The 231,180-nt window shown below is 41.2% G+C and overlaps 9 protein-coding genes, 1 long non-coding RNA gene and 2 other non-coding genes across 23 annotated transcripts; 3 read left to right on the plus strand and 9 right to left on the minus strand.

The window, feature by feature from the left end:
* Positions 1-1,528: 1,528 nt before the first annotated feature.
* Positions 1,529-22,518, minus strand: LOC117807055 (hepatocyte growth factor activator). 2 transcript variants are annotated; one of them, XM_034676104.1, is made up of 15 exons: positions 22,040-22,518; positions 21,893-21,956; positions 20,814-20,907; positions 17,499-17,572; positions 17,263-17,406; positions 13,984-14,115; positions 12,444-12,554; positions 11,829-12,003; positions 9,674-9,771; positions 8,783-8,824; positions 6,818-7,070; positions 5,717-5,856; positions 5,240-5,380; positions 3,650-3,792; positions 1,529-1,835 (listed from the first exon to the last, which is right to left on the minus strand). In XM_034676104.1, the coding sequence occupies exons 1-15, from the start codon at positions 22,109-22,111 to the stop codon at positions 1,662-1,664; spliced, it is 1,857 nt and encodes a 618-aa protein (XP_034531995.1). In that variant the 5' UTR covers positions 22,112-22,518; the 3' UTR covers positions 1,529-1,661. The 2 variants fall into 2 exon arrangements, with proteins under 2 accessions (XP_034531995.1, XP_034531996.1); XM_034676105.1 differs by lacking the exon at positions 8,783-8,824.
* Positions 22,519-25,265: 2,747 nt separating this feature from the next.
* On the minus strand, positions 25,266-80,407 carry LOC117807289 (regulator of G-protein signaling 12-like). 5 transcript variants are annotated; one of them, XR_004629942.1, is made up of 21 exons: positions 80,212-80,407; positions 76,233-78,106; positions 73,136-73,228; positions 51,978-51,999; positions 49,952-50,121; positions 47,611-47,703; positions 47,142-47,285; positions 46,466-46,648; positions 46,203-46,353; positions 44,043-44,140; positions 43,628-43,819; positions 42,101-42,174; positions 41,880-42,006; positions 41,352-41,448; positions 41,161-41,219; positions 40,584-40,695; positions 39,808-40,347; positions 36,158-36,321; positions 33,047-33,170; positions 32,658-32,939; positions 26,193-26,305 (listed from the first exon to the last, which is right to left on the minus strand). XR_004629942.1 is itself a non-coding variant. In XM_034676514.1 (18 exons), the coding sequence occupies exons 2-18, from the start codon at positions 78,024-78,026 to the stop codon at positions 26,019-26,021; spliced, it is 4,236 nt and encodes a 1,411-aa protein (XP_034532405.1). In that variant the 5' UTR covers positions 78,027-78,106; positions 80,212-80,407; the 3' UTR covers positions 25,266-26,018. The 5 variants fall into 5 exon arrangements, 3 of the variants coding, with proteins under 3 accessions (XP_034532405.1, XP_034532407.1, XP_034532406.1); XR_004629941.1 differs by lacking the exon at positions 36,158-36,321; XM_034676514.1 differs by lacking the exons at positions 32,658-32,939; positions 33,047-33,170; positions 36,158-36,321 and having other exon boundaries at positions 25,266-26,305.
* Positions 80,408-81,273: 866 nt separating this feature from the next.
* msantd1 (Myb/SANT-like DNA-binding domain containing 1) lies at positions 81,274-87,384 on the minus strand. Its single transcript, XM_034676147.1, has 4 exons — positions 87,314-87,384; positions 84,600-84,883; positions 84,215-84,508; positions 81,274-82,556 (listed from the first exon to the last, which is right to left on the minus strand). The coding sequence occupies exons 2-4, from the start codon at positions 84,851-84,853 to the stop codon at positions 82,268-82,270; spliced, it is 837 nt and encodes a 278-aa protein (XP_034532038.1). The 5' UTR covers positions 84,854-84,883; positions 87,314-87,384; the 3' UTR covers positions 81,274-82,267.
* Positions 87,385-88,737: 1,353 nt separating this feature from the next.
* On the minus strand, positions 88,738-108,068 carry dtx4a (deltex 4, E3 ubiquitin ligase a). 4 transcript variants are annotated; one of them, XM_034676052.1, is made up of 10 exons: positions 107,588-108,068; positions 107,217-107,258; positions 106,794-107,008; positions 103,088-104,366; positions 92,603-92,664; positions 92,180-92,341; positions 92,016-92,077; positions 90,660-90,980; positions 90,461-90,550; positions 88,738-90,361 (listed from the first exon to the last, which is right to left on the minus strand). In XM_034676052.1, the coding sequence occupies exons 3-10, from the start codon at positions 106,999-107,001 to the stop codon at positions 90,131-90,133; spliced, it is 2,415 nt and encodes an 804-aa protein (XP_034531943.1). In that variant the 5' UTR covers positions 107,002-107,008; positions 107,217-107,258; positions 107,588-108,068; the 3' UTR covers positions 88,738-90,130. The 4 variants fall into 4 exon arrangements, with proteins under 4 accessions (XP_034531943.1, XP_034531940.1, XP_034531942.1 ...); XM_034676049.1 differs by lacking the exon at positions 107,217-107,258 and having other exon boundaries at positions 107,777-108,068; XM_034676051.1 differs by lacking the exon at positions 107,217-107,258.
* Positions 108,069-108,096: 28 nt separating this feature from the next.
* Positions 108,097-108,168, minus strand: trnaa-cgc. The gene has a single exon. It is a non-coding gene; the product is annotated as a tRNA-Ala (tRNA).
* A 1,859-nt stretch (positions 108,169-110,027) lies between these two features.
* On the minus strand, positions 110,028-112,967 carry LOC117806988. Its single transcript, XR_004629847.1, has 3 exons — positions 112,853-112,967; positions 112,374-112,525; positions 110,028-111,147 (listed from the first exon to the last, which is right to left on the minus strand). It is a non-coding gene; the product is annotated as an uncharacterized LOC117806988 (long non-coding RNA).
* Positions 112,968-115,168: 2,201 nt separating this feature from the next.
* Positions 115,169-127,727, minus strand: coro1b (coronin, actin binding protein, 1B). The gene is made up of 12 exons (XM_034676001.1): positions 127,427-127,727; positions 127,174-127,317; positions 126,137-126,346; positions 125,757-125,879; positions 123,002-123,131; positions 121,576-121,757; positions 121,288-121,407; positions 120,636-120,740; positions 120,400-120,545; positions 118,471-118,528; positions 118,038-118,349; positions 115,169-116,500 (listed from the first exon to the last, which is right to left on the minus strand). Exons 3-12 carry the CDS (start codon positions 126,338-126,340, stop codon positions 116,378-116,380), a joined length of 1,503 nt encoding a protein of 500 aa, XP_034531892.1. The 5' UTR covers positions 126,341-126,346; positions 127,174-127,317; positions 127,427-127,727; the 3' UTR covers positions 115,169-116,377.
* A 1,889-nt stretch (positions 127,728-129,616) lies between these two features.
* On the plus strand, positions 129,617-156,595 carry LOC117806989 (oxysterol-binding protein 1-like). Of its 4 annotated transcripts, none has more exons than XM_034676003.1 (17): positions 129,617-129,717; positions 135,749-135,921; positions 140,571-140,779; positions 142,439-142,607; positions 144,002-144,113; positions 144,264-144,447; positions 144,638-144,755; positions 145,025-145,082; positions 145,235-145,399; positions 149,122-149,367; positions 150,405-150,525; positions 150,818-150,921; positions 151,651-151,746; positions 152,661-152,848; positions 154,431-154,666; positions 154,792-154,830; positions 154,943-156,595. In XM_034676003.1, exons 1-17 carry the CDS (start codon positions 129,694-129,696, stop codon positions 155,083-155,085), a joined length of 2,385 nt encoding a protein of 794 aa, XP_034531894.1. In that variant the 5' UTR covers positions 129,617-129,693; the 3' UTR covers positions 155,086-156,595. The 4 variants fall into 4 exon arrangements, with proteins under 4 accessions (XP_034531894.1, XP_034531895.1, XP_034531896.1 ...); XM_034676005.1 differs by lacking the exon at positions 129,617-129,717 and adding an exon at positions 133,868-134,232; XM_034676004.1 differs by lacking the exon at positions 154,792-154,830 and having other exon boundaries at positions 129,623-129,717.
* Positions 132,205-132,296, plus strand: trnar-ucu. The gene is given in 2 exon segments: positions 132,205-132,241; positions 132,261-132,296. It is a non-coding gene; the product is annotated as a tRNA-Arg (tRNA).
* A 1,712-nt stretch (positions 156,596-158,307) lies between the features above and the next one.
* Positions 158,308-165,633, plus strand: LOC117807662 (N-acyl-aromatic-L-amino acid amidohydrolase (carboxylate-forming) B-like). The gene is made up of 7 exons (XM_034677013.1): positions 158,308-158,582; positions 159,223-159,467; positions 159,552-159,747; positions 160,810-160,903; positions 161,002-161,109; positions 161,222-161,334; positions 163,876-165,633. Exons 2-7 carry the CDS (start codon positions 159,223-159,225, stop codon positions 164,125-164,127), a joined length of 1,008 nt encoding a protein of 335 aa, XP_034532904.1. The 5' UTR covers positions 158,308-158,582; the 3' UTR covers positions 164,128-165,633.
* On the minus strand, positions 164,199-170,021 carry LOC117807661 (claudin domain-containing protein 1-like). The gene is made up of 4 exons (XM_034677012.1): positions 169,228-170,021; positions 167,690-167,797; positions 167,290-167,427; positions 164,199-166,247 (listed from the first exon to the last, which is right to left on the minus strand). The coding sequence occupies exons 1-4, from the start codon at positions 169,517-169,519 to the stop codon at positions 166,027-166,029; spliced, it is 759 nt and encodes a 252-aa protein (XP_034532903.1). The 5' UTR covers positions 169,520-170,021; the 3' UTR covers positions 164,199-166,026.
* A 9,511-nt stretch (positions 170,022-179,532) lies between these two features.
* Positions 179,533-220,989, minus strand: LOC117807797 (flocculation protein FLO11-like). Its single transcript, XM_034677200.1, has 34 exons — positions 220,982-220,989; positions 220,624-220,802; positions 220,288-220,469; positions 220,024-220,088; positions 219,698-219,876; positions 219,352-219,542; positions 219,069-219,133; positions 218,743-218,921; positions 218,407-218,588; positions 218,143-218,207; positions 217,817-217,995; positions 217,471-217,661; positions 217,190-217,254; positions 216,864-217,042; positions 216,528-216,709; positions 216,264-216,328; positions 215,938-216,116; positions 215,592-215,782; positions 215,306-215,370; positions 214,980-215,158; positions 214,644-214,825; positions 183,255-183,319; positions 182,929-183,107; positions 182,583-182,773; positions 182,301-182,365; positions 181,975-182,153; positions 181,639-181,820; positions 181,372-181,436; positions 181,046-181,224; positions 180,700-180,890; positions 180,418-180,482; positions 180,092-180,270; positions 179,667-179,956; positions 179,533-179,559 (listed from the first exon to the last, which is right to left on the minus strand). Exons 1-34 carry the CDS (start codon positions 220,987-220,989, stop codon positions 179,533-179,535), a joined length of 4,809 nt encoding a protein of 1,602 aa, XP_034533091.1.
* Positions 220,990-231,180: the final 10,191 nt, after the last annotated feature.

Consider the following 231,180-nt stretch of genomic DNA (forward strand, 5'->3'; position numbering starts at 1 on the left):
GTTAGAAATCTACAAAAATGTAACCTTTTGTGAAATTATTTTATAAAAAGAAGTTATAGTAGATGTGATTATTGGAAGTAACCCTCCTAGGTTTGGGGTAAGCCCCTAATGTTTTCCACGCCAGGCCAACCCTTCAACAGTCAGTGCCTCAGTTTGGCCACCCAAGTGAAAACTGTGTGGCTCCTCCACTGGTTCCACCGTTTGTAAAAGTGTTTTTTGATTTTGTAAAATTTGTTTTCTTAAATGTAAATTTTTCTCCAACTTTGTAAAATTCCAATCCACATTACTGAAGTGGGATTGGTCTGATTTAGATACACTTTTTGTTATACTGGTTAAGACTATCTTTATGTCCTGATGGCAATCAATACATGTCTTTTGATGTGATTTTAAAAAAAGAGTGAAAAGCCGGAGTAAACGTAGCCAAACAACAACAAATCACCTCCATGAGATCCTCATGGAAGGAACCAATCAAATGCCGTTCTGCTGGGTTTCAAGCTTACTGGAGAATGGCCGAGAAACTACCACTACCCTGATTACTGGCAACCGCTCCTGGTAACCGCTCCTGCTAAAAAGGGCAAAAAATAAAAATGGAGGAAGAGAAGGCTTTTGTTTTTGTTTGGCCTTTCTCCTTATATCGTGTCACCGGTTCCCTTTGCATAATGCTAGCATGACAGTTGTGAGTACTAACAATAGCCATCTTTGTTTGTGTTTTTTGACTTTCACTGTGATAATGTTTTGGTGTCTCACACTGAGTGAGACATGAGGTGGCGTAGTGCAAATCACAAACAATATGCCATGGATAGAATATGCATCGTTTCGGAGGAGCTCCAAGAGAGAGGGGGGAAGGGATTAGATGGAGTTCTGAGGAAATGCTACATTCAAATTAATGCTAGTTTACCGTGACTACCAACTTTAAGTCTAAAACTAGAAAAGGTCAGATTTGATTTTTTTCTTTTTATGTTCTATATATTGATTTGCTTGAGTGCTTTAAGTTACATATTTGGGCATTTTTTCCCTTTAATGGATAGGACAACTGAAGAGAGACGGGAAATGTGGGGAGAAGAGAGTGGGGGAAGACATGCAGCAAATGGTTGAGGCCGGGATCGAACCCGCAGCCTCCGCGACAAGGGCTACAGCTTCCATACACGGGGCGCACGCCCTAAACTGCTAGGCCAATTGCTTGAATTTTAATCAAGAAAAAAAGTCAAAGGACCAGGTTAAGTGAAATGATCTTAAGTAAATGACTCAAACTAACTGGTAATCATGGAAAACAGAATATGTCCACTCATTAATGAAACACTGTATATAAGTTTCACTTAAGTTTAACTCTGTGATACCATCGTTTTATAAATTCACCCTTATATTGTTGTCAAAGAACAATCTTATGAGCTCTATAGACTGAGCTCATATATTCATATCAATGAAAACAGACCAAAGTGATGATGCAGTGAACAGGTTTGAGGTTGTTTTGTGAAAATACCTTGACTGTCAAAAGTTATTATCCATTATTTTAAAAGGCACTCAAAGATTTCTCAAGTCAGCAAAGGTTTATTCAGTCGAACCATGTTTCACAGTACAAAAGATACAAATAAAACAGAATACAGTACAATAATAAAATATTAAATCTAATATATTAAAACTAGTGTCCAGGTAATGTCCGCTCATGAAGCCTTTGGTTTGCGTTTGATCACTGAATTGATCCAGTCAATATAGTTCCCCACTCTAGTGTAAACTCCTGGTTTTCCCGAGCGTCCGCAGCCGTCCCCCCAGCTGATGATCCCATACAGGAAGCTGACATCATCCTTCGCACAAGCCAGTGGGCCCCCTGAGTCACCCTGGGGAAACACAAAGTCCGCTCACATAAACATACAACCACAGATCAAAGTGGAACCAAACTTGCGGCTGAGTCACACACTTGAAATCTAATATAACACATACAATTTTACGCTTCCCATGAGGTAAATAAACAACTGTGACATTTAATTTGAAAGGAAGGAACACACACATTTTGCACAGCAGGTTGAAGACATCCCTGCAGCTTTCAGACTATTGCTAACCCCTCAGCACTTTACTTTAGGGGATTCCCTCCTGCTGTCTTCAGTTCCCACTCTGGTACCTTTGGTTGATTTGATGATATTGACCCTTACAAAGCAGAGACATCAGCTGCTTTGACGGCTCCCAGAGTCTTCTTTTCCCATATTTCTATTAGTTGCAGAGCAAACAGACTAAATGAAAAACTACTCCAGTTTAACTCAAATCAGCGATGTTAAATACTAAATCTTTACTTAATGGAGAGTTATCCATCAGGCACAACTTCCTTTCCATGTAAGTCTAAATTTTAGGATATGTAAGTGCCAGATGTTACTGTTTTTGTAGCTAACGTTTTTTACCTTATGAAGCTAATGGTAGTGTGCCAACAACCTTTTGAAGGGAACACTACAAGTTTAACAGTTGTTGTCATCACATTGAATCCAATTGGATGAAAATACCCACACGGTTATATCATAGACTATAAATAATGGACGTAATATCCATGACGTCACCCATCTGTTTCTGAAGCGCTGTTTTCAAGCAAATCATCTGCAGGTGCCATATTGGAAATGTTGAACTTAACCTAACATCTGTGGAGCTAGTGTGAGGTAAAGATGCGGGCCTCAAGCCTTTTGCTAACAGCTACAGTCTTCCCGCCTGTCAATCAAGTCAGCTGTGCCTGTCATAATGGAAAACTCGTAATCATAATCTCTTTGAAATTGCAGCGTTATGAAAAAATTCAAAACCAGTACAGTGTGTGCTGATCAGGAAATTAGCTATCCAGACTACACTCGTCTTTTGTACCAGACTGTCAACATGTTTATTTCTGCTGTAAAGATCGACTTTTTTGAATTTCTGTGTATGGGGTTTCCGGTATTTCCGGATCCAGTCTCAAGCGGACACCCGAGAAACTGCTGTTTTTAACACTTTCACATTGGCTTCAATTCTTGCGGCCGAAGGTTAGCGCTTGAGTTATGCGTTGAATCAACGGCGTACCCTACGCCGGGGGTCCGCGTAGCTCCCGTACCTAAGCCGAGGCCTACGCACGTAGCTGACGTGCACCTCCTCTAAAATGTAACTCCCTGTAGAGCCGACGCGGACCGCAAGCTCTGTGATTGGTCCGCTCGGCGGCTTTGTCTTTCCCGCATTTACAACACTTCCGGGATCCCGGACATCGGCCGCACAACGGCCGTGTATTCATCTCCTCCTCTCTATTCTTCATGTAATCATGTCTGTATGATAAACAGCAACATGTATCAGCTGTAGATTAACATAACACGCTCTGAATCTCTGTGGAAAAGTAAACAGAGATCGTAGCGGGACCGGAAGCAGGCGGCCGGCTATCAGAGGGACCACATTGCCCTAAGGCGTTTAGGAGGAGAATTGATGCGCGACATAGACACACCGACGCACAAGTATGTGGGGCTCATGTCCGCGTCAGCCCCTGCTGCATAGGGGAGACGCAGAAGTATAAATCAGCCTTTAATGTGCTCATAAAGAATCAACACAATTTTAATCTGATCTCTCAGTCAGTATCATTTTTACATTTATTTATTTTTCTATTCAAGCTATCTTGGATCTATTAATCATCGTCGGCCTTATGAAAACGCTCTCCTACCTGGCAGGCGTCGGAACAGCCGTTGAGCCCAGCACATATCATGTCAGCAGTGACATGGTTGCCATAAACTTCTGGTTTCCGACAAGTGCTGTGAGAAACCAGTCTGACTCCAGCTTCCTGTAGACTGGAGTAACTCTCTGCCTCTGTCAAATAAAACACAAATAAGCAGTTTCAATACAAGATCACTTTTGACCTATAGCCTACAGAGAAAATGTGAATTTTCATGTAATTTCCCAACATTAACATTTCCAGCCATGCAACAGCTCCATCTAAGTTTTAGCTGAGTTATACAGTTAGTCTGAGATTAAGAGATTTGTGTACTGTGAATTAAATCAGCCTAAACTGAACAAACAAGTTTTAAAACTGAGATTAGGGCTTAACTAAATAAGCTTAACCAGTATCTGCTAGCTTCAACTGCTTTGTCACTCCCTTAGCTAGCTTAACAGACAGAAATAGCATTAGCCTGTTAAGATTCATCATGTTAAGAATATTAGGTAACTTTCTTATACAGTTGATATGTAAAGACACTTCAACTCTTTCTGATAATGTAAAAAAGAAAGGTGTAAGGAAAGACAGTTTTGTACATACTGTCCCAAAATGATAAAATGAAAATGTTAGCAACGAAGTTTATCGTAACTTACGTAATCAGACAAGTTGTGTTAGCTTAACCAAATATTTCCTTCTCACTCCATCTAGTGTTTCAGTCAAGACCACATTAACCAAGACCAAGACATGTCCGAGACCAGAGTGCACCGAGACCAAGACCAGGCCATTTAGGGATCGAGACCGAGTCAAGATCATGACCAAGAGCAAGGCAGGGCAAGACCGAGACAAGACCAAGACCATATATATCAATGAAAAATCATTATGAGAGTTAACAAAATAAAAGACTTCTGTTTGTTTTATTTAAGTTTGCTTTGAATATAATTGACAGCAACAAACAAGGTTTGGTTTTGTCTTTGTTGCCTTTCTTTTGACTCCTTAAGTTTCGTTTTTTTCTCTTATCACAGCAATGACAGGGACACAGAGTGCATCAGTGGTGGTCTCAACCGGTCTTGATATAAAATACGGAGTCAGCCCAGTCCGAGATTGAGACAAGACCGAGTAAAAATGCTTTCGATTCCGAGACAAGGCCGAGATCTGAAATAAGCTCTCACTACTCCAAACTATATACTACTTACTCTAAAACACACTTATGCACTTCAAAATATAATAACAGACATTTGAAAAGGATTGAAAGCTACACTTATAGATCACTAAGAGATATTCTTTTGAAATTTGAGCTAAAGCTTGAATCTCTTTCTGTCTCTGGGTTGTGCTTTTGCACAAGCATTACCTCCAAATGTTGTAAGTTTTATTGCTACAACCTGATTTAGCTAGTAGCTTTTAGGACCTATGGAGGGACTTGGTGTGCAGACACTTGATGTTGATTTACTGATGCTAGTTTTTTCACTCTTTTCTGGATGTTGGAGCATAAATAAAGATGTTGCACTCCCCATACAAAGTAGACCTTGTGTGATCTGCTCCAGTGTATGAAAGCAGACAGCCATTATCATAAAGTAACCGTGGCATAATTTCCTCATCACTCACTCTCATTCTTGTGTCCCCAGCCACTAATAGTGCAGCAGTATTCATCAGGGAACGTCATGTTTTTGTCTGGGAGACAGATGGGTCTGATGAACGGGGTCCTCCTCACACACCTTCCGTTCTGCTTCTTCAGTTTGACCAGAACTGGCAACAAAAATTCAGCATTATCAAGAGAGAGACAGAGAGAGAGAGAGAGAGAGAGAGAGAGAGAGAGAGAGAGAGAGAGAGAAATGGTTAAAAATGATGAAACAAGTGGTAGACTTGGAGGCTCCGTTCGCCAATGAAACTGCCACACCCAGCAGTCAGTTAGTGTGTAAGTCTGTGTGTGTTCATACAGGGGAGCACAGCTGCTCGGTGAACCACAGCTGTGCACACAGAGTGGCGTCTTCACTGAGTTTCTGAATGGAGACAGGTCTTCTAGTTTACGTGCATCACGTGGTATTCGGTGTGTATTTGAGCGTGTGTGTGTTCAGTGATTACCTATGTCATGTAGCGTTGGATTAAACACGGAGAACTTTCTCGGAAAGATGTACCGCTCCACTCCAAATGTCCTGGTGTTGAGGCCAGTGGCGTTGAAATGGTGCTGTCCGAGGACCACGCGAATTTGGGACATCAGTGGGCTGAGTGGGGAGACACATTTCTATCAGTCCATTGTAAGAGAATGCATTCTTAGTTCCCTTTCAAGTTACTGTAGATGATCCCTTTGGGTTTGATCCCCCTGGACACCAAAACTCATCCGGGCAAACGTTTCTATAAGTGTACAAAAAGATTCAACTCCAAAGAGCAGATTTCCCTGATAATTATCTAGAGCATGTAGCTTCCCAGAGGATTTAACCTTTCAATTTGAAACCAGATTTAATGATCTTCTGGCTCTCAGACTCACTGCTGCTAAGACTCTAATAATAGCAGAATCTCCAGTATGTTCTTCATTATGTTCATCACTTTTGTGCTGTGGGGTGTGATGAACATTGTGGACTTTTTAATTAGTTTAATCAAATCCCGGCTGGAACTAAAAACAGCTTGGCTTTAACAGTGTGTTCGCAGGAAAGCCTTGCAGGTATCATGTAATGAATCCTCTACAACCAGCAGTTTAATGGAGATGAAATGGCAGTTAAAGTGACATCCACTTAAATGATTGAATGCTGTGTCCAAGGCTATGTGAATTTGAACAATAGCAGCTTGCCTGTTTGTTGACCGCTTCACTGCATGGGATGTTTTTAGGTTTTCCTCGAACTGCACGCTCGTCTAAATTTGGCGTGTTCACAAAGCTGTGATGCCAAAGGGTCAAAGTCTTTAAATGACTTACGTTTGGATGTATGACCCCTTGTTCAGCGACAACAGACAGAAGACTGTGTATCTTATATTTTCTAGTAGTCTGTCCTTTTGTAAAATGTCTGAGCTGCCTTGTTTATATTCTTGTTTGTTTGTATGTATGTTTTTTGTTTGTTTGTTTTTTAATTTGAAAAAACCCCAATAAAAATACGATTGGGAAAAAGAAAGAATCCCCCTTTCATAACTGTGACTATTTAATCAACTTTTTTATTTTCACAATGCTGACTCGAACCTGTGTCCACGACATACTTGCGGAAGAAGCAGTGAGCGGCAGAGAGGACCCAGCAAGACGAGATCAGGGTGCCAGCACAGAAGTCTTCTTGTTCGGTGTAAATGGCTGCCATCCAAGGGTGAGTACCAGGAAGTGAAGAAGTTCCACCCAAAATCCTCCCCCTGGCTATGGATAACCTCTTCTTGTGCTTTTTCCCACACACAGGCTTTTTGCTTGATTTGGAGGGGTTCCGTTTTCGAGCAGCAGGCAGGGTCATTCTTCTAGAGGAAGCTTCAAGAGAAAACAAGGTTAGAGCATCTTTGTTTCAAATATGGTGCTACTTTAAAGCTCCTGTGAGGAGTTTTTAATCTGGTTATAGAACAGACCGATATTAACACTGAGGCCTCTAGAAGGTCTACAAAGGCAAACCAGAACATAAGAAAGAAGATGAACTGTTTCTATGTTGTTATTTTTGATGTCCAAAACTTCTGTAGCAGGGTAGGTGTCATAAAAAGTGATTATTTTACTTTTTTCACAGCACATTTGACTGAAAAAAAAAAAAAGAAACATGAGATTTTTTGTTTAACTCTCCTGTTATGTTGCGGGTCAATTTGACAACAAAGTTCAAAAATCTAAAGAAAAATGTAAACGTATTTTTTCAGTATGCAACTTCTTCTGCTTGGCTTAAAGCTGGGGTTGGTAATCAGATTTAGATACACTTTTTGTTATACTGGTTAAAAGGATCTTTATGTCCTGATGGTAATCAATACATAATGTGTTCTTACAAAAGAGCAAAGAAAAGCTGCTATCTACAGCCGGAGTAAACCTGGGAAAACACCAACCAATCACCGTTTTTTGGGTGCCAAAATTTTAAACCATTCAAATCCCGTCCTGCGGTTCTGCCCGCCTCCTGCGAGTACATTTCCCCCGCGTGTACTCCTCGTCCCCGTCCCCTGCCTCTGCTTCCCCTGACTCTACTAACCGCCCCTCTCGCTCGACCTCGGGCCTGTCCCCTCTGACCCGATGAGGTGCTTTGTTCAGGCCTGTAGTCCTGATCAGAGTCTAAAAAGCTCTAACCACGGGGCCTCTGACAAGCAGAAGAATTAATGACATTTAGTAAGTCCTACAGAAAATGTATTGTAGCGTCAGTCCGGACACTGTAGGGATGACGAGCCGGTTCGTGAACACGTTGAGCTTCACTAATCGGGTGGTCACTGTCAGCCGTGAGCACGCCGACCAACAAAGCAACAATCAATGTTTGAATGAATGATAAACTTCTCCTCTTGTCTCTCCTCTCTCCCGCTCGCACACTCTACACCTCTCCTGATGCCTTCACTAACCGTCAACACTGTAGGAATTAAGAACACCTACACTGAACACGTTTAACAAACAGTAGAGCTGTTACAGTATTATATGTGTTATAACTTTTCTCCTGATATCGTGCACATTAAGTAGTTTGTTCTGTCTGAAATCTGTCTTCTAACTCTGTATTGATCTAACATCTTACTGGCTGCAAAACAAGTTTACCTATGAGTACAAATAAAGTAAACTGAACCTGAATGTACATTAAATAAAGTTTTAAGATGAATTTTCATAAAAATCGAATGAGTTACCCTCATTGAACCATGATCTGTGAGAATTAAAGAACACCATTGCACTAAATATTGATTTAAATGGTTAGTAATGGAGTTAATAATGAGATTAAAATATGTTTATTGGGATTTTTTGGGGGTTCTGACACTTTTGAATCATTAAATATGCCCCGGGTCAAATTGACCCAGGAACATTTTTGCGGTCCCTAAGAAACAAACATAACAGGAGGGTTTAAAACATCACTTAAACACGCTAAGATGTAAGAGGGGCACCAAAAGGGGCGCCAAAATTAACCCAAACTGAAAGTTCCTCACAGGAGCTTTAATCTACAAATGAACAGCTAAAACAAACTAATCCACTACAAACTATTCTACCAGCTAGAATATTTCACTAACACATTTCCTAAGTACCTCTTCTGAATACTTTGGATTTTTCAGCTGGAAGATTCTCCCCTGCAAGAAGCAGAAAGGCTCATCTATAGTGTGATCATGTCATAATAACAGAGCATCCTAATGCAGATAATCATATGTCGATGAGTGCACAGCAGATGGGGAAAGCTAGTGAGAAGGATCTGGAGCGTTCCGCTGGCTTCGTGACAGACAGCCGCTTGTGCCAAATCCCACTCAACACATTAACATTTGGCTCCACCTGACATGACTTGTTGACTCAGGATGAGTCAGGACCTTATTCCCCCCCTTATCTCATCGAGCCCACGTTTAAAAAAAACAACATTTGACTTCAACTCTCCAGAGCGTACCAAGCGTGACTCAGCTGGGATTAGCTGTATTCTCCGCGCTTTCGGTTTCTATCACAAACACTGGATTTCTAATTAAAAGCGGAGGCATTTTAATGAGTTGTTTGGATGCTTTTCAATGTTCCTCGGACGACAAGTGTTACGGACTGTGTCTTATAATCCAGGCAGGGATGCTGGAGATATTGAATGATGCAGCGAGCGGCCTTGGGAAATAAAGACGTAGCATTTCACACGTTATTATGATGGAATCAATGCCATCCTTGATAAAGCTCGTTAGAGAAGGGCTTATATAAACATGAAAACCAATAATAACCAAGGGCAAAAACTAATAAAATTAACCTAATAAAGCAAGGATGACAAGAATATATGAATAGATGCAAATCAAGCTCAAAAAGCATTTCTTACAGATTCATCATGGAAGTGAATCAAATCATTCAACACAACAAATCAGTAATTAAACGAACAATAATACACATTTGAAAAAGTGCAATTAAGCACCTTAATATGTTGAAAAAAAGGCCCAAAATCTCCTGTGTCCTCTACTCACACAAAGGCATAACACAGGAGGGGACGTCACAGTACTCCCAGGAGATGGCGCCGTCATTTAGCGTGTAGCACCACGGCTTCTTGTCTCCATCTGGGTTTCTGCACACAACAGAAACACAGCAGACAGAGTGTGTGTAGGTGTGCCATCGCTTTTTTTTTCCCAAACACAACATATTACGGGAGCTAACCGGCTAACAAGGTCTACACACTTCTCTTAGATTAAGGAGGCAGAGAATGTCTTTTTTAATGATCAGGAATGAGGCTGCTTCTCTTTTGGCAGTGAAGTCACAAATTCAAAGTCAGTCTGAGCCTCTCTGGCGCTCTCTGTGTGTGTTTGTGCCTCGAGAAAAAAAGTAAAATCCCAGTGTTTGCTTGAAACGGGCTCTCCTTTGATATTTGGGACATTTTTCTGCCCTTACCATTTGCTATGGGCAAACGATATGGCTACTGGGTAGTCATAGCAACAACCAAACCGAACGAAAGAGAAGAGTGAATGTGGAGAAGATAAGACCTGTTTTTCATCACACGCAGGCTGGATTGTCCGTGTGTTTCTTTGATACACATGGCGGGTTTATGGGGAATGTTTGCTGCCAGAGAGACTAGCAGATAGAGTTTGCTAACTCAGGGTAGGAAGTCTGATGTTCCAGCTTTAGAGCAGGATTTAATAAAAGATGTAACACAATGTGCCCTTCTAGATAGAACTATCTGGTTTTATAATTACAAACGTAACAAACTATAACTCATTGTAAAACTTCAGTTACATTATTTTTTTATGCCCATAGATGGATGACACAACAGCTCTTAAAAAGTTACGCCAAAATAGTTGGAGCTCCTCCTACTGGCCATCTGCAATATAGGTCACAGCTTGTCTACTCCATGTGGACAGATGGGACATGGGTCATACTTTAAAATCAATTTGAGAATGGTCAAAAAAATATTTTCCTTTAAAAAGTCACCTAAACAAATGCTGATGAATTCCTCATAGACATTATTATGTAATCTCTGTTTTGAAAGTCTTTGTTTTATTAATTTTTGATGCCATGTTTTCGTGACAATTTTGTTTTTGTTTCCATTATTTTGTAGTTTAATGCTACTCATTGTTTATTTGCTCAGATACTTCGTTTGTTTTTCATTTTCATTCTTGATTTTTATAATTGGCTGCTATTGCATTTTTGTTCTATGGATAATGTGTGATTTTAAATCATTGTTTTTCTTGTTTTTGTTTTGCTGTGTGGACCCCAGGAAGACAAGCAACCACAATGTGGAAGCTAATAGGGATCCTAATAAATAATAAATAAAAAAATTAATTGAAGCTTTTAAATGTAAATTAAAGACCCTTCTATTTAGACTGGTTTTTGAGCAGAGTTTTAATAACTTAATATAATTTCAGCATTTTAATGTCACTTTATATTTGTTTTAATATTCTATTGTTTTATTTATCTTTAACTCTTCAATTTTCATTAATTAACTTCTCATTTCTGTTTCTATTTTCAGTGCTTATGTTTATCTTAGACTTTTATCTTTACCTTTTTATTTATTTATCATCTTTTATCTATTTCCCTATGTCTTTGTTGTTTAATTGCATACATTTCTTTGCAATTGGTGCACATTAGTCTCTACTTCTTAATCCATTTCTGTTTTATGTAAAGACATTATCTAAGCACTTTGAATGCATTTGATTTGTATGAAAGTTGCTCTATAAATAAAGCTTGTTGATAGATTGACTGATCGAATGATCATTGTTCTGAGAAGTTTAGCTGTGGTCAGATTTTGATGCTATAAAAAGCCGTATAACACCATGACTGCCAGCTCTGTTAAAAAGGAGAGAAAATGTACCTTACATTAACATAAGCCTTATTAACCTCTCCATAACTGTAGTTTCTGCTTGACATCAACACAAGGATCTGTTCTGCTGTGAATTGTACCACCCTGAGGGAGCTTTGCTGTTTTATCAGTCAGTTCTTTGTGTTGTGGTTAGCAGAAAGCCACAACTTCACCATCTTTATACACAATCAATAGACATGATGTTACAAGACTTTAAGCTGGCTTATTATCAAATTGACCCAACACACACACACACACACACACACACACACACACACACACACACACACACACACACACACACACACACACACACACACACACACACACACCTGCAGTAGGCGTGTTCCCCAAGGCCCTTGTTGGGAGAGGAGGCCATGGTGCCAACATGGAGCTCATCATACAGCAGGTCTGAGTCCCAGGGCAAGCAGTGGGCACCGGACACTGTGGTGTTCACCAACCCCCGGTAAGCTCTGCCCTTGCTGTTATAGCACTCTGTTTCTGGCTCTGCACACATAAACACACACACACACACACACACACACACACAGGCACACACACACACACACACACACACACGCACGCACGCACACACATGGCAGAAACACAGAAAACAAACAGATATCTAAATCCTGTCTGGATTCTGCAGAATGTAAACAACAAAACTGCAATCAGACGATATTTGGATGCAGATAGGTAGATATCTCTCCTTCACACTTGAATCAGTCAGAACAAGTCTTAGGAAAAACTCTTTGTCTGCTTCAGCAGAAACAGTTACAACAGCTTAGTGCAAGTTTAGAAGCACGTCTTCACCTGCAGCCATTAATTCAGCCATTATACTACACACACACGTGCATGAACATGCATGCACTGCATGAACATGTATGTGTGCACAGGACTTAAACACAGAGAATATCACTAGCTATCACAGTCCTGCTTTCACTCACCGAAGCTGCAGTACAGCCCGCTGTATGCACGTCTGCAGTTACACACTTCTTTGCCGGTGGCTGTGATCATCCGACATGTTCCTTCGTTCTGACATGGGTTGGAACGACAGGCTGGACACACACAGGCAAACCAAGTCACATATTTGTACCATACATACTATAATATACCACAATAATATACCACAATAACCTGTATTAAGCTCCAATGTTATTCGTCTTTTAGCTTTGTTTGTGGTCTCCACCAGCTTCAGAGGAGGAGCTCTGCTACAATCACAAGTCAGCTGATTAAAAAATATATAAAAGCTACTCATGTTTTGGAGCATTTCATTTCATAGTATTGTAGTTATCAGTATTTGAGATAGTTGCAGCCTCAGCATTTTTTGAGGATGCTTGCTGCTTTAGCGTCTTCCAGCTCATTGTTGTGGTTTGTTTTTGAACAAAACTTCACTGTTGCACATCACTGCTCTATTCAACACCTTGACGCTGTTCTCGGCTGAAAAATTAAAGCTCTGACAAACCTAGTGGGCACTAACTGCCAAGCACCATACAGCAAGCTGGCAAAGTATGCCACTAACTGATGAAAATGGCGAACATCTTAGCTGCTAGCGTGCCAGAAAAAGTCTCTCTGAAGTTGGTCTGCTGGTTACATAAATAAGAAGCTGAAATGTTAGCTGATTAAACTTCATAAGGTGACATTGCTGCAAGTCAGTGTTGTTTCTTCAGCATGCCGTGGGTCTTTTGTTTCTTTATGAGTAGCATAAAAAACGTATCCCCCAAAGATCCATTGCAACATCTGAGAAAAATGTTGGAAAACAATGACGCCATTTCTGCACCGAGGTCATCTTAAAAGCATTTATTTTGGAATGAGCCAAAAACATGAAAAATGATCTCAGTGAAAGATTAAAACACAGCTGAATTTCAAAGCATACTCAGGTGGATTTTTGCTGAAGGGGAGGATTTCTTTCCCATACCCACTGTAAGACAAGCCCCTACCATTGATGAAAAACAGTTTCGGTTCAGGGAGCACAAAACCAACCCACTGCCATTCTCTCCTTTATGCCAGGGTATCTGTAAAATTCACATGAACATCCCCCCTCAAAGATGAAAGCACCTTACGGACCCATGGGGTGTGTCCTAAAACACCGTGCCTGACTCACAGTGAGTCATATAATCTGTCTTTTCTTTCATGGAGAGGTTACTCCTGTAACTATGGAACTGTGATCAAAGAATAAAAGCATTTCTTCAGGCTGGGAGGAGACCTGGTCATTTGAGGATTGATGAAAAAAGTTTGTGAAACCAAAAACCCCTTAAAGGAGTCTTTATTAGAGAGCAGAAATAATAAAATGGCATGTTTTTTGGTCTTCCAAACTAAGTAAATATCAAGAAAGTTTGCTTACCTGTCACTCACTGTGCCAGAGTGAACAGAGTTTAACTTTAACAAATCCTTTTATCTGGCGTCACTCCCTTCAACTCAACGAAAACACGCCACAGAACAAAACACAATTCACGGTTTAAGCAAAAGAGCAAAAGCACTTCTTACTTGTGTAGCGCACTCTTTCACACTTGATTTCTCCTGCCACACATGTGCACTGTTCCACATTACGGAGGTGGATCCGGCCCCAAGACTCTCCGGTGTCATAATAGCGCAGGTGTACGGTTTCATAGCACTTTTCTGAAGGAAAAAAAAAAGCCAGTAAAAGCACAAAAAAAAGGGATGTGTGGAAATGTGAGAAGAGATTGAAGAGCTCAATGGAGCACAGAGAGCATAGTTCAATGAGCTGAGTTGTGACGGATGAAATCAAAGTGGATACATTTTTTGTGTTGTTTGTTTCGGGGGATGTTTTTTGGATAGTATCAGAGGTGAAACAGTGAAATGAGTTTGAATGCATGGTGAAACCTTCTTGCAAATGACTCATAACGCTTATTTTTCCATTACCAACACAACTCTGACACAAGACACAAAACTCACGAAACAGAGGACAGACAAGGAAGAGGTGGGCAATGAAGAGTAAGTAGTTAAGAGAAGAAAGGTATCATTTTATACAAATATTTTCTAAATTTTACAAAAAAAGTCATAAAATGACCAAGAGGCAATCTCACGAAGAATTACATCTAAATGTTACAAAAATCAAGTCTTTATATAATGGAATAAAGTCTTCATGTTACAAATATAAGGTCTTAAAGGTGACATATTATGCTATTTTTTATCAAAATATATTGGTCTAAGAGGTCCCCAAAACATGTCTTTAAAGTGTATTGCTCAAAAAAACACTTTGAAATCAGATTTTGGCATGCCTGTAAACCCCTCTTTTTCAGCCCTGCTCAGAACAGGCTGTTTTCTGTGTCTGTGCCTTTAAATGAGAATGAGCTCTCTGACCACGCCCCCTCAGGAAGTGGATGTGGCCTCGGCTGTCCAGCACGTTGATCTAATGTTTACATGTTGTCTGCTCACAGACCCGCGTTGCTTCAACCCTCTGAATTTGATCCAGAATCTGATCCTGACGGAGAGGCGCCTGCAGCAGGACCTTTCTGAACGATTGGTCACAGATTTTGTTTCTTGTTGTTTTATTTGTCAGTAGGTCGACATGTGTCTTGGTACACAGCTACGAACATGTAGCTATGTGGCTATGCTAACTAGCGCTAGCACTTATCCATGATAAATAAAAATCATCCACTGGATCTTCAAATCTGCAGACGTGGGGAGTAAAACCTGTATTAGTTCTGGCGCCCCCTTGTGGACAAAGTAATACCTCTCATCTCGTCCTTTACATGCAAAAGTTGTGTTTTCAAGAAAAACCTCATCCTGTTGTCTTTTAACAGTCAATTTTATCAGGCAATGTGTTTATTTTCCATGAAAACAGTCAAATAAAGGCTGTTACTGAAGCAAGATGTCCATCATCTGGTCTGACACCTACCCCCTCAGGGCGGTTTCAGGCATTAAAAATGACAACAGAGAAGGTCTCAGTGTTGTCGCTGATGGTCTTGTTTGCTATTGAAGGTCATAAAGAGGCATCAGTATCATTTTCAGTCGGTTTCTCAGCCAGTTCAAAACTCCTCACAGGGCCTTTAAAGTTCAAAAATTTTAAAAAAAGTTTTAAAGGTATTTTTTGGTATGAAACTTATTCTTCTTCGCTTAATTAGTGTTATCAACACATACAATGAAAATGCTTCCTTTCACGTATTTGCAACCCCCCCTGGATTTTTACATTACATATGTACAGTTTGGGTCAATTTGACCCAGCAGTCAAAGTGGAGGCTAAATGGGATCATTACGTTGCTAAGCGCCGCTCGAGTGGCTGCTTGTTGCAGCAGATCTCTCTTCGTTGTTCTTTATTCAACTCTTTTTTTTATCAGTTTAATTATCTTTGTATTTGGAGCCTGTCATGTCTTTTAATGACTCATTTGTTGGCCATAGGCACCAAACTGGCTACGTTTGCAGTGGTGTTTTTACTATTTTTGTTCCTGTGTGTGTCCGGAGATCCTGCGTGTAACCATTGTAACATTGTTTACATACGAGATCAGCTGTTAGCAGCCTGTAGCATGTTGATGCGAAACGATGCTAGGCCCGATGTTCCCTGCAAGCTGAGAAGGAGGCAAGGATGACATGCTGGTGTTGAGGTGCAAGCTAAAAAAGACGACATCGACCTGTCCTTCCACCCACCGTTATGAGGAATGTGAGATCTATCTAAGATAAGGTGGACGAGCTAACCCAGCACCAGAGGGAATACTGGCAGAGTAGCATCATGCTAACAGAGCTAACACCGGACACGAATGCCACATTGGAAGGATTTCACCTGCTGTAGGCGGACAGGATACAGGAGAGCGAGACTGAACTAACTGGTGAAGAAGGCCAGCTCAGTCCTGGACCCTGTGGAGGTGGTGGCTGACAGGAGAATTATGGCCAAGCTGTCGTCTCTGATGGACTTTTTTTTTTCTATATAAATTCTTGTTGAAATTCTTGTACTGTACACCTTTTTGTTTGCTGCTGTAACTCCATGAATTTCCCCGTTGTGGGACGAATAAAGGAGTATCTTATCTCTTATCTTATCTTAAGTGTCAAATAATAATTGTTTCTTTGGGATTGTGGGTAGAGCAACTTCTACCACTCTATAACCCAGGCCCTAATTTCAAAGTGGATGAAAGGCTCGCTGTATTCAGAGGTCACTGCCCATTTAGGCAATATATGCCTTCCAAACAAGCTAAATACGGCGTAACTATCTGGGCTTCACTTCATAAAAAGAAACAAATTCAAAATGTAAAATAAAATAAACAAAACCTATGTAATGTAAAACTATTGTATTTATATGTAGGTCTTTCCAATGTACTTTAAAAAAGTTTGAACATGATTTTTTATGAAAACGAGTGAGTTATCCTCAGTGAACCATGATCTGTGAGAGGTAAAGAACACCATTGCACTAAATATTGATTCAAATAGTAAGTAATGTAGTTAATAATGAGATAAAAACAATGTTGTTGTTTTTTTTAGGTCTTTTGGTTTTTGACACTTTGGATAATTAAACATGCCCGGGTCAAATTGACTCAGTCCTGAGAAACAAACATAACAGGAGGGTTAATGTGACCCTAATTCTCCGTTATAGACCCTGATACTGAATACAATACACGTAATAGAAGACAAATCCTATCACAGCACCTTTAGTTGTTCTTTTGTCTGACTACTGCTTTAAAGTTCAACACAGAGTTGAAATGCTCATTTTATTACTACATCTAGAAATTACGTGAAGCTGTCTTTAACGCTATGCATGATTAAAACTTATTCTATAACGGTTACTTATTGAGTGATAACAATGTGTCTACTTACTCTGCTCACAGAGTCTCCCGCTGAAGCTCTCTGGACAGGAGCACTCAAAGGAGTGTCTGTGTGGGATCAGCATGCAGCTGCCTCCGTTCTGACACGGATTCACCTGGCAGGGATTCGGGATTCTGCGTGACGCGTGGACAAAAACTGAAACACATGAACGAGGAACAACTCAGTGACTGGAGTAAGTGGATTGAATTCATTTTCACTCATCATTCTTTCAGATTAACCATACTGACCATTTGGCTGGGTTTTATCCGGCGCACAGAAGCCCCATTTTCGGTCACGGTCAAAGTTATGTGTGAGGGAGCACCTACAAAAGGAGAGACAGACATTTAATACAGTCATTAGATAAGCACTCAGATTACAAATGGAGGAAACATCTGTGATCAAATTATGGATGAGCAATGCAACAATTATCACCATGAGACTCTATCAAGTCATCCTCTGCACATTAGTATCTCTCCCTTAAGACCATCTTGCAGGATAATAAGACTTCAATCAGACTATTTAACACCAGCACTACAATGTCCACGTTAATCAGCTGTTCTCATCTTTCATCCCACTACATGGCAGTGACTTGGCACATTCACAAATAACTATTGTATCCATCTGAATCGCACTGTTCTTCATTCTGTGTATGTTTGTTTAAATAACCTGGTGCAATTTTATCCATGCATTAACATACCTTATCTATTTATCAGATAGAAGTGTACATAGTGTGTATACATCTGTAACAGTTGTCATATTTAATTTTATTTTATTCTATTTTATTCTATTTTATTCTATTTTATTCTATGTTGTTCTATTCTATTTTATTTTATTCTATTTTATTCTATCTTATTCTATTCTATTTTACCTTTATCATTGCTATCATTATTGTTATTATATTTTTTAACTATGTTAGTACATTATTCTATTCCCCTGTCCCGTGTTGTAAGCTGCTGTAACTAAAGAATTTCCCCCAATGGGGGACCAATAAAGTATATCTTATCTTATCTTATCTTATCTTATCTTGTCTTCTTTATGACTATACTGGATTTCTAATATAGAATTATAGTCGTTTATTGGCTAACATGACATGTAGTATATCAAAGTATGTCAATAAGGATTAATTTGATACTGAAACTATGAAGGTTAACAACAAAGTGAGCTTTACTTTTATTTATCACCTTGTCTTCTTATTAATTCTGACTATGTTACATACTTGATTCTGATTGGTCAAAACCTTATACCAACGGTAGTTAACTCTGAACAGCATGAGCGACATTAGGGACAACCTGATCACACACGTCATAACAAATCAATCTGCAGAAAGGAGTCCAGCAAATTTATAAAATTTGTTGGCACCTCTTCCTGTAAATATGAAGCCCATGGGGAAGTTCTTTAAACTGCAGTTCATTGAGCGTCCACTTGAGGCTGGCTGCAGAAACACCGGAAACCACATACACACCCATTCAAAAAAAGGAGATATTTGCAGCAATAATAAACATGTTTACAGCCTGGTTCAAAAAAACATAACCCTAATCATAAACCTAACCCTAACCCCAACCCTACCCTAACCCTAATCATAAACCTAGCCCTAACCCTAATCATAAACCTAGCCCTAACCCTAATCATAAACCTAACCCTAACCCCAACCCTAACCCCAACCCTACCCTAACCCTAATCATAAACATAACCCTAACCCTTACCCCAACCCTAACCCCAACCCTACCCTAACCCTAATCATAAACATAACCCTAATCATAACCCTAACCCTTACCCTAACAGTAACCCTGACCCTAACCCCAACCCTAATCATAACCCCAACCCTAATCATAACCCTAACCGTTAAACCCTAACCCTATCGTAACCTTAACAGTAACCCTACCCTAACCCTAACCCCAATCATAAACATAACCCTAATCATAACCCTAACCCTTACCCTAACAGTAACCCTGACCCTAACCCCAACCCTAATCATAACCCTAACCCTTAAACCCTAACCCTAACCCTAACCCCAACCCCAACCCTAACCATGACCATAACCCTAACAGTAACCCTAACTCTAATCATATCCCCAAACCTGTTCATAACCTTACTGAACCCTAAGTAACCCTCACCCTAATCATAACCCTAACCGGCCTCACCCTCTTCCCCCACGGTGGCTCCGCTTATAGACAACATGTTTTGCTGCATAATCATTTTTAAATGCATAAGATCAGCTATATCACTAATTGGTGTCAACTTGTTTGAACATTTTGGTGGTAGATGTGTAATAAGTAGCAATTGCGTCGGAGTCTCACCCTGTCTGGATTTTATTTCATATGACCACGCATTCACTACACACTATCCCTTAATCATGAAACAGGCATTTGCATCAGTTGACCTTCTTGTTCAGCAGTTTAAGATTAACTCTTTTAAAATAAACCTAAATACGTTTTGACAAAAAAATCCAAACCATGACAGATGATGTTACGAAATCCTTCAAACCTTCAATTGCTATGAAGCTGCTCTGAAAATCTGTGTTTGAACTTCTGCGCTCTTTGAGACCAGTTTGACTCTGAGTGCAAAAGGAAATCATGACCAAGCAACGCTCATTAACTCTGTCAATCATTCACAACATGAATCAAAGTAACACCAACATGCCTCGGCATCACTCACTGAACCGTTACCACATAATGCAAAACCATCCTGACACTGAATTTATGAGCACATTGCACAAACACGCCGGGTCCCATTGCAGAAGCTTTATGTAGGTGGACTAAAGACTCGAGACGTTGGGCCATATGTAATTGCATTGATGTTGCTCCAACTTGCTGGCACCCACCCTTCTTTTGTCTCAATTACAAGGAAGAAGAACTGGAAAGCCCTTTAGCAAAAGAGTTTTTTTCTTCTAATAAAAAGTAAGATTTAGTTGCTGTGTCACAATCTGAAGCAAGAAAAAACACAGCATGATGGTTTGAAGTGTGACAGCTGTTTATTCAGCCTGAGGACAAACTGTATGAAGAAATAATGTGCTTCAGAACTGGACTATAGCCACTGTTTTATCTTATGTCATCTTTAAAAACTGTTAGACAAAGCACCATTTTATAATAACTTAATCTAGGACACACAAGTCTTAACAAAGCACACCAACGGTTCTACCAATAGCAGTTTGTATAAGCCAATTAGCTCATTATCTCATTAAATTTCATTATGTTTCCTGTAGACAATGTTGCAAAAATCCCTCATCATTAGGGGCTGCAATTACATGAAACTACAACTCTCCCTCAAGCAGAAGAAGAGCCATCACTGCATTATATGAAAGAAAAATACAAATGCTTCTGTCATTTTATCCGTGACGTATCTCTTCAGCTTGTATGACAGTGTAATTTGTGGTCTATGAGTTATTGTCTGAGCAAATCCAAAAATGACGAGGCAGCACCTGTACTTGTCAAATGTTGAGCTGTCTCTTTGTCCGACGCGAGCATGTGGTAACTTTGCGTGTTTACGCTCACACTGTATTAGAGATTGTTTGAGTAACCAAAACATTAGATTGTGTAGACAGGGTTTGGCCAATGAGGACTCACCATGGTTTTGAGGACAGGACAGTGATGCAGTGATGATGAATCCTTCCACCCTGGCGAAATGGGAATTTACATTCTTTGCCCATTGTAGTAAGAACTGTAAAAAAAATTAAAATAAATAAAAAGAGCAAAAAATATGTTGTCAGTGACAGTGAATAAAGGTAAAAGTATGATGGCCCTGAAGGACAAAACAAATTTACAAAAGATGAAACACTTTTTGGGGCGGCTGTGGCTCAGTGGGTAGAGTCGGTTGTCTATCAGTCGGAAGGTTGGCGGTTTGATCCCAGCTCCGGCAGTGGTCAGAAAGACTAGAAAAGTGCTATATAAGTACAAATCCATTTAACATTACTTTTACAAAGTTGGAGACAAATTTACATTTTTGAAAACATTTTTACATTTTATAAAAAAAAAATTACATCAGAAAAACACTTTTATCAAGGCCAAAACAAATTTACATTTAAGAAAACAAATTGTGATTCCTTTGTCTTTTGTTTGTGCTTAAATTGAAAAAAAAAATGGAAATAAAATCTAAGTGATAAAAAAAAAGAAAAAGTAAAAGTGTAAAAATGTTTCATCTTTTATAAATTTGTTTTCTTAAATGTAGATTTGTTTTGGCCTTGGTAATAGTGTTTTGCTAATGAAATTTAGTTTTATAAAATGTGTAAATGTTTCCCAAAATATAAATTTGTCTCCAACTTTGTAAAAGTGTTTCATCTTTTGTAAATTTGAAAAGTCCTTCAGGGCCACCGTATAAAACACAAAGGAGTTAAATCAGGAGCTGTCTCAATATGAGTTGTGCAGTTTCCCCCTTGTACCTCACACACCAAGACACCTTTGACTTGGTCCAAGGCTTTTATCAGAGGACAGTAAATCTATGATCCTCTCCTCATAACGCTAAATCACACTGATATACAGCACACAACAGACCTATACAAGCACTGGCTTTCAAATGCTGCAGATTTATGTTGCACCAACAACTGTCTGCAGCTGTAAATATGTCACACTCACTGCCAGTTCAACGTGAACCCCCCTTCCTCTCTCTTTCCCCCCTACATTAAACACAGGTTAGGGGTAAAACTTACCTTTCCGGCTTCCTCCGTGGGGCTCTTTGGAGATGAAAGTGTCAAACATAGGGGATTGTATGCGCTGAAATTGAGGAAGAGGAGTTATAAATGCACGCAGAAAGGAGAAAAAGATAACACGCATGAGAGAGGATGGACACAACTTACCGCTCGTGCAGTGAAAACACAAGATAGGAAAAGTACCACAGCGTATGCCATCAAGAAAGTTTGTTGGTCCATGGTTTTCGAAGACGCCACTTTCCACAACTCGGGAAAGCGTTTGCTGTGCCTGTCACGTTATATCTGTCAGTTTCCGAGTCCTCAGCCTGCTTTTGGTCATAGGAAACGTGGGAAACCCTGCAAGTTTTATCCTGTCTCTCACAATTTCAAGCTGCACTGCGTAAACCCATTGCGTCATTAGGCTTGTCTATCTGTGAGGCATCCCATGTCCCGGCTGGTGTTCCCTAACACCTTCCACGCAGACGCCCACAGTTTATCTTCGTCAGCAAAACATGGGGAGAAGGGACAGACCAAAACTTTCCAGAAGTAGAGATAGGAGAGGGGGCGGGCCGGGGTATCCCTCTTCTTACAGCCTGAACCCGAACCTGGGGGGGACAGGGCTTTCTCTGTCGATGCCCCCACCCTCTGGAACTCCTCAGACCCTCTCCCTCACTCACCAACTTCAAATCCGGGCTCTAAACCCACCTATAATCAGTGGTGGACAAAGTACACAGCTTCATTACTTAAGTCAAAGTATAACTCCTCCTGGTCAAATATTACTCCAATACAAGTGAAAATTGTTCAGTCAAATAATTACTTGAGTTAAAGTACTGAAGTACTTGCTTTTAAAAATACTTAAGTATTCAAAGTACTTCTTAAAAAATCTCAAAACACATTTTCACAATACATAAATGCAGTTAAGACTACATAGGAGTACATTCTGTTACATCATGTTCATTTAGAAACCATTACTTGAAATCTCTAAAAACTATACCATGGAATAAAAGCTTCAACTAAGTTTCTCCAAGTACAGTCAACTTAGTTTGAAATGTTCATCTGGAGTTAAACAAATGTACGTAACTTTCTCAGGTTGGACAGTGAATTTTTGTTTGTTTGAGCAGAGTGGGAAACAAGGTGATCATTTCATACGATATGTATCATTCTTCATTTCAAGAACCTCTAACACGGGCTGAAGATATGGCCATGGGTGCTCAGGTGGAGAATTATAGCCATCATTCCCACCTCTAAATGACCTGCTCTGTGTTTGCTCAGCGTTCAACCGTGGAGACGCACAATATACAGGGATGACTTAACCCCTGAGACAAACAGAATTACACAAACACATTTCACTGTCTTAGGGATCAGATTTCAGAAAAGAGAAGGAAATTCATGAGCTGACTTCAAAGCAAAAGTAGTGAGTAACTAGAGCACTGATAGAAATGTAGTGGAGCAAAACGTACAATAATAGTCTTCTGAATGTAGTGGAGTAAAAGTAATAAGTTCCTCCAAGAAATAATACACAAGTAAAGTACAGATACTCAAAAAGTGTTCTGAAGTACTGTACCTAAGTAAATTTACTCTGCTACTGTCTACCACTGACCTTAACTGACTTGTGAGCTTGGAATGAAGTCGCTTTGCCAGGGGAGCAATTACAACAGGCTCAGTTTAACACAGTAACGGGCACCCATAAGTTGTAGTCCAGTTTATTAGCCATAGCCTGTTTAGCATACCCAGCAAATCAGTGAAAGATAAAGTTAAATTAGAGTTTGATAGAGTATATTCCCTGACCTAGATAGTTCTAGCTAGTTAAACCAACATAAACTTACATCAACGTTAAACTGAAATATGGCAACTCAGTATCACTGATATGAATATTGTAGAACCCAGTGCAGTTAGCACATATTTAGCTAGGCTAATTGAATTCCTAATTAGACATTCTGAGTGTTTGGGCAGAATAGGTGAAACAATAACCCTTAAAACATTTAAGTAACGTAGTCTGGCTGACCACTCAAACAGACCGCCTGTGTGGCAATTTAGGGCTTTGAAGGTTAACAGAAACAGGCATGTACCAGGCACATGGAAGCAGGGGCGTGTCCAGAACTTTTTGACCGGGGTGGCCCAACTGAGGCTCTCACATAGGCGGGGTGGCCAGTGCATTTACAAATAAATAACATTTACCCTTTCTGTCTTCACAACCCACTTTCATTAAAGTATTAAACAGTTGTTATATTCCTTTTGACTGAAAAAATAAAGCATGACAAAGTGGCATAAATATTCTAAGCTTAATTTTTTAAGGACTTACAAAATATGTTTTTTCAAAGTCACATTTGAGGGAACTAATAAAGAAATCTACTGTCAGCCTTTTAACTCATCCCAAATTAAAGATTTTAACAGAAACCCCACCATGGACAAGGCAAACAGCCAATCATAGTTTAGGATTTTGGGGTGGCCCCTGGGGTGGCCTATTGGATTTCAAGGGGTGCCGGTGCCACCCTTGGCCACCCCGCTGGACACACCACTGCATAGAAGTCAAACAGAGATGTTATACATAAAATAGGAAATATCATTTCCATCAAATATTAGGAAAACTTGTCTCATTTTCACAGTCTATGCTCTGAACTCTCTGTTTAGCATTTTTTGTTTGTTTCTTAATTTTTGTATATTTAACAGTTGTTTTTATCTTTCTTCTTTGCTTTTGGAGTCTTCTTGACAGCTTTGTCATCAAAAAAGACGGAAATAGCTAACCCTGGAACAGAATCAGTGGGTTCTCAACACAGTCTGAAGCAGTCTAGACACCAAAACACTCACAGCTGGATTCTTTTTTTACCTCTCAAATTTTAAAGATAAGGGAAAGTGAAATGTTGTTACTGTTGTATTGAAGAATTCAATGATCACAGGACCTTTGGGATACAGAAAGCATGAAAGGGAAGAGCCTTTGTAACCGTTTATGTGCTGTCAACATTCCAGCAGTGACATGCTCTGTCAAGACAAACTCCCCAGTCCCATAATCTAACCCCTAATTTTCACCGGCTGTAATAATCTCTCTCCAGATGCTGAGCTAAAAATACAAAGAAAGAGGCTGGGTGACTACTCGGCACGTCCACATTATGGCCAAATCTCCAGGTGAGGGAAGTGTGTTTCCTAACAAGAGGTTGTTCAGCTAAGACGGCTTAAATGTTAATTATTGACTTATGTTAGCAAACACAGGTAGCTAGCCAAATATGACAAGAAAGAGATCTTACTGTTGTGAATGTCTTACGTAACATTAGGGCCATAAACCAAAACAAAGGAGTATTTCAAGTTTTTTTTTTAAACAGCAGAGGGTAAAATTGATGAGGCTTTCCATGCTGTCAGGAATATCAGAACGACTGTGTACAAAAGGAAACAGTGTCAGTTTTGTTGGAAGCAGCCATCAAAGCTTTTTAATCATTTCACATGTGGACAACCTCAAAACCACAGAAGCAGGAAGTACAATGCAATAAAGGTACCATCATGAATGATAAGAAAAACACAAGAAGATGTTAACAGGAAAAAAATTAAACATCCAAGATAATTGTGATTTGATTCCCTTTTGATCCTTAAAACATTGTCCTGTCAAGTATGAAGTCTGACAAAAATGGGTACCGCTTTCTAATATGGGAAGTAGTGTGACAAAAAATCCCCAAACAAAGACAACTGAATTTTTTTTTAACTTCAAACTGAATCTAGCTGCCTCAAAATGCAAAATGAATGCATAACTTCAATGACTTCTCTTCTTGGTTACCTTTTTTAATTTATTTCATTTACCTAAAATAAACCAATAAGTCCCAGCTTAGAGTCCATATTAGAAAATGGTACCTAAAAAATAAAGTCAGGCTTCTTCCATTGTGTCCTCAGTCTAACATGGCTTCTGATAGAATTGCTATGCACCTCATTATTAAACTATACCATAACAAAAACATCACTGTTCCAAAAATTACATCCAATACTAAAAAGCAACAAGAAAACGTCATCATTCGTAACAAATATACAATATCTATCACCATAACATCCATCTTTTTGGAGTGTAAATTGACAGCTTTGTACATGCAGCCCATTGTTTGACTTGTTCTCTTTCTAAAGACAGTGCCTCAGGCTTTGAAAGTGCAGCAGTGAGAGGGGGTTCCCTTTAGACAACTGTGGCCTTGAAAAGATCTGTCTGACAGTCCGTGCCCTCAGGTGGGTTGCGGCTGTTTTGGGGCATCTGGGCGTTCCTCATTTTGCTCTGGCACTGACGCAGCTCAGCCACGTAGCCCTGGAAGCTGATGCTAAGCTCAGAGTCTTCTCCCTGGGATTTTTCGAGGGTTCCCTCCTCCAGATGTACACCCTCCACATCCATCACATCCTGAACTGTCTGTGCAGAGTCGGTTCCATCGGTCTGGGATTTGGTGTTGGAGCTCGGGTGTGTTTTTCCCTCTGTGCATTAAGAAAAAGAGATAACGTTAAGTTGATGTGTTATGGAAAATTGAATGTCTGTAAATCGGTTCTACAGGCCGATGCTAAGAACTGTATCTTTTTGTCCACAAGAGGGCAGCAGAAGCAATGGAACTTTAACACTGACATATTCTTTCTTATCACAAAACATTTAAAAAAATCAATATTAGGGGCGCTGGTGGCCTAACGGTTTAAGTGCCCCACATATACCCCTTTTTGACCAAGGCAGTTTCAGGGCCAGTTCGGAGACGGCACTCGATTGAGAACCGGTTTTTCGTGTTTCAACTGTGTGTGAACCGGCTACCGACCGGGAAAACCAGTTCCAGAGGGCTCCAACTCTTTGCTGGTCTAGAACAGCGAACTGCTTTCGTCAGGGGCGAGGGCAGGGCTGCTGTGACCAAAAACACAAACCAACGTGTTTCCGCCATTGTCCTGCAGTGAAAAAATAAAAGAGACTAATGGATTCCAAGGCAGAGCAGTGGTCGGCCGAGGAGACAAGCTGCCGTTGTCCACCATCGTTGTTGTTGTTGTGAGGGAAAGTTTGCGCTAGCGCTGCTGGGAAAAGCTGTCACGTAAATCATGACGTGCCTCTTCCACGTTCTCGAGCGGGCGGAAAAACAAACGGGTGCCGTGTTGGTTCACAAGTTCAACCAGCTCCGAACCAGCGCAAGCACCAGCCCGGAAATTCAACCTAGTTCGGGTTGGTCGAAAAGAGGTAATACAGAGGCTAGAGTCCTCATCCCAGAGGTCGCCAGTTCGACTCCCAGCCGCGACCATTTCCTGCATGTCTTCCCCCTCTCTCTACTCCCCATGGTTCCTGTCTCTCTTCAGCTGTCCTATCTAATAAAGGCAAAAAACAAAAAATAACTTTAAAAAACCCCCACTGTTATTTGGTTATAGGCTGGTAGTCCAAGAGGCACAGAGATTTTTTCATTAATAGCTGTCTTGTCCCTTTAAAATGGCAGATGGGAGGCCAAAACAAGTGCTTAAAGTAGCTAAAATAGACACTGCATTGCAAACAGCTTAAACTAGAAAGCCGGTTGTAACTTCCTGCTGGTTCGTCACTACTACACACCAATGAAATGTCATGTTATGTATCATAATCTCCAAGGTGTACATTATTGGGAATTAATGAAAGACTTGGTGTAGTGTGGAATGGTTTCCCCAGTGATGCCCATTAATTCCTGGTTGAAGACCAGAAAGGAAAGCAAACTAAGATCATTTATGCTTTCATTTCCATCAAAATCCAAAGTGTTTCACAAACTATAACGCAGTTACTACCTAGCCAGCATATTAGAACAGTATTCATTTCATCATTATTACTTAGTAGGTGTTCATTATCAGGAATTAATGAACCCATCAGAATCGAGTCTTCAGCCAGGCATGCTAAAATGTAAAAATGTGATAACTGAGCCCTTTAAAAAAGGCAGATTACAAACAGTAAACAACCATTTTAAACATTTCAGTCATCAAAATGTTCAGCTTTTTTATAAATGAATAGACACACTGGTTTCAAACATCTCAGTTGTCCTCTGCCTCCTCTCTGTGCTTCTTTTCCTCGTTTTGACTTGCAAGAAACTGAGCAATGACTTCACATTAAATTGCCTGACAGCCAGATGCTCGGCACAGCTATATTAGATGTCAGACAATCTAAGACGTGAGACATTTGTAGCCCATTATGTGGCTGATCATGCATTTTAACTCAAATGAACACATTAGCTTAATATGTTGGTATAATCCGACAATTGTATAGCTGTGTAATGTGGACAGCTGTTGCCATGATGCACATGATGATATAACTTGGTGAAATTGCTCGCCAATTCACGAGGAAGAGGAAAGAACACAATTTAGGAACATTTCAGAGCTGTGTTCCTGCATCAGAGGACAAGTCGACAAACATTATTATGAAACTTTAAAGGGGTTGGTGTTGGCCATATGAACTCTGGCATTTTCTCTGTTTAAAGGGGTGAAAGATGAAGTCTCTGGGTTGCTGGCATGAGTGATAAACTTTTGCCTGTGAACCCCACAGCCCACGGACTCTAAACACAGGGGCCAGAGTGACTCAAACACAGCACTCCAGCACACACACACACACACACACACACACACACACACACACACACACACACACACACATACACACTCCTAACTCTGCTGACTGTGATTCACTGCTGTTCAGCTCAGACGTAAACACAGCCTGTGAGCCCCCACAGCTGACCTCTCAGACACAGATTATCCACTACAGGACAACTTGAACCACACAGGTAATCACAAAATGAATTCAAGGACTTTTCAACAACTGTTAAGATCTTGTCACAAGTTGAAAAACGTGGTACCATACTGTGTTTCGCAACAAAGGCTTGACACTTAGATTGAATTTAATGTTAGTGCTTTAGCAACAAAATCTTTGTCATAGGGATTTGGCCAGGATGTGATGTAATGACAATGGCATGAAGAGCTGCTGCATGACGCAAATGAATGAATGAATGAATGAATGAATGAATGAATGAATGGCGTTCATCTTCTACACAGCTCTCAGCTGTTACAAGCTGTCAGACATACCTAATCTATTTCATTTCATTCTCCCTTATTGCAGCATTTCAATGCTTTTTTCATTATACACTATATAGCATTTATTAAGATAAGATAAGATAATATAAGATAAGATACTCCTTTATTCATCCCACAACAGGAAAATTCACAGAGTTACAGCAGCAAACAAGGTGTACAGTGCAAGAATTGTCCATCAGAGACGACAGCTTGGCCATAATTCTCCTGTCAGCCACCACCTCCACAGGGTCCAGGACTGAGCTGGCCTTCTTCACCAAGGTTACATCAATCAGTAATAGAAAAGAAAGGAACACACAGATCGTTATTTAGATCTGTGTCATGCGGCAACCTCCGGTCTAAAAGTATGAGTCCACTGCGGAAGTGCTAAAAACTACAGTTCATCGAGGATCCGCTTGAGGCTGGCTCCGGAAGTACCAGAAACCACATACACACTAATTCAAAAAAGACGATCTTTACAGTAGAAATAAACACGTTTACAGCCTGGTACAAAAACGAGTGTAGTCTGGATAGCTCATTTCTTGATCGGCACACACTGGTGAATTTTTTCACAACGTGGTAATTTCAAAGATACTAAGATTACCACGTTGTGAAATGAGAGGCACAGCTAACTTGATTGACAGGCGGGAACACTGTAGCTGTTGTCTAGGAGGCTCAAAGCCCGCCTCTTTACGTCACAATCACTCGACAGCAGCAATATGGCTGCCGCCAACGATTGGCCTCAAAACAGCGCTTCAGAAACAGATGGGTGACGTCACAGATACTACATCCATTATTTATACAGGCTTTGATCCGTGTACACGTTGTTTGATGTGTCAGTGATCGGTTGGTAACACCTTGGGGATCCAGTAGGTGGCTCACGCTCTGATGACGCAACAGCTACAGGTGTGTGCTGTCCCTCATTTGGTTATCACTGCTATTACCCCTATTTAAGGTAATATACCAAACACAACACATTGTAACTTTAAGGACACGTAAGTAATAGTTTTCTTTTTTTCATTACAATGCTGTCTGAAGGGAATATACGGTTGTGCTTGTGACGGACAGAAAGAGTTTTAGACGGTTTTAGCTAATTCAGATGCCATGCATGCTAGCTCTAGGAGACCCCGTAGCTGCGCTGCCGTCTTTAACTGTTCTAAACTCAGCCATGGTCACGGGGACACTTCTGTGCTTGTAATGTAAGATTATAATTATTTTGACCTTACATAAAGGCAATAATGTAGTGAAAAAGACATTATTGCTGTACTGAAACTGAGGCTGTTTTCAAAACCGCCTACTACATTCTGCCTACGAATGTAGTATGCAGTAGGTAATGCATAATGCATACTGTTTCTGAGGGTAGTATGTAGTATGAGTGTTCTGTTCGATTTGCTGTTTTTGGAAAGCGGAAGTAAACAACGGCCAAGCTGATAGAGAAACTTCTTCTTTAGCATCACTTATGATTTAAAAAGTTAAGAGTTGGTTTATATGGAATTGAATAATTTTCACAGCACCTAAGCACAGAGTGACCCCCATCATATAAGGGAAAAGGAAGAAGTGAAACGTTACTGCTGTGCATTGTGGGAAACAGTACGCGAGGGAGACTGATCCATAGTTAGACATTTTCCCAAAACAGTATGACACCTGGGGAGTTTTGGCAAACTGCACATTTTGCTCTTGTTCACATACTGCATACTAAATACTGACTTTTGGCCAAATCAGTACGTACTGCTAGTATAGCAGGCGGTTTCAATAACAGCCTGAATGTGCTACTTAAATGTGTCAGAGTAAGTATTTTTATACACTTGTAATATCACACAATACAGACAGGGAAGGCAAGAGTTGAATGTGTGTGGTTTCCCTTATTCTCATGTCACTACTATACCCCACCAGACATTTTGTTCAGTAACAAGCTGGAAGTCAGCGTGAAAATGTCTTTGAAAAAACATGTGAAGGTATGAATTTAACAGAAAAAGGTCAAAATTGAACTCTGCTCTGCTCAAAGGTAAACATAAGGATAGCAGCGTATTTCAGTGATTGATTCACCTGCTAATGACTTCCTTAATCAATCATGTAATGTAGAAATGTCAAAACATGTGGGAAAAAAAGTAGATTGTATGAGTTAGAGTAGGGAAGGCATTTTACTTTGAGATGCAATTTTTGTTATACTTGTTGAAATAATCAGCACATTCCAACCAATCAATAAATAAAATGCTAATATTGATGAACTAGTGTCTCTGGCTGTCACAGGACTGTAATATGTCCAATACTGATGTTTTATTACAACACAGAATAATTTGATGATCTGTTTAGCTGTACATTCTACTGTACACTTACTGTGCATCAATGCTAAAATTGAGTTAGTTGGGCATAATGGCAGAAACAGTATTTTGAGATTGTTAGTAGGGTTGCAAAATTCTTGGAATTTTCAAAGTTGGAAACTTTCCATGGGAATTAACAGGATTTTTTAAGAATAAACCAGGAATTTACTAAATTGAAGGTTGGCTCTTAATAGGGAACTTAAATATAGGTGGGGAAAATATATTTAGCATAATCCTGACTAAAACAACCAGATTTCATGTAAGTACAGTTGAATATCTATGCTATTCCTCAATCACATGCACATAGTACACTGCTTACTGCAGGGCTATTGAGACCACACCCCCTACATGCACTGTGCATTCCTCCATCACATGCATACATGATTTCTAGAATCCTGCAGAGGCTTGAGAAGCTTGCGGGAAGATGCTTTTTTATTTGCATGTTGAATGGGACTTTGTTGGAGTGAGAGGGTCTCTTTTCATTTAACATTTTGAATGGGACTTTGTTGGGATTGCATTTTTGTTAATTTTTAATGGGTTCAGTCGGGGGGGGGATGAGTAATATTTAACTCAACATTAATGTTTTTGTTCTTCAATGAAATAATTGATTGTTCAATTAAATATTTAACACTTGATAAAGTTCTACTTACAAATAAATCTGTTTTAATTGTATTATTTTGGATGGATATCTGCTTATAACAAAACAAATATTTATGCTTGGATATGATACCTTTCCATTAAATTACCCTCAATTCACAGTTAGTTCCCATTAATTCCCATAATTTCCAATTTGGAATATTTCCAAAATTCCCCAGCTCAAGTTCACATGGAAATTTACTGAAAATATTCCACCCCTTTGCAACCCTAATTGTTAGCAATGACAAAGCACTTTACTCACCATGGACTCATCCTGGTCCCTAAGTGAGGCAGAGTGTTATGGGGGAAGTGACATACTTACAAAATTTAGCTCACTCAAACTATCTTTGTTAAAGCTAAACATCAAAACTTTAAGTTCCCAGAACCCTGAGCAACATCTCTGCTTGACTCGTCTTTATAAACCGTAGAGTAATATATTGAGATTTCACATTTCATTTTCTGTCACTAGATTAACGGATTCAGCTCAAATGGAAAACCAAACAGCCTGGAAGCCACTGTGTTATAAACACTTAGTACTGCTTCGAGTTAGACAGGCATCCTAGGGGCTTTTTTTGTTCAAGCAAACAGGCAGAAAACAGCCTCCAAAATTTGGTTAGCTGTGAATTTGTAAGAGGGCAATCCAAGATGTTGAATATACTTAGAGGAGATAGTCATACTGTGACCAATGAGCCTCTGATGACACGGTTTTGTTACCAATTAACAACAAACCCCAAGCATTTACACAATTAATTACTCACAAACATGTTGAAATTGTTTAAATGTACACAGTTGAATTACTCATGTGTTTTTGCAAGGAGGGAAAAGCCCACCAGATGTATTTTGTTTTCCTTCAGGTCATCATTCCGACTGTTCAAGCTGCTGAGTCCACTCTGACGTGACAGAAGACGTCTTGCTGTTTAAGGTGATCATGCCCCCTGCAGCGACTCTTGCCACTCAGCATGGCAGCCATCAGGAGCTGGCACAGATCAGCCAGACTGGAAGAGACCCAGCTTACAGTCCTCTCAAAGGCCGACTGCCAACATTCAGCTGTCCTCAGACGGTCACATGGATGATAAGGCTGGCCCAGGGTCAGCGGCTGCCAGCTTTGAGAGCTGACACAAGAGACAGGAGGAGGAGGCAGAGTGAAAATGAGCCTGACGGCAAGCAGAGCCATATGTTCCCTCTGGTGTTCTGCTGAAAGGGAGTCATGACAGAGCACCTTTTAGAGATAACCTCGCCATCGGATAGATGTGCAATTTACTCCAAGGATTCCTTTCATCTTCTCCTTATGGACCAAAACTTTCCTCTGAATTAAAGCCTGAGTTACAGGCATCTGACTGTGACTGCAGAGAGGAAAGGAAACACAATCTCAACATGAACTTAAAGTACATCTGACATTTTTTGCCCCTTTTTTCAGCCGTATTCATAAAAGTGCATGTTTTTATTCCTGAGTTTAAGATCAATTCAGAGTTCATATCAGTCATATGAATGTAGTTACACTGTGTTATGTCGCCCCCTAGTGGATACCCTGATCCCTGTTCACTCAGCCCAAAGACTGCACCACCTGCCAGGCAGTGAGAAGTGATTACATCCTAATAAGGAGCAACAGTGGGAACAAAGAGAGCAGCAGCTTTTTGTTTTTCTTTTTATTTTACTAAACAATTTTACACTTTAGAAGAACATAACTGATCTCATTTTATATTGTTGTTCTTTTTTAAACTCTGCCTTATAATGTGACCTTGAGTGCTTTGAAAGGCACCTATAAATAAAATGTATTGTTGTTGTTGTTGTTATTATTATTATTGTTATTGTTGATATAACTACCAAGATAAACAGCAAACTACCTGTTTGGACAGAAATAATGTGAGTATTTAGGCCCTGCCTCTGAGCTAAGGTATAAGATAGATAGATCAGTACGAAAGAAAAAAATGAAGGACAAGATGAAAAAAGATTAAGGAAAAAAAAGATAGACAAGTGAAATGAAATAAATTAAATAGAAACAGAATCAAAGAAATACTGAGTGAAGGATAGAAGGACTGAAAGCATGAAAGATGGAAAGAAAGGGAGAGAGAAAGGAAGAAAGGGAGAGAGAAAGGGAGAAAGAAGTTAAGAGGAAAGGAAGGAGTTGAGGATAAAAAGGATGAAGGAGAGAGAAACATGAAAAAAGGAAAGGGGAGGATTAAAAGATACAAACAGAAAGAGAAAGAAATAAAGAAATTAAAGAGAAGAGATGGAGGGAGGGAAGAAAGAGAAAACTATGTGAAAAGAAAGAAAGAAATATATATTGAAAGAAAGAAGATGAATAGAAAAAAGAAAAATGACAGTAAATGGAATGGAGATGAGAAGGGAAGACAGAAAGAAAGACCGAATAAAGGAGAGAAGGGCAGGAAGAAAGTGAGAAAGACGGAATGAAGGAGAGAGGGACCGGAAGAGGAAAGGAAAGAATTAGGGAGAAAAAGAAAAAAGGATGAAGGAGAGAAAGACAAGAGGGAAAAAAAGGAGTATTAAAAAGATACAAACAGAAAGAGAAAGAAAGAAATAATGAAGAGAGAAGAGAGGGAGGGAAGACAGAGAGTGAATGGAAAGAGGAGACAAAAAAATAAAGGAAATGTGAAAATGAGAAAGACAGAGAGAAATGAAGAAGAAGGAGGGAAGGTACTTGATTGATTCCAAACTGGAAACATATGAACCATCAATAAATCATGTATTTTGTTCCACGCAGGAAGTTCAGTGTTACAAATGACATTAATATTTTATGTTATATTTTCTTACAAATCAATTAATCACTATGTTGTAGAATTTTCAAAGGCCCCCAAATCTTTAATCCTTGCTGAACGAGTTGTTTTTCCTCTCTGGCTGTGAGTCAGTAATGCATCTTGCACTTCAATCTGTTCCCCTGAAACAGCAGAGGGCGTCATTCCGACGGTGACACACCAACCACAGAGGAGAGGACTGCAAGCAGGCTGACTGACAGAAGAAGAGGAGAACTGCTGCTGAACTGTTGCAAACTTCTTTGAACTGATGTGCTCAGACTTCCTCTTTGGCTGTGTGTCTCCAGGACATATCATGCATGTGAGTGATATGTCTTTCCACACTGGAAAAAATGCCCCTCCAAAAACAAGAAAAAAAACGTGTGTCAAGGTACTTTTACCTTGAAATAAGCAAAAAAAATCTGCCAATAGAACAAGTGAAAATTTGCTTGGTAAGATTTCTTAAAATAAGACATAATTTTTTAGGAAACTGTGATTTAAAATTAGCAGGGAAAACTTATTTTAAGCAATATTTTACCAGTATTTTAAAGCTTAGTGTCCCAGAATAAGCCAGGAATGCTAACAATTAATATTTTTTCACTAAAAAAATAATTTTGCACAAATACATTTCATGTCAATTTTTTCATTTGAGATATATTCACCTTAATTTGAGTTGTATTATAGCAGCACTTCTTTAGGTTTAAGACCATCTTGTACTTGAAATAAGATGACAAAGTTTAATTTGAGTATTTTGAGATATAATGTCTTCTCATAGTGAGCTGGATATACTAATATTCAGTCATGTTCTTTTTTAGGATAAGCCAGCTATGCTCAAAAGTAGGTGTTTCATTGTGTGCATGTAGTTTGAGGATGTTTATTTTTATCTGATTTAGAAGTGTCTGAAAACTGTAACCCACACTCAAAAAAACAACTTTTCTTTCTTTCTTTTTTTTAATCAATGGAGCTGTTTTCTGATAGATTCTCCAATAAAATGCATTTACTTAAATCAAGATTATCTGTCTTCTACAAATAAGATCTCAGCTTGAAAACTGTCTGAAATATTTCAAGATAGTTTGACTTAACAAGATATTTAAGATGTCTTAAAACAAGTCCCTCTATCATGCTCAAATGTTACTTGTTAAGTAAATTTATCTTAAATCAAGTGGGATAAGACATTTTGACTAAAAATGAGACAATTTCACTTGGTAAGATTTTGAGTTTTTGCAGTGCAAACTTTGAGGTACAAACTTCCTGAAAAAGTGGACATTTTCCTGCATCGTTGTTTGTGTATTATCTTTAAATCCCTCGTAGATTCAGGGAGTGCTGAAAGTGTGTGTTTCCTATATGTGTCTATTTCAGGGAGTGGGAGAGAAACAGTGGAAGAGGCGGGCAGATAGATGAAAACCAGTAGTGACAGATTCTATCTGTAGCTCAGTCAACTCGTGGATAAGGTTACCATGGCGCCCGGTGGAAGGAAGATGCACTTAGCAACCAGGAAGAAAAAAAAAAGAGGAGCGAGTCTGCAAAGGAGCTGAAAAGCTTGGATTCCTCCTCATCATCTTGTGTACATATCACCTTACGTTTAAAGCTGTTGGTGCAAGGTGTGCTTCTTCCGGAGAGCGCTTTGAAGGGAGAGAATCTCATCGGCTGGGTCGTGATTCTCTTCTCTTTCTGTGGAGTTTCAAAGGCTTCCTGGGATTTCTTTTTCAGCCAAATGTGTCTCTAATTGGATATCAGGATGGATCTACTCAAAGAAAAACCGCCACCATTACAAATCAATTCACCACTTCATTTTCAATCTCAGAAACATACACGGCAAAAAGCAAAGGAAAAGGACGAGCGACGACAGGAAACAGGAAGTGAAAACAATCTGCATAACCGTGCTATACACACGATAAGCCACACGATCGCAAGCTCTGAAAAGTTTGACAACAAACAGACTCGACGCCACGCTAAAGCCACACACAACACAGCAGTGACCCCCCCCATCAAATAAAAAACCAAGCAGCAGGTACACCCGAGCATTGCTTAACGAGACTGCACAACAACAAACACAGCAGAACACACAGCAAGACCCTGAAATCAGCGCTCGCAGGAAAAGTACACCAAAAAACGAGTGGGAGCGGATGAGAAGAAGAAGCTACGAGACAAAACAAGACAGAGCGGATGGAGGGAGGGCGAGGGAGGCATGCGGAGGAGGCGAAGGGGTGAAGAATGGAGGAGCTCACAAACGTGTAAAAAGACAGACGAGAGTGATTTCAAATTCTAACATTTATTAGATCGACTAAATCACAGGTACAGAGTTTATTGGCAGTGGTTATCTACAACAGGCATCTCGAGAGGGAGTGAATGACCCTGATAAAGAATGACAGGCAATTCAACAATGTCACCAGCGCTCGAGGACCACTTGTCCTCCCATGACTAATTATTTTTCACGATTGCTCAAATTGCCACAGAAGCAGCTGACACCGTTCTGTGACTCAGAGAGTTGCGTAAGAAAAAAGAAGAAGAGCTTTTTGACACTGACATTGTTGAATTGCTCTTAACTAGAGGAGGTATGATGGGGAGATGAATACAGCATTTGTTTTGGTTTGAGTGTTCAGCATTTAAAGGTCTCAACACTGTAAAACAATTTCAGGGGGTCTGGTTTGCTGTGGTGTTTTCAAAGAGTACATAATGAACCCAGAATGCCTGGAAACAACTGCTAATCTCATCACCGTCAAATGTTCTGAATCTCCAGTACAACATTCACTCGCTACAGTCGTCAATCTGTATGCAAATGTTCCAAGTGTTCATGAACCGCTAGAACTTACATCTCTTGCACCCGAAACCTCAAAATAAACAGTTTATTTAACTGGAGTAATTAAGTCCCAGTCGTATGGAAAGCCCAGCAATTTGTGGCGTGGGAAGAGACATCGAAGTAAACATAACTCACTGAACAAAAATATACACATCACTATTTACACGTGTACTTAAGATTAATCACACACATGCTTTGCCAAGTTTGATTAAACATGTCTGTTTCAATGATCGGCAAACTGAGAAAGAGTCAATTATCAATTTACCACATTCACAAGGCCGCCATTTTTTTTTTCCTGATACCACACTCATGATCTGAATAAAGAAAGGAAGGGAGGTTCAAGTGCTGGTGGAAATATCACTTCACTGTGTTCCTGAAAGATTTATGTTCAGTGAAAATCAGGGGGAAGTGTGGCTCTATTTCAGCATGAAACAACAAATTATAGACCCTGCTGTTAGCATTCAGTCTCTTCTGGTACTAGCTAACATTTCTGTTCTGTTTTCATGTACAAAACAATGTTAACATGTCATTTTTGCATTCAACCATTTCTTAGCTTTATGTAACAGTTAGCTAAGACTTTACAGCTTTTTAAATAATCACATTTGAGCTTGTAGCCCTTTTGTAGCTAGCAGTACTGTTAGCTCTGAAGGTCTTCAATGTTAATAACTTTCTACTGTGTAATCAAATATTTTATTTAAACCCTGCAAACTTGTTTGATTGCATTGTCTGAGTGTTGTCCTATCAAGAAGCAGTGACTCCAGAGATATGTTACGTTTTTGCTGTGAATTGTTGACTGTAGGTGCATTTCGACCAAGAGTTCCAGGGTCTTTTAGCCCCCCAGAACTACTTTACCCTGAACTAAAAGGTTCCTGTGCCCCCATTGTTGTCTGCGTGTTGACCGTGGGCTGAACTCCCGGGTAGATTGTGCAAATCAGGCCAGTGATGTATGGAGAAAAAAAATGATATTAAATAATATTTTGAAATCTTAATAAAAAACTAAACTAGTATGCATTCCCATACTTCCTCTGTGTTTCAACAACTGTGTTAACTCAACAAACACCGTTAGGTTCAACCGAAAGTCCCAGGACCTTTGAAAGTACTACTCCCAAAGCAGGGGCTTTTCAGGGGGGAGATTATCTACCCCTGAACTAAATTTAGACCCTGGTTCCTCCGGTCGAAACGCAGGTAGTTCAGGGGTAAAGTCCCTAGTTCTGGGGTAAAGAAAAACGCCTACTTGTTCGACGCCGTATAGTAAAACAGTATCAAACTAGAACTTCAGCATGAACCATTCCTTAGCTCATGTTCTAGTAAGCTTACTGTTGTAATTTTTCTATTGCATTGATTTCTAGCTTTCAGTCCTTTCCCAACTAACGGTGGAATTACCTCTGAAGTGGTACAAAGCTAAAATTAGGCATTCTTTTAAAGCAACTAAAAGGCTACACAAATCTTACAACCCCACAGATGTTCAACTCTTGGTTGTTTCTTTAAGTCTAACTAGTCCAGAAGAAGGGAAATGGGAAGCTAATATCAGATTCTCTAGCTTTAGAGATGTATCTCATTTTAGCTTTTAGCCCTTCCCAAGCTTAATGTAATGTTAGTGCTAACTTAGTAGAATGCCACCATTAGCAGTCTTATAATATTAGCTAATGTGTTAATAAATATATTACGTCAAACCTCAAATTGTCATTGTTTTTTTATTCCGATATTTTAAAGTTAAATCAACATGTTGGTTTAGCTGTTAGCTACCTCTGACTGTATGTTAGCATCCAACCACTTCAGAAATAAAGCTTCTGTTAGCCTGTAATTGATGCCGTTCTTTTAGTATGTTATCAAAGTGAACCTTTTCTAACTTATTAACTAATTTGCCAGGTATTTAATATCTTCTGATAAACAGTATAAATGCCTTCCGCCATTTCCAAACTAACAGTACCGTAGCAGTTGATTGCTAATGATAGCAGATGTCTGATAGGAGCTTCTGTGTTATTTTATGTTATTTTCATCCTTCTAACCTTTTCAATCTTCATTGTCTTTGATTTCCTTTTAATGTTTATTGAGCCATCAGTCATTTCCTAGCTAACGATAATAATAGCGAGTATAAAATGTGTTGATTTGATCGTCTTTTGATCACATAAGAAGCAGGGACATTGTAAGGATGCATCAGAACTTCGATGTCTTCACATCTTAAAATCTGCAAAACAACAGTACAACATCATACAATTGAGCTCCCCACCCTGAGCATGGTATAAGAGGAAAATGGCTGCCCTGTAAATATGGTCAATTTGTCTTTAAAGTGCATCAGAGTCAGTGTAGAGGGAGTGTTTCTATGAAGTTGTGGTCTGGTTTGGACCACATTTAGGGAGAGAGAGCACACACACCCACAAACGACACACACGCAAACACAGTGCACTGGTTGTTACACTGAAGAAATACCTGAGCTGGACTTTCCCTCTGCTGCCCCGTCTTTAGACTCGGAGCAGGATGGCGGCGGGGTGAAGTTGGCTTCAGGCAGGCTACCCTCAAAGGATGGCCTCGGGGACGGGCATGGCGGCAGCAGCGTGCTGTTAGGGCTGTTTATGTCGCCCTCCCCCACCAGAGTCAGGTCGGTGTGTGAGTCTTCCTCTACAGTGCGGAGGCTTGGTCGGGTGTCCAATGGCCGGGAGATGGGGGACAGGTGGGTGCCGAAAGTTGGGTGGCGAGGAGGGGGTAAGAGGCAGCGCCTGGCTACGGAGTGTCCATTGGCGCTGGAGCTGAGGGAAGAGTCCAGGCTCTCAGAACGAAGACTGGAAGACAGAGCCCCCCTTGAGGAGATGCCGTTCTCCCGGGCCTGTTTCAGGGAGTCGGGAGTGGAGCAGGCCAGCTCGGGCGGAGTCAGGCGTAGAAAGTCAGGAAGAACCAGGTCGTCTTTGTTCAGGAGTCCACGTTGGTCGTTGGCTCGGGTGCTCTGTGCGCGGCTCAGCAGCTCAAAGAATTCTGTAAAACACGTGAAAACAGTTCCCTGAATTTAACTTTCCTAACAGGCCTTGCAGAAAAAAAAGGATTAGTGTGGTTTTAACATGCAGCAAAGCAGCCTCACACCTGACACACAAAACAAATCACCTCTCAGTGCTACCAAATATTTAAGCAGTTAGTCCTGCGGCAAAGCAAAGCTAAGAAAACCACCAAGTTGATACAAGAAGAAGAAAGAAAGAAAGAAAAGGGGGTTTTACCTTCAGCTTCATCTATATTAATCTTTTTCTGTTTTCTCTTTTCCCCTGGGAGTCCTGAGTCTGGTCCACTTGCTCTCACAGAAAAGTCCTTTGGTGTTGACCTCTCATCTCCCTGCAGATGCAACAATAACAATGCACTCTGTTAGGGGATGGAGGGATGGGGAGGTGGAGATGGAAGGGAGGGAGGGAGGGAGGGAGGGAGGGGGGGAAGCTAAGCATGCGCTGCCAAGCACCCTACTGCGCAGAGTGTCCAGATTTACTGAGACCCTCACGTAAAGATCAGCCGGCTCCATCTGTGTCTCGGCTGACCTTGCTAGCATCAAGACGGGGTGCGATCAGCCTACATGCGGAGCGATAACTCAAGCGTTGAGAAATATGAGCGAGTGAGTCAGCCACAGGCAGTGTTAGGGCAAAAAAAAATAAAAAATACACCAAAATAATTGTTAAGAAAGATTTGTGTGGGGCAGAGAAATATTCTGAATGTTGCAGAAGCAGCACAGGAGCAAGAAAGGATCAAAATCTGGACTTGGATTTGATGCAACATTTTGTAGAGGTTGAAGGTGGTGTAGATACTTACTGTAGCAGAGAAACTCCTGGTGGGAGGGTGGCCCTTTAAGGAGGAAGACTTTGATTTGTCTATTTTGAGAAATAAAGAAACAGATTGAGTATAGAGACGTAGTTAGTTGCATGTTTCTCTGGGTAAAACACCTCATGGGATTTAAAAATTCAGTTCACTGTCTTAATTTTTTTAGCATAAGAGAATCAAACCTTTGCTTGAAGCTGGGTCTGCTCGCTCCAACACAACTCGCAGTCCGTCCAAGCTAGATATGGGGGCGCCCAAGTCCAAAGGCTCAGTTTCTCCGCTCTACATTAAAACACAACGTAAGAGTTAACATGTTAGCAGCCTCACCTGTTGAGCAGAAATCTAAATCCATCAAAGTTTTTCTTTCCTCTGTTTAATTTATAAACTCCAGCTCTCGTCCACCGTGTAACACAGTTCAAATGTTTAGAAACCCACAGGACTAAAATAAATCCTCTTGGGAGGAGTAAAGAGTTGGCATGTTTGAGGAGTGTCGTCATCCTTAATTATAATTCTCCTGCTCTGTCTTCGAAAGGCTGGGCTGACTCACAGCGCTAACCACCGTGTACAGATGGAAAAGGATGCGGTTGCTTCCCTCCCCTGACCACGATGCTCCACCCTGTGGCCCTGTCTCACACTGCACATGCTGCCTCTCTCTGGACACACAGGAGCTTCAAAGGAAATGAAGGCACCAAAGCCACCAAGGGAGGACTTACTATTTTGGCGACAAGGTCGTTGAGGTGGAGGCCGTATTTGGCCACAACGGGACGCAGGACCTCTGTGACTGGTTTGGTGGGTTTGGCTTTTAGCCCCACAGAGCGGTTAATGGGCACCAGGTCCAATCTGGCAACAGGAAAAAAGAACAAGCTGTTAGAAAAGATGTGAAAGCATAAAAAGAAAAAGTGGTGATCAAACAAACTTAGTCGCTCATTAATACCTAAAGAGGGTCCGCTTTTCCAGTCTTAATTCTCGTGAGCTAAGGGTCATGCAATCCTGGTCCAACACCAAAGGCTGGGAGGGGAATGAAACATAAACGATTAAGTCAGAAACACAACACTATAAAAATAAATATACTAGCCACTGAAATCCTTTCAAAACTTTCAATTCTCTAATTCAGCTTCTTAAAAGTTGATTTCCTACCAATTGAAGCTCAGGGTAAATCACAATATGATACCTTACAAAACCATTTAATATGATAAAAAACTACATCCAACACACAATAGATATATCACAAAATTCTGCAAGAAAACATGACACTTAAAGGACACAAAATGCTTCTGAAGTTGTTAAAGTGTAGGACTGATGTCATTAGCATCACTGCGAGGAGTCGTTTAGAAGTGTCTCTTTAAGAAACACATTTTTATACATGTGCTTTTACAGGACATTTTATCTGAGTGTGTTTAAATCATAGACTGTATAGAAAATGGACGTCATCTCGGTCGGCTTGAAGTGAGGCTGCCACAGAAACTTCTCCCCCTAGTGACTGGCTGCAGTATAGGTCAAAAACTTTGTCTCCCCCATTCATTTCAATGGGGCTGCAGTCAAACTTTAAAAAATAAATACACGTCGTACAAATGTTTCTCACATCCGTATGCTGTGGTGATATGTAGTTATAATTTGATGTTTTGTGTTCAATTCCTCTTTTTTCTGAAAAGTTTCTTTTTCGTTAAATATCAGAGGTTAAAAAAATGGGTTTTACATCCGGGTTTGCTTTGATTGACAGCTGCCGTCGTAGAGAGAAACTCTGTAGGACCTTGGGACACTATGCTGTAGGGCAGAGCTTGTTACCATTGAAACACACAAATTCCCTACTGCGCAGACTCTGGCTGCAGAAAATTTAAAAGATGTCTGCGTTCTGGAACGGGATATTTTGGCTTCAAAACCGTGCAATGGGAAAAGGCAGAGCGACGTTGTCCATTATATATACAGTCTATGGTTTTAATCCTCCAGATGCTGCTTTTATTCTTTTCTAGACAGTATCAAAGGCAGGATTCATTCTATGTTTGTAACCCTGTTTTGATAAGTGCTGTATGAATAAAGTTTGTCATAGTGATGCTGTGAGACAAATTGCAAGGGAAATGTATTCAGACACATATTATTCAAAATACAACATCGTTATTTGGTACCAGTTCAACCATAATCGTATCGCAACAGTCATGTAGTGTATTTAATTCCTTGTCATGTGGATATTTTGTCCCACCCCATGTTGTTTACGGTCAACAAAAGAACCTTAATGTATTATAAATAGAGGATAATGGCATTAAATTGTTGCTTATATAAGTGCTGTTTTAAGGGTACTGCTTTATTGCAACACATTAGTTGACAGCATAATTACAGTTAAAATGCTTTTGATGCTTTTTCAACAAACGCTGTTTCAATTCCTCGACTAAGTACACCGAGCCTCACTCAGAGATGTTATTTTCCTTCTATCAGTAATTTGCACTTGAACACTGCCTCTCCTCACCTTCTCCCCTCCCACCAGGAAGAGGTCCACGGCGGCGATGTTGACGCTGATGTTGTGACACAGATCTTGGAGCACGTCCCTTATCGAAGCGCCGGGCCGAAGAGTGATGGAGGAGCAGGAACTGTCTGGAAGCAACACACTGCAGTGTTTGGGCGAGCGTTCCCACACTCCAACTGAGTGGCGATTATCAGCCTGAGGATACATAATTAAGATGATTCAGAGTACTGCTTAAGTGTATGCAGCTATTTTCAGTTGTAATTGTAGCTCCAGCCACTGATTTATTCCATCCATAAACAAAAAGTGAGTAGGCTGACGAGCAGAAAATAAAAAATAAACAACTCCTGCTTGTTATGATGACTTCACCAGACATTGAACTCTGTGAGTTGCCATGGTGATCTGTCCAGAGGAATCTTACCTCGATCTTGCCAGCAGAGCAGGAAGTGGCCATCTCCAGGCTGGTACCGGACGACAAGGAGCCCTGGGACTCCCTCCGCCCATTACTGCCCCAGTAGTCTGCACAGGAAGAAGAGTTCATTCAGATAAGAGAGCATTCGAGCACTGCACGCATTAAAACTGCACTTAAGATAATGTAACATCAGGATGTGGAGCTATAACACGAAGAATTAGAACAATCTGTTTATATTTGTGGTGGTAAATCATCACCACGCAGTCTTGGCAGGCACGGAGGTGACAGTCATTGAGCAAGGTGTGTGTGAATAAACATCAGCTGCTACAATACATCTGAGGGGCATTACATTCAGGAGGAGGTATTGATGTTGAAGCATAAGTGTGACATGCATATCAAGTTCAATCCAACATCCCATAATTAAAAAAAAAAGGTAAATGAGACGGAAACTACGCCAAAAACATGAAGTCTGGAAATGCTCATGTCTTAAGAAAAAGGTTTAACTGTAACGTTACATCAATATGAGTGCGATGCGGAAGTGCTAAAAACTGCAGTACATTGAAGATCCACTTGAGGCTGGCTCTGGAAGTACCAGAAACCACATTCACACCAATTCAAAAAAGACGATCTTTACAGCAGAAATAAACATGTTTACAGCCTGGTACAAAAGACAAGTGTAGTCTGGATAGCTCATTTCCTGATCGGCACACACTGTAGGGGGGGTTGATTTTTCATAACAGGGCAGTTTCAAAGATATTGAGATCACGAGTTTTCCAATGAGAGGCACAGCTGACTTGATTGACAGGCGGGAACACTGTAGCTGTTGCCTAGGAGTTTCAAAGCCCGCCTCTTTACCTCACAATCGCTCGACAGCAGCAATATGGCTGCCGCCGCCGACTGGCCTCAAAGCAGCCCTTCAGAAACAGATGGGTGACGTCACAGATACTACGACCATATTATATACAGTCTATGCTCAAGACGCTTTACAAACAGAGCAGGTCTAGATGTTTTATATTATTAACAAAGACCCAACATTAAGACAGGATAAGATCCAGTCCCATCTTACAGACAGGACTCAGTCTGATCTCATCTTTGCAGCATTTAGCTAGTTGCAGCGGCAAGGGAAAACTTCCTTTTAAGAGGCAGAAACTTCATGTTACATGTTAGACAGCCATTTGCCTCAACCGACATTGGCATTCAGAGAAATAGCACGAGCCAAGTGAACAGGAATGATCTTATGTCATGTACGCCACAATGCTTCAAGTTGAGGAAAAGGAAGAAGATATAGTCGTTTGAGTAATGCAGGCATTTTACAGCCATAAAAAATACATAAGCTATATAAAATCTGGCTGACATATGTTACTTGTAGGTCAAAGTCTTCTCTGTCTGAGGGGAGCGACGAGCAGGAGGAGAGGGGTGAGTCTCGAGAGGCAGGACATGCTGCAGAAGCCACAGTGTTCGTCTCGAAAATGCATCCCAATTTTTTAAGCTCCTATGTTTTTATCATCCTGTTACGTATCACTCTTCTAGGTTTGCACCAGTCGCATGATATCAACATTATGGGTATGGGTCCTGGGTAATTCCAGATGTGTTCTCGCATCATGCCACCCTGACTTCACGCAGAAATTTTACCAATTCACTGGCATGAAAAGATCCAGGTAGAGTTGGGGTGAAAATATCATGTTTGTATTCACACAGGAAGCCCACCCTGAACCTTTTTGGGAGTTTTATGCATGTGTGAATACAGCTTCATTAACAGTAAAATCTGGATCTGCTGCTCCTGATTGGATGCTATGTGAAACATACATGTCATTTAGTGCTCAAAAGTTGAACTTATCAAATGCTTAGAGCTCTGCGTTGACCTTATTTCATTATAAAACCGTCTTTGTTTTGACTCTGTCTTCAGTGTGTCAGAATGTTACACTTTTAACAAGTATGTTTTTGCCAGAGTACCAGTAGAGTCTGAGCAATACTTTGATCACTGCAGGGCAGCTGTGTTTCTACACGCCTCCCCCGCATGCAGCTTTGCTCAGGAGCTGGCAGTGATTTGGTGTCTCGTTCAAGAACACATCAGCAGTTAGGAAGTTTGTGTGTAGCAAAACGTTGTTATTAACAGTGGGGCTTTTTGTAGCCAGGATTATGCAAGGCTTTTTTTAATTGATTCCTTACCTAAGTTAATGTCCCCTATGTCCTTTTTCTTTGGTCCCTTCCCAAAGCTTCTGTTACGAGACCACGAGAAGAAGATGCCGCGTTTCTTGTCGGCACCCTCATCTCTGCCGTCTTCAGTCAGGGACCTCCCTGATCTCTGTTTCCTGGCCTCCTATTGGACAAAAAAACAACACCAGAGATTTTATTTAAAGGGTCATCTTTGTAAAAACTATCATGCTTTGACAAAAAGTCCCTCTAGTGCAGCCAAACAGCCAAAGTGGCACCTTTTTGGGAGTGGACAGAGTGGAGCGGTCAGAGCTGGCACTGTGTTTGGAGGGCGCAGGACTGCAGGGGATGTGGTAGGGATCAGGCAGGGGTCGGCCGTCCACCTCGGCACGCATACACTCCTGGTAAAGGGAGGACTTGAGGAATCTGGAGTAACTGTCGAACTTCATCAGGTTAAAGATCTGTCGACAAAGACAAAAGACAAAAGACGATGTGAGTGATCGCACACGGTCACAAGGTCAAGAATAAAAGAGTGAGGAGGAAGAAAAACAAAGCAGGACAAACTACTAGTGTTAACATATGGTTACAGCTTTTGTTATGACAGGTGTCCTAACAGCCATTTTATCATGGTTGTGTGCAGGCTGAAAATATACACATCTCTGACTGCACGTCTACTGTATGTGTCTGAGTGAACAGTATGCGCTACATTCTCTGTGGGAGTGTGCCAGTTTGTGTTTATCTCTCTGGTAAAGGCTCAGAGCCCTTTCGTAAACAAACCCAGATGGCCACGAACAGAAAAACCCAATATGTTTGTGCGGAGCGAGCAAAGGCTAAACGAGATCAAACCCCCTACTGCACACAGAAGTCCTCCTAGAAGAGAAAAATGCCTCGAAACGAGACACATTTAGAAGGATGAGCTCACTACTCCTGCTGCTGCTGTGGTCTTGTCTGTACCTGTAGCTGCTGCGTCTTGAACATGTCGGGCCATGGAGAGGTGAGGACGTCGTCAGCCAGCTGAGCCTGACTGTCGATGTTGACAGGCATGGTGGCCTTACTGGAGAGGAAGCTGTTGTAGATCTCTCCTGCTCGCTGAGACAACTGCAGGGTAGAGTTTCAATCACGATAAGAGAGCATGTTGTGAAATGTAATCTTGTTTACTGTTATATCAACATCAAGACGTTATTTATTTGGGACTGAAACCTTGTTGATAGTGGCTTTGTTACTGTTCTAAAAGTAGAGGTTCCAAACCCACACTGGGGTCTGCTAAAAATGTTCTAATCAAACAATTCAAGAGAGAAAAAAATCAATTTGGCTTATATTCAATCTTGAAGGCAGCAAAAACGTTCAGAGCCACAGTTGTAAGGGCAAATTTCATCAATAAGAAACATCACCAACTCACAAAAGCAGATTTGTGAGGACTTACCTGCTTTTTATCGGTTGCAGGGACATGACTGAAGTATTCACAGGCCTGCCAGAACAAGATATTCTCCTCACTGAATTCTTTCTTGAGAAATTCCTGCAGAGACACAGAGATAGTTTCTGTAAGGCTTCAAAGTGGCGATCGTCTTCTCATCTTTTCAGGGCTGTTGTTGGTGGTGGTGGTGGTTGTTTTTTTGTGTTTTTTGAGACCAGTGGTGGAAAAAAATTGTTGGGTGCAATGTTGTGAACAAGAGTGGTGGAAAAGTGTGGGTGCTGGGTAGTGTGGGCGAGTGTGGCTCTGATCAGTGGTGAGGGGGGAGGTGAAAAAAAGAGAGAGGTGGATCTGGGATGCCAGGACTTAATGTTGCGCCTTCTGAAGGTGTTGTGGAGCTATGTTCAAAGACACATATTCTGTGTGGGAAAAAACAGGAACATAAATAGAAGGATGAACATGATATATGGTAGATATCATGCAAATCACAGTTACTGATGCCTGAGTAATTAACCCAATGCTAACAACAATGCTGGGGCCGATGAAGAAATACTGTCATCAAAAAGCTTGTCAAGTGGAGCGCAGTATGATTAGATTACAGTCCTCTCAGCATTGTGTGCTGCACATGTAGCAAAGCATGCTTAGGATGATTCAGATTCATGATTGCCCCCAAATAGTCCAACTACAGGAGCAGAGTATGAGTTTACATTACTGTCTACACTGTCTGCTGCCCATGTAGACAATGCTTAGGATGATTCAAAATGCTCGGTGTGATTAAGAAATACTGTCATCTCACAGGATGTGGGACTCGTTCTTTAAGTATCTGCAGGAGCTTGACCTCTCTGAGAACCCTGGTTAGGGGATTACCTTTTAGGCAATTTTGACGTTGAGGGCGGCAGACTGACCAATAATATTTAATATGTTTTTATTTTTCTATTTTATTTTATTTTATTTTTGTATTTATCCATTTACTAAATTATTTATTTACTTTATTTAGCTATTTATTTATACACACTGATTTGTATATGTTTCTCTATATCATTTCAATTTTAAAATAATATGTATTATTATTGTTGTTGTTGTTGTTGTTGTTGTTGTTGTTGTTGTTGTGTGTCACTGTCTGTGTGCTGTCTTGGTTTGGTGTTGTTTGCATTTAACAAAATGTCAATAAAAATACCTGTGAAAAAAAAAGAAAAAAGAAAAAAAGAAACACTGTCATCAGTGTTTTTAAAAGTAAACTTAAGACTTACCTTTTTGATCTAGCTTTTAATTTGGAGTAATTCATTTTTAGCCCTGGACTGCATTATCATTTTTATTATTATTTGAATCATTATTATTTGAATCATTGCTTTAACATATATTTATCTCATTTAATTATGTATTTATCTATTTATTTCTTGTATTCATCTGATCTTGTTAACTTTTCATTCAACTATTACTTAATTATTAATTTTACTGTGTTGATTTTATTTTTAAGTATTTTATTTATAATCATGCCTTTTATAATTTTACCATTGCTGTTGTTTTCTGTCTCCCTGTTATTCTGTGAAGCACTTTGGCTCTGCATGTTTTTATGTATGAAAGGTGCTCTATAAATAAAGTTGAGTTGAGTTCATCCATTGAAGCCCAGTATGACTCCACAGCTTAAAATACTCTCTACACTGTCTGCTGCTCATGTAGCAAAAAATGAAAAACAAGTAGCCAATGCTTAGGGTGACTCAAAATGCTTGGTGTGATTACAAAATACTGCCATTATTTTTTCAGTTTGTCCAGTGTGCAATATGAAATATGATTAGATTACAGTCCTCTCTGCTGCACATTCACAAGGCATCCAGCCACACATAAAAACACTTGGCTGTGATTAAGAATGCTCGGTGATGAAGACATGCTGAAATAGTTCGTTTGGTGGAGCCCAGTATGACTTTTCAATACTCTCAGCACTGTCTGCAGCTTATCTTCTACAGTAAGTTGTTCATCACGGCAGCCTTTTGGGAACCTTTGCTTGGTCATATTGTTGCAAAATGTGCTTTTATCAGCTGCCATTTTGGAAATCTGTCCACTCAAATTCAGTTCAGTTGCAAAAAAGAACGAGGTGCACTGTGTACTGTTTGATAGTGCACCAGTTTTGATGCTGCTTATTGCAGTATATCCTGGTTACTGTTCCTACTCTAACAACCTGCCATGAATCAAAACAAGAGTTTAACTAAATGCAGCAAAAAGCTTATCTCTGCTCCTGTTTGATATTCTCTTATATTTTTAAACTCAAGTGTCCACTGATGCACTTTACACCTGCTGTTTCACAATGACTTTTTTGGTGAAGTGTGGTGAGATTCAACTTCTTTCTTGCTCTCACCGAGAAGTAGCGAACGCCGACCGCATCCTGCAGGAGACGTTCGAAGCAGGAGGCCCAGCTGGCCACGCGCTGCTCTGGAAGCCCTCTGTGGCTGCCTGCTCCTGGAAGGCTGCCATTACTGTTCAGGCTGCTCTGGCTGCAGCATCCCTGCAACTGGACTCCACTGTAGTCTGCAGGACGGAAACATGCAAAAGGTCAGAGCGGTGTAATGAAATAAGTCAAACCCTCAAGCAGGGAATGTTAGAGCTCTTCTCCCATGTGCCCTTTAAGTCTTGGAAATAATACTGTGGGTTTCTTTTTGTGTGATTTTTACTTCTTTTTGACCATTTTTAGCTTAATTCAAGCTGTTAATACATTTCAAGGGGAACTGAGTGCTGAAATTTGATGCTTACTTAGTAGACTTCTAAATTTGTAATGTCTAGAACAGCACATTTTAAAAAATCAGACCTTGTTTCTGCTACTAATTTAACTAATCCAGACTCAAATCTTCCTCTCTGTTCTTTTCAACATTTTCCATAAGAGTATGTCTCATGAAAATTGACGGAAAAGCAAATGTATTCGACTTTCAAAGACTTGGTCCTTCAAAGGGGGAGGACTTCGTCATAAAACAATCTAGACACACTAGGGAGCCAAAAGGTGCCGTATAGCTGCACCAAGCATCACAACAAGCAGAGAGAAGGACAAGACTGTAAAGCTAAAGGTCAAGAGGATTTAAAAGGAAAGCTAATGTCTCTTTACTGTATCCTTTGTTGCACTTTTCACTGCTGATACCAAAGTACAGAAACATGCTAAAAGAGAAAGCTAACATGTTTGACTGCATCTCAGAAAAAAGGAACAAAACCGTTTCTAGAGAGGAGCAGAGAGCGTGCAGTATGAAGAGGGAGCTGGATAAAAGAAAGAAAAGAAGAGGAGACACGGCTGATTACAGGGACACAAGGAGGGATCCAGGAACCCACGCTCGGCTAAAGTGGGGGGCTCTTTCAGCCTGCTCAGTACCTGCTATCACGGCAGCAGATGGCCACTTTAAAGCTGTGTGCAGAGCATGCAGGGAGCGTACAGTAAAAAAGAGAGAAAACAAAAAGGGTCACAGTGGGATTTGTTGCTGTTCTCATTCTGCGGGGACTTCACTGGTCGTCCCGGGAAACTGGTGTTGAGCTAACTAAACGAATCTCTGCAGAAATGTGAGCTCGTATCAGAGGAGGGAGTGCTGCTTATCTTTATCTTTATGCTGCTCACACCCCTGCAGAAGAAGTGGGGTGGATTTCTACATAGGTGCAGTTAAACTGTGGTGAAATAGAAACACTGTAAATAGTGCATGACATCAGTAACAGCCTGACAGTGAGCTCTTTCAGATTATGACTCAGGTGGCCTTTGCGTGAACTTTTAAAACCTACAGTAGGTCGTTGTTGCTCTGAGATTAGCCCAGATGTGCCATTAAACTGAAATGATGCACCTCCGTCTGAGAGACGTGAGAGTCTTTCCTTTTTTAATAACAAAACCAAATGTCAGTTTGAAGGGAATGAGCCACTTGTCTGGACTTAGTTTGATGTTGTAGCGGCTCAGGCTCATCCACATTATGCGCTGCTCAGTTAATTAGACTGCTTTAGAAAGCAAACAGCCATGCATGTCTGATTCCAAATCCACAGTGAAAGGAGCAAAATGAAGCGGAGCCTCCTCCTCCTCATCCAACGCAAGGCTCACGCCATCCGCCTGTTAGTAAATGTTATTAAAACTGCTGTGAAAGGGGAGACCAGACAGAAACGCACACTAGCCTCGGCTGTAACCCAGAACAAGCTTGACAAACATCCTTTGTTAATGAGGCATGCTGAATACAGTGAATAGCACAGTGAGGCTTTTTATTAGACTGTTTTACTGAGCAGCTACAAAGTGCTGTGTTCAGGGAATACAAATCCAGGCAGTGAAACAGCCATATATATATTTAAACACTTCATTTTGTCAGTAAAAGTTGGTTAATCTTTTAATTTCACTTCATTTTTTATCAAAGTAATAAAAGAAATGTACTCACCGCCGTCTGAGGAAGCAGCAGACTGAAAGAGAACAAAGAGAGACATGAGTGAGAGACTGCCCTCATGACCTCCTGCGCTGAGACGAGAGACTGAAGCTGATAGCAGAGTCTCTTCAGGCATCCTAACACTCACTCCTAGGTGTGTGTGTGTGTGTGTGTCTTTGTGGTTTGAGAGTGTGTGCATGAGCTACCGGGGAAGGGCTGGATCTTTGCTCCCTTACGCAGAGCCACTAATTTGTAAGTGGGCGGACCCCCTTGGCTTCCACCACACACAGCTGTTCACACCTCCACACCAGGACCCACCCCTTATATTTTGATTTAACACTCACAGGCCCAACTACATTCACAGATCACAGCCCAGAGCTACTTCAGAGGCCATCACTCCGAGTAATGGTCCTCCTTTCACTTGCTAATCCCAAGACCGGGGGGTGTAGATGTGCTTGAATAGAAGGCAAACAGCACAAGGACCCCTAGTGGGCATGGAAATTTCACTGGGATAACTTTTAGCCAAGAGAAAATGCTAAATAAAACACCAACTGTGACTGAGCTTAAGTTGGATCAACAATTATTACCTTGGCAACTCTTCAATTTAAAAATCACCGCCTCAGTTTGGGGAATCAGTGGAAGCATGATCGGCTAATGACGAGTGATTTATAAATCTAAAGTGGAGAGCTGTAGTCGCAAATAAATGCATGGGAGGATATGAGAGGCACATCTTCAGGTTTGGTCCAAGAACACTTGAAAAAAAAACGTGTGCGTTGGAGGATTCATCTGAAAAGGGGAGACTATTTCCAGAAGAGTGTTTTCTGAGCTGCTACTTCAAAGTGTGAATGTTAAAAGCTGATAATACTTACAAGCAAGGCTGGGACTTTGGTGTAGCAGTGCATACAATGTGTGCTTAGGTAGAATTGCAGAACGTAACTATGAAACTACAGTTTAAAAAAAGGAACAATGAACTGTTATTTCTGGAGGTCAGATATTTAATAAGGTTAAGTCAGTCATAACACAAGCCCAGACATATTTCTGAACAGCTCATTCTTTCAGTTGTTAACGTGACTATTTGTCTGAAGTGACCGTTGTCATGCATGCTGATGTGACGTTCTCGTTCCATTCTGGGAGTGACCACATGTATCAGACATAAACCGCCACAACCACTAATAGTCCGTCGCAGCCTCTTTACAACTCCGCTTCTGCTGCTGAGTCCAACCCTGCACAGTCAACACCCAAAAGCCACCTCTTCTGTGGTGGTTAGCATGTGAACAGTAATCATGGGCGGGTAGCATGAGGACCGACATGAAGACCAAAACAGAGGAGAGACAACAGGGAGAACACCCACTCCATCTGTCTGTCTTTAATGGGTCTAAAAGCAGCTAGAACCTCAGACGTTAAATATATACAGTGGCCTGTGGTTCACTTTAAAGAACAAGGCAGACATCACACAATGTGACGTAAACTTTGGTTTGGAACAAACAGAGAATGTCCAGGGTGAAACTTTTGAAAGTGTGAATCAGTGTTATTCACTTTTATGACTATTTTAAACCAAAACATGGAGAGACTGCGTTTCCAAGTAGCATCTGAATGATGTATTTCTAGTGTTTGATATTAAGGGCCTGTGTACACTGACAGCGTTTTTTTGTGTATGTGCAGGCAGTGCCCACAACTTCAGTTTCAGAGCGCTTCACACTGGCACTTAATATAGCTAGGCTACAAAAATGTCCCGCGGCACTCCCACTTCCCTTAGTAGTAACCTTTAAGGTTGTTTCAAAATAATAATAATAATAATTTATTTGTAGAGCACTTTTCAAAATACAAGTTACAAAGTGCTTTACATGGGCAGCAAAAAAACAGGCAGATCATAAAAATACACAAGTCAAGATAAAGAAATAAAACATATTTTAAAAGACATAAAATTCCCCTAAAAGAACTCTAAAGGAATACAATTCTTTTAAAATATATTTCTTAAGATGGTTAAAATAAAATTGAGTCAAATAAAATTCAGATAAAATCCGGGAAGGCTCTGCGATAAAAGTATGTTTTAAGAAGGGATTTAAAAGAGCTCACTGACTCAGCAGACCTGATCTCCTCGGGCAGATGGTTCCAGAGTGTCAGACCCCTCACTGCGAACGCCGTGTCACCTTTAGTTTTCATTTTTGTGTTAGGAATGCACAATAAACCTCTGCCCGGGGATCTCAGTGCACGCGTCGGCTCGTAGGGTATTAAAAGGTCTGCTATATAGCTCGGAGTAAGTCCATTTAGAGCTTTAAAAGTAATCAGTAAAATCTTAAAATCAATTCTAAAAAATACAGGGAGCCAGTGCAAGGAAGCTAAAACCGGAGAGATGTGGCTGAATTTTTTGGTTCTGCCTTGTATGTTTCATATTTACTTTCACTCAATGTAATTCAACATAGAAAACCTAAAACATCAGATAAAAATAGTGTTGTAGCTTTTGAATAGTTGAACTATTTTCAACTGTGGGCGCAGCAAGACAAAGCTGCTGATGCTGAGTTCCTTTTTTCTGCGTAGGACACTTAGCACTGTAAACAGGTAGTGCCAGCAAAAAAACAACAACAATGCAGTTAGTGGACATAGGCCCTAACTACTGATATGGTGCAATTACAAAGGACATAAAGTGCAGAAAACAATATTGGGGGTGAGTAAGAAACTGTTTGATCTCATGGCTGGTTAAGTTTTCTTCAATGAAGTTATTTCTTAAAGAAAGCTGCCTTCTGAGAAAAACAAATTACGTTCACTTTATTTGTGAATCCTTTCAATTTTTTCTTCTATACTTGGCATTCATTTAGTAAAACGAATCCCGTATACATCAGTTTTCATCTTGGTTGACAAACATGATAAAAATGATAAGAATGTAGATTTGGTAACATTTATTCATGCATATGCAATAAGTGTGGGAGTGTTTTGATTAATAACAGTCCTACATGCCCCCTTGACAGAGTCATAGGAATTTCTCATCTTTAAAACTTCGTCTCAGGAGAAAATTATGTGGATGACAAATAAGTCATGAGTTATGCAAGAAAGCTAGACAGGAACTGTTGCTAAATCCTACGAATCACCTCCACCTGACCACGTGTCACAAATTATTTAGCCTCCTTGGGAAGGATTAGTTCCATTTTTGACCTTTTCATGTAACATATTTTAGTTTTCAGAGCATAAAGTGGCCTGTTGAAATGTCTTTTGTCCATTCACTAGTCCAAAATTCAAGGATATCAAAGATTTGCGACAGAGAAAGTAGTGAATCCTCACATTTAAGGGGCTAAAACAGAGAAATACTGTCAAGCCAGGTTAATATGATAAATGTGTTATCAAATTATGCCTGGTAAGTAAATCAATGAATAAAGTAATCATTTCTCCTGCCTCACTCTTGTAAAAGGCGACCGTGTAAAGCTCAATGAGAGGTTGGTGTGTGTGTTTGTGTGTATGAATGAGGCTGCAGAGGTCAGACCACACACACCACTGTGTTTTCTAAATCATTATTGGTTCCTGGTCCTCAGCTTCGTTACAATCAGGCCAAAGTGGTGACCTAGCACAGTGACACCTCTTGCCTCTCCTCACACACACTCCCTTCCTCTGTTGACACCTCTGGTGACGAGCCGGTCCACCGTGGGTGGCTCTGCAAGACCCACAGACCCTCTTTGATCTCTTTCAGAAAGGAAGGGATTGCAGAGATCCCATTTCCCAGCTGGACTCCCTCTGAAAGCTGTCAACGTTTTGCTTGTTATCATCCAAATGGACAAAATCACAATTCAAGTCACAGCGAGTTCTCTGAGCGAGGATTTGGCTCTCCGGTTGGAAAAGGCTGCTCCAAGCTTTAGTGCGGTACGGCCCCCACGCCGTGCAGTCTGGCATCCTGAGACACCACATGCTGGAGGAACGATGATGATCACACAAAGACAGATTTATGTGTGTGATCTGAAGTGAGCCACCACGACAAAACACACTTTGAGGAGTGTGAATCGGTCAAAAGATAAACCGCAGTCACAGAAATGTAAATGTCAGTAATTAACACCTCGTACTGAACAGATTTCTCCTCTTTTTAAAGTGCTTCTTTTATCTTTAGGGCTTGTTTAGACATGTTTTTCCTCCTCCTGAAACTAGGCTGAGATGTACCCCTCTTAAACTTCACCAGATTCAGATTTTAAAAAGGAACTCTTCCAAAGTTCTACACAAGTCAAGACTGATTCTAGCACCCCGCAAACAAACAACTCCCCACCGCTTCAAACAGCTGTTCTTGGTGAGAGAAAGACGCGAGCGACAAAGAGGGAGATTAATGAGAAAAACAGCTGACTGAACAAAAGGAGTCCTCCCGCTTCACGCCGAGGAGGACGAGGAGGCTCACCCGGCAACCCACAGTTTACTTACAGTGTTGAAGTTCCAGGTCCTCTTGAAGGAAAGTCTCTTTTTGAGACTCATTGTTCCCTAAAGTCTGCTACACCCGCCGCCGCACACAGACGGATTATGTGTGTGTGTGTGTGTGTGCGGACGCATACCTGAACATTCCCCACCCAAAACTCTGCAAACCGTGTCTGTACAAGTCTGAGCGCGCGGGGAGGAGAGGGAGGGAGGGAGACAGAAATTTGACAAGGTACTGGACAAAAAGAAAGGAGGAGAAGAAGAAGAAGAAGAAGAGGGGGAGAGTTGGAGGAGGAGGAGGAAGGAAAAGATTTCCTTACTCCGCAGCTGTTGCCATGGAAACCAGGCCGACAATACATACAGCCTCTGCCACAGTGGCATGAAGGAATCAGATGCATTAACCCCCTCTTTCTTTTATACGCACAAAACGCACACACACACTCTCCATGTCAAAAACCACAGTGGCCGTCCCCCCCTCTTTTGTTTCCAGTTGGGGAACTCTTTCAGCGCTTGAAAGGAGGAGAAAAAATACCCAGTCGGATTAAAGTGAAACCAGATGATTTTTTCTTGTATCAAAATAAAACTTTGGGAGCCGGGGAGTTCAACTCAGCTGCCACAGAGCTCCACTTCTTCTGCTCAAACGTAATAATTCTATCAAGTCTGGTTTTTCTGCGAGTAATTAAGCTCACGGAGCAGAAAAAGAAAATCATGCTTTGCTTCCAAATCTCCACAATCATGCCAATTGTTGTCAAACCAACTCTGTCTGAGGCTTTCCTGCCCGCATTCTTTGGACTTGATTTTGCCATAAATAATGAAAGCGATACAGGCGTCATTAACAGCAGGGTTTTCATGCTAGATTACTCTCATTTAATTAGATTTTTTTAAATGCTCTTTCATTCTGCAAACTTGATGTTTGTCATGTGTGCATCACAGCAGTCGCAGATGACATCTCAACCACCTCCAGGTAGATGCATGCTCATGTTGAGAAACACTTCGATGTAAAAAAAAAATAAAAAGCATCAAATTATGTCGAGTTGTATAAATGTGGGTAAATGTCACATTCTGGACGGTTTATTTTTACGACAGGTTGTTCTATGCTGGCAAATTCTGAATCCTTTCCCGCCTCTGCACACCTGGTCTGTTCTATTATAAAGCTACAGAAATAGACTGACACAAGCATCCTAAATCTGCAGCCTGGAGGAGGATCCAATCACTCTTCAATGGCTGTTCAAGAGCAGCAGCCCTGCGTCTTAAAAAGACTGTTGGTGGGTTGCCTTAGATGACAATTCTCCAGGAAGAGTGGCGCCAAACATTTCATCTGTGCTGAAAAAAACTGTGTATTTATCTCATTTCTTGTCAAACTATGTCTTTACATTCACGTGACAAGTCCAAAAACCACCCAAGAAAGGGGGTCGGTATCACTTTGGTTGATGCCGTTTTACTTACCTTTGTCGGGGGATCATTTTACCAACCCAACAATGAATACATCATAATGTAACTTCAAGCCATCCCGATTCGTTAGCTAACTAGTCTTCTTTTAAATGAACGTGACTTGCTACAAAATGTGCGTGTGATTACCAAGCGGCAACCTCCGGTCTCAAATTATGAAGCCCATGCGGAAGTGTTATAAACTGCAATTCATCGAGAATCCACTTGAGGCTGGCTGCAGAAACACCAGAAACCACATGGACATGAATGGGAAAAAGGCAATCTTTGCAGCATTAATAAACATGTTTACAGCCTGGTTCAAAAAACGGCTTGGGTCTACGAAGCTAATTTCTCTATCAGCACACACTGTACAGGGGGGTGAATTTTTTTCTAATGCAACAGTTCAGAAGATATTAAGATTTCAAGTTTTTGCCCAAATAAGGATATGACTGACTTGACTCCCAGTCGGAAACACATAGCTGTTGGCTAGGAGGCTCAAACTCCGCCTCTTTAAATCACACTATGCCTGGTTGAGTTCAGCATTTTCAATATGGCTGCCGCCGTCCATTGGCTTCAAAACAGCTCTTCAGGAACAGATGGGTGATGATCTTGGCTGCTTTGAGTGGAGGAGGAAGGGCAGCAAGACTTGACAGTGTTTGTTCGACCCAAAGGCGGTCGAAGGTACTGCGTTTTATTGTCGCTTCACAGTCATTCTACGAACCCAACCTGGGACATATCACCACGTAACCTTATGTCACCTTTTTAAGTTAGCTAACCATCCTCTTCCTGCTGAATTCAACACAAGTTCCAACTACAGTATTTCTGGGTAACGCGACTTGCTTCAAGTTTTGGGTGCGATTAGAAAGAAGGCTTTGAGTAGAGGACAACGACTTTCCCACAGCAGCAGCCAGATGTGACTGAGTGTTTTCAACCCAAAGACAGTTGAAGTTGAAGCCATGGAGGTAGTGTTCCCCTTTTGGAACCTACAGTGCACTTCTTTTCCTCAGTATCTTTAAAATGATGTGAAACTTAAAACCTCTTTCTGGCCAAAAAAAAGATCATGACAACGTGTACAGATAACAACAGGGTAGAGTTTGTTCAGTGGTTGATTTGCTGCTCATTTGGATATTAATTTATGACTTTTGTGCTTCCACTGTTGGTGAGTGTGCTACATAATCACAAAGCTTCTTTTTTCTGAGGTTTAAGTATGTTTTTTATTTTAATCATGTTCTTCTTTCTTGTACTGTAACCCACAGACAAAGTCCTGTTGTGGTCAACACGGATCACTGTTATGAGGCTGTTCTGTAGTTGTTAACAAAAAGTGTTTGGTGTCTATACAATCTGATATAGGGTCAGGAATCTGTTCATAGTGTCTCATTTTAAACTGAACACATGGTCTGTGCTGTTCACATGTTTGACTTCCTGATAGGTGGATCTGATCTGGTTAGCTAGATGTGTGCTGTACACAATAGTATGATTTAAGGGGACGGTACATGAACACACAGAATGTGAAAAGTAAAGATAAAACTTAGGGAAGCACGATATCATCGGCACATTAGCGGTATCGGCCGATATTGGCTTTATAATGAACTATCTGATATCGGCCAACACGCCAATATCTGCCGATATCATCCGATAAAATAGTGGGCTGCTGCACACGTTGGGCCGATGTTTTAAGATAAATTTGAATTTAAGCAGCAGTCTGTAAGGTACAGGTAGCTGACTAATTTAGGCACAAAGAGTAAACTGTTTTATTTAATTTGTGTTTCATTGCTGTACAGTTGCACTTTTCACATGTTCCCTGTGAACAGAGGTTAGGTTTTCTTACTATGTCAAATGGGAAATTGGCCAAATTTGCCCTGGCTGTGGGTATTGATATGATTGTGTCAGGGAGAGCCTCATCCAAGTTTTAAGTAGGATTTATCTTTTTGTATGAATTTTGTTTGAAAGCAATTGTCATAAATAAATATGCAGTAGTATTTTTCTTGTTTTGCACAAGAAATGAAAATTACCTAACAAATATGATAAGAGTAACACCATAATACTGTACGCTAATTCCAGTACAGAAGAGAATTGATGATCTCTGGTGTGCGGAAAAAAATATCAGTATAGGTCATCGGCTAAATAAGTGGTAAAATATCGGCATATCGGATATCGGCAAAAAATCCAATATTGTGCAACTCTAATAAAAATAAATAACTAAATAAAAAATAATCAATATAAGATAGATTATTTTGGTTCTGAATGTTTTAATTTATTTTCAATTTATTGCCCAGCTCTATAAGTCAGACATTCAAAACATTGCAGATTAGACCTATTTTGTCAGGAGAGATCATTTGCACCACTTTGTCCACAGGGGGGCGCCAACATCGTCATGCTTATGAGTGAACATACTGTATAATTGTATTTAAAATATGCACTTTTCAGATAATTACACAGCACATATGTTAGACTCTGAACTAGGTTTACAACACACAAAGACAGAATGCTTTCATGTTCAGATAAATGTGTGCTGTTATTAAAAGCTATTCATGCTACAGAGATGACTCATCAGTGGCAACAGATCATTCAACAAAGAAAAAAATCAAGCCCTCAGTTCAACCTTTGTCCTTTGACCTCCCTGAGGCAGAGTGCTCACTGCAGCCAGGTGAGCACATCTTTAAGTACACAGCAAGAGCAAAGCATGTTGGAACTCTTCGACCCAAAAACGCCTCCAGGAGAAGTCTTTTTCTATCTCTTGCACTCGTTTTGCAAACTGGAAAAAAAAAAAAATCTGCAGCCACAAAGAGAAGAGTTTTCACATCAGCTCTGAGACGTCATTTGATTTAATCAATTAGTGAAACATTTCCAGACAGCCTTGGCACTGCTTGTCACAAGACCCAACTAATTGCGTGTCAGCTCTTACGCTGGGCAATCTTGACCGAGGATGGGAAATAATCTGGGGCTGCTATCTGCTGCGGACGACAATCTGCCGTCTGAAAATAACATCAAGAAAGAGAATTGCACGGTGGCGACTTCCTCTACAGGAGAGAAGGGCGAGGGTGCGGGGACTGATAAGATGGAAGGGACATTTTTTCCCCTGACCATGTAAGAAGGAAGACAGACAGACAGACAGACAGACAGACAGACAGACAGACAGACGAGAGTTAGAAGAAACTCCTCTGACGATATCTGTGCAAACAGACAAGCATGTGTTTGATTTAAGCAGGCCAAACATTGGAATCCAGTGTTTTTACTGTGGAAAATCTTGTTTGTCACAGCAAATCTGACAGACACTATCACGTTATCAAGGATCTGATGAAGTCAGCATGCTTATGTGATGCTAAGTGGGGCAGGAATGGTAAACAACTTGAACACAATTAGCTTCCCTTTCTCTTGAATGTGCATAGATGAAGTTCCTGTTGACGTTAACTCAGACAAACTTTAACGTCATAAAACACGATTTAAAGTTACGACCCATTATGAAATCCTATTTTTGTGAAAAGAACCTGTGTTGTTTCAGTTCTCTTATGATCTGATCAAGTTTCACATGTTCTAAGTCGTACTTTTACAGAGAAATAATGAAGGATGTGATTTGGATGTGGTTAAAATCTAAACAATCCAAATCTTTTCTGTGTTTCATTTCGTTCATGCTCTACAGCGACGTTTTCTAAGAAATTTAAAACATGACGAAAAGATTTGTGTTATGGTAAAAAAAAAAAAGGATTTGGATCACGAATACACATTTAACCAACAAATGCTTCATCCATGGGATTTATTTCCTCCTCACTTAAACCAAATCTTTGTGTGGTTTTTGCTTATTTCACAAAGAAAAATGGGGACTTTCTTTGAATATGTAAGTTGCTCTCATTTGTTCCACAGGGCAGAAACTCAGGAGTGTTATCCTGTCATGTGATCCTACTTAAACAGCTGACTCCACGGTACAGGACTTGCATAAAAAGCCAACATCATAGCTGTGATTCAATCATGTTTATCTCCAAAAACTAATCGAATTCAAGTGTTCCCCCCCATAAAGTTAATAATTACAAAGATGCTGGGCTGATAGATGATGCCCTGATCCACCAGAGTCCAGACGTCTTTAAAGTGTAATCCCCTCAGAGAACAAATGGGTTGTTCTCAGTGCCCTTGAAGACATCAGTGATTTGCATGCAAACACAGACCATCGCCACAATTCGTTTCATCTCTTAATCCCTCCTGATCGGCAGTAATCTACTCCCTGTTCCCAAACTCCAACCGGTTAGCCACAGCAGATGGGCACGGCTCTGCTCCTTTCTGGATTAAAGTGGCATTATGATGATTTGTTCAGCGCTGCCGGTGTGTGTGTGTGTGAGTGTGTGTGTGTGTGTGTGTGTGTGTGTGTGTGTGTGTGTGTGTGTGTGTGTGTGTGTGTGTGTGTGTGTGTGTGTGTGTGTGTGTGTGTGTGTGTGTGTGTGTGTGTTAGCCACTTGTTGCTGGGAGTACTAGCATTCCTCTGAATGGAGATGTTTACCTTTTTCCATTCCCTGCCCTACTTTTCGCGGGTTCAGGAACTCAGAGCTTTGACTTGATATCATAATTTAGCTTCTCACAATTTCAAACACTGTAAACTTGATTGAAACCATTTCTCAACTCTGCCTGAACCTGCACAGCTCCTAATGTGAGCTCTCTTTGAGGCATTGAGGTATAGTTGGTTGCATGTTCGAGACCGGAGGAGCAACAAATGAAACACATTTGATTCAAAGGCACAACTGAACTTGGCAAGAATAAAACAACATCAGACAGAAACTCATCAGCGTCCACGACCCCTCCCACCTCCAGTTACTCTCTCAGAGACAGGGCGGCGCTCACTCCAGCCTGGAGGGCTTGAGGTGGGTAAAACCACATAAGATGCCACCACACCCTGTTTCTGCTCCCTTTCTCTTCCATAAAAAACACCAGAAATGGACTTTCCAACCTGAAACCTGACACGTATAATTAACCCAGTCAGCCCCCCCCCCAGTTGTTTTTCCACCAAACTAACGATCACGAAAGCTTCACTCAATGTGTTCTGAACAGGCTGGGTGCTTGGGTACATTTGTTGTGTAATGATGAGGCATAATATGAATGACTATCTGCCTCCCGGGAGGTTAAATGTTGCCAAAGACAAGGTACTGCTGTCATTATTTACTTCCTGTCTAAGTCCTTCTAACCTTACACCCTGAAGTCTAATCCTCTTGGTCACGCAGGGAACCTGAGCAGGTTGAGTGAAACTGTGAAATATGGAAAGATGAGCTGGCTTAAGTCTATCCTTTTAAGTTTAAGGGTACAGGAAGGCATGTACTGCAAGCCTACTAACTTTATATTTGTAAGCACTAACCATACGAGCATTTAGCTCTTTTGTCTCAAAGGTTCCTTTGGTCAACGTTAATCTGAGAGCTGCTTCACTCTAGCTGTTATGACTAATGTTATCACACAACAGTCTGTTACTTCTCAACAGCACATTATTACTACGGATACAGCTCTGCAGGGCGTAAAATTAATACCCGCCAAGCGCCAATGGCGGGTAAAAAATTAGTTTGGCGTGTAAAACAAAAACACACACCCGCCAGCGGCTGATGGAAAGTTTTTGTATTGCATGTGAGGTTTTGTTTTCATACTTTTGCCCATTTCGACTGTCAGGCTATTTTGACCCTCACTGCGCCGTGATTTGGTACGTCGAAAACAGCGTGACGTCAGCTACTGGAGTTCTATTCATTCCCTTTGCTTGAAGAAGCACGGCGGGAAGAGCGTTTTGAGGAAGATGTGGCGACACATTCCCGGCGTGAAGCCACCACAAATGAAAAGGATAAACAAAGAGGCAGGAGACGATCAAGAAGAGGAACAGACAGCTAAACGGATTAATGTCACTATACGTTTTTATTTGGCCGGTGAAAAATATTTTTGGCCGGTACATTTTTGGAGGTCACTAGCCAATGGCAGATGAGGTAAAAAGTTTATTTTACGCACTGTGGCTCTGGTAGACGAACTGTAATCATATCAAGCTGCCATAAGAAGTTGTTTGTTTAAAGAAGGAAAACCAAGAAAAGATACAAAAACATAAAAAAAAATTCAAGATGGTGTAAAAAGTAAACAGTCAATGCAGCGGTGTTTAAGGACTGATAAGTTAGCTCATTTTAGTAGCACTGACAGGGTGAGTAGGACCCTGACAACCCGCTCACAATACATTATGACTTATCAGTCTACTAGTGTTGTAGTACTCGAGACCAGTCTTGGTCTCGATGCCGCTTATGTCAGGTCTTGGTCTCGTCTCAGAATCAAAAGCATTTTTACTTCGTTTTGTTTCGGTCTCGGACTGGGCGGACTCTGTATTTTATATCAAGATCGGTCGAGACCACCACTGATGATCTCTGTGTCCCTGTCATTACTGTGATAAGAGAAAAAACAAAACTTAAGGAGTCAAAAGAAAGGCAACAAAGACAAAACCAAACCTTGTTTGTTGCTGTCAATACTATTCAAAGCAAACTTAAATAAAATAAACAGACGTATTTTATTTTGTTAACTCTCATGATGATATTTCATTGATATATATGGTCTTGGTCTCGTCTCGGTCTTGCCCTGCCTTGGTCTTGGTCTCGATCCCTAAATGTCTTTGTGTTGTCTTGGTCTCGGGGCACTCTGGCCTCGGAAATGTCTTGGTCTCGGTTAATGTGTTCTTGACTACAACACTACAGCCTACTATTATAGATGTTATGGTAAAAAAAAGAAAGACGTTGACTTCAATTGTTAAAAGTATCATTACACCACCTAAACGCTAGTCCGCAATGTGATCTCCATGCTAGTCATATCGCCATCTTCCAGTCCCGCTATATTCTCTCTTTGTTTATGCACAGTAAACCACGGAGACTCTAAGCGATTGCCCGAGTGTATTATGTTGAAGATGGAGCTGATAAATGTTGGGCAGCAGTTTATCATACTGCAATTATTGCAAAGAAGAAATGAGAGAAGATGGGGATTCCGGAAAGACAATGCTACTCAGCGGACCAATCACAGGACTTGCAGTCTGAGTAGTTTGGATTACATTTTTGGGAGGCGCACGTCAGGCTTCTGCATAGGAGGGTGCAGAAGAAAAAAACAGGCTTGATGGCTGTCCACAAAAGAGTCTGGTCCTGCTCAGGGCTTCTGCCTGTTAAAGAGAGGCTTTTTCTTGCTGTAGTTGACAAATGTTACCAAGTGTTTTGGTCATAGCGAATGAAAGTTGGGTCTCTGTAAACAATATAACAAAAAGTACAGTCTGGACCTGCAACTAACAATGGACTGAGTTGATTTTGTCAATTTTGTCACAAACAAGACAACTTTTTTTCTCCATGTGAAGTGTTGACAAACAGTGCTGGTCTTGTTCTATGCGCCATATTAAGTCGGGCATCCAAGTCTACATAATTTGCATTTTAGCGCAACCTTTAACCACCACCTTTAGAAATATCATAACTTATTGTGAGGCATTGTACCAAAGCAATGAGGTCAGACAATAACCCAGTAACCCAGCTATACAAACACATGGATCGTATTTCTCCATTCTGACCACAGGATGAAGATGTTATAGAAATAGTTCATGAGGGGAAGTTAGTGTTTAGACTGCCAAAGTAAAGCGCCAAGCCAATCCTTCAATAATATTACTGGGAGAAGAACTTGGCCGCCCTGATAATCCATGTTTTTGATTTCCACAGAGCAAGAAAGACAAGACCTTGGCCTGCCTCTGCTACATCTTTACTAACACAGGGTCAGAAAGATATCAGCTTTATACACTTTCACAGTCTCCCTTCAGTCAGAAGAGATTCAATTATTGGCACAATGTCTCAAAGTCGTGAGCTTGAGATTTGAGGTACACGGCGAGATCCCAGACATGTCTAAACTGTTACCAGCGAGGTGATAAAACACTCTGGCAGCTCTGAAGACGTTCCTTGTTGGGTAACCTCCACACCCTTGGCAGTAGATTCCCTTTCAGTGAAGCTGAAAAATGTAATAATAGTACGGTTTAGGAAGATAAACAGTGTGTGGAGGGATGAATCACTCCTAGAAGTCATTCAGGCCCGGTTCAGACCAGGCTTTCCTTCAGCCAATCAGCAGAGAGATGATGGAGAGCTGTGTGGTTTTCTAAAGAATAAAAAAAAATATCATAATCCTGAACGTCGATGGATGATGTCATAGTGCTGGAGTGGATCTGCAGTGCATCTCGGTCCAGAGATGGCGAGGCGTCGGGTATTTTCCGTGGTTACATTTGGGTCAAAAAGCAAAGTCAGCAACCACATCCACATCTGGTCATCTGGTTACTGGCTGTTGCAGATTCATACTCAGAGCAGCTGGACAGCTAAAGAACCTCCACTTGAGTTTTCTCGTGTTAATGCGGCGCTTTTCCACTTGGTGGGTTTGGAGGAGAGGAGTCTGTGTGATTGCAATAAAAACCCTTCTTTGTGGGGAGAAGAGAAGAAGAAATGGTAGAGGAGACATTTAGAAAATGTCAGGCTATAATGCTAGCCTAAGGACACACTTTGTGAGCGATACTGTCCACCCACGCTCCGAGGCAGGCCATGTGATGTCAGCAAGATAAAAGTGCGTTGTGTTCTTCTGCTGATCCCCAGGAACAACATTTCTGCTCTTCTTCTCAAGTCAAAGCACCCACATCAAAAAGTAGAGGGAGGAATTGATATAATGAGGGATGGCATCTAATTTTAGCAGCTATTATAATATTTATAAAGGTCATTAGTCAACTTGTGAGTGCATATAGGTTGGTTGCTTGGATATGAGCGCGTCTCTTTTAGGTTTAGACTGTCTCAGCAAGAGATATCATGCAGCACCTTTAAAAAAATGTGTTCCTCAAAGATAAGTGAATAAAAGGCTGGTGATTCAGAGCGCGGACATGCCTGCACAAAGCCGACAGGGGCAAGGCAAAACCACAGCGACCGTGTCAAGTTCAAACTAAACTGCTGTTACGTGATCGCCTTACAATACAAATCTTCTGAACAGATTTCTTCTGAAAGCAACAACCCTTAAACTCAGTTTCTCTCACACTGAATCAAACCTCTCCCTGTGCAGAAAAGGGGGTCACTTCAGAGCACCCTCTATTCAAAAGGCCCCATAAGCAACCCTTGATGTTCCCTTGACAAGAATAATCCCGGGTCACTTCACAAAACCCTTTCAGTGCGGCGTCTAATTTGAAGTCAGCGCGCATCCTGATATAGATGCTGGACCGCATTTCACTCTTTACAGCGACGCAGTGTGTGTGTGTGTGTGTGTGTGTGTGTGTGTGTGTGTGTGTGTGTGTGTGTGTGTGTGTGTGTGTGTGTGTGTGTGTGTGTGTGTGTGTGTGTGTGTGTGTGTCATACAGCACATGAGAGTTCAGCTGGCACTGGTCAAAACATTCCTCTGACAGACCACACAAGCTAACCACTGTACGCCGCTCAAAAGGCTACAACAGGAGCCCACAAAGAGCCCAAAGAGGGGGAAAAAGTAACAGCGGCAAAAGGGGGAAAGATGAAGATGGCATTAGTGAACGGAAGAAGAGACAGACAGAACAAGAAAAAAGAAGATTTTTTTTTGAAGACTTACAGAGTTGAGAGTTAAAGTTTGCTCCATGTATGGCGCTGTGTGAGTGCGTGTGTTTTCTTCAGCGCTGCTGCTCCACACGCTCGGTGTGTGTAAACGAGTCCATCCGCTGAGGCTCCGCGGTGCGTGTGCGAGTCAGTGTTTGCAGTGCAGAGAGACAGAGAAGGAACGAGGAGGGGGAAGGAGGAGGAGGAGGGAGATGAGGGAGAGCCGAAATCCTGACAGCTACTGGGAGTTCAAAAGCTCCCTCCCTCTCTCTCTCTCTTCCCTCCATCCTCTCTCTCTCTCTCTATTTGCTGTAAATTCCTCCTCTTCCCTCCCCGTCTCTGTCTCTGTCTTCATGCCATTTCTTGCTACACCCACAGGATGGATCTATTTCCCGCAGATATGCAAACAAGCGCTACTCATGTCTCTGCGCCTAAAAGAAGGGGAGGAACTTCATTCTTCAAGGGCAGAAGAGGTGCCCCAAATTTTCCCAGAAGGCACCTAGAGTAAGCTTGAGGAGATTAAAAACCTTATCAGCAGATGTTTTTACATGCAGCAGCACCTCAGGGGACAGGGCACATCAGCTTGCTAATGGTGTCACTTCTGCAAAGTTAAACACACTCAATGTCATGGGGTGATAAAGCAGCAAAAACAAGGAATCTTTGATGAGGAGAGAAATAAGATGACAAGATTCAGAGCAGCACATTCTTTGACATAAGAGAGAATGGCAACAAAAGCTCAGCACGCATCAAAACATGAGCAGCACAAACAATTTCTACTGCTGTTTCTGCCTCTAATGAGCATGAGCATGATGGGGCACCAAAAAGCAGAAGATAATAATGTGTAGCTTCGAGCATAAGGTGACAAAGGCTACATATCCCAGCCTGTGAGAAGAAAGCCAACAAACGTTTGGTAATTTCTGCGTTGAGCCGCTGTGACTGAAAATGTCCAGCATGGCAAGAAATATTAAAGCCACAAGCAGCAATGAATGGGCCTTAACACACCTGCAACCACCACCTAATATGCAGCAGGTGGTGCTGTGTACCATAAAAGTATGCACCCTTACTTGGGGGGCCGTTTTTCACATTCAAAGCTAGGAGGCGCTTTTCCTGTGTATTTTAGGATATGGCTGCAATAGGCTTTTTTGTGTGTCCTGATGCCCTGAATATGCATGTCAGAAATCGTGCATGAAGGTTAAAAAAAACTCTAAAGGGAGGGTTATTTTACTCTTTTTCCAACCCTTTAGAGGGCGCTAGAGAGCAGATTTTTGAATTTTTAGGACGAGAGCCCAAAAATATATAAATGGGATAAGTGGCATATGTGTGGCCGATTTGTTGAGATTTTGTGCATTTTAAAGCCCCCCCAAAATCCATTTCCTGTTTATGGCAAGACATGTGCGTTTGTTGCATCGCCTGAATGTCTGCCAAGCCCCCAATTTTTAGTTTTTGTGATATTTTTCTAATAACTTTGAACTGTCAATGTGTCTAGGACAGAATGTGCGTTGTTCTGACTCGATTGGAGAAAAGGCCATGGGCAAGATCTCTGAAATACGTACCCTTGCGAATCAGGTGAAAAACTGAAAAAAAAGAAGATGGCTGACTTCCTGTTGGGATTTCACCATGACATTAAGCATCTGTTTTGTAGGTCTTGGCTTGATAGATATGTGAAAAAAAATGTCATGCATGCAAGTTGAACCATGATGAGGAGGTGCCCAGTTCGAAAGAAGGGGGCGCTATTGAGCCATTTTTGGGACATTTTGCACGGGATCAAAAGAATATAGAAATTTTCGCCAATCCTGATGAGTGTGAGAAGTTTGATGAGTTTTCGCGCATGTTGAAGGCTCCAAAAAGGCAATTTACATTACTAGATAGAAAGAAAGAAAAACCCTCAGGGTTACAATAGGGCCTTCGCCGACCTTGCTGCTCGGGCCCTAATAAGATAAAGAGCGTCCACATCAAGCAGCGAGGCTTCAAACAGGAGGGCTCCAAGAGTGTGTACAGTCCCACACAGTGTCCTTGTGAGTCCAGGTGCAAACACCGACGCTGAGCTTATCGCAGATGTTTGCCAGATTTGCCATGAGAGCGATCCCTCGGGACATCCCTCACAACAATAACAGACTCTGAAAGAGCCGCTGGAGACAAACACTTCAGATCATCGAGTTCATACCGGCATTATTTTTCTTGAATGAGCAGGGAGCCGTTTAAGGTCAACAGTTTTTCTCAGTAAATAGGCTTGATAGGTTGATGGGTTTCGTGTGTTGTCTCTGAAGTGTCAGCGCAGCCTTAGAAAGAGAATGAGATTTTGCTTTCTAGTGTTTCTCTCTTATTCCATCAGAGTGCTTCAAACAAGAACATGAGTCGTTCTTAAAACCTAGACATGTGTGAGTTTGCTGTGGCGGGAGGGGGGGGGGGGCTTTTTGTGCCATCTGATCTCTGACCATGAACTCAGGGTGAAGTTAGCTCTTGAAATAAGACACCGAAGCCACGTTTTAGATGTGGATCTGATTGCCTCTGACAACCATAGGATATTCCCTGGGGTGTTAATACCAGGAATGCACAGAACTATCATTATTCAGAACTACAGAGGATGTGTTACTGGCTTTGATTAGATGCGGTGGTAATGCCTTTAAGCTGCATTTGGCATTAAGACTTTAATTTTGCGTGAATTTGATCTTTGAAAGAACACAGCTTAAGGGTCCATTGACACAGTTTTTTTGCACTGGCAGGGCCTATGACCTCAATTTCAAAGCACCTCTCACTGATGCTTCCTGTTCCAAAAGTTGCCCCAGGTACTCCTGCTACCTTTAGTAGCGTTTCAGAAACAGATGAGTGACGTCATGGATACTATGTCCATTATTTATACAGTCTATGGGTAAGACTCAGTCTTTTCTCATCTTAATTGACAGTGAGTAGAGCACTTTGCAGCAAGTTACAGTGGCAAGGAAAAACTTCCTTTTATCAGGCAGAAACCTCCAGCAGAACCAGACTCATGTTAGACAGCCATCTGCCTCGAGTGGGTTGGGGTTGAAAAAGCACTATATTTGTAGGTAGTGCTTCCTGCAAAAATTCTGAACTTGCTTTCTTCTAACAGTCAAATGTGTCATTGAAATAGGCGTCAGGTCTGACACCGACCCCCTCGTAGTGGTTTCAGACATCAAAACTTACAATATAGAAGCTGTCAGTCTTGTTGCTGATGGTCCTGTTTGCTTTTGTAGGTCATACAGAGGCATCAGTGTTAATTTCAGTCCAGTGATAAACTTAGAGGAGCTTTAACACTAGATGTCACCTGCCATTGAAGAACAATATACTCCTCTTACATTACGTCTTACTCACTGATACAGAAAACCTTGTAAAGTTTGGAGAGTGAATTAAAATCTTCAACACATTTCATTTGAATAACTGCAGATGGTATGTTCCTGTGCAATACAAACAACTCCTCTGAGGACATGCCTGCAGCAACAAGCAGTCAACTCCTTTGCTTGAATGCAGATTTTTTTTTTTCAGAGGCAATAAGAAGTTTGAAGTAGACCTGCCAAAACTTAAAGTCATATTCATAACTCTATTTTTCAAACCACAGTCTTTTCCCATAATGCCAAACCAAACTTCAGCTATTTCGGAGCCAATTATTCCACTGAGCCAACATGTCAGTGCCTGATCCGGCTCAGAAGAAATATTACCCATGCTGCTCCAATAATGAAAGGCTGGTGTGTTTTTGACATGACTGAAACTTCAATCATATAACACCAGCCTGAGCGTGTCTATCCCTCCCTGACGGTGCTCCTGATAGAGTCAAGGTGTGAAGTCTAGGTATTGCTGATGTGCAAATATTGTGTAACAGAGCAAACTTGAGGTGTGAGAGAGAGATCTCATTGCCAAGTATGAGTGTGAAAGCATCCAGATCACACCACCAAATGTTGGTTCGTTCCGTAAAAGCAGCTCCAAATTATGGGTGGAAAATAGAAAGCTGATTTCAACAGTTTGAAGCTTCACGTCTCCGAAGTCTCAACTTAACAGAAATCAGAATAATGTCTCCTTACAATGCCTCCACAACAACTGCATCAGCTGTTTAGAACAATGGTCATTTTTCGCTGTCTTTTTGTGCAATTGTTCAAAAGCAATAACCATAGCAACTGAATTTAATGAAACACAACTTGTTTGAAAGTTTGCACCCTCACAGGAAAGTAGGTTGCCAAAATGTTTTAGATTTTTTTTTCAATACCACAGGATTCAAGATGATGCAATCTGCAATGTTTTTATATTTGGCACTATCCGAAATAGCCAAGGCTGATGAAAAGGAAAGATCGGCAGTCATATTTTCAGCCAACAGAGAGAGAGACAAAGTAAAGAGAGTGAGCACGAATAAGACGTAGTTTCTCTGTATGTCGATGATGGTGTCTGTTCAGTGACTTTTTCTGCACCTGCATTTTGAAGAGTCGCAAAACACTAAAGATACTCAAACGTTGAGTGCCCAGGAGTAGTGTACCTAACCTCTGTTGAAAGGGAACATGTGAAAAGTGCAACTGTGACAGTAAATGTGCCTAAATTAGTAAACTACATGTACCCTACAGACTGCTGCTTAAATTAAAATTTGCCTTAAAACATGAGCCCAACATGTGTGTAGCAGCCCATTATTTCATTGGTTAATTATATCGGCAGATTTCAGCGTGTTGGCCGATAGTTCATTTTAAAGCCAGAATCGGCCGATACCGATAATGTGCCAATAATATCGTGCATCCCTACCCAGGAGTTCAATTTTGTTGCCACTGTTCTCAAAACAAGTGTTGATATAATTTGATTATAACTTGTATCATATCAAAGTTTAAAATCCTTGTAGTAACTCCAACCAGTTTTCTCAGGTTTGAACACAGAGTAATAAAAAAAAGGGGGTGATGTTTTGGGGCTTCGGGCACTTTCATTGAAGAACAGAACCATACTTCAGTCTTGAGTCCACGGTGTATCTACAATGAAAGACAGCATAAAAGTTGTGTGCGAGCAGCAACTCTGCAGCTGTTGTAACCTTTTATAGCTATGTGTAATCCTCCATCTGTAGATGTGGGGCAGACCTCCTCTGAAACTGGAGCGTATCAACAATATGACTTGTCAGTATGGAGATCCTGCTTTTGGTACAATGTGTGATCTGCGGGTGTGTCTGTGTGCGGCTGTGACTAATGCCTGCATGGACCCACGATACAGTATGCCCCTCTCTGGGTTTGTTTTTGTCTGTTCATGTGCTTTCATTGCAATTATGAGCAGTAGCAACAGTGCGTGTGTTTATGTGAATATGAATCAGTGTGCATGAGTAATGCGAGAGAAGAAGAAGAAGAAGAAGAAGAAAAAAAAAAGAGAGCGTTCCTCTGCGACATTAATATGAGAAAATGTGAGTGCGATATTCAGTTGCGCAGCAGTGCTCATTAGCGAGGCCAAACAAACAGGAGCGCAGCTCCGGCCCACACAAAGAGCACTTTGTGAGCCACCCCGTGCCACAAGTGCAGCAGCAAAACGCAGAGTTCAAGGCAACGGAAATGAAAGGTTAAAAAGAGCTGAACATGGAGCAGAATGAGAAATGGGGGTGGTTAAATGAATGTCCACATTAGTGACGCATATTCTGCAGAAAAGGAGGAACTGAAATGATCAGACGTCATACATATTACAACTCTCATCCTCTACAAAAGGCTGCTGATTTCCCCTTTTCTTTTTGTTAATTGAGCAATTCAATCACAACGAACTGTATGAAAAAAGTGAAACGTATGAATGGCTCTGATGAGGAGAACAAACGTAAAAATCTAACTCTGTGGAAACAATGACGGACTTGGTGCCTACCTCGAGGTCGTCCAGTGATCGTGCCAGGCTGAGACGTTTGGCAGGGCGACGTTTGGAAGCCCGGCCAACACCCACACCCCAAAACCTGGAGCCCTGTGGGAACAAAAAGCAGTGCCCAATGAGACTAAGAGCAATGCTGATGATGGCTTTATCTGGATTTCATTAGGTAACCAGTTTGATGTTTGATAGAACCATGTGAATAAGTAGACAGTCGACTAACAACACCACGTCCGAGATGCTGTTACTCCATATTAGGCAGTTTCATTGCATTAATGTTGTCACTACTTGTCTTTAAACTGTAGAAGGTAAACACAGACAGGCCCAAAAAATAGATTATAAAATCAGAAATGTGGAATCAAGATGTTATGCATAAATCTTTGCAAACTAGTTAACTTCATCGCCCACAAGCTTTGGCAAAGGCTGTGCAAAAGTAGTGCTCCAACCAAAGTGAGATTGTCTTTAATGTTGTGCTCTTGCAATCATAACAAGTATAAAGAGACACAGAACTGCAGATACTTTGACACAGCTGCAAAGCTACAAAAGGTACAGACACAAAAAGCACTTCATTTCAAAGTCTCAGGGAGAGATCAGCTCTCCTCTCGCGCCTACGACGTCAGAATAAGAGGTCGCAGTTTAACCAGCCATCCCCTTGTGCTTATAACTGCGGAGGCTGTGTCCTATGTTTGAACAAGAGTTGCAGATAATGACCCCTGCATGGCATGAATGGCTCTACCCTGTAATTTGCCTGGCTTCCTGTAACAAGATTGTAGTCTGATGTTACACAAGCTGGGAGACGAGTGCAGATTGTGATACATGAATAGGATAAAATGTTTGTTTAAAAAAGAGCAATAAATGCAATAAAAAGAACAAAAACAGGAGGATTTGTAGCACTGGTTTATTCAGGAGCACAAAACAGGAGCTAAAATTACTTGATCTGTGTTTAAAAACATGGCATGAATAACTGATTATAGGCATCTATGTGACTAAGAAAAGGAAAGTAATCACACACACATCACTGATCTCCTTAGGGAGGCTCAGTTCCTTATTTCCCGCGCTCTGTGGATACACAGAGCCATCTTGTGGGCAGTGAGGACACCAGCATTTAAAAAAATCTCAGTCCGTCCCTCCTCAGGTTCACGACAATAACATCATTGACTCGTAACAGGTGCTTTTGGGGGCTCAATCCACACTCAGCACCAATTGACCGTTGAAATAGTGGTATTTTGTTTCCTTTTAGGTGCCACCAAAAACACCCCCTCAGTGTCTGGAAACTCGACTCCATGTGAGCATTTTAATGCTTCCTGTGTGGCTGAGTGAAGTGCAGAAACAGATGCTGTTGTCTCAGCAGCGCCACACTAACAATGGAGCTATTTGGTGTAAGGAATTCCAATCAAAGGGGGTATGTTTTTTGAAGATAAAATGGGTCAAAAGTTTTTCTCATGATGTACATACATTTCTCAAATTCCAACTATAGCTCTATATTGGAGGCTGTTCCCTGTAATTGTTGTGTGAAATCAGTTAAAAATGCCACAGAGCGACTGGATATTGTTTGAGATGTGGTTTGTTCGGACAGGATTTAGATACAGATTAACCTGAAGAGCCGCAAGATGATTGACGCGACAGGACTCAGATCAGACTGACTTTTGCTACCCTATTGATGTTTTTGGATGACAATCTTTGCCTTTGTTCCAGTGTTGGCCTTTTCTACTGCTTTTCAGATTTGAAAAGAGGAAGAGCCAAGAGGTTAGAAATGTACAAATCCAATTACTGACTTGTGAAGCTGGGAATCTAAATGTTTATGAATATACTTTTTTCAGTTTTGAAGAGAAGGTAGGCCAAAGAAGAGCTTAACAGCCCTACAAACTGTTCCCTAAGACAGCCTGGGTTCAAACTTTCATACAGAATATGCATTGCTGGGGCGCTGCTTATTGGTTTAATCCAGGGGTTCCCAAAGTGTGGGTCGGGACCCCCTGGGGGGGTTGCGAGACAAAAATGGGGGGTTGTGAGATGTCTTCGTGAATGTTTTTTTCTTTAAGTTTTTTTTTAAAGTTATCTAAAAATTTTAAATACTGTTTATTTTTCTTTATTTAGCTTCTTTTCTTATGTTTCTCTTCCTTTTTTGGGTTGTACTGTTAATTATGATTATTCCTTTATTATCATTCTTATGTTTGTAATTTTTGAATTTTTTGAATTTTCATCTCTTTGTTGGTTTTGTGTTACTTATATATACATTTTTTTAACTTGTGGTGAACAAAGAAATACTGAAAAAATGCAATAAAAAAAGTTGAATTGGCAAAATGTATCCAAAAATAGTGCATTTCACCCATTATAGTAAAAAAATATTGACTAAAATAGTAGCTAAACTTGAATTAAAACCTTGGAAATATAAAATGTAATGAGTTTTCTACATTTCTTTTTGCCAGATGACTCCTAAGTTTAGGGTTAGTAAACAGTCAATTATCAAAAGCATCAGTAGCAGCAGGTTAATTCATAATAGCACAGGAAACACAGCTAAATGAAGCCACATTAAATCATTTTTAAGGGACAGTGGGGGTCACGAGTCTTTGGCACATACATTTTGGGGGTCAGGGGCTGAAAAGTTTGGGTAACCCTGATTTAATCACACACCCCATGTACAGAGTTTATAGTCCCCACTTTCCCTTCCAAGTTTCTGACACTATACTGGCAAACCTTCCAATAAAGGCTTGAAAGGGCCCCAAAAGTCTTTCAAAAAATGCAAATCTGTGACTTAAACAGACATAGGCTAAATGGCCTGCTCATGAATGATTAAGCTCTACCAGTCAATCAATGTACTGCAAGTGAACTGGCTTTAGCTCTGAATGCTTGCATTAACAGTGTTCAGTGAAATGTAGCATCATGGGAGAAATATACAATTTCAACTTAATATCTAAATGTTTTTGTTTTTTTTTAAGTTATATTTTGGCCCTTTTTGGCTTTATTAGATAGGACAGCTGAAGAGAGACAGGAAATGTGGTAGAGAGTAGGGGAAGAAATCCAGGAAATAGACGCGGCTGGGAATCGAACCAGTGACCCCTGCGACGAGGACAATTGTTCTGTGACTTTAAACGGTACTTACATTTTTGGTATTCGCATCTTTCCGCTGTTTTTCTCTCTGTTCCAGAAGCTGTTTGGTCCATTCCTCTCTGGGAGGCAGCATCATGACCTCCGCTGACCGGTACCTGTTTGGAGGGATCTGGCTCATAGGGGGAGGAAGGTTGTTCATGCTAGCACTGTGGCTAACACCTGAAGACCAGCTGTTGCAATTGTTGGAAGTCACCTGAGGCACAGGATCGCTACTCTGTGCTTTTGGCCACTTTGGCTTTGAGAACCATCTTTGGCTACTTCTGAGAGGATCTGCAAAGAAGGTTGGTTTCTTACTGAGAGGCAGGGGGGGTGGTGGGGGCTTGAACTGGAACTCAAGCCTGGGTGGGGGACCTCCGTAAAAGCTGGTAAGAGAGTCAGGGCCTGGTAGAGACTCTGAAAGGGAATGTGTGCTGGAATTGGTCTCCGGATTAAGTTTTTGGCCGTTCTTGGAGAGGTTTATTGGGGTGAGGTCTTCAGACATGGGGTAATCCCATGGACAGCTGGGGAGGTGGGCTCCAGGGTGGTTTAGGATCACAGAAGAAAAATCCCTATCTGCTCTCTCCTCAGGGGGGGAACCATTTCCAATTCCGCTGTCACCATTGCTGCTGGCACTGCCTTCTTTGCCATTTTCTTTCCCTTGCTGCTGAGCCTCCACGTCCAGTTTGACTCGAAGCCTCTCCACAGCCTCCCCCATGTCGCTGTACAGGACTGAGACAAAGTGCAGAACATCCGGGGGTATCAGGGGAAATTCAAGGCAGCCTTCAGCATCCGGGTCTGGTGTGCAGTCAAAGCCAAAACGTCCAGCAATACCAATGTGGTCCTGATGGCTTCCTAGCTCTGGGTCGACAAAGAAAACATGGCAGGAGGCCCGCAGGGGACCTTCCCCAAGTACTCGACCATTTATTATGTGAGCTGTAGTGACCAAGCAAAAGAAACGTGGGTCTTCAGCACAAACAGCCCCTAAGACAAGGTTCTCAATGGGAAAAGCAGCCAGAACAGCTCCTGCGTCATCACAAAGTCGCACGCAATCAAACATAATCTTCATCATCACCAGAGTGTGGGTACTCTGCTCTGTTCCTAACTGTCGAATCCGCTCTCTGATGGCTCTCAAGCAGTCCTCCTCTGAGTCTGTAGTGTTCAGGATGAGTTCTGTTGAGCTCAAATAGCCCACCACCAAAGTCATGTTTAAAACACTCCACTCTGCATTTACCTCCTCTGTGTCTGCAAACACAGAGTCTGAGTCCCCCACTCTGGATGGGTCCTGCTTTGACCGATCAGCTAAAGAGTTCCAGTTTTGTGCCCACTGTGACATATCAGGCTCAGACACCGGCCTCTGTTTGGTGTTGACAGCAACACCTGAGTTAAAGGACGAGTTGCTCGAATCATCTGAGATAGTCCGGAGAACAGCCGCCTTTTGGTAGATTCCACTTTTCCGTCCACTACCGAATTTTGCGTCATTAAGGATCGGGTTCCCCATGATTCTGGCTTCTGCATGAACCACCAGCTGCAATGGTCCTTTGCAGCTGCCAATCAGCTGCACCACAGTCTCATGCGCCGCAGCGGACACGTCAGTTCCATTAATTGCCATGATGTGATCCCCTTGTTTAAGTCCCACCAAGTCAGCAGGACTTCCCTCCAGGATGCCACTCAACATGCACGGCTTCTGTCCTGAAATAGTAAATCCATATCCTGCCCGACTCCGGATGACCTCCACACCCCTTAGCTCTCCGATTGCATTCAAATCCAGGCGCCTCCTCGCGCCCTCAGGCTGTCCCTGGATCCTCATCTTTGTTGTAGGGTGCTGTGATCCAGTGTGTGGGAACTGAAACACTTGCAGGTTGCCAACACTATAATGTTGTTGTCATTCTAATAAAACAAAAAGAGGAAGAGATGAAACATTGAGAAAAGTTTTTTCCACAATACTGTTTTTTCGTACGAACATCCTAAGCGCACATGTATCCATATACTTTATTTACTCCATTTTTCCCATGATGACAAGACAATTCAATTTGCTTTCTCATTTTCTTGTTCATAAACTTGTTCTCTCATTTCTAGGTGACCGCTTTTCCACAAGAAAACAAACTTTACCTCAATACAACATGAAAAATAAGTTGAGATCCCTCCCAAGTAAGCGACTACAATCAATCCCAGCATTGTTATCTCATGGTATTATATTATACTATGAATGATGAGCAATTGAGAAAACAAAAAAAAATCAACGTAATGGGAAAAGAGAGTAAATGAAATGTATGGATGCATGTTCACTATAAAAAAGCTGGCTTTGTAATACTATTTGTCTTTTTTCTTCATTACAAGACTTTAAAAATGATTCAGTTAGAAATAAATAAAACTATACAGAGCATTTTTGACACCATAATACCTTTTGATTTTAAAACCATGTATTTAAATTATATCTCCCCTGAAGTAAAAGATGTCGACAAGTGCTTGATAGCTATTTTGCTGACAACAGGTAAAAAGGCTCTCGCCCAAAGATGGATGATGCAGTCTGGACCTACAGTAAATAACTGGATATTTACAGAATGGAAAAGGTAACTTTCTCTTTGAATTTAAGGCTAGAAGTGTTCAGATCACACTGGGCAAAATAGGTGAAATGTCAAACCTCTGAGACCTGACTTTGTTGATAAGGTGCATTGTAGGAACATTCATGTGTTTTATTTTTATTTCAATTTATTTTACTTTAATTCTTGTAACTCACTTCACTTATTTGTGTCGAAATACTTTATTGGTATTCTTCAAAAGTTTATTAGGTCCAGTGCTGATACTGCTTGATTTACTTTATTTTTGGTACTTTCTCTCTGCATGTTTATAGTTTTAGTTTTGCCACAAAAAGAGAAAATCAAGTCCAGAGAGGCTAAAATGTAGATATAAATTTGTATTAAAGGAGCTCAGAAGAATGTTGTATGCTTGTTATGTACTTATGTCTTCAATATTGTGTAATTGTAATGACAATGTTCTATGGCACAAAAAAATTATTCAGTTATCACAATCTATGTAAATAATTTTCAATCCTTCAGCTTTGTGTTGCATTCCTACATTGAACAGCATGTTAACTATATTAATACGACATTGTATGTCTATTTAAATCAAACAGACTATTTTGAAGACTTTTTTAACAAAAAAATCTTATTGGGGGTTTTCTTTTCCAAATACAAATTGCAAAAGTCTGAGACATTATTATCTATGCCTCAAACTAACACAACAAAACTAAATAAAAAACCCAAAAAATAAAATAAAAATAGATTTAAATAGTAATAATACTACAATAATACAACAATACAAGTTGGAGGATGTCAAGTGCCCTATATTTTTGCTAAGTTATTCTTTTTTTCATTGGGTTGTTTTTGATATAGTGGTCTATAAACGGCTGCCATATTGAGTAAAAAATATTTATCTTTCCTCTTAGAGGGAATTTTATTTTCTCTAACTGCAAATGCTTCATTACATCATTCATTAAAGCTAGATAAATTGTTTTTGTTTTTTTTTTCCAGTTCAGCATAATTATTCTTCTTGCTTCGAGGTCATTTTTTATACAGAATTATAAAATATTTTACACAATACATTCAAAGTTTAATTTCTCACCATCAATCTTATTTTAACAATTATCTGTCAGAGATAAGTCACATAAAGCATTTATGCTCAACACAGCTTGCAAATGACTAACCTTCGCCCCTCCACCCACTCCCCCAAAACAAAGTGCCAGCTGGCTCCCTGTTCACCAACAACTCTTTAATGACAACCACACTGTTTGGTTTCGGTCAACCTCAGTTTTAAAATTGCTCCAGTCCTCTCACAACCATTTCATTTGAACATAAAACATGTTTAAAACCAGAAACACCCGAAGAGAGGCGCACGTGCTCACACTTTATAACCGTTGTTCCAGAAAAACGAAGTTTAAACTGCACGAGCCTGAAACTCTCAACGCGGCTGTGAGTACAAACATTTGAAAATACCTTTAGGAAGAAGCGAAAAGTTCCAGAAAAACTCCCGTGGGGTCTGCCTTCAAGCCTTCAAGCTGCCATGACTCTAAATATTTACATGGTTTTTTTTCTTCTCTCAAATATTCCACAAGTATTCCCCCTGCCGTGATTCAGGAGTCCATATGGCAGTGCGCGAGAGCACCTCCCTCCATTGACACACAGAGCGTCTTTCATTGTAACCATGACAGCGTAACGTCTGCGGAACACGTGACGTCTCTTTCTGGCCAATCACCGCGCTTGTCACGTTCGATATTCAAACGATTGAAGGCACGCTATTGGCTGATTCTGATGTCAGTGTATGTCTGCACTGTGCGCTAAAGTAAATCACATTTAAAAGCCTCCTCGAGCTTTTTTATAGTAAACTGCGCCATTTATATGAAGAAATACAGCAACGGAAGCTCTGTAACCATCTCAAAGACTGTTCAAGACGCAGCATGTTCATTTTCTTTACACGACATTTAGTGTCTGAGAATAGTCATTATTATAAAAAAAATGTAGTTTAATACCTTACCCGTTTGCTATTTGTGCAGTATTCCTCATTCAGTTATCATAAATATCTCTCTCCTTCTGTCTCTCACTCTGGAGCTACAGCACTTAACCGCGGGTGGTGTGTAAACAATGCCTCTGTGGTCAAAGTGCTGCAACGGTTGCACACATTGTCACATGGCTTTATTGCACGTGTGCTGTACACACAAAAGGGGGCAGTAATATAATAATTCTGATGAATATCCCGATGCGATCAAACATGAAGCCATTTCTTTTTAAGACTGATGGATACCAATATGACAGGTGGCAACCGGTGGCAACATTTGGTCTACATTTTGCAAAACAATGCATTTTCATTTTCAGAAACAGTGAGTGACATGAAGCTAGTGTAGTGTGCAATAGAACCAACTTAATCCCCAGTTTCTCCAAATCCTCTTAAAATAGGCTGAAAGGCAAAGACTTTAAGAATTGGGCTCTATCAGACCTTGCCTTCTGTGTATTTGCATTTCAGTAATAATAACACTGCAGATACAATAAAAGACAAATAAATGACTGCAGCTTGTGCATTATTTTATTCAGCAGAAATGCAGCAAAGGGAAAGAACAGGAAGTCTTTACATATTGAGGAAAAATAAGTGTTTATTCTGTTTCTGTTTTGAAGTTTGCATTACCTAATCCTAAAACAACAAGGGCACACAAGATGTATCACTGTATAGTCACAGTAGAGTTGCTGAATCTGAAGAGGAATCAATTTGTGACTCAGTTGTTCAGATTTATCTTTCTGGAATCTACATGAGACTCACCTTGAACAGGAATATCAGTTGAAAGGAGGAAATAGAGCTTCACTCTTTCATTCTTAAATTCAGAGAAGCCATGGTCAGGGACTCTGTCTTTTACAGTTCACTTTCAGTTTTATCACATCTTTATGTAAACTACATAAATTCAAGGTCAGAAGCAACCCTGCCTTATCACTCCTTTTGTCAAATATAATGCTACTCAGCACAAAAAGGACCGTTTGAAGGCTGAATTTTATGTTTATCAGCTCCTTTAACAGTAAAAGGGATTATTGCCTCATCTCCTGGTTCATTATGCTACAAATTGCCCAGTTTTGGCATCAAACCTTCACAACATGTAATTATCCCAGCACAGTGAAGTGACAAGTGTATTTTTGCAAGGCTGTTGTTCCACAGTGATTTTAAAAAGGGCGCTTGACAAATAATCAAACAAACGAGAAGTATAACAAATATCCTGAAGATGAAATGTCACTTTGGAGAATGACAGATGCTTAACAACCAGCATATATCATGAAGGGATATTAGCAGGGGCATCCTCCTTTAATATATTCAGGCTTATGGCACCTTGAGAAATCCTAACAGGGTATTTTTGTACCTCTGTATAGCATTTCTGAACCGATAAGACCAACGTTTCATCTGCAACGCAAAACGCCTTCCAAACGTTGGATACTAAACTAAACTCTATAATAACTATAGGCTATAGGTGAGGCAAGACAATAATCTCTCCAAGACAAACCTAAAAATCATGCTTTATGGCTGCCCTGGATCTTTGACCCCACCCTGGCCCCACGATGCTGACGTAGTAGACGGAGGCTGGATCATCTTCTCCAGCAGGTTCATCATGCGCTCCTGCAGCTGCAGACACTGGACCTGGAGGAGGTTCTGTTGGTGCATGGCTCGACGGACCTCCCTGCATGTCTCCTCTATGGCCCGGCTCGACCTCTTCTGTTGCTGCAGCATGGCCTGCATTACCCGGAGTTTCTTTCTCTTCATGGACTGTTGTCTGTTGCCGCGTCTTTTCCTGCCTAAAGGGTGAGAGCTGAAAGGCAAAGATGTAGCCTCTTAGAGAAGGTCATTTTGGGGTGTAAGAGATGATCCCTTGATTCAAGCAATCAATGTTCGGCCTACAGTTCCGATCAGCTGCAAATTGCTAAATCAGCAACTTTAGTTAAGCCTTCAAGTTTTCCCATTTTACCAAAAATGTACAACAAAAAAGAAAGCTGTATACAAATGATATGCTCTTCAAAAACACAGCTTTTATTTCTACCCTTAACTGGCATCACATAGAATCACCTCTGTCGCATGGCAAATGGAAACTAGCTGGCGAACTCGCTAACATAAGCTATACCATGTAATTGAACCTCCATCACCATCATATTGAAGATAATTTCAGGTTTGAACGTAGCTGCCTTTTTCACAGCTTGCTATTGAGCTGAAACCAAACACCAGCATTAACATAATGAGACAGCCTTAAACATGCTGCTGTAACCCAATCAGTTGTCAAATGCAGCTGGGATGCTGCTAGCTTCCAGCTAACAGCTAGTTGGGGATAACCAAGCGGCAACCTCCGGTCTCAAAATATGAGTCCAATGCGGAAGTGCTAAAAACTGCACTGCATAGAGGATCCACTTGAAGCTGGCTCAGGAAGTACCGGAAACCACATACACACCAATTCAAAAAGACGATCTTTACAGCAGAAATAAACATGTTTACAGTCTGGTACAAAAGACGAGTGTAGTCTGGATAGCTCATCGGCACACACTGCAGGGGGTTGAATTTTTTTCTAACACAGCAATTTCAAAGATATTGAGATTACGAGTCTTCCAATGAGAGGCACAGCTGACTTGATTGACAGGCGGGAACACTGTAGCTGTTGGCTAGGAGGCTCAAAGCCCGCCTCTTTACCTCACAATCGCTTGACAGCAGCAATATGGCTGCCGCTGACGATTGGCCTCAAAACAAGCGCTTCAGAAACAGATGGGTGATGTCACGGTTACTATGTCCATTATTTATACAGTCTATGGGGATAACCAAAATTAGCCTTAGAGTAAACTAACTATCCTTCATTTTTCCTTGTTTCCTGGAGCTGAAATACATAGATATTGATCAATTATTTTAAGGTTACTGTGCTTATCATAACTTAAAAATAAGAAAGAAGTTTTTGTAGGTAGGACAACGAAGCTAAGCTACTCTGGCTAAAAATGGTAGCCTTTCTAGCCATAGCAGTGTCGCAGGAACTTAAATCTAAGTTTTTGACAAGTTAAGTTCAGCTAGGCTGATTGCATATTGGATAATTCTGTAAATTAATAAAAACATTTATATGAATTTAAAAGTTATTAAAAATAAATAAATACATTTTATGTAATAATGATCATTTTTAGCACATTTTCCTTGATTTTTTCTGTATGGTCTTTAAAAAAAAGAAGATGTACACCCAAAATAAAGATATTCTATAAGTTTAATTAAAAAAATTCTAGTAGTACTTGCAGGGTAATACTGCACTGTTCCAGACAACAGGAAACGTGAGATCCTGAAAAAGTAAAGCCTTGCAGGCCCGTTAGTTCAGTTTAGTTGAAAATGACCGACTAAGGTGATTTGCTTCCCTCAATCACAATATTCAAAGTGTCACTTCATAAACTTCTTGCCTCAATCAGTGACATAACAGCCATAAAACCTGTCTTGTGCACTTCCTGTTACCTGGAGCCTTGTGTGTGCTCACTGTCAGAGCTCAGTGAGTCCAGCTCTTGTTTAATCTCCATCTCATCTGAGGAGCCCGTGTACTCTGGCAGGAATCCTATCACTCCGTCATCTGTCAGGGTCACCACGTTGTCTGTAGACTGAGAGGAAGTGGAGGGACCCGCAGCTGAGGCCTGGTAGTCCAAACAGTTCACCCGCCCATTCTCCAGCGGCTTGGAGAGGATCTTCTCAATGGGTTTGAAATACGGCCAGTCTGGTGTCTCCCCGCTTTCAATGGATGTGGCTTTCAGTCGCCTGTTGGATCAGAAACAGAGGTTTAATGTCATGCAACAGCTGGGGTTTAAAGTCAGAACTGTGTTGGGACACTTGGATGTAGTGCACTTGCCTGTACTGAAAAGACATGTTGGTGATTTTCATCTTGATCTCCTCTTTGAAACGCTGCTCTCCAGTCAGCTGGAAAAACCTCTGGGACATCTTCTCGTAAACCTTTGCGTTCCTCTTGCTTGTTTTCAATTCGTTGTGGTATTCCTCCCACACGTACAGGAGGGCCTTCATTTCCCCGTCTGTCCAATTCGGGGCCCGTCTGTGTTTCTCACTGTGGCCTTGTATTAGGTAGCTGAAACCGTCCTCTGATGCCATGTTTGAAATGGTTCTCTTGGCCTGTGCTGGCTGTGTTTTGCAGAAATAGGATCTTTAGAGGTTCAATTTGAAAGTCTTTTACTTGCTAAGAGCTGAGCTCAATGTGCAGAGAGGGAGTGATACATGCACACACACCGTCCTGCATGTGCCCTTCCCCCCTAGCCCTGCTGAAAGAGGACTCAAAATGGGGCCTAAGGCAGGAGAGGAATCCGGTTAAAAGCTTTTAGTGGTGCGTGATGTCACGGTGACATCAAGTTGCCTTGGCAACGGAGAGGGAGGCCCTTCATTTTCCCTCCCTCTCTTTATAACCACTCCCATGCACTCGTCTTCTCCCTCCATTCTGCTCCACAGGAGCACAAAAAGCTTTTAGCTGAAAGGCAGCAGTGTGAGCGCATGAGGTTGCTGACAGTTTTGAAATATGAGCCTCTGGGGAGGAGGGAAAAAAGAGAGAGAAAGAGAGAGCCGAAACCACGGGTATGTGTTTCCCTAGCAACAAGGCGCTGGATTTGGTAGTCAGCCAACACGCTGCTCCATTTAAAAGCTTTTAATAATAGACAAATCATTTTGAGAAGGGGAGAGGGAGGATTTGCTCTATCTGGCACGATGTAGAGGAAAGGAAAACACTTCCAGCTTTACAGTTCAGATCTAAAAGGTAGAGGAAGGGCTTTCACAGAAACACTGTAAAATGCTTTAGGAGGAAACTACAGACATCAGACAAAATGGCAGCATGTATTAAACAACCAAGACACTCGTGCAAAGAACTGCAAGATGCTGACTCCTGTAATCTGCTTTCTAATCACAGCCACGGGTTGTAGACAATAGACCCCTGCAGCAAGGATTTCTCTGACCATGTTTAAAGACCCCTCCCCCCTTTGGGTCTCAGTGAGGGGCGGATCCTCGTCTCAAGCACCCTAATCTACCATAATATGTGCATTTCCCCCCCCTCTGTCTTTTGCTGCCTTTCTCTCTAACCTCTCTTTGTTCCCACCTTTTTGTCAGAGCTGCACTACAGCCACACTGTCGACTGCAAATACACTGAAACTCCCAAACTCTTCCTCTGCTGGACGTTGTCTCTGAAAAGACTGAAAAGCACAGAAATAGTAAGGATTTTATAAAAGGCGTGCATGCTCACTTCATCTTGATTACAGCCACTAGTTGCTGTCAGTCGGCTTAACTCCGGCCTGATTAGACCCTTAACCCATCTGCTCCTCTCTGACCTGACAGGCGGACGGTGCATTTTCATACCACAAATTGGCAGCTTTATCCCAATCTATCACATCTGTCACTTAAAACCAAGGTTAAGCTGTGCCGTTGTGGAAATGGAAGGGCAAATGAAAGTTGGTGTGAAAGGTTTTGAGTGTTTTTGTTTTTCAAGGTTTCCTTCAGTGTGCAGTTGAAAGGCTTTGGTTTTAAAAGGTAGTGTTTTGACTAAGGATTAATATTATTTCTTCTACCATTCTGAAGGTGAAGTGGGTTGAGATTGCTGCCTTGGCAGTTTATTCTCAGAGTTATATTGGGTAGCATTTTTCAATTCAGAAAAAAACCCACTGGCTGTGTTAGGTGCATCATGAAGTCAGAAATGCTCTTTTTTTTAAAATAAAGATGATTTCAGTTACTTAAAAACATGCGCCCTTCAGCCTTTGTTTATTTCAACAGAACTGAATCCTCTTGCTGGGGTCCACTGTAATTGCCTCCGTACAGTTTTTCATTCATTAAAGTGGAATTAATCCGGACTACTAATCCAAGAGCCAGACTAATCTACGGATAAACTGATCATCCACTCCTCATGTTTTAGGTAGATGTAAGTAAAGAAGGTAATCTATACAATATCAACTTAGTTTTAATTTAATGACAAACTTGGACCCACATAGCAGATTTCAAATGCCAAAATTGGTCTTTAAAATTCTCTTTTTTTCATGGTCTCACTTCTGAGAAGTTGTTAACATTATCAATATGTGACATAGCTTTCAGGGAATTTGTTTATTAATTGTTTAGGGCCCACAAAGGAAGCCAGTGTTACTTTGAGAGAAAAAATAGACTATTTTCCCCTTAAAGATTAAATAGATAAGTCAGTATCAATCATAAAAGGCAAAAACGATCTACTTCAAAGAGAGATCTTCGCAAAATCTACTTATGGTGGCAAGCTAACATTAGCAAACCTGCTGTGAGCTAGCAAAGATCTCCTGTGTGTTCAATGTAGCCTCACTGTCTTTCAAAGTGCCATAGTGGTAAAAAAAAAAAAAAGAATGAAAGTTGACACAGTAAAGGTAACTTTGGTCTTGGATGACTAGTTAGCTATAGTTGCCAGGAAATGTTAGCAAACAGTTCAAGTTTCTTCTGTCAAAATATGTTAGCAGTTACGATTATCTCGTATTAGTCACTTGTGGTAAGTGTGTGTTGTTAACCAAAGTTTCATAGTGTCACTTAAATATATTAAAGCTGTCATGTTGAAGGACTCACTTGAATTCAATGCTGCCCTTGTGCAATGGAGCTCATGGAGGTCAGCTAATGTTGGCTTGTGGGTTGAGATGTGGACAATCAAATATAAAATAGTATCATTTCAAAGTATAGAAATTGGTGTGTTTAAGGACTAGGCATTGGTCTTGCAAGACTATCTTATGATGCAAGCTAACATTAGCAAACCTGAGATCTCTTATGTGTTCAATGTAGCCTCACTGTCTATTGGCTATAAGTGCCATAGTGGTACAAAAAAGTATGAAAGTTGACATGGTAAAGGTAACATTGGTCTTGGATGACTAATAAATTATAGTGGTCAGGAAATGTTAGCAAACAAGTTAAGTTTCTTCTGATTGCACTTCTGTCAAAATATGTTAGCAGTTATAATTATCTTGTGGTAAGTGTGTTGTTAACCACAGTTTCATAGTGTCACTTTAATTCTGTATAAACTGTCATGTTGAAGGACTCACTTGAATTCAATGCTGCCCTTTCACACTGGAAGCTCACAGTGGTCAGCTAATGTTAACTAGTGGGTTGAAATTGTTGGCTATAGCCTAGTGCTTTTCTCTTCTTGGACTAAGTTGTCACACAATGTTTACTATTATATAATTTTTGGGCACAATGTCTGTTGCTAATCAAAATATAAATAGTATAATTTCAAAGATTAGAAATTGTGTTAAAGGACATTGGTCTTACAAGACTAGCTTATGATGGCTAGCGAACTAGCTAGTGAAGTGGCTGGCTGAGTAGCTAGCAAACTCTTTGGATTTTTTAACCTTCTGACTATTTTCTTCATGTGCTAATGTTATTCTTTAATTCAGCATGAACTTTTATCTTGTGTGTTTCACTTGTAATAATAATAATAATAATAATAATAATAATAATAACTGGTATTTATATAGAGCCTTTCAGGAAACCCAAGGTCGCTTCACAGGGTCAGGTAGGGTGTCTTGGGGGTAGATGGGGATAACACTATCTAATGGGGAAAGGCCTTGAAGAAGAGGTGCTTTTTGACTGCAGGGATTTGTAGGTGAGGAGGAGGAGTTTATAGGTGTACTTTACAGGGAGCCAGTGGAGGTGAATGAGAGTGGGGGTGATGTGCTGCCAGGGCTTGGTGTGCGTAAGAACCCTGGCAACTGAGTTCTGCACGTATTGGAGCCTGTCCAGGACATTGCTGGGTACCCCGAGCAGGACTCCATTGCAGTAATCCAGCCGGGGGGTAATGAAAGCATAGATGAGGGTCTGGGCAACTGAATCGGAGAGAGATGGACGCAGCCGGGAGATGTTCTTCAGGTGGTAGAAAGCAGACTTTCTTGTGGCAGCAGTGTCTGCTGTAAATAAAAAGCACATTAGTATAGTTAATAAGTATGAACGTTTGTGCTTGTTAGGTTTTAAATGAGTGACATCACAAAAAGGAAAAGGCACTGTTATCTTTTGAACCTTAGAAAAACGTTTAATGCAAATTTGTGCACATAAAACACATACATACAGTACAGTGCATACAGAAAGTATCATAAAGCATAAATGCTTTCAATGTTGGCCTACATTAGTAAGTCAACTCATCTAGTGTACCTCATAATAAACCGGTCCGTACAGGACCGAATGCAAACCGACTGGACCACTTTGGCCAAAGCTAGATCCACAACAAGAGATAGTCTTTTGCACCTGCTCATGGCAGAAACTAAAAATGACAGAAACCAACAGATGACCACATTTTTGAGTGTGATTGGAGCGTTTAGGCTGGTGTGTCCTACATAAGAAATACAGTAGATACAACTGTCCAGGGTTATTTTCATACTAGGCGGATAGCTCTGTGCAAATCTAAGCTCAGGCAGTAGGTTTAATCCTAGCAATTTTATTTTTTGGGGGGGGGGGATAATCCATAGTAGCTTTTCCTTCACCAGTCCTTCACATCAAGCTAAAACAAGAATACATAGAAAGCTTTCCCAAATGCTCTATGGGCTTCAAAGTCAAGGAATGTCAGTTTTAAAAACTATCAAATACAAAATACAGAAAGTGATGTTTTGAGTTAAGAAGGGGCTGGTAAATGGCATATAAAGTGTCAGGCATACTCCTGTAGCTTATCTTCACTTCACCCCACGAGAGTCTGTCGCACCACACACACAAAAACAATGCAAAAAAAACCACACCATATATGAAACAGAATGTAAAATCAAAATATAAAAACATGAGAGAATGGAAACAATGTTATGTGATATATCAAGTTTTCATAATATACATCAATACAGTTGAATAAAAATCAAACCTAGAAAGGAATGTAGTTCTGGAAAAATACCACTAGAGGTCAGCAAATATTCATGCTCAGATATCCAGTTATACACTTGAAAGATTCATCTGCAGTCGAAGGTTTCTTCTGCTTGTGGACCAACACTGTAACCTTACAGGCGTTTTTACCTCCTTTTAATTCCACTTAGCAGCAGTAGTAGTGGCAATACCTCATCAATTCAAATCCACTTACCAGTAGTTACATTCTTGATATGAAGTCTCACAGTATAAATGTTTTTTTTTAAATCTAACACTGACTTGTATGTGCACAGTGGTCTCAAATGTTTCACTGAACAACACCTGTGATCTTGACACTGTAACTGCATCAGGAGAAAAAAACGCATTTCTCACATATCATTACTGGCTCATGCAGTCATAAGAGAAATCTTACTCTCAGCATATGCTGCTGAAACAATTTTTGCATCTTTCCTGTTCAGAGTTTTTGTCCTTTCGAAGGCTTTTTTCCTTCTTGGGTGGTAAAACACTCTCGGTTGTTGAATATAATTTGTTTGCTCCAGCTTGTGTTTTTTTTGTTCAGTCCCTGGGTAGACACTCCTCCTCAGTGATACCCTGAGCTTTGAGCTCCTCCAGCACGTTGTCCAAGTGGCCCGGGTCTGGGTAGCCGTGGCCCGTCAGGTTGGAGCCAAACTCCGTCTTGTGGTGCACCTCGTTCCAGATGACTGTGTCTGACTCGCCGGTGGTGCTGGACGTACCCACAGAGAAGATTAGGCGTCGGTCCCATGCCACGAGGAGAAGTCTAAGAACCTTTGATGATAGAAGATTGAAAGAAAAGATTATACTTCTGGTCACGTGAGATAAAAATACCAAATTTCTCTTAGACAGGAGAGGGGTGTTCTGGTTTACCTTGCGTCCCTTTTCGCTGTCAGGGAGGTAGCAGTGTCTGGGGAACCCACGGGCAGTGAAAGGTTTACCCGGATTCGGGTGCTCTGGGCCCTAAACAGCAACAAAAAAAATACATTGAATCCTTCTAGAAAAGATAAAACACTTCCTGTTTTCCACTGTGGAAGCTGGTGTTATGCAAGATTTGGTGTCCAGACTTTACCTGGATGCCAGGAGGGATGTTATAAATAATCCGGATGGTTTTGCAGTCTGGGTGGCCGGGTAGCGAGTGGGGGATGACGTGGTACTCCATCTTGCCTGGGGGCTGGTTGCCGGTCTTGACTCCGTAGATAGTCTTGCAGGTCGGACACTGCAGGCTGCCATCCTTGTTGCCGTTGTTGTACATAGCGACCAGGCATTGGAGGTGGTACTGGTGACCGCACTGCGCCAGGCGGCCTACTGACTCAGCCCGTGAGATGCCACCCACGCCGGGGCCCTTGTAGCCTGATGGTCCGGACAGGGCCTCCATGCAGATGGTGCAGTCCTGAGATGGGAAAACAAATACAAGATATTGGAAATGACAGCTTTCAGCCATATCTTGTGGTCTTCATCAATGAAGAGACGTAAGAATTAAAGGCTACAATCATCCCCATCTGCCTGCTACATTATTCCAAACTCAGGCCACACAATAAGTTCAACCACTTCAACCAAAACTGCTTAAATTTGATGCGTTTTCACAAGAATTATTTTCGAGAATAAAGTTGTGAATTCATGACAATAAAGTCTAAAAATTCCTAATTCGAGTCTATAGTGATCCTCGGGCAAATAGCCGCTTTCGGTCCCAAATCTCGGCTGAAAACAAGGGGAGACGAGGCGTTTGTCCGGACTGTGGAATGAACTGCCTGAGGATATTAAGTTGGCGGACTCTGTGCTCTCTTTTAAGTCATTGCTCAAAACGTACTTTTATCAGAGAGCATTTCCTGATTTCATTTAATCAAAGTGCCTTGCACAGAGTCCTGCTTTTATTTTGTTTTTATTTTATTTTTTATGGTTTTATGTTCTTTTGAAAGCAATGATACTTGCACTAATTGTGTGGTCTTTTAAAATGTTCTTTGTTTTGCACATGTCCTTTGAGGCATTGTACTTGTAACATAGTTTTTGAAAAGTGCTTTATAAATAAAGATTATTATAGTTAACCTGTATTTTGAAGGGGAGCATCAGAAGAGCAGCCAACCACCTGCACTATAATGCAGAACGTGGAGCACCTTGTTAAGTAACACTTCAGTAAAGGTTTCATAAATAACCAGATACTGAATACAATCAATATAGTATCTTGTAGATGTAGGACTTTTCTTTTCTAAAGACTTCTTCCTTGTAAAGTTATGGCTTTATTCTTGAAATATTAAGAACCATATTATCACAAGGTTATTCTCTTAAGCTCAATTTGTTTCATCCTATATGTGGCCCTTATCCTCCCGTGTAGCGTAGTGATATTTGAATGTTGGTAGAGTAATTCTTCCGGCTTGGATTGTGTGATTTTTGTTTCATTTGACTTAAAAGTCCTGAAAAAAGAGCTCACCTCCTCAGGGGGATTGCGGACCTTCTGAAGGTACCTCTTTACGACCTCTTCAGGGGTCTTTCCTGTAACAACAAAACAGATAAAATGACTCAAATGAATATGATAAATATACTCACGTATATACTCATGTATATCAAGTACAATCAGACTTCATGAAAACTCACCTTTACGAGCCTGTTTCTTTGTGGTCTTGCGACAGCAGTGACCCAGACCGGGGACAGGTTTGATGTCGCTCTTGCTGACAGGTGGAGGATGAAGCACCAGCTTGGGGGGGCGTGTCAGGCAGACAGGAAGCCCTGCTGCGCTCATCAGGATGCCTGTAATGCCTGGATGCAGCCAGCAGAGGGGGGAGGAAGGTTAGACACACCGTTTTAAGCCATACAGCTGGAGGCTGGTCTGTGGATTTACTCTAATACCAGTTACATATGGCGCTAAATATTATGATCTATGATGTGTCATTATTTTACTAACTCATCAGTTGCAAGTTTAGGACTTCTTACAGTCCTAAATTATGAATTTTGGACACATTTTTTAAAGAAGTACCTCTGATTTTTGGGATTGTGGAGTAATCTTAAAAGCATAACTACCTGCCAGTGCAGGGTGCACAGGGCTGGATCCATTCAGGTTCTTCACTGGAACTGTGGGCACTCTGAAACACAAGAAAACAAACCCACATCAGCCAACAGATCATACTAAGAGCACATCTATAACAGTCACCTCGCTCTAGATTCTTAAGCATCACCACCTGTAAACAAATGTAATTACACATGCAGCTGGCTGCGGCATATGCTCGCGCCCAGCTCTGTAAATGTCACCAGGTTAAGGAGCTTTTGCTGCGTCATGTTGGGAAACAAGCAGATGCCGCTCATCACAAGTTGACTTACTGTCCTATAATTGCCAGGTAGGACGTCTCGCTTGGTGAGGCTTAAAGATTATGACGTTTGTGGCTGCACATGACACCTGGCACTGATGAATGAACGTTTTTTGTTTTCTATCATTGGTTAGAAGGTCATTTTTGAAGAAAGCAGAGGGAAAATATCAGAAAAGGTTGCCTGAAATTACCTTTCATGAGGCAAATTCTGGCTCCTTCACTTCATTTTATATATCTAAATTGTATTCTAGCTTTATTTATCTATTTTATTTTACTTATTTTTATTTTATTTTATTTTATTTATTTTTATGTTATTTTGTTTTTATTTTTTGTTTTATTTTTATTTTTATTTTTTACTTATCTTTTTATTTTTTTATCTTATTTTGTACTTATTGTACTTATTTTGTACTTATTGAAACTTCTTTCTTGATTGTACTTATGTCTGGGTTGCTGTAACAACTGAATTTCCCCCCCGGGGGATCAATAAAGTAATATCTTATCTTATCTTATCTTATCTTATCTTATCTTATCTTATCTTATCTTATCATTTGAAAGAAGCAAAACTCATTACAACATATTTTTCAAAATAAAAGATGAGGCAGCATCCATCTTCTTCAATTCAGTTATTTCGATCTTTAAATCAGCTAAACTAGGATTACAAACACCCTTATTTTTTAACAAACTTCAAACCTTCCTCTTCGTGTTTACAGGTGAACGACATGTACACATCACATGGTACAAATCACAGTCACAGCCCAGCCACAGGTGTGTACTTACGGTCTGCCAGTTTTGATAATAGTCATATTTGCTCCTTGAAATGCAGCACAGATATTCCAGCAGCTATTCCGTCTCTCAGTGTCTCTGTCCCTGTCTTCCTCTCCTGTGTTTGCTCGACTGTCAGGTCTCCTTCCTCCTTTTATAAGGCTAATCCACCTGCCTCCATCTGTTGACTGAACTCTGCTTGTAGGCCAGGGATTGGTCACAGCGGGGATTACCTGTCAGGTACCACGTCACATTAACCCGGCTGCCATAAGGCTGACAGACTCCAGCACATATGACTGGCTGCTAACACGCTGCTACTGCTGAGATAGCGCAGCTGCTGTCATGAATCCTGAGCTGAGATTTTGGCAGTATGGTTTTAACACTTTGTGGTGTTGCATCAATTGAAGCTAACTATTGTAATGATCGTTTTGGTATCTCCCTGATTACTGTGGCTTTAACTGCAGTGTTTACATTATGAGGTTTAACAATACACACCTTGAAAACAAGCTTTTCAGGCTTTTGACATATATATATATACACATTTCTAAGCCTCTTACTAGCAGACTGGTTTTAATGACAAATGACAAAACAACTACATTAAAATTTAAAACCTTACATAATTCCTTTTCTTGAAAACCTACGTTCACCAGAAGTCATTTACCTATTAAGTCTTTTATTTATTAACAATGTATGGAAGCCCTAAGTGGACAGACATCCATGTATTTTGTAACTCCCATTTCCAATAGTAAGTCATTTTTGGGCGTCTTCCTCAAGATCTTGACTCATTTGTCTTGTTCACCCAAAAATAACAACGCAGGTTTCCCCATCATCTCCATTTATTTTTCTCATCATCTCAAGAACAACGCTGGTTGTACACCAAAAAATAACAAACATAACCAAGCTTGTTTTCTCAGGATGACGAAATAATTTTGATCTAAAAACCCCAGAAATAGTTCGGTCTCCATGATAGGCCAGACCACGACATGCCGTGCTGCCTTTGCCCACACGAATGAGGTAAGTTGAGCCTATACCGGGTACGAGTTATGATCATCTGACGTTGAGCCGAGATCTCAAGAAAAGTCTTTCTTGTTATCGCAAGATGACAGAGTAAATAATAAGTAAGAATGCGTGTCTGCTTAAGGTTTCTGTGGTTTTGAAACTAACAATCAACTACTTGTTTTGTTTTGTATGTTCCACTCTCTCGAAGTTTATAGTATCTCCAGAACATGTTCGTGTACAAAAGGGAACAAAATTTAGGAGTGAGTCCTGGTTGAGAAAGAAAGAATACAAAAAAACTACAACAAAATAATAAAAACTACAGATTCTAGAAGAATACAATTAACTGTGTGAACAAAAAAGCGATAAATAAAAACTACCCGGATCTATCTTATTAAGTGTTATACATGTGTTATAAAGCGTGTTGAGCTTCTTTTATGCACTGTACTCTCTGCACTGTGCTCTGATGAACACTAAACCATAACAGTGTCATACCTGTCGCTGTGAAATAAACGAGGATCCATACTCTGTAAATAAACATGTAAATATACAATGTATATTTTTTATTATTAAACTATCATCTACTATACTCTTTAAATGTAAAACTACCTCCACACTACTCACCACTGCACTATTATCTTATTTTGTTTAGCATGTACATATTAGTCATGCCTTTTTGTTGTTCTTTTGTGTTTATAGTTGATGTTATTATTATTATATTTTTATTTTTATTTGTATGCCTTATTCTTATGCCTTTTTACAAAGAGAGCACAGTTTACCAAGTCAAATTCCTTGTGTGTTCAAGCATACCTGGCCAATAAAGTTGATTCAGATTCTGATTCTGAATCTGTATTCTTATGAGCTATAAAGTCATATTTGTACATAGATGTTAAATTTCAATGAGCTATTACGGCTAGGCTACATATGACACAGCTAATCTTGTAAGAGTAAAGGTGAATTGTTAAATTGTCTGCAAGTCTATGGGTTATTTTAGCAAGACATAATCTAAATGATAGGAAATGGTACAATTCAAACTGTGGCACTAATTTAAACTATGGATCCGTAACTATACCTGTCAATTGTGATGCTACTGACCCTGTTTGTGGGGTAAACATAAGGTAATTAAGGCTTGTAGGTTGCACTGTAGGCTTAATGTTCTGGTATAAAAGATAAGACGGTAACAATTAGTTCCCGTACCAGTAAATCTATTTATGCTCCACTGTGTTACTATATCTGCTTGTTTACCAACATAAGGTCAGAGCCGTAGTGGTAGCTGATGGTAAACGTGACAGCTGACCGATTCAAACCCCATTGAGGAAAAAGTTCATTGACATTTGTGAACGTAAGTGATATGATAAAACAGATTACACAAAGAAGGGGAAAAGCAGGGGAAGGTTGGGCAACTTAGAGGAGGAGGTGTGTCAGCAAGTCACGTTTCTGTGATCCCGGCTAATCTAGTAGCATTAGCGCTGCCTCCATCTGGACTGCTGAAGCTTTAGCATATGTCAACACACAGACATGCACGTTTAAACACTCAAAGCTTCATTCACTGTATGTCTAATAATAGATAAATCCTGAAGGGTGTGGTCAAAACTCTGCTCAGGCTGAATGAATAGAGAGTAGAATTTGTGGCAGTGACAAACATGGAGATAACAAATCCACTGCAGGTGACGGTGAAAGTTCCATGACAGGTGTGCGCTTTAAAAAGGCAACTCTCGTCACTGTGATAATCTCTGACCCTTGACAAGCAGACCATCTGCATCATTTCACTGAACACAAAGAAAACAACAACAAATACTGACAATGCACGAACTCCCCTGACTGGAATTCATTAATTGTTTTACACTCATTTACACAATGTTGGATAATTGCATCTTTTCAAAATCAATAAATACAACTATCGAAGTCAATATATGGTATATCTAAATCTCCTCACAATTTATCTCTTATTTGTGTCCCAAAACAGATACGGGCTTGTAGTTTTGTTGTGCCTGTGCATCATTTTCTTTAAGGGCTTTGCTAAGAACTAATGTAGTATACTACTTTATTACAGTTACATTACAAAATAAAAACAGAGTTAATTTGAGCGCAACTGCTCATCTAGAATTACTCAAGTGAAATTTAATTTAATATAAATTAGATTTTTGAAAGCTAGCTTAGTGCTAACTTTATTACAGCTTTTAAGTAGAGGTGTCAAGTAAAGAAGTACAAATAATTTGTTAACTTACTTAAGTAGAAATTTTGGGTATCTATACTTTACTGGAATAATTATTTTTCATTCAACTTTTTACTTCTACTCCTTACATTCTCACGCAATTATCTGTACTTTGTACTCCTTACATTTTAAAAATAGACATTCCAATAAAGGCTGTTGATAACATGCCTGTGAAGTTTGACTTTTTGCACCATTACAATATTTATAGGCAACTAGTCATCATATCTTTTGCTCTTTGAAACACGTTAATGCTCAGTAGTACACACATATGGTTCTTTAATGTATTTGCATTGTACGAAAATGAGTTCATTTTCAATGGGCATAAATGCGGCTGAAACAGGTGCAACCCAAATATTTCAATATTAACATATTAATACAACATTATCGTCGTTATGGCCTCTAGAAACATGTTTTTTTTGGGAGATGGGCTAGTGCACTATAGGCCCCTGTGGTGCAGCTTAAGCTTTTGTCCCTAATGGCATTTTCCCCCTTACATCACTTTTACTTTTATACTTTAAGTAGTTTTGAAACCAATACTTTTACACTTTTACTTGCGTAAAAAGCTTGAGTTGATACTTCAACTTCTACAGAAGTCTTTTTAAACCCTAGTATCTATACTTATACTTGAGTAATGAATGTGAATACTTTTGACACCTCTGCTTTAAAGCTAGGAGGTAAAGGTGGCAGATTTCAACTGAATTTAATATACACTATAGGTGTATAAAAATCACCTGTTGCCTTAAAACCACTCCAGTGAATTAAGTAGTATCACAACCTGATCAAATGGTTTGGTGCAAATGTGACGAAGATATAGCCTGAGAGTGTTTCAATGGCTTTCAGCTTGTTGTGTTGTTGTTTTTCTAGCTAGCAATGCCACTATTCCAGGTAAGTCTAAATGATTCCTTGTTTTTATCAAAAATAACCTCCTGACATAATCTGTTGTACACTAACATAGAGACATAGAGTGGTCTAGAACTCCTATGTTTGTAAAAGCGTGTTGAGATAACGTTTGTTGTGATTTGGCGCTAAACAAGTAAAGATTGATTGATTGATTGATTGATTGATTGATTGATAACGGCTAAGCAACCAACTGGCAGCCTGACTCCATTAGCAACTAGCTAGTGAACAAAGAGAACCATTTAGTAGCTAGCAGCTAAACTTAGCACGGTGAAGCTTCCTCAATCTACTTGTCTCTCCTCCTGCTCTATCCCCCTCTCTTCAAAGCTCACATACCAAGTTTCTATTACCAATAGCAATAAGATATCAATGTTTAGCACCAATTAATAGGGAAAAAAATAATCTTAACTCGTTATAATCTTATCAATCTTTCCACTTCCGCTTCTCATATTTGAAATGCTTTGGAAGATATTCACTAACCATCATACCTTCAACCCTCCCACACAATCTCCAGCACCAAAGAGAAGCGTTAACCTGTTAGCAATCCACTTGTAAACTTGGTGGACCATTTTGCAGCTAGCAGCTAAACTGAAGACAATGTAACTGAGTGAGCTACTGACTGATGATGATGAAGTACATGTATTTGGACTTAACTGTAGACTAAAGGAGACAATGCTTCAAGGCTTAAATCTCCACTGTATTTCACTTGTGTCCTTCTTTAAATGACTTCATATGTATAAAGGCGAGCTTAATTACCTACATGTGTCAATGGATTTAAATGTTTTAACTCTGGGTTAACAAGCTTAGCCAGATGTTGCATTAAACTGCAACAGTGCTCACGGTGTGCCAGCTATTAATTTAAGGATAAAACTGTAGGATGATGACAGCAGGCGCATGAGTGCACATTGAGCTAAGTAGAAGTGAAGGAGAGAAGGGCGAACAACAGAGGGAAACCCAGTCTCACGGGATCAGAGGGACTCTATGTGTGACGTTGCAGGTGTTACCGCAGCAGCAGGTGCTCTCACCTGATATTTTGAGAGAATGGGTCAGCACTCCTGACACAAAACGCAGAGATTACTAGAGCATTATTAAGTCTGTGCTATTTGCTATTAATCTGAGGCTTAGGTGGGCTGCTAATGCAAGGATTCAGGAAGTTAGTGCATCCTGCTGGGCGGGCTCACAAATTATACTCTGCACGTGGCTGTTAAGTCAAGGTTTGATCACACTACACCCAGCCAAGTTCATAGATACTGACTATCAAAGACAGATAAAGTGACTAAAAAGTGATTGAATAATTCAGAATGCACAGAAAGTGAATGATTTCTTCCATTTAGAAATCTGGCAGCAGCACAAACAGTAACACTAGCCCAGAAACACAGAAGCTTAGATTTGTAACCTGCTTGCTGAAAGGCACCTGACACAGAACCAGCCCTCAGCAAAGGCATCTTGCTAACCAGCGCCCTCTGGCTACAACTCATGGATACTGTGACCTCCTTCATTAGTAAACACTCAGTGATGCTGGCAACAGTAAATACAAGAAGATCTCATGATGACCACACATTATTTAGGTTTTAAATGATGGGTAGATAAATTGATAATTTGAAATAAGTTTCTAGCTTTAACACATCACACTTATGTATAGGGGTAAAAAAAATCTGTTGGACCATGATTGGCTATGAGTAAGTTGTGATATCACAGACATGCATATACAAATATATGCTCTGCTCAGGTTACTCAAACTGTCCTGATTAAAAAACTCTATTGAAAACATCCTTGTTAATCTAAAATTGCACTACAGACATCAAAGCAAAGAATAAAAAGCAGCAACATTTTTTTGCGGGGAAGGGGGACTAAATATAAGCATGCTACTTTCCTTCTAACACTGCTTCCAGAAATATTATTGTGGTATTATAGTAAAAAGAATAATTGACTGTACAGTATAATGAATGGACAATGTCACTTCAGCTTTGAAGCCAGAAGGCCGCCTCCACGAGCGCTGATATATTGCGTTCGTGCAGCCGGTCTCAAACTATGAAGCCCATGCGGAAGTGTTATAAACTGCAATTCATCGAGAGCCTGCTTGGGGCTGGCTGCAGAGACACCGGAAACCACATACACACCAATACAAAAAAGACGATCTTTGCAGCATTAATAAACATGTTTACAGCCTGGTTCAAAAAACGGCTTGGCTCTACGTAGCTAATCTTTCTATCGGCACACACTGTACAGGGGGTGAAATTTTTTCTAACACAATGGTTCAGAAGATATTACGATTACGAGTTTTTGCCCAAATAAGGACATGACAGACTTGACTCCTGGACGGGAACACATAGCTTTTGGCTAGGAGGCTCAAACTCCGCCCCTTTACGTCACACTATGCCTGGTTGAGCTCTGCATTTCAAATATGGCTGCCGCCGTCGATTGGCTTCAAAACAGCGCTCAGGAACAGATGGGTGACGTCACAGATACTACATCCATTATTTACAAAGTCTATAAGCGGGACGGACGTCCCACCCACTAAGCTAGCCAAAACATCGAATGTGGGCACAGTCAACAGAAAAACGGATTCTCGTATTGATTTGAAGCAGACACTTATGACTTTGTAAAGTTCAATCATTTTTGGTGTTTTTGTTTCTGACGTTTTCTCTCCCCGTTCCTCCTCTTCTAATCTGGAGTGGAATGCTACATGAGCCGCCATTTGTCAACAGAGCTGTCAATCATGATGTCACATCCCCTCTTTTCAGACTCAAATGACTAAAATTGAAACCTAACAAAAGAAACTAACAATTGAACACAAATCATAATAGTAAGAACTAACCATAATGGCAGAAACCATGTTTTAGAAAAAAAATATATTTGACTTGAATTTTAATTCTAGTTTGACTTTTCTGTTTGTTAACATTAAGGAGGCGGGGTTTATGAGCCAGTAGTCCACTTATAAAAATATATCCTGTTACAGCTGGTGATTGAAACTAGCTAGCTGTGCTTTTAGCACTTATGCTAGAATCAGAGCGTAGCTCCATCTTATAAGGATAAAGCCCCAAAATAATTTAAGTAATTCAGGCTTCTCCTATTTTGGAGGCCCCAATTATGTACGTGACAACTACATGTATGTGCGTACATGCTGTGTGTGTGAGTGTGTATGTGTGTGTGTGTATGTGTGTGTGTGTGTGTGTGTGTGTGTGTGTGTGTGTGTGTGTGTGTGTGTGTGTGTGTGTGAGTGAGTGTGTGTGTGCGTGCGTGTGTGTGTGTTCGTTTGCAAAGTAAATCCATCATTAAGTGGTTGCATGACAAACATGTGGAATGTGAAATGTGTGAGAACTGGGCCTTGTTCGGCGTGAATGCCCGTCATTGTTTTCACTGGAGATGAATGACCCTGATGGACTTTATGAAAAAGATTAAAGGCTTGTGAATGCTAATGAGCACTTTGGTCATGTACTTGTGTAACAAGGGCTGGACAATAATCTGAAAGTCCTGTTTAAATTACTCTTGATATATGTGTTGGTTTAGATTATTTCATCATGCAAGATAAACAGGGATTGAAATAATTTAGTTTGATAGTCACAAAGAGTGCTCTTCTTACTTTAAACACAATTATTGCAGATACATAAAACTTGTTTATTTTCCTTTTGATGTGTTGCATCCCAGTGTTTGTATCAATTTTATAATGTATTGTTTTACTCTTATTTTTTCCTACCCCTTCGTCTCTGGTTAGTGTCCGGTATTGTGCTTAGAATTGTGCTTTCAATCTAGAACTGAACATCTTACAAGATAGCCACTAACTCTTGGTATCTACTGCTTGCACTGTAAATCAGCTTCCTGCTGCTGTTAGGAAAAAGACAAATGAGAGTGAAGTTTGGCTATAGAAAAAACAAAACAATGGGCTTAAAGATGCTAAAGGGCAGAGTTTGTTGATGGATCTTGCAGCTTTTCTTTCGACATTGTATGTAAAGTAGTTCAAAGTTTTTGCTGTAAGAACAGTAAAGCCGGATTTACACTTCTGCGTCGACCCCACAGAGCAGAGATTGATGCGGACGTGAGCACTACATACTTGTGCTACGTTTTCTGTTTACTTTTCCACAGCGATTTTGCGAGCGAGCGTATTATGTTAATTCACAGCTGATACATGTTGCTGTTTATCATACAGACATGATTACAGGGAAGAATAGAGAGGACACATCGGAGGAGATTAAATACACGGCTGATGTGTGGGGATCCCAGAAGTGCTGTAAATGCAGGAAATACAATGCCGCTGAGCAGACCAATCACAGGGCTTGCAGTCTGCGTTGCTTCGACTTGTAGTTACATTTTGGAGGAGGTCTGCGTCGGCGACGTGTGTAGGTCTCTGTAGATACCGGAGCTACGCAGATTAACACGTATGCTACGCCGTCAATTGAAGGCTTAAGTCAGGAGACATTTTGTGTTTATTAACTGGCTTTTATGTGAACTTTATGCCAGAGTTCTGATGACCAATACCTGCTTGCTAGTAGGGATGGGAATTTACCGTAATCCTTGTACTCGATTAATCAAATTTTCTAATGAAGGATTACTTGAGTACTCGTAATTATTTATTTTTTTAAGCGTAAACAAAAATAAATAAATAAAAGTCCGTCGGACACGGGCCTACCGGACCAGAATTGTAGTAAGTCCTGCTGCCTTTTCTACATACATCTTTTCCACTCTCGTAGTTGTTGTTCTCCGTGATGGTAGCTTGTACTCCGGCTTGACTAACGCGGTCAGCTCTTTGAAGCCTTCTCCTTCCACAAAACTTAATGGGAGCATATCTCCAGTTACCATTTTGGTTATCAGCAGGCTAATCCTCTCCGCTCTGGTTTCTTCACAATGACGTGTGCTAACAGGGCGAGCAAAATACGTGATGGGAGACTGCCTGTTATCTGTCTCCGCTGTTTTCTCCTTGTGCTTGAAGCATATGTTTAAGTATCAAACTAGTATTTCTATGGTATGTAAGTTTAACGCCATATATCTTGCACGGCTCATTAACTTCATTGTTTTTTCGAAGTACTTCCAGACATCACTTTTTTTAGCTGACATGTCGCAGGTCTCACAGACAAATCTGTATTTGTTGTGCTTTTGCTTTCGGTGGGATAATATGTTCCTAAAGTGTTGCCGTAGCTGCCGTAACAAAATGCTATTTCTAATAATGGGGTCAATGGCGAGTACTCAAGTAATCGTACCCATCCCTACTTGCTAGCTTGTTGGTCCTGTGTCTGATCAGGAAGGAAAGTTAAAAAAAATTGCAGTCAGTTGATAACAAGAGTTATCAACTTTTCAAAGTTTTCAACTTAAACATCCATGTGTTTGTGAACTCACCCAGAGGCGATAAGGGCACGTGACTGTGCCATGGCGATCCGCTGCAGTGCAGGTCGGCTGAGTCCGGCCAAGCTGGACCTTGGTGGCAGAGGAGCTGCGCAAGCAGCAGCACTAGATGAAGACACTGGACCCAGCACCCGAGCAGAAGGCGAAGGTGTGCAGGTGGAGGCAGCCGTGGAGATGAGAGGAGGCGGGGGACCCGGAGCAGGGACTGGTACTGTAGGGGCGGAGCAGGATGCTGATAGGGAGGACTGGGTGGGGGGATGAGGGGAAGAGATGGCAGCAGAGGAGGAGGAGGAGGAAAGTGTGGTTGAAGGTGGAGGAGGAGGTGGTGGAGGTGGAGGGAGAGGCGGAGGTGGTGGGCGGGTGGAGGAGATGGAGAGGGCTGCTGTAGCTGAGTTAAGGAGGGAAAGGGAGTGGGGGAAGCCTCCTCCAAAGCCATAGCTGGAGACACTAATGCCACTACTGCCAACCACACCTATACCTCCAGGACCACCCATACCGCCCATACCACCCATACCGCCCATACCACCCATACCACCCATACCGCCCATACCCCCCATACCACCCATACCACCCATACTGTATCCACCTGTCGCCCCGATTATAGAGGTCCTGTGTGGGGAGAGGGAGCGTGACAGGGACGGAGGCCGGGGAAGTGTCAGTGAATAGGACCCTCCTGGGATTGGGTGACTGCTAATTTTTGGACTAGGTGGCTTTGTCTGTGGTGGCCTCCGCCCTAAAGTGTGAGCAGTCGCCATTGCGCCTGCTTTGACGCTTAGCACCAACATACACTGCTGACAGGCGCATGGTTGTCCTAAAGAGGTGATGGCTGAAGCAGGAAGTGCTCCACTTGGGTATGCACTCCCATTTCCAGTCCCGCTGTTGCCCATCCTGATCCCCATACCAACACCGGAAACATCCACCCCAAGCAGTCCTCCATGGCTGGGCATGGACATGGGACCCCAGGCATGGTGCGATCTCGGCAGGGGCCCCGACACGAGCGGGTACGCCAAATCGGAGCGACGCTGGATGCGTCGGCAGCGCTGCGTCTGCCCATTAATCTGGGTCATGCTTTCGAAGTCAATGAGATAGCAGAATCCCAGTGGCGCCAGGTCCAGCCAGGGCTGCTGACGATCACGTGCCGCCTGGATAGCGATGCTGACGTCTGTGTCGTAAGCCGTCCAACTGCCAGTGTCGTTCTCCCACTCCCACAACCAGCCCTGGCCCGGCGCTGAGGTGGGATCGTAGAAGCTGCGTCGTACCGGTCGAAGGGTACCTGGGACATGAATAAGCAGATAAATCATCCATAGTTTGAAGGTTTTCTATAAGTGCAAGAGTTAGAAAGGTGTCACTGCCTCCTTCAACTTCAAGAGCAAGACTTCTATAATGAAAATAAAATTTGAGCACTTCTACTCAAACTACTGTCATGATTCTTTGTGGTGAATGAAAGTTGCAATAAGACCGCAGTGTTCTTCTGGTGGCAAGTACATTAAAACCCTCACAAATTCAACATGTCTCTGTTTGCTTGCTAAGAATTTGGGCAAACAGGTTGCCCCTGGTAACAGCACATGGTGTTCTGGATTCTGATTGGCTGGCAGCCTTGATCCGTCCAAAAAGTTGGCTGTGTTTGCTTTCTCAGGGTGTCCAGAGAAACTCTACAGAGTCTTCAGACTGCAAAGCCTTAACAAATCAAATCTGCATCCGAAACACAAAAGAGGACCTCCAACTACTTGACAAGTGGAGTCTTTTATCTGGGAGTATGAGGTAGTTTTTTAAGCACTGTATTAAGCACTTTATTTTTACCTATTATATTAAAGCCGTTGAAGTCTTTGAATTAAACTTTGAAGCTTACAGTCCTAGAGAAAACATGTAGAATAGACTGTGTAAAATCAAATGTACAGCTTTGAATCCCTTTTTAAAAAAAGGACAACAGGGAAGTTCATTCATATACTTTGCTCCCATTGACCCCTTTTCATCAGAGTCCTCAGACTCCTGACATTCCTATCCACCCTTCATCCCTTCTCTCCTCCTCCTCCTCCTCCTCCTCCTCCTCCTCCTCCTCCTCCTCCTCCTCCTCCCTGTCTCCTGTGTAGACTGGGGTACCCTTCCTGCCAACCCCCAGCCCAACAATTTGGACTTCTGCTGGTTGGAAAACAAACAGCACAAAGGCTTTTGTCAGCCAAAGTTGACAGAGGGGGGAATCAGGGGTCTCTGCCAATGTTAGAGAATGAAAACTGATAATTCCCAGCTTTGTCTCACACGACTAACACATACAAATTTAATTCATGAAAGGTGACTTTTCATAATTTATAGATATTATCTTGTTTTTTTCCAGCCCAATATCCATTCCAATATGTAGACTTAAATAATTGCCACAACTGAATGCCCTTTTAGCATGTAAACATGTAGCTAGTTTTGGCTAACATCACTTTCTATGCTAGCACTGCGTTGCTGTTGTGTATTTTCTCCTTATTACTTATTCCAATATTTATATCTAATTTAACAAAATGCCCAAATCGAGTACCCACAAGAAGAACAGAAAATGTTGTGAAAGATAACATTCTGCTAGCTCAAAGCTGCTGTTGGTAGGAAAGGTGGAAAAAACGTGACTTTTTTTCTGCTGGGTTTGAAGAAAAGGTCATAATACCCATCGGTACTCATCGGTAAGTGGAGTAATTGAGACTATCACAAAATCTCTGTGCTTTCCAATGCCTTTGTATAAAGCAATGTTATTATTCCCCTCGTTCCCGTTATCACCGACCAATCAGAGCTACTCTCCTACCCTGATTGGCTTGGAAGCCGGCACTACTTCCTCATAGAATGCACACGAGAAGTAGGGGAAATCTGATGGGGAGGGGTAGTGTTGACATTTGAAATCTCTCTCCGAACTGATGTTTATATCACGACTACCAACAACAGCTTTAAGCTCATATAACTATCTTTGCTGGCACTGTTGTCGTATTTTCTCCATGAGACTTATTCTAATACGAAGTCTAGGGGGAAAACACACTGCCAAAGTCAAGTATCATCAAAAAATAAGAGTTACTGCTATTGTTTTGCCAGCTTTGGCTAATATATCTGCTAGTATTTCATGGTCGATGTGTTATTGTTACTTATTTTTTCAAGGCTAATAAATGAGGTATTGGAACAGTGTTCATCTGGCAATACCGGTCGATACTTGACAGGTAACGAAGGTCATCTGATACTGTCTTTGTTATGAGGATGGCAGGAGTTTTCATGGATACATTTTTCTAGAAAAAGACAGCAGTTTTGATAACACTGTGTGCTGTAACATGTTTTCTGTCTGTTGGTATGACTTGACACTTCAGCTGCTCCTGTGGCCTTGGTGCAACATGCAAACGCACACACAGGTCCCACCAGAATGACTCACTCTGGCACTGAATCCTCTCAAAACCAAAGCTCCCCTTGCTGTGCTTTAAAACCTCTACATCAAATGTAACCTAATACAGAATACCTAATGGGAAACAAGATTTGGGCATCCATATTAAAAAATCTGAAGCATGAAAAGGCATTGCTGCACAATCACACTCCCATAAGGCATTAACTTCTGATTCAGATTCCAGATAAAGGCTTGCAAAATAAAATAAACACCTATGAGCAGCAAAAAGGCCTCCACCACCTCAAGCCCGGCTACAACGTTACATCCACCACTCGGTGTCTCATCCTCTTCCCTGCTCCTCACCTGTGTCTTGTCGGAACTGGTGCATGGAATGCAAATCGATGATGTAGGGTGAGAGGCGCGAGTCCACCTGGCCGAGGACGACACTACCACAGCGCGGGTCGCTCCGGATGACTGCCTCGATGTGATGACAGACAGCCGGGCTGTAGGGCCGCCAGCGTCCGTGCTCGTTCAGCCATTCCCATACCACTACAGCGGATGCTAGTAACATCCTATTCCTGCAAGGATAGAAAAATAAAACCGACAACAAGGAGGCATTAATGATAGCGAAATGTTAAGGATTTAGAGACACCCTGGTGCCGCTCTGCCGTGCATCCTTGCGCACAGCGGCGCTGCATCCATCTTGGACAGTTTGCAACCCAGATGTGTCTCCTATCTGTGGATATAAATATATATTTTTAGCATGACACTACATGCAAACCGTACCTTCCATGTTTGTAGTTTCGGTTATGCAGCAGTCAGTGTGTCCTTATATCACACAGCGAGGATACAGAGCGTTTCAGGGTGCATACAGCCTTGCAGGATGGTTGCATTTTACTCCCTTCTATGCAGATGAGTGACGTCTACTGAAATCATTTCTCGGTACAATCAAGTTAGGGTGAGAGGAGAAAATGCAACTTGGATGCTCATAGTGGTGCGGCAGTCGTGAAGTGGGTTACTGTGACAGGCTGCCATTGGACGTGCGTTTTTTCCCCTTCTATTTTCAATTTATTCTTTCTGGGTTTTTTTGTACTAAATCTATTAAGTCAGGTTAAAGAAAAAAGACCTGATTCAGAAAAAAAAAATGAAATATTTACCAGGCAAGATCGGATCCAATGACTCCAGTCAAATCACTGCTTTGTAGAACTGGGCTTCTTTATTATATTCCATCTGTCACTGTGACTGTCTTCAGTCTTGAGGTAAAATCCAGGGTTTTGGTTACATAATTGATTCGATAATGTGTCACCACTTTTGTGTTTAACCTACTTTGACTCGTCCTCACTTACTGGTTCATCCATGATGTCTCCATCGAGTGGCTCTCACCCACCACAGATCATACATTGCCCGGCGAAATATAAATGTTTGACACGGGTGTGCAGGAACACTCCCACGCCTCGGAGGCCTTCAACAGCCAATCAGATTTTGGCAATAGCCGAGTCTGGCCAATCATGAACGTCCCTCATTTTATATGCTCTTTGCAACTGTAAATGTATCGAATTCTTTGTTTTCGATATAAAAATGCTGAAGAGGATGCTTATACAAGCTTGTATCTTCTTTTGGTCAAAACGCTTGTAGGAATGGAAGAGAAACTGTGGCGCAAAAATCCTGGAGATGCCGGGGATTGAACCCGGGACCTCATACATGCGAAGCATGCGCTCTACCACTGAGCTACATCCCCATTGGCTGCTTTAAAGATTACAATACCGTCTTTAACATAGCTCTGATTGCTTTGCTATCAAACAATTTAATGTATATAAAAGTCTGTCAGCTGTGTCTTGTGGAGCCCATAAAATAGATTATTTTCAGTTGACCTCTGAAGTTGACTTTAATTGTATTATCATTATATTCTTTGACTCCAAATATGCAGAATATCTCTGATATAAAAATCACAAGTTGGAACGTCAGGGGACTCAGGAAGCTGATCAAACTGAAACAGGTTATGAACAGGATCAAACATCTTAAACCTAAAATAATTTTCCTTCAAGAAACACACCTGATAGTTTCTGATATGAAACTGGTAAAGAATAGATGGCCTATGTTACATTTTGTAAAGCTGGAGAAGATAAGGTATACTGTCAGGGGATCGGCTAACAAGTTTTTACTGATATGGCAGCCCTTTCTGAGTCATGTTGATGTTTTAAGCTCTGATAAGTTTGTGGATGAGTAACCTTTCATGTCAATGTAAGTAACAAGAGGCATATGAATCAAACTGCAAGGACCCTTGAGATGCCTCTTTGGCTCATGCTGCTGCTCCCCTCTTTTGTGTGTTTCAGTGCTTGTGTATGCCCTAGAGAATGGTGTACTGTTTTAACCCATAACATTTCACTTTATTCATTTTTGTATTTATTTCAATGTATTTATTGTATTTCATATTATTTATTTTATTATTATTATTTATTCATTTGTTTTTATTTCATTCCATTGTTGTATTCCCTCTTAATGCTACCATGGGTGGGGGTGGTGGGGGATTCTATTAATCAGTATATGTCATCACTGTGAATTATTATTATTGTATTGAAAAATTCATAAATAAACTTTGTTTAAACAAAGAATAGATGGCCTGGCCAAGTGATACATGCGTCATACAATAATTATGCCAGAGGGGTGCTTCTTCTGATCCATAGAACTATACCATTTCAAATGATTAAAACAATCCAGGACCCCACTGGTAGGTATGTTATTGCTCAGGGTAACATTCTCTCGCTTACATTAAACCTAGTGAGCATATATGGCCCCAGTGAAAATATTCTTTGACTGCAAAGAACACAGAGGCTAACGCTCTAGTTTTATGGCACACAAATGTCCAAATTAGGGTTGCCAACTTTCTCACTACTAAATAAGGGACAGGTGCACGGTGCCATGGTGGTGTAAAAGTGTAAGCACGAAGTGTGAATTCAGTGAACATATTCTGATTCAACTGAAAATGCAGAAAGTGTGTATATTCCCTTTAATCCTTACTGTATCATTATGTAACCTCATATGAATAAAACCTCAAAGAAACCACAATTTGGCTCTTTGCATCAAAAAACAGGCAAAAGAAAACTTAAATGCAAAAGAGGAATATGACTCACCAAATTTACTCTGCTCCTCTTGACTGACTCAAGAAGTCTTTTGTCCTTTTGCACAGCCAGAGAGAAGTCCTTACATGACAAGTCACAGTTTACAGATATTTGAAGTTCATTTTTTGATCAGCTCTGTGCTGCATCTGAGTAGAGTAGAGTGAAGTCTGCTGTATTTACAAGAGTTAATAGTCAATATACAGGACAATTGAGGTCTTTCATACACAATTGTGTATGAAACAAACCAATTTAGCCCAATATACGGGATGTCCCGACTAATACGGGACAGTTGGCAACCCTAGTCCAAATATAGCTTGGTATAAGCTTGTACCCATAATAAGAGGCCAAGTGAACAATCATTCTTTTTTAATATCCTGTCCTCTTATTTGTTTATACGGCAAACAACTGATGTCCAGATTAATCACCTAATGTCTTATCAAGTAAAATAGTAAAAAATGTTGCAGAGATTTTATTTTCTTTGATTCATTTTCACGTTTATTAGCCAAAACATTAAAAACAATAAAAAATAAATGCAGTCCGCAATTTACAGCAAGTGATATGCTAAAGCAACAAGTCAAAAACAAAGCAAATGCTTATACAGTCAATATCCAATACAGTGTAATCCAGCATAATTACAACATCAGTCATCAATTGTCTTTTAATCCTGATTCCTCTAAAGACAGTCACTTCAAGGTGAGTTTTTAAAGTTACCACTTGAGGACATGATACCTTGTCTTCTGTTTTTTTTACTGTGAATTTGTGGTGCATTTGCAGCCCTTGTAATGAAAAAAACAAAAACAAATAATGGGTGTATTTTGGCTACTTGAGAGTTCTCAGGCAGTCTGAATGCCCTTAAGCTATGTAAAACATTGCATTCAGTACAAAGGCAGTATTGGGCAGCATTTGGTTTTGGTACTTGAAATCCTGACCTCAGTATTTCTAAATTACGGCCCCCTCAATAACAAAAGCTTCGCTCCTTTTTCCTGTTGTGTTCAGCTTCTCTCACAGTGCAGTCACATCACTGTCTTTGCAGACACCGTCTTCAGACCAGGTTGCACCCCCAGAGAACTGCGTTAGATCTATCAGCAACCCAGCCCCTCCACTTGCTTCACCTTTCACCTCCTTATCCTCCCTTTCCTCCCTCGTTGCCACTGGTTGATCTGTTAGCCTGGTAGTTTCTCCTGCCTCAGAATTCTCAGAATTTGAGTTATCATCTGAAGTGTCATCGCCTCCCTCTTCCTCCCCGTTCTCTTCCTGGTATTCTTCATAGCTATCACTCCCCTTGCAACTACCCTCCTCTACCCCTCTTTCCTCATCATGGACGTCCTGCATTTCTTCTCCATCTTCATCAGTATCATTGCGAGGCCACAACTGGACCCCGAGACGTGTCTCCAGAGCTAATGCTACACCTCTCACCCGGTCCCTGACTCCACCTTCTTTATACACCATGTTATTGATGGTATATTCTCCATTGGCATCTCTGTTCAACTTCTTGTACACTAAGAGGAGCAATAAGAGTAAGCCAAGTAGGCAGAACAAAAGGATCAGCACTGTTTGAGTGTTTGTTTCATACTCGACGTTCTCAGAGGTACCCATGTCTGTAGTGGAAAAAGAGAAAGACATTGCCAAGTTAGCATTGTCACACATAAGTATTTTTAATTTGTACTATTTTTCATTTCTACTATTGTTTTAATATTTTAATTATCCCTTAATTAAGTTTCTTTCACCTTTATGCCGTTAACATGTAGCCAAAACAAGTCACTAGCTTACACTAAAGACTGAAAACCCAGAGAACAACCCAGAGAACAACCCAGAGCTGGGGAACAGCTTCCCCAACATGCTCATTACAGTATCACTTTTTGAGGTCTTTCATACACAATTGAGTATGAAACAAACCAATTTAGCCCAATATACGGGATGTCCCGACTAATACGGGACAGTTGGCAACCCTAGTCCAAATATAGCTTGGTATAAGCTTGTACCCATAATAAGAGGCCAAGTGAACAATCATTCTTTTTTAATATCCTGTCTTCTTATTTGTTTATACGGCAAACAACTGATGTCCAGATTAATCACCTAATGTCTTATCAAGTAAAGTAGTAAAAAATGTTGCAGAGATTTTATTTTCTTTGATTCATTTTCACGTTTATTAGCCAAAACATTAAAAACAATAAAAAATAAATGCAGTCCGCAATGTACAGAGCTGGGGAACAGCTTCCCCAGCTCTGTCAAAAAGCTCCAGACTCACATAAATATTCCAGCACTTTAGTAAAACTTTTGAACATTTAATTTTTGTTTGTACATTATAACAAAATGAGATTAAATGTGTTACTTAGTTCACATTAGAGGTTCAGGGAGTTGGTTTACCTTATTAAAAAAGCGAGCCGTTTCAAGCCTTTTTGTTTAATAAGTTAAGCTAGCTGCTTACTGTTACCTTGTGTCATGTGTGCAGACTCTTACCAAGACATTAGAAAAAAAGTGATACTGTAATGAGCATGTTTAGCAGTTTTAGGATAAGGTTTTTCTTTTAATAGAGTAGTTTATTAATTTGGAAATAGCTTTGTGATGTTTAAGCTTATAGCCTACATGGGGTGCAACAGAGGTATGGTTTGTTTCAATCATTGCTTGAATGCAGAAAGTTTGTTTTTTAGTTTGCATGATTTCTTGAGCGCAACCAAATTCAAACTTCAGGCAACGCAAACTAGGTTGACACAGATGCTAAACATGACATAAGCTAACAAGAACCCCCTGCTATTCATGTCCAAGAGCAGCAATGTCAAGCAGTAAATTCTGCATACTAAAGCAGACGAGAAATATTCTTTACCTTCAAAGAAAACTCTGAGAAATCCCCCACAGGCTTGGTGTTGCAGTTACTGGCAGTACTTTGTAGTCAAACTTCTCATACGCTTAATGCAGTTGTGAAATTTTCATCAGGGTGATATCCATTGGTGTTCTTTCAGGAATTGGTGTGAGTAACTTAAAAGGAAATAAGAAACAATTAAATGACAGTAACTATTTGTGCACAGGTATCTGCTTAATCTTGATAGAAAATAAAGTTTTCTGTTCTGACATAAGAGAATAAGAATAAGATAAGAAAGTCCTTTACTCGTCCCACAACGGGGAAATTCAAGTGTCACAGTAGCAAAGTAGACAGTGCAAAAAATATATATAAAGCAAACAAGCGCCTATAAAGCAACAATTATTAAAATTAAAGAGGTAAAAAATAAGCATATCTACAACATATATATATATTATTGGTTATATAGTGTACATCTAATCAATAGTAATAATAAAGTTACCAACCCTGTCGGCTGAAGTATGAAAATGAGCCCATAATTGTTAAGAACTGTATGTGCATACACTGGAAATGTAACAGGAAATCTGTTTTGCTTTTATCTCATTTGGCTATAAACTGCCTGTCTGTAAAGTGACAGGAAGCTAGCAGACTGCTCGCAGCCGTACTCGTTTCCTGTCAAAATGATCAGCCAACAGCATCGGCGTGCTGTGCAAAAAGTTTTTTGTCATAGTAAATGAGTCATAGGTCAGATGTAGAACAATGCAACATTATTTTTTTTAAATACATATAGATGTACAGTAAGTGAGCACTCATGGTGCAATCCAGCTAAAATGCTTAAGGATAGAAACTGAAATAAAATAACATTTGAATAACCCCTTCATATGAAGTCCATTTAGCAGAAAATGTGAATATTTAGGCCTAGAAATCTAAACAAAAAATGTATTAAACAAAAGCTATAAAATTAGGAGCTTAACATTAAGATGATTGAAAAAAAAGTAATGTGTTAAAAAGCTTTTCAGTATATTAAAAAGAACAGAAATAAAAGTCTGACACTTACTCAATTCTCACGTTGAAGAAGAATAGGCCGTCTGTGAGGAGACTGTGCATTCAGGATACTTATGTGCCATGTGACAGAAAACAAGAGAGGAGTTGATGTGTGACATGTGGTGAAGAAAGCTGAGGTAGGTGGAGGCTAAAGGAGGAAAGATTATAGCAAGCCGGGTGTGGTGGAAAGTACCAAATAAGTGAATATACTAATGTATTGTAAAGTAAACACATGTATCACTTTGTGTTTAAGGCATTGTGAAGGTTACAACATTTGAGAAGATTAGAGCATGTATGATTTGTACATCTTACAAAGTTAAAAAAGAAAAAAGTCCATGGTGTATGTTATTTTTTTTTAACATTAAGCCCCATTTCAAAACAACGCTTAATCAGTGATCTAGATGATTCTTTGATTTGAAATAACATATTCAGTTTATATATGCTACATTACAATTGCAAGATTTGCACCTATTAAAAGAGTACACAAGTTCAAAAGCTGCACACGGCAGCTCAGTGTGAGTTGGTGGCCACATCCTGTTTTTCATAGCCACAGCCCTTTAGTTGAACAGACACAGGCGTACCAAATCTCTACAGTGGAGGTCTGACACTAAAATTAAAGACACTAACATGAGTTTTTAGTGTAAAGCCATAAAAAATACAACTTAAAAGTTGAGATTACCCACAGTCTGATATTGCTATCAAATAAGATGCAAGACATCTTTACAGTATTGAGTTACAAGTTTAAGAAAGAATATGTTCCTCACTTTTCTTATTTTCACCTGTTATGTGTCAATGCAATATGGTTTAGTTGTATCATTACTATAGTAGAGGACGAAAAACAAGAATAATGCTTATTCATGCTGCTAATGCTACTTCAAAAACAACAGTGCTAATAAGTAGGCAAGTTTAGACTGCTAGTTAGCTTAGTTTAACAAAATGACTGAAAGCAGAGATGCTCTAGCTTTTTCCAAAGGTTTGAAGAATTGAGGAAGGTAAAAATAGCTCTGTAAAACCGCCGTATTGTAGTTGTCTCACCAAATTTTTTTATACATTGAACAAATTAGTTGAAATGTGTCAGTATTGGAAGCAGTTCTTATTGTATTCTGCATTAAAGCTTAACAAAGTTAAGCTAGCTTGCAGGTATATGCTAAATAATTTGAGTTTAAAGTATTTATTAATGCTTATACAGGCAATTTAGGCCCATACACATACTTCCCACTCAACATGGAAATGTCACTGCCATCAGTCCAAACCGTGATGAGCAACTTTCATGCATAATGGTTTCTAACATGCCTACACAAAGCAGTTTACTTTGCACAGTAGGCTGGGTTTAGTGTTTGTTGCAGCAGACCACAGGTTGAACGCATCATGCTTGCAATTTGTTGCTAGACCCTTTTGACCTGAGCTGCATGCTGTGTTTTTTCCTCTTCTGAAGTGGTGCCCTGCTGGAAGTCCTACAGTCTGCCTTTTCTTGTCTGATCTCTCACTAAACATGCAGTTTCATTTATCTTAGTTGTACATTAAGGATTGACTCTCATCACATCATTCTGCTTCTTCGCTATCAACTTAAGTGATCCACTTGAACAGTCAGTATAGGACTTTATAAGACTTACTAAAAATGTTGAAATACTCAGGTTGCAAATGACTTTTATGAAGACATCCTGTGTAGTCTCTGGGTATATGAGTAAGCAGCAGGTGTTGGCGCCGAATGCAAACATTTACCTTACAAGGATTACAAATACTACAATAAGATTTGAACAAAACAACTAGAAAAGTCATTTCATTAATACAAAGGAGGAATGAATGTTTATTGAGTTAAACAGTAGAGTAGTCTCATTGCTACCGATTTTACAGATAGTGTTAGGAGGTCAGTGCATAAAGAAATATAAATTAGCTAAGTTATAAAGGGATAACTTGGTGTGGAATGTAACATTGTCACATGATCAGAGACATTACAGATGAATGCATCTAATTGTAACGCCAAGAAACACTGAAATAAAAATAAAAAATCCTAGATATCTTTCAATCTTTTAACACCAATACAAATGCTATTTTCTAACAGTAGAAAATGTTTCACATTTCACTTCAACTTCCTCTTTCTTGTGGCTGCAAACACTGAGCTGCTGTTGGGAACAAATTTAGTATGTTACAAGGGTTGTGTTATCAGTGCATGAAATGAAACACAACATTTTTTTTTTTTAGCTCACAGCTCCGAGGTACAAAATCACAAGGGGGCTTTCATTGACTTCAAAGACTACACAGATAATTATAATACATGTAAATATTCAACTACACCCTCTTCTGCTACTCTTCACATAATTCTCACTGTTAAGCTCATGTTATCTGTACCAGAAGTTTTTTTTTCCTACCGTTAACCTTACACACTGCATCCTATAATGTAGTAAAATGAAGTACAAGTCACACAATGAGTTAACAATTGGAGTTTCTGATATGACATCACAGTTAAGCAGCTTTAACTACCTGATTAATTAGCCCTAATGGTTATATTTTTAGTGCTTAATAGAAAAAAATTGTGTTAGAGGTACTGAATTGCTTTGCTGTAGCATGTTGACCTTTTTATGATGCTTTTCATCACTTTTTTGTGCATTACTTTGAGGCTATGGTGCCATTAAAGCCTTCAAAGCCCTTCAAATATAATGCAAGGATTTTGCAAAGCTCAAAAATGCACTGTTCGCACCACCGGAAAGCTGCTACAACACTCCTCCATATGAAAAACACAACATTATCTCACTATCACTTTATGCAGATGACACCCAATTCTCTGCAACAGTCTGGGAAACTATCACATCAACAAACTGTTGTCTTGTTTTTATCACAACAGCTGACCCGGTTGTGAGATGCTGTTATTCATAATTTGCCGCTACCCTACACTACAGTCTCCCACTCACACAGCTTAAGGTACTGTTGATTCTAGTAAGGCTATGGTCTATGGACTAAGAAAGAATGTAGTGGTCCTCTGATGTTGCTCATACATCCCCATCCTCTATCCGAGCCAGCTGCCTCTCCAGCAGCTCGATCCTCTGGCTCTGGGCAAGTACGACAGCGCGCAAGGCTTTCATTTCTGCTAACAGCTCAGTCAACAGCTCGTCCTGCAAGAAGGGACAGAAAACATCAATGAGCATTAGCAAGGTGGATGGAGCTGTGGCAAACTTATCCCAGGCACTGTGGGACTTTAGGATGTGTGTCGTGGTTTCTACAGCGGTGAACAGGGTCTGATTTCTGAACCCCTGAGACTGAATTTCACCCTCTAAATCCCTTTACGAGGGGGGCCTTACTTTCTAATGGTTCACAGACTTGCAGGGATGAACAGTTCTTATTGTCTCCACACATTTACAGACTAATTTGCCTAATTGTCCATGTTCTTTAGACCTTTGTGGAATCCAGTAATGGTATATAAATATAGATGACATGTCTCCACCCCCTCCTGTTGCACAGAAGTAAAGCTAATTACACAGGACTTCCACCAGATCCGTGTCTGGTCCATCTCCGATCCGCTGCGGTCCGGCTCCGTTCTCTCTCGTCCGTCAACACCAACCGGTTGCATTTTCGGAACGCAGCACGGAGCAGGACCGCTGGACAGCTGGAGTCATGTGACCGAGGTTTTCCCGTGGCAATCAATGAATCAAGGATTCTCCTCCTCCTCTCCTCGCCCATGTTGTCTTTATCAGCCTCTGAAAACCTCTGACTTGTTGACTCCAGGCCTGCCTTCTGCTCTAAATGACATTTATTTTGTCATAGTTAAGTCAAAAACGATCTAATAATAACAGTGTTATATTCTCAAAATCAACCGGGTTTTTATTTTGTTTTGGTGCCTGACTTCCTGTGCCGCTCCATCTGTGCTGAATTGATGCGTCGTGCTCCGGCGTCCGGCAAAAAGTCTTGCGTATCTGATCCATTGCGTTCCGACCTGCCGGCTCAGAGACAAAGCTGGAACGCAATGGAGCGGATCCAGTGGGGGTTAACAGATTTATTAGAATAGAAACCTATCAGATCCGGTGCCGTGACGGATCGGATCGGACTGGACAGGGATCTGGTGGAATTTGACCTTTACTCCCCAGATTCTATTGTTGGTTCCAAGTAGACACTCCAGCTATAGAAAGTTCAATGACTCTTGTATTAGAGTTTGTTAAGTCTCTTTTTTTTTACCTCTACACTGCTACACAATACTCACAGAGCAGCTTGAGTCACATTTGTCAAGAGAGCTGTCAATCATAATTGTACACCCTTTTTTCTTTTTTTCTTTTTTTTTATCAAATACCTCATTAAAACTAAACATATTAGAAAAATGAACACTCAGACATAAATCTGCATGAAAAGAACTAACTATGATGACAGAAACCATCGTTGAAGAAAACTATTTGATGTGTATTTTAATTTTATAGTCTGACTCATGTCCCATCTGTCACTATAGAGGGGGCATTATGTCATAAACTGCAGCCAATCAGTAGCAGAGCTTCAAATATTTTGGTTTTACTTTGTCATGTTGTCCATTTAATCCTTTGATACAGTCTATGTTGACACTAAATATGATACATTTGAGGAACCTTTTAGTCCCAGGTGCCAGCTGGGACTAAAAGTTCTCAGTACTTTTGGAAACCTAGTTTTTGTAAATTTCTTTTGATTCACCTCTCTCTTCGGTCTTTCACTGTTTCCATCTGCTGTGGCTACTCGTGGCACCTCTTCTTCTTGGTCCTTCGCCGCAGAGGTAAATGTAGACGTGGGCGATGCCGCTGAGGGCTGGGCAGCCCCAGAGTCCTGTGAGACGAGCTTGGGTTTGCTTCTGAGGGTGTCTCTTTGCTTGGATGGAGGAGCCGAGTACCCACCGCTCAGAGAGACCAACAGGGGTGGAGCATCCTGGCCAGCAATCCATTCATCTGCCAGGAGAGCCGGCTCCGAGCCAGCTGTGTCCGGGTAAAGGTCTCCCTGAAACAGATCTGACTGGGGGGGCAAGACAAGGACTGGAAATTGTTATTATCACACAGGTATGTAAGAAATAAACATGGGTACACTTTAAAACAGTTTTACAAACAACATATTTTAAAGGCTGTGAATTAGTTACCTTTCGAGGTACAGTCATAGAAATGGGTTCCACTTTTCTTTCATGGAGTTTGTAGAACCTACAGAGGACAGGAAATTATAAATATGGTTAGTGGAGGGTGAATTCTACAGTCTTCATATAGTGTTGTAATCAACACCACATTAACCGAGACCAGAGTGCACCGAGACGAAGACAAGACCAAGACATTTAGGGATCGAGACAGAGTCAAGACCAAGACCAAGGCAGGGCAAGACTGAGACAAGACCAAGACCATGACCATATATATCAATGAAAACTCATCATGAGAGTTAACAAAACAAAAGACTTTTGTTTATTTTATTTAAATTAGCTTTAAATACAATTAACAGCAACAAACAAGGTTTGCTTTTTGTCATCGTTAGTTTTATCTTCCCTTTTGATTCGAGTTTTCTATTTTTGAGAAATGTGGGGGGTCTCTCTTGTCTTAGTAATGACAGGGACACAGAGTGCATCAGTGGTGGTCTCGACCGGTCTTGATTTTATATATGGAGTCCGCCCAGTCCGAGACAAGACCGAGTAAAAATGCTTTCAATTCTGAGACGAGACTGAGACTTTAAATAAGTAGTCTCAAGACCGGTCTCGAGACCAAGACCGATCTCGAGTACTACAACACTATCTTCAAATGAGTCAAAGGTATGCTAATTATTTATTATCACTTATAACACGGCTTTCTTACTGATCTTCCGGTTGTGTAAGATTCTTAATTCGGATTTGTCAACATACCTTAACTACGGTTGTTAACTTTCAGTAACATGAGCAACACCAGAAGCAAACTGATCACACGTCATGTCAAATCAATCGAAGGAGAAAAGTTCCGGCACATTTTGCCTCTGCTTGTTGACACCGTAGACTGTAAGGTGAGGTAAAACTGTTATTTTCCGTTAGCATCAAGACAATGTGGCTAAAACGATAGTTTCTGTTAGCATGGTAATGCGACTGGCTAAACAACATGGACATTTACATCTTGGATCCTCTCCAGCATTCCTAGCAACGAGCGGAGCAGGTGAGAACAACTTTGGGTTACTGATCTCTACAAAGAAACTTAAACCATGAGCGGTGGTGATGATAGCAGCAGGGTTCAAAGTTGTGACATTTGACTTATTATTTTCAAAGGTGTGTGAACCGCAGCGCGCAGAGAAGAAGGAGAGCTGGATGAGGACAGTTTCATGTTAAATCGACCGCAACAGCCAGATAAGAATCCATCGCCATGGAACGCTGACTGCTGCGGAATCCGCTTCGCATCAGGGTCTTGTCCACCCTGTCGGGATTCTATTTCCCATAACTACCTGCTAACCATACATTATCTCTTACTTACTGATGCCAACTCAGACCGTCAGCCCGAAAGCCTGATCCTTCAAATGCACCATTTCATAAACAAATCAAATACACAGCTCCTTATTAAACAATGTGTATGTGACTGCCTTAAGAGAACGAATTTGATCATACTGCATTTTTTGGGGACTACTTTCTGCTGCGGATTAATACACATATAGTGCTGTAAGAAGTATTTACAGGGGCACTGGTGGCCTAGTGGTCTAAGCGCCCCACATACAGAGGCTACAGTCTTCGTCGCAGTGGTCGCCGGTTCGATTCCCGGCCAGTGGACCATCTCCTGCATGTCTTCCCCTACTCTCTACTGCCCACATTTCCTGTCTCTCTTCAGCTGTCCTAACAAATAAAGGCAAAAAGGCCCAAAAAAGTTAAATAAAAAATAAATAAATAAAAATAAGTATTTACAGAAGAGGAAATGTGTAGGTAGAAATGACCTAAAATAACCTGACAGTGCCTTTGTTTGAGGTAATAACTGAAAATGTCACACAGTGTCATAAAGTGACTCATGTTATTGATGGTTTTTGGTACAATAATGGAGCTCAATGACAGAAGAATATAATGTGTAAGTAGCAATATTACCTGGCAATTTCACACTTGTTGACATCTACACCTCTTTTACTGAGAAAGCCGGCACCCCTCTGAGGCTCCTTGCTACTGTATAAGCTGAGGAAGTGGACATACGGGGATTCGTCTGTGACTTCAAAATACCGGATGGTGCAGTCCCCCTGAAAACCAGAAGATAAGGTGTTTAAATGACTCATGCAAAAAACGATCAAAATATGATGCCGAGTTAATATGTGCTCCTGAGGTTCTACCTTTCCACACAGGTAGACCATGTTTGTGTCAGGGTCATAGAAGGGTAAAAGAACGCCGTTACTTGTGTCCATCTCCTGCACCGCCATCGGCTCTGATAGATCTTTCTGTAAGAAGAGGTAAACAAATTGATACATTACCACCTTTAATGGCTTGCATTTATATTCTATAGTATTTATACTCAGTCTGACACATGTAGCATTGATAATGGTCAATTCTGTGCAGCTAAAATTATGCTAGGTGACATGGTTTTAAGCTTAGTGACAACAATTTAACATTTTATTCTGTCAGTGGGGAATTAAACTATCATTCTGGTGGGTTTAAGGATATGTTAATGTTTTGTTATGTACATTCAAATAAGTACACTACATCCTACATATCACCGCTGTCAGGCAGAAACCTTGTATCTCCATATTTTATCATCATCGATGCTACTGCTTATGCCTGCCAGGAGGCTTCCTACAATTTGATGAATGCAAAGTATTAAAACAAGCTTGTGGGTAAATCTCATGCAGTGTGTAGTTATATAAAACAAACACTGTTTACTTTTACTTCCTGGAAAATAGTGGTTGTGGAGATACACGGTTTCTGCCTGACGATGACGATATGACTATAATCCTGGTATGTTAGGTTAACGAGAGAAGACAGACTTACTGTATCCCACAATGCCAGCTGTCTCTCACTCATACGGCTGAAGCCTGTGGTCAGGATTTTCCCATCTGACAGGAACACAGCTCTCATTGGCCGAGTGCCGTCATGCACCTTCTCTTTCACCTGAGAAGACAATCAGACGCATGAGGAACCCGGTTACGAAGGGGAAAAAAACAGCATACTACAGAGTAAATATGAACATGATGAGGACGACACTTTCATGGTGTGCCTGTGTGTGATGTAACCACATTTGTACACATCTGCACACAAAGCAAAAATCTGCAAAATAACCTTCAGGACTGTCCCTCTTCGTGGGTCGATGACACGCAGAGCCTTGTCCTTGCAGACGGTGCAGACAGCGCTGCCGTCCTTGTTCCAGCAGACACTGTAGATCAGGTCTGGGTGGGCGTCGCTCAGCTGGTACACAAGCTCTCCGGTGCCCACGTTCCACACACAAATCACATTGTCACAGCCTGGAGGGAGGAAGACACGAAGCCAATACGGCCGAGTTAGTCCACATAGAAGAAGAAAACGTGTTTAGGCGTAGACATAGTGAGGAAGTGTTTACAAGATATTAAAGTTCAACAAAATGACTGATCATAATGTTAGCAGGAGCATACAGTTAATGTATTTCCACACATTAGAGGAGCATGCTACAGCAAGATCAGGAGACTAATGGGAGCTGAGAGGTTTGCAGATTAAGAACCTGAGAGCACCATAAAGAGCTTTGCATCTGAGACGAGGATCAAATATTTCAATGCAAATGTACATTAGAACATTAGTAGAGTTCTGAAAACAACAGAAAGTAAGAGGAGGTATCCAAGAAGGGGAGTGGAGTAGAGTGAATTTGTGTAGTTTAAACTCCAATGTCATGGAAAAATAACTGAGATTATATAAGGGATTTCAATACTGTCTTCTCCTGTCTATCTGACCATGTTTTACAATGTTACAATGTCATTTAGCAGACGCTTTTATCCAAAGCGACATATATACGAGAACAAGAACAACACAAGCAAAGATCTAGACAAGAGGAAACAAGAGATTTAGCACCTTAAATGTCTCCTCTGTTCGTGTCACAGTGCCCACCCTTCAAACTCAATCATTTGTCAATTAAGCAAAAACTCCAGTTCAAAGTCTGCTCTCTCTCGTTAGTGTGCTTCTGTGTAATCCTGAGACTTTTCTCACTCTGGTTTTTATTCAAATGAAACTAAATCTAGCAGCTTTGCAGGCAAGTGTAATTATTTTTTAGGTTAATCACTTTCTCCCCTAAACTTTCACAGCATGCTATGAATTACTGAGCGAGGGAAATCCAATTCCTTGCCTGTATAATGCAGTAGTATTTGAACTGGCTGTCACTGAACACCAACACAGTAAGATAAGAGCTGTTCTGCAACTCTCCCTATTTACAGACGGATTTCATGAAATGTTTGGCACATGCACACAAAGAACTGCATGTAAAGGATTGTTTGCAGCCTGTTTTTTGCCATAGCATTTGCTCAAAAGGGAACATGGCTCTGTGAAATGTGTCGCCTGATGTTCTGCCACAACCCTCCAGCACCAACTCTTATTTATGTAAATTCATGGAAAACAAAATAACTAGGTACAGTTCGATGTATGAGCCATGCTCTCTGCAGGGCAACAGATAAAAGTGATCTTTATGACCAGGCACTTCTTCTCTCCCTATCATAAGACACCACAATGAGATGAGTCTGTTTACCTGCAGTCAGGAGGATGTTGAAGGCAGTGGGGTGCCAAGCCAGGATACCCACTCTCTTACTGTGTCCTTCGAGGGTCACAATGGCCTCAGTCATCGGACTCGTAAGGCCCCCATCTGGGATCTGCCACACCTTCAAACAACAAGACACAGCAGATGTTTGTTTGTCATTGCCTTATGAGCATAATAATGAGCATTAAAGGTGCACAAGAGTTACTTACTCACTTTAAGAAAAACGTTAAGAAATGTTCGGAATCGCACATTTTTGCTGTCTTCTGACTATTTAATATTAAAGAGGGTGTATTATGCATATTTTCAGGCTTTATATCGTCCCTTTGATAGCTTTGAAGGAGCATTTCAAGATTTACAGCTCCAATAACTCTTCAGCTATCTCAGACTGGTGTCCTTGAATAACCCTTACGTAAGCCTCTGTCTGAAATGCTTCATTTCAGCTACTGCCTCTATAAAGCCCGCCCCAGCCCTCTACAAATCAAGACTTTGGAAGCCTCCTCCACTGCTGCTCTTTGTGAAATGACGAATCATGAAGTATGACTGTATGTTTTGGACCCTAAATTTGATCAATAAAGTTTAGAAAAGGACCCATACTCCCCAGCAACAAAGAATAGTGCGGAATGTTTCTGTTCGGAATGTTTTATGTTTATGGTACTCTTTTTAAGGAGATTCAGAGTTCAGAAGAACATGCACCCAGCACGCTCCTCTGACCATCAACGGCGCTGCTGTGGAGAGGGTGGGGCAGCACCAAGTGCCTTGGTGTGCACATCACTGAAGACCTCACCTAGACCACCAACACTGCATCACTGACCAAGAAGGCACGTCAGCGCCTCTACTTTCTCCGCAAGCTAGAGGAAAGCTAGAGCCCCTGCCCCCATCATGTGCACCTTCTACAGAGACACCATCGAGAGCATTCTCACCAGCAGCATCCCTGTGTGGTACGGGGCCTGCACTGCGTCCTGCCGACCGAACCTCCAGCGCATCGTGAGAACAGCTGAGAAGATTGTTGGTGCCTCTCTCCCCTCCCTCCATGACATTTACTCTTCCCGCCTCGCCCGAAAACGCCTGCGCATAGCAGGCGACCCCACCCACCTGTCTCATAGCCTCTTCTGCCTGTTGCCATCAGGAAGGAGACCACGCAGTCTCTGGGCCAGAACCAGCAGACTGAGGGACAGCTTTATCCACCAGGCAGTCAGGATGCTGAACTCTCTCCCTGTTTCGCCCCCTCTTCCCATAGTGCCCCCTTAACAGACTTAACCCGGTCCCTGAAAAAATACCCCTCTCTTTAAATTATAAATCAAAAGACAGTTTGCTTGTCTTTCAACACGACAGGAAGCAGGAGGAGACCAAGCTTGCTTTACAATCTAGTATCTTGTGAAGCCACAAAACAATGTAATCTTAACACTTCCGTTTATAAACACAATAACCAACACAATTTAACATCTTAATCACTACGAGAGAAGCCGACAGGTGGAATTTGTTACCTTTGAAAAGAGCTTAGCTATCTTAGTTAGCTAGCTGATTCTCTCCTTCCACTTTTGTTCTAGGCTAAACTAAGCTAATGATGGAGATATGAGAGTGACTTGGGAAGGCATGTGAATGATACATCTTTGCATCTCTTAGCAATTAAGAGATTAAGTGTAGAGCTTGAATTTAATTTCTTCTTCTAGTTGTGGAGGATTGAGTTGAATGTCAAAACAGAGAAGCAATCAGTCTCTGTAGCTGTTTCCCTCAGAAGCTTAGCTAACAGTGTTGTAGCTGTAATGTCATGTTTTTCTCAGGGACATCAAGGTGGTATCATCCTTCACATGACCTATCTCTAGAAAAAAGTAAACACATTTTATCAAGTTTAAAACTTTGGCTTTAAGTTTTTGAGGATTTGTCTTTATGTTATTAGAAAGTAAATTAGCCCTGTGGTCATTTTAAGTTAGGTTAGCTGTTTCCCTGCTTCCATTTCTGTTCCAAACTAAGCTTAGCTAACTGTACGGCAGAGGTTCCCAAAGTGAGGGTCGGGACCCCCGGGAGGGCCACGAGACACAAATGGGGGGGTCATGAGATGTCTTCCAGAATGTTTCGTTTTTTTAAAGCTATTTAAAAATAGTACATTTTACCCTTTAAAGTGAAAAATATCAACAGAAATAGTAGCTAAACTTTAAATAAAACCTTGAAAATAGAAAATGTAATGAGTTTTCTGCCTTTCTTTTAGCCAGATGACTCCTAAGTTAAGGGTTAGTGAAGAGTTAATTATCAAAAGCATCAGTAGTAACAGGTCAATTCATAACGTCACAGGAAACAGCAACATGCTCATATAGGTAAGCTAATTTTCTCCAGACCCGCTAAATGAAGCCACATTAAATCACTGAGAGGGACAGTGGGGAGTCCCTGGCATTTATATTTCGGGGGTCGCGGACTGAAAAGTTTGGGAACCCCTGCTGTACAGTGCTAACTTTTTAACTTAGAGTGGTATCAGTCTTTGAATAAATCTCTTAGAAATAAAGACTTAGAATAAAGATGTATTTTTTTAGGCTTTGGTATTTAAAATGACTTGGCTGTACGTAAACGCAGAAACAATTAGCCTCTGTGTTTTTATCTTGAATGTTATTATTGTCTGAAAAGTTGGAAGTTACTGTAAAAAGTTTACACAAGTGTCACGGTGTCTTCTGAGGTAGTGGATGGCAACTGTAGGAGATAAAGAGCAACGAAAAACAGAACACAGACATGACAAGCTTTGTGACTGTTACCCTACCTTTACTGTGCAGTCCTCTGAGGCACTTGCGATGATATTGTCGTCATGAGGAGACCACTGGATGTCCAGCACTGGAGCTGCATGGCCGCACACCGTGGGACAGGACTGATCGATTCTACCGCTCTGTGATGGAAAACAGAAAAACCATGACACTGTGAGAAAAACGCTAGAGACACTTTAACACATTACTAGAGTTTAACCTTTGTCCTCTATTTGTTGGAAAACTGTTAAAGTGTTGCATATGCATCAGCCTGGCACGAGGTGTCTCAGAGTTGCTGATGAAGCAGCAGTTTATAAGACAGGAAAGAAGATAAAAGCTTTCAAGAGTATTGATTCTCCATTTATGCAATGCTTCTTGTAAATGCAGAGTGGTTTAGAACCTTGCTGATCGGAACAACCAGGAATGCCCCTCCTCCGCCAGCTTCGATGATAACGGCGATGAATTTGGGGTTGACAGCGCAGAGGGGATTGTCCCAAGTCACGCGGGACACCCTGACATCATCGATGCAGTGTTCAGCTTTCCACGCCTGGGCGAAGACGTGGCGGAACTTGCTCTGCCGGACCACACCACGCCGGAAAGACATATTTATCTGTGGAGAATACAAAAAACATGACAGGTGAATTGAATGGCAAAGGCAGGTGGAAACAAGAGACAAAGTTGCTTCTTCTTTCACTGTTTGTGTGACTGAATGAAAGCAAATTATACTGAGCTGAAATAAATCACCAAGTCAAAGTTAGTTTGATGTATTTAAAGTTGTCTGGCTTATTCAAAAAACATTCATTTAATTTGCACAATCAGTGAATTCCCAACATTTTAGCCAGTCAGCAAGAGAGAAAAGGGGCTGGCAAATTCTTTCATACTGGGAGTCCGGCCTGAAAAGTACAGTCAGGCTTCAGTGGACAAAAGGGCATGATCTGCCTGAGACCAAAACATGCTGTGGCAGTGAGGGGAAGGGGGTTGGGCAGTGTCCGAGCTGCTGAGGCAGGGGAACTAGTAACTCTATATGCCATCTACCTAATGCTTTACAGTTGTCAAAGCAAATTGTGTTTCAGCAGGTAGGGCGGCCATAGCCTGCATTGTTTCCAGTGGCTTGTGAGGATTAACATACTCCACATGTATGCAGTTCTGAATAGTACAAGAAGCTTGAAACAAGCCCATGGGTATTTAGAGCTGTGTTACAAATATAAAAATGCCTTGACTTGTTAAAAAATAAACGTAGACACATTTTAAATATATTTTCTATTGTTGTCTAGACACAATGAGAGGAATATGGCTCTTTTACATAGAGTTACGTTACAGGCATGAGCAACAAAGGACGTGTGTTAATGCGTTATTCATCGCAGCACCAGACATGTTCAGGGGGAACATGGAATGTTACAATGAGGTTATTATTCACAAGCACGGTAGGTAGCTTACCTGGCTTTTGCTCTACGATTTTGATAAAGAATCACCAAAGAGTCGGGCGTGACAGGAGGAGGCCAATAAAATAATCCGCCGCCAAGCAACAGTAACTTAATCCTCTCCTGTGTCCAGGCAGGCGTTCACGTCGACTGCGCAGACCTATAACAAAATACGTCCATTAGAAATAAACACCCAGTGGAATTAGTGCCAAATTACCCTACATCCCCGTGGAACTAACTACGCATGTCCGTGGTTGTAAAAGCCTGACCTGATGAAGCATGTCCTCCTGCATATAAAATCGTGCATTAAAGGCTGAAACGCAGAAATACAGCTTGGATGAGAAGGCTGGGGGGAGAGAGAGATGCACACGGTTCTCGCCACGACTCCCTTTTACAATCGACTGCTGCTTTGGAGTGATGTGGATTGAGCAGAATCCCAGACACTTCCGCCCATGGCAGGATGTATCAAAGGCACACAATAATCAAGAGGCGTATCTTCCGCTTTTAGCCACATTCCTACCTAGAATCGTTACAATGTGTCTGCACCTGCGAAAACAGTCTAAAATTAACTGGAATGATGAATTAAGGGGAAACTCTAGAGTGAAAAGTGAGATATTAAACAACCAACCATTTGTGTCCGGTCTCATCGAACTGCGCATGCGTGAGACCTAGTAGGTCGTAAAATTCAATATGCACACCACACCGTCGAGTTTTTGGAGTGTGTTCTTTTGTGAAAACCAGAGATTAAATTTCTACTTAAGTAAGGTAACGAAGTTACGGAAGAGGATAGGGCCACTGAAAAAAAAAAAAGTCAATTTAAAAAAACAATATATTATTCTGAGAAAAAAGTCAGAATTCTGACTTTTTTTCTCAGAATTCTGACTTTAATCTCAGGATGCCGACTTTAATCTCAGAATTCAGACTTTTTTTCTCAGAGTTCTGACTTTTTTTTCTCAGAATTCTGACTTTTTTTCTCAGAATTATAATTCTAAAAATGTTTACCTTAATTATTTTTTTCAGTGGCCCTAATCCTCTTCTGTAACTTTGTTACATCTTACTTAAGTAGAAATTTTGGATATCTATACTAATTATTTCTCAGCCAACTTTTTACTTCTACTCCTTAAATTTTCACGCAATTATCTGTACCTTCTACTCCTTACATTTTAAAATAGCCTTGTTACTCTTATTTCATTTTGGCTTGTTTTCATTCCGGCTTGTCATCGTTAAAAAAACCCACATTTATGTACATTGACATTCCAATAAGGCTATTGATAACATGTCTGTGAAGTTTGACTTTTTCCACCATTATAATACTTATAGGCAACTAGTCATCATATCTTCCGTTCCATGAAACACGTTAATGCTCAGTAGTGTACAAATATGGTTATTTAATGTATTTGCATTGTACGGAAATGAGTTCATTTTCAATGGGCATAAATGCGGCTGAAACAGGTGCAACCCAAATATTTCAATATTAACATATTAACATAGCATTATTGTCATTATGGCCTCTAGAAACATGTTGGGGTTTTTGGGGGAGTAGGGGTAGTGCACTATAGGCCTCTGTGGCGCAGCCTAAGCTTTTTTCCTTCATGGCTTTTTCCCCCTTACATTACTTTTGCTTTTATTCTTTAAGTAGTTTTGAAACCAGAACTTTTACACTTTACTTGAGTAAAAAGCTTGAGTTGATAATTCAACTTCTACAGAAGTCTTTTTAAACGCCAGTATTAATACTTCTACCTGAGTACTGAACAGTGGCGGACAGTAAAAGATTACATTTACTTGAGTACAGTACTTAAGTAAATTTTTTGAGTATCTGTACTTTACTTAAGTATTGTTTTTTGAGGAAACGTATTACTTTTTCTCCACTACATTCAGAAGATAATTATTGTACTTTTCACTCCACTACATTTATCTCAGTGCTCTAGTTACTCACTACTTTTGCTTTGAAGTCAGCTCATGAATTTCCTTCTTTTTTGTGCAATCTGATCCCCAAGACAGTAAAATGTGTTTGTGTAGTTCGGTTTGTAATGGTTTCTAGATACACATAATGCAACAGAATGTACTCCTATGTATTCTTAACTGCATTTATGTATTGTGAAAACGTTTAGAGATTGTTTAAGAAGTACTTTGAACACTAAAGTATTTTTAAAAGCAGGTACTCCGGTACTTTAGCACAAGTAATAATTTGACAGGGTAACTTTCACTTTGGAGTAGCTTTACTTTGACTTGAGTAATGAAGCTGTGTACTTTGTCCACCACTGGTAATGAATGTTAATACTTTTAACACCTCTGGTAAAAACACTCTTTTTTTCACACAATTTTTCAACATTAGTTGAGGCCACACTGCCAATAGGTGAGACAGGTGTGAATTCTGTATATTTGCGTACAGCTTTAAGTGTTGTAGAAGAGCCAGTCATTAATTTGTAAGGTCAGGTTTCACTACACTGCGCATGTGCAGAGAAGGTACACCTATTAAATTGCACGCGTCTGTCGTTGAAAAGTGGCGAGACGACATTTGCAAAACGTGACGAAGATGAGGCAAATAACAATGTTCAAGGTAACGACCTTTGCAAGGATAGAAGTTCTTAATGTATATAATGACATTAAGTCCTAGTGTTAGACTTTTTTACGGTCTAGCGTGAGAATATTTCATCCCAGTTCTTTGCCAATAGCACACCTTAACACTAGCATACTTCGAGTGTCATTAGGCCCTTAATTGTTTGAGGTTAAGAGAGGCACCCTACTGCAGGCAAGATGGCGCCGCCACAACATCCACACCGGAAGTCCATACCGGAAGTCCATACCGGAAGTGATTCTTTAACCCCCTCTCTACCCAATGCCGGATGCTTCGAACTGGAAGTTTCTTCTTCGTGTAGCGTATTGATTGCATTAGTCTGTCGCTGCTAAATCAATTAGCAGAAAGCTAATTGTGATAGAGAGAGTGAGTGAGAGAGATCCCGCTGTGTATGAAGAACAGAATAATGTAGAGTGTTAGTGTGTGTGGGGGGAGGGGATGAGAAGGAAAAGACTGTAAGTAAGGGAAAATACACTCAAGCTGTACACAGAGATCTATATTCACCACAAAAACAACAGAGGCTCCCCAGAAATGTGTACTGTACATCTATCATCAGTGGCTGACAGTGGTGCCTCAAGTTGAAATATTTTAGTCCTAATATTTTATGTTGATTTGGAGTTTGTAATAGCAAAAGTGCATTGTTCTTTTTCAAGTACAACATTATCAATACAAAAGGGTTAAGACATCATACATATAACATTAAAAGAACATAAAATAAAGTATAATTCTACATTTCAAGTAGGGGTTGGATGGAAAGAAACAGTAGCTATGTATACATTTGCAGTTTTTCTAGTCATTCTAATTGAAGGTTCCAACTTCAATGTTTTCATGGACGCCAAATAAAGTGATCTTGTTAAGACATTGGTGTACATGCGTCAAGCATTCAATCTGAATAAAACTGTTTGACAAGCTCAGAGTGTTTATGCCCATCTAATGTCTCAAAATAGAAGGAGAAACCATTCCCTCCGTTTGTTCTTGTGGTTAATGAACACCCCTGTCACTGTGTCATTGTAACGTGTTACAAATTATGTTAAAAAAGAAACAGTCACCACACACCTGTACATTTTCCTCCTCCACTCGCCCCTGCACCATAGATAACATTCTGCTCTTCTCTCGTGACTGTGGATCTACTCTGGATCTGTATTTCATTCATTCATTAATCTATACATGTGATCACATAGGCAGACAGCATGCAAGGTAATTTGGAACAAACACTACAGCAAACTTAGATAATGTGACAAGTCCCCATGGAAAGAGACTCCTGCACGCTGCACAGTTATCATAATGAACCTGTGGGGAACAGCTGTGCAGGAAGGAAGAGGGGTCACTGGGAGAATCAGTCAAAGGGAAGCAGGTGTGCAGGGGCAGGACACACACCACAGGGAACTGGTGGGCAGGTGAGGTACAGTCAGGCTAACACAACATAAAATAACATATGACCCAGACAAAACAAGAGAGGCATATGCAGATGTCATCACGGCAGCATCATAATCAGCTTTAAGTATTTCAACACACACTCGGAACAAAAGGCTGTGCATGGCTGAGACGTTAACACTATAACTTAGTGATTCGTGCAGGCTTCTAAGTAACTTGAATTCTCAACAGCCTATACACTTTTGGAGTCAATCAACTAGTCAATAAGACTGATACGATTAAAATGTAAGTGCAAAAAAGTTCATAGAATTACGCGTAAACCTACGTGTTTTTGAAGGCTTTTATTTTGCGTTCACGTTCCTGTTTTTCAAGGCTTTTATTTTTTTGAAGGCTTTTATTTTTGTAACTTCCGGTATGAACTTCCGGTGTGGGTGTTATTGCAACGTTTTTAGCTTTGTAACTTCCGGTATGGACTTCCGGTATGGACTTCCGGTGTGGATGTTGTGGCGGCGCCATCTTGCCTGCAGTAGGGTACTCTTGGAGGTTAAGGCAAATGTAAGGCGTGTATAACGTTACACCCAGACTGCATGGTTGCACCCAAACTGGAGGTGCTCCAGGGTTGATAGGATTCTTCAGAAAAGCTAACATCTTGAAATGCACACAGGTAAAACTTTCCTTAAATAGAAAAAAAAAAATAGCAGTCAAAGACATCACTTATGTTAAAACCATTGACTGGTTAATCTGTGCATCAATTAATAATATGATGACATTTTCTGGTGTTTTTTGTTTGCTTTATAATTACTGAAGTTAAGTAATGTCTATTTTAAAGCAATTTTTGCAACTAATTTTGTAGCGATGGGGAATCGAACTCGTGCTCTGCGGGCATGTAGATGTGTAGATCATGGCTCTTGAGCGCCACCTAGTGTTTAAAGTGTATACAGCAGGCAAATTAATGTGAATTAAGGTGCAATGTTTTCCGGTGAAAGACAGGCGGCGTAACAATGTTTACAAAAGCAGAAACCTGCAAACACAGTCGTTGAAAGTTGGTGACATTATTATGTATTTATATTAAAAGCAACTTTTAGTGCAACAGGTGGCTCCGTGGCGCAATGGATAGCGCATTGGACTTCTAGGCATTGAATAGCGAAGTGATTCAAAGGTTGTGGGTTCGAGTCCCACCGGAGTCGCATTTTTGTTTTGTGTTGACATCATTATTAGTTTCTACCATTTTTATTTAGCGCAATCTGTTTATATTGCAATCAAACTCGCTGAAAAACGCTGTCAAACTACCTAAACATCAGCCTGAGCGCTTAGTCATTGTACGTTTTACTCCTATCAGTGTAATGTAATGGGTAAGATGGACCGGGAACGAACGTAAGTTCTTATCTTCAGAAATCAGTGAATGTTGTACTGTAATGTCAATGCCGTTTGATTAAACTGTGGAGCATAATAAAGCTAGCGCCTAGCTTAGCTGAGAAAAATAGTGAAGCTTTCAATGAATGTGTCAAGTTAGCTGGAAAAAATAAAAGAGGTTTTCTAGCTGGTCCTTCAAAATAAAACACATTGTAAGGTCAACATTTACAGCTGAACAAAGTAAAAACAATAATTTGTTATATTGAATTCCAGTGAAAACTTAACTCATATTTAGAGAAAGTTTGATATTTTCATGAAGCAGAAGTCAGAAATATAGATTCAAAGTCCTAGTTATACCTTTCCTGTGATCGATACTTAAAACATTAAGTAGAGTTAAAGTTTCAAAGTTACTTGGAGTTCTCATTGATGAAAAGCTCACCTGGAAAATTCACATAGATCACATTACCAGTAAAATTGCAAGTAATATTGGAGTCATCAGAAGAATCAGACAGTTACTCAGAAAAATCCTTCTTAATTTGTGTTATACTATGATTTACCCTTACATATCTTACTGCAACATTGTTTGGGCTAGCACCTTTAAAAGTAACCAGAATGGTATTTGGTCTCTACAGAAACGGATTCAGTAGTTCTACTCCCATTTTTCAATCATTACGAATCCTCCCCATCTTTGATCTTCACCGTCTGCAAATTCATATTTTTGTCTTTCAATAGATTGACAACTTACTCCCAGCAAGCTTTCAGGATTTATTGCAGTTTAACTCTCAGATCCATCTTTACCAAACAAGGTCTGCAAACAAACTCGATCCAGCTTTCTTTCGGACAACCTTTTCTCAGTTTTCCATCAGATACAGAGGCCCTCACTTTTGGAACAGTTTATCTGGTCATATAACAAGTAACACAAATTTCAACTCATTTAAGAAACAAACCATACACTTTCTATTAGGTGGGTTAAGTAATACAACATGATATGAATTTTAAATGCATATTTACAAACACATACTCTCCCTACTTTCCTAACTTATAAATAAATATTCATCATTGTTTTAAATATTACTCCCTCTTATTAGTCTTTTTTTGTTTTGTATGAAGATATTCTGTTCTACATAGATACTTTGTCTTTTTATTGATTGTTTTCTTTGGAGGGCCACTAGACAGGCCTGTTAGGGTTCTTTTTGGCTCCTCCTGAGCATAACATGTTAGTGTTTAGTTTTATTATTGAATTTACCTGTTATAACCGTGTTATTGATTTTTTATATGTGCAAGAAATAAATAAATAAATAATTAAATAAATAAATAAATACAACTTTTACTTTGAAAGCGGAAATGCTGGTTTTGTTTGGCCGAGTGACTTGATGCTAGCAATATGAAAATGCTAGCTAGCTGTTTGTTTCTACACGGGACCAAATCGTGTTGCACCGGGTGTAACCATTGAGCTAGCGTTAGGCTAGTTAGATGTAGCTGGCTAGCTATAGGTTCTTATCGATGTGCGCAGCTATTTGATCGACACATTACATGTGAATATCATGGAATGCTGATGAAACTCTTTCGTGTTAATTTTTTTATACCATCGCTCTGCTGTTGTCGGCGACGTCTCCGGTTAAATTGTGTTCTTTATTAGCTTGTCCCGTGTTGGTCAATTAGCTAGCCAGCCTCTTAAGCTAGCTCGGCACAGCAGCGTATGGGTGTCACAGTTAGCCGTGACTTCACCGGGTTTCTGGTTGCCTGATCTCACATTTCGGACACGTCAAGGTAAACATTCAGCCTTCGGCGAGCAGGAAGGCTAGCCTGCTAAGCTAACTCTTGATCGGCGGTGTTTGTTGTTTACACCTTGCTGTTAATGTGCACGTGTCAGCTGTTAAACTTCAACATATCAATGGTTGTCCCCTTTTTACTTTATATCTCTTGTTCCAGCTTTGAACTGTCACTGACGAGGCTCAAACTGGAGCTAACGTTGGCTTAGCTTCAGATGTCAAGCTTGTCACTGTGCTGCTTTATTAATTTAAGGTTATGATCTGATTTTACTTTTTTTAGAGGATCCTCCAAGCGTTACATTTCTGTTGAAACACCACCAGTTTGGTTGTTTTGTTCTAGTTAATCACATATATTTCTAGTTAAGTTGTAAAGTCACATTCATATGTTTTATCCACTTTAAGTCTGTGTTTTTTTGTGCATCTTACTCCAGCTTTAGCACTCATTTTGTTTTAAAAATGTCAAAAGTGACTACATTGATTCCAGAGTTAAACTTTGACCCGTGACACCACACTGAACGATCAATATCTGGCACAGTAATGAGTCACATATTACAAATGTTGAGATACTTCAGATCAATGTGGCAAATGCAACTCTTTTGAAATAGTTGCTAATATAATTGTTGAATTGAAAAGCCCTGTGTCAGAAGCCTAGGCGTTTCTAGCCCATTTTTGGGGCTGCTGAAGCACCTCTAAGTTGAACCCCAGCACCCCTACAATTTGAGGGATTTAGTATTATTTTTTTTTAGTGTATGTCCTTTTTAACAAGCTAGAAAAGTTTCAAAACCATACAGTACTTGATTGACAGGTAATATTTTAACAACAAAAATACAGCAGCTCCACCACATTTTACATGTAGTGCATTGCATTTCATATGAAAGTCCAAAAATAACTCCAATGTCAATTTTTGTTGTTTTTGGTACTCATTATAGGGGGCTGGTTTACTCCAGAAACGTACATACTGTTTATGTATATGTTGAGGTGCTTCTGTATCAAAATTAGTCTTCTTTCCCCAGAAATTAGGGTTACCATATGTTTCTTTCATGATTTCAATCCATTCCTCTTTTGCTGTGGCTCAGCATTTAAATAACCTTTATTAGATTTGAGGGTTTAGTCACAGACTTTCCCAAAAAGTGTTGTACTTTTCTTTCACAAATGTGGGAATGAAATTAGGTTAATGTACAAAGCAATTTAATTTATCTTGCCAGGCTCAGCACCCCTAAACATCCCATCCTAGAATCGCCCCTGGTCAGAAGGTCAAAGTTAACAGGTTAAAATGAACCATCTCTTCAGGCCGACAGCCTAACACCCAAAGATATCCTTCTAAAATCTAAATGAGATTCTGAATACAATCAAAAGTACACAGAAGAAATCTGAGGTTGTGAATTTAAGGTCCCCCCTCCCCCCCAAAAAAGACAAATATGCATTGACACAGAAATAAGTTGCTGACTGAAGTGTGTTTATCTGTGTGAAAACAAAACTAACTTCCATCCTCTTTTTTTTTTTTTTTTTTTAAGGTTCCTCATACCCGTCTCCTGATTTTGGGGGCTGTGATGTCGGAGCCCAAAACCCCCACACCCACTCCTGCTGGTGACACATACAAAGGATGGGTGTTCAAGTGGACAAATTACATCAAGGGTTATCAGCGGAGGTGGTTTGTCCTGAGCAATGGGCTGTTGTCTTACTACAGGTATGCTTTCCTTTCAAACTGATAAAAACAACCCCAATCCAATCCAATCCACTTTATTTCTACAGCACATTTAAAAAACACATTCAAGTTTACCAAAGCGCTGCACAGTGAGGTAAAATAAGTTAAAACACAGAACATAAAACACTGTCATAAAAAAAACCAACATAAAATTAAAGAATCATGATAAAAAAACAAATACAATAAAAGAGCAGACAGAGACAGAGACAGAGGCCACACAACTCTAATGCTGGCTTAAAAGCCAAGGAGTACAAATATGTTTTAATACGGGAAAAAAAGTCAGTAATGTTGGGGACAATCTAACATGGGGGTTCAGCTCGTTCCAAAGTTTGGGGGCCACTGCCGAGAAGGCACGGCCACCCCTGGTTTTCAGCCTGGTCTTACGGACCACAAGAAGCTGCTGACCAGCAGACCACAAAGACCTTGCGGAAGTGTAGCTTTGCAGGAGGTCGGAGATACACTGTGGAGCTACTCCATTTAAAGAAGCAGATACATCCCTTTGAACATTATCCCACAGGCATCCCTCTGCATTAAGAGGCTTTAATACTGCTGAATTACACCCAACAAGCCGTTAATTAACTCAACTTATCAATACACACTCCACATTTTAGTACATTTTGTCACATTAAAGCCTTGGAGAAAATATGGTGTTACTCTGAGAAACTTTTTGAAGCTTAAACTGTAACAGAAAATAAGGTACGCTGCCAATTCTTAGAAGTTTATCGTAAAACTACAATAAATTCTCTCAAACTATAATTAATTTTTGGGACGCTTAGTGCCCTGTTACTTTATTTTACCACAAGTGTACACAGTTGAGCTTAGCTTGTATGAAATGTTATATCCAATTAGCATTTTTTTTTACCTTTTAATAAGACGTTCAAAACTGGTTTAAGCGTATTTCACTGACTGTGATTCTTGAAACAGAAGCAAGTTTCTCTGGGGGATTCAACAATCAGTGGCACATTCAATATCAGCACAATCTGTCTAGAAACAGACCGACTGCTCTCTCAAGGTTATCTAAATAGAAATACACAGCTAATGTCTGCAGACACAGCAGGCAGTCGTGTCAGTGTGGCTGCTGTTGAGCAATGTAGGCGCTTCCTCTTGTGTCCATTTTGCTATTCTGCATTTTACATTCTGCTATCAATTTCCTCAATCACCATCGTCTTTCTAAATGCTGACATTTTTCCGGTCCTAAATGATAGCATCTCAAATCTAAAACAGACATAGGCTGGTGTTTAGTATACGTTCTCAACTCAACTCATTTTTATTTATATAGCACCTTTCATACATTCAAGCATGCAGCCCAAAGTACCTCACAAAAGAACAGAGCGACAGAAAACAACAGTAAAAGGTAAAAGTGGAAAGGAAAGGGATACAAAATATTTAAAAATAAAAACATGACGATCAAATCAATAAAATAAAATCAGAGAAGTAACAGAAAAATAAAATCAATAAAATAAAATATGATTAATACTAGGGGTGTCCCGATACAACTTTTTCACTTCCGTTACGATACCAATATTGCAGCCTTGAGTTTTGTCCGATACCGATATTGTTCTGATACGATATCAGCACGAATCATAGATACTTTTATTACTTATTTTGTAGTATGGAATGTTAGAAAAGGCTTGATCAAGTGATATTACCCAAACAGAGAACAATAAATAAAACACTTTTGTGTAATATCTTAAGTTAAATGATTCAGCCTCTCACTGCTAAAAAGTAAAAAGAAAGAATTCTTGATGTGACCACTATGAAGGTATTTTGATTCTCTTGATTCAAATAGAAATGCCATGGACACAATAAGCCAAGGACTGCATTGCACTTTTACGACGGTCCCTGAATGCACCTCGCAGCGACAGGGCCACTGGACAGTGCATCTGCATTTTTGATAACAAGGAGTTGATCCAAACTTACTAAATGTGTCTGATGTTTCACCAAACTGGATTAAATCAAACTGTAGACGTGGAGCTTTTTACAGTGAGAGCGGCAAAACCGTCAAACGTCAAATATTAAACAGACACACAACCGGGAGGGTTGTGTCTTTGTCACTAACGCACACCGGTAGGTAAAAATCATCAATGACGATGAGACAGATGCATGGAGGTGAGGAGAGCTGATTTATAAAGCACACTTGCTGCAGGTAGAGACCAAGCTAAGACTGAGCCCCTCAGATAATAACTCAGCCTGCTCTCCAGTAATGTAAATGATTGTTCTTACGATCAATAGTGGACTCACAGAGGTAGCTTGCGAAAATTCTCATGCTGTTTTTTGTGATGCTGCTTCAAATGCGCATTGAGGTTGCTCGTATTAAACTTCCCCGGTTCTGTGCCACCACAGCTGCAACGTCTTTTTCGGACTTAAACTTAAAAATAATACTGTCACACGGCCGACATCACTCCTACTCATAGCACACGCTGTTGTTGTGATCACGTGGGCTCTGCATGCTGGATCCGGGCGCTGCCGGATAGAAGTGCTGGAGTGGAGTCTGGAATGGACTGCTTATATTGGAGTGCTTATATCGGAGATTTTAGATGCAGGCCGATAAAATCCAATACTAGATTTTTTGCTGATATCAGACCAATATCCGATATCAATATCGGATCGGGACACCCCTAATAAATACCAGAAAAAAACAAAAAAGAAATAAAAAAACATCACGTGCCTAAATTATTGAAGTTGATCTTGTGTACATTCATGTGTTAAAACTCAAATAAACAGATCTTCGAAAAAACATCTTGCCAGCTAAGATAACTGTATGCATTGGCTTGTAATATGCATAGAATAATGAATGTTATTAAATGTATGTTTTTTATCAAATGCAAAAAGCGAAAGCCACCAGTGTTCATTTCGTTAACGAAGATTCTGACAATAAATGTTAGTGAGTGGCCCATTTTTTCATGACTGAAACGAGTCTATAACGATCTAAAACACATCACGGATAATACAAACTCAGACGAACGTGTGTTTTTTAATGAGACGATGACGAGAGGAAAACATTAGTGGTGGACCGCCGGACATTCAAAATCCATATTGTCCTCGCTGTGTGTCCTGTGGCAGGCAGAGTTATTATTTGAGGGTTAGCAGTGTTGGTTTGGTCACTACCTGCAGCAGGTGTGCTGTGTGAACCAGCTCTCCCCTCCTCCATGCACCTGTCTCAGTTTGTCACAACAAAGACACCACTAGGGGATTGTGTTATTATTTGACGTTTTTGCTGCTATCACTGTAAACATCTCCGTGTCTACAGCTTGATTTATTCCAGTTTGGTGATACATCAGAACATTTAGTAAGATTTGATCAACTCCTTGTGTACTTATGAATGTTATGAGAGACAACACTGGTCCACTTTTCATAGACTTTATTGCCAACTTCACAGACTGCTGTACGCCGTAGCCAACGCCAACGCCAAAATAACTCTGAACCTGGCTCTGATTCATTCATTCAACAGCCTCTCTTTCTCCTTCTCTCTACTCTCCGTCACACACACACACACACACACACGCACGCACGCACGCACGCACGCACGCACACACACACACACACACACACACACACACACACACACACACACACACACACACACACACACACACACACACACACACACCGCCATTCACTGACATGGAAAACTGAACATCAACTAATTAACTAACATCATAACTAGTTAATAACTAACCCTAGCAAACACCAAACAACCAATCTGTTACAACACAGAGCTGAACAGTTCCCAAATGACTTCTATGCTTTTTTGCAAATTCTGCCAACATACTGTTGACTGGAAACGTAAAAATACATGTGATGACCAAGCGTGCCGGATACGGCCCTGGTGGTGAGGCTTTCAGCAGTGTGACTGCCCCCTGGTGGCTGGCTGCAGTATAGGTCAAAAAATCCGTCTCCGCCATTCATTTGAATGGGGGAGCAGTCAAACTTTAAAAAATAAATACACGTCGTACGAATGTTTCTCACATCCGTATGCTGTGGTGATATGTAGTTAGTATTTGACTGTTTTGTGTCCAAGGCCTCTTTTTCTGAAAAGTTTCTTTTTCGTAAGTTATTAGAGTTTAAAAAACGGGGTTTTACTTCCGGGTTTCCTTTGATTCACAGCCGCCGTAGAATGAAACTTCCAAGGACACACAGCGTCTTGTGACGTTACGCTGTAGGGCGGAGCTTATTACAAAGGCTTCACAGGCTCTGGCTGCACAATGGCGGCGCCCAGGAGAGGGATTTTTTGGCTTCAGAACTGTACAACGGGAAGAGGCGGAGCAACGCTGTCCATTTTTATTTACAGTCTATGGTGATGACCACTTGTCGTCCAAAAGCCATGTGAAAAATGGTAGGAAACAAGGCGACGTTGAATAGTCACACAAACATGTTGATCTCCAACAGTTCAGTGTTACATACTTCTCCTAAATGTAGGTGATAAATCCCCGCATACGAAATAGAAGGAATGTTAGGATGTAATTCATCTAGCTGTTTACGTACGTCGTTTCTGTAAACTGTATACAGCTCATTAAGTCTCATTAGTACTGTTTGTATTGCACTGATTCATTCAAGCAAAGCTTCCTAAAGCAAATAACCACACAAGGTTTCATAACTTCCACTAAATCAAAACCTCTCTTTGTTGTTAGGACCCAGGCAGAAATGGGCCACACGTGTCGAGGCACGATCAACCTGGCCACGGCGACCATCACCGTGGACGACGCCTGCAACTTTGTCATCTCAAACGGCGGCGCACAGACGTACCACCTGAAGGCCAGCTGCGAGGTGGAGCGTCAGCGCTGGATCACTGCCCTGGAACTGGCCAAAGCTAAAGCGGCCCGAATGCAGGCCGAGTCAGGTACAGCAAACAAAACACACGCAGCAGAGAAAGTTACCTGGGGCTTCCACCAGATCCGTGTCTGGTCCGTCTTCGATCCGCTACGGTCCGGCTCCATGCTCTCTAATCCGTCAACACCCACTGGTTTCGTTTTCAGAACGCAGCACGGAGCAGAAGCGCCGGACAGCTGAGGGGTATACTACGAAGCGAGTTCAACATATCCTAGATATCTTCTCCTGATCCGGCTTCACTAAACCTGACAAAGGAGATCACGCTTGTCTGTCACACAAAGCTGGTTATCAACATGTTCAGTCAATCCAGAATTACCCTGAGCGCGTTCACATGAAAGAGGCGTAGATGGCAACATGTGACCAATCACAGACACAGACAGTCTCGCTGATTCATCTTGTGTTGTGTGTGACAGTTTTAGACCTAATATTTCAGCTGCAGCCCTGACGGTATTAAACTGAGCGCTGTGGAGAAATAAAAATGAGAACATGATTCAAAGTGATAAGCACACACAGTTTTATAATTAATGCAGTGAAACAACTTCATCTGAATAAGCTGACTTTAGACTCCGTTTAAGTATGATGTCAGGACAGATAATCAATAACTGTGACCAGTGTTTTATATGTTAAATCATACAGGTAGACAAAGTGTCCTGCCCGTCTCTCTCCCCTCACAATCAGCTCACAGAGCTCTGTGATCGAGCAAGCTGATTGGTCAGTCAGTGGGCGGAGTTTTCTCCAAACTGATCTCTGATCCTGAGCATAACCTGCCCCAGAGCAGGTTAGGAGTTCAGCATGAGTTTTGCACACAGTCACAAGCGCAGAAGAAAAATGTTTTCTTTCTTTTCTTTTGCTGCAAGAATAAATTGCATTAATATTTGACAGTTTGTGACAAACATGACACAAACCAGAAATATATATGCAGACGAGAGAAAAAAAAAAAAAGAGTTGACCATGAGTAACCATGAGTAACCATGGTGATCTACCCTGGTAAGACAGGAACCACCTTCGTAGTACAGAAAATCCAGAGGTTACTTTGATGTTACCTCGATAATCACAAATCCGGCTTCGCAGTATACCCCTCAGGAGTCACGTGACTGAGGTTTTCTTGCAGTAATTACTGTATTAATGATTCTCCTCCTCCTCTCCTCCTGTCTCTATGGTCCTCTGAAAACCTCTGACCTGTTGACTCAAGGCCTGGCTCCGCTCACCATGACGGTTTGTTGCCGTAGTTAAGTGAAAAATGATCTCGCGATAACATGTAGTATTTTATTCTGTTAATTAATCGGATGTTTACATTTTGTTTTGGTGTCTGACTTCCTGTCTCGCTCCATCAGCTCTGTTGATATTTATGCGTCGTGCTCCGGCATCCGGCAAAAATAGAAGTCTTGTGTTATCTGATCCGAAGGGCTCCAGTGTGCCAGATCAGAGACACAGCCACACAACACAACAAAGCGGATCCAGTGAAAGTTAACACATTGACTAGAATAGAAACCAATCAGACCCGGTGGCGTGATGGATCGGAGATGGACCAGACACGGATCCCGGGGAATTTTGCCGTTACTCTGGAGCTTTTACCTCTGTGTTTAGTAAGCCTTTTAAATCAGTGTTTCCATCATGAATCATTATATTGACACCTCTCTACTCTCTCTTTCCTTTTTTTAATGAACAGATGACTCCGGAGACGACTTTTCTCCATCGTCCACGCCGGCGGCGCCCGGACAAGGCGGTGCATCCCAGAACTCAGAGGTCCAGTCTGCTCTGAGAACACTTGGCAGCAAGGTGGAGGATCTCAGCACGTGTAACGACCTGATCTCAAAGCACGGCTCTGCCCTCCAGAGGTCAGTATTTACCAGTCTATTGCTCTCAGAGTGCTGCTGCATTCTTCAGCTCTCAGGGCCAAAGCTTCAAATAGTGCCTTGTGTGGTATCCAGACTTTAAGAACATGAAGAACCCATGACTCAGATCTATTATTCTAAAATAATTTTGAAGAAAAACATCAGAACTTTGTTTTAAAACCTTTTTATTACTTTGATGTTCTTATTCTCAGAGGTGTGGCGCCTCTTGTGCCTGAAGAATGTAGATAAACAAACTCACCTTGATTATTAAACCAACATTATGATGTTTGTATTATATAATGTCATTTTTTAAGTATCGAGATCGTGGTTTTACTCCTGTTGTCTTAAATTCTATTATCATACAGTCATTTTTTGTAAGCTAACTACAAGTGCGATCCATCTTTCCACTCTTACTGCACAACTATGAATTAAAACGTCCTAAAAAACTATAGATGGACATAAAAACCAAGAAATGTAAGCACAATGAAATAAACAAACATACTACAGGCGTTTTTTTAGTTATAGCAACATATTTAAACCAAGGAAGGATGTTTTGTGGGGAATCAATGACCTCCACGTGTCCCATGATTCCTTAAACTTTGTTCTCTGAAGTCTTTAACAAGATTTCATGAATTACCGTAAGTTCTGGAATATAAGCCGCACCCGTGTAGAAGACACAGTCTGTTTTTTTGTGTCTCTCTGACAGGAAACTGTCTAAACTGGTATTTTGGTGCACCAGTAAATAGGACACTAACTTTTTAAAGATATATTTTGGGGCTTTTTTGCCTTTTATTGGATAGGACAGCTGAAGAGAGACAGGAAACGCAGGGAGTAGAGAGTGGGGGAAGACATGCAGTAAATGGTCGATCGGCCGGGAGTCGAAACCGGCGACCTCTGTGACGAGGACTCTATATGTGGGGCGCTTAGATCACTAGGTCAACAGCGCCCCGACACTAACTTTTTAGATGGAACAAAAGTTGTTCAAAGTGTCTCTCATACAGCAAGTTTTACGGTATATGGTACTAGTCTTCTCTAGAAGTTTCACACATGAGTAGTTGTCTATTTTTAATTTCTAGAAGAATGAAAGTTATTCCCACATAAAAGTAACATTCGTCATAAATACAATCCTTCATTCTGTGAAGATCAGACACCAGAAAGTGTGTACTTTGGGACGCGTCCAAAACAAGTATCAAGAATTTTCTTGCTCCTCCTGCAGTTTTGGGGACTACTGTAATAAAACTTCTAATAAGACTCCTCCAGCTGGATTCTTCTTCTTCTTTGTTTATCTTCATAAAAACAACAACACAAACTGCCTGCAGATCTGAGACCAAGGCTTCTCTGTTCTGATGTTGGCCCAGCTGTTCATTCATGTTGTGCTTTTAATGTTTTGATTTCAGGTCTTTATCAGAGCTGGACAGTTTGCGTCTGACAGGAGAAGCTGGGGATAAGATTCGCCAAGTGACAGAGAGAGCAACGCTGTTCCGCATCACCTCTAACGCCATGATCAATGTAATCCCACCTCCTTTTCTTGTGGAGCTTATTCTCACCTTTTTTTTTATTTAAAGTGTAGTTTCATAACTTTTGCTCCTGATGCTGAAATAACTGGTCAGAATAGTTCTTATTACTGTGATCTAATGTTTCCATGTGTTTCCCCTTCAGGCATGCAGAGACTTTCTCACGCTGGCTCAGGCTCACAGCAAACGATGGCAGAAGGCCTTCCAAGCAGAACGAGATCAGCGAGTGAGGCTGGAGGAGACTTTGGAGCAACTGGCCAAGCAGCACAACCACCTGGAGCGGGCATTCAGAGGGGCTGCGCAATCTAACGCTACTGCAGACAATAAAAGTAAGCCTGAAACCACAACTTCATCATACCCAGGCTTAATTATTTCCTGCTAAATTAAATCCCTAAAGGACCTGCTGTTATTTAAATCTCTTAGAGGATTTCAAGTCATAGAAAGTTTAATGACAGAGTGATTCATTTCCTGTGAACCAGGTTTGGTTTCCTTTTTAAAAACTAATTATTGATTGTTAAGGTGCTGCCGGTCCAGGAAAAGGTGAGGCCAGCGACGAAGACGACGACAATGAGTTCTTTGATGCCATGGAGGAAGCTCCTGAGTTCATCACTGTGCCTGCGGACCCACAGTTCCACAAGTCAGTACTTTTTTTTTTCAGCCCGTATTCACACACAATGACATGCTGTCTAAGTAGGACAAACATTTCCAAAGCCGAGTTCACAAGTATTTGATTTGTGAAGGACAGTTTGTTTATTTATTCAACCAACTTCCTTGTAGTGCAAGCAGACATGCCCTGATTTGTTGATTGATTTCGCTGGTACCCTGTTTATCCTCTGTTTCCTCATGTTTGTATAACCTGACAACTTCCCTAATCAGATAGAGTCCCTTTGTTCTAATGTCTTACAGAAGATCAAGCAGTAATATCAGTGGCTTCAACAGTGAAATGTGTGCTGATGATCAATCGGTATGTCCCTGGGATGATTTTCCAGACATTATATCACACAAATGCACAGCTTTACTGCTAGTTTGCACATAACACATAAAGTGCTACAATCTTTTTTTTTTTTTTGCACCACAAGCTTTTACCCTTATTTAACAGACTCTCCTGCTTTTCAGCTCAATGAGGAGCCTCTAGCGATGAATCCAGAATCCCCCTCTCAGGAGTTAGTGCCCTTGAAGCAGAGGCGGACACGAATCCCAGACAAACCCAACTACTCTCTGAACCTGTGGAGTATCATGAAGAACTGCATCGGCAAAGAGCTGTCTAAGATCCCCATGCCTGTGAGTATCTGAGCCGAGGTTACAGGTTCCAGCTACAAAAGGCCATAAATGATCTTAAATATACCATAAATTTACAGTTACGTTGTGCCATATATTTACTGTAAATTTGCTGTATATTTATCCCCAAAGTTACCGTAACTTTGCCATATATTTACTGTAAATCTACAGTCACTTTGCTGTATATTTACCGTAAATGTACCGTAGGTACTGTAGGTAATAACGTTGAACACACTGCTTCCTAGGCTGATGGGAAAATTGTCCTGCAGGGCACAGAATTTCCTCAACTAAGTATAGAGGCAGTTTGTTTCACCATATAATTTGTAAGTGACTCATTGACGAATAGGGATCTGTCCCTAGATGCCTCCTGATTGAAGTTCCTGGTGTAGTCTAATTCGTGCAGCTTTTCTTGTCTTTACGATAGTGAGTTAAGCAGCCCAAGAACCTTTTGGACTAGTGCCTTCGTTTTCAGTTGTTCCCACGAGATACCTCTCAGCAAATCGAAAGCTTTGACACAGATCAGTGTTACGAAAGGACCCAGAGGGTGTGTGAGAAAGATACAGGTACATTTAGAAGCCAAGAATTGACAGATTCTCAAGGTCCAGTTCCTGAGACTGTCTCTGCTGCAGGTAATCAGTAACAAAGAGAGAGGTCCAACTCCTGTTAATGCATTGATGGAGGGATGAAGTCTCTAGCTAAATATGAACCTTCTCATAAGTGAAGAGCAGCTGGTCATAGTTTCAGGCCGTTGCGAAACGTTGCGTAATCAACAAGCCTTGTTCTCACGCATCATCTCATGTAAGAGCAGACATAAGTAGAAATATTTGAAAAACTGACCTGTCACTAGAGTGTCTGCACAAAACGTGCTGCTGATGGATGTTGTCAAAGGTCAGACACAGAGAGAAAGAAAAAGGGAAACAGTAAGAGGCGGGGTGGGACAGGCTGCTGTATGTACAGAGAGGAATGCTGTTGCGTTATGTGGGGTGGGGGGCTGAGATAAAGTAAGACAACAAGAGAGAAAGTGTTGAATTGACATGAAACTGGTGCAGGAACCTTGAGTTACTCAACACCCAGCGTGACGCAAAGGAAGCTTGTCAGCTCTGACAGTTTCACAGCCTCTTCTGCGAATGTCTCTCATGTCATAGAGTGGACAAGCCAAAAAAAAATGGCTTCTCTATTTAACAAGCTCACCGCAGTCATTTAAGGTCATTGACACCAGTGTGCTCCTATGACGTGGGTTCAATCAAAACACCAATCATTTTGTCTACTGTACTGGCTCGGCAACATTCTTGTCAGGCCATCTGAGGTAAAAATATCTCTCTTTGACACCTATTGTGAGAGATTTGTTTGTTCAAAGAAACCTCAGAGACAAGCTGGAGATCCACACCTATGATCTTTATGCAAGTGTCTTTATTTAGAAGTGATATTTCAATCAACACATTGAATCAGCTCAAGCACGCACATGTGCCCGTCACACAGCACCGCGGATTAGGCATGACACTTCTGCTCGACCTGTCCGCTGTATGCATTGACGCAGCAGAAATAATAAGATGGGCGATAACAGGGATTCATATTTTGCCTCACAATCCTGCTACATAAATAGGACATAATCAAAACAAGTTGTACCACCCTAAGTAAATAACTGAGTGTTTCTGTCTTGTTTCTAGTTAAAATAATTGGTTGTAGTTTAAGCTAGAGCTGTAGTCCTTGTCGCAGCGGTCGCTGGTTCAACTTCCAGCCACGACCCTTTGCTGCATGTCTCCCACTCTCTGCTTCACACATTTAGTGTCTTCCTTCAGCTTTCCCATCTAATAAAAGCAAAAACACAAGAGGTATAACTTAAAAAAAACTCAGTCCACTTAATAAAAGACACGTTCGTGTGACAAGCTCATATCAATGTCTTATTTCATGTTTTTACGAGGAGAAATGGGATCTAAATTGGTTGTAATGAGTAAAAAAGTCCAAGTTAAATTTACTTGTTAGTTTCTTAAAATCAGAATAATGTCTTAATTTCAAGACACTAAGCAAGTACATACACAGATTCTAGGAAAGAGAAACAAAGTGACCAGGTCGAAGCCAGGTGCTCATGAAGAAAGAAGTGAAACTTGCAGTGGAATGGTTTAAAAAGTCTTTAATTGTTCAGGGAATAAAGTTAAAGCAAGTCATTTTTCCCTGATTACTATCTGTAACTTTAGGTCCTGAACAATTAAAGCCTTTTTTTTTTTTTTTTTAACTTTATTTATTGATTTTCACATAGAAAAACAATCATTTCTGAGGTCAGCAGTTGTTACATTTGATTATTCTTTAGGAACAAATACACAGACAATATAGGCAACATACAAAAGAACAGATAGCCCCATGGATTCTCCTCCTCCTCGTCTCCTCATCCATGTTGTCTTTATCAGCCTCTGAAAACCTCTGACTTGATGACTCCAAGCCTGCTACCGCTCAAAACGACATTTTGTTGTCATAGTTAAGTTAAAAAAGATCTAACGATAACAGAGTGTTTTATTCTAAAAGTTAAAGTTGTAAATGCTATCATGTCCTTCATGTCCTTCTTGGCTGAGGAAAGGTTGGACAGAGAGGGAGAGACACACCAAACAAACAGTAGAAGCATTAGGGACCAGTCTTTTCCCAGTTACCTTAGAGAATGTGCTTAACACCTCAGACCAGAACACATCTAAAGAAGGACAGCTTCAGACCATGTGTGTGTAATTTGCTGTAGTTTGTGGACATCGATCACATGGAGACACATGAAAGGCTTTTTAAACCGTTACTTGACTCAAGCTGGTGTGCCTAATTCTATTTTTGGATTATTTGAAATAAATCATTGATCCAGATTTGTCAGGTGAATGTGCCTCTTATTAAGTTTGGTGAGATATTTCTTTATCCAAGAAACGTGCAGTGTTTCCTTTTAATCCAAAATATAAGCCAATCCAGATAACTATGACTTATTCCCTCCACTAGAGGGCGCCAAGAGGTTGATTGCTACACTGTCGTCCTGCTTTCAGCGTGTCTGCTTCTGAGTAAGAGAAACAAACAGATCTTAGTGTTTGAAATAGTTTGTGTTTTAAAGGTACCGTCCATAAATATGAGTATTAGCCTCAAGTATACAGTTTTGATTGAGCTGTAATTTAATATTACATTTAAACAGCTTTTCATTCATTAAAAAAATAAGCTTTCATTTTCTGTTTACCTGTGTGACACCTATCATAGTACGTAGTGTCCTCAAAAGCCTGTCGCTTGGCATTTTGGGACTTAAAAAAACATGTATCCCCTTTCAAATCGGAGCTTTTATTTGAATAAAAATGAGATAAGATCTTGTTTTGTGTGAAGACTCAGGTAGGAGTTGTTAGGCAGTGTTTTAATACTTCTATGTGCTTGAAAGGGAAGAGGAAGTGTTAAATGAAAGTCTGATGAGTTAGTAGCCTGACTCCTCTGAGGTGAAGGTCACACAAGGTGGAAGTAGGAAACTGGCGAACAACATTCCTTGTATAAAAATTCCCCTACCTAAGGTTCATTGGTGGTTACATGTCAAACATAGCAACAACAAGCAAAAGGAAGTGTGTTTTAAATTGATACCTGAACATGAACAGGAAAAGATAAACAAAGAGATAAAGAGAAATATTAAGAGCAGGATGTATTTCTTTCTTTTTACGTTCCATTTTTGGGCATAGGGAATTTTGAGTCCCATCTGAATGTCCCCCTTCTCCCCCCCCATGCAGGTGAACTTCAACGAGCCCATATCCATGCTCCAGCGGCTGTCTGAGGACCTCGAGTACCACGAGCTGCTGGACAAGGCCTCCAAGTGCCAGAGTTCCCTCGAGCAGATGTGCTACGTGGCTGCCTTCTCCGTGTCCTCCTACTCCACCACCGTCCACCGCACCGGCAAGCCCTTCAACCCTCTGCTGGGGGAGACGTACGAGCTGGACAGACGAAGAGAGAGTGGCTACCGCTCCCTCTGTGAGCAGGTGAGGAGGAAAAGACGCAGTAAGGGATACTGTCAAGGGAGTGAAAGCGAATATTGAATTTCAGGCAGGAGAATCTTTTGTCTAAAATTAGGGTTGTTTACAGGACGCTACCACCCATAAGTTAGCCTGTTAATACTTAGATTAGGGATTTTGTATCCTTGAACAAAACAAATATAAATTACCACACGTTAAAACAGACTAAATGGCCACTACAAAAGGAGTGCTAGAGACTAGGTTTGGTAACCTGGAAATTTTAAGCACCAGGGAGAGACGCCCTGTAATTTAGATTATGGGCGCTGCTGGCCCAGAAAGAGCTGTTAATGGACACAGGCCCTAACAGGTCAGTTAGTCATTATTACTCACTTAATGCATAATTACTATACAATTAGTCAGTAAGTTAGTAAGTCAGTATGCCAGTAATCTTGTATTAAAATATATCTGTACTTCTGAATTTGAGGACACTATGTCGCAGCTATTTGAAAACAAACATTTTGAGTGTGACGCAAAAAAACCCCAACATGAAACAAAAGTTAGTGTCTTTTATGTTAATTCAAAATGTTCATACATTGTAGAAAGAGCAACTTTGTGATCTTTGAGCACACAAAACAGAGATTCAATGTTGGAAACAAGATAAGCATAATTTAGGCCTCTCCTCCTAAAGAAGAAAGAAATGGAGTGCTTTAAACACTCCAGTAATATATTCTTAAAGCCAGTAAATCCAGAGATCAGGCAGCTGTGGCCATGGCCGTATTTAGAGCAGGCGCTCTCTGGACTTGGTCAGATGAGTCACAAAGTGGATTTGGCAAGTAGAAGCTGCCATTAAATCCAATTGTAGATGAGTAATATAATTGGTTTTATAGTGCTTTTATGACCTCGCTGGATAATAACAGGGCATATTTTCATACTTGACCAGTATGTCAGTGTCCGCACGACACTGAATGTAGGTCATGACTATAAAAGTGGAAGCAAACATGCAAAAAAAGACTCAAGTTTCTGTTCAAATTGCACCCATCGCATCATCATTATTTCCCTCCCAGGTAAGTCACCACCCTCCTGCAGCAGCGCATCATGTGATCTCCGATCGGGGCTGGACTCTGAGGCAGGAAATCACTGTCGCAAGCAAGTTCAGGGGCAAATACCTCTCCATCATGCCCTTAGGTAAGAGTCCACGTGGGTAACGAATGTTTGAAGCATGCCTTGCAGCCTGATGATTACGCAGATGAGGGTGTGCATGCATTACATTTATTTCCTGAGGGTGCACCCAAGGTGTTCAAACCAATGATTAGTGTTCTTTACTAGACAAGTGAGTTCAGCTTGAAGAATGCAGCCGTCACGCCTTTTTATGCGGAACAGAAAGCCATCAGTCACAGAGTTACAAACAAACAAAGCTCTGTTTTCTTAAGTTGACAATGATTTTCACTTTGATTTGGCGTCTCGTCTCTCCTCACAGGCACAATTCACGCCATCTTCGAAAAAGGCAACAATCACTACACATGGAAGAAAGTTACCACCACAGTGCATAACATCATTGTAGGGAAGCTGTGGATCGATCAGGTGGGACTGGCAGACTTTTGACACTTTCAATAACCAAAATCTATGAAAGCTATTACCAATCATCTGTTAATAATCGGGATTATCAGAGCTTTTTTACTGTACGTGTTGAGTTATTTATGCAATCAACAGGGTGGAGACAGGAAATAACACAACAGAAACATCAGCCAACGTAGTAATTACACAGTTCACAACAAAGCATGTGACAATCATTTATTCATACGAATGGTATGGATAAAATTCTATTTCAGCGTTTATAAGTGTTTATAGCAATTGATATATCATCAACCAAGCTTGTGAATTGTGGTCGACCACACTGTCCGCATCACGTGTAAACAAGCGCAAATATTACACCAAGGTGAGATTCATCTGGGAATAAAGTCGCTCTTTAATCCCTGAAAGAATTTGGCAGCCAGGTTATCTATAAAACAACATTCATAACAAGGAAACATTGTGGACATGTGACAGGCTTGTGTTTGTTAACAGAAAACACATCTTATCTCACATGCAGAGAACAAAATACAGCTATGAAAACTAACATGTATGAAACATACTTCACCGTCCTCCCCGAAAAACAACTATGATTTTGACCAGATTGTTGTTGTGTGTAAGCTCGAATGGAAAGGAAACAAAACATCCGACTTGCCTGTCAAAGTTGAAGCTTGTATCTGTCTCGAGTATGAAGCCTGATTTATGTTTTAAAAACCTTATTTTGATTATTTGCTCCGTCAGTCAGGAGAGATCGACGTGGTGAACCACACCACTGGAGACCGATGCCACTTGAAATTTGCTCCTTACAGCTACTTCTCCAGAGACGTGGCTAGAAAGGTGAGCAAAGTGCAAACACCAATGACTGACTTAGGTCATCTTTTTGTCTCTAAATGGCCTTTTATTGTGTTTCTTTTTATGTACACATGCAATTGGCAAATATTAAAATAGTAATTCTATTAAACTGTCTTAGCCTGCCTACTCTACCCCTGCAAACCGCTTCCAAACACACCTCTACCTGTGTCATATGTATTGTCTGTGTTGTATGTACTGCTGTGTTCTGTACCCCATGGGGTCTTTGCTGCTGATGCTATCCTTCCCTTGGTTTTTCATTTATACCATTGAAAAAGAGGGGAGGTGTGCTCTCCCCACTTCAGGCTTCAAGTGTGCTCTCAAAGATATTAAGCTGCCAGGGCTCCTAAAAGGTCAATCTGGGACATTAAGGCCATAAATTGTCTTGAGTGTGCCTTAAATTTGATAAAGGTTGGAAATTTAAAGAGCCTTAATTTTAGGTGAACGGGAAAGTTGCTGGTTGAATGGATGGGATTAACATTAACATTAAGTTTGTTGAGTTCTTACAAGAGGAACACAGCACTGTTGCTGAGCCCAGCTACAGATGGTTTAAAGTTGATGTACAACACATACATAATTGGCTTTGTGATGTGGCTTTTTTCAGACCTTGGCTTTATGAAAAATAGTATTGATGCTTTGTCGTCTTGGTTTGAATTTGTTTGGGTCATAAAAGGTTTTAAAAGCCTTAAACCTGATTTTAAAAATGCTGCGAGAACCCTGTCTGCTTTTCTGACATGTTGGGCTTGAATACACCTCCAAAACTAGTTTATTAATAAGGTCTGAAAATAAAGCTGTTCTACTTTTCATAATTATTCTTAGGCAAACAAAAAGACGTTCATTTTGACCTAACTTCAGTTTATTACATTTCCCTCCTCTGTTAACTCTGGCTCTGTTTCCTTCAGGTGACCGGAGTCGTAATGGACAAGGATGGCAAAGCCCACTATGTGCTCTCGGGCACGTGGGACGAAAAGATGGAGTTTTCTCGGGTCATGCAGAGTAGCCGTGGAGGCGAGAACGGCACAGAGGGCAAACAGAAGACGGTCTATCAAACTCTGAAAGCCAGAGAGGTGTGGAGGAGGAACCCGCTTCCGTAAGTTGTTGTTGTTGTTGCACAGCTGGGTGTGTACATGCATATAAAACCTGAGTCATATGCAGAAACTATTAATAAACCAGGGATACGTATTCAGTCATTGTCATGAGAGATACTCAGTGTTCTGTGTTGTGGCGTCTGTATACTCTGGTTGGAACCGGTTGTTATTCAAAATCTGATTTTACAGCCAACCTTATATAACTCTGCATATGTTCTATGTAATATGATGCTCATAGGATGGCTGTGTTCCAGCGGGATTAAATATCACTCTAGCAAAACACTTTTAAATAATACTTATAACTTTAACCACAAAGAAACACCAAACACAGTGGTATTTATAGCAAACAATTGCTGAAGGAAGTAAAAAATTATGCTATATGCAGATTTTGTGAGGGATTAGGGCTGTCCCACTGTCAAATCAATAAGCGCATGACAGATCTCTCACAGACTTTTTGTGCCCTTTATACCCCCTTTCTGTAAGTGGGCATTTTTGCAGACTTAGCATAAGGGAATTACCCATAGTTCATAGCAATGTCACGTGAAATGCAGGATTCGCAGGGAAAGCTCGCGAGCATGGAAGGGTGAACGAATGATATGACATGAAATGTAAAAAAGAGAGACGGCTCACCAGAAGCAGGCAAGGTACAACCAATGTTGACATTTAAAAAAAAAAAAAAAGTTTGCCTGTAAGTATAAATATAGAAAACCGCCTTAATCAGCCACAATCGTGTCATCTTCACACATATGTGTATATACAGTATAATTTATATATTTATAGTTATATATTTATATGTTTTAAACTTTGTGGTTAAGCAGTCTGCCATGTGATCAAGGATCTAACTGTACAGTCGGTCCCTGAAGCGCTTTGAATTTGAGGAAAGTAAAAATTGTGCATTAAACATTCGTAATGCCGCTAAGGTGAGATACATGACGTCATGCAGGTCACGTGAGAAGTGGAAAAGCCCTCACAGCCTCCCGCCCCTCACTTCAAACTTAGATCGATGCTCAGTTCTGTACTCAACAGGGTCTTTGGTGCTGCTCTCCCTGCTTTGGCCTTTCATGTATGCCCATGAAAGCGAGGGGAAATGTGCTCTCCCCACCTAAGGCTTATAGGCACATGGAAGGGCAGGGAGCTCCCAGAAAAGAGCCATGCTGCAAGATGAAATGAGATGAGAGTTCATGATCCAGCTGAAGTGTGGTTTCTGTTCACAGACCCTGGCTTCTGTCTATTTTTAAAATGTTCTCATCATGTTCCTGTGTTTGGGACAGTCTGTGCTTCAGTCATTGTGTAGAGATATGAAGCTCACTTACAGAACAAAGAACAGGACTTTAAGAAAACATAACTCATCCAGTGTCACTCCTGTCTGTCTTCTGGTCTTTGTCTGCTTATGACACAAACGTGACTTCTGTTTATTTAAGAGACACCATAGGACTTAAGAAAACGTCAGTATTATCCAACCTGGGAATTTGGAATCTAAATACAGCAGAGTATCAAATAAAATTCCACAAGAAACAAACTGCTTAAATGTAAGAATAAAGATTGCAGTAATTCAAAGTCATTTGCTGTCTTTGTTTTGCGCAGGGAAGGAGCAGAGACCATGTACTACTTCACTGCCTTGGCGCTGACCCTGAACGAGCTTGAGGATGCTGTTGCGCCCACTGACAGCCGGCGCCGGCCCGACCAGCGCCTGATGGAAGACGGCCGCTGGGAGGAGGCCAACGCCGAGAAGCAGCGGCTGGAGGAGAAGCAACGCAGCGCCCGGCGGGAGAGAGAGAGGGAAGCAGCCAGCCAACGCACCTCCAGCCAGTCAGAAGAAGGTGAGAGTGCACCTTGTGTTTGTGTTTTCCTCCTCCTGTATTTCTTTCTCTTGACTTGCGTGGGGGAAATCTTGGAATTAAGGGGTTAAAGGCAGATCTGTGATCCCGCTTTTCTCTTCCTAAAGCTGTCGAGGAAGACTCTCTTACTGATCCCTCCTTAAAAAGCAAGTATTCTTCTTTTGTCTCCTTCACTGCTTCTTTTTTATTTATGCTCTAATCTCATTTCCAGATTCTGTTTTTCTCTCACTTTGCCTAACGCAGCGTTTTCCGTTTCAGGCACACCTCACGATAACCATCAGGCACTTTGGTTCGATCGCTGTGAGGACCGCATCACAGGTGAGCAGATCCATATCTATAAGGGAGGCTACTGGGAAACCAAGGATCGGGGCAGCTGGGAAGACTTGCCTGACATATTTTGACCTCAGCACTGACTGCAAGGTGCACTAAAGAGACTGATCCCATCAAAAGCTGCCTGGTGGAGAGCTTCCACCAAAGGCCGGCTCGTCACCCTCTGTCCCGCTCTTCCTCCTCCAGCGGCTCTCTGTTCTAAGAGATCTCCAGGACGGTCAACCGCCGTCTGCTACGTGGAGGGGAGGGGCTTCTCTCATCTGGTTTTGGTTCCTGTTTCCTTGTTGCTGTCACATATCCGATGGGACTGGTTTGTAAACACCTATGCTGCTTTGACTCGGGTCAGAGAAGGAGGTAAAATGGGCAGAGCTTCACAGATCTACAGTAGCCACTCTGTTCAGTCTCTCAGATCAGGATCAGATGAAGTTTTTACGCCTGATAACACCCTGTTAGATAATTTAGTGTTCCTATTGTCATCCACAGCATTGTGTGCTTTGGTTGTAACTCTTAAAAAAAGGGGTAAGACCTGGTTAATATATACATTATATATAGATATGATTAGAATAATTTCATTTAACTGTCGACTGGTGGCCTTCAAGAACTTAGCGAGGATTTCTTGTTTTTTTCTCTCTGATTTAGTGTCTTAATGTAATGAAGTGAAGGTTCTAGTGTGCTTGTGTATGATGCATATCCGCTCTTCCATCACTTTAAAACTCTGCCACTGTGCGGTATACTGTGTTTAAAAAAAAAAAACAACTAAACAAATGATTGTTGAAATAATGGTTGAACCTCCACAATGTTCTTTTTTTTATGTAGTTAGAGGAGATTAGTTTTTTTCCTTTACACCCGTTCTCTTCGCCTTAGAAACGAGCGAGCTGCTCACACTTGTAATCACATCAGTCGGTTTGACACAGACGGAAACGGCTGGTTTCTTGTACAAAGAATCAAACCTTGAGGAAAAACATGGGGGAAAATAAAGGCAGCGCTGCAAAATGCCAAAAAAAGAAAAAAACGAAGCTTGTTCCAATTCAGAGAAATTCCTAAATGAAGACAGTTTGAATCTGTGAATGAAATCAGCTGTTTTGCAGGATTGGAATAATGTGGAGTCATTTTACATAAGAAGTGATGAGAATAAGAACAGCTTTCTGAAACGTTTGATTCATTGTGTTGAGAGTAACACATACAAATGAGCAAAGAAACAAGTGTTCATACATATGCAAGTACATTTTGACACCAAAAACATGGAATATAATGTGTGCGTGTGTGTGCGTGTGTTTGTGTGAGATTTCATAATTTTTTTGTTTGTAAGTGTACTTAAAAATGAAGAATAAAGAAACAAAGACACATTGCAAATAACTATGATTTTATAAATGTATAGAAATTCATATTATAGTATTGATAACTGTAAGGTAGGTTTCTTTATTTTCGGGTTCCTCTCATGTAATCGGAGGATTTTCTTCATTTTCTGAAAAAAAAGGGAGTTTCCATACCTAACTGAGAGGGGAGACATGACATTGTTCAGTATTTTGTATTAACAAAAAATAAATCTGTAATAAACAAATGCTGTGATGTCAAACAAAATGCTTCATTTCATTCATAACAATGTTAGTTAAGACCGAGGCAACACAAGTTAAGATTGGCCACATCAATTATTTGTGAGCTGAGATGTAACGTGAGGGCAGCAGCTTCAGGTCAAACATACGCTGTCAATAGAAAGATCAAAACATGCCAACACTTTAATTAATCTTCTTATTGTTTCTTCAAGTCCAACGAAATATACACTATAATCTGAGCTCATTGACATTACAAATGACATCCTATTTTGTCCACAAACAACTTGTTCCTGACTTCTTGGTTAAATTCTAAAATCTACCATAAAAAATATCTAACATTTAACATTTTAGTTGATTTTGACGGCACATGTAGAAATTGAAGCATAGTGGTGATCCCCAGAAAGGGAAATTTTCTACTGCGTTTGAAAATTCCCATGAGCCTCAGCTGTGCGCTGTGTTTACTGTCAATTAGCAAATGTCAGCGTACTGTACCTTAAGCTACAGAGACTACTGCACAGCCTCACAGTGTTGTTAGCATAGCAGAGGAGGGTGCGTGTTTCTCCTGGTTGCTGTTGCAAATTCCAAAATATACAAATCCTAATAGGTGTAACAACAGATATTGCACCGCTTAAAAAAATGACCTCAAATAAAAGCCATTTATCTGTTTTCGTTAGGTTGAATGAACATAGCATTTTCCGTGTGGATTCATGTTTGTTCATGTTTTACATTTTTTTTACTTTTGAATTCCTGACGTTTGAAAAAAGAGGCCGGGGAAGCAAATTAAACATTGGCATTGCTACATGCTGTTAGCCAAGCCTCCTTAAGGCCTGTTAACACCATAGACTGTATAAAATATGGACGTAGTATCCGTGACGTCACCCATCTGAAGCGCTGTTTTGAGGCCAATCGTCGGCGGCAGCCATATTGCTTCTGTCGAGCCAGTGTGATGTGAAGAGGCGGAGTTTGAGCCTCCTAGCCAACAGCTAGAGTGTTCCCGCAGTCAGCTGTGCCTCTCATTGGAGGACTCGTAATCTTAATATCTTTGAAATTGCTGCGTTAGAAAAAAAATCACCCCCTTTACAGTGTGTGTCGATCGAGAAATGAGCTATCCAGACTACACTCTTCTTTTAAACCAGGCTGTAAACATGTTTATTTCTGCTGTAAAGATCGTCTTTTTTGAATTGGTGTGTATGTGGTTTCCAGTACTTCCAGAGCCAGCCTCAAGCGGATCCTTGATGAACTGCAGTTTTTAGCACTTCCACATTGGACTCATTTTCAGACTGGAGGTTGCCGTTTGGTTTATGCTGAACGCTTTCAACAGAAAATGGTAAACTACTGTTGCGTTTCTGCAGTTCATTTACACGGAAACAGCATTTTGGGGCGACTGAAATTGCAAACTCTTGATAACGGGTTCCAGAGTGGAATTTTACAAAAATGCAAACCCATTTGTCTTTGTGCATACAAGCGATACACGGATCCTCTGAGAACTGTGACATCACTGCCCCATTCGCTGATTATTCGTGCTTCGTGTGACCTATCAGTAACCTTAGACACGTACAACATTTTTATTGCAGCTTAATGATTTTACTCACTAGCTCTAAAATATTTACCTTGACTTTTTAAACACTTTTATTTAATTTGGGCTTAAAAGGGGGAAATGGAACCGTTTGCAGTGTAACTTCTTTAAAGGTTAAATCTGTATTCCCTTTACACCCCCTGCTGATTTGCTTGTTATTCTCCCCGAGTGAAGCCTTTTTCCTTTCACTGTACACACTACAGGCGCCTCTCCTGCTGTGTCATGCCAGCAGATTTATTTTCAGCCAAAACTTCTGAAAGGCAGACTGGAACCTACCATCCTATACATGGGGCAGAGAGAGAGAGGAAAACGGGGAGCTGTGGACCTCACAGCTGTCGGGACTGAGGGAAGCCACTGATGCGTCACTCTCAGAACACACCCTGCCCATGATACGGTGTGGTACACTGCAGTGCAGCGGACAAGAAGTGGTAGAGAGACGGTGAGAGTTTTGCGAAAACAGGCAGCTACAGCCAGCGCAGAGGGTGGGATGGGAATGCTGAATCAGTGAAACTGCATGAAAGCCCGGGAGAGGGTGGAAGAGGGTAAACGGCCGGGGGTAGAGGGAAGAGAAAGGTAACGACCAGAGTGGATTGAGTAAGATGCACTGTATAATGCTTTGTCATTCATGACAGTTTGCCCTGCTTTCCCTCAAGCTTTCCTCCTCGGTTAAGAGACTTTTAATCTCAGTGATGCTTTAGAGAACAGACGTTTTATCAAGTTGAAAGCCAGTGCTGCCTCTTTAAAGTTTACGGCGCAGCAGAAAGGCGAGGTAAGGTTTCACAAATCAATATCTGTGCTCTGTGTTGCTTTGTTCTCTACAATGTACTCAGTGACATCAATGCTGGTGGAACTGATACTCCCACCAAGTCAAAAAGAGAGGGAAACATGTATATGTGACTTAATGCATTAAACATAAATGATACTATTGATGAATGAACCAGAAATGCAACCCAATGTGTGCATGTGCTGCTCAAACTGTACTGATAACAGAGAGTGATACCAGAAGACCTGAGATCCTTTTATTCTGTAGCATTTCCCTTCAAATTCGTCCACTTTTTTCCACTGTATGTCTGCCTCAGATGGAGGTGGTGTGTTTGCCAAGGTTGCCTCGGGTTGCAGTGTGCGGCGGCACACATGGCAACGAGTTGTCGGGAGTGTATCTGGTGAGAGAGCTCTTGAAAGTACAGAAGGAGACATCAGAGAAGGCAGAGGAGAAGAGGAAGAAGTCAGTGCTGATGGTTCTGGCAAACCCGAAGGCAGTGCAGCGGTGCCGCAGATACATCGACACTGACTTGAACCGCTGCTTCACTCACGCCATCCTCAAGTAAGGCAGAAGTAAGAGGTGACAGTGCTTATCGGAGGAGTTGTTATGATAATCAGTGGCCAGCTGATTTAATCTTTCTCTCAGTTGTCCCTTACCAGACAAGCCCCCCTACGAGATGGTCAGATCCAGAGATTTGAACGCCTTGCTCGGACCCAAAGGAAGCCGTGATGCTGTGGATCTTGCTTGCGACCTCCACAACACCACAGCCAACATGGGCCTGTGCTTCATCTCGTACTCAGACTGTGACTGGATCTGCCTACACATATTCAGACACCTGCAGGCAAGTACCTACCTACATCCATCCTTTATCAATACTCAGGGTTCTGAGCAAGAACTCACACTCAAGTACAAATCAGTTCATCCTGCATGTTGGAGAAACTCTTTAGAATGGGCTCCAATATGTGCCCCAATGAAAAAGATTAGCACTCTTTTCTTCACTAGACCTTACAGCACCCCCACCTCCAAAAGACCTAGACTCTTTGTTTGCAAGCTCCAGGTACTGACAATCCTGATACCATCTACCTGACCACTTGGCCCCTAATGACTCCCACACTCTCAATGTGGAACAAGATAGGCAGCAAGAGCCAACACATCAACAGGGTTATCAAGCGGGAACCTCCCTTCACTGGTGTTTTGCCAAGCTTGGTCCACTACACCTTGAAGAAGCTCAGTGGTTAGCCCCGAAATGATAACAAACAGATAACTGAGATTCAGATTACTACCAGGCAGGAGAAATGGGTGGGGATCCAGGCAACAGCTCATCTTTTGTCCAAGATTTACCTGGAAAGTAAAACTTTTCCTACCAATGTCAAGAGTACTTTTTCCTTCAAAGCCCCTTGGAGTTCCTCAAGGCTCTGCTCTTGGGCCTTTCTCTTTTCTTAGGAAATTAACAACTGGAGGTCACCAAACTTCTTCATGTTAAACAAACTAAAAAAAGAGAGGGTTTCTTTAAGACCCTCCAGAACCTGCCAGGTGTCTGTTCAGACTATACTTACATACTGTGAAACCCTATGCACAAATTGGGTTGGTTTTTGAATCTACGGACATTTGAATTTAAATGCGCTCTCTCTTTTTTAAAACTTTGGTTGTCAAACATGGTCGAGTTTCTTCTACAGAGCAGTTTTAAATAGTTGTGTTTATATTTCCTGAACTTGCTTTTATCCTTGCTTGAGTATCTGGATTTTTAACCTTGTTTTCTGTTGCTGGTGCACTTCAAGCTTCAAACTGCTCTTGTTGTTTGAAATGTACTACAAAGTTTGACTTGACTTGGTTTGATGTGAGTTGATTTGATTTTACTTAACCATGCTGGAAATCTTAACTTCAGTCTGATGTGTCTCTTCAGAGGCAGATGCCAGACATACCAATCAGGTACATCCATTTTGATGTCTCCAATAAAGAATCGTATTCTCTTGATTCAGTAGGAAAACACGGCTTTGGTAAGTTTCTTCTTCTACCAGAATACCAATTTATTATCCAAAGCATTGAAGTGTTTGACAACTTGTTATACTTGTCATCTATAATCGCTTTTCTACAGCCATGGAGATTGGCCCTCAACCCCATGGTGTGGTGCGGTCAAACATCTATACAGCGATGAAATTAGGGGTGCAGCACATGCTGGATTGGGTGCATTTCTTCAACTCAGGTGCAATCAAGCACAGGCTACAAATTGTTATTGTACTGTTACACTAAGTATTTCAAGCCCTTTTTGCTCTTGTTTGAGGCTCAAGTTTCCTTTTTTTGCTTCCGTTTGAAAGGTACTATTTTTGAGGGAGGACTTGTGGAGGTGTTCACAATGGTTAAAAACATTGACTACCCAAGAGACAGCGAGACCTGCAACATCACTGCTGCCATTCATCCTCAGCTACAGGTACAATATGAAGGAAACTCTTGGACTTAAGTTTTAATGAAAGATTATTCTCTTTGTTAAATTAAATAAAGCTTCATTACACATTCATTCATTTGAACACATCAAGATTTTAAATCAAGGAACAACAAGGGACTTTACACGAATGCTAAGTATCAAACAATCGAGGACAGGTCAACGTTAATTACATAATTAGGCCTTTTGTCCTGAGAAAAGTCTTAACCTTTTGTTCAGATGTACTTTACCTGTTGTCGCAATGAATCATACTTTAAATTCTGTAACCCCGCCTGCTGCTGAGAAAACATTTAAATTTGTTTTCAAGTCAATGTGTAAGCGTGTGTATGCTGTGTCATTTTCTTTGTATTTATCAACCACTCATAGAGTGAGTGTTCACAATACAGGGCGGTGCCTTATCCTGTCAGATGGATTCATACCAAGGACATAATAAAGTCTATGACGTTGACAACATGTTTTACATGCCATCTTCAATCTACCTCATTCAACCACTGTGTGATGCATGCATCCAGTAAATCATTTTAGTCGGAAACCCAATCCAATGACACATGAAAATGTATACTGTAAATGGTTGTAGGAAAAACTGCGTACTGAAACTTCTTTTAATTACAGAGGAAAAATAGTCTCACCTAATTGCTTCATTTCCTGTAAATAATTTCCAGTTTAATAGCTCAACTGAATACTGGAGAAATGTGAAGTGTCCACATATAACACAAACGAAGTGTCCGGTATTTCTAAAGCTAAAATAACATTCACTTGTGTTTAAAGTTTGCTCTTTGAGTGTGACTTTAATTGTGGAAATTATGTAGATATTGACCCCTGCAGATGTCTTGTACAAAATAAGCCAGTGTCACCTTAATGTCATTAAAAGAGTCATCAAATAAAGGCTGCCTTATATTTATGCTGGCCAAAGTTCAATATGTTTAATTAAAGTATTATTGAACGTGAATGATACTTGTATAATGTTACAAATTATTTTCAATTAATTCATTATGAAGACACAAGCATCTATGTTGCCAATGTGCTCCTGACTTGTTAAAAACGGTCACTAAATACATGACTGTAAATGGGACATTTGATGGTGAAAACATAACAGCTTGAAAATATGATAAAAGAAAAAGCAACATGCTGTTCGATTGGATCTTGGTACCTGATAAAAGTGCTTTGCAATAATCCTTTGTTATGTAACATCCGTGCCTTGGATGAATAGAAACCCTCCTATAAATAGCTTTCATTGTACATTTGACAAAAACATTTCTATTTAAGCTGTCACATGATGGCTCAATGGGATCTGTGGTTATGTTTGCACATGATGGTTGAAGGTGTTGTCACCTCTCCTTTGAGTCAAACAGTTCTTGAAGTACCATTAAAGATAATCAGCCCACAGGATTCTATTGTCAGTTCAACACCAACTATTTACTGACAGGAGGAGAAAGAAAGCCCAGAGCATCATAGCAGATAGTTCCCATGCTCTCTTCTTGCAGTTTAAGCCTCTGCACTGAGGGAGGCGCTATAGAGTCTCTCTAGCAACTAAAACGTGTTTAAGAAGTTATTAATCTTTGAATAAACATTGGATGAGATTGAATCCCTGGCATAAAATTAACTCTATGTAATGTGTAAATTTTGAGCCCTGCTTTATTGTTATACTGATTGCATGAAGATTTTTGTGCTGACATCATGTATCTGGAGAGCAAATTTCCACCTTGGTAGACAATAAAGATTCTATTCTATTCTATTTTAAGGGCTAGTTACATTTTGGATATAATTATCAAACAAAACCCTGTTATTTCCTTGAAAATAAAGCCTATAAAGACCCTTATTTCAAAATTACAAGAATAAAACTTGCCATGACACGGCATACATTTTGAAATCTAGAGGTAAATCAGACATTTTAAGACCATAGAACTCCTATACTCTGTTTTCCCTTATGACACATTTCAGACTTTCACAAAGCATAATGTTCAGCCGGTTTTCTGGCATATAAGCAAGTTATGAAACTTCAAAATGTTGATAAAGTTAATGAAAAACTCTTAAAGCTGTGTGAAAGGTGGGTTCAGTAAAAGGCACAGGAAAAACCTTCAAACATTGTTCAATATTATTACCTCTAGTGCTAGCTTAAAAACAGTGAAATTTAGTTAGCTGCATATCCCTGTTTGCTAAATTACCAACATGTGTTAAATGGTTTGTTGAACATTTTAAAGCAGACTGGATTAAATAACAGGCTTAAAGGGAGTTTTAAATTTGTTCAAGTGTAACTCACTTTCTGCCTTTCTGCTCTTTCCCCTTCATTTCAAAATACATGAAGCTAATGCTTAAGTTCCCATAATATTGAACTTCCAAGGCTGTTATTTAAATCATTCAGCAATTTTTCAAACCCTTTCCCATAAACTAGATTTCACAACCTCTTTGGACATATGTTTTGCTGTTCAGCGGCTGTAAAAGTACATCTTTAACATTCAAATAACCATTTTAAATCTCAATGGTGTTAATGTTAGGAATTAGCCTCAACTGTCTTTTCTGTGCCCACAGGACAGAGACTTCTGCCTGCTTCACCCTGAAGACCCAATGTTCCAGACTTTCTCAGGTGAAACGCTGAGGTTTAAAGGGAAAGAACCTCTTTATCCTTTCTTCATCAATGAATGTGCGTACTACGAGAAGGGCATTGCTCTCTCCCTGGCAAGGAAAAGGTGTGTGATGATTCCTGCAATCAGGGGGCAAACAGAGCAGGAAGAACAAGCTAATGAGCAGGGATTTGCATCAGAAGAAGAAGAAGAAGAATGAAAATGGACTTTAACTAATCAGATACAATGACAGGTAAAAAGGAAATAATGAGGCACATAATGAGGCTTAAGTGTCTATAAAACAAATTTTACAAAAAGCTTTTATTGAAATGACAGCTGATGCTTTGACAAATCATGATTACATCCGCGTACACTCACACACAATACTGAGGTGTAAAATGTCAGGTCCATAAAATGCACAAACTATTCACTGTTGATTCACAAAAGCACAGTCATACAGTGTTTTTTGTTATATGTGAGGGATTCAGGGAAGAAAAAAATCTTAAATTAAAGGCTGAATACGCAAAATACAATCTGCTTTACCATAAGACCTATTAGACCACACACAGTGCAACATTTCACATTATTCACTTCATGAAACTGTGACAAGGGGAACTTCATATATTTCTGCAAACATAAAGCATGGCTTTTAGATTTATAACGATTCATTACTAAATGTATTTCATTGTTATTTAATATACACTGTCAAAAATAGAAATTCACTTCTGACCATAACAGCAATGTTCAGGATATGTTCAACAATATTTTAAGTGCAAAGGAATACTGTAGTTTATCACCATATGGCCTTAAATTACATTCATAATGCCTAACAGGGAATTAATGATTCCCTTACATCTTGTAAAATTGAAATGATGACACAAAGTAGTAACTATTGGAGTAACAAATCAAAATCAAATAAATAAATCCACATATAAGCGATTAACATAAGGATAAGGGTACACATTTATAGAAGGACAACAGAACACAAATGGATGCAGGTGTGTTTTGAAAAATGAAAAGCTTTGGATCTTTACTACAAAAACCTACAAAAATCAATCAACATGTTTGAAATATGCTTGAAAATAGCTAAGAAAGCAATGTAATGGGTAAACAGAAATATAAACAAAGTTTGACCTTAATAATGTCAATGAATAAATAAATAAATAAATAAATAAGTGTTGCTTAAAAAAAGAGTGTGCAAGACGTGATTCTTGAGTAATTATAGTGTGCACAGTAATAATCAACGCCTCTCCCTCTGTTCTCTTCACTGAAGCCTTCTTTCCCTGACTTTGTTCTGAAGCAGCTGAAGTAAAAGACTGACTGCGCGACAGCAATCTCTTGCAATAATAAACATCTTATGATGGCTTTTTGTGTTGCTGCAGTTCCGTGGAAACAAGCTCAGGGTGTGTCTGGCATGCCTTTTTGTTACAGGGAGATGTTTTTGATTTGTGAACATAGGGGAAGTGTCAACACACCCAACTGTAAATCTGAGGTAAAACTGAAAAGATGCATATATGAAATGTATAATTAACCTCATGGCACCGACTACTGTGCGTGAACAGTACTCAGTGGGTGTAGTTTGTTGTTGAACCTGTTTGCTTTATAAACACCTTGATTAATCTTCCATTATAAAAACGTTTGGCTAACCTTTGATTAATAAAAAACTTGCGGTCTCTGCTTTTTCTTGTCGAGGCAAACTTTTTGGCAATTCTGATGCATTTCTAAATGTAAGTGATCAACTAAAAGTACTGTGTTTAATCTGTAACAGCACTTTTCAGTGCAAAGACATGACATATTCAGAACCTAGAAGGAGTTATGCTATGAACTGGGACAAGCTTATGCTTTTGAACCTGGGGTTAAGTTACCCAGAACCAAACATATGTTGCAAAATCAACATCTCTCTTGACCTTTTACAAACCAACTCTATAACCATCTCATTAATCTTTTAATGCAGCAGATAGGGTCATTACTACAGAGCGCCTGTACTTTAATCCGTCAGGGGGGCAAAACACACAGATTGACCCACATCTCATTCCTCTGAGATCATAATAAAAAGCATCTTGGTGTTGGAGTGGCATATGAATTGAAGCAGGGCAGAGATTCACAGCTGAATCTCAGTCTATGCCACCCTGTAGGCGGTCATGCGATAGTAGTTCTGACTGTGGCTGCGGGCCGCCCACACGAGCAGTGCGGCGGCCATCATGTGGAGCGGGGAGGAAATAAGGGCCAAGTAGAGGGACCAGCCCTGGGAGCCATCCACCTTATCGGGCAGCATTGACACCTTGTGGAGCAGATCCATCCCAGCCAGGTAGCAGCACACTGTGGCTAAGGTGCAGAGACCTGCATGGCACACAATCAGAGGACATTTGTGAATGACTGAAGTATTTTTCAGATAAAGATCATTGGTTGGCACATTAAGCAAAGTTATAATCTGCATCTTAGCATGATTTGTTGCAGTCCTGAGTGTAAATTGTCAGTATACTGTTGCTAATTTACACATCTTGCACTTTTTTTTTTTTGTTGCTGAAAACAGCTTTAAATCTTGGTTTATGGAGGCAGCAAGAATAACAAAAAAACTACAGCTGGAAACATACCGAGGCAGGCCAGACTACCTGAGACGCTTGTCTCCCTCATTAGGTCATGCATTGAAGGAAAACCTTGATGTGCAAAAAAATAAATAAACCTTGTGGAGTGCTCGTTTGATTGACAAGACTTTTAATTTTAGGACAACAAGTGACCAGGAAAGGGGGCTGGCGCAGGGAAGTAGGTCCGTCTGTACCTCCTACATCAACACTCCAGAAGGCTCAGCTCAAGTACCGTACAGGTAGTCTAACATACCAGTATGAGATATTCTCTTTTACATTGATTACATTTGACTTGTATTTTATGATAGATTTCTTGTGCAACACTAGCTGCATGGCTCATTGATTAGCACTATTGGCCTCTCTGATAATCAATATAAACCCATCTAGATGTGGCCATTTGATTTGTACGGACATTCATGGTCCCCAGAGGATTTATTGTATATCATGGACTCTGATGATGTCTTAACATTTCCTTTAGCATCAATTACAACTCCAGTGAACATGCTATGGACTTCACTTCGACATGCTATCATTGCCATTGAGAGCGGGTTTAGGTGCCTCTCAAAACAGCGAGTATTGGTTTAGAGTGTTAAAGCTTTGAGGAGATATGTCACTGCATAGGTTAGTAAAAATGCAATATTTTGATGTAATGGAGGTTATTGTCTGAATAAATTATTACCAAAAGAAATAAATGAATCCTAGTTTTGTTCAAAAATGGAGTTGCTTTGTAAACCGCCTTGTATGATAAAAATGGCCCCTTAGAAGTTGGTAGTCTTAGATATTGAACAAGGTCTTACCAGCCAGCAGATGAAGTATTCCTATCCCAAGGGTGGGGGTGAGGCTTCGACAGAGGCAGGCACAAAACCCGATCAAGCCTGCCAGGACCACAAGACCCAGGGACACTAGTGGTAGCAGGAACTGGCATCGCCACAAGTCTATTCATACACACACAGAACAGGATGAGTCACTGAGCAAAAAAACCCTCTTGAGGTCTTTATCTTTATCACCTGCTTCTGCCTGAAAGAAGAAAGTGCCCTGGTTAGGAGCAATGTATTATTCAATATCCATATTGATATCCATATTAATGTACCTGGCATAGAAGAGGCTCAATCTGTCGCAGACATTTTTTTTTTTTTTAAAACCTCCTGTTGAACTGAGCATTTTGACTAAGGGTAAAACTGTTGCGAGTTCACCTACACGTGCGCAGCATGTCCTCTCCACTGTTGTGGTTCCCTGGTTCTTTGTATTTTGGGGTGAACTGCTGAGGTAGACTGAAGCTTCGGCACTCCAGCACGATTTTTGCATCTGAAAGGCAAAATAGACGAAGAAGCATCATCATCATTAACATTCACATAGATACGAACTTTTTCAAACATTGGAGAGATTCTGGTGTTTTCTGTTTCTGCTGGACATACAGCAGCAGACGAGTAAATATGCAGACTTGCAGTAACTGATCATTTCCAGGTTTAGATATCGTAGGTTATATTTCTATATATTACATGATATTACATTTAACATACTCTAGAGCCAAAACAGGTTCTGTGAACAGCTAGCCTTAAAGTTACAATAAATCAAGCTGATTCATTTGTTAAAACCTTACAGTTTATAAAGAAACTGTTTTGAAAAGACAACATTTGATAATTTTGGAGACACATTTGTTTATTGTTTAAGCTGTGAGCAGGGTTACATTTGCAATTTAGATCATTTAGATTACTTTTTACAGTTAAGAAAAAGGCCTACATGCACAAATATGTGTGCCTTTACTGGCCTCTCTCAACTGGCTTCCTGTCAGTTTCAGGATCCAGGTCAAACTTGTGATGTTGGTTTTTAAAAGTTTACAAAAGTTTTGCTGGCACCACCATACTTGTGTGAGTGTTTTCCCCTGCATGCTCCAGCAGGAGCGCTCAGGTCAACGCACCAGATGCTTTTAGATGTGCCAAGATCCAGGCTCAAACCAAGAGGTCACAGAGCTTTTGCGGTGGCTGCTTCCACACTGTGGAACAATCTGCCTCAAAATATTAGAAATGCACAGACCATTGAGTTTTAATCTTTGCTTAAAACACACCTACTTTGGCTTCTAATACCTGCTAAGCGAGACATCCCAACATGTTATTTTGCTTTTATTTATTGTGACTTTTTGTGTTATCTATTGTATTTTTAATATCTATTCCTTGTTACTAATGTTTGTTTGTTTTGATATTGTGTTTCTAAGCTTGTACAGCACTTTGGTCAACTGAGGTTGTTTTAAAATATGCTATATGGATAAAGTTTGACTTGACTTGAGATATATAACATCTGTATGGTAATTTAATGTTAGTAGTTTAATTAATGTAAGGAGTTAATCACATGGGCGACTGTATATAATAATATGACCAAACACTGAAAGTTTGCTGGAAGAGAAGTAAAGTCAGGAACAGCATGGATGATGGAGGTGAACCAACATGACATAGGTTAGTTCATGTTGTATGCTACTTCTGAGGTGATCAATCAAGTGACGTGGGAAGAATTATAAAACATGACAGCCACAAAGTTGAACTAACAGCACCAATAGCCCAAAGGTGGTAAACTGTCCTTCCTGCCTGGGGAATAAGCCACACCTGATGGCATACTTCAGACAAGGTGGGGCTGATAGGTGAAGAGCTGCTCTACAGTTGAAAACACAGACTTATGACTCATCATCAGTCTAAGCAACAGACATTGTAATTGGGCTGGTTAGGGCAGTTGTTTGAACATACCTGTCTCTTTGAACCAGTTAGCGTTGGCAGGAACGAGCACACATCGCCACCAGAGGCCCACAGTCCCATTGAGACGGAACAGGGTGTCGCTGTAGGTTTTCTCATCAAACTCCCCGTCCATGAACTCCTCATACAGGGAGCGCAACTCGGACACGTTGGCCTCTCCACGGACGGTGGGGCTGCTGTACTGGTACCAGTGCTGCGTCCCGATGGCCACAGACAGATACACAGTGGCCAGTATGCTCAGCACACAGGCAATGACCAGAGCTGTAGCGTAGCGGTTATCAACCATTGTTCACCAAGCCAAAGACACGTCAAAGGGGATTAAGTTGATGCCAGTGGTTGAATCGTTGCGCGTCAATGTGGTCAATCTGCGAGGGTTCGTCACATAAACTCGAATCCAAGTCACTCCGACATTGTTATCTCTGCAAAACACAGCCTACTGCACAGTAGAGGAAAACAGCATCCTATTTTATTGATTGATACTCATCTCCAAAGCTGTCCCAACAGTAAGCGTCAGCAGCCCTGTAGGCCGGCTTGGATGCGCCATCTGTTCCCTTGTCCCACTTCCACAGATGGTGGGTGGCCAGGCGCTGCGGCAGAAATCACACAACCAGCCCCACTGTTCCTCACTGACACAGTAAAAAAAAAAAGGCTTGTAATACAAGATCCGATATGCTCTACTAAGCATCAGCCTGCAAGTGAAAATTCGGCTGTGGTTCTGTATTCTTGGAAAGCAGGCTAATGCGGTCGCACCCAGAATGATGCCAGTTGTAAACACTCTAATCCATGCGTGTTCCGTTTCCGGTTCTGCTGATCATCATATGTAGGCTATAATGTGACCTTCTGTAAACAAGGTGGCTGATTTACATCGATTTTAATATATATATTTAAATATCAATAAAAATATATGTATCTATATATCTATCTATATATGGCAAGCCGTTAAGGACATTATTATATATATAATAGCCTGGAAGTCTGAATATATTGAATGAAAGTCTGAATATATGGAATGAAAGTCTGAATATATGAAATGAAAGTCTAAATATATGGAATGAAGTGTGAATATATGGAATGTAAATCTGAATATTTGAAATGAAAGTCTAAATATATGAAATTAAGTCTGGATATGTTGAATGAAAGTCTGAATATATGAAATGAAAGTCTAAATATATGGAATGAAGTGTAAATATATAGAATGAAAGGCTGAATATTTGAAATGAAAGTCTCAATATATTGAATGAAGTGTGAATATAGACTGAAAGTCTTAATATATGGAATGAAGTGTGAATATATAGAATGGAAGTCTGAATATATGGAATGAAAGTCTCAATATATTGAATGAAGTGTGAATATAGACTGAAAGTCTGAATATATGGAATGAAGTGTGAATTTGTAGAATGAATGTCTGAAAATATTGAATGAAAGTCTGAATATATTGAATGAAAGTCTGAAAATATAGAATGAAAGTCTGAACATATAAAATTAAAGTCTAAATATATGAAATGACAGTCTAAATATACGGAATGAAGTGTAAATATAAAGAATGAAAGTCTGAATATATGGAATGAAGTGTGAATATATAGAATGAAGTCGGAATATATGAAATGAAAGTCTGAATATATGGAATAGAAGTGTGAATATATGGAATGAAAATATTGATATTTAGAGTGGAAGTGTGAATATATAGAATGAAAGTCTGAATATATAGAATGAGAGTCTGAATATATGGAATGAATGTCTTAATATAGGGAATGAAAGTCTATATATATATATATAAAATGAAATTCTGAATATATGGAATGAAGTGTGAATATAGAGAATGAAAGTCTTAATATATAGAATGAAAGTCTGAATATATAGAATGAAAGTCTTAATATATGGAATGAAAGTCTGAATATATAGAATGAAAGTCTGAATATATAGAATGAAAGTCTTAATATATGGAATGAAAGTCTGAATATATAGAATGAAAGTCTGAATATATAGAATGAAAGTCTGAATATATAGAATGAAAGTCTGAATATATGGAATGAAAGTATGAATAAACAGAATGAAAATATTAATATATGGAATGAAAGTCTAAATATATGGAATGAAGTGTTAATATATAGAATGGAAGTCTGAATATATAGAATGAAAGTGTGAATATATGAAATGAGAGTCTGAACATATGGAATGAAAGTCTAAATATATAGAATGGGAGTCTGAATATGTTGAATGAAAGTCTGAATATATTGAATGAAGTCTGAATATATTAAATGAAAGTGTGAATAGTTTGCCTATCGGGCAAACAGGTCGGTGGAGGATGCAGTCAATATGGGTCTGAACTACATCCTGCATCACCTGGACTCCCCCAGGACCTACGCTAGGATCCTGTTTGTGGACTTCAGCTCTGCGTTCAATACCATCATACCAGACATCCTGCACCAGAAACTCACCCAGCTCACAGTGCCGGCCTCCATCTGTCAGTGGATCACCAACTTCCTGACGGACAGGAGACAGCAGGTGAGGCTGGGGAGCATCAAATCCAGCACCCGGACCATCAGCACTGGCGCCCCACAGGGATGTGTTCTCTCCCCACTGCTCTTCTCCCTCTACACCAATGACTGCACCTCAGGAGACCCCTCGGTGAAACTCCTGAAGTTTGCAGACGACACCACCGTCATCGGTCTCATCCAGGACGGAGACGAGTCTGCTTACAGACAGGAGGTGGAACAGCTGGCCCTCTGGTGTAGTCAGAACCATCTGGAGCTGAACCCGCTCAAGACGGTAGAGATGACAGTGGACTTCAGGAGAAGCCCCCCCCCACTCCCCCCCCTCACCATCCTGAACAGCACTGTGTCTACTGTGGACTCTTTCAGGTTCCTGGGATCCACTATTTCCCGGGACCTGAGGTGGACCTCCCACATAGACACAATCAGAAAAAAGGCCCAGCAGAGGATGTACTTCCTGCGTCAGCTCAGGAAGTTCAACCTGCCTCAGGAGCTGCTGATCATGTTCTACACCTCCATCATCCAGTCTGTTCTGTGTACCTCCATCACTGTCTGGTTTGGCTCTGCAACCAAACTAGACAAACACAGACTGCAGCGGACTATAAGGACTGCAGAGAAAATCATCGGTGTCGACCTGCCCCCCATCCAGGACTTGTACCGGTCCCGGGCCAGGAAACGGGCAGGGAGCATTACCGCTGACCCCTCACACCCTGGACACAAATTCTTCAAACTCCTCCCCTCCGGCAGGCGCTACAGATCACTGTGCGCCAAAACAACCCGCCATAAGAACAGTTTCTTCCCCCAGGCTGTCACTCTGATGAACACTAAACCATAACAGTGTCATACCTGTCAGATAAATACTCTCTGTAAATATACATGTAGATACACAATGCAACAATTCTCAAGCAGAATTCCATATTTCTATTTTTTGTATTATTTAACTTCTATTTTATAATGTAAAACTACCTCTGCAACTCACCACTGCACTTTATCATATTATTTTAGCCTGTACATATTAGTCAAGCCTATTTGTTGTTTCTTTGTATTTATAGCTAAGGTTATTGTTATTATATTTTCATTTTATTTTTTATTGTAGTTCTTATTCTTATTCCTTTTCTTATGCCTTGTACAAAGAGAGCACAGTTTACCAAAGTCAAATTCCTTGTGTGTTCAAGCATACTTGGCGAATAAAGCTGATTCTGATTCTGATTCTGATTCTGATTCTGAATATATAGAATGAAAGTCTAAATATTTGGAATGAAGTGTGAATATATTGAATGAAAATCTTAATATATGGAATGAAGTGTGAACATAGAATGAAAGTCTGAATATATAGAATGAATATCTTAATATATGGAATGAAAGTCTGAATGTATAGAATGAAAGTCTGAATATATAGAATGAAAGTCTTAATATATGGAATGAAGTGTTAATATATAGAATGGAAGTCTGAATATATGGAATGAAGGCTGAATATATGGAATGAAAGTCTCAATATTTTGAATGAAAGTCTGAATATATGGAATGAAGTGTGAATTTATAGAATGAATGTCTGAATATATTGAATGAAAGTCTGAATATATTGAATAAAAGTCTGAATATATTGAATGAAATTCTGAATATTTGGAATGAAGTATGAATATATAGAATGACAGTCTTAATATATGGAATGAAAGTCTGAATATGTAGAATGAAAGTCTGAATATGTAGAATGAAAGTCTGAATATGTAGAATGAAAGTCTGAATATGTAGAATGAAAGTCTCAATATATGGAATGAAGTGTGAATATATAGAATGGAAGTCTGAATATATGGAATGAAGCCTGAATATATGGAATGAAAGTCTCAATATATTGAATGAAAGTGTGAATATATGGAATGAAAGTCTCAATATACTAATGTGTCTGAATATATAGAATGAAAGTCTGAATATATTGAATGAAAGTCTGAAAATTTTGAATGAAAGTCTGAATATATGGAATGAAATATGAATATATAGAATGAAAGTCTTAATATATGGAATGAAAGTCTGAATATATAGAATGAAAGTCTGAATATATTGAATGAAGTGTGAATATATAGAATGGATGTCTGAATTTGTGGAAGGAAGGCTGAATATATGGAATGAAAGTCTCAATATATTGAATGAAAGTCTGAATATATGGAATGAAAGTCTCAATATATTGAATTAAAGTCTGAATATATGGAATGAAAGTCGGAATATAGAATGAAAGTCGGAATATATAGAATAAAAGTCGGAATATATAGAATTAAAGTCTTAATATTTGGAATAAAGTGTGAATATATAGAATGGAATTCTCAATATATGGAATGAAGGCTGAATATATAGAATGGATGTCTGAATTTGTGGAAGGAAGGCTGAATATATGGAATGAAAGTCTCAATATATTGAATGAAAGTCTGAATATACTGAATGAAAGTCTGAATATATAGAATGAAAGTCTGAATATATGGAATGAGAGTGTGATTATATAGAATGAAAGTCTGAATATATAGAATGAAAGTCTGAAAATATTGAATGAAAGTCTGAATATATGGAATGAAAGTCTGAATATATGGAATGAAAGTCTGAATATATAGAATGAAAGTCTGAATATATGAAATGAAGTGTGAATATATAGAATGGATGTCTGAATTTATGGAATGAAGGCTGAATATATGGATTGAAAGTCTCAATATATTGAATTAAAGTCTGAATATAGAATGAAAGTCTGAATATAGAATGAAAGTCTGAATATATGGAATGAAAATCTGAATATATAGAATGAAAGTCTGAATATATGAAATGAAGTGTGAATATATAGAATGGATGTCTGAATTTATGGAATGAAGGCTGAATATATGGAATGAAAGTCTCAATATATTGAATGAAAGTCTGAATATATGGAATGAAAGTTGGAATATACGGAATGATAGTCTCAATATATTGAATGAAGTGTGAATATAGAATGAAAGTCTGAATTTATGGAATGAAGGCTGAATATATGGATTGAAAGTCTCAATATATTGAATTAAAGTCTGAATATATGGAATGAAAGTCGGTATATAGAATGAAAATCTGAATATATAGAATGAAAGTCTGAATATATTGAATGAAGTGTGAATATATAGAATGGATGTCTGAATTTATGGAATGAAGGCTGAATATATGGAATGAAAGTCTCAATATATTGAATGAAAGTCTGAATATATGGAATGAAAGTCGGAATATAAGGAATGATAGTCTCAATATATTGAATGAAGTGTGAATATAGAATGAAAGTCTGAATTTATGGAATGAAAGTCTGAATATATGGAATGAGAGTCAGAGTATACTGATATGTCTGAATATATAGAATGAAATTCTGAATATATAGAGTGAAAGTCTGAATATATAGAATGAAAGTCTGAATATATTGAATGAAAGTATGAATATATGGAATGAAGTATGAATATACAGAATGAAAGTCTTAATATATGGAATGAAAGTCTGAATATATAGAATGAAAGTCTTAATATATAGAATGAAAGTCTTAATATATGGAATGAAGTGTGAATATATAGAATGGATGTCTGAATTTATGGAATGAAGGCTGAATATATGGATTGAAAGTCTCAATATATTGAATTAAAGTCTGAATATATGGAATGAAAGTCGGTATATAGAATGAAAATCTGAATATATAGAATGAAAGTCTGAATATATTGAATGAAGTGTGAATATATAGAATGGATGTCTGAATTTATGGAATGAAGGCTGAATATATGGAATGAAAGTCTCAATATATTGAATGAAAGTCTGAATATATGGAATGAAAGTCGGAATATACGGAATGATAGTCTCAATATATTGAATGAAGTGTGAATATAGAATGAAAGTCTGAATTTATGGAATGAAAGTCTGAATATATGGAATGAGAGTCTGAGTATACTGATATGTCTGAATATATAGAATGAAATTCTGAATATATAGAGTGAAAGTCTGAATATATAGAATGAAAGTCTGAATATATAGAGTGAAAGTCTGAATATATAGAATGAAAGTCTGAATATATTGAATGAAAGTATGAATATATGGAATGAAGTATGAATATACAGAATGAAAGTCTTAATATATGGAATGAAAGTCTGAATATATAGAATGAAAGTCTATATATATAGAGTGAAAGTCTTAATATATGGAATGAAGTTTGAATATATAGAATGGATGTCTGAATTTGTGGAATGAAGGCTGAATATATGGAATGAAAGTCTGAATATAGAATGAAAGTCTGAATATATGGAATGAAAGTCGGAATATAGAATGAAAGTCTGAATATATAGAATGAAAGTCTTAATATATGGAATAAAGTGTGAATATATAGAATGCAAGTCTGAATATATGGAATGAAGGCTGAATATATGGAATGAAAGTCTCAATATATTGAATGATAGTCTCAATATATTGAATGAAGTGTGAATATAGAATGAAAGTCTGAATTCATGGAATGAAAGTCTGAATATATGGAATGAAAGTCTGATTTTATGGAATGAAAGTCTGAATATACTGAATGAAAGTCTGAATATATAGAATGAAAGTCTGAATATATAGAATGAAAGTCTGAATATATGGAATGAAGTGTGATTATATAGAATGAAAGTCTGAATATATAGAATGAAAGTCTGAATATATAGAATGAAAGTCTGAATATATAGAATAAAAAAGTCTTTATATATGGAATGAAAGTCTGAATATATAGAATGAAAGTCTGAATATATGGAATGAAAGTCTGAATACATAGAATGAAAGTCTGAATATATGGAATGAAGTGTGAATATATAGAATGAAAGTCTGAATATATGGAATGAAGTGTGAATATATAGAATGGATGTCTGAATTTATGGAATGAAGGCTAAATATATGGAATGAAAGTCTCAATATATTGAATTAAAGTCTGAATATGTTGAATGAAAGTCGGAATATAGAATGAAAGTCTGAATATATGGAATGAAAGTCGGAATATAGAATGAAAGTCTGAATATATAGAATGAATGTCTTAATATATTGAATGAAAGTTTGAATTTGGAATGAATATAAGAAACTCCTGTACACCTCCTGACTGGTAAGAAAAAGAGGGAGCACATCACACCTGTGCTGCATGCTCTCCATTGGCTTCCTGTCCGTCACAGGATTGATTTTAAAATTGCATTGTTAACGTACTAGGCCCTTAATGGAATGGCACCATCCTACTTGGCAGATCTTCTTCATGTTCATAATCCAGCTCGAGCACTGAGGTCAACCAACCAGCTGCTCCTGGATGTGGCTAAACTCCCCGGGCGTTAGCAATAGCTGCCCCCAAGCTCTGGAATAGCTTAATACTTCAATTCCGATCGGCACCCACTGTTGAATGTTTTAAATGTTTAAGACCCATCTCATCTCTTTGGCCTTCTCCTCAAGATGAGAACATCAATATCCAAACAGATTTTACCTGATTTTACTTTTCTATAAAAATATGATGTGTTGTTTATTATTGTCTTCATGTACTTTTTTACTTTGTAAAGCACTTTGGCCAACACTGCTTGTTTTAAATGTACTATATAACTAAAGTTGACTTGACTTGACTTTGCTTTACTGTTAGGCAATGAAGCCACAAATGTCACTAGTTTATTTTGTCATGTTATTTCACATATAATGGCTTAATAAAAGCACATTGTTTCACATTGTTTCACAAGATTCAACATTATTTAAATCTTGAAAATCTCTCTATTTTTTTGGAAGTTTGTTTGTTTGTTTGTATGACAATTGCATTATTCTGTACCTTGTAAAGTTTCCAGTTAATGAGATGGTAACAACTTTCCACAAAGATTTATTTAAAACACAATTTATTTGTAGTGGCATTAATTATCTTGTCCAATAGCAGTTAAATCAAATTATCTGAATAAATAAAAAAAGAAGTTTAATGAAAGCTAAATCAAAGACAGCACACCATTAGTGTCAGTCCTTGCTTTTAAACTACCTTTAGCTTTTCTCCTCATTTGTTTCTCTTACCCCTCTACAATACTGATTAAGGAATAACCCTTAAAAGTAACTTTATGAGAGAGTAATTACTTAAAATGTAGTGTACATATGCTCTTACACATAAGCTACATGCTGGTTTTGAGACACACATCTCTCAGACTGTGTGTTGGTAATGAATCAACAAAATCTCTGCCAGTGTAAACTATGCACTACTCCCACCTCTTAGTCTTAAGGAACCGGTTTAACTGACACAAAATCTGTGCCAGACTGACAACAAGTCGCTCTTGTTAAGATTAATCATATAAAATCACAGGTAGTGTTTGAGAGTTTGTCAACATCACCTATACTAAAACCAAAGCTTCTGACCTCTTACATACACCAACATTAGAAAACATCAGACAAGAGACAGTGTGAATTCTTCATAGATTTTATATTCTGATCATTGTAAAACAACAAAAAGTCTCACAGAATACAGGATTACATAATACAGTTTATATAAATAAGAACAATGACAGTGCATTTTGTTTTAAATATAAGTCCCTTAAAAATATTAAATACATTGACTAAATATCAGGATGTGCAGATAACCAATTATATATATGTATAATATATTCATGTGTTAAATAAATGTTTTCCTTCATAAAATAATACTCATGAACTAACCTTGAATCTTATGTTCCCTTGGAAACCACTGAAGGTTTAAATCATTCAGGGTTGTTCATTTAAAATAAACAACAACAACATATTTTTTTGTTATCCAAAGTAGAAAATGCCCCTTGTTCACAGAGGTAGATAATCTACTCTAAAATTTCATATTGTATTGCTTTTACAGTTTAACAGTGATGACAGTGGTTTTACATTTTGACTTTTTAATGTGGCTGGTTTTACTTGTTTGACGAACAAGACTTAACAAGTCAGAAGTGGTAACCGTCACTTGTTCAAATATTACAGTGCTTAGTTTATCAAGATACAGTTGTTAATAAATAGTGCAATTATTTTCTGATTACAAAGAAAGCATAAAGTGCTGCTCATAATTCTAATATTCATTAGACCAGCTGTTTAAAGTAGACTGTGCCTTTCTGTCCAGCCCAGGATCTTGGACTCTCCCACACAGAGATATGTTTTAAACCAGAAAGACATGTTAATCAGCACTGGTGCTATTGCTGGTTTGACAGAAGCCATGACAACAGTACCAGGCAGAATGCAGTGATGAGACTGATCTTCTGGCTTACTCCACTTGAAGCTGTAAATGAAGAAGAAATAGGACAAAACTTAGTTTAAGAAACACTTCAACACCCAATTCAAATATTTTTATAAAACAGCACTAAATGTTGCTTACATATGCCATTAACGATGATAGAGGTTCCTTCAATATCAAAGCCAGTGACAATAGGAGCTGCATTTCTGAAAACTGCTGCAATCTGAGTGTTATTAGGAACAGATGCGCTATCAAATCCAAGGAAGAGATTATTCAAGATCGATCCACTTCTGCAGAGGGAGAAGAAAACAATATTATTAGACAGGATCAAGCAACTAATCTTAAATTGTTGTTTGACCATTCTTAAAAGGTACCTGAAGCTATTCACGATAAAAATCTTGAACGAGGAGGGGAATTCACTCTTAAACTTTGGTTCAAGCTGCAGAAACATAAACAAAAAATAAATTTAGACAAATTAAAAAGTTTTTTATGACAATACAAAAAAATGTGTTATATGAGTACTGGTAGATCTTATTGTGATGTCTGAGACTTACCTGTGTCTTTATCATTGATGATCGCCTTTGAAAAGCTGCAGATGATGGATCCAACAAATCATTTGTAAAATTTTGAAGAACAGATCTGAAAGTTGCATTAACAAATGTAACTGCAGTAGTTGTAGTGGCAGGTGCAGGAGCAGCAGTGGCAGGTGCTGCAGTTGTAGCTCCAGGTGCAGCAGTGGCAGGTGCAGGAGTTGTGGCTGCAGGAGCAGTAGTGGCAGGTGCAGGAGCAGCAGTGGCAGGTGCTGCAGTTGTAGCTCCAGGTGCAGCAGTGGCAGGTGCAGGAGTTGTGGCTGCAGGTGCAGCAGTGGCAGGTGCTGCAGTTGTAGCTGCAGGTGCAGCAGTGGCAGGTGCTGCAGTTGTAGCTACAGCTGCAGAAGTGGCAGGTGCAGCAGTTGTAGATGCAGGTGCAGCAGTTGTAGCTCCAGGTGCAGTTATGGCAGGTGCAGCAGTTGATTGTGCATCCGGAACAGGACCATCTATTTATATTAATTTAAACACATAAGTGAATGATTTTTGGCGTCCAAACTAGCAGGATGATACTGCAGGTGTTGACATCAAAATTACATTTTTCTATGATACTAAGAGCTCAAAATTAGGTTATGACGACTTACCTATTAATGCAACTGAAACTGGATTAAAAGACACATCGAAGTTAGAGTTGGTATCGCTTGCAGCTCTAACCAAGGTTTCAGCAACATCATTATTTTTGGGGAGTTCTGCAGTTGGAGTGGTCCCAGCGAAAGCGATTGCCAAATCTGCAATTACTCCTTCAGTTCGTGTTGTGATGGGACTATAGAAAAAAACCAAAGGGGGCAACACATGAGGCAATTATGCTTCTCTCTGTGAGACTTCAAATATCAGCAATGAGAGATCATTTTTTAAGAAGTCAATGTATTAAGCAAGGCCTATTGAAAAATGTCACAAAAAAGGCTTTTACCTGAACTTTTTCACAATGCACCGGGAAAATGCCTTTCCATATTTTGCTTGGTATATTTCTTTACACTGTAAAAAAAACAAAGGATGGAAATACAGCAACATTTAGATATTTTTAGTTGTCTAAAGCACAATATTGAAAATGATACATGCTAAATAAGAGAAAGGAAAATTAACTGCATTTAAAAAATAAAACCAGTTCCAAAAGTATCATCTTGTCCAAATCATTCTTATGAAAAACTGATGCCGAAAACTGATGCACTCATTAAAATGATCAAATACTTACTGATTTTTTAATTCTTGATTCAAGATCTTTGTATTGAGGGCTGTTAGGGTTGTTTAATTGGTCTGTGAAGGTTTCATTAAACAACTGTGCTTGAACTGTGTAGAGAGGTTCAGCAGCTGTTGTTGGAGTTGGTGGAGGAGCAGTAGTTGTTCCAGGTGTGGCAGTTGATTGTGCATCTGGAACTGGACCGTCTATAAATTACATTTTAAACAAATAAGTCAATAATTATTAGTGCCCAAAAGCAAAATGTCGATCCTATATTAGTTGGTATCAAACTGTCAGTAGTTTCAAATGAACAGACATATCAAGGATACTAAGAATTCAACATTTTGTTATGAAGACTAACCTGTTACTGAAACTGCATTGGGGTTAAAGGTCACATTGAAGTTGTTGTTGGGATTTTTTGCAGCTTCAGCCAAGGTTTCAGCAACAACATTATTTTGTGGGAGGTCTTCAGTTGGAGTGGTCGGACTGAAGGCAATCGCCAACTCTGCTCCAACTTCATCAACTTGTGATGGAACAGGACTATAGAAAAAAACCAAAGGGGACAACACATGAGGCAATTATGCTTCTGTCTGTGAGACTTAAAATGTCAGCAATGAGAGATCATTTTTTGAGACAACATTGTATTAAGCAAGGCCTTTTGAAAAATGTCACAAAAAAGGCTTTTACCTGAACTCTTTCACAGTGCACTTGAGAAATTTACTAGGGAATTCTGCTTGGTAAATGTCTTCACACTGTAAAAAAACAAAGAATGGAAAAAGACAACATTAGGAGACTTTTAGTTGAATAAACAATTTAAATTGAAAATAGCACATGAAATGAATTCAAGGAAAAAAAATGACACTTCAGATCCAACAAAATACCTTTGTCCAATTCATGTTCATGGAAAACTCATGCTAAACACTGATGCACTCATTAAAATGATCAAATACTTACTGCTTTAATAATTCTTTCTTCAAGATCTTTGTATTGAGGGCTGTTAGGGTTGTTTAATTGGTCTGTGAAGGTTTCATTAAACAACTGTGCTTCAAGTGTATAAAGAGGTGCAGCAGCTGTTGGTGGAGGAGCAGTAGTTGTTCCAGGTGTGGCAGTTGATTGTGCATCTGGAACTGGACCATCTATAAATGTCATATTAACAAATAAGTCAATGATTATTAGTGCCCAAAAGCGAAATGTCGATCCTACATTAGTTGGTATCAAACTTTCAGTAGTTTCAAATTAACAGACATATCAAGGATACTAAGAATTTAACATTTTGTTATGATGACTAACCTGTTACTGAAACTGCATTGGGGTTAAAGGTCACATTGAAGTTGTTGTTGGGATTTTTTGCAGCTTCAGCCAAGGTTTCAGCAACAACATTATTTTGTGGGAGGTCTTCAGTTGGAGTGGTCGGACTGAAGGCAATCCCCAACTCTGCTCCAACTTCATCAACTTGTGATGGAACAGGACTATAGAAAAAAACCAAAGGGGACAACACATGAGGCAATTTTGCTTCTCTCTGTGAGACTAAAAATATCAGCAATGAGAGATCATTTTTTGAGACAACATTGTATTAAGCAAGGCCTATTGAAAAATGTCACAAAAAAGGCTTTTACCTGAACTTTTTCACAATGCACCGGGAAAATGCCTTTCCATATTTTGCTTGGTATATTTCTTTACACTGTAAAAAAAACAAAGGATGGAAATACAGCAACATTTAGATATTTTTAGTTGTCTAAAGCACAATATTGAAAATGATACATGCTAAATAAGAGAAAGGAAAATTAACTGCATTTAAAAAATAAAACCAGTTCCAAAAGTATCATCTTGTCCAAATCATTCTTATGAAAAACTGATGCCGAAAACTGATGCACTCATTAAAATGATCTAATACTTACTGCTTTTTTAATTCTTGATTCAAGATCTTTGTATTGAGAGCTGTTAGGGTTGTTTAATTGGTCTGTGAAGGTTTCATTAAACAACTGTGCTTGAACTGTGTAGAGAGGTTCAGCAGCTGTTGTTGGAGTTGGTGGAGGAGCAGTAGTTGTTCCAGGTGTGGCAGTTGATTGTGCATCTGGAACTGGACCGTCTATAAATTACATTTTAAACAAATAAGTCAATAATTATTAGTGCCCAAAAGCAAAATGTCGATCCTATATTAGTTGGTATCAAACTGTCAGTAGTTTCAAATGAACAGACATATCAAGGATACTAAGAATTCAACATTTTGTTATGAAGACTAACCTGTTACTGAAACTGCATTGGGGTTAAAGGTCACATTGAAGTTGTTGTTGGGATTTTTTGCAGCTTCAGCCAAGGTTTCAGCAACAACATTATTTTGTGGGAGGTCTTCAGTTGGAGTGGTCGGACTGAAGGCAATCGCCAACTCTGCTCCAACTTCATCAACTTGTGATGGAACAGGACTATAGAAAAAAACCAAAGGGGACAACACATGAGGCAATTATGCTTCTGTCTGTGAGACTTAAAATGTCAGCAATGAGAGATCATTTTTTGAGACAACATTGTATTAAGCAAGGCCTTTTGAAAAATGTCACAAAAAAGGCTTTTACCTGAACTCTTTCACAGTGCACTTGAGAAATTTACTAGGGAATTCTGCTTGGTAAATGTCTTCACACTGTAAAAAAACAAAGAATGGAAAAAGACAACATTAGGAGACTTTTAGTTGAATAAACAATTTAAATTGAAAATAGCACATGAAATGAATTCAAGGAAAAAAAATGACACTTCAGATCCAACAAAATACCTTTGTCCAATTCATGTTCATGGAAAACTCATGCTAAACACTGATGCACTCATTAAAATGATCAAATACTTACTGCTTTAATAATTCTTTCTTCAAGATCTTTGTATTGAGGGCTGTTAGGGTTGTTTAATTGGTCTGTGAAGGTTTCATTAAACAACTGTGCTTCAAGTGTATAAAGAGGTGCAGCAGCTGTTGGTGGAGGAGCAGTAGTTGTTCCAGGTGTGGCAGTTGATTGTGCATCTGGAACTGGACCATCTATAAATGTCATATTAACAAATAAGTCAATGATTATTAGTGCCCAAAAGCGAAATGTCGATCCTACATTAGTTGGTATCAAACTTTCAGTAGTTTCAAATTAACAGACATATCAAGGATACTAAGAATTTAACATTTTGTTATGATGACTAACCTGTTACTGAAACTGCATTGGGGTTAAAGGTCACATTGAAGTTGTTGTTGGGATTTTTTGCAGCTTCAGCCAAGGTTTCAGCAACAACATTATTTTGTGGGAGGTCTTCAGTTGGAGTGGTCGGACTGAAGGCAATCCCCAACTCTGCTCCAACTTCATCACTTGTGATGGAACAGGACTATAGAAAAAAACCAAAGGGGACAACACATGAGGCAATTTTGCTTCTCTCTGTGAGACTAAAAATATCAGCAATGAGAGATCATTTTTTGAGACAACATTGTATTAAGCAAGGCCTATTGAAAAATGTCACAAAAAAGGCTTTTACCTGAACTTTTTCACAATGCACCGGGAAAATGCCTTTCCATATTTTGCTTGGTATATTTCTTTACACTGTAAAAAAAACAAAGGATGGAAATACAGCAACATTTAGATATTTTTAGTTGTCTAAAGCACAATATTGAAAATGATACATGCTAAATAAGAGAAAGGAAAATTAACTGCATTTAAAAAATAAAACCAGTTCCAAAAGTATCATCTTGTCCAAATCATTCTTATGAAAAACTGATGCTAAACACTGATGCACTCATTAAAATGATCAAATACTTACTGCTTTAATAATTCTTTCTTCAAGATCTTTGTATTGAGGGCTTTTAGGGTTGTTTAATTGGTCTGTGTAGGTTTCATTAAACAACTGTGCTTCAAGTGTATAAAGAGGTGCAGCAGCTGTTGTTGGAGGAGCAGTAGTTGTTCCAGGTGTGGCAGTTGATTGTGCATCTGGAACTGGACCATCTATAAATGTCATATTAACAAATAAGTCAATGATTATTAGTGCCCAAAAGCGAAATGTCGATCCTACATTAGTTGGTATCAAACTTTCAGTAGTTTCAAATTAACAGACATATCGAGGATACTAAGAATTCAACATTTTGTTATGAAGACTAACCTGTTACTGAAACTGCATTGGGGTTAAAGGTCACATTGAAGTTGTTGTTGGGATTTTTTGCAGCTTCAGCCAAGGTTTCAGCAACAACATTATTTTGTGGGAGGTCTTCAGTTGGAGTGGTCGGACTGAAGGCAATCGCCAACTCTGCTCCAACTTCATCAACTTGTGATGGAACAGGACTATAGAAAAAAAACAAAGGGGGCAACACATGAGGCAATTATGCTTCTGTCTGTGAGACTAAAAATGTCAGCAATGAGAGATCATTTTTTGAGACGTAACTATATTAAGCAAGGCCTTTTGAAAAATGTCACAAAAAAGGCTTTTACCTGAACTTTTTCACAGTGCACTTGAGAAATTTACGAGGGAATTCTGCTTGGTAAATGTCTTCACACTGTAAAAAAACAAAGAATGGAAAAACATATTAGGAGACTTTTAGTTGAATAAACACTTTAAATTGAAAATTGTACATGAAACGAATACAAAGAAAAAAATGACACTTCAGATCCAACAAAATACCTTTGTCCAACTCATGTTCATGAAAAAACTCATGCTAAACACTGATGCACTCATTAAAATGATCAAATACTTACTGCTTTAATAATTCTTTCTTCAAGATCTTTGTATTGAGGGCTGTTAGGGTTGTTTAATTGGTCTGTGTAGGTTTCATTAAACAACTGTGCTTCAAGTGTATAAAGAGGTGCAGCAGCTGTAGTGGTTGTTGGAGCAGCTATTGTGGTTGGTGGGGAAGCTGTGGTGGTTGTTGGAGCAGCTGTAGTGGTTTTTGGAGCAGCTGTAGTGGTTGTTGTAGCAGCTATTATGGTTGGTGGGGCAGCTGTGGTGGTTGTTGGAGCAACTGTGGTGGTTGTTGGGGCAGCTGTTGTAGTTGTAGGAGCAGCTGCTGTTGTTCTTGGAGCAGCTGTTGTGGTTGTTGGAGCAGCTGTTGTGGTTGTTGGAGCAGCTGTTGTGGTTGTTGGGGCAGCTGTTGTTGTTGGAGAGGCTGTTATGGTTGTTGGAGCGGCTGTTGTGGTTGTTGGAGCAGCTGTGGTGGTTGTTGGAGCAGCTGTTGTGGTTTTTGGAGCAGCTGTTGTGGTTTTTGGAGCAGCTGTTGTGGTTGTTGGGGCAGCTGTTGTGGTTGTTGGAGCAGCTGTTGTGGTTGTTGGAGCAGCTGTTGTGGTTTTTGGAGCAGCTGTTGTGGTTTTTGGAGCAAGCTGTTGTGGTTGTTGGGGCAGCTGTATGTGGTTGTTGGAGCAGCTCTTGTGGTGTTTGGAGCAGCTGTTGTGGTTGTTGGAGCAGCTGTGTGTTGTTGGAGAGGCTGTTATGGTTGTTGGAGCAGCTTGTTGTGGTTGTTGGAGCAGCTGTGGTGGTTGTTGGAGCAGCTGTTGTTGTTGGAGAGAGCTGTTAGTGGTTGTTGGAGCGGCTGTTGTGGTTGTTGGAGCGCTGTTGTGGTTGTTGGAGCAGCTGTGGTGGTTGTTGGAGCAACTGTGGTGGTTGTTGGGGCAGCTGTTGTAGTTGTATGGAGCAGCTGCTGTTGTTCTTGGAGCAGCTTGTTGGGTTGTTGGAGCAGCTGTTGTTGTTGTTGGAGCAGCTGTTGTGGTTTTTGGAGCAGCTGTTGTGGTTGTTGGGGCAGCTGCTGTTGTTGGAGCAGCTGTTGTGGTTGTTGGAGCAGCTGTTGTTGTTGGAGAGGCTGTTATGGTTGTTAGAGTGGCTGTTGTGGTTGTTGGAGCAGCTGTGGTGGTTGTTGGAGCAGCTGTTGTTGTTGGGCCAGCTGCTGTTGTTGGAGCAGCTGTAGTGGTTGTTGGAGCAGCTGTGGTGGTTGTTGGAGCGGCTGTGGTGGTTGTTGGAGCGGCTGTGGTGGTTGTTGGAGCGGCTGTGGTGGTTGTTGGAGCAGCTGTTGTGGTTGTTGGAGCAGCTGTGGTGGTTGTTGGAGCAGCTGTTGTGGTTGTTGGAGCAGCTGTTGTGGTTGTTGGAGCAGCTGTGGTGGTTGTTGGAGCAGCTGTTGTTGTTGGAGAGGCTGTTGTGGTTGTTGGTGCGGCTGTTGTGGTTGTTGGAGCAGCTGTTGTAGTTGTTGGAGCAGCTGTGGTGGTTGTTGGAGCAGCTGTTGTGGTTGTTGGAGCAGTTGTTGTGGTTGTTGGAGCAGCTGTTGTGGTTGTTGGAGCAGCTGTTGTGGTTGTTGGAGCAGCTGTGGTGGTTATTGGAGCGGCTGTGGTGGTTGTTGGAGCGACTTTGGTGGTTGTTGGAGCAGCTGTGGTGGTTGTTGGAGCAGCTGTGGTGGTTGTTGGAGCGGCTGTGGTGGTTGTTGGAGCGACTTTGGTGGTTGTTGGAGCAGCTGTGGTGGTTGTTGGAGCAGCCGTTGTGGTTGTTGGAGCGGCTGTGGTGGTTGTTGGAGCAGCTGTGGTGGTTGTTGGAGCAGCTGTGGTGGTTGTTGGAGCAGCTGTGGTGGTTGTTGGAGCAGCTGTGGTGGTTGTTGGAGCGGCTGTGGTGGTTGTTGGAGCAGCTGTGGTGGTTGTTGGGGCAGCTGCTGTTGTTGTTGGAGCAGCTGTTGTGGTTGTTGGGGCAGCTGCTTTTGTTGGAGCAGCTGTAGTGGTTGTTGGGGCAGCTGCTGTTGTTGGAGCAGCTGTAGTGGTTGTTGGAGCAGCTGTGGTGGTTGTTGGAGCGGCTGTGGTGGTTGTTGGAGCGGCTGTGGTGGTTGTTGGAGCGGCTGTGGTGGTTGTTGGAGCAGCTGTTGTTGTTGTTGGTGCGACTGTTGTGGTTGTTGGAGCAGCTGTTGTTGTTGTTGGAGCGGCTGTTGTTGTTGTTGGAGCGACTGTGGTGGTTGTTGGAGCAGCTGTTGTGGTTGTTGGAGCAGCTGTGGTGGTTGTTGGAGCAGCTGTTGTTGTTGGAGAGGCTGTTATGGTTGTTGGAGCGGCTGTTGTGGTTGTTGGAGCAGCTGTTGTGGTTGTTGGAGCAGCTGTGGTGGTTGTTGGAGCAGCTGTTGTGGTTGTTGGAGCAGTTGTTGTGGTTGTTGGAGCAGCTGTTGTGGTTGTTGGAGCAGCTGTAGTGGTTGATGGAGCAGCTGTTGTGGTTGTTGGAGCAGTTGCTGTGGTTGTTGGAGCAGCTGTGGTGGTTGTTGGAGCGGCTGTGGTGGTTGTTGGAGCAGCTGTTGTGGTTGTTGGAGCAGCTGTTGTGGTTGTTGGAGCAGCTGTTGTGGTTGTTGGAGCAGCTGTTGTGGTTGTTGGAGCAGCTGTTGTGGTTGTTGGAGCAGCTGTGTGGTTGTTGGAGCAGCTGTTGTGGTTGTTGGAGCAGCTGTGGTGGTTGTTGGAGCAGCTGTGGTGGTTGTTGGAGCAGCTGTTGTGGTTGTTGGAGCAGCTGTGGTGGTTGTTGGAGCAGCTGTTGTGGTTGTTGGAGCAGCTGTTGTGGTTGTTGGAGCAGCTGTTGTGGTTGTTGGAGCAGCTGTGGTGGTTGTTGGAGCAGCTGTTGTGGTTGTTGGAGCAGCTGTGGTGGTTGTTGGAGCAGCTGTTGTGGTTGTTGGAGCAGCTGTTGTGGTTGTTGGAGCAGCTGTTGTGGTTGTTGGAGCAGCTGTGGTTGTTGTTGGAGCAGCTGTTGTGGTTGTTGGAGCAGCTGTTGTGGTTGTTGGAGCAGCTGTTGTGGTTGTTGGAGCAGCTGTTGTAGTTGTTGGAGCAGTTGTTGTGGTTGTTGGAGCAGCTGTTGTGGTTGTTGGAGCAGCTGTAGTGGTTGATGGAGCAGCTGTTGTGGTTGTTGGAGCAGTTGCTGTGGTTGTTGGAGCAGCTGTGGTGGTTGTTGGAGCCGCTGTGGTGGTTGTTGGAGCCGCTATGGTGGTTGTTGGAGCAGCTGTTGTGGTTGTTGGAGCAGCTGTTGTGGTTGTTGGAGCAGCTGTTGTGGTTGTTGGAGCAGCTGTTGTGGTTGTTGGTGCAGCTGTGGTGGTTGTTGGAGCAGCTGTGGTGGTTGTTGGAGCAGCTGTTGTTGTTGGAGCGGCTGTGGTGGTTGTAGGAGCAGCTGTTGTGGTTGTTGGAGCAGCTGTTGTGGTTGTTGGAGCAGCTGTTGTGGTTGTTGGAGCAGTTGTTGTGGTTGTTGGAGCAGCTGTTGTGGTTGTTGGAGCAGCTGTTGTGGTTGTTGGTGCAGCTGTGGTGGTTGTTGGAGCAGCTGTGGTGGATGTTGGAGCAGCTGTGGTGGTTGTTGGAGCAGCTGTTGTTGTTGTTGGAGCAGCTGTTGTGGTTGTTGGAGCAGCTGTTGTGGTTGTTGGAGCAGCTGTTGTGGTTGTTGGAGCAGCTGTTGTGGTTGTTGCTGCAGCTGTGGTGGTTGTTGGAGCAGCTGTGGATGTTGTTGGAGCAACTGTTGTGGTTGTTGGAGCAGCTGTGGTGGTTGTTGGAGCAGCTGTTGTTGTTGGAGCGGCTGTGGTGGTTGTAGGAGCAGCTGTTGTGGTTGTTGGAGCAGCTGTTGTGGTTGTTGGAGCAGCTGTTGTGGTTGTTGGAGCAGCTGTGGTTGTTGTTGGAGCGACTGTTGTGGTTGTTGGAGCAGCTGTTGTGGTTGTTGGAGCGGCTGTTGTTGTTGTTGGTGCGACTGTTGTGGTTGTTGGAGCAGCTGTTGTGGTTGTTGGAGCAGCTGTGGTGGTTGTTGGACCAGCTGTTGTTGTTGGAGCAGGCTGTGGTGGTTGTGGAGCAGCTGTTGTGGTTGTTGGAGCAGCTGTTGTGGTTGTTGGAGCAGCTGTTGTGGTTGTTGGAGCAGCTGTGGTTGTTGTTGGAGCAGCTGTTGTGGTTGTTGGAGCAGCTGTTGTGGTTGTTGGAGCAGCTGTTGTTGTTGTTGGAGCGACTGTTGTGGTTGTTGGAGCAGCTGTTGTTGTTGTTGGAGCGGCTGTTGTTGTTGTTGGAGCAGCTGTGGTGGTTGTTGGAGCAGCTGTTGTTGTTGTTGGTGCGACTGTTGTGGTTGTTGGAGCAGCTGTAGTGGTTGTTGGAGCAGCTGTTGTTGTTGTTGGAGCAGCTGTGGTGGATGTTGGAGCAGCTGTGGTGGTTGTTGGAGCAGCTGTTGTGGTTGTTGGAGCAGCTGTGGTGGTTGTTGGCGCAGCTGTTGTGGTTGTTGGAGCAGCTGTTGTTGTTGGAGCAGCTGTGGTGGTTGTTGGAGCGGCTGTTGTGGTTGTTGGAGTAGCTGTTGTGGTTGTTGGAGTCGCTGTTGTGGTTGTTGGAGCGGCTGTTGTGGTTGTTGGAGCAGCTGTTGTGGTTGTTGGAGCAGCTGTTGTGGTTGTTGGAGCAGCTGTTGTGGTTGTTCGAGTAGCTGTTGTGGTTGTTGGAGCAGCTGTTGTGGTTGTTGGAGTCGCTGTTGTGGTTGTTGGAGCGGCTGTTGTGGTTGTTGGAGCAGCTGTTGTTGTTGTTGGAGCGGCTGTGGTGGTTGTTGGAGCAGCTGTTGTGGTTGTTGGAGCGGCTGTGGTGGTTGTTGGAGCAGCTGTTGTGGTTGTTGGAGCAGCTGTTGTGGTTGTTGGAGCAGCTGTAGTTGTTGTTGGAGCAGCAGTAGTGGTTGTTGGAGCAGCTGTTGTGGTTGTTGGAGCAGCTGTGGTGGTTGTTGGAGCAGCTGTGGTGGTTGTTGGAGCGACTGTGGTGGTTGTTGGAGCGGCTGTGGTGGTTGTTGGAACAGCTGTTGTGGTTGTTTGAGCAGCTGTGGTGGTTGTTGGAGCAGCTGTTGTGGTTGTTGGAGCAGCTGTGGTGGTTGTTGGAGCAGCTGTTGTGGTTGTTGGAGCAGGCTGTGGTGGTTGTTGGAGCAGCTGTTGTGGTTGTTGGAGCAGCTGTGGTGGTTGTTGGAGCAGCTGTTGTGGTTGTTGGAGCAGCTGTTGTGGTTGTTGGAGCAGCTGTTGTGGTTGTTGGAGCAGCTGTGGTGGTTGTTGGAGCAGCTGTTGTGGTTGTTGGAGCAGCTGTTGTTGTTGTTGGAGCAGCTGTGGTGGTTGTTGGAGCAGCTGTTGTGGTTGTTGGAGCAGCTGTGGTGGTTGTTGGAGCAGCTGTTGTGGTTGTTGGAGCAGCTGTGGTGGTTGTTGGAGCAGCTGTGGTTGTTGTTGGAGCAGCTGTTGTGGTTGTTGGAGCAGCTGTGGTGGTTGTTGGAGCAGCTGTTGTGGTTGTTGGAGCAGCTGTTGTGGTTGTTGGAGCAGCTGTGGTTGTTGTTGGAGCGACTGTTGTGGTTGTTGGAGCAGCTGTTGTGGTTGTTGGAGCAGCTGTTGTGGTTGTTGGAGCAGCTGTTGTGGTTGTTGGAGCAGCTGTGGTTGTTGTTGGAGCGACTGTTGTGGTTGTTGGAGCAGCTGTTGTTGTTGTTGGAGCAGCTGTTGTGGTTGTTGGAGCGGCTGTGGTGGTTGTTGGAGCAGCTGTTGTGGTTGTTGGAGCAGCTGTTGTGGTTGTTGGAGCAGCTGTAGTTGTTGTTGGAGCAGCAGTAGTGGTTGTTGGAGCAGCTGTTGTGGTTGTTGGAGCAGCTGTGGTGGTTGTTGGAGCAGCTGTGGTGGTTGTTGGAGCAATTGTTGTGGTTGTTGGAGCAGCTGTGGTGGTTGTTGGAGCGACTGTGGTGGTTGTTGGAGCGGCTGTGGTGGTTGTTGGAACAGCTGTTGTGGTTGTTTGAGCAGCTGTGGTGGTTGTTGGAGCAATTGTTGTGGTTGTTGGAGCAGCTGTGGTGGTTGTTGGAGCAGCTGTTGTGGTTGTTGGAGCAGCTGTGGTTGTTGTTGGAGCAGCTGTTATGGTTGCTGGAGCAGCTGTAGTTGTTGTTGGAGCAGCTGTTGTGGTTGTTGGAGCAGCTGTTGTGGTTGTTGGAGCAGCTGTGGTTGTTGTTGGAGCGACTGTTGTGGTTGTTGGAGCAGCTGTTGTGGTTGTTGGAGCAGCTGTTGTGGTTGTTGGAGCAGCTGTTGTGGTTGTTGGAGCAGCTGTGGTTGTTGTTGGAGCGACTGTTGTGGTTGTTGGAGCAGCTGTTGTTGTTGTTGGAGCAGCTGTTGTGGTTGTTGGAGCAGCTGTTGTGGTTGTTGGAGCAGCTGTGGTTGTTGTTGGAGCGACTGTTGTGGTTGTTGGAGCAGCTGTTGTGGTTGTTGGAGCGGCTGTTGTTGTTGTTGTTGCGACTGTTGTGGTTGTTGGAGCAGCTGTTGTGGTTGTTGGAGCGGCTGTTGTTGTTGTTGGAGCGACTGTGGTGGTTGTTGGAGCAGCTGTTGTTGTTGTTGGTGCGACTGTTGTGGTTGTTGGAGCAGCTGTAGTGGTTGTTGGAGCAGCTGTTGTTGTTGTTGGAGCAGCTGTGGTGGTTGTTGGAGCAGCTGTTGTTGTTGTTGGAGCGGCTGTGGTGGTTGTTGGAGCAGCTGTTGTGGTTGTTGGAGCAGCTGTGGTGGTTGTTGGAGCAGCTGTCGTGGTTGTTGGAGCAGCTGTTGTGGTTGTTGGAGCAGCTGTTGTGGTTGTTGGAGCAGCTGTGGTTGTTGTTGGAGTGACTGTTGTGGTTGTTGGAGCAGCTGTTGTTGTTGTTGGAGCGGCTGTGGTGGTTGTTGGAGCGGCTGTTGTGGTTGTTGGAGCAGCTGTTGTGGTTGTTGGAGCAGCTGTGGTTGTTGTTGGAGCAGCTGTTGTGGTTGTTGGAGCAGCTGTGGTTGTTGTTGGAGCAGCTGTTATGGTTGCTGGAGCAGCTGTAGTTGTTGTTGGAGCAGCTGTTGTGGTTGTTGGAGCAGCTGTTGTGGTTGTTGGAGCAGCTGTGGTTGTTGTTGGAGCGACTGTTGTGGTTGTTGGAGCAGCTGTTGTGGTTGTTGGAGCAGCTGTTGTGGTTGTTGGAGCAGCTGTTGTAGTTGGAGCAGCTGTTGTTGTTGTTGTTGGAGCAGCTGTTGTTGTTGTTGGAGCAGCTGTTGTGGTTGTTGGAGCAGCTGTTGTGGTTGTTGGAGCAGCTGTGGTTGTTGTTGGAGCGACTGTTGTGGTTGTTGGAGCAGCTGTTGTGGTTGTTGGAGCGGCTGTTGTTGTTGTTGGTGCGACTGTTGTGGTTGTTGGAGCAGCTGTTGTGGTTGTTGGAGCGGCTGTTGTTGTTGTTGGAGCGACTGTGGTGGTTGTTGGAGCAGCTGTTGTTGTTGTTGGTGCGACTGTTGTGGTTGTTGGAGCAGCTGTAGTGGTTGTTGGAGCAGCTGTTGTGGTTGTTGGAGCAGCTGTGGTGGTTGTTGGAGCAGCTGTTGTGGTTGTTGGAGCAGCTGTGGTGGTTGTTGGAGCAGCTGTTGTGGTTGTTGGAGCAGCTGTTGTGGTTGTTGGAGCAGCTGTGGTTGTTGTTGGAGCAGCTGTTGTGGTTGTTGGAGCAGCTGTTGTGGTTGTTGGAGCAGCTGTTGTGGTTGTTGGAGCAGCTGTTGTGGTTGTTGGAGCAGCTGTTGTGGTTGTTGGAGCAGCTGTTGTGGTTGTTGGAGTAGCTGTTGTGGTTGTTGGAGCAGCTGTTGTGGTTGTTGGAGCAGCTGTTGTGGTTGTTGGAGTCAGCTGTTGTGGTTGTTGGAGCAGCTGTTGTGGTTGTTGGAGCAGCTGTTGTGGTTGTTGGAGCAGCTGTTGTGGTTGTTGGAGCAGCTGTTGTGGTTGTTGGAGCAGCTGTGGTGGTTGTTGGAGCAGCTGTTGTGGTTGTTGGAGCAGCTGTTGTGGTTGTTGGAGCAGCTGTGGTGGTTGTTGGAGCAGCTGTTGTGGTTGTTGGAGTAGCTGTTGTGGTTGTTGGAGCAGCCGTTGTGGTTGTTGGAGTCGCTGTTGTGGTTGTTGGAGCGGCTGTTGTGGTTGTTGGAGCAGCTGTTGTGGTTGTTGGAGCAGCTGTTGTGGTTGTTGGAGCAGCTGTTGTGGTTGTTGGAGTAGCTGTTGTGGTTGTTGGAGCAGCTGTTGTGGTTGTTTGAGTCGCTGTTGTGGTTGTTAGAGCGGCTGATGTGGTTGTTGGAGAAGCTGTTGTGGTTGTTGGAGCGGCTGTTGTGGTTGGAGCAGCTGTTGTGGTTGTTGGGGCGGCTGTGGTGGTTGTTGGAGCAGCTGTTGTGGTTGTTGGAACAGCTGTTGTGGTTGTTGGAGCAGCTGAAGTGGTTGTTGGAGCAGCAGTAGTGGTTGTTGGAGCAGCTGTTGTGGTTGTTGGAGCAGCTGTGGTGGTTGTTGGAGCGGCTGTGGTGGTTGTTGGAGCAGCTGTGGTGGTTGTTGGAGCAGCTGTTGTGGTTGTTGGAGCAGCTGTGGTGGTTGTTGAGCAGCTGTTGTGGTTGTTGGAGCAGCTGTTGTGGTTGTTGGAGCAGCTGTTGTGGTTGTTGGAGCAGCTGTGGTGGTTGTTGGAGCAGCTGTTGTGGTTGTTGGAGCAGCTGTGGTGGTTGTTGGAGCAGCTGTGGTGGTTGTTGGAGCAGCTGTTGTGGTTGTTGGAGCAGCTGTTGTGGTTGTTGGAGCAGCTGTTGTGGTTGTTGGAGCAGCTGTTGTGGTTGTTGGAGCAGCTGTTGTGGTTGTTGGAGCAGCTGTGGTGTTGTTGGAGCAGCTGTTGTGGTTGTTGGAGCAGCTGTTGTGGTTGTTGGAGCAGCTGTTGTGGTTGTTGGAGCAGCTGTTGTGGTTGTTGGAGCAGCTGTTGTGGTTGTTGGAGCAGCTGTGGTGGTTGTTGGAGCAGCTGTTGTGGTTGTTGGAGCAGCTGTGGTGGTTGTTGGAGCAGCTGTGGTTGTTGTTGGAGCAGCTGTGGTGGTTGTTGGAGCAGCTGTTGTGGTTGTTGGAGCAGCTGTTGTGGTTGTTGGAGCAGCTGTGGTGGTTGTTGGAGCAGCTGTTGTGGTTGTTGGAGCAGCTGTTGTGGTTGTTGGAGCAGCCGTGGTGGTTGTTGGAGCAGCTGTTGTGGTTGTTGGAGCAGCTGTGGTGGTTGTTGGAGCAGCTGTTGTGGTTGTTGGTGCAGCCGTGGTGGTTGTTGGAGCAGCTGTTGTGGTTGTTGGAGCAGCTGTTGTTGTTGTTGGAGCAGCTGTGGTGGTTGTTGGAGCAGCTGTTGTGGTTGTTGGAGCAGCTGTGGTGGTTGTTGGAGCAGCTGTTGTGGTTGTTGGAGCAGCTGTTGTGGTTGTTGGAGCAGCCGTGGTGGTTGTTGGAGCAGCTGTGATTGTTGGAGCAGCTGTGGTGGTTGTTGGAGCAGCTGTTGGTGGTTGTGGAGTAGCTGTTGTGGTTGTTGGAGCAGCTGTTGTGGTTGTTGGAGCAGCTGTGGTGGTTGTTGGAGCAGCTGTTGTGGTTGTTGGAGCAGCTGTTGTGGTTGTTGGAGCAGCTGTGGTGGTTGTTGGAGCAGCTGTTGTGGTTGTTGGAGCAGCTGTGGTGGTTGTTGGAGCAGCTGTGGTGGTTGTTGGAGCAGCTGTTGTGGTTGTTGGAGCAGCTGTTGTGGTTGTTGGAGCAGCTGTTGTGGTGTTGGAGCAGCTGTTGTGGTTGTTGGAGCAGCTGTGGTGGTTGTTGGAGCAGCTGTTGTGGTTGTTGGTGCAGCTGTGGTGGTTGTTGGAGCAGCTGTTGTGGTTGTTGGTGCAGCTGTTGTTGTTGTTGGAGCAGCCGTGGTGGTTGTTGGAGCAGCTGTTGTGGTTGTTGAGTAGCTGTGGTGGTTGTTGGAGCAGCTGTTGTGGTTGTTGGAGCAGCTGTGGTGGTTGTTGGAGTAGCTGTGGTGGTTGTTTGAGCAGCTGTTGTGGTTGTTGGAGCAGCTGTTGTGGTTGTTGGAGCAGCTGTTGTGGTTGTTGGAGCAGCTGTTGTGGTTGTTGGAGTAGCTGTTGTGGTTGTTGGAGCAGCTGTTGTGGTTGTTGGAGTCGCTGTTGTGGTTGTTGGAGCGGCTGTTGTGGTTGTTGGAGCAGCTGTTGTGGTTGTTGGAGCGGCTGTTGTGGTTGTTGGAGCAGCTGTTGTGGTTGTTGGAGCGGCTGTGGTGGTTGTTGGAGCGGCTGTGGTGGTTGTTGGAGCAGCTGTTGTGGTTGTTGGAGCAGCTGTAGTGGTTGTTGGAGCGGCTGTGGTGGTTGTTGGAGCGGCTGTGGTGGTTGTTGGAGCAGCTGTTGTGGTTGTTGGAGCAGCTGTGGTGGTTGTTTGAGTCGCTGTTGTGGTTGTTAGAGCGGCTGTTGTGGTTGTTGGAGCAGCTGTTGTGGTTGTTGGAACAGCTGTTGTGGTTGTTGGAGCAGCTGAAGTGGTTGTTGGAGCAGCTGTTGTGGTTGTTGGAGCGGCTGTTGTGGTTGGAGCAGCTGTTGTGGTTGTTGGAGCGGCTGTGGTGGTTGTTGGAGCAGCTGTTGTGGTTGTTGGAGCAGCTGTTGTGGTTGTTGGAGCAGCTGTAAAGGTTGTTGGAGCAGCAGTAGTGGTTGTTGGAGCAGCTGTTGTGGTTGTTGGAGCAGCTGTGGTGGTTGTTGGAGCGGCTGTGGTGGTTGTTGGAGCGAATGTGGTGGTTGTTGGAGCGGCTGTGGTGGTTGTTGGAATAGCTATTGTGGTTGTTTGAGCAGCTGTGGTGGTTGTTGGAGCAATTGTTGTGGTTGTTGGAGCAGCTGTGGTGGTTGTTGGAGCAGCTGTTGTTGTTGTTGGAGCGGCTGTGGTGGTTGTTGGAGCAGCTGTTGTGGTTGTTGGAGCAGCTGTTGTGGTTGTTGGAGCAGCTGTTGTGGTTGTTGGAGCAGCTGTTGTGGTTGTTGGAGCAGCTGTGGTTGTTGTTGGAGCGGCTGTTGTGGTTGTTGGAGCAGCTGTGGTGGTTGTTGGAGCAGCTGTTGTGGTTGTTGGTGCAGCTGTTGTGGTTGTTGGAGCAGCTGTGGTTGTTGTTGGAGCGGCTGTTGTGGTTGTTGGTGCGACTGTTGTGGTTGTACGAGCAGCTGTTGTGGTTGTTGGAGCGGCTGTTGTTGTTGTTGGAGCAGCTGTGGTGGTTGTTGGAGCAGCTGTTGTTGTTGTTGGATGCGACTGTTGTGGTTGTTGGAGCAGCTGTAGTGGTTGTTGGAGCAGCTGTTGTTGTTGTTGGAGCAGCTGTGGTGGTTGTTGGAGCAGCTGTTGTGGTTGTTGGAGCAGCTGTGGTGGTTGTTGGAGCAGCTGTTGTGGTTGTTGGAGCAGCTGTTGTGGTTGTTGGAGCAGCTGTTGTGGTTGTTGGAGCAGCTGTTGTGGTTGTTGGAGTAGCTGTTGTGGTTGTTGGAGCAGCTGTTGTGGTTGTTGGAGCAGCTGTGGTTGTTGTTGGAGTAGCTGTTGTGGTTGTTGGAGCAGCTGTTGTGGTTGTTGGAGTCGCTGTTGTGGTTGTTGGAGCGGCTGTTGTGGTTGTTGGAGCAGCTGTTGTGGTTGTTGGAGATGCTGTTGTGGTTGTTGGAGCAGCTGTTGTGGTTGTTGGGGCGGCTGTGGTGGTTGTTGGAGCGACTGTGGTGGTTGTTGGAGCAGCTGTTGTGGTTGTTGGAGCGGCTGTTGTGGTTGTTGGAGCGGCTGTTGTTGTTATTGGAGCGACTGTGGTGGTTGTTGGAGCAGCTGTAGTGGTTGTTGGAGCGGCTGTGGTGGTTGTTGGAGCGGCTGTGGTGGTTGTTGGAGCAGCTGTTGTGGTTGTTGGAGTCGCTGTTGTGGTTGTTGGATCAGCTGTTGTTGTTGTTGGAGCGGCTGTGGTGGTTGTTGGAGCAGCTGTTGTGGTTGTTGGAGCAGCTGTTGTGGTTGTTGGAGCAGCTGTTGTGGTTGTTAGAGCAGCTGTTGTGGTTGTTGGAGCAGCTGTGGTGGTTGTTGGAGCAGCTGTTGTGGTTGTTGGAGCAGCTGTTGTGGTTGTTTGAGCAGCTGTAGTGGTTGTTGGAGCAGCTGTTGTGGTTGTTAGAGCAGCTGTTGTGGTTGTTGGAGCAGCTGTTGTGGTTGTTGGAGCGGCTGTGGTGGTTGTTGGAGCAGCTGGTGTTGTTGTTGTTGCGGCTGTTGTGGTTGTTGGTGCGACTGTTGTGGTTGTTGGAGCAGCTGTGGTTGTTGTTGGAGCAGCTGTTGTGGTTGTTGGAGCAGCTGTGGTGGTTGTTGGAGCAGCTGTTGTGGTTGTTGGAGCAGCTGTTGTGGTTGTTGGAGCAGCTGTTGTGGTTGTTGGGGCAGCAGTTGTGGTTGTTGGAGCAGCTGTTGTGGTTGTTAGAGCAGCTGTTGTGGTTGTTGGGGCAGCTGTTGTGGTTGTTGGAGCAGCTGTTGTGGTTGTTGGAGCAGCTGTTGTGGTTGTTGGGGCAGCAGTTGTGGTTGTTGGAGCAGCTGTTGTGGTTGTTGGGGCAGCTGTTGTGGTTGTTGGAGCAGCTGTTGTGGTTGTTGGGGCAGCAGTTGTGGTTGTTGGAGCAGCTGTTGTGGTTGTTGGGGCAGCAGTTGTGGTTGTTGGAGCAGCTGTTGTGGTTGTTGGAGCAGCTGTTGTGGTTGTTGGAGCAGCTGTTGTGGTTGTTGGGGCAGCTGTTGTGGTTGTTGGGGCAGCTGTTGTGGTTGTTGGAGCAGCTGTTGTGGTTGTTGGGGCAGCAGTTGTGGTTGTTGGAGCAGCTGTTGTGGTTGTTGGAGCAGCTGTTGTGGTTGTTGGAGCAGCTGTAGTGGTTGTTGGAGCAGCTGTGGTTGTTGTTGGAGCCACTGTTGTGGTTGTTGCAGCGGCTGTTGTGGTTGTTGGAGCAGCCGTGGTGGTTGTTGGAGCCGCTGTTGTTGTTGTTGGAGCAGCTGTGGTGGTTGTTGGAGCAGCTGTGGTGGTTGTTGGAGCAGCCGTGGTGGTTGTTGGAGCAGCTGTTGTGGTTGTTGGAGCAGCTGTTGTGGTTGTTGGAGCAGCTGTTGTGGTTGTTGGAGCAGCTGTGGTCGTCGTTGGAGCAGCTGTTGTGGTTGTTGGAGCAGCCGTGGTGGTTGTTGGTGCAGCTGTTGTGATTGTTGGAGCAGCTGTTGTGGTTGTTGGAGCAGCTGTTGTGGTTGTTGGAGCAGCTGTTGTGGTTGTTGGAGCAGCTGTTGTGGTTGTTGGAGCAGCTGTTGTGGTTGTTGGAGCAGCTGTGGTAGTTGTTGGAGTAGCTGTTGTGGTTGTTGGAGCAGCTGTTGTGGTTGTTGGAGCAGCTGTGGTGGTTGATGGACTAGCTGTTGTGGTTGTTGGAGCAGCTGTTGTGGTTGTTGGAGTAGCTGTTGTGGTTGTTGGAGCAGCTGTTGTGGTTGTTGGAACAGCTGTTGTGGTTGTTGGAGCAGCTGTTGTGGTTGTTGGAGCAGCTGTTGTGGTTGTTTGAGTAGCTGTTATGGTTGTTGGAGCAGCTGTTGTGGTTGTTGGAGCAGCTGTTGTGGTTGTTAGAGCAGCTGTTGTGGTTGTTGGAGCAGCTGTTGTGGTTGTTGGAGCAGCTGTTGTGGTTGTTGGAGCAGCTGTTGTGGTTGTTGGAGTAGCTGTTGTGGTTGTTGGAGCAGCTGTTGTGGTTGTTGGAGCAGCTGTTGTGGTTGTTGGAACAGCTGTTGTGGTTGTTGGAGCAGCTGTTGTGGTTGTTGGAGTAGCTGTTGTGGTTGTTGGAGTAGCTGTTATGGTTGTTGGAGCAGCTGTTGTGGTTGTTGGAGCAGCTGTTGTGGTTGTTGGAGCAGCTGTTGTGGTTGTTAGAGCAGCTGTTGTGGTTGTTGGAGCAGCTGTTGTGGTTGTTTCTGTTGACATTCCTAGAGCTGTCCAAAAGAAATTTATTTCATACAAATATATTTAGTTGTGATTCTCTGTTCTTTTTTGTGTGAACATTCGTAGAAAAGACAATCCACTGATTTTGACAAAGATTTTTTAAACATTTTCCGTTTTGCTTACCAGTAAGAATCAGAAAAACGGATATGATCCTTCCAACAGCCATCTTGCCTTCTTTCATCTCTATGAAAAAAAAAAACGTGCAACAACTTAATAACAGAAAAGTTACACAAAAATCTTAGTGCAGACATCACTCGTCCAAAGAATACCAATTAGTTTTAAACTAATTACAAAATGTTACATTGATGAAACAATACTTCCCACTATTTAAACATGATTATAATTCATTTTGTTTTTTTCATGTGTCCTTTTTTCAATGATATTTAAATGAAACAGATCTTTGCAACATTGTTTTGTGTTCATACTTTTCATTCTGCCAATGACTTGATTTATTAAATCATTAACATACATAGAAGAATTAAGAACCTTAACATTTATCCTTCCATTTGCCCTTTACTTGAATTTTAACTCTGTCATAATTCTAAACAAAGTAAAGTATAAACACATTCCAAATAAGAAGGGTTAATGACATTGCAAGTCAATGTACAGTTGAATTTATTAATTTTACTCCTTTATTTGAAAGACAAATATCTATTTCTATCAATGCTCTAGTTACTTGATACTTTTGCTTTGAAGTCAGTTGATTAATTGTATACTTGCATGTGGTTTGTCTAAATTATGTAGCCGTACCTTGGTAGCGCAAATGCAGAGCAAACATTTTTCAGATCAGACAGTTCATTTAGTTGTGGTGATGATTGCTATGGCTGAGAAGGATGATGATTCTCTACCTGAGCACCACAGGTATATTTTAAACCCATGTTGCGTTTTTTTTAAAATAAAGAATGACTCGTTTTGTTGTAAATCTCCGATCTATTTCCCACACAAACTTCATTACAGCCTACAAAAAATCCCCATCAAACCTAAGAAAGCATGTCAAGGTCTGTAGTTAACAAACCTGTTTTGTTCTAAATGAAACATTTTAAACCATCTTGTCTGTGCTTGTAGTTACTCAGTTGCCGTTTACATTTCACTATTTCACTGAATAAACCTAATGTAGCAGAATGTACACCCATGCATTCTTGACTGCACTTATGCTTTGTCAATATACGTTTTGAGATATTTTAAAAGTACTTATACCTAAACTGTGCCAAGGAATCGTGTCTAAATGGAGTCAGTTAATAAAGTAATGTTTTATAACAATAAAAAATATGTATGGTGCCCAATCTTGACACATGTCGGCCCACTATTTTCAGTTGTGTTGACACTGAAGCTGTAGTGCAGGAAGAGACTGGGGCCTTATTTAGACAACAGACTGTTAAAAGTTCTACCCCATTCCATCCCTGCTCATGATCTTTATGTAGACAAAATTTAACTGAGTCCCTGCAGTAACAGGGAGTGGAGGTGCTGACAGCTCACAGAAATCCCCAAAACAAGAAGAAAATGCCTTCAGCTGTGAGATTTTGTTTACCTAGAGTGAGAGAAGATAATCGTGGCAAGTGATGCACAGTTCAAAATACTGTCAGCTTCTGCAATCCCTTTGTTTTAGTCTGAGCAAATGTTTACGAGCAACAACAAACCAATCAATATTTTTGGGCAAAGCGCTTAATACCTGTCAGTAAAGAGGTGCCATAAGCTGTGTCTCACATCTTACAAAAACATCTGTAGAAAAACAGTTCTTCATTTTATGTAGGAGGAAATGTAGCTATACACATTTCTTAAAACTATGAACTTTCATGAATGTACAAGAGTTTAAAAATGTACTTAAAATGTGCTTACCGTAAGAAAAAGATGGAAAACCGATTGAGAAAAAAAATAAAAGAAGAAAAGTTCAGAACTCTCTTTCTATGTGATAAGTTTTATCCTCAATTCAGTCCAATTCAGCTGTGATTATCAAACCTTTCACCTTGTCTGACAGCCTTCATTTAATACAGGCTTTTATATTGTAAAGGAATAAAGGCTGCTTACGTGTTACCTACGTGACTATTATTTCTATAATTTGGAGACACCTTTGTCATTTTTATAGCACAGTAGTACGACATACACCCTTTTTTTGTTCTGTGAAGGTAACGGTACATTCCATTTAGATGAATGTTGAAAGGAGTTCCAAAGGTGTGACAGCTAGTGGTGACAAACAAATTAAGAAAGAGCCCCAGTGAAGTGGTGATACAGCTCGAAGTAATGAAAAACTAATCCTGAATACTTTCAATAGAGTTAGAGTTTTGGTGCAAATTGACAGTACAATACAGTTAAGGTGTAAAACAATAATGATACAGCTAAACCAGAATAAAACATCTCACTTTCATGCCCTCTAATCTTTCCAAGTGCAAATGATACCAATATATTGACCAAATATATAGATTGCAACAATTTATGAATTGTGAGCTCTAATCTTGTTTTTTTGAAGAATATAAGCTTATTTCTTTTACCATAAAAAAATGCCCTCCTCAAAAACGCTCTATGCAAAAATATGGATGTAAAACATTTTCAAAGCAAACTTTCATGTATCCAATTCAAAGTAGGATGAAGGACCACTGCAAACACAAACTAAAAATACAATCATATCACTTTTTTTCAGGACATCCAAGCTGTATTTAAAAATGAACAGTTATATAATTAACTGAATGAATAAGCCATGGACCTAGTTAAGCAGCATAAAGAAAACTATCAAACAAAAAAAACGAATGGATGGATGGATTACCAAAGGTAAAGTTGCGTGCAAAGTTCTGAATTGAAGCTTATTGACGTTGTTTAATTATCAGTCTGAGCTACTGTTGCTAATAATAGCAACACTGACTGGCACACATCTGACTGTGTCAAACGAAACTCAATTAAGAAACATGCAGCATCTTCTTGAATGCACAGTCACTTCATTGCCAGCTCACCATCAGATACAAAAGCCTTACAAAACTCACTTTACAAACAAGCAGGAGAGAAGAATTAAGAAGTTTGTTTATAGATTTATTATAGAACTTTTAATCCTGTGATTATTTTTATTTAAATAAGTTCAGTGTTTTCAAGAGTTTCAATTATGTCTTGAATAGATATTTCCAAAGTAGGTCAACATTAATTTTTTAAAACTTGTACCTTGTTTTAAAGTCGCCATAAAACTGTGTGAATGTAATAGCGATGATTAAAATCACGAAGTCTCAACAAATTGCCCCATCCCTCCGCTCTCCCATCTGGAAAAACCCAGATTTCTCTTTTAAAAAGAAACCACTCCACTTCCCCAACTGGGTGAAAAAGGGCATCACGCACCTTCAGCACATTACGGAGGAAAACACTCTCATCAGCCTCACCAAACTAGCCCAGAAATTTAGTATCACCCCAAACTTTTTAGAATACATACAACTACAATCTATAGTGACACCAATCCTAAATAGCATTGTTAACACGCCGGATGACCCCATTCCAATTGACAGAATCTTAAATATCTTCAGCAAAAAAAAGAGCATGTCAAAAATATACGCAATCTTAAACCAGTCCGACACCTCGGTGTCATTACCGATATCAAAATGGGAATCAGATCTCTCAATAACAACTAACTGTGACTTCTGGAATCGAATCTGTATATACAACTTCAATAAAAGCATTAGCAAAAAATTACAACTTATCCAGTATAAAACCATCCATAGGACACACTACACTGTGGCAAAACTACACAAAATGGGATTATCAGAAACAGACAAATGCACCAACTGTATTCAAGATACAACAGACACATATCTCCATGCATTTTGGACCTGTACACCGGTCCGCCAATTCTGGCAACAAGTCATCGACAGATTGTCAACCATGCTCAACTGCAACATCCAGCTGTGCCCAACAACTTGCATCCTTGGCGACATATCGGAAATAACACAACATAATAAACATTCCACCATTCTCTTAATGGCCCTAATCATAGCAAAGAAGACTATCCTCTTAAATTGGAAATCAAAGAGAAATCTAAACATTAAGATTTGGGAGAATCTACTAATGGACCAAATATCAATAGAGAAATGTTGTGCGACAGTTAATAATACACTGGACTCATTTGAAAGCAGCTGGCTTCCAATCATCACCAAATTAACAGCTTTAACTAACTGATCTCCAAACAACCACAAAACAAAACAAAACAAAATAGTAGACTGCCAAATATTTTCATGACTTGAGTTTTCCCATATACTTCTCTCCAACCTACTGACTTACACCCACATTCACAAACACATGGACACCCTCTTACCAGAGTTCATCGTATACACACAATCACAAACCACACACATACACGTTTATATGCTCACACCCGCATACATATACAGGAGCTTTAAAGGGGCCTTGCGGTAACTCTCGGATGGCCCTTGGGATTCGAACTGGCACGGGTGGTCGGCCCTGCGCCCGGGGTGGTTGGGGCGTTGGGTTTGGTGGGGCCCTTCGCGGTGTGGGTGGCTGGGGCCTGTGGTTGGGCTCGGGGCCTTTTGACGGGGGGCTGGCGGTGCCTGCCGGGTGCCTGCGCGGCCTCTGGTTCTACTGGTGGGGGAGGTGGGGGGGTTGTGGGGTTTGGTCCTGGGTTCCCCCTCTGGGCGCTTCTGCGCTCTGTCCCTGTGGCTGCCTGGGGCGGGGCCTGGGGGGCCTCCTGGGTCCTGGGGGGCCTCCTGGGTCCTGGGGGGTTGGGCGGGCGGTGTCCTGGGCTGGGGGTTGGCCGGCCGGCGTGGTGGTGGTGGGGGGGTGGTGGTGGGGGCAGGGGAAGGGTCCATTCATTGGCCTGCCTTTCCCGTCTGGTCTCCCCGGTTGGTTTTGGCCCTCCTCTGTCCTGCTGCCCCTACTCTGCTCGTGCGGCCTGCGGCGGGGGTTGGATTGGGGCGTCACGTGGTGCCGGGTTCCCCTCCCTGGCTGTGGGCTCCCTGCCTCCCTGTGGGATACTGGGGGGGATCTCGGGTCGGGTGCCACGCCCTGCCGGGCGGCCGTGGGCCTTGTCTATCGCGGGGTGGGGGGGCTGGTGGTTGGGGCTTGAGGGGTCGGGGACTGCTGGAGTGCCACCGCCCTAGGGCCCCCTGGAGTGGGCTTACCGCAGACTTGCCCTGCCTCTTTTAACGCACTTCACTAGAACAGTTAGACAAAAAAAAAAAGAAAAAAAAAAAAGGACAATAGGGTTGGGGGTGCTGATGGGTGGGCGGGTTTTATACAGGGGGGAGGGGCAGATGATGGGGCATTGGTGCGCCAAGGCTCCCCCCCCCCCTCTCCCGCCTCCCTTCCACCCCCTTATTTTAATGCACCTCACTAGATACTGATATAGGTAAAGACATGGGGTGGGGGATGTGGGTTGGGTGGACCGGTTTTATACTGGGGGGGGGGGCAGATTGTGGTGCAGTAGTGCGCTGCGGCTCTCCCCCCTCTCTCCCGCCCCCCCATCCGCCCCCCCCCTATTTTAATGCACCTCACTAGATACTGATATAGGTAAAGATATAGGGTCGGGGGGGCGGGTTTTATACGAGGGGGGGGGGGGGGGGGGGCGGCGGATTGTGATGCAGTAGTGCACTACGGCTCTCCCCCCTCTCTCCCGCCTCCCTTCCTGCCCCCCCTATTTTAATCCACCTCACTGGCAAACATACATACAACAAAAAAAACAAACAAAACAAAATTCAAATCATATCACACACACACAGATCAGGTTTGGCGGGGCCTTAGTGTTTGGCTCGGCCCTACTCGTTGGGGGCCCATCGGGTCTGGGTGGGTGGCTGGTGTCCCTGTCACCCTCCGCCCCCCTGCTGCCCCCTCCCCTGTGGGGGCCTGGTACGCGGCTGCCCTCGGGGCCGGGTTTCCCTCGCGGTCCTCTTGGGGGGGTGGGGTGGTGCGCAGCTGGGGGGGTGTTACTACGACAGCCGTTGGGGTGTCCCTCCATGCCCCCGTGACCTGGTCCATCAGTCACAGGGCGTGGGTGGGGGGCGTGGCTGGGGGGAGTGGTCGGGCCGTCTGGGGGGGGCAGGTGGGATTGGCCCTGCCGCCTCCGCCCTCCCCCCGCTCCGGCGCGCCGGTTGGTGGGCTCTGGTCCTGGTCCTGCCCGTCTGCCTGGCTGTCTGCTCCTGGTGCCGGGCCCCCTCGGCCCTGGTGGCTCCTTTGGCTCCGTCTTGGGGGGCTGTGGGGGCGGTGTTGTGGGGGTGTCCCTTGGGGGGGCCGCGGGATCTCTCCCCCCTCGCCCCCCTTTCCTCCTACTGGGTGACCTGGGGGTCGCCCTGGGTGCTCCGGCGGTACCTGCTTGCTTCTGGTCTGGGTCCTTGGCTTGTCCCCTGGCCTGGGTCTCCCGCGGCGGGTTGGGTCCTTCGGTCTGACTGCTCTCGCGGCCCGGGTGCTGAGCCCTACCGCTCGGCTGGTCTGACCCAGGTGGTTTCATCTGCACCAGTGGTGGTCTTGTTACACAAATAGAACACAGCACGGCGGCAACCCTCTGCGACCCAAGCTTCAGTAATGATTGTGGACACTAAGGGTTGCTTAATCATTAGTATCACCCCACGGATTTTTTTTTTTTCTTTTTGGCATCATGGTGAGATGGTCCCTCTCCATCTAAGTGTGTTAGGTCTCTCTCTCCTTCTCTCTCCCTGTCCCTTTGTATATCCTTATGTAATCTTTCTTTCACTTTCTCTTATTTTTTTTATTTTTTTTGGCCCACCTAGGTGTGCACGCCCTCTTTTACAGAACATGATATTAGCTGCCAATAAAAGATAGGCCAGAGTTCTAAGAGGGATGGTGATGGTTGCATGCACACAGTCACAAGCACAGAAGAAAAAGGTTTTCCTTCTTTTCTTTTGCTGCAAGAATAAATTGCATGAATATTTGACAGTTTGTGACAAACATGACACAAACCAGAAATATATATGCAGACAAGAGGAAAAAGAGAGAAAAAAAAGAGAAAAAAGAGAAAAGAAAAAAAAAAAAGAAAGAAAAAAAAAAAAAAAAAAAAAAAAAAGTAATAGCGATGATTTCTGAGTAAGGTTTTGTGTGTGTAACGTGAATGGTGTGATTGGTGCACAGGCAGAAACTTGTTCTATATATTATAAATTGAGGTTTTTAATGATTGGTTTCCAGACACTTTCAAAGTCGACGGCTTGTTTTTGTAGTGAGGCAGGACGTTTTTGGGTCTGTTTTCATCGACCCCTGTTAACAAAGCAGTACCTCTCACTGTCTTGCTAAATTTTGTTTTTTTTTAAATTCTCATCCTGCTTCATTTTAAAAGTTAACTGTATGTCCCATCTAAATCTTATGCCGAAAGAAATGTAAAAGAAGCAGCTGGCAAATAGTAATGATAATAATAATAATAAAAAAAACTTTATTTATAGCACTTTTATTAACAAAGTTACAAAGTGCATAACAACAAAAAATGCAGAAAATTAAAAAGCATAAAAAAACGGTGCAGACAGGGAGAAAAGAAAAAAAACCCACTTGTGGTTTCAGACAAGAAGTGCTACGTAGAAAAAATCTTTTTAAATCAAAAATATCAATTTCAGTCTGTTTCAGAACCATCTAAAGACCCCTTAGGGAACCTTTAAGTTTGACAATTATATTTATATTATATTATATTTTCTCTACTTTCTGCTAGAGCCTTTAAATCCTCTCCAGTACAAAATATGTTTCTGTCATCTGCATATAACACAAACTTTATTTGCTCATCCATATGGGTCATATTTTCAAATATCTGGGCAAAAACATATTTGGATTCTGAGGTATTTTGTGCAGTCGAGTTTTTACTCTGTCAAAGTGAACTCATTTGTTCTTGCTGTGTAACTTATATAAAGGGAAAATCTAGCCTGTCTTACCAGCTTTTGAAAATAAGCTGTTTTTCAGTCTGTTTGTGTGTGACATGATTGTCCGGTATCTCTTTTCAGAGGGAAAGGGGGAAAACAAGTTGTGACATGGGGTCTTTGCTGATGCATCTGGTTTGCCAATTCACGAGGAAGAGGAAAGAACACAATTTAGGAACATTTTAGAGCTGTATTCCTGCATCAGAGGACAAGTCGACAAACATTATTATGAAACTTTAAAGGGGTTGGTGTTGGCCATATGAACTCTGGCATTTTCTCTGTTTAAAGGGGTGAAAGATGAAGTCTCTGGGTTGCTGGCATGAGTGATAAACTTTTGCCTGTGAACCCCACAGCCCACGGACTCTAAACACAGGGGTCAGAGTGACTCAAACACAGCACTCCAGCACACACACACACACACACACACACACACACACACACACACACACACACACACACACACACACACACACACACACACACACACACACACACACACACACACACTCCTAACTCTGCTGACTGTGATTCACTACTGTTCAGCTCAGATGTAAACACAGCCTGTGAGCCCCCACAGCTGACCTCTCAGACACAGAGTATCCACTACAGGACAACTTGAACCACACAGTTAATCACAAAATGAATTCAAGGACTTTTCAACAACTGTTAAGATCTTGTCACAAGTTGAAAAACGTGGTACCATACTGTGTTTCGCAACAAAGGCTTGGCACTTTGATTGAATTTAATATTAGTGCTTTAGCAACAAAATCTTTGTCATAGGGATTTGGCCAGGATGTGATGTAATGACAATGGCATGAAGAGCTGCTGCATGACGCAAATGAATGAATGAGGTTCATCTTCTACACAGCTCTCAGCTGTTACAAGCTGTCAGACATGACTAATCTATTTCATTTCATTCTCCCTTATTGCAGCATTTGAATAGTTTTTTCATTATACACTATATAGCATTTATTAAGATAAGATAATATAAGATAAGATACTCCTTTATTCATCCCACAACGGGAAAATTCATGGAGTTACAGCAGCAAACAAGAAAGTGTACAGTGCAAGAATTCCAACAAGAATATATATACTGTATATATATATATATAAAAGTCCATCAGAGACGACAGCTTGGCCATAATTCTCCTGTCAGCCACCACCTCCACATGGTCCAGGACTGAGTTGGCCTTCTTCACCAAGGTTACATCAATCAGTAATAGAAAAGAAAGGAACACATACAGATCGTTATTTAGATCTGTGTCATGCGGCAACCTCCGGTCTAAAAATACGAGTCCAATGCGGAAGTGCTAAAAACTACAGTTCATCGAGGATCTGCTTGAGGCTGGCTCCAGAAGTACCGGAAACCACATACACACCAATTCAAAAAAGCCGATCTTTACAGCAGAAATAAACACGTTTACAGCCTGGTACAAAAAACGAGTGTAGTCTGGATAGCTCATTTCTCAATCAGCACACACTGTATGGGGGAGGGCTTCTTTACCTCACACTAGCTCTACAGAAATTAGGTTGCGTTCAGCATTTTCAATATGGAAGCCGACGATTGGCTTCAAAACAGCGCTTCAGAAACAGATGGGTGACGTCACCGATGCTACGTCCATTATTTATACAGTCTATTGTGCAGACCAGGTACATACATACATACATACATACATACATACATACATACATACATACATACATACATACATACATACATACATACATACAAACATACATACATACATACATACATACATACATACATACATACATACAACATACATACATACATACATACATACATACATACATACATACATACATACAACATACACACATACACACACACACACAAACATACATACATACAAACATACACATACATACATACATACATACATACATACATACATACATACATACATACATACACACACACAAACATACATACACACACAAACATACATGCATACAAACATACACATACATACATACATACATACATACATACATACATACATACATTTATTTATTTAGTTACTAACTTATTTATTTATTTATTTGTTATTCATTCATTTATTTACTTATTTGCCTGTTTGCGTGCTTATTGAGGCTGTAATGTTGTGGTATTACAAAATAAGAGATCATGGATGTGAAACCATGCTCACTCGCCAAGACCCCCTCTAAAGTCATCCTCTAAAACTCTGATCAAATAAAGGATCCAACGTTAAAATATCTCTGGCAGCGAGTTTGCCAACAGTTAAGCAGTGGATTTTACTCGGAGGAGGAAGGTGAGTTCCTTTATTTATTTTTTTGTGATCAAATTTTTATTGTAATTTGTGCAGTACATAGATTACCATGGATCAAAGAGAATAAAAAACAAAACAAAACAAAACAAACAAACAAACAAACAAACAAACAAACAAACAAACAAAAAACAGGTCCAGAAGAAGAAGGGAGAAAGTTCAAGGTTGTTGCGTATGTTGTGGTAATGTGGTGAAGTGATGTGGATGTAGGTGTGTGTATGTGAGGGGGTTACTCAGTTCAGCAAGTTCTTAAGATCTTCCACTGTAACACACCATAGCTGAGTTCTGCCCTCTTTGGCTCCATGGATGCGAGCTGTGTGATGAGTTCCTTTATTTAGAAATGTTGTGCATGAGTTTGACTCACCATCTTGCATCCAATATTACATGTTGTCTTGTCGAATGCCATGAAAAGGCTCTCTTATTATTAAGGAGTCAATTTCACTGACACAATAGCTGAACCTGTGATTGCAAGGAGCTCTTGTTAAGATGAATCATATAAAATCACAGGCTGTTTTTGAGAGTTTGTCAAAATCACCTATGCTCAAACTAAAACTTCTGACCTCATACATACCCTTACCTTCTCTCTCTTAACAGACCAAAATTAGAGAACAAGAGACAGTGTAAATTTTTCAAAGATTTTGTATTCTGATCATTGTAAAGTTTCTGACAGGTTCTGTACAAACAACAAAAAGTCTCACAGAATACAGGATTAAATAATACAGTTTATATAAATAAGAACAATGACAGTGCATTTTGTTTTAAATATAAGTCCCTTAAAAATATTAAATACATTGACTAAATATCAGGATGTGCAGATAACCAATTATATATATGTATAATATATTCATGTGTTAAATAAATGTTTCCCTTCATAAAATAATACTCATGAACTAACCTTGAATCTTATGTTTCCTTGGAAACCACTGAAGGTTTAAATCATTCAGGGTTGTTCATTTAAAATAAACAACAACATATTTTTTTGTTATCCAAAGTAGAAAATGCCCCTTGTTCATAGAGGTAGATATTCTACTCTAAAATTTCATATTGTATTGCTTTTACAGTTTAACAGTGATGACAGTGGTTTTACATTTTGACTTTTTAATGTGGCTGGTTTTACTTGTTTGACAAACAAGACTTAACAAGTCAGAAGTGGTAACTGTCACTTGTTCAAATATTACAGTGCTTAGTTTATCAAGATACAGTTGTTAATAAATAGTGCAATTATTTTCTGATTACAAAGAAAGCATAAAGTGCTGCTCATAATTCTAATATTCATTAGACCAGCTGTTTAAAGTAGGCTGTGCCTTTCTGTCCAGCCCAGGATCTTGGACTCTCCCACACAGAGATATGTTTTAAACCAGTAATGAAAGACATGTTAATCAGCACTGGTGCTATTGCTGGTTTGACAGAAGCCATGACAACAGTACCAGGCAGAATGCAGTGATGAGACTGATCTTCTGGCTTACTCCACTTGAAGCTGTAAATGAAGAAGAAATAGGACAAAGCTTTAGTTTAAGAAACACTTCAACACCCAATTCATATATTTTTATAAATCAGCACTGAATGTTGCTTACATATGCCATTAACGATGATAGAGGTTCCTTCAATGTCAAAGCCAGTGACAATAGGAGCTGCATTTCTGAAAACTGCTGCAATCTGAGTGTTATTAGGAACAGATGCGCTATCAAATCCAAGGAAGAGATTATTCAAGATCGATCCACTTCTGCAGAGGGAGAAGAAAACAATATTATTAGACAGGATCAAGCAACTAATCTTAAATTGTTGTTTGACCATTCTTAAAAGGTACCTGAAGCTATTCACGATAAAAATCTTGAACGAGGAGGGGAATTCACTCTTAAACTTTGGTTCAAGCTGCAGAAACATAAACAAAAAATAAATTTAGACAAATTAAAAAGTTTTTTATGACAATACAAAAAAATGTGTTATATGAGTACTGGTAGATCTTATTGTGATGTCTGAGACTTACCTGTGTCTTTATCATTGATGATCGCCTTTGAAAAGCTGCAGATGATGGATCCAACAAATCATTTGTAAAATTTTGAAGAACAGATCTGAAAGTTGCATTAACAAATGTAACTGCAGCAGTTGTAGTGGCAGGTGCAGCAGTTGTAGCTGCAGGTGCAGCAGTGGTAGGTGCAGCAGTTGTAACTGCAGGTGCAGCAGTGGCAGGTGCAGCAGTTGTAGCTGCAGGTGCAGCAGTTGTAGCTGCAGGTACAGCAGTGGCAGGTGCAGCAGTTGTAGCTGCAGGTGCAGTAGTAGCAGGTGCTGCAGTTGTAGCTGCAGGTACAGCAGTGGCAGGTGCAGCAGTTGTAAGTGCAGGTGCAGCAGTTGTAGATGCAGGTGCAGCAGTGGCAGGTGCAGCAGTTGTAGCTGCAGCTGCAGTACTGGCAGGTGCAGCAGTTGATGCATCCGGAACAGGACCATCTGTTTATATTAATTTAAACACATAAGTGAATGATTTTTGGCTTCCAAACTAACAGGATGATACTAAAGTTGTTGATGACAAAATTACATTTTTCTATAATACTAAGATCTCAAAATGATGTTATGACGACTTACCTATTAATGCAACTGAAACTGGATTGAAAGACACATCGAAGTTGGAGTTGGTATCGCTTGCAGCTCTAACCAAGGTTTCAGCAACATCATTATTTTTGGGGAGTTCTGCAGTTGGAGTGGTCCCAGCGAAAGCGATTGCCAAATCTGCAATTACTCCTTCAGTTCGTGTTGTGATGGGACTATAGAAAAAAACCAAAGGGGGCAACACATGAGGCAATTTTGCTTCTCTCTGTGAGACTTGAAATATCAGCAATGAGAGATCATTTTTTAAGAAGTCATTGTATTAAGCAAGGCCTATTGAAAAATGTCACAAAAAAGGCTTTTACCTGAACTTTTTCACAATGCACCGGGAAAATGCCTTTCCATATTTTGCTTGGTATATTTCTTTACACTGTAAAAAAAAACAAAGGATGGAAATACAGCAACATTTAGATATTTTTAGTTGTCTAAAGCACAATATTGAAAATGATACATGCTAAATAAGAGAAAGGAAAATTAACTGCATTTAAAAAATAAAACCAGTTCCAAAAGTATCATCTTGTCCAAATCATTCTTATGAAAAACTGATGCCGAAAACTGATGCACTCATTAAAATGATCAAATACTTACTGCTTTTTTAATCCTTGTTTCAAGATCTTTGTATTGAGGGCTGTTAGGGTTGTTTAATTGGTCTGTGAAGGTTTCATTAAACAACTGTGCTTGAACTGTGTAGAGAGGTTCAGCAGCTGTTGTTGGAGTTGGTGGAGGAGCAGTAGTTGTTCCAGGTGTGGCAGTTGTAGCTGCAGGTACAGCAGTGGCAGGTGCAGCAGTTGTAGCTGCAGGTGCAGTAGTGGCAGGTGCTGCAGTTGTAGCTGCAGGTGCAGCAGTTGTAAATGCAGGTGCAGCAGTGGCAGGTGCAGCAGTTGATGCATCCGGAACAGGACCATCTGTTTATATTAATTTAAACACATAAGTGAATGATTTTTGGCGTCCAAACTAACAGGATGATACTAAAGTTGTTGATGACAAAATTACGTTTTTCTATAATACTAAGATCTCAAAATTATGTTATGACGACTTACCTATTAATGCAACTGAAACTGGATTGAAAGACACATCGAAGTTGGAGTTGGTATCGCTTGCAGCTCTAACCAAGGTTTCAGCAACATCATTATTTTTGGGGAGTTCTGCAGTTGGAGTGGTCCCAGCGAAAGCGATTGCCAAATCTGCAATTACTCCTTCAGTTCGTGTTGTGATGGGACTATAGAAAAAAACCAAAGGGGGCAACACATGAGGCAATTTTGCTTCTCTCTGTGAGACTTGAAATATCAGCAATGAGAGATCATTTTTTAAGAAGTCATTGTATTAAGCAAGGCCTATTGAAAAATGTCACAAAAAAGGCTTTTACCTGAACTTTTTCACAATGCACCGGGAAAATGCCTTTCCATATTTTGCTTGGTATATTTCTTTACACTGTAAAAAAAACAAAGGATGGAAATACAGCAACATTTAGATATTTTTAGTTGTCTAAAGCACAATATTGAAAATGATACATGCTAAATAAGAGAAAGGAAAATTAACTGCATTTAAAAAATAAAACCAGTTCCAAAAGTATCATCTTGTCCAAATCATTCTTATGAAAAACTGATGCCGAAAACTGATGCACTCATTAAAATGATCAAATACTTACTGCTTTTTTAATTCTTGATTCAAGATCTTTGTATTGAGGGCTGTTAGGGTTGTTTAATTGGTCTGTGAAGGTTTCATTAAACAACTGTGCTTGAACTGTGTAGAGAGGTTCAGCAGCTGTTGTTGGAGTTGGTGGAGGAGCAGTAGTTGTTCCAGGTGTGGCAGTTGATTGTGCATCTGGAACTGGACCATCTATAAATGATATTTTAAACAAATAAGTCAATAATTATTAGTGCCCAAAAGCAAAATGTCGATCCTATATTAGTTGGTATCAAACTGTCAGTAGTTTCAAATGAACAGACATATCAAGGACACTAAGAATTCAACATTTTGTTATGAAGACTAACCTGTTACTGAAACTGCATTGGGGTTAAAAGTCACATTGAAGTTGTTGTTGGGATTTTTTGCAGCTTCAGCCAAGGTTTCAGCAACAACATTATTTGGTGGGAGGTCTTCAGTTGGAGTGGTCGGACTGAAGGCAATCCCCAACTCTGCTCCAACTTCATCAACTTGTGATGGAACAGGACTACAGAAAAAAAACAAAGGGGGCAACACATGAGGCAATTATGCTTCTGTCTGTGAGACTTCAAATGTCCACAATAAGACATCATTTTTTGAGACATCATTGTATTAAGCAAGGCCTTTTGAAAAATGTCACAAAAAAGGCTTTTACCTGAACTCTTTCACAGTGCACTTGAGAAATTTACGAGGGAATTCTGCTTGGTAAATGTCTTCACACTGTGAAAAAACAAAGAATGGAAAAACATATTATGAGACTTTTAGTTGAATAAACACTTTAAATTGAAAATTGTACATGAAACGAATACAAAGAAAAAAATGACACTTCAGATCCAACAAAATACCTTTGTCCAATTCATGTTCATGAAAAAACTCATGCTAAACACTGATGCACTCATTAAAATGATCAAATACTTACTGCTTTAATAATTCTTGATTCAAGATCTTTGTATTGAGGGCTGTTAGGGTTGTTTAATTGGTCTGTGAAAGCTTCATTAAACAACTGTGCTTCAAGTGTATAAAGAGGTGCAGCAGCTGTTGTTGGAGGAGCAGTAGTTGTTCCAGGTGTGGCAGTTGATTGTGCATCTGGAACTGGACCATCTATAAATGTCATATTAACAAATAAGTCAATAATTATTAGTGCCCAAAAGCAAAATGTCGATCCTATATTAGTTGGTATCAAACTGTCAGTAGTTTCAAATTAACAGACTTATCAAGGATACTAATAATTCAACATTTTGTAATGAAGACTAACCTGTTACTGAAACTGCATTGGGGTTAAAAGTCACATTGAAGTTGTTGTTGGGATTTTTTGCAGCTTCAGCCAAGGTTTCAGCAACAACATTATTTTGTGGGAGGTCTTCAGTTGGAGTGGTCGGACTGAAGGCAATCCCCAACTCTGCTCCAACTTCATCAACTTGTGATGGAACAGGACTATAGAAAAAAACCAAAGGGGACAACACATGAGGCAATTATGCTTCTGTCTGTGAGACTAAAAATGTCAGCAATGAGAGATCATTTTTTGAGACAACATTGTATTAAGCAAGGCCTATTGAAAAATGTCACAAAAAAGGCTTTTACCTGAACTTTTTCACAATGCACCGGGAAAATGCCTTTCCATATTTTGCTTGGTATATTTCTTTACACTGTAAAAAAAAACAAAGGATGGAAATACAGCAACATTTAGATATTTTTAGTTGTCTAAAGCACAATATTGAAAATGATACATGCTAAATAAGAGAAAGGAAAATTAACTGCATTTAAAAAATAAAACCAGTTCCAAAAGTATCATCTTGTCCAAATCATTCTTATAAAAAAACTGATGCCAAAAAAACTGATGCACTCATTAAAATGATCAAATACTTACTGCTTTTTTAATTCTTGATTCAAGATCTTTGTATTGAGGGCTGTTAGGGTTGTTTAATTGGTCTGTGAAGGTTTCATTAAACAACTGTGCTTGAACTGTGTAGAGAGGTTCAGCAGCTGTTGTTGGAGTTGGTGGAGGAGCAGTAGTTGTTCCAGGTGTGGCAGTTGATTGTGCATCTGGAACTGGACCATCTATAAATGATATTTTAAACAAATAAGTCAATAATTATTAGTGCCCAAAAGCAAAATGTCGATCCTATATTAGTTGGTATCAAACTGTCAGTAGTTTCAAATGAACAGACATATCAAGGACACTAAGAATTCAACATTTTGTTATGAAGACTAACCTGTTACTGAAACTGCATTGGGGTTAAAAGTCACATTGAAGTTGTTGTTGGGATCTTTTGCAGCTTCAGCCAAGGTTTCAGCAACAACATTATTTGGTGGGAGGTCTTCAGTTGGAGTGGTCGGACTGAAGGCAATCCCCAACTCTGCTCCAACTTCATCAACTTGTGATGGAACAGGACTACAGAAAAAAAACAAAGGGGGCAACACATGAGGCAATTATGCTTCTGTCTGTGAGACTTCAAATGTCCACAATAAGACATCATTTTTTGAGACATCATTGTATTAAGCAAGGCCTATTGAAAAATGTCACAAAAAAGGCTTTTACCTGAACTCTTTCACAGTGCACTTGAGAAATTTACGAGGGAATTCTGCTTGGTAAATGTCTTCACACTGTGAAAAAACAAAGAATGGAAAAACATATTAGGAGACTTTTAGTTGAATAAACACTTTAAATTGAAAATTGTACATGAAACGAATACAAAGAAAAAAATGACACTTCAGATCCAACAAAATACCTTTGTCCAATTCATGTTCATGAAAAAACTCATGCTAAACACTGATGCACTCATTAAAATGATCAAATACTTACTGCTTTAATAATTCTTGATTCAAGATCTTTGTATTGAGGGCTGTTAGGGTTGTTTAATTGGTCTGTGAAAGCTTCATTAAACAACTGTGCTTCAAGTGTATAAAGAGGTGCAGCAGCTGTTGTTGGAGGAGCAGTAGTTGTTCCAGGTGTGGCAGTTGATTGTGCATCTGGAACTGGACCATCTATAAATGTCATATTAACAAATAAGTCAATAATTATTAGTGCCCAAAAGCAAAATGTTGATCCTATATTAGTTGGTATCAAACTGTCAGTAGTTTCAAATTAACAGACTTATCAAGGATACTAATAATTCAACATTTTGTAATGAAGACTAACCTGTTACTGAAACTGCATTGGGGTTAAAAGTCACATTGAAGTTGTTGTTGGGATTTTTTGCAGCTTCAGCTAAGGTTTCAGCAACAACATTATTTTGTGGGAGGTCTTCAGTTGGAGTGGTCGGACTGAAGGCAATCCCCAACTCTGCTCCAACTTCATCAACTTGTGAAGGAACAGGACTATAGAAAAAAAACAAAGGGGGCAACACATGAGGCAATTATGCTTCTGTCTGTGAGACTAAAAATGTCAGCAATGAGAGATCATTTTTTGAGAAATCATTGTATTAAGCAAGGCCTATTGAAAAATGTCACAAAAAAGGCTTTTACCTGAACTTTTTCACAATGCACCGGGAAAATGCCTTTCCATATTTTGCTTGGTATATTTCTTTACACTGTAAAAAAACAAAGGATGGAAATACAGCAACATTTAGATATTTTTAGTTGTCTAAAGCACAATATTGAAAATGATACATGCTAAATAAGAGAAAGGAAAATTAACTGCATTTAAAAAATAAAACCAGTTCCAAAAGTATCATCTTGTCCAAATCATTCTTATGAAAAACTGATGCCGAAAACTGATGCACTCATTAAAATGATCAAATACTTACTGCTTTTTTAATTCTTGATTCAAGATCTTTGTATTGAGAGCTGTTAGGGTTGTTTAATTGGTCTGTGAAGGTTTCATTAAACAACTGTGCTTGAACTGTGTAGAGAGGTTCAGCAGCTGTTGTTGGAGTTGGTGGAGGAGCAGTAGTTGTTCCAGGTGTGGCAGTTGATTGTGCATCTGGAACTGGACCGTCTATAAATTACATTTTAAACAAATAAGTCAATAATTATTAGTGCCCAAAAGCAAAATGTCGATCCTATATTAGTTGGTATCAAACTGTCAGTAGTTTCAAATGAACAGACATATCAAGGATACTAAGAATTCAACATTTTGTTATGAAGACTAACCTGTTACTGAAACTGCATTGGGGTTAAAGGTCACATTGAAGTTGTTGTTGGGATTTTTTGCAGCTTCAGCCAAGGTTTCAGCAACAACATTATTTTGTGGGAGGTCTTCAGTTGGAGTGGTCGGACTGAAGGCAATCCCCAACTCTGCTCCAACTTCATCAACTTGTGATGGAACAGGACTACAGAAAAAAAACAGAGGGGGCAACACATGAGGCAATTATGCTTCTGTCTGTGAGACTTCAAATGTCCACAATAAGACATCATTTTTTGAGACATCATTGTATTAAGCAAGGCCTATTGAAAAATGTCACAAAAAAGGCTTTTACCTGAACTCTTTCACAGTGCACTTGAGAAATTTACGAGGGAATTCTGCTTGGTAAATGTCTTCACACTGTAAAAAAACAAAGAATGGAAAAACATATTAGGAGACTTTTAGTTGAATAAACACTTTAAATTGAAAATTGAACATGAAACGAATACAAAGAAAAAAATGACACTTCAGATCCAACAAAATACCTTTGTCCAATTCATGTTCATGAAAAAACTCATGCTAAACACTGATGCACTCATTAAAATGATCAAATACTTACTGCTTTAATAATTCTTGATTCAAGATCTTTGTATTGAGGGCTGTTAGGGTTGTTTAATTGGTCTGTGAAAGCTTCATTAAACAACTGTGCTTCAAGTGTATAAAGAGGTGCAGCAGCTGTTGTTGGAGGAGCAGTAGTTGTTCCAGGTGTGGCAGTTGATTGTGCATCTGGAACTGGACCATCTATAAATGTCATATTAACAAATAAGTCAATAATTATTAGTGCCCAAAAGCAAAATGTCGATCCTATATTAGTTGGTATCAAACTGTCAGTAGTTTCAAATTAACAGACTTATCAAGGATACTAAGAATTCAACATTTTGTTATGAAGACTAACCTGTTACTGAAACTGCATTGGGGATAAAAGTCACATTGAAGTTGTTGTTGGGATTTTTTGCAGCTTCAGCCAAGGTTTCAGCAACAACATTATTTTGTGGGAGGTCTTCAGTTGGAGTGGTCGGACTGAAGGCAATCCCCAACTCTGCTCCAACTTCATCAACTTGTGATGGAACAGGACTATAGAAAAAAACCAAAGGGGGCAACACATGAGGCAATTTTGCTTCTCTCTGTGAGACTTCAAATATCAGCAATGAGAGATAATTTTTTAAGAAGTCATTGTATTAAGCAAGGCCTATTGAAAAATGTCACAAAAAAGGCTTTTACCTGAACTTTTTCACAATGCACCGGGAAAATGCCTTTCCATATTTTGCTTGGTATATTTCTTTACACTGTAAAAAAAAACAAAGGATGGAAATACAGCAACATTTAGATATTTTTAGTTGTCTAAAGCACAATATTGAAAATGATACATGCTAAATAAGAGAAAGGAAAATTAACTGCATTTAAAAAATAAAACCAGTTCCAAAAGTATCATCTTGTCCAAATCATTCTTATGAAAAACTGATGCCGAAAACTGATGCACTCATTAAAATGATCTAATACTTACTGCTTTTTTAATTCTTGATTCAAGATCTTTGTATTGAGGGCTGTTAGGGTTGTTTAATTGGTCTGTGAAGGTTTCATTAAACAACTGTGCTTGAACTGTGTAGAGAGGTTCAGCAGCTGTTGTTGGAGTTGGTGGAGGAGCAGTAGTTGTTCCAGGTGTGGCAGTTGATTGTGCATCTGGAACTGGACCATCTATAAATGATATTTTAAACAAATAAGTCAATAATTATTAGTGCCCAAAAGCAAAATGTCGATCCTATATTAGTTGGTATCAAACTGTCAGTAGTTTCAAATTAACTGACTTATCAAGGATACTAAGAATTCAACATTTTGTTATGAAGACTAACCTGTTACTGAAACTGCATTGGGGTTAAAAGTCACATTGAAGTTGTTGTTGGGATTTTTTGCAGCTTCAGCCAAGGTTTCAGCAACAACATTATTTTGTGGGAGGTCTTCAGTTGGAGTGGTCGGACTGAAGGCAATCGCCAACTCTGCTCCAACTTCATCAACTTGTGATGGAACAGGACTATAGAAAAAAACCAAAGGGGGCAACACATGAGGCAATTATGCTTCTGTCTGTGAGACTAAAAATGTCCACAATAAGACATCATTTTTTGAGACATCATTGTATTGAGCAAGGCCTATTGAAAAATGTCACAAAAAAGGCTTTTACCTGAACTCTTTCACAGTGCACTTGAGAAATTTACGAGGGAATTCTGCTTGGTAAATGTCTTCACACTGTGAAAAAACAAAGAATGGAAAAACATATTAGGAGACTTTTAGTTGAATAAACACTTTAAATTGAAAATTGTACATGAAACGAATACAAAGAAAAAAATGACACTTCAGATCCAACAAAATACCTTTGTCCAATTCATGTTCATGAAAAAAGTCATGCTAAACACTGATGCACTCATTAAAATGATCAAATACTTACTGCTTTAATAATTCTTGATTCAAGATCTTTGTATTGAGGGCTGTTAGGGTTGTTTAATTGGTCTGTGAAAGCTTCATTAAACAACTGTGCTTCAAGTGTATAAAGAGGTGCAGCAGCTGTTGTTGGAGGAGCAGTAGTTGTTCCAGGTGTGGCAGTTGATTGTGCATCTGGAACTGGACCATCTATAAATGTCATATTAACAAATAAGTCAATAATTATTAGTGCCCAAAAGCAAAATGTCGATCCTATATTAGTTGGTATCAAACTGTCAGTAGTTTCAAATTAACAGACTTATCAAGGATACTAATAATTCAACATTTTGTAATGAAGACTAACCTGTTACTGAAACTGCATTGGGGTTAAAAGTCACATTGAAGTTGTTGTTGGGATTTTTTGCAGCTTCAGCCAAGGTTTCAGCAACAACATTATTTTGTGGGAGGTCTTCAGTTCGAGTGGTCGGACTGAAGGCAATCCCCAACTCTGCTCCAACTTCATCAACTTGTGATGGAACAGGACTATAGAAAAAAAACAAAGGGGGCAACACATGAGGCAATTATGCTTCTGTCTGTGAGACTAAAAATGTCAGCAATGAGAGATCATTTTTTGAGAAATCATTGTATTAAGCAAGGCCTATTGAAAAATGTCACAAAAAAGGCTTTTACCTGAACTTTTTCACAATGCACCGGGAAAATGCCTTTCCATATTTTGCTTGGTATATTTCTTTACACTGTAAAAAAACAAAGGATGGAAATACAGCAACATTTAGATATTTTTAGTTGTCTAAAGCACAATATTGAAAATGATACATGCTAAATAAGAGAAAGGAAAATTAACTGCATTTAAAAAATAAAACCAGTTCCAAAAGTATCATCTTGTCCAAATCATTCTTATAAAAAACTGATGCCGAAAACTGATGCACTCATTAAAATGATCAAATACTTACTGCTTTTTTAATTCTTGATTCAAGATCTTTGTACTGAGGGCTGTTAGGGTTGTTTAATTGGTCTGTGAAGGTTTCATTAAACAACTGTGCTTGAACTGTGTAGAGAGGTTCAGCAGCTGTTGTTGGAGTTGTTGGAGGAGCAGTAGTTGTTCCAGGTGTGGCAGTTGATTGTGCATCTGGAACTGGACCATCTATAAATGATATATTAACAAATAAGTCAATGATTATTAGTGCCCAAAAGCAAAATGTCGATCCTATATTAGTTGGTATCAAACTGTCAGTAGTTTCAAATGAACAGACTTATCAAGGATACTAAGAATTCAACATTTTGTTATGAAGACTAACCTGTTACTGAAACTGCATTGGGGTTAAAGGTCACATTGAAGTTGTTGTTGGGATTTTTTGCAGCTTCAGCCAAGGTTTCAGCAACAACATTATTTTGTGGGAGGTCTTCAGTTGGAGTGGTCGGACTGAAGGCAATCCCCAACTCTGCTCCAACTTCATCAACTTGTGATGGAACAGGACTATAGAAAAAAACCAAAGGGGACAACACATGAGGCAATTATGCTTCTGTCTGTGAGACTTCAAATGTCCACAATAAGACATCATTTTTTGAGACATCATTGTATTGAGCAAGGCCTATTGAAAAATGTCACAAAAAAGGCTTTTACCTGAACTCTTTCACAGTGCACTTGAGAAATCTACGAGGGAATTCTGCTTGGTAAATGTCTTCACACTGTGAAAAAACAAAGAATGGAAAAACACAACATTAGGAGACTTTTAGCTGAATAAACAATTTAAAGTGAAAATAGCACATGAAAGTAATTCAAGGAAAAAAAATGACACTTCAGATCCAACAAAATACCTTTGTCCAATACTTACTATGTATGTAGTATTGTCCAATACTAAACACTGATGAACTCATTAAAATGATCAAATACTTACTGCTTTTGTAATTCTTTCTTCAAGATCTTTGTATTGAGGGCTGTTAGGGTTGTTTAATTGGTCTGTGAAGGTTTCATTAAACAACTGTGCTTCAAGTGTATAAAGAGGTGCAGCAGCTGTTGTGGTTGTTGGAGCAGCTGTTATGGTTAATGGAGCAGCTGTGGTGGTTGTTGGAGCAGCTATTGTGGTTGTTGGAGCAGCTGTAGTGGTTGTTGTAGCAGCTATTATGGTTGGTGGGGCAGCTGTGGTGGTTGTTGGAGTAGCTGTGGTGGTTGTTGGAGCAGCTATTGTGGTTGTTGGGGAAGCTGTGGTGGTTTTTGGAGCAGCTGTAGTGGTTGTTGTAGCAGCTATTATGGTTGGTGGGGCAGCTGTGGTGGTTGTTGGAGCAGCTGTTATGGTTAGTGGTGCAGATGTAGTGGTTAATGGAGCAGCTGTGGTGGTTGTTGGAGCAGCTATTGTGGTTGTTGGAGCAGCTGTAGTGGTTGTTGGAGCAGCTGCTGTTGTTGTTGGAGCAGCTGTAGTGGTTGTTGTAGCAGCTATTATGGTTGGTGGGGCAGCTGTGGTGGTTGTTGGAGTAGCTGTGGTGGTTGTTGGAGCAGCTGTTGTGGTTGTTGGAGCAGCTGTGGTGGTTGTTGGAGCAGCTGTTGTGGTTGTTGGAGAAGCTGTAGTGGTTGTTGGAGCAGCTGCTGTTGTTGTTGGAGCAGCTGTAATTGTTGTTGGAGCAGCTGTTGTGGTTGTTGGAGCAGCTGTTGTGGTTGTTGGAGCAGCTGTAGTGGTTGTTGGAGCAGCTGTAGTGGTTTTTGGAGCAGGTGTAGTGGTTGTTGTAGCAGCTGTAGTGGTTGTTGGAGCAGCTGTTGTTGTTGGAGTAGCTGTTGTGGTTATTGGAGCAGCTGTGGTGGTTGTTGGAGTAGCTGTTGATGTTGTTGGAGCAGCTGTTGTGGTTGTTGGAGTAGCTGTGGTGGTTGTTGGAGCAGCTGTTGTGGTTGTTGGAGCAGCTGTTGTTGTAGTTGGAGCAGCTGTTGTGGTTGTTGGAGCAGCTGCTGTTGTTGGAGCAGCTGTGGTGGTTGTTGGAGCAGCTGTTGTGGTTGTTGGAGCAGCTGTAGTGGTTGTTGAAGCAGCTGTTGTGGTTGTTGGAGCAGCTGCTGTTGTTGTTGGAGCAGCTGTGGTGGTTGTTGGAGCAGCTGTTGTGGTTGTTGGAGCAGCTGTTGTGGTTGTTGGAGCAGCTGTTGTGGTTGTTGGAGCAGCTGCTGTTGTTGTTGGAGCAGCTGTAATTGTTGTTGGAGCAGCTGTTGTGGTTGTTGGAGCAGCTGTTGTGGTTGTTGGAGCAGCTGTAGTGGTTGTTGGAGCAGCTGTTGATGTTGTTGGAGCAGCTGTAATTGTTGTTGGAGCAGCTGTTGTGGTTGTTGGAGCAGCTGTTGTGGTTGTTGGAGCAGCTGTTGTGGTTGTTGGAGCAGCTGTTGTGGTTGTTGGAGCAGCTGTTGTGGTTGTTGGAGCAGCTGTGGTGGTTGTTGGAGCAGCTGTTGATGTTGTTGGAGCAGCTGTTGTGGTTGTTGGAGCAGCTGTGGTGGTTGTTGGAGCAGCTGCTGTTGTTGGAGCAGCTGTAATTGTTGTTGGAGCAGCTGTGGTGGTTGTTAAAGCAGCTGTTGATGTTGTTGGAGCAGCTGTTGTGGTTGTTGGAGCAGCTGTAGTGGTTGTTGGAGCAGCTGTTGTTGTTGTTGGAGCAGCTGTTGTGGTTGTTGGAGCAGCTGTGGTGGTTGTTGGAGCAGCTGTTGATGTTGTTGGAGCAGCTGTTGTGGTTGTTGGAGCAGCTGTGGTGGTTGTTGGAGCAGCTGTTGATGTTGTTGGAGCAGCTGTTGTGGTTGTTGGAGCAGCTGTGGTGGTTGTTGGAGCAGCTGCTGTTGTTGGAGCAGCTGTAATTGTTGTTGGAGCAGCTGTGGGAGTTGATGGAGCACCTGCTGTTGTTGTTGGAGCAACTGTGGTGGTTGTTGGAGCAGCTGTTGTAGTTGTTGGAGCAGCTGCTGTTGTTGTTGGAGCAGCTGTTGTGGTTGTTGGGGCAGCTGTTGTAGTTGTTGGAGCAGCTGCTGTTGTTGTTGGAGCAGCTGTTGTGGTTGTTGGGGCAGCTGTTGTAGTTGTTGGAGCTGTTGCTGTTGTTGTTGGAGCAGCAGTGGTGGTTGTTGGAGCAGCTGTTGTAGTTGTTGGAGCAGCTGCTGTTGTTGTTGGAGCAGCTGTGGTGGTTGTTGGAGCAGCTGTTGTTGTTGCGGTTGTTGTGGTTGTTGGTGCGACTGTTGTGGTTGTTGTAGCAGCTGTCGTGGTTGTTGGAGGAGCTGTTGTGGTTGTTGGAGCGGCTGTGGAGGTTGTTGGAGCAGCTGTGGTGGTTGTTGGAGCAGCTGTTGTGGTTGTTGGAGCAGCTGTTGTGGTTGTTGGAGCAGCTGTTGTGGTTGTTGGAGTAGCTGTTGTGGTTGTTGGAACAGCTGTTGTGGTTGTTGGAGCAGCTGTGGTGGTTGTTGGAGCAGATGTGGTGGTTGTTGGAGCAGCTGTTGTGGTTGTTGGAGCAGCTGTTGTGGTTGTTGGAGCAGCTGTTGTGGTTGTTGGAGTAGCTGTTGTGGTTGTTGGAACAGCTGTTGTGGTTGTTGGAGCAGCTGTGGTGGTTGTTGGAGCAGCTGTGGTGGTTGTTGGAGCAGCTGTGGTGGTTGTTGGAGCAGCTGTTGTGGTTGTTGGAGCAGCAGTTGTGGTTGTTGGAGCGGCTGTGGAGGTTGTTGGAGCAGCTGTGGTGGTTGTTGGAGCAGCTGTGGTGGTTGTTGGAGCAGCTGTTGTGGTTGTTGGAGCAGCTGTGGTGGTTGTTGGAGCAGCTGTTGATGTTGTTGGAGCAGCTGTTGTGGTTGTTGGAGCAGCTGTGGTGGTTGTTGAAGCAGCTGTTGATGTTGTTGGAGCAGCTGTTGTGGTTGTTGGAGCAGCTGTGGTGGTTGTTGGAGCAGCTGTAGTGGTTGTTAGAGCAGCTGTTGTTGTTGGAGCAGCTGTTGTGGTTGTTGGAGCAGCTGTGGTGGTTGTTGGAGCAGCTGTTGTTGTTGTTGGAGCAGCTGTTGTGGTTGTTGGAGCAGCTGTGGTGGTTGTTGGAGCAGCTGTTGATGTTGTTGGAGCAGCTGTTGTGGTTGTTGGAGCAGCTGTGGTGGGTGTTGGAGCAGCTGCTGTTGTTGTTGGAGCAGCTGTTGTAATTGTTGTTGGAGCAGCTGTTGTGGTTGTTGGAGCAGCTGTGGTGGTTGTTGGAGCAGCTGTGGGAGTTGTTGGAGCACCTGCTGTTGTTGTTGGAGCAACTGTGGTGGTTGTTGGAGCAGCTGTTGTTGTTGTTGGAGCAGCTGTTGTGGTTGTTGGGGCAGCTGTTGTAGTTGTTGGAGCAGCTGCTGTTGTTGTTGGAGCAGCTGTTGTGCTTGTTGGAGCAGCTGTTGTAGTTGTTGGAGCTGCTGCTGTTGTTGTTGGAGCAGCTGTTGTTGTTGCGGTTGTTGTGGTTGTTGGTGCGACTGTTGTGGTTGTTGTAGCAGCTGTAGTGGTTGTTGGAGCAGCTGTTGTGGTTGTTGGAGCGGCTGTTGTAGTTGTTGGAGCAGCTGCTGTGGTTGTTGGAGCGGCTGTGGAGGTTGTTGGAGCAGCTGTGGTGGTTGTTGGAGCAGCTGTTGTGGTTGTTGGAGCAGCTGTTGTGGTTGTTGGACCGGCTGTTGTAGTTGTTGGAGCTGCTGCTGTTGTTGTTGGAGCAGCTGTTGTTGTTGCGGTTGTTGTGGTTGTTGGTGCGACTGTTGTGGTTGTTGTAGCAGCTGTAGTGGTTGTTGTTGCGGTTGTTGTGGTTGTTGGTGCGACTGTTGTGGTTGTTGTAGCAGCTGTTGTGGTTGTTGGAGCGGCTGTGGTGGTTGTTGGAGCAGCTGTGGTGGTTGTTGGAGCAGCTGTTGTGGTTGTTGGAGCAGCTGTTGTGGTTGTTGGAGCAGCTGTTGTGGTTGTTCGAGTAGCTGTTGTGGTTGTTGGAACAGCTGTTGTGGTTGTTGGAGCAGCTGCTGTTGTTGTTGGAGCAGCTGTTGTGCTTGTTGGAGCAGCTGTTGTAGTTGTTGGAGCTGCTGCTGTTGTTGTTGGAGCAGCTGTTGTTGTTGCGGTTGTTGTGGTTGTTGGTGCGACTGTTGTGGTTGTTGTAGCAGCTGTAGTGGTTGTTGTTGCGGTTGTTGTGGTTGTTGGTGCGACTGTTGTGGTTGTTGTAGCAGCTGTTGTGGTTGTTGGAGCGGCTGTGGAGGTTGTTGGAGCAGCTGTGGTGGTTGTTGGAGCAGCTGTTGTGGTTGTTGGAGCAGCTGTTGTGGTTGTTGGAGCAGCTGTTGTGGTTGTTGGAGTAGCTGTTGTGGTTGTTGGAACAGCTGTTGTGGTTGTTGGAGCAGCTGTGGTGGTTGTTGGAGCAGCTGTGGTGGTTGTTGGAGCAGCTGTGGTGTTGGAGCAGCTGTGGTGGTTGTTGGAGCAGCTGTTGTGGTTGTTGGAGCAGCAGTTGTTGTTGTTGGAGCGGCTGTGGTGGTTGTTGGAGCAGCTGTTCTTGTTGCGGCTGTTGTGGTTTTTGGTGCGACTGTTGTTGTTGTTGGAGCAGCTGTTGTGGTTGTTGGAGCAGCTGTGGTGGTTGTTGGAGCAGCTGTTGATGTTGTTGGAGCAGCTGTTGTGGTTGTTGGAGCAGCTGTGGTGGTTGTCGGAGCAGCTGTTGATGTTGTTGGAGCAGCTGTTGTGGTTGTTGGAGCAGCTGTGGTGGTTGTTGGAGCAGCTGTGGGAGTTGTTGGAGCAGCTGCTGTTAGTGTTGGAGCAGCTGCTGTTGTTGTTGGAGCAGCTGTTGTGGTTGTTGGAGCGGCTGCTGTTGTTGTTGGAGCAGCTGTTGTGGTTGTTGGAGCGGCTGCTGTTGTTGTTGGAGCAGCCTTTGTGGTTGTTGGAGCAGCTGTAGTGGTTGTTGGAGCAGCTGTTGTGGTTGTTGGACCGGCTGCTGTTGTTGTTGGAGCGGCTGTGGAGGTTGTTGGAGCAGCTGTAGTGGTTGTTGGAGCAGCTGTTGTGGTTGTTGGAGCGGCTGCTGTTGTTGTTGGAGCGGCTGTGGAGGTTGTTGGAGCAGCTGTAGTGGTTGTTGGAGCAGCTGTTGTGGTTGTTGGAGCGGCTGTGGAGGTTGTTGGAGCAGCTGTAGTGGTTGTTGGAGTAGCTGTTGTGGTTGTTGGAGCGGCTGTGGTGGTTGTTGGAGCAGCTGTGGTGGTTGTTGGAGCAGCTGTTGTGGTTGTTGAAGCAGCTGTTGTGGTTGTTGGAGCAGCTGTTGTGGTTGTCTGAGTAGCCGTTGTGGTTGTTGGAACAGCTGTTGTGGTTGTTGGAGCGGCTGTGGAGGTTGTTGGAGCAGCTGTTGCGGTTGTTGGAGCAGCTGTTGTGGTTGTTGGAGCGGCTGTGGAGGTTGTTGGAGCAGCTGTAGTGGTTGTTGGAGCAGCTGTTGTGGTTGTTGGAGCGGCTGTGGAGGTTGTTGGAGCAGCTGTGGTGGTTGTTGGAGCAGCTGTTGTGGTTGTTGAAGCAGCTGTTGTGGTTGTTGGAGCAGCTGTTGTGGTTGTTGGAGTAGCTGTTGTGGTTGTTGGAACAGCTGTTGTGGTTGTTGGAGCAGCTGTTGTGGTTGTTGGAGTAGCTGTTGTGGTTGTTGGAACAGCTGTTGTGGTTGTTGGAGCAGCTGTGGTGGTTGTTGGAGCAGCTGTTGTGGTTGTTGGAGCGGCTGTGGAGGTTGTTGGAGCAGCTGTGGTGGTTGTTGGAGCAGCTGTTGTGGTTGTTGGAGCAGCTGTTGTGGTTGTTGGAGCAGCTGTTGTGGTTGTTGGAGTAGCTGTTGTGGTTGTTGGAGCAGCTGTTGTGGTTGTTGGAGCAGCTGTGGTGGTTGTTGGAGCAGCTGTGGTGGTTGTTGGAGCAGCTTTGGTGGTTGTTGGAGCAGCTGTTGTGGTTGTTGGAGCGACTGTGGAGGTTGTTGGAGCAGCTGTGGTGGTTGTTGGAGCGGCTGTAGTGGTTGTTGGAGCAGCTGTTGTGGTTGTTGGAGCAGCTGTGGTTGTTGTTGGAGCAGCTGTTGTGGTTGTAGGACCAGCTGTGGTGGTTGTTGGAGCAGCTGTGGTGGTTGTTGGAGCAGCTGTGGTGGTTGTTGTAGCAGCTGTTGTGGTTGTTGGTGCAGCTGTTGTTGTTGTTGGAGCAGCCGTGGTGGTTGTTGGAGCAGCTGTTGTGGTTGTTGGTGCAGCTGTGGTGGTTTTTGGAGCAGCTGTTGTGGTTGTTGGAGCAGCTGTGGTTGTTGTTGGAGCAGCTGTGGTGGTTGTTGGAGCAGCTGTGGTGGTTGTTGGAGCAGCTGTTGTGGTTGTTGGTGCAGCTGTTGTTGTTGTTGGAGCAGCCGTGGTGGTTGTTGGAGCAGCTGTTGTGGTTGTTGGTGCAGCTGTGGTGGTTGTTGGAGCAGCTGTTGTGGTTGTTGGAGCAGCTGTGGTTGTTGTTGGAGCAGCTGTTGTGGTTTTTTGAGCAGCTGTTGTGGTTGTTGGAGCAGCTGTTGTGGTTGTTGGAGCAGCAGTGGTGGTTGTTGGAGCAGCTGTGGTGGTTGTTGGAGTAGCTGTTGTGGTTGTTGGAGCAGCTGTGGTGGTTGTTGGAGCAGCTGTTGTGGTTGTTGGAGCAGCTGTAGTGGTTGTTGGAGCAGCTGTTGTGGTTGTTGGTGCAGCTGTTGTTGTTGTTGGAGCTGCCGTGGTGGTTGTTGGAGCAGCTGTTGTGGTTGTTGGTGCAGCTGTGGTGGTTGTTGGAGCAGCTGTTGTGGTTGTTGGAGCAGCTGTTGTGGTTGTTGGAGCAGCTGTGGTGGTTGTTTGAGCAGCTGTTGTTGTTGTTGGAGCAGCCGTGGTGGTTGTTGGAGCAGCTGTTGTGGTTGTTGGTGCAGCTGTGGTGGTTGTTGGAGCCGCTGTTGTGGTTGTTGGAGCAGCTGTTGTGGTTGTTGGAGCGGCTGTGGAGGTTGTTGGAGCAGCTGTGGTGGTTGTTGGAGCAGCTGTTGTGGTTGTTGGAGCAGCTGTTGTGGTTGTTGGAGCAGCTGTTGTGGTTGTTGGAGCAGCTGTGGTGGTTGTTGGAGCAGCTGTTGTGGTTGTTGGAGCAGCTGTTGTGGTTGTTGGAACAGCTGTTGTGGTTGTTGGAGCAGCTGTGGTGGTTGTTGGAGCAGCTCTGGTGGTTGTTGGAGCAGCTGTGGTGGTTGTTGGAGCAGCTGTTGTGGTTGTTGGAGCGACTGTGGAGGTTGTTGGAGCAGCTGTGGTGGTTGTTGGAGCGGCTGTAGTGGTTGTTGGAGCAGCTGTTGTGGTTGTAGGACCAGCTGTGGTGGTTGTTGGAGCAGCTGTTGTGGTTGTTGGTGCAGCTGTGGTGGTTGTTGGAGCAGCTGTTGTGGTTGTTGGTGCAGCTGTTGTTGTTGTTGGAGCAGCCGTGGTGGTTGTTGGAGCAGCTGTTGTGGTTGTTGGTGCAGCTGTGGTGGTTGTTGGAGCAGCTGTTGTGGTTGTTGGAGCAGCTGTTGTGGTTGTTGGAGCAGCTGTTGTGGTTTTTTGAGCAGCTGTTGTGGTTGTTGGAGTAGCTGTGGTTGTTGTTGGAGCAGCTGTTGTGGTTGTTGGAGCAGCTGTTGTGGTTGTTGGAGTAGCTGTGGTGGTTGTTGGAGCAGCTGTTGTGGTTGTTGGAGCAGCTGTAGTGGTTGTTGGAGCAGCTGTTGTGGTTGTTGGAGTAGCTGTTGTGGTTGTTGGAGCAGCTGTTGTGGTTGTTGGAGTAGCTGTGGTTGTTGTTGGAGCAGCTGTTGTGGTTGTTGGTGCAGCTGTTGTTGTTGTTGGAACAGCCGTGGTGGTTGTTGGAGCAGCTGTTGTGGTTGTTGGTGCAGCTGTGGTGGTTGTTGGAGCAGCTGTTGTGGTTGTTGGAGCAGCTGTTGTGGTTGTTGGAGCAGCTGTGGTGGTTGTTGGAGCAGCTGTGGTGGTTGTTGGAGCAGCTGTTGTGGTTGTTGGAGCGACTGTGGAGGTTGTTGGAGCAGCTGTGGTGGTTGTTGGAGCGGCTGTAGTGGTTGTTGGAGCAGCTGTTGTGGTTGTTGGAGCAGCTGTGGTTGTTGTTGGAGCAGCTGTTGTGGTTGTAGGACCAGCTGTGGTGGTTGTTGGAGCAGCTGTTGTGGTTGTTGGTGCAGCTGTGGTGGTTGTTGGAGCAGCTGTTGTGGTTGTTGGAACAGCTGTTGTGGTTGTTGGAGCAGCTGTGGTGGTTGTTGGAGCAGCTGTGGTGGTTGTTGGAGCAGCTGTGGTGGTTGTTGGAGCAGCTGTTGTGGTTGTTGGAGCGACTGTGGAGGTTGTTGGAGCAGCTGTGGTGGTTGTTGGAGCGGCTGTAGTGGTTGTTGGAGCAGCTGTTGTGGTTGTAGGACCAGCTGTGGTGGTTGTTGGAGCAGCTGTTGTGGTTGTTGGTGCAGCTGTGGTGGTTGTTGGAGCAGCTGTTGTGGTTGTTGGTGCAGCTGTTGTTGTTGTTGGAGCAGCCGTGGTGGTTGTTGGAGCAGCTGTTGTGGTTGTTGGTGCAGCTGTGGTGGTTGTTGGAGCAGCTGTTGTGGTTGTTGGAGCAGCTGTGGTTGTTGTTGGAGCAGCTGTTGTGGTTTTTTGAGCAGCTGTTGTGGTTGTTGGAGTAGCTGTGGTTGTTGTTGGAGCAGCTGTTGTGGTTGTTGGAGCAGCTGTTGTGGTTGTTGGAGTAGCTGTTGTGGTTGTTGGAGCAGCTGTGGTGGTTGTTGGAGCAGCTGTTGTGGTTGTTGGAGCAGCTGTAGTGGTTGTTGGAGCAGCTGTTGTGGTTGTTGGAGTAGCTGTTGTGGTTGTTTGAGCAGCTGTTGTGGTTGTTGGAGTAGCTGTGGTTGTTGTTGGAGCAGCTGTTGTGGTTGTTGGTGCAGCTGTTGTTGTTGTTGGAACAGCCGTGGTGGTTGTTGGAGCAGCTGTTGTGGTTGTTGGTGCAGCTGTGGTGGTTGTTGGAGCAGCTGTTGTGGT

Source organism: Notolabrus celidotus, chromosome 23 (genome assembly GCF_009762535.1).
Source record: "Notolabrus celidotus isolate fNotCel1 chromosome 23, fNotCel1.pri, whole genome shotgun sequence".
NCBI lineage: Eukaryota > Metazoa > Chordata > Actinopteri > Labriformes > Labridae > Notolabrus > Notolabrus celidotus.

Bases quoted from the DNA above. Each gene is read 5' to 3' on its own strand.
- LOC117807055 (XM_034676104.1), bottom strand. From the start codon at position 22,111: ATGGACCAACAAACTTTCTTGATGGCATACGCTGTGGTACTTTTCCTA. The intron at 9,772-11,828 runs GTGTGTGTGTGT...TGTTGTGTGCAG, and splicing joins GGGGAACACGCCTACTGCAG to AAACCCAGATGGAGACAAGA. The intron at 5,857-6,817 runs GTATGTCGTGGA...CTCCCCACTCAG, and splicing joins GCTCACTGCTTCTTCCGCAA to CCCACTGATGTCCCAAATTC.
- LOC117807289 (XM_034676514.1), bottom strand. From the start codon at position 78,026: ATGAGGATCCAGGGACAGCCTGAGGGCGCGAGGAGGCGCCTGGATTTG. The intron at 73,229-76,232 runs GTAAGTACCGTT...TTGTTCCCACAG, and splicing joins AAGATGCGAATACCAAAAAT to GGCTCCAGGTTTTGGGGTGT. The intron at 47,704-49,951 runs GTGAGAGCAAGA...GTGTCTCTGCAG, and splicing joins TCGGCGTTCGCTACTTCTCG to GAATTTCTCAAGAAAGAATT.
- msantd1 (XM_034676147.1), bottom strand. From the start codon at position 84,853: ATGGCATCAGAGGACGGTTTCAGCTACCTAATACAAGGCCACAGTGAG. The intron at 84,509-84,599 runs GCAAGTGCACTA...CTGATCCAACAG, and splicing joins AACATGTCTTTTCAGTACAG to GCGACTGAAAGCCACATCCA. The intron at 82,557-84,214 runs GTAACAGGAAGT...TTTGCCTTTCAG, and splicing joins GAGCACACACAAGGCTCCAG to CTCTCACCCTTTAGGCAGGA.
- dtx4a (XM_034676049.1), bottom strand. From the start codon at position 107,799: ATGGAGACATCATGGATGAACCA. The intron at 92,665-103,087 runs GTGAGTTCACAA...CTTGTGTTTCAG, and splicing joins CGTGCCCTTATCGCCTCTGG to AGTGCCCACAGTTCCAGTGA. The intron at 92,342-92,602 runs GTAGTTATGCTT...GGCTGCATCCAG, and splicing joins TGTGCACCCTGCACTGGCAG to GCATTACAGGCATCCTGATG.
- coro1b (XM_034676001.1), bottom strand. From the start codon at position 126,340: ATGTCTTTCCGGCGTGGTGTGGTCCGGCAGAGCAAGTTCCGCCACGTC. The intron at 125,880-126,136 runs GTTCTAAACCAC...TTTCCATCACAG, and splicing joins TGGTTGTTCCGATCAGCAAG to AGCGGTAGAATCGATCAGTC. The intron at 121,408-121,575 runs GTTATTTTGCAG...TTGTCTTCTCAG, and splicing joins GAAGAGGGACAGTCCTGAAG to GTGAAAGAGAAGGTGCATGA.
- LOC117806989 (XM_034676003.1), top strand. From the start codon at position 129,694: ATGAGGCAAATAACAATGTTCAAG. The intron at 150,922-151,650 runs GTGGGACTGGCA...TTGCTCCGTCAG, and splicing joins GGAAGCTGTGGATCGATCAG to TCAGGAGAGATCGACGTGGT. The intron at 151,747-152,660 runs GTGAGCAAAGTG...TGTTTCCTTCAG, and splicing joins CCAGAGACGTGGCTAGAAAG to GTGACCGGAGTCGTAATGGA.
- LOC117807662 (XM_034677013.1), top strand. From the start codon at position 159,223: ATGGAGGTGGTGTGTTTGCCAAGGTTGCCTCGGGTTGCAGTGTGCGGC. The intron at 159,468-159,551 runs GTAAGGCAGAAG...TCTTTCTCTCAG, and splicing joins TTCACTCACGCCATCCTCAA to TTGTCCCTTACCAGACAAGC. The intron at 160,904-161,001 runs GTAAGTTTCTTC...GCTTTTCTACAG, and splicing joins AGTAGGAAAACACGGCTTTG to CCATGGAGATTGGCCCTCAA.
- LOC117807661 (XM_034677012.1), bottom strand. From the start codon at position 169,519: ATGGTTGATAACCGCTACGCTACAGCTCTGGTCATTGCCTGTGTGCTG. The intron at 167,798-169,227 runs GTATGTTCAAAC...TTTGCCTTTCAG, and splicing joins TAACTGGTTCAAAGAGACAG to ATGCAAAAATCGTGCTGGAG. The intron at 167,428-167,689 runs GTAGGTGAACTC...GTGTATGAATAG, and splicing joins AGAGGACATGCTGCGCACGT to ACTTGTGGCGATGCCAGTTC.
- LOC117807797 (XM_034677200.1), bottom strand. The intron at 182,366-182,582 runs GTAAGTATTAGA...TTTTTTTTACAG, and splicing joins AATCAAGAATTAAAAAAGCA to TGTAAAGAAATATACCAAGC. The intron at 181,437-181,638 runs GTAAGTATTTGA...GTTTTTTTACAG, and splicing joins AAGAAAGAATTATTAAAGCA to TGTGAAGACATTTACCAAGC.